Consider the following 236,262-nt stretch of genomic DNA (forward strand, 5'->3'; position numbering starts at 1 on the left):
ACGGAAGCTATACCTAATAGATACTTAGTATGTATTTGGTTTCGTTTACATTTATTGAGTAAACGCTGCCACATAAGTTGGTGCACAAAAGCAAACATCAACAAAGGCCTCATTAATTGTATCCATACATATCGATGTTTCAAACAAAAGCAAACATCGATTTCTACGCATCGATGTTTCAAACAAAAGCAAACATCGATTTCTATGTGCCTCTCCTGTTTCACGAAGCTTCATGAAACGGATAGGCACTTAATGACACTTTGCTGATGTGATACCTAATGACGCCTATCTATTATAAACACCTTCATTAATTGTTTTTCTCGATTTTACACTCACACAATTACAAAACTTTTACTCAATAATATAAACGAAACCAAACACCCTCTCAAAACCGAATTGATGCCTTTCGTTTTTCAAAACACCGAACTGATCGATTTTTGGGTTTTTGATGAGCAGCCCCATGCACCACCCAAGTCGGTTTGAATTGAAGGCTCGACTGGTTTTAGCTGGACCAAGATTCTGTACCAGCAATTGTTACACGTCCTGTTTCCAGCGGATGCGGATTGGTCGATTGGATATTATAATAAACTCTTTAATGTAAAAAGGGTGATTGCGCCACAAGCTTACGTTAGCAGTTGGGAATATCTAGCCCGGAGCCAGAGGCAGTCGGAGTCAGCCAAGCTAAGCGAGAACGTAATGCTTGGTCCACGTGTCCAGCTCCACCAGTCCAACCCTAAGCCGAGAATCATCTAGTGGGCCATGCTTTGTCATAATTCGTTTTTTGTCTCCACGTGTCCAATTCCTCTCATCAGAACTACATCGGGAAGCTCGAGAATCTCTGTATCAGCAGACAGCAGTAGCCAATAGGGCGGGGTAACTGAATCTCTACGGCGAGGTTGTTGCAAAATCTATACTCCCGCCAATGAAAGAGAGGCCTTCAACAGTATAAAATTACCAAAACACCCTCTATCGTTCATGCCATGCATCAGCCAAAGCACCGCCTTGATTGCTGTTTGGACGTAGCGATTTCGCTAGGATCTTCTCTTCACCAGTGCGCACTACGCACCTAACGGTACCACGTGACAAAGCAATGTTTTGAAACTCCGCTTTTTACGTCTCAGAGACTTTTGTCTTCTAGTCTAGTAGCAGTGACTAGTGAGCAGGCTTCGCTTCACCTATTTAACACGTAAGATTAAATTATATGTTGCTTTCAAAAAAAATATTAAATTATATGGTATAAGATTAATTAAAATTAAAAATAAAATAATAATAACAAGTAGAAGGAGAAGAAGACGATTTTTTTTTTTGGGTAGAAGAACTGAAGAAGTCGATTAATAAGACAGAAAATAGCAGAAACAAACAAACAAATCCTTCGTTTCCGGCCTCCGCTCGCTCAGTTGAAGCTTTTTGGTTTCGATACAGTTCATCGTCTCTGCAGAATCAGTTCAAGAATCCCCTTGGAAGTGAGATTTCAATTTTTGAATCTCGGCGGGATTCTGAAATTCGTCTTAAAATCTAGTCGTCGGATCAAAACTCTCCGGCCGGCAGGTCTAGCAGCTCCGGACCGGAATGTCACGCATCTGCAATGAACTTTTTACGGAGAAGATGGCGTTTTTCATCTTTCTTGTTCTCTCATTGGTGTTTTGCTTTGCGAAATCAGTGAGCTCCGTGTCTACTGATGCAATGTCGCTACTTAGCTTCAAGAGTTGTGTTTCTTTCGATCCGTCGAACCTCCTTTCCAACTGGAATCTATTGAGAAACCATTGTTATTGGTATGGTGTCACGTGCAATCCATTTTCTGGCAGAGTCATTGCTCTGAACATTACAGGGAGTATGACCACCCTGTCGTGGGATTCGGGCTACAACTCAATCGGAAGGGACAATCTTCTCGCGGGAACCCTGGCGCCTTCAATCGGAAACCTAACAGAACTTCGGGTTTTCTCAATCCCTTATAATGCATTCCATGGTGAGATTCCGGCGGAGGTGGGAGGGCTTAAGGTTCTTGAAGTCCTCGAACTTCAGGGAAATAACTTCTCCGGGCGGATTCCTGACCAGATAAGAGAACTTCTGTCACTTCGCCTGCTTAATCTATCTTATAATTTGTTTTCCGGCCCGATTCCGGACAATATGATCGGTTTTACTGGAATCGGAGCTATTGATTTATCGTATAATCAGCTTTCTGGAGGAATTAAAATCGAGCCTTTCAGTAGATGTCAGTCTCTTACTCATTTGAAGTTGTCTGGTAATTTTTTGGTCGACAAGATTCCTCCCGAAATTGGAAACTGCTCCAATCTCAAGTCTCTTTTGCTTGATGGGAACATCCTTGAAGGTCGGATTCCGTCCGAGATTGGTAGGATTTCTGAACTTAAGATTCTAGATGTTTCTAGAAACAGTCTCACTGGTACGATCCCGAAAGAGCTTGCAACCTGCCGGAAACTGTCCGTTCTTGTCCTTACCAATTTGGTTGATGTTATATCTGTTGGCGATAGCTTGGTTGAAATTACCAGGGGAGAATTCAATGCTTTTGTGGGAGGAATTCCTTCTGGTATATTCTTGCTTCCAAACCTTGAGATTGTTTGGGCACCTCGAGCGAACCTCCATGGCCGATTGCCGAATGCTTGGAGCCATTCGTGCAAACTGCGGATACTCAATCTGGCCCAGAATTATATGACTGGTGTCATACCGAAGACGCTGAGAATGTGTAGGTTTCTCTCTTACTTAGACTTGAGTTCAAATCGTTTGCAGGGATACCTCTACCCACAGCTGCATGTTCCATGCATGATATATTTTAACGTGAGCCGGAATTCTTTATCTGGCTTTCTACCGAACTTTGTGAATAGTAACTGTGGCAGTTTCCCAGAGGTGGAACAGAAAAATACCGAGAACACTTACTTTGCTGTCCCTCATTGGTGGTCTGCGGTGAATAATCATTTTGGCTGGATGCGGGATGAAAAATCTGTAGTTTTGCATGATTTTAGTTCGAACAGATTCTTTGGTTCATTACCATTGTTTTCACTCGGAGACAAATTATTAGCAAGCAGCCAGAAAACGTCATACGGATTATTCCTAAACAATAACCAGTTCAATGGGTCTCTTCCTGATGAACTCTTTTCAACCTGTAAAGACATACAGAGTTTTGCTGTGAATTTGAGTATCAACCAGATAGCAGGTGTAATTTCTCAGGGCTTGCTTCTTGGTTGCTTGGAGTTAACACGATTTGATGCATCCCATAATCAGATCAATGGGTCAATTCCTCCTAGTATTGGGGAATCACAGATGCTTCAATACCTTGACTTGAGAGGAAACAAGTTGACTGGATCTGTCCCTGATGAGTTTGGAAAATTGAGGGATCTGAAATGGATTCTTCTAGGTAGGAACAATTTAACAGGGGAAATTCCTGCTCTGCTTGGTCAATTGGTTTCTCTCATGTTTTTGGATCTATCTGAAAATGCTCTTACTGGACCTATCCCCGCAAGTTTGGCAAATGCCACGAAACTTGAAGTCGTGTTGCTTAATCAAAACAAGCTTTCAGGGGAGATACCATCATCTTTTTCAACTCTTGCTAGTCTTACTAAACTAGATGTTTCTTTCAACAATCTTTCTGGTCATATCCCCCATCTTCAGCACTCCCTTGACTGTGATTGCTTCAAAGGGAATTACTTCTTACAACCATGCCCATACCCAACACACCCATCTGGGCTTCCACTCCCAGACCCAGTGAATGAACAGGGTGGTCAAAAGAACAAACTGAAGTTATTGGTGATTGTGATAGTGGCTTCTGCTTCCATCATGGTCTTTATTCTCTTAGTGATGGTTGTATTCCTGGTTTTAGGAAGGAAAAGGCTTGGTGGGTTCTCCAATCTAAGAAGGAAAATGATTGTAACATTTACAGATACTCCAATTGAGTTGACTTATGATAATGTGGTTGAAGCAACAGGGAATTTTAGCATCAGGTACCTGATTGGAACAGGAGGTTTTGGTGCAACTTACAAGGCAGAGCTAGTCCCAGGTTTCCTGGTAGCTGTGAAGAGGCTTTCTGTTGGCAGGTTCCAAGGACTCCAACAGTTTGATGCAGAGATAAGAACATTAGGAAGGATTCGGCATAAAAATCTTGTAACTCTTATTGGATACTACATGGGAGAAGCTGAGATGTTCCTAATTTACAATTATCTCTCTGGTGGAAATCTTGAAGCCTTCATACATGACAGATCAGGAAAAAATGTGTGGTGGCCAGTGATCCACAAGATAGCTCTTGATATAGCAGAGGCGCTGTCATACCTTCATTATTCTTGTTCTCCTCGGATAGTTCATCGGGATATCAAGCCTAGCAATATCTTGCTTGATGAGGCTTTTAATGCCTACCTGTCTGATTTTGGACTGGCAAAGCTTCTAGCAGTCTCAGAGACCCATGCCACTACAGATGTTGCCGGTACATTCGGTTATGTGGCCCCAGAGTATGCAACCACATGCAGGGTGTCTGATAAGTCAGATGTTTACAGCTTTGGTGTAGTTCTTTTAGAATTAATGTCAGGGAAGAAATCTCTGGATCCATCATTCTGTGAATATGGGAATGGCTTTAATATTGTTGCCTGGAGCAAGTTGCTGATCAAAGAGTGCCGTGCTTCTGAGCTTTTCTCCCCAGAGCTGTGGGACGCAGGGCCCAAGGAGAACCTGTTGGGCATGTTAAAGCTGGCATCAGACTGCACAGTGGAGTCACTTTCTGTGCGACCATCAATGAAGTATGTTGTTGAGAAACTGAAGCAGTTACAGACTATCTGACAGCTGATCCTACTGTCTCAGTTCTAGATTGTTGAGATAGAAATCAGGTTATGGTGCTCATGCCCTTGAGGTCATAAATAAGGTCAGGTCAGTTGCTCAGTCATAATAACTGACGATGCATTACCTTGTTTTCTCGCCTGATCAATCAGGAACAGTTTTACTAATATAAAAGATACAAGTCTGGAATCATTATTTACCTGCCCTACACAAGGGGCAGGGGAAAAATATAAAACAACTTGATTTATGAATGTAGTTTTAGTGAGATCAATGTTGACTTACAATATCAAGTAATGTCATAGCTATTCTATTTTACACAAACAACCAAATATGTGCTTGCAGTTGCGTGACTGCTCCATGTAGTTCTGATAGATCAGAGTAATTAGAATGCATACAATTTGGAATATTTGTTTTCTTTTAGAGAGACTCTTGATGGTTGGGACTTTGAGAGCAAGGAAAGAAAGTAGCTGAAGTTCTTTTTGTATACAGTTTCATGACTACTATTGTTCTATATAGGCGAATGTGTACAAGTTTTTTATACAATTCCTTGACTAATATTTCCGTGTGCAGGAATTAACCGGACGGAGCTCAACTAACTTGACAATAACAATATTCTCTCTGCATTACTGAGGTTTCCTACTAATTTAGTTTCTATTGGTTTCTTCTCTTCCTTGTGGTATTAGTAGTAGCAACTTTTATTGTGCTGCTGGTATGATCTGGTTAACATAATGACAAATTTCTTTCATCTGTTTTCTGCAGAGCCAATCAGCAAGTCATTGGGGTATTGCAGGACATGAAATCTGATCTGAAGTACTGGTAATTGATCCAACAATGTCTTGGGTACTATTCAGGTGCTCTTATGCTTGACCTCGTAAACTTATGAGAATTTGATTCTCAGAGAAGTTGTTCCTCCTGAAAACATATATTAATTACCTTGTAAATCTATTATCTTATTGCAAATTTTATTAGGTGGCATTTCGCAACTTCAAAGTAAATACATTTCCTTCCAAAATGCTATTGCTTCCTAATTTTTTCTCTATTTCTTAATCCTTACATTGGTTTACATGTGAAAAATATCATTGCTTGATTGTCTGATCAATTATTGAATCCATACTTGTACAAGTTGCATCTAAATTGAAACACATGCTTACGGTGTCCGTTCATGTGTGCACTTTTTTTTTTTGGGGGGGGGGACGGGGGGTTAGCTTTCATTTTTCATGAGCGATTGATCTCAGTGCTTGCATGCATGTATTAATTCATGTCATTTCCCTTGCATGTGTGTATCTCTGTGCAGTTGCCCAACTGTATGTTTAAGTGACATGATTTTATTTATGATTGATGTATATGTAATATGTTTGTTTTCATACTGATGTTGCTTCATTTATATGTACTTCAGTGCATGAACTTTGGACCTGAATGCTTCCATGATCTTGCATACTCACGACTCACGAGGCCCAGGGGAGAGACCTGGTTGTCACAATCCATATATCATTAGTTAGGAAAAACAATGGCATTTCAATTGGAACAAAAGTTTGAAAAAAAGTGAGAAGTGGGATTCCTAATTCCAAAAGAATGGAAGCCCCTGGTAAATGCTTCTCAATTTTTGCAGTGGATGTTTCCTCCTGAAAGCTCTTTTGGTAATAAAAATAAAATACAAAAAAAAAAAATCCTTACATTGTGCTCCTTCCACAAACACCAAAACACCACTAAAGGTATTTGTCAAAAAACAGGCATCATTAAAGGTTATAAGTTCCAAAGGAATCTTTCAACTGAAAACCACTCACCCCATGCTTGAATGAGGGATTTCATATCCGGCAGGACTCTGCTTTATTTTATTTTATTTTATTTTTTTGGTAGAAGTCAGGACTCATTGATGGCCAAATGGCTTTATAAGGTAGTACCACACTTTGTAAAAGCAAGGAGAAAGTAGGAGATGAACAACTGATTCCTCATTATAGTGACAGAGAGCACAATAGTTTTGGATGTCCTCCTAGAAATAAGGTGGTATGGCAAGGATCTTATCCAAAAACAGTCCACGTATGAAAGCATACCTCCATTGTTATGTTCAGAACTCAAATCCCTCTCCAATGGAACAGAACATCCTCTCCACCAATGAGAGTATGACTGCACAACCTTACAGTGAATTGCCATTTGTGTCTGGGTCCCATATCTTTTTATCACTATCATCCAGTTTGATCTTTGTTTTATGCAACCTTTGGTGCAATTTCAATAACCGACTCAACTCTTACTCATCCAAGTTTTTTATTTTAGACAATTGCCTAGATGTCAACCAGCTCTGCTACCAGCGGTAAGTGCTGGTCTTTATTTTAGCATTCTCATACTGGCAAGCTTACTTGCTGGGTATTGCAAGAACGAAAAGGCTGTAAATGAAATGTTTGAACAGAATAATCACCCGCATTTGACCCAGTTATGTCTCTAGCCTCTAAATTGTAAACATGATGGATCTGCTTCACTATTCCCCCTTAAAAAGATCCAATTCCACCTATACAGAACCTGGACCCGTTAATCTACATGGGACTATGGGAGGGTCTCACCCACATAGACCTGATTAGAGTTCTGACAAAACGTAGATCAAATGTGTACATGTTACTAGCAATCATTTTTATTCTCCATAAATTCCTCAATAATTTAGCCTCAGCAAACTCAAATTAGTGAGAATGCGTTTGCAAATCATGTGTTATGAAATTTTTTTGAAAAAAGTTAACTAATTTTATTAATATCAGCCAATAGGTCTTACCTCTCTTGCTCAGGCCTCTTCCTTGCCACTGAGAAATCAGATCCTGAAGATGCTTAGGAGCCGCCCAACTGAAGCCAACTAAATGTAGAAAGAAGTTCCAGATGCTGCTGGCTACCTGGCAATGTATGAAGAGATGGTCTGTTGTCTCTCCTTCACGTAAGCAAAGGGTGTGGGCGTGAGGGGAGATATAAAGCCTTCCAAGATTTTTCTTCTTCAGTAACTCACAAGTGTTCACTCGCTGCAGGCAAGCCTCCCAAACAAAGAATCTGATCGCATAACTTCATACTGTAAAGTAGAGCCATTATAGGAATGCCAAAAGAAAAAGAATGAACTTGTCAGTTATTGAATTATGACAATGACAATGATATTATACAGGAGGTAGTCCTTTTTATTCCATGAATACCTGAGGTGTACATCTTTCCCTTCAATTTTTTCAATAATTTTTTTTTTATCTTGTTTCTGATTAAGAAATAAATGAACCAAAAATAGCACCATCATTATTCTTGTCTTTAATTCATTACCATCAGTTATTATAATGATAACTTTTGGCTATGGTAGTTTGTTGACATTTTTTAATTGATTCATAATTTTGAATAGAGGTTCTAGGTGGTGGATAAAAGTCACCAGAACCATCAAATGGCACAAGTTTGGATCTTTAGTCCAACCCATTTAGTAAATGGTTCAACTGTGTTGCTTGGACCTGATTATGAATTTGGCTTTGGGGTACTGTATATTGTCAACAACCAGCTGGACAACCTTTTTATATCTGTTTCGACTTTTTGAGGGATTGCAAATAGGGGGATTTGAAAACTCAAAATTTGAGGATTTTCTATTAGGGCTTGCAAATCAACTTCAGTATGATGATATTACTTCCCATGCAAGACTACAAATCAATCATCTTCTATAGGAAGTAGTCGATCCCAAAATTATTTTCATTAGTAGTATATGCAAATGAAATTTGATTTGAGATTGATGTAAATTTTTAACCACACAAACAGGTCATTCGGTTCTGGACAGGTAACCAAGGACCCCATTCCATGATTTATTGCAGTGCAGATCAAAGTTGTAGGCAGTTTCAATTGAAAGTTTACTGAAATAACATAAAAAAAAAAAAACAAATAAATAGAACTCTAATTTGTTGCTTTCCTGAAAATCTTTCGATCATTCGCAACTATTTGCAATTTGAAAATGACCGCATGGCTCCCCAAAGCTTTTCTACAGGTATACACTACATTTATACATTTCTTTTATCGGTGCATTATACATCAAATATTAGTGCTCAACTTTTTTAAAGTTTTCCAAATTGCAAGCTTGTAATTTTGTGCTTGCATGTGCATTTGGAGTTCAAAATTTCATTATTTATTAATGATCAATCTCTGTGCTTGTTGTCTATGATTCTACAAGCGAATCTTTAGTGATCTTGTTTGTATACATGTATCCTTATGTCTTTACACGTAAGCATGTGTATAGTCAGTAAGTCACCTGACTCTCAATAGTTTGGTATATAATTAGATTGCATGTACCTGTATGTACATACTAAGCATATGCAGGTCGGTGATGTATATGAGCTACAGTTATTTGTAGATGAACTTTACGCCTCGGAGATAAGAGAATCAATTCACCTGAAGGCTATGTTTGGTTTGAAGGAAAAGGTAGGGATTGTAAAGGCTTCCCTATCTTTCCCTACTTTTTCCTTCAAACCAAACACAGCGGAAAAGATCCATTGACACATATGTGTTGATATTGTTTCATATATAAATTGGCTGATTTTTATTTTCCTGGTTGCATCCAAAAAAAAAAAGATACAAACTAGATTAGTTACAGTTCTGTCTAAACCTCCAGAAATCTATTAGATGTATTCTTAATATTCGTTCTTTGTATTCATTTATTTTTTGGAGTTAAAACTGCAAGTTTATTTGGTAAAGAAACCATGATGCTCTAATGCACCATAATAGATGTCGCAAACCACCTTGGCCAGTGATACGTTGATGCCTTGACGGGTTCCTCTGCAATGTATTGATTTTAGTTAACTAACAAGTTGTCGGTTTTGGTTCTGCTTTCGTCTCTGCGCAGTACTGGAGGATGCGAAATAGCAAGCCCATGTTTACTGTTTTGGAAGAGGTTGGTGGAAGGCAACCAAAAACTTGAGACATTTGCTTCTAATCCTCGGGAGGGTTTGGTGAATGGAAATATGGAATTATGATAGTTTCAGTCTGAGTGCCATTGACTCCAATGCTGGCGTTAAAATTTTTTCATCAGTCATTTGTAATTTCTCCCTATTTATCTGAGAAATAGTAGAATGGATGGATGTTGTTCTTGCCGTCTGCCATTGCCCATTGATTCAGCTTTATTATTTCAGTCATTTGTCATCCCTGTGATTGGTTCCACATTAACAAGTTCCGTTGTAAACAAACCAAACTGGTCAAAGGGTTTTCAATAAATGCAATACCTTTTTGTTGGACAAAACATGTAATGTTTCTCGAAAAACAAACGGAGATGAGGGAGGTAAAGAATTAAAGGACTTCATCAACAATCAGCCCACCCATCCCCATCCTCCACCCCAAAACAACGTAGGATTTTTTGGGATAAATCATTTGCCCATATAGATAAGCACATGCAAACAAAAGAAACTGGATACATGTTCATCAAAGGTTTACATAGACTGACCATACTGTTGTATTTTAAAGTTGGAAGGAAAATTTACTGAAAGAAAATGAGGTGCCAAAATCTTGAAGACCCAAAAAGCATCGCAATTGCCTGTCAATTCCTTAAGTCATTAGTTATATGCTCAGTTACTCAAAATACATAATGAGGAGGGAAGCATACCTTTAGGTACAAAATTAAGAAACACTTGGTCCCTGCTTTGCCTTCAGCACTAGCTCCTCTGTTGTGGTGCCAATGATCTCATTAGCACGCTTTAAACCTACACAATAATACCTTCCAATGCCATCCTGAATTCACAGGTTAACCCTTGTCAAGCGTGAAGCCCAAGATGACCATCCTAATACCCTCTCATTTGTTAAAAGAAGGGCAAAATAAAGGGCATGCATGCCAATGTTTATGTAGTTATAAATTATAATTATGTCAGGCAGGAAGATCAGTTACATAGATGAAGTCCTTTAATACAATATCTGATTTGCTATGCATAAGTTACTGTGCTCCATGCATGCTTATTGCAAACACATTATTTATCCTGTTCATTTGTGTATGCAAGTGTTGACAATTTCAGCAACAAATTTTTGTTTTCTCAAAATAGATCAATGAGAATCCATTTGAATTGGGATGAAAATGATATAAAAAGAAACTCACCCGAGCAACAATGCCTAGCTTCTCTAACTTTTGGACTGCATCATCCACATCAAAGTTACATTTCTCACCAAATTCTTCTTGAATTAGTTCTTCACACCGATGGTCAAGATCCTACATGATATTACAATAAGAAATCAAATGTTATCTAAGTTCCACATGCTACATATTTTGATTGTCTACATTTACTTATGAAAGTAAGAAACCACATGAGCGATTCATACTTGTCTCGTAGATTTGCCCTGTTCCATCAAAATAAAGAATGAAATGATCACCTCTTTAACCTGCACATTCAAATAATGCACGAACACTAAGATTTAATAAATTCAAAAATCAATTGCTGCTTATATACGAATATACTCAATGTTGATTATGACCTAAAATCCTCATGTCTTGACAGAATCACCATTACAACTTACAAGGATTATCAACTGATACTTACCTTGGGAGACTTCAACAGTAGGATAACCATAAATATTCTGACCGTTGACCAAGGAAAGTTTAGAGTTGATTGAGTCAGAGGCTTACTTTGTATGTCCATCCAATTTGGTGTATGTAACTTCTATGGTATTCTGTCTTCTATCCATGTAAGTTTGCATGTCCATCCAGTTAAGGCATTTCTTTTTGCTTCATGGGGCTACACAACTGCCCAGTGGGGGGATGCCCCCCACCCCCCCAACACACACAACCAACCCCAACCCAGGCCCACTAGTGACAGCGGGATTTGATCCCAAGTCTTTGCTACAACCAGCTAGATATCATACCCCAATTGAGCCAGTTGGCACTGTCCAGTTAATACATTCCTTTTCCAAATTTAAAAGCATTCAAAAAATTGAACAAACAGTCAGGACTCGGAAATCCATCTGAGTGCTCAGCAATTTGAGAAACCAGATCATACCATAAGCTCTTGTTCTTCAAAATTTTCTTATGTGCTTTTTACAAAATTTATAGGACTGAACCAAATTTGAAGTCAAGCAAAACTAAAAGTTAGAATTTCCATAACTAATTGCATGGAATTCTTTCTTCCTTTCTTTATTCTATTCTGTTGTGCTTGGGGGAGGGGGGCTTGCTTTCGAGCTTACTGGACTCATTCACCAGTCTGAGGACTCATATCTGGATTCAGGAAGTTCTGTGTCATGTATAAAAGATATCCCATCTGAAATTATTTATGAAACAACAACACAAACTAATATATTCGTGCCAATCACTTCACAAGAAATCTGTTCAACAGGGTCCATTCTTTGTTGTTTCTCAACCCTCTGTATATGATACATTGTCATGGTCATTTGAATGCATCCACCTAGATTGTGTTCTTATACCATCTTGTCTTCTTTATCAACTCTTAATTCTGTAAAATGGTGGCAGACTGGAGATTTATTATGTGATGGACAACATTTTACACAACAAAGTCTACTTATGGCTTGGAACCCACTTCCTGTTGAATCACATCATCACATAAGTGAAGAAGAGTCCCTCTCCCGCTATCCAGTTGTTTGTCATACATCGATTGCGTAATTAAGTTCTGATATGTCGCCATGTTTTGCTGAAACCTACATGAAGTGCACAGAAATGTTAACTGTATTTGTGATGAGAAACTCAAAGCATAGAAAATCCAGACCTATAAAATAGCTTAACCATGACAAAACTAAATCAGCTGATGGCTGGTGTTTCTCTTTTTTTTAATGATAAAGGCAAGACTAAATGGTCTTCAGGCAACCCTCCTCTCCTCCATGAATGGATTATACTCAAATCTTTGGAAGGTAGAAGCTCCCTTACCCTATCTTCTTAATCTGGGGAAAACAAGAGAAGGAAGGTTTCACAGGATACTGAACCTGAGTGCCAGAAGAAACCTAATGGCATATATGCTATTAGGACACTCCACTAATAGCTTGCATATAGTGGAGTGACCTACTTAGTGGGAATAGTAATGGAAATATTCCACATTCTAAGTTGATCTGAATGCTGATCAAATATATCTTGAGAAGAGTTGATCAAATGATTATAGCCCTCTATCTTGTAACACTGAAGGCCAGAAGTTGGCAGCTTGGCAAGGCTTAAAAATACTGCACCATTCAATAAGCTTAAATTGTAGTATGGGAAATCTGTGGCAGAAGCCATCATTTAATGGGGTCACTCCAATGCCAACATGGAACCCAAGATGATGTTCTACTCCAAGTGGTATAACTGATAAGATCTTGAATGTACTCTAATGGTGGATTTCCACAAATGAAAAGAAAATAAAGAACAAATAAGAGAATAATAGATAGGGGAAGTAGTCATTCTACCCAACCCACCCCAGGATTGGAGTCTGACCAACTCAAAAGATTGGACAATGGAATTTCACCATCAAGAAGAGTCTCATTTTTCAAACCACGATGAACTTTAAAAGAAAATAAAAACGCCATTATTCAATGTTGGTCCTAGCTATCTGGGGTCTTGGGAGGGGTAGACTGGATATGGTCCTAACCTTTGGCATAGTTTTGCACAAAGTGGCTGCTCACAGACACAAATTCCATAACACTCATTCACTAAAGTGGAAATGGGGAGTACAGTGCCTTGTAAAAAAGAATACTAGCAAAGCAAAAAAGAAAGAAGCAAAGGTTACTTAAAATACCAAGTACATAAAATATTCTCTTACTGATCTTATCTCTTGAAAATCTTCTTTCAAATATTGCTCTTCTAGGTTTTTGCATATTGTGATTGCTAGAGTAGGATTCACTTTAGTCCATGGTTCAAGACTGGGTTGTGGCCTGTGGATTATGGGCCTTAGGTACCATGGTCTGAGCCATGGAATGACAAGAATAGGCACTTCTTTCTTGGGCTTTAACATAGGGCCTTCACGTGTGTATGGGCCTAGCATTACATGGATCATGCCTATCTATGCTACATCATATTACCATTGTGTCATCTACCCAAAAGAAACAAAGCAAACTATACTTAACGTGAAATAGATCTTAGCACAGTAGCCAATAAGTCCAGAGAGGATGGCAATAATGACCCAGATATCAGCTTTAGGCTTTTCAAGTGAACCAACAAGAGTAACCTGTAGAGAACCATGGGAGATGCACCAGAGTTAGATGGTGAAAACAAAGAGTGTAGCCATAATCTTTAAGGATGTTAAAGAACTAACCAGCCCAATAATAGCTGAAGAAATAAACTGAACCCAGTCCATTGGTGTTAAAGTAGGATTTTTCTTCTCTGGCTATTGAAAATGAAAAAACAAATTGTAAGGAACAAAAACTGTCAAAAAACTCATACATCCAAGACAAAAGATTACCCAAACAAAAGTAGAAAGACTCACCAGAACTATTTCCATATCGGCCATAGGGATGTTTTTAAAATGCTTTACATATATTCCTCTTTCATTCTTAGTTTTAGTATTTGCTTGTCTGTGAAACTACCAGTTCTGTTAGATACCATTCGTAGATTATGTTCATATTCTGTTATTTACATGGCACAAAAAAATTGAGAAAAAAGATTACTATTTAATGTGTACAAGCATAGAAATACAAGGAAAATAATCCTCAATGTATAGCATTTCCCTGAACTGCTATATAATTCTTTCAACCTCTAAAAGAACATTTGGATCAGATATAATCAATTAATTAGATTTTTTTACCTTAAAAATCTCTTGTGTGCTTATCAAACAGGAATCCCCATCTTAAATACTACAGGAATGAATTCAAAGAGGAACCCTTTTATTTGTTGGAAATCTCAATTTTCAATCAACCAATCATAGTAAATAATAATATGAAAGAGCTTATACCTGTATACAACAATGATCCTATCGAATGTTGGTTCTTGAATTGTGATCTTGCTAAGCAGATTATGTATGCTGGATTGAAATGAAAAACAAGTGTCACAAAAATACCCATTTCCTTCATTAATATACCAAAAGTTACCAATGGATAAAATATTTCATGGTTAGCCATAGTGTTGAATTATATGAATCAGGCTTTTAAAAGTACATACACAAAAAAAAAAAAATTCAAATCTTACGTGTTTGTGTTTTTCTTTAACTACTTAAGAAATGGCATACAAATACCATTACATTATTATACATAAGAGGGCTGGTATAATAGTTTTGGCAGCATGTAGTTAGATCGGGTATAAAAAATAGAAAGGCATAAAATAAAAGACAAAGAAAGGTGGGGGAAATCTTTAGGTTTTCTTCCAATATGGACTATGCTGTTAAGATGTTGCCAAAACATGAAGTGCTCTGTCTCCAAATTCCAAAACGTGTCTATCTCCCACTATTTTTAATGGAAAATTGGCATTCGTTGTGTAAATTATCAATTCATTTATGTTAGATATAAGGAGAAAAAGAAAATGCCACGATACAAGTGTTCTTTAAGAATCCATAAAATTATCAGTCTGATGCATGTCTGACATGGACATTTAATCCATTTGTGAGAGAGTCCATGCGGCACTGGTGAGAACTTAGATTTGAGCCTGAGTGGGCACTTTGTGTAAAATAAAATGTCAAAGATCTTTACCAAAAAAATGTCAAAGATTAAGCCCATATCCAGGCTGCCCCTCCTAAGACCCCAGATAGATGGGGCAAACATTGGGCAATGGCCTTCTTAATCTTTTCTTGTGGTTATCTAGTCGGAGTCTACAAACCAACTAGTGCATTTCTTAAGGAGATAAATATAACCAGTTTTTTTTGTGAATATAAAAATGACCAGTCATCACCTTATTGTATTGACAACAATGGTTAAGCTCATACACCAACCACAAGGATACTATTCAAGCCTGAGTTCCATATTTTCAATTCGGATTCGTTCAAAATGTAGGTCCTTTTGCTGCAATTCAGTGCTTATTTCATCTAGCCAGTGTCTACACACCAACTAGTCAATGCACTGCCTAAGGAGATAAATATGGCAAGTCTTTTTTATGAATATATAAATGACCAGTCATCACCCCATTGTATTGACAACACTGGTTAACTTCATACACCAACCACAAGGATACTATTCAAACCTGAGTTCCATATTTTCAATTCGGATTCGTTCAAAATTTAGTTCTTCTTGCTCCAATTCAGTGATTATTTCATCATTTTTCTTTGGATCCTTTGACTGTCTTGAACTTAGTTTTCTGGAAAGGATACATTCTAATCTGCAAACAGAACAACCCACAAAAGCAAAACAATACAAATTACAACCACAAAGAACATAGAGCCACCAACATGGAAAAACTGGAAACAGTTACACCACATGCTCATTTCATAAAATGTATTGTTTTGTAGCAGAAAGTCCATAGAAAATGAATGAAGCACTTAACTAAATTTTTGGCATTATGCGCACAGTCATGAATCATAGGTAAATTTCCATTCCTTGATTTTGCCATGACATTTTAAAAATTCAAAAGCATTCAATTGTCGAAATCGATTATTCCCAAGAACGATCCTCAAATATGTTATGTAAATGAATCATCATTATATGTTAAGAATAATAACACTTGCCTAGTTACTTTGAGAATCCATGCCCATAAACGTGCAATGATCATATCCACTTTCTCCATGAAAAAGTAATCAGTTGTGGAATCAATTCCAGTGCCTCGACGAAATATTATGTACTTTCCATGCACAACAGATATCCATATAAGTCTTATGCCTCAAAGGAAATAATACAATAATAAATATAGAGAGCAGGGAATTAATGGTACATCAGCTACCTTTTAATTCTAAAAGAGTTAAAATAAAATAACCACCAATTCTATCAGAGAAAAGTTTATAATGGCACAGTGGTCGTAAAGATTCATAAGGTTGCAATTCGAAATACAAAAGGTTAATACATATGCTAGAAACATATCAACGATAAAGATGAACAGAAAATATCTCATGGTACTCATCTTTTGCTTTTAAAACCCATTAGACAAATCACTAGCCTTTAGTCAAAAGGGTAATCAACATCAACACTCTGAAACCACAAAACATAAATGAACCAACTTTTAACAGCCAAAGAATACAGAAATGCATGAAGTTGGTAACTAAAGATTGAAGCCTAGGGATAAATCCTGATAATCTGAGTCCAACTGGAGTCCAAGGTCGTCCAGTAGGATGTGGGAGTATCATAATCAACTTCATTCTTTAGTACAGTGAGAGACATTTAAAATGGTCAAGGATATAATATTCTCAGTCATATGACAACCATACATACACTGGGCATGCAGGGTAATTCCATTGGTTCATAGTTCCCAGTAGGCAATGTTAATTAGAGAGCCTTTTAGACATTCAGGAAAAAAAGCTACAAAAAATCTAGGAAATGTTCTTCTTTAGGTAACTATGGGCATGGAGATATCCAACAAACAAAGCATGCCAAACATATTCTTATAGTATTTAAAAGATATCCAGGGCACTGAAGCTTACATCTATGTTAAAGACAACTAAAACAGTTAACACCAATCCATACAGTCAGATTTCAAAAGGAAAATACCTTATCTGCAAACTCTGGGAGGTTTTCATGAGGATGCTCATAAAAAAACCGTTTCAAGAGCTTCTTATCAAGCTAAATCCAATAAAACAAACAATCTGGATCACAAAATTTTAGAAACAGATGAAAAATATTGAAACCAATAAGAATATTGTATATGGAGTCTAACCTTTGATTCATCAACTGTTATAGGAAGATTTAGGAGATACTGCCCAGATTGAGCAATTTCAATCTCCTCATTTGTTGTTATCTTGAAATTGCTTTTATCCATCACCTGATCGATCAAAAGGAAAGAAAAGAAAATCAAAGGATTACAGTTCTTCTGCCAAGTGAATTTACAGAACAAAACAAAATCAATTAACAGAACAAAAAATGTGTTAACTCTAAAGGTACAACTGCAACCCAAAGATGATGAAAGAATATATGATATGTCAACTGTAAATGAAAAATGTCAACTTCATACTATATTTTTAGAAGGCAATAAATAGAATATATATCCCCAAATATATTAAACAAAAATGCATGAATAAGAATAACAATTCATGTTTAGACAGAAGAACTAATGCACTCTGACCAAATTTTCTTTTGTAAAAATGACAGTATTCAGTGGAATGTAGAGGCAGACGTCTTAAAATCAATGGCTGTGTTAACTGATACTAGAACCTTATTAATCTCAAGAAGCAAATGTTTCTAGATAGAGAACCCTACGTGAGAAATATTAACCCTATCATACTTGTTCATTATCCTGGAAGTGGATCTACTACCATAGATTTTTCCCAATATAACCGCCTTATTTTTCATTTTACATCAACTTCCTTGATCTGCACATGTTCCATAACATTTTCCATCAAGTGAACATTCTTGGCACATAAAGCAGTCAATCCTCAAAGCACCGTCTGTGTTTTACTTTTGAGTCCATTTTACCTTGTTTAATATAAAGCAGTACATGGATAAAAGAAAACAGACGACCCATTCCCTATACATAAAAGGAAGAATAAAAAGTTAGGCTATCCCAACTGGAGAAGTCATCAGGCTTGCAACCAGAAAAGGCCTTTTTTATTTCATTTGAAGGGCTACACAACGGGAACCAGAAGATGCCTTTTTAACTTCCCAATTACTGACTTTTCATTCAGTCTTCCCAACAATGTCTATACAGCTATGCTTCTCCTTTCAAATATTCTTCACTTTCTCTCCTTCCACAGACAAAAATAGAGCAAACAGCAATAGGTTCCATAAAATTCTACCACTAGCACTGAAATCTTCCACCAGCCATGAAGATATCAACATAGGGAGATTTTCAGGTGTCACCTATCCCTTCTAAATAACTTTAATAAATAGGACCAGATTCCAAAGATGAACTAACATTGAATCAGCTGAAGCCTAATAGATATAGAAATGATAAAGAGTTCTGTAATGCTTAAGAAATATATTACTCATTAGTAAAGCTTGTAATAAGAGAACCAGCTATAATGTTGCTTACATAAATGTGGTTGCTAAGATGCAAATCATGGAAGGAACTAAGACTTCCTCTTGGGTACGCTTATAGATAGGAAAAGTGTGTTTAGGGAAAATGGTGAACAGAACTAACTAATAACAGCACAGAAACATGAGTCGAAAATATGAAACTTGAGAAGTTGAGATCCATATAGTGGTACCAGTTTTGGTAAGAAGAGATACCATTAGTGAGCATTTTGAGAAAATAGAAATATGTTGTTTGGTTTTGTTCTTAAAAACATTATAGTGCATACTAATAGAAGTTACAGGATATGCAAAGGACAGCTGACCTGGAACAAGTATGTCAGGAAGTTCTGCTCAAGATCATCAATTTCTTTCGAAGATAGGTTCTGCTGCTCCAAGTTCTTAGATCCATGAACAGGGTCAAAGAGGGAATACAATTGCTATAACAAGAAAAACATATATTTAGCTGAAATAGAAAGGTCAAGCAAGAAAGGGTTCAATATAATAACATTAGTCATCACTAATCAGAACTATGAGAATAGAAGAGTGTAGTTAAACAAAGACCAGAAGGACTCATTTGTACCATCAGATCTTCAAATTGAAGAAGATACCAAGCACGAATTATGTATTCAACTTTTTTACAGAGCTTTAGAAATTCTGAACGGTCTGAATCAAGTTCTGCAAGAAAATACAAGAAACTATAAAATGTGCAAGTGGAAGAGGAGCCCAGTCTTGCCAAGACAAAAAATGTTTTGAACTAAAGAAAGGAAAACACCATGCTTGACGACCATAACAACGAATGAAAAATCATAACAGCAAAAGTCTAAATACCATGAAATGGAAAATATTAGAACAATCATTACCCAAGTCTCAAGCTATTTCATAAGAGCAAACATGTCATATAGAAGATCGAAGGATGAAAAATCAAAATCATCATCATCCAAACCTTATCCCAACTATATGGGATCAGCTACACAAATCTTGTTTCACCATTCCATTCTATGTAATGCCATATCCATAGTTAAATTATTGGCTCTTAAATTGTTTCTTACTACTATGTCCTTTTTTGTCTACCCCTAGCCCCTCTAGCACTTTCAACTTGCAACAAATCACTTCTTTTTGCGGGCGTTATTGATGGTGTTCTATGCATGTTACTATACCATCTTAGTCTACTATCATTTTATCACCTAGTGAAGCTTCTCCTGGGTTCCTTTGAATGACTTCATTTTTGTTTCCATCATTTCTAATTTTTCCATTCATCTATCTTGGCATGCACATTTCTGCCACACCCATTTTTTGAACAAGTTACTTGATGCCCAAGTCTCTGCCCCTTACAACATAGCTAGCCTTACAACTGTTTTATAGAATTTTTCTTTTAATCTAAGTGGTATCCACTTATTACATAAAACTCTACATGCACCAATCCATTTTGCCCATCCTACTCTAATTCTATAGGTGGCATCCTCCTCAATCTCTCTCTTGTTATGAATTATCAAACCAAAGTACCAAAAAAGGTCCCATTGAGTAATCTCTTGGTCTCCAATATTACTTGTGCCCATATTTGCACTCCTGTTATTATTAAATTTACATATCATATATTCATTTTTAGTCCTACTTATTTTAAAACATTTTGCTTCTAAGGCATTTGTCCATAAACTTAACTTTGCATTTAATCTATCATTAGTTTCGTCAATTAAAACAATGTCATTAGCAGACAACATGCACCACAGGACCTCTTCTGAATATATTTAATCAATTCATCTATCTATAATTAGTGCAAATAAATAAAGGCTAGGTGTTGACTGAACATTGGTGGTGTAGACCCATTGTAACCGTAAAACCTGAATGCATGATAAAAATAAATTGATAAGTAGATCGACACTCACCATGCAAAAATTCAACAATGACAAAGCAAATTTAAAGCATATGCACATAGATAGGCACGAAGCGGATCAAATAGAAGTGCAGAATAGAATAGTAAAGCAAACAAAATCCAAAAGTCATGAAAAGAAAAAAGTCAAAGGTGAAGAACTGAAAGAAAATTCAATTCTGTCAGTATCTCCTCCTCTTTCCAGTGTTTTTACAACGTGAATTATTTCATAACAAGCGAGTAAAGATAATGGTATTGCTGAATATTATTCAGTATAGGAATTATGAAAAATCAAACAGAACTACTAGATGGAAATACCTCATCGAATTTAAGAAAAATCAAAACACAAGCAATCGATGGAAAACGACAAGGAGATGCTTCCTATCATACCAATGAGGTTAGCCAATGTCATAATAAGCTTGGGCTTCAAAATTGGGATAACGGATTCCCTCTCCAAGCGTATGACGTCTTTGTTTCTTTTATTCATCTTTGAATGTGCAAATATACGAATCAAGCAAATCTTTCTCTCTCTCTGAGTCCGGAATCCAGGTAAGGAAGAACAATGAAACAGGAAGAGACAGAAAGAAGGAAAAAGATGGAAGGAGACTTGAAAATCTCATATTAGAGAGGTAAGTGAAGGGTTTTCTTTCGAATCCGTTGATTTCGAGCTTAGCAGGAAAGGAAAACCAACGACAATGTCTACTCCCATTCTCAATCAGCTGAGTCATGAGTACCCGTTTCTCCCTCTCTTTCTCTCTCTCTCTCTCTCTCTCTCTCTCTCTCTCTCTCCGACTTATTGTTTTCTTTTTTTGCCTTCTGTAACGACCGGTGTTTTCGGGCCTCGGAGGAGGGAATTCCTTCAAGATCGAAATGAATAACAACGATTATAACGTGGTGGTTTGCCATGTTCCACGTGGCAAGTTGGTTTGAGACTCGAAATGGCGCCTGCATGTTCCTCCGACTCAGAATCCAATATCGGACGATATGGGTCAATCATGATACACCAATCAGTCTGACGGATATGAGCTACACTGCTACAGTGTACGAATCTGACATGATGAATGGTCAAGTCCAATTTAGATATATTCCCCACAGAACACGTCTCATACCAATCGACCTTACAACCACATAATATTCCCGATGTACGGCTAGAATAGGTTGTAAGATTGGTATGAGACGCGTTCTGTGAAGAGCAAATTCGAATTCCGTGAAATCGAATTCACATCGGTGCCCCACAAGTGTACTTGTGCATGTAGGGCGATGATGTAATCTCCGTGAAGTCGTGATTCGCCCGTACGAGGAATATGTAAAACCATCTGAAACACATTCTTATCCGTCACGTATCGTTTCTTTTGGTATTAACTATTACAGAAGAATTGCCAATAAGCTCAAATAACTAATCTGCCAATTATGAATGTTTGTACGGACAGCCTATTATTTTCCAAATGTGCCAACCCGATCGGCCGCAGAGTTGGCTTCTAAAACTTCGTACATTGGCTACGATTAAAGCCTCGGAACATAGGAAATATTCATCAATCATAAATTTAAAATTTGGGATAAAAATAATTTTTAATATAATTTTTAAAATAAATTATTTTTTTTAAATATACTAAATAAAAACAAAAATATTATTCATCTTCTTCCTCTTCAAACTACTAAATAAATTTTTCTCAACTAGTATACATGTTCGAGGACACCTAAATTAGGACAAGTCCACTTTAATCCTCTCATTTCCCTTTAACTTCCACTTCAATCGCTTAATCTGCAATACCCTTTTCCAATCAACACTGAAACAAAGCTTGGGTTCATCACTACCCACGCTACAATTGTCGACAACACCTGGTTGGGCTTCCCTGTTTTGGTTCTGTTGTATGTTTCCCTCTAAGAATAATCGAAAATAAGGGTCATCACACCGTCAACGACGATGGCAACGTAGAACGCAAATTGGGGTTCAGGGCCGGAGGCGACGAACTTGGCTCTGGTGAGATCCTAGTAGATTTCAACATTCTTCTTCTTCGACAATGACATTGGTGGATGGTGATCATTTAGGCTTGCGAGGCTAGGGCGAAAGCAAGATGAGAAAGAGTCAGAGAAAGAAGATGAATAGTGTTTTGCCCTTATTTGATATATTTTTCAAATAGTTAACCTATTCTAGAAATTATATTAAAAGGATTGGCCCAAAAATTGCCCTTATCACCTATAATCCCATAATTAAACTACGACTACTATGTTTAGCAATAAAAGATAAGAATGTATCTTATAATTTGTATAATCACTTAAAGTATCCCTATAGTTAATGCACATAGTCACCTTTAAAATCAGTTCACCATTAATATTTGCTAGCATATGATGTCATGTGACATTTTAATTTTTAAAAATTTTTAAAATACCCTTTGGTCTTTTCAAATAATGGACAAAGACTCTTGTTTCTCTTCCAAAAACACTAGAACTACAAGGCAAAGACACCAGTTTCTCTTCAACGGTATCAGAGCTACGAGCCTACGATCACAATTTACAACAAACACAATAACATGATTGATCTTCAAAACAGTTGAGAATGGGTGTGGCTGTGTGGGAGAGAGGTGTTTAAAACTTTAAACTTGAGGCCATGGAAATGTTGCGAGCAAAGCAAGATTTTTAAAATGAAATCTTGATATCCAAATTTCCAGGTAAAGGAAAACAATTCCAAATTTCCATCCATGGGAACGTTGGATTTGTGTGGTTCGAATGAGCAATTTTTCGGGCTGATTTCTCTCTCAAACAAGCAAATAATGAGATTAAGATCTAGAGATCCCCATTCCTTTCTTTCTCTCTCAAACTGGGATGTGCTTCATTCCTAAAACTAGTCGATTTTAACTCCAAAACCTGTAGGATTTTCAGTATCAAAATGGATTTTGATTTTCGGTCTCCATAACATCCATTCCGTTCATGTCACTTGCTCTCTCTCCCTTATCCCCTTGTTGTACACGCCTTTATCAAAACTTTAGTAACATTCCACATGACATAACAAGTGTGTGAGTATTCTCATCCATTTGACTGCAAAAAAAAAAAAAAAAAAATCCCATATGGGCATATAAGCAAAAATGTGTGTATGTAAGAGAAAGAGAGAGTACATCTGAGCGAGAAAGTTAAGCAGAAATAGCAGCAAATCTGAGCAGAGATCTAGTTTTGGGACTTCATATCTTATTTTTCTGATAGACATCCAAAGTAGAGTTGTCATGGCATATATGGGCGGAGATTTGGTTTTGGGACTTCATATCTGATTTTGTTGATAGACATTCAACATAGAGTTGTTAGGGAAGATATGGGCAGAGATCTGGTTTTGGGTAGGGGTGCAAATGAATCAAATCATGATCCGATCTAACCTGAAGTCCAGTCCTATTTTGGGTCTCGTATCAGATTCGGATCACCTCTATCCGATCCGAGATATATATTGTTATTTATATATAATACATGTTATTTATATTGCATGTTTGTAAACTTTTTATATTATTTTTTATTAAAAAGTGTGTATATATATGATAACGATAGTTAAAAAAATACTTGTGTTTTTTCTTTATTTAAACTATTATATTTTCTTTCCATTTTAATAATTTATTAGTTTTTTAAAAAAATGAAGTTAAATCGATCATATTTGGATATCCAACATATATTCTGATCGGATTCAAATTCAATTTAATTGGTACTTATGAGATCCAATCATATCTTCGGATCATATGCGAATCCAATCCGATCCGTTTGCACCCTTAGTTTTAGGACTTCAGATCTGATTTTTTTGATAGACATCCAACATCTAAACTTGTTAGGGCAGATCTGGGTGGAGATCTAGTTAGATTGTCTAGTTTTCTTCTAAAAACCTTGCTTTTTCTTCCCTCTAAAAGGATGTTACATTTTGAAAATTTGAAGAAAAATCAAGGATAAATTAGTCTTTTTGATCTTTCTGTTACCAGTTCCTAACGGTTGGCCATTGTTAGAAAACTTAAGGGTCTTAGCTAAATCATAGGGTTACTTTAAGTATTTAACCCTAAAATTTAATATTCAAAGGTGGGTCATTAAGACCTCAACTATGGAACCTCCTTCACACCAATGATCCAAAAATATAAACTTGATTATCTTATGAGTTATGAAAGGCGCTTATGCTTTTGCTTTTTTTTTCTTCTTTCATGGGGCTACACAACGAGGGTAACCCATCCCTCTCCTTAATCTCCCATCCAAGCCTTGGTGGCAACAAGATTTGATCCAGGTCTCTATTTTGGAGAGTCAAATATCCTACCAATTGAGCCACCATTAGTTGGTTTATGCTACCGTTGTATTAATTGCCTACAAAATAGTATCTGATGTAACCGTTTCCGATCACGTACCAATTCTTGTGATGTATCAATTTTTTTGGCTAAGTACCTCGTCATTTGACCTGCTCCCAGGAGATGATGGTGGAGCTCCCTGGTGGTGAACTGCCTGGGGGAGAGCTATGCTGAGCTGCCCGAACTATGCCGAGCTAGGGAGAACTATGCCGAGCTCCCTGATGGCGAATTGTCTGAGGGAGAGCTATGTCGAGCTGGGGAGAACTATGCCGAGCTCCTTGATGGCGAACTGCCTGGGGGAGAGCTGTGCCGAGCTCCCTGATGGTGAGCTACCTTGGTGGACTCGTCATTTGACCTGCTCCTAGGCGGCCTGTAACTCAGAGGGTGGTGGAGCTCCTTGGTGCAGCGCAACCCGACTGCCCTCTGCATGAGGTGATCTCCTCTCCTTTGTAGGCGGCGGGAGCTGAGGGACCTGCGAGAACTCCATCTTTTCCTCCTCTTTATACGCGGCGGGAGCTGAGGAACCTGCGAGAACTGAATCAGAGGACCCGAGGGTATTTACCCGGCGGGGACTCTCTGATGCCTAAGTTAGCATTCTGATTGTAGAGAGCTTGGAGAGAAATGAGAGAGCTAGAGAGCAGGGATTACCTCCATTTTTCCATTCCCTCTCCCCCTTGGCTTTGGGGGTCGGAGTCCTTATATAGCGGTGCCCAGTCACATCAAGCGTAGCCGCCACTGCCCTAGCCATTACTGCCAGGACTGAGGTGGCAGGTGCAGGCTGTTGCTGCAAGGTACGGACTCGTTAGGTGTGTCATGCTTTTCAGAGATGGCAGACACGACGCCGCCTGGCAAGAGATATGGGCACTGCCACCAGATCTGTCAGGTACGGTTGTCAGGCAGGAGATCTTCCTGTGATATGCCGAACTGCTCTTCTGTACCGAGCTACCCTGCAAGTGGCGAGCTGCTTATGGCGATGAGCTCCCTGGTGGCTACTTGGTGACGAGTTCCTTGGAGAGTCGCCGAGCTCCTTGGCGAGCTGCCGAGCTCCTTGGAGAGCTGCCTAGCTCCTTGGTGAGCTACCGAGCTCCTTGGCGAGCTCCTTGGAGAGCTGCCTAGCTCTTTGGCAAGCTCCTTGGTGAGCTGCCGAGCTCCTTGGAGAGCTGCCTAGCTCCTTGGCGAGCTCTTTGGTGAGCTACCGAGCTCCTTGGAGGTAACCGCCATGCACGTTGACCAACTTCCGGAATGTGGGCCGGCCTCCACGAACCGTGGGGTATGCATGCCGAGTTTATCGGTGGGCACGTCTTATGGGTTGCCAAGTCGACTAGGTCGGGTCGTGTGCCAGGCTGATCCAGGTCGGCTAGGTCGGCCAGGTCGGATCATGTGTCGAGCTGATCCAGGTCGGCTATGTCGGCCAGGTCAGCCAGGTCGCGCAGGCCGCGCGCCAGGCAGCGCGTAGGCCGCGTGCAGGCCGCGCCAGGCAGTGCGTAGGCTGCGTGCAGGCCGCACGCCAGGTAGCGTGCAAGCCACGCCAGGCCGGCCAGGCCAGTGCCCGGGTGGGACACCAACTTGGTAAGTTGTTGCTTGGGTGTCGCCTAATTGTCACGAGGTGGCACGTGTCACAATTTCACTGGAGGGCCAAATCTGCCATCATCAGTATCCTTACAACAAATAAGGATTTGACTATGATACCGAAAAGACATGATATTGGAAAAACTCACATCCAATCAATTAACATTGTAATTAAAAGAGATGACCAATCAGGTGGTATTAATCAAAATTCATGGGAGTGCTTTTATTGGCCAAAGCTCTTCCTCATACCATGTATTTCCATTGTCATAGATTTTCCCAACAAATAAAACTTTGATTTTTTTTTTGGGGGGGGGGGGTTATTTTATTTTACTATTTATTTTGCCCTTTGTGCATTGTCAATAAAAAAAACAAAATAAAACGTATAAATCAAAATTTGGACTCATTTCATTTATAGTCCATACTTTTTGCACTAATGCAAGTAAAATTACACTCCAAATAAACAACGCATCTTAGCCAAAAAAAAACAGAGCCAAAGTACAACACTATTATAAAAAAAAAAAAAAAAAAAAAAAGACATCTTAAGCAACACTGTGCCTATAGCTTGGGCCCAGGCAGGCCAGTTCCATATACAAAATTTAGGCCTAAATTTAGAATTTGCAATTAACCCAGATTAGAAGTGATCACCCCTAATAATGTGTTGTTGCAACTATGTTTGTAGTGTTCCCTTGCAATCTCCGGTGAAAGATGAGCAAGTCAATGATAAAAGTAAATTCAAAATATAACGTCCCATACTCTCATGGCTTTGCCATGGGTGAATTAAGATTTTTATAACGGGGCGAAAAGCTAATAATCATGGATTAGCGGCCCAGAAGTTAATAAACACGGATTGAGGGCCAAAATATAATTGGAAGTTAAATGGGAATTTTTATTCTCAAGGTATAGGGGGGATATGGCTCCCATCTGCCACCCCTAGCTTAATTTGCCCTTAAGGTTGTGTTTGGTTGTAGTACAATTTTTTTTGCACTAGGGCAAATGCATGAGAGTGCAAATGTAAAAAATGCAAATTCTTGTTTAATTTTGTTTTAAATTTTACTTTAATCTGTTTCATGTCTTAATTTACTTCATATATATTTCAATCAAACAAAATAAGTTAAAATTTAAAACAAAAATAGATCAAAATTTACACACAAATCATTTGCACTACCATGATTTTGCATCAGTGCAAATTTATTTGCATTGCAAGCAAACACAACCTAAGGCTTAGTTTGGAAGGAATACAAATATAAATATATAGAGTGCAAAACCTTGTATTCTTTATGTATTTGTACTGTACATATGTGTATTTGTAATCTTTCCAAACTGAACTTTTCAGTTGCCAAATTCTCTCGCATATAAAGAACTAATACACTAGGGGTGATCATGGACAGCCTGGGCTTTCGGCCTATGCCAATAAATACATTATATTTAATAATTATAATAATTTATATAAATATAAATAGTATATACAATACATTATGTGTCATTTTGTGATATATTATATATCATAAACCGTATATTTATACACATGTAATTTACAAATAGAGTAAATTAAAAGACCCCCTTGTACTATGGAGTCAATGACAAAGATCCCCCCTATACTTCAATTTGCAACAAAGACCCCCCCCCCCTAAACTTTTGCATTGCAACAACTGCCCCCTCGTCATTAAGTCAAATGATGAAAGGCGTTAAATTACCAAAACATCCCACTAAACATTCCTTATCTTTTTTTTCTTGCCCATTTCTCTTAAAACCTAAGAAACCTAAATATACTTCCATTGCGTCTCAACAGGAAATACTTTTGTCATCTCACCAATGATCATCACCAGAAAAAATGAAAAAATTTCCAATAAGTTAATTAAAAAGGGGACACTCACCATTGGAAAGGAAAAAATCTCTGGTAAGTAAATTAAAAAGGGATATTCACTTGTTGGGCATGGATTTTGAAAACTCTAAACTCCAAACATTTACCATTGTCTTTATCATAGCCATTTCAGTTAATTTCAATGGAGAAGACAATGAATAGTACAATGTGTAAAAGAAAAGTAAGATGGTTTCATAAATTAAATAAAATGGTAAAATAAATTAAAAAATGGTAATTTGGATATTTAGAAAACTTTAAACAGTCGGATGAAAATCTTTTTCGAAGTTAACTAATAGAAGCTAATGGAGGGGGTCTTTGTCACTAACCCCATAGTACAAGGGGGTTCTTTCTAATTTACCCCTACAAATATGATATGGATTGGGCATTAGGCCCATGGTCAACCGTGAATCTTGCCTAGTCCCCTTGACTTGCACCTCCTATTTAAAAGGAAACTAAAGAATGACCCCCTTTTATTTATCTATTCTAATAAATTTTATTTTACACCCATTTTCTATGTTCTAAATCTAGGTTATTATTTTATTTGATTTTTATGTATAGATTTATTATTTAATTTAAAAGACCAAATCAAATTCTATTTCTAAACATTACCTCACTTTATAGATCCTACATCATTTGAAATGAGTTTTGGTTTTCTTTTTAGTAAATTTAATTATTACTAACCTTTTTTAGAGTGCAAGTAATTACCATTTAAGTGGATAGACATGTCTAATGAAATAATAACCACTTTTAAGATATTATTTCTTAAAAAATAAAAATACCACTTGTTTTAAAAAGAAACTTTCTGATATGAGAGCTTTATATATATATATATATATATATATATAAACTGCAATGTCATCTTTTTCTTTAAAAAAACTGTGAAACGTGAAAAACGTGTCAGCATGAGTGTCTCTAGAATTTGCTTCTTGGCAATTCTTCATAGCCAAAATGGTTTTGGTAGGCAAGTGGACTACATAACGAATGTAGCCTCCCCCTCCCCCCCGTTTTGATCCCCAAGGCCAGATTCGATTCTAAGGCCTGTTTGTGTTGCAGGAATAGGGGTCTGGAATCGGAATGGAAATAGCACTCCGATTCCCATTCTTGGTGGAATCCCTTCACATCTTTTGGGAATGAAATTTCATTTCAGCTTATTTCAATTCTCATTCAGTTCCTATCTGAACCAAACAGACTATGGGAATAAGAGTTCACATCTCCGCCCCACAATACATTCCCGCCATGTATTAGGAATATCTCCTGAGGCGGAGATGTGATCTTTGGGAATAGACCATTCCAATTCAAATTCCAATTGGTTGTTACCTTTAAGCTGAATTGGTAGTTAGGCATTTGGGTTTTTCATTTGCATCTTAGGATTTGTTTGGTTCACAACCGAATTTTGAATCGGAATTGAAATCCTTTGGAATCATAATGGTCTATTCCCATAATCCATTTGATTTAGACAGGAATGGGAATGGAAATTAGAATCAGCAAGAATGGAATTTTATTCACAAGGGAAGGACAGAGAATAACCATTCCCTCAAATAAGGGAATGCCATTCCAGCAATAATGGAAACGAGATTCCAATTCCAAACCCCATTCCCACAAACCAAACGGGGCTTTAGGTTTTTTTCCCTAAAATAGTCAAGAAAAAAAGTGGGGTGCAGAATTGACCTAACATGCACATCATCACTTAAGCCGTATTGTGACGGTTCAGCCACCATCAGCACGCCATCCAAGTGTCTTGGGTTGGGTCCTTGTACTCTTTTTGTAAGGGGGGTATGCCAATGGCAATTATGTAAATAGTAGTATGCATGTACAGTATTTTGATGTATCATTCTGTCACTCTCCCAAAAGCTTAACGTACTCTTTGAGGAGAGATAGGTAGTCGAGTGAGCTCATAAGCGTGTAAAGGTTAAGCACGAGATCCCCTCGACACTGTACTGTGTGCTTGTGCTTACCACTGATTAATGCAATACAAGTTGCCTTTTGTCTAATTTGTGTGCACTCTTGTTTCCTTTTGTGTGTTGTTACTTGCATTTGTAGACTTTCTCGACCCCAATCGAGCGCCGCACGGGGCCCCGTTGATTAGCCCTGTGAGAGTATAACACTGATTGGTGCAAGTTTAGACACCATGTGAACCTGGTTTCGGAGGTATCAAATCATCTGGTTTTGTTGGTGAGTTCAAATCAGCCCCCCACGAGAGAGATAGGATCTGCTCCTCACAAATGGGCAACTCACGTATACATCCACCATGCATTGAGAACATCTCCCATAAATAATAATTAATTAGTACGAGAGATATTCCCAATGTACGGTAGGATGTGCATGTGAAGCGCCTGTGAGGCGCCCTGTATGAGGAGCAGATCCGGTCTCCACACAAGATTACCCCCTACAATGTCTTACAATACATTCCTACTATATAGGCGTGTATTGAGAATATCTCAATGACATCATTTCTGATATTATCACTGGAAAATGTTCCTAATACATAACAACGATGTACAATGGGACGTTGTAGGGGGCAACCTTGTGGGGTGGGGGTGGGGGTGGGCTGATTTCGTCTTTTTGTTTTGGTCAGGAAGCGGTTCAAATCAAAATAATTCGTTAGGCTTTGCGGGTGGGCCATTGTAATGTCTATCTTTAATTCTTTAATTCTTTAATTCTTTAATTCTTTAATTCTTTATCTTTATCATGTAATGTTCATGCCGGCTTTTGCTTCATGAAGTGACCGGCGAAACTCATGATTCATTTATTATCTTTTTGGAGAACCATTATCTCTCGATATTTGAGCTATCATTTTCTCGACATGCAATGGGATGATGTGAGCTGGTCCTGGACCATCCCATTCATTACACACAAGCAAAGCTATCCTATATTCCTACTATCATTGGTTGGACCTTGGACAGTGAGAACTGTTTATTTGCAGTGATGCATTGAAATTTGGTTTTTCATGATCAAGTGTAATGGCACTGGTATGTGCATGTATAACTGTATAAGTATAAGTTAAAGATATAAGTTAATATTATATAATTAAATTAAATTTTAATGATCTGTACGGATGCCAATACAAATGTTCACTTTATATATAAACACTTGTATAATCAAATAAAGGTTAAAATATAAGTTGGCATTATATACTCAATTTAACTTCTATGATCTGCAACAGAATCAAGACAAATATCTATTTTATAATAGTATAGATTATATTAATAATTACATTACTATTCACATGGGAGAGATATTATATGCACTGCGTTAAACCTATGGTTACCAAATTTGAGGATCTAGGAAGATGCATGCAGGGCCTACTGGCTTATACAACACAGGTAGTTTGCCTTTTTTTTTTCCTGCCTATTCATGGAGGCCCACTGAGAATTTATGGAAAAGTTCATGATATTCGTGGAGATGTTAAGTGACCATCTCAACTACTGAATAATATTAGCAAATGTTCAAGTAACCATCCACGCTATAAGCTAGCTGGTTCTATTCATTGATATAGAGTTCCCCCTCTCCCTCCAATCCAACACGCACAAGGAAAGAAGATAAAAAAAAGCATGTGATGAATATATTCATCACGTCAGAGATCCAATAACCAGTTAAAGATTCCAACAAGATGGACACCTGTTTAATGTTTATAATCACAGAGCCTCTACTTTGGGAGATTAAATCAGCCCTCCACAAGACTGTCCCCCACAATATCTCATACCACAATAATGACATCATCATTCCTGATATTATCATTGAGAAATATTCTCAATACATGACGAGGATGTGCTGTGGGATATTGTGAAGGGTTGATTTTAACTCCCATTTTAAATGTTTGGATGGTTATGAAAAGTCCAAGTTTGCTCCTCAGATAGTGCTACTTGCAATTGCACATTGTAAACATCTTCATACTCGAGGTCATATCAACACCCCACAAGCACCTTACACGCACATCTCAACGTGCATTAAAAACATCTCCTACTTATCAATTGTCATTGGGAGATGTTATCAATACATTATTGGAATGTGCTGTGGGGGTACAGAATATATGTCTGCATACTCGTCGCTGGCTACATCGTTTTGTGAGTGGCAAATCCAAAATCACAAAGCAATGCACATCAAATCACTGAATCAATCAATAGAGAATATGCCAGTGTTATATGCACATGGGACCTGCATGTTATGGGTGTGTTCAATCTTATTCACAGCTTTGTTTGTGGTCCATCCGGACTCGTTTTATGACACTGATTACCAATACAGCACATCATGTAAACGTTGTCATATGGTGATTAGTTCGGTGGCTTCGGCCTGGTTTTTACAACGAGGTCAGGATGCTATAATGTAGTGTAGGCTATGTAGCCAAGCTTAGCCGATATAATTAGGAGTAATCATTCATACCAGCCCCACAAACGGTTCGGTCCTCTAATCGGCAAATTTCAGTCCCAGCAAAGGCTGTCAGTGGAATCCTAAAATCTAACTCTAACATCCATGCCATTATTTGGATTTGGATGTTAAAACCTGCACCGGTTTAGTAATCGGACCCGGTGCGAGTTTAGCCAAAGTACTGATCTGATAAAAAAATTTGGGTCGGAACATAATAGTGTGTATGGGTTGAAATAGTATCTTTTTTAATTTTTCTTAATTTTAATTAAGTCTCAATTTTATTCAAAATCTGAATATCAACTTGGATCGGATTCTGAATGGGATAAACGGTTATTGGATCTGATTCGGATGTATATAAAATCGATCTAAGTTTTACCCGATTACAGTTGTAGGCTCAGCTATCTTAAGCATGGTTTTTAAAACTGATCCGAAGATCGAACCAGTCAAAGTCCAGGCCCGTTTTGACAAAAAAATAAAAACACTTAAAAAAAATTTAAAAAATAAAAATCAGTTCAAACCATTAGAACAGTTTGAACGGCTAACTGCCTGAGTCAGCGGTTTGCTGACAATCAATGGTTTTTATGTAAAATTCGGTTAAACCAGATTGACTGATTCCCGGTTTTTCCAGTCCAACAGTCCGGTATGGTCAGATTTTGAAAACCATGATCTTAAGGCTCCATCTAACCTATTATCACCATTGGGTATGATCTATGTGTTAGTCTTAAAAAAAGAAATAAAACGAGACAAAACAAAAACATCATTGCTCCATCTCCCGTTAGTGTTTTTTTTTTTTTTTGAGTGATACGGATCACCCATTAGTCTCTTCCCCCTATTTAATCCACGAGTAATATTTGCTTTCCATGTTTTCTATGAAGGTCCGGACTATACACCTGCAAATTTTTTTTTTTTCTCGTCCAAGTTAAGTGTCAGTGGGGCGGGTTAAGCGGTAGATCCGCACTGACCCAATCCCTATTAAGTTAGGGTAGATTGTCAATGGGTCGGGTCTATCCAATGGATCTGAGCTGAATAGACTGAACGGATTATAACGGTTCTGGTTTGACGATTTTGTCCTTGGTTCTTGCCTGTTTCAAATATATATATATATATATATATATATATATATATATATATATATATATATATATATATATATCTTATTTTTCTTAAAAATTTTATCATGTTTTATGTTCGAAGTGATAAATTTAATAGATAATATTAATTAACAAGATTTAATAATTTAGTCACATATAAATAATTTAGTACTTTCCTATCATTTTATTAAGGCTGTAATATCGAAATTTAAATGTTAAGTTATTATTTAAATGAATAAACGTGGCTTTTAGTATAATCGGGTCTGGACCCGATAAGCCCAATTATTAATTAGTATAATCGGGTATGTGATTTTGTCATGACTCACGATTAATGATCGTTTGGAATTAGTTCTACTTAAACCTGACCCGTTGGCAATCCTAAGTTATGATTAAATTGGATTTTTTTGAGATTTTGGGTTGAGGTGAAGTTGTGCTCAACTCAGTATGTATTTATGTATGTATTGTGGTTTTTAAAACTGGATTGGATTGGACGGTCGAATTGGAAAAACTGGTAACCAGTCAGCCCCTGGGTCCGATTATAATAAAAATTGGAAATTTGTAAAAAACATTGAAAAAGTCAAAAAACCACTTACCTGAGTGATCGGACCGCTAAACCGTTCGACCCGGGCAGCATTTCACAAGTTATCCTTTTTTATTTTCACAGTTTTAATTAAAAAAAAAAACAAAAAATAAAATGACTTGAATCCCCAAATCAAAATCGAATGCTCAAGGCCCTTTAGGGTTAGAACCTCATTTTTGTTCTAACCCTTCCCTCCTCTCAACTCTCACACCCAACCGACCACCTGTGGCGGCCAATACCTCTAGCGTCCGACAACGACACCAATGGCGATTGACAACTACCGGCGACGGCGAGTTTGCAGTACATCTAGAGTTTCAGGCTCCAATAGTAAGAGTTGCGGCAAGCGAGTTTGTAGCGGCAGACGACAAGTTTGTAGCGACAAATGGCGAGTTTGCAACAAACAACATCTCTCACAAGTCACAACCCAAACTCGTGAATTTGTCTCTTTTTTTTTCTTTTGGAAAGCACAGACCAAGCTGGGTGAGTTTCGGTTTAAGCGCCTTGCTAAGAAAAAAGACAAAATTGGTTAGTGAGTTTGTCTTCTTTCACTTGTCTTCTTTAGCTTGCTCCGGTTTGTCTCTTCAGGCTACTTGTCTTGTTGCACAATCTTTGTTCTTAATAAATCAATTTCCTCCTCAAAGGGGTCTTTCATTTCACGAATGAAGAATCTTCAGCCAAACATCTCTCACAACCCCAAATCATGGTTTTTTTGCACTAATTTTTACATATAGATTTAAGGGTTTATTTCAAGCTATTTTTTTTTGTATTTTTTGTGTTTTTTCTATATTTTTAGAATTTTTCTGTATTTTATGTTTATATTTCTATATATTATATATTGTATTATTTTTTTTATTTAGATAGTTTATTTTTCTGTATTTTTTCTGTTTTCTATTTAATTTTATGTTATTTTTATTATTTATAAATATATATTTTTATTTTTAATTTATTTATGACATCATGGGCTGAACCATTCAATCTAGATGGTTGAACTGCTTAATCAGAAACCAAGGGTGTAAACGGTATTCGAAAATCCGATTCCGAATTCATGATTCGGCATAATCGAATCGGATTCAGATAATTCGAATATCTAATCGGTCGAACTCAGATATCCTATTCATACCGAATAACTAATCAGATTCGAATTCGAATATGACCTGATTCGATTCGAAAAATATCTGAATTCAATCGATTATTTAATTCTTATATATAATATATAAAATTTTTAAATGTTTTATATAATTTATATATATATATATATAATAGTTAAATTATATAAATAATTTATATATTTATATACTTTATATAAATAAAATATTTATTTTATATATTTATTAATTACCTAAAATAATTAATTAATCGAATCTGAATATTTAATCGGATTCGAAATCGGATATTAATTTTCAATAGCTGTCAAATATCAAATCGAATTCGAATATTGCCTGATCCAATTCGAATTTGATCTATTTACACCCCTACCGAAAACTGATCCCCTGACCGATTCTGTTTCTGGTTCGTTTTTAAAAACCATAGTATGTATGTATACAAGTTTGGTCGAATACAAGTATGCATGCGAAATAGAATGAGTTGGGTCGGATTCAATGTTCCTTCTCTTTCGGATTGGTGGTTTGGATTGAGGTTGCAACTTGGGTTTGGCTTGGGTTATACCCATACTGACCCCAACCCATTGACATCCCTATTATGGGCGACCGATCAGTTATCCATTTGACTGTATATTCTTATAACACTTATCTTGCCAACTCTACTGTTCGTTTATCAACCACTACCATCACAAGGGATAGAAGGGGAAAATTTTCCCTCTTTATGGGGCTACACAATGGAGGCATTCCAACCTCCATCCCCTTAACCTCCTGATCCTGATAGCAGCGAGATTTGATCCCAGGTCTTGAAAGGGGCGGGGGGTGGTCAATGGGATTAATTGTGGTTCCTATTGACTAACTTATAAATGTTATTATTTCAAAAACATTGAGACTCATAGCAAAATTGATTTTTGTGGATATCAGTTGCTTGAATAAGTGATACCCTTCTTAGGCTTGGATAAATGTGTTTCCCAATTATAGGCTAAAAGAAAAAAAAAAGTAAAAATGCCCCCCACAAGATATATTTACTTGGATAAATTAAACAAAAAAATAATATAGATAAATGACTTACTCGGGAAAGTAGGTTCTTGTAAAACAAACAAAGCATTAGAGGGTGTTATACAACATCAATGCTTTTAATTGCTTCGTTTTATTTGTTTGTTTTTTATAAACTCAGTTTGAAAATATATACAATACAAATATACACAAATTAGTACAAAATACAAGGTTTTGCACTCTGCATAATTTTATTTGTATTCCTTTGAAACTGAGCCAAAGGAACAAAGATGATAGAAGTAATACGGTAATCTAAAGAGGGGTTGTTGATATAGCAAGCCTGTACCCCCTCATGCACACATTTGTTTTCATTTGTGTTTGAAATTGCAACATAAAAAACACTATTGAAATGTGTTTTTTATTTTGAAAAAAAAGTTGGTTTTACTTTTATTTCCATTAAAATAATTATATGAAAACATGTTATTTAAACCATAAATTCAATAACATGTTTTAAATATATATATATATATATATATATATATATATAACATATTTTTTTTTTGTTTTTAAACCAAATGGTATTGTTTTGTTTGTAGAAGTTAGCAACAAGAAAAATAACTCATACCCCAAAACACCCCCTATTGATTAATAATTTATGGGGTGTTTGTCAATATGTATGATTTTATTATTCAAAATAAAAATAAGAAATTAATATAAGGGTATCTATATACTTTCGGGGGTACGTAGTAACACTGGCTTCAATTTTAACTTGCGACAAATGAAGTACCCTTTATTTTCAGAAATCAACACTCAAGTTCAATTGTCATGGATTCTCAGGCATATCACCAAAAATACAAAAAAAAGTTCAATTGTCAGCATTCTGTCACTTATGTGGAATAAGGTATGTCATGTGCACCTTGAAACACTTGAAAAATCCCAAAACTATCCTTTTATATGTTTCAAGAGAATGTTTTGTCATCACGCATTTATTTGTGCATTAAACATGTACATTTTTGTCATTTTGTAATATCATTTTTCTCATCTATTGAAATCAGGAATGGACATTTTTATAAATTTACCACTCATCTTAAGTTCTTAACGCCAATTAAGGGACTTAGACTTGGTGTAGATGCACAGAATACGCCATTGTTACATTGTTACAAGTGAAAGTTGGGGAGTGTCACTTCCCAAAAGTACAAGGTAATTTTCCCTATAAAAACCAATAAGATCTCCATTAAACATTTGTTGTAAAATTTCTGACCAGTCAACTAAAATTATAAACGTTGTAGCCAATCAAATCAGATGTTATTTATCAAAATGGATGGGTGGGGTACCATACATTTTACTTAAAATAATTGTTTAGTTTAAGAACTTTCTTGAACTTTTCTGTTTCTCTTATTTCATATCAAACGAAACATAGCCTCGGTGGCTCGGTGTTCAAGATCCAAATCAGACTTATCAGATTGAGTATTCCGTCCGTGACTCGGCGCAAAATACAGTTAGATTCTCTCTCTATAATATATACAAGGAAGACGTGTGGAGGTAGCCTGCCTTGCGCCCTTGCCCTGCTAAGTCGTCACAGATAATGGTCTTAGCGTTGACTGTTGACCTGCTACACTCGACGGGTTGACCTTGGTTCGGGTTTCTTAACAGAGAAACCCACTACTTTACTCTTCTAAAAGTGATTAGAGCGAGAGGAAGAATCAGAATCAAGAAGCTAGATCACGAGATCGGGTGACTGGATGATGCCCAATTTTGCTAGATAGGGACTTCCAAGTGGGGTCCATTCTTCCGTTAATCACAAACTCCCAACCCTCGATCTTGACGTTTAGGCCGGTTAAAAAGTGTAACATACATCGCCCCAAATAATTGTCCTATACACCCTACTATTCTTATTGTTATGACCATAAGGCCCCGGGAGTCGGACCAGGACCAAACGATTCAATAATCCATATACATGTAGGAGACGGTAGGTCGATTGTGTGACGGTCGAGAAAATACTTGGTTTACGCCGTCAGTGCTGATTATTCTGGCGCTCCTTGTCGCACCTCACTGAACAATGGCCAAAGCGAACCACTAGGGCGAGGGTGAGCCATTTATTAGTCGAGCCAAGCCGCGCCCGAGCGCGGGAACGGAGACTAGTGGGGCCGCAGAAAAGCATTAACGGTTCCGAGAAACCACGCTCTGATTTTTCTCTCTACTCCTTCGCTCTCTCTACCCTTTGCCGAGCGAAGCGGATAAAACGAAACCAGCTTTTTCTCTCCTTCTGACCTTAAAAAAACCAGTTTTCTTCCTCAATACTGTCTCTTCGCCCACCATTATTTATTTATCCATGGACTCTCTGTAGTTTTTCTTTACCGTGGCTCCTCCCTTTCCTCCGGTTCTTCTATTGCCTTTTTTTTCTTCCTTTTGCGAGAAGCATTGGTGATGTTGCAGGTACTACTTTTCATCGATTTATTTCGTTTCGATTTCTAGGGTTTCTTTTTGAATCCGAGTAAGTAATCAGAAAGCTTCCTTAATTTTATTTGTTTTCCCTACGCCTCATCAGTACTTTATTCTTTTAGTGGTCTTTGTTTAATCTCTTAATCTATGCATGGATAAGACTTGCACTTTTCTGTACAAAATTTGGGGTTAAGATCTTATTTGAACAAGTTTTGCTTTGTTCCCCTGTTATTTTATTTTTTTTTCGTTCAAACGTGGAGTTCTGAATATTGGACTATTTCTAACTTCCAAGTAACTCGGAAGCAGGAAATTTTGTTAATGATTACTTTGCTCTTTCTTTCTATTGATTTTAGAACTTGTCTTTTTTCCCCCGAGCCGCGTATAAGTTAATAATAAGTGCGAAACCGGTTGTTAGATTTGAACTCCTGTTTAATTTTATGGCATAAATTTAGCAATTGATGGGACTTGAACATTGATTACTTCTTACCCGAAAAAGAAAAAGAATATTGATTACCATATTGGTGAAAGGCGAGAAGATTGCGCCTTTCTTTATCACTTAAATTGATGTTTATACGTAATTGGTTTTGTACTTTTGTTAGTGGACTTGTCCTTAAAACATGATACTTATGTTGGCCAATGGGGTTACTACTTTATTAGAGAGAAAAGAAATTCATGTGAACGTGCAGTATGCTTGGATGTCAAACTTGCATGGAAGCATTCAAAATAATAAATATACTGAATTCCAAAGACATACGCATTCCCATTGTTGGACTGGGAGTGCTTATTATGTGAATATCACTTCCTTTAATTTCTAACTCCACACAGGAGTTCCATATTTACTAACCTTAAGCTGCTAACTCTAAAAGTTATTTTATTAATATAATGGATTTGACTAATCCAACAATGGTTGGAACTGAGTTCAACATATTTAACAGGAAACTGGTTTGATAAACGTTCTGCTTTTTAGAGCATTCGCTTTTTTCCCTTTTATTCTTTTAGCACAGTAATTTTTTAAACTTATCCATGAAAATTCAGAAATTTATTTTCTGTAAGATTTGTTTTATGGGTCAATGTCGCTGCTAATTTTGAGATATGTGTAAGAGAGATTTACACATGTAATGAGAGTTATTAACTTGAACAATTGAACCAACGCTTTTTTTTTTTTATATATATTTCACAATATCATAATAAGATAGTGCTATGACTTTTAAGCCTTATACAAATGTAATATGGATCTTCATATTTGGATGTCACATTTTTCCCTTTTAAGCTGATAATACTTTTCTCTGAAGTAGATACATATATCTCTATTAGAGCCTAAAAACTCATGGAAAATCAATTTACAATCAAGTTAGTGGGTAATAGCAAGTTAATCACATTTTTAGCATTGGTGTGAATATAAAGAGCTGGCATGGTTGAAATGGACATGGATATGGGTGTCAGTATTCGGTGCATGTCGAGCAATTAGGACTCATCAAATAGAAAAATTGTAGACTTGTGATTTACACACATATATTAGAGAATAATGTGAAAGAAGTAAGAAATCAAAAGTAATGTTATTGCCTAACTTCAATCTCATGCAAAAATTAGCATAGTTTAAGGATATGCTTGCATATTTTAATATTAGTGTTTTATGTAACTTGGTAGCTGGTCTAGCCTGATGTCTTGAGGTGCTTGGCATATTCACTTTGTACTATATTCATAGTAATCATGGTTGCAGAAAATAACATGCCAAATTGCATCTGCCATATAATTTATGCTCCCTGTTACGGCCTCTAGTTGTACAGGGTATTCTATTTTCTCTTTAATGAAAACCAGACTTTACCTCTTTCAAATAAATAAATAACTAACATGCCAACATCTAGATTATACAATGGAGTTTTGATATAGTACAGTTCTTATGCAGGCATAGTGGAATATCTAAAATTATATAACAGATAATTTATGCTCTGTAGTCAAAAGGTCAATGTGTGGCATAAGATATTTTCATTTACTTTCACTTGAACGGACAGGTATGGAGTCAGACATCCTCAGGCAAGAGTCTGTTTTACTACTACAGTTTCTTAGGGTACTGGTGTGTGGTCACTTTTTTTCCCCTTTTCAAAGTAACTTTCTTTTTTTTTGGATAAGTGTTTTCTAAGTAACTTTCTCAGACCACAGGTATTAGAAAGGTTGTGTTTGTTGGAGTTAAAAGTTTGTGAAGTCTTAAAGGTACAACACCACAACGTGGAAAAAATATTTATTTGCTATACTCATTTATTGGGTTAGTGGTTGGGGATATGCTCAACGTGCATTTCCATGTTACTGAGGTCAGACTTTAAATATTAAACGGTAAATCTGCATATTGCTTTGTATAATTAAAGATCAACCTTGAGTTATTATCCAGTGGGTCTGGAACATGGTTAAAATTGTCAAGTGTTGACCAAGATAAAGAATGAATGTTCATACACACACACACAAACACATACAATATACAGATGCATTCGTCTACATGTTCTTGCATACAAATTTTTATGCTACTTTTGTTGAATCAGTGTAGTGCATCACATTTCTATACTATAGTGCTATGAATTAGTTACATCCATTGTCTCCATTGCATTTTTGTTGCAAATATTTGGATTACATCTCAATATCTGAAGCATCTATTAAAAACAGTATTTATTTTGCCTAGATTATTCATTTTATTGAGATTCTGAAATTAAAGTACATTGTGACTGTTTGATTCTATAAATCATACATAATATGTAAATATACTTACTGAGTTAAGATCCAAGCAGATAATGACGATATGCTTTGTCAATGAAGGTCTCCGGTTTGCACATTATTTGATGAAAAATTTCCTCAACATTGACCAGGAAGATATCCCGTGCCATTATATGAAACTCTGTCAGTAATATCTCTTAAATATTGCCCACAGCATGGCAGCTGGACAGCAGAAAAAGCGATTGAATGCTTCCAGTGTCATAAGTTGCAACTTGCAGGATCAGTATAGAGAGAAAAAGAAGAAGAATTTGGAATCACCACCTAATGTATTGAATATGAGATCTCATATTTCACTTGAGTGGGATAACATCCAAAAGAGAGCTGTTGCCAAAAAGGAACAGATTGGGATATCTTGGAGGGACTTGTCTCCATTTCCTGATTTTGTTCCTCATCGTCACACGGGTTTAGCAGATGTTTTTGCTATTCCCTGGGAGATTTTTGGGTTGGAAAACATGACTGGGGTACTTTCTTATGAGGTAACAATAAGTTGATGTTTATGCTTCTGTAATATATTTGCATCTATGCATATTTTTGTGGAATATTTTGAGGGATGTCCCATGTTATCTATATCTTTAGGTTTGGGAGACACTTCTATCAGAAAAGGAGAGAGATTTTCTTATTCAGTTTCTTCCCAGTGGGACAGATGCTGAACAAGTTGTGCAAGCATTACTCTTGGGGGAAAACTTTCATTTTGGAAATCCATTCCTTAAGTGGTAAGTTTTGATATATCTATTTCCAAAACTTAATGACAGAGCTCTTTTCATGTTTTTTTATTGTCATTTATTTATAGAATTATGATGGAAAAGTAGAGGTTTAAATCGTGTTGTGTGCATTAAAGAGGAAGATCAAAAAGTCTTGATGGTGATGCTTATAGGATGATGACGATGTCCTATTACAGTGGAGGACTTCCTAATTATGAAAAAGCTGCAATTAATTTGGTGGTGTTTGTTTATCATAAAGACTGATATACTATTTCATGGCACAGAAGTTTCATGCAAGTATTTTTTTGACTTGTATATTTTTTTCTTCTTAAATGTTAGGCATTTTTAGCTGTAATCTACAACTAGTGACAGTCCTGAAATTTTGGACATGACTTCCAGTGTAATACCTTTTGGGGAAATTTCATAAATTTTGTTCAAGAATATGAAAAATCTGAAAAGATTTGGAAAAATTAAAATATTAGAAGAAACACAAAATTTATATATGAAATTTCAGGAAATGTTGAAAGAGGTGTATAATTACACACTCAAAATGTTTAGAAAAACACTATCTACAAAAAACAATAGAATTGGCATTGATTAGAAAATCTAATTTATTATATGGCAGGTATACTTATAAATACTTGATTATTTAACTATTTTTTTAAAAAGTTCTGCAGTCTAGAAAGCCCAGTAAGCATTGCTGATCCAAAGGTCCATAATCAACAATTCCAAGTAAATTTTTCTTTAATTTATGCAAAAAACGTGCTTTGGGTGTTTTCTATGCCTCATAATTGTTGCCTATTGATTTTGGCAAAATTGATGAAATTTCCTTGGCTGTGTTTGATTTGAAAGAAAAGGTAGAGAAAGGAAGGGGAAGGTAGGGAATCCTGTCAGCCTTAACGTTTCATCTGAACTTGGAATATTGTATTTAATAGAAAATTTGACTGGTATGCCCAAAGTTTTTGAAATATTGGGGAAATATCGAGAGACATTTGGATTTTTTTTTTGGTTCCAAGGGTTTATATTTTGCCTCTTAGGGGAAGATCATGCTCTGTTTCAGGGAAATTGTGAACCAGGGTACAGATTGGGATATCTTCATGTTAAGCCTAGTCCCTATTACCTAACTTGCTTATACTTTTACAAACACCATTAATTGGTTATGACATTGTAGTCTTGCTGTCTACTTCCACTATTAGATTCCTTATATTCATCATTTTACTCATTCTAAATCCCTGCACCACAGCTAGCAATTTGGTCATATTAGAATAACCAATCACTATAGGCCCTGAAAAAAGTGCTGGAATTGTTTCACAGCTATCTTTGAGCACACATCCTATGCCTGAATTGCCCAATTTCCCTAGATACATCTGTCAAAGTCAAGTTTAGCTTGATTCATAGCTGGTGGGATCCATTTGACAATGATATTGGGCCTTGAGCTTGTAGAGTGGGCTACAATCCACCATCTACAAAGAGTAGCTCCCTTGGGAAAGGGTTCAAAGATCTTTAGTGTCTTGATCCAATACACCACTTTTATTGATATGTTCTCAATAACTTTCTTTTTCTAGGTAGCTTCTTCATATTGAATATTCTTGCTTTCCATTCTTCCCAAAGAGACCAGAGACCAAAGGATGATGATGGCTTTAGTGCCCTTCCATGCAATCTTTCCTCCTTTCTTGGTTGGTTATAGAAGTCTTGAATAAGCTTTGGGGACCACCTGCCACCAAAAAGAGTAGAAAACAATTCCAAAATTGTACTATTTTTGGATTTGACTTGGAAGTGGAGAAGATTGAAACGTGGGGCTGTGGGCAACCCTTGAATGGGGGAAAAGAGAGGGTATTGGGAATGAGAAGGGTAAACGACAGACTATTCTTGTTTATGTTCCACAACAAGGAAATGGCGGAGAAGATCCTGGACTTAGAATCAAGGATGGAAAGGGAGTTTGACCTTCGACTTGGCTAGTGGTACCTGATGGCAAGCACATTAACAGAACAGAGAAGAAAAAGGGCAGTGTGGGTTGATGTTTTTGGAATTATTGTTGTCAAAATCTTTCAATTTACTATATGATTCACGATTTGAATCACGAATCCCAAGGGTTTCGATTCAAATCTTATGTCTGAATCCTATTCTGCAAAAACCTTACGTTTTTTGTTTGAATACTAGAATTTGATTCATAAATCTTATGATTCACTACAATTCAAATAAATTTAATTAAGAATTAGTTCTCTACTTTGTTATGTTTTTGTTTATATTTAGTTTTGCTAAGGGGGACTTTTTTTTTTTAAATTCTATTATCTTAGGTACATATATGGTATACATAGATTAAAATAGGGTTCCTATATATATATATATTTAGCTTTTTAATATATCTATAATTCGTTTTTTGACAAGTTAATAAAAAATAGAAATAATCTTATGATTTATGATATGATTCACGATTTGGTTCAATTCAACTCTCTACAATTTACGATAGATTACAATTTTCAAAACATTGGTTGGAATCCCACTGCATGGATAGAGTATTCTTACCTTTGAGGCATCAGAGATCATCATGGCAAGTTGCTGAAGTTCGACGGCAGGAATAGATCCTGGGATAAATCGGACTTGGCGAGACTATTGGTAGAGGTGGAGGATATTTCAAGTATACCAAGCAAATTGAACTTGCTATTTTTAGGGGAGAAATATGAACTGAGGCTAGTTGTGGAGGGAGAAGATGCTACATTCCTGCGAAATGCACAAGCAAATACGAGGAAAGAGGTGGGGAAACACAGATGGGAGATGATTGAGAGAGGCAGAGGACTGTTACAGAAGCAGGGATGATGAAAAGTCAAGAACAGGTGGAGGTTGAGATTTGAAAGGGCAAAAGCAGAAATTGGGGGTGGGGTGGGAGGAAAGGGTGATGGATGGGGGGAAGGGGTATACGAGGAGACAAGAGAGTTGGAGCATAGGAGATGGTGGTCAGTTGAATAAATGGAATGGGGCCCACAATGAGAAAGGAAGATGAAGGTATATTAGAAAAGAAAATAGTTCGATGGGGTTAAGGGTTACAAAAAGTAGGGGTAAATTTGGAAATAGGAAAATAGAGGGAGATTGAGGATTACAAAGGAGTTGAAGAAAGACTGGGTCTGGGTGGTGACAAGGTTTGAAGCATAAAAGGTCTCATTGGTGCTGAGTGTGGGAAGATGAACTGAGAGGATCATGAGGAATTGCACCCCGATCTAGGAAATAGCAAAGGGAAGAGTATGGTGGGGCGGGACTAACAAGGATAGGAGCAGGAAAGCTTAAAGGAGGATGGCCTGGTGTTGGAAGTGTGTACAACGACGATGCAGGCATGCCAAACTCAGGAAGAAGGTCGGTCTCCAAGACTTTTTGAGATCAAAACAGAGGGGAAGGAGGAAGGAACAGTCGAGAACGAAAAAGAAGTCATTTTAAGAAAAAAGTGACAGTCAGTGGGTCCTGTATTGATGAGGTAACTCCAATTATTTCTCATTTCTGACACATTAGCTGAGTTAAGAAGAGAAGAGGAGGAGGGGAGGTAAGGGAAGGAGAAGAAGAGGAGAGGGGAGGAGGGGGGAAGAGAAAGAGGCAGATGGGAAGGAAGGGGGTAGGGTTTATAACAGGAGAAGAAAGTTGTTAATGGCTTTCTTGGGAAAAGAAGGGGGAGGAGGGAGGTGCAAGAGAAGTAGAGGAGATAGGGGAAGAGGAGGAGTGTGGGAAAGAATTAGAGGAAAGGGGGAAGGAGGTTCAAGACAGTGTAGAAGTGATGCATAATGGGGAAGTGGAATAAACTGGTGGAAATTGAGGTTATGGTTGGAAAATCTTTTGGATTGTTCTTCTGGGGTGGGGAAGGATTTGTGAGGATTGCTTTTGAACAATTTGTAAAGAAGAAAAGAGAAGAGAAAAAAAGAAGAAAAGAATTGGAGAAGGATAAGGGCTGGGGTGAAGAAGGTTGAGAAGAGGTTTGAGGGTGTGAAGTTGTGAGACAGGGCAGGAGTAAGGGGGTAGGGAGGATGAGGATGAGGCCATTAAGTTGGATTATAAGAGGACTGAGGAAAGGAAGAAGAAGGGCATTGGTTAAAATCTGATTAGAATTCACAAACTAGAGGTGCTTCTGTTACAGGATGCGAAATTGGAGAACTGTGATATGAGGTTGAAGATCGAGATATGGGGAGAAAATTTGGACTGGGTTTCAGTTCTTCTAGAATTTGAGCAAGTTGTTGGAAAGCTTTTGGAGTGTCCTTGTATTGCAAGCTTGTATTGTTGATCTTTTCCATTTTGTCTAGTTATATGGGTGTGTCATCTTGACAACCATTAGTATTGTAACGTTTCCCTTTTTTATTTTAATAAAATTTTCTCTTTATTCTTCAAGAAAAAAAAGAACCTGTACCATTCTTTCTGAGATAGCCTATAATTGTAACGTTTCCCTTTTTTATTTTAATAAAATTTTCTCTTTATTCTTCAAGAAAAAAAAGAACCTGTACCATTCTTTCTGAGATAGCCTATAATTGTAACGTTTCCCTTTTTTATTTTAATAAAATTTTCTCTTTATTCTTCAAGAAAAAAAAGAACCTGTACCATTCTTTCTGAGATAGCCTATAAGTGTAAGATTCCCCTTCCACCACTAAATGTTTATAATTTAGAGATATAGCTTGTCTCAATGCTTGTGGATCTGCGAATGATTCTTCCTGTTAAATTACCAAAGCTAATGGGTCTGGAGAACAAACCAAGTTCAAGTATGTTTCCACCACAACTCCTAAACACTCTGCCTATGCCTGAAGAACCTGGATTCCTAAGCTGCACCCATTAAAGTTCAACTTGATGAATCCAGGGACAATAGGATTGTTGCTGATGATGATCTTGCTACAAATTGTCAATTTCTAGTGATGTCTTCTATGAAAGGAGTAAATGCTTCCATATATTTCATCCAACAAAATTTTATCTCCTTTCTTTGGTAGAAAGAAGGAAGATGAGCTAAAGATGCGGCATTGCTATTGATTGTGGCATGAAGAAGTATGTAGAAGTGCCGAAAAAGTGAATTTGGCTGTAGTTGGATCAGGTTTAGATTGGATCAAATACATCACATCCGATCTGATTATTAAACCTTTGGATCCAAATCCAACCCCAAATCTGATATGCCGGACTCTAATAGGATTCATAGTTAATCTGCATCCAACTTATTATGCTTAAAGTGACAAGAAAAATAATAAACTAATAACTTTTAACTATACATGAATAATAAATGTATATAATGCAAAATATCAAAATTATCAATTATAAACTTTATAATATCTATATACAGAGTATATCTATATATGGCATGTAAATTTAGTAATAACAGGAGTGTAAATCGGGATACACTTGTGATTGGAAACCAAGAGATAACTCAATGTGACCATTTCTGGTACCTTGGTTCAATAATTTGTAACAAGGGAGAGGATGAGGAGGATGCCACCTAGAGAATTAGAGTGGGTTGGGCAAAATGGACGGTGTGTCTGGACTTTTGTGTGATAGGAGAATACCATTTAGATTAAAAAGAAAATTCTATAAAACAGTTGTAAGGCCAGCTATGTTGTATGGAGCTGAGTGTTGGGCAGTCAAGAAACAACATATTCAGAAAATGGTTGTGGCAGAAATGCGAATGCTAAGATGGATGAGTGGAAAAACTAGAAAGGATAGGATCAGGAATGAAGCCATCTGTAGAAACCTAGGAGTAGCTCCAATAAGTGATAAAATGAGAGAGTAGGCTAAGATGGTTTGGTCATGTGCATAGAAGAGCACCAACAGCTCCAGTTAGAACTTAGAAGAAGTGATTTGTTACAAGTGGAAGGGGTTAGAAGAACTAGGGGTAGACCAAAAAGGACATGGGTAGAAGTAGTAAGAAGTGATTTAACACTAATAATTTAACTGTGGATATGGACCATATGGTTTTAAATAGATCGGATTGGTGAAACAGGATTCATGTAGCCAACCAACTCCATATAGTTGGGATAAGGCATGGATGATGATGATGATATACACACATTATTATCCTACATATAAACATAAAATAATAATTTTTTAATTGGACCGAATGGGGTTAAATCCGCATTGAGTTGATTATTAATCAGATGCAAGTTTTAACATCCAAATCCAAGATAATCGAATTCGGTGTTGAATTGGGTATCAGACTTTCAGAGTCCATTGACAGCCCTAAAAGTAACAGTGGAAAGGCATATCAAGTAATACAATAGAATGACGAAGAACTTCAAGGAGGGGCTGCAGCTCGCGCCTCTCGCTGGGATGTTGTATGAACTCACTCTAAATTTGCTTCTGAATTACTAAATTTATTATCATTCGTCAAAAAATAGAATGACCAAGAACATGAGTTGGATGAATTGATGATGGAACAATTGTATCTCTTTGTTCTATTACTATTGCTTCTTGTTTATTTTGCTTCTGCTTCTCCTAAAAAGGACAATACTCCATGCACTGTATGAATCTTCTCTAAGGTCTCCTGACAGTGACAGGTCTATGGGTGGTTGGTTGGGGTGTTAATATCAGTGTATTTTTTGTGCCCAAATGTAAAAACAAAATTTTTCATGCCAACTTGCAATTTACTTGTTTAGAACTTAAGAGATAATTATGAAGTGTGCAACTTGGGCAGGCTCAGATTGCAGTGTAAAATCAAGTCGGGTAACCATCTTGCACCTCTAATAACTAAAATGGATATAAACCTTTCACTGATATCTGAATTATGTGGAGTACCATATTTTGATGTGCTTTGTTTTTTTGAACATGTTATTGCAGGGGGTCCTCACTGTGTTCTGGTGATCTTCACCCAGATGCTATTCTTTGCCAGGAACAAAATTTCAAGACTAACAAGAAAGCTTACTACTCAGAGTTGCAAAAGTATCACAATGAGTATGTAATATTAAGTTAAGATACTGCTATTACTTAAAGATTTTATTTAGTGTTTACAAGGGATCATCTTGTGTGTGGTAATCTGGGACTGGGAGGAGAATTATAATGAGCAACTTGTGAGAAAATAGGGGTGATCAGCTATATGCTGTTTTCTTTGTATGCTACTACCTATGATTGTGGATAGTAGGGATTTTCCTATTCAAATCAATAACAGTTTTTTACTGTTCATTATTGAAAAAGGTTCATTTTAGTGTGCATGGTCGTAATCTCTTAAACCTCTTGTTGCAGTATTGTTCAGAATCTGCAGAAGTGGAAGGAGAGATGGGCAAGCAGCAAGGACCCTGAGAAGGATATTGTCCAGAAGATTTGGAGGTTGTTCTTCTTTATTGTTGTGTTTTTCAGAGAATGTGCCTACTTAAGTAGAAAGTATTCTTTACAATATATGGTCACTTTATGGGTCGTTCTGTGTTGAGTTTTGCACTGTGTACTACCACCTTCATTTTTTCTTGATACTAAATAAAAAATTTTATTAGAAGTACAAAAAAGAACAAAATACAGCTGAGATAATCACCAAGGTAAACAGAATCAAGAGATCCCAGTAAACACCCAATTTAGGCACCTATTAACAGTCACTACTCTCCCCACTGAACAGGAAAAATGTGAAAAACAACCAATGTTCCAACAAGAGCTGCATCTCAATCCCCAAAAGCCTTCTGGTTCAAGTTAATCAATCAAACAACCATTACACCTTCAACCACCCCATTAATATTCTCTAATTTCCTCATTGGAGTTTAGTAGTAGCTTTACCTTTCTCTAACTCTCATCTGACTCCAAGAAAATTTTCCTTGCCATTTTTTTATCAGTATTTTCCTTGCAAAACCTCTTCACCTCCTAAGAAGCCCAGCCTCCTACCAACCTCTACTTTTTTTTTTTTTTTTGAAAAGGTAAGGTAATTTATTAAATTAAGAACCAGTACAAAGGAGCCTAGGTCATTAGAGGCTGCCTAGAGCCACTACAAATTACAGATACAACCAGTTCTGAGATCTAAACAACATACTCAAATTCTGATTTTTAAACAACTCCGATGCCGACACCCAGGACAGAAGTTTACCCACAGCTATCTGCACCATTTCCTCTGAAGATTTAGCTTTGCCCTGAAAAATTCTGTTATTTCTTTCAATCCAAATAGTCCAAAGCACAATAGCCGGGATAGTCTTCCAAACCAAGATAACTTTCTTGCTGAGACCCTCAATCTGCCAACACAACAGCAGATCCTTCACAGAAATTGGCATTACCCAGCTGATTTCCAAAGCTTGGAGAAAATGCTTCCAAATATAATTCGAGACTGGGCAATGTAAGGCCAGATGTTCAGTAGTTTCTACTACCCTACCACATAAGCCACATGACATATCCGAAATCTGAATGCCACACTTCACTAGATTAACTTTGGATAGACATTTATTTAAAGCCATTGTCCAGAGCAAAAACTTCACTTTAGAAGGACTGAATGAGCTCCAAATCTGCCTTGCCAGAGTTTTCCTGACCTGAACTTATCAACTTACTGAACATAGAATTAACAGAAAACATGCCATCAGCTTCCCATTTCCATCTCCAAGCATCCTCCATGTTTGGGTCAATCCTCTAGTTCTGGAGCAGGCCCAACAGAATTGCATACTCCTCAATTTCCCAGTCAAAGAGGCGCCTCCTACAAGTTAGGTTCCAACTGAAAGAGTTACCATCCACATTGAAATTCTCAGCCACCGAGGAATCCTGATTTACAGAAATTTGATACAAGAGAGGAAAGGCATCTTTCAGACACACTTCAGAACACCAAGAGTCTTTCCAAAATTTGATTCTTTCCCCATTTCCCAAGTTGTAACCGAATTCTTCCTCAAATAAACTAGTGTTGTTCATTATACCTGTCCAAATGGAACTTATTCCTTTTGAAATAGGAGAATTGGATCTCCAATCACCCCAGTCCACTCCATATTAGTCCATAATCAGCTTTCTCCACCAAGCGTTTCTTTCATTTGCAGATCTCCAAAGCCATTTACATAGGAGGGCAGAATTGAATTTCTTCAATTTTCTTATTCCTAACCCTCCAACTTCTTTAGGAAGACACACTTGATCCTAGTTTACAACATGAACCTCCTTCTCCTCCTCCCAACCTCTCCAAAGAAAGTTTTTTTGTAATTGCTCCACTCTGTTAGCCACTTTGGAAGAAATAGGAAATAGAGAGAGGTAATAAGTAGGTAAATTAGAAAGAATACTCTTAATCAAAATCACTCTCCCCCCAAAAGAAAGGTATTTAGCTTTCCAGAAAGCCAATTTCTTCTACATTCTTTCAACCACTGGATTCCAAATCTGAAAGGAAGTATATTTAGCTCCCAGAGGGAGCCCCAAGTACTTGATCGGAAGATGGGTAGTCTGACAAGCCATAACTTCTGCACAAACTTCTAGATTTGTAACAAGACCTACAGGGATAATCTGAGATTTACTCAAATTAACCTTAAGGCTAGACATCACCTCAAACCAACTCAAAATTCCAAGCACCACCTCCAATTGATTAGGAGAAGCATCAACAAAGCATAAGGTGTCATCAGCAAATTGAAGAATATTGACTTTTTCTTTCCCCGGAGCAATTGCGAAGCCCTCCCAAAGCCCATTCTCAGCAGCCTTCTTGCTAAAGAGAGATAAAATTTCCATGACACAAATGAAGAGTAGGGGAGAGAGAGGGTCACCTTGCATCAAACCTCTTGAACATCAAAAAAACCCTGTCGTTTGCTCGTTAATTAAGATGGAGAACTTAGGAATCTTAACACAAACTCTGATCCAGTTTCTCCAAAAGCTGCCCAAAATTCATTTTCTCTAAAACCAGATCCAAGCAGTGCCAGTTAACATGATCATAAGCTTTTTCAATATCCAGTTTACACAGAACACTTGGGGTCCCCTCTCTTATTTTGGACTCCAACAGTTCATTAGCAATGAGAATAGAGTCAACCATTTGTCTACCCGGGACAAAAGCACTTTGGTTACAAGAGATAACACTGCCTAACACACACTTCATTCTTTCAACCAAAACCTTAGCCAAGATTTTGTAGAAACTGTGCAAGAGACTAATGGGCCCGAAGTCCTCTATATTGACAGCCCCCTCAATTTTTGGAATAAGAGCGATGAAAGTTGCATTCAAACTTCTCTAAAAGGAGGCATTAGTGTGAAATGCTTGAAACACCTGCATCAGATCACTCCTCACAATATCCCAACATTTTAAATAGAATAGATTAGAGAACCCATCAGGACCCGGTGATTTATCATTTTCTAGCTTCTTTACTGCACCCTTAATTTCCTCTTCTGAGAATGGTCTCTCTAACCAGATTTTCTGCTCTTCATTTAACTTATTAAATTGGAGCTCGGAGGGAAAAGGTCTATGAACCCACTTCTCTTTATAAAGGTTCTTATAGAAAGAAGTAGCTACAGATTTGACTTCAGAACTAGACTCACCACACCTGTCCTCCCACACCAGCTTGCTGATTGAAGAGAACCTAGCACGAGCATTTGCCATTTTGTGAAAGAACTTTGTATTTTTATCCCCCTCTTTAAGCCAAATGGATTTAGCTCTGTCTCCACTTCCTCTCTTCCTCAACTGCCATCTTATCATATCTGATTTTTGCAATTGACCTCTTAAGTCTCAGATCTTCAGACAAGGGACCCACCTCTTCAGCTCTATCAATCTCTACAATGGTGCTCAACAAAGCCTTCTTATCAGTAACCCACTTCATATTCTTCTCCTTACTCCAAATTTTTAGTTTACCCTTGATAACCTTTAATTTTGATGCCATAACGAAAGGAACTAGAGCCCTCCACTTGCAACTCATTCCACACAGAGCTGATTAAGGGGATAAGATTTTCCTCCTCAAACCAAGCATTTTCAAACTTAAACGGGGATTTGACTATCTCACGGAGACCACAAACAAGCTGAATAGGGCTATGGTCGGACATCGGTCTAGGAAGGGTAAGCTGTCTGAAATCAGGAAAGAATTCATCCCAGTTTGAAGAAACCAAGAATCTGTCCAGCCTAACCAGGGTTGGGACAGATTGGTTATTGGTCCAAGTGAATCTATTACCCTGAATTGGGGACATCCATTAATTCCATACTGTTTATGAAGTCAGCAAACATGTTCATCGAACCAGTTCTTCTACCCCCTGTATTCTTCTCATCCACCGAAATAGTTGCATTAAAATCACCCCCAATTACCCAAGGACAGTTTTGAGGGTCTCTCAAATCTGATAATTCCACCCAAAAAGCCACCCGAAAGTTAGCATCAATAGGACCATAAACGTTTGTGACTTGAATAAGTTTTCCATCTTGTAGTTTCAGTCTCAGAGTGATTGAGAAATTACTAATTCTACAAGAAACCAAAGAACAAAAAGTAGGGTCCCAAAGGCTCACAATTCCACCAGCACTCCCCAAGGCAGCCAAGGCCTTCCATCTGACCTGACCCTCCCCCCAAACACTTCGAATTGTAGCAGCATCAACCCACTCCAGCTTAGTTTCTTGGAGCAAGACAATCTTAGACTTCGATTGCTTCAAAGAATCACATACCATCATCCTCCTCCTTCTCGACCCCAGTCCTCTAACATTCCAGGAAAGAATTTTCACTTCCATAAGAAAAAACTAAAGAAAAGGACCCACACTTCACATCTTCTTAGACCCCCTTGCAGCCCCTTCACTGCATACCCGCCTTATCATTCAGACCCCAAGTTAATCTCATCATTTCTCTGCTTCTCTTTGTTTTTAATCCCCCCTTTTTTGTTGCCAATTTTCCCCTCTCCATAAGCACTCTTTGTTCAATTCCTTCCAAGAACTTAATAGTATCAACTTCCATCGAAATTCCCAGGAAAGTCCCCAGCCCCAGAAGTTTCGATGTCACCCAAGAAGATTGATTAGTTTCAGACTTACTGTCCTTGCCTACCTCCGCGGCTGATGAACTCGCTTTCCCCTTGTTTCCTAGCAAGACTTCTCCGTTGCTTCTCCTCATTTGCTTGGGGCTTACACCACTATTTCCCAACTCTTTGGATTGATCAAGACAATTTCCCACATTCCCACTATGAACCTCATTACCCACCACCGCAATAGGGGTCGCCACCAATGGAGTCTCTTCCATTGGCACCAGAGGAAGCTCTTGACTTTGTTGCCGCTTGTTGTCCATCTCCCACACACTTTTTGAAGAAGACCAAACTTTTTGAGATGAAGTAGCAGCCTGACTCAGATCACCCATCACCATATTATCAGGGCTAGGAATGTGGGCTAGAGGAGAACCAACACTTGGATTCAATTGCTGTTTGGATGGTAGACTAACCCAGGTCGGTTCCAACCGAACCGGACTATAACCTATTTGTCTACTAGTGCGCCACCGAGGCTCACTAAAAAACTTTTTACCTTCAAGTTTCTTCGCCAATTGAGTAGAGAGGGTAGACAAGGACTTAAATCTAGCTTGATCCGAATCCGGAACCTGAGTCCAAATCTGAATCTCCTCATCCTCCTTGGAACCCAATCCGGCCCCTTGTTGAGTCTCCCTCCCCTTAAACCTCGAGACCTCCACATCTGATTCCGCGTGTAGTTCTTTAATGCATTGCTTTATGAGAGTTTTTAAATCCTCCACCCTCGGAAAATCCCCACTTCTTCCCTTCATTAATTTTGGGGTGCAAGATTCAAAGCACTCAGCTTGAGGACGATCCTGGCCGTCCAGCGGAACTGCTTATGGACGGATCAGATTGATCCCACGATCATCTTCTTCCCCTTCGTCGACCTCCGGCGAGCTACTCAGTGGCGGTTAACTCAATGACCTTTATGGAACTCTTGCGGCAGTGAGCTTTCTCTCTCGTCTTCTAGGACCACCATGTTAGAGATTTCCAAGCTCCTTCCCTGCAATCGGAAATGACTGTTCTCATGAATCTCCTGCGTCCAACTTCAGACCGTCGACAGCAACTCAGGCCAAATACAAATTTCAAAAACCGACTCCCCCACAACAACCTCCACTTTTTCAGGAATCTTCCCAGACCTTTTCACCTTCATTCGAGCCCACTCACAGGTTGAAAGCTCCTCAGGGGAGTCATCGGTTTCCATGAAACCACCGCAAGCATCCCCTATGTTCTTGATCACAATCGGGCACCACAATATTAGAGGAAGACCATACACCCTCACCCAGATGGTTTTTGAACGATCTGAATCTTCGCTTGATTCCGGATAGAAGCAGCCAGCGCTTGCCCCCCACCAATCCAGAAAGAGATGATTTTTCCCCATTTGCCATGGACCTTGCTTAAGGATCCAAGTCGTCGTTGATCTCGACGAGAATATGAACAGGAAGAGGTCATCGGCTAATTTCTTTACTTTCACTCCTCCCACCTCCTCCCAACATCTACTTACCCATTTTTCCACTTCTTGAAAACCCGCCCTCCACTGAAATCTTCCCACCAAGCAATCTCTCAGGAATCTCCTTCTAGCCTCTACGCCTTGGGACTCTGTAAATATCATTTGTCTGTCCTCCACCTTCTTGATTTCAGACTGCCCAAAATTCGGCCAAACTCCAGTCGAAACCGCCTTACTGTAAGAGAAGTTCGGTCTCCTCCTCGCTCCCTTCTCTACACCCCTGTACCAATTCCTAGCTTCCCATCTCCTTCCACCTCTCTGATCTTTCCGAAGAGATCTACCTCGAAACGTCTTCACCCCGAGCACTCAACCTCGAAACATCATCATTTCAGACCCCACTCAACCCGTATTCATGTCCCGTATTCATCTCCTTCCACCTCTTCTGATCTTTCCGAAGAGATCTACCTCGAAACATCTTCACCCCGAGCACTCAACCTCGAAACATCATCATTTTCCTTCTTTTGTTGGAGGGGACTTCAAAATTATTAAGTTCAGATAGTGGATTAGGACTTTTTGATTAATATCATGAAGAGGTGTAGTTTTGGGAATGTATGGTGTAAATGAATTAGAGGTTGTTTGCAAACAAGTTACCTTTCTGTTTTAGTGAATGGCTCGGCAGTTGATTTCATTGAAGGCTTATGAGGCCTTAGACAAGGTGATCCACTCTCTCCCCTCTACTTTTTCAATCACCCTACTGAGGTCCACTTTCTTATCCACATTGATTGAACACCTTATCAATAATTATCTATCAAGAAAAAAAAAATTAGTATCGCCTTCAGTCAAGATCCTTTTGAATGCTTGCACTATTTGCTTCTTTTTATCATTAATGAATGCTTTTATCATTGTTGCTGATAATAAAGAGTATATCATAGTGGTCCATGATTTCTTTAGGACTTCTTTGTAAATGTGGCTTGAAAAGTTCTTGGGGATGACATCCTTGTCATCACATTGTAATGCTACAGCTTTATTTAATTCTAATAAAATAATTACCTTCTGCTGATAAAAAAAGACTATATGTCGTAGTGGTCATGATTTGTCACAGCACCTATGAGGTATTTTAGACTCGAAAATTACCAACATCTTTGAGGTGACAGCAATGTCATGACGAGAAAGGGTACATTACACTGTACTACAAGGAGTTAAAATTGCAAGGATTTGTAAAACTAAACTTTTATGGAAGCAATCAAGGTAACCCAGTCCCCTCTGGAATAGGAGTTTTGAGAAACCCAGAAGGACATGTCATTGCTTTGTTCTTAGGCCCAGTGGGAATGGGGGGCTCAGCTAGAGCTGAATTACTTGCTATGCTACAAGGAATTAAAATTGCAAGTTGAATATGCTAAATGTGGTGATTGAAGGGGATTCAAAACTGGTGGTGGGATGGTTGAAGGAACCAGAATCCATAATTTGGTGCTCTAGGGATGAAATGAAAAGGTTTAAATGGCTCACTAGAAGTATGAACTTGAGGATACAATGGGTGAGGAGATCAACTAATGGGATGGCCAATACTTTAGCTAAGTAATAGATGACTAGAATTTTTTTTGGTATAGGTTTCAAATGTAATGATTTAGCTTTCTTGTAAGGAGAGGTAGCACCTTGTGCCTCTCTATGGTACCTACAGTGTGTGCTGTGTGACCAAATGGAGGAGGAAAACAACCATTTGTTCTTACGTTGCTTTGTTTCTGCTGTAATCTGGGGGCATTTCTTGTCATCCTCGGGCTTATCTTGGGCCATGCCAAATGCTGTGTAAGACCTGTTATGGTGCTGGGAGATCCAAGGCCTATCTAAGCTGGCAAAAAGTGCGTGGATGTCTGTTCCTGCAGCAGTGATCAGCACCATCTGGGCAGAAAGAAATAATAGAATTTTCAAAAACAAATCAAAAGATGTAGACTGTCTAATCTCTATTTCATTTGGCAAGTTGGTGTCTTGGAATGCAGCTGTGAAAGGTCTCCAAACCAGGGTACTTGGAGCCAAACTTAGATCTAGAAGCCTTCTAGAGTTGTAATGTTTTATGGGCTTCAGGCCTTGTGTATGGCTCTTATTTGTGGGGCCTCTCTGGGTTCTTCTTTTCTGATAATAATAAATTTACCTTATCTTTTCCAAAAAAAAGGATGCTTGTAATGCTTATTTTTTATTGATTAATAAATGTAATTTTTACTTATCAAAAAAAAAGAGAAAGGGAACATTACGTTTTTGAAATTTTAGTTCTGTTTTTTGATGATTTACTTTTCTCTTTGGTTTTATTCATATCTCTTTAGATTGTTTATTGTGTAGCTTTATTTTTTAATTTTTAAAAATAAACTTTGGGCAGAAAGAGATACTATTCAAGGTGATCAGAAATAGAATTTGAAAGAGAGTTTGCTGCATGCATATTAAACTCTGTTTTACATGCCTGTGGCTTTTTAGCACTGCAGAGAATTCAATATTTACTTACAGTCCTAAATGGAGAGGATCATCTAAACCATTTTCTGTAAAATTCCTTTGAAAGTTGTAAGATGTCTTGGAATTTTTATAACCTAAATTTTTGAACTTGATCAACTGTGAATAGAATTAGAATGTACTCCCCTACTTCTCTATGTTGGCTGATAATATCAGAGGTATGCTTTTTGTAACTTTGATGTGTGTTCTTACCAACTATTGGAGGTCAATACTTGACATGATGATGGTTATCTATTAAAAAGTTTCTTGATGTGATCCATCTAGTGACTATTTTGGAGTTCATTTTAACATTCTAGTTCCCTTTTTACCAGGTCTTCACGAAAGCGTGTGGAAAATGGTCTTGAATCTTATGTTAATGAATCTAAACCATGTGATCCAGAAGAGATTATGGCAGCAACTGCGGAATCTTGTTCTTGGGTTGCAGATGAAAAAGTATGCGGTAGGAAAAGGCAGAGTTTATTGATAATGAAGCATGGAGAACCACAAGAAAGGTACTCCAAAAAAAATCATTTGATCAGTCTTATTACCAGATCAATGGGGGCAGTGTATATTTGATTCTGCAGAGCTTTAATTTCTTTATGATCTCTCAGATAAAAATATTCTCTTAAGTAGTGTTGGAAGTGAGCTCAGCTTAGCTTTTTCCAAGCTTAACTTGGCCTCATAAAGTAGTAGTTGTATTCTGGTTTTGGGTCAGGTCCTGGCAAGCTTAAAGTGGTGGGGCTTTTAGGTTTGGCCTATTAAATATCTGGCAAGCTTGAACTCAGCTTGATAGGCTTGTTAAGTTGATCTTTGATAATTGGTTCATTTGAGCCCAATTTTGTGAACTGAGCTGCAGTATAAGGTCCACAATTATCATGAAACTAAAAGAAAAGAATTGGTAATTATTTATAGAATTTGCATTTATTATATCTCTTTTTTGGAGCAAGAGTAAAGTCTATTGTATTAATATTGGGCAAAGTGTTTCACATTACCTGTTTCAAAAAAAAAAAAGAAAAAAACTGGGAAAAGTATTCACAACAAGAATGAGGAACTGTATGGTGCACAGGGAGAGTGTACAACAATGAGAGTACACAGGTCATTTAACGGCAGAATTACAAAAAAAAAAAAAAGATAATCTTTTATAAGGCTGGAAGCTTGGGACCAAGAAAAAAATCTTTGCCACTGTGTTTTGTATCAGTTCATCTGTTTGAGAAGCTTTGCCTTCAAAAGCTCTGCTATTCCTATCCATCCAAATGGTCCAGAGAGCAGCCACAGGAATCAAACTTCAAACATGCTTGTCATTGCTTCAGAGACCTTCAAGATACCAACTCTCTAAGAAGCCAAGAGTTGTGCAAGGGAAGACCCAACTCAAATGAAGGTTTCCAAGCAAATAGGCCCATATAAGCCTTGAGATTGAACAGTGAAGAAAAAAATGGTCTGCTGTTTCCTGTTCTACGTTGCAAAGAGGATAGTAGGTAGATGTGATAGAGATGCCTCTTCTTACCAGCTTATCCTTAGTGAGACACTTACCCAAGGCTGGCGTCCATACTAGGAAGACCCAACTTGCATTTGCTATATCTAAATTGTACATAACATTATATTTGAATATATAAACTGCCCACACCTTAACTATTACAGGTAACCCACCTACCTGTCTTAGATCATTAGCTAAATGTGCTTCATTTATGTTCTGGCTTGACTAACATGCCCAGTAATTAAGTTCAGGTTAAGCTTAAGGGAATACAGTTCATGAACAATCTGATCTAGCTTGGTCATCGACAGCCTTACTCATAAGTAGTGCATTGTGTAGATGCCCCGCTTTCAAAAGATCAAGTTTGAGTGTATGACAAATAATAGAGACTAGAGGCTTCTAAATTTGTTTGACACTTTTTTGGATTATCTGCTTTGAGCCATTGGGGTGCAGGAGTTTGATCGAGGCAAAAGTGTTTTTTTCCCCTTTTTTTTTAATTTATGCTGTACTGCATTATTCTGGTGTGAATCTTAGTTAGTATCCTCTATGTGCAGGAAGGGAACCATGGACAAGCGTAGAAATTTATTGGTGGCTTTAGAAAGGCCTAAGGTGATGGCAAATTCAATAAAAGAAGAAAAGCCACAAAAGCTTTATATCCGCTCTTGTGATGGTGCTAAATATATGTCTTATTTCAAGGTTAGAATGTTCTGTATGATTCAAATTTTTATGCAGTTCCTGTGGGAAATATGCTTCACATTCTATTTAAATTTGTCTATTTTTCCTGTTATTTATATGGAAAGACTATTATGTTCTGTGTAGAAGATACTGTACTATCATTGGAGGAGCCTTTTAATATTCAGAACTTTGATATTTCTATTATTGTCAAAAATATTCTGTATGTCATGCCAAGATGCTCATTGATCTTCACATCTGCAAGTGAGGCTAGAGATATTTTGGGGAGGGTGAGGGATAAGGAGAGTGGGAATTTTCAATAGGGCTTTATTGGGGAAGTGGCTGTGGCGGTTCAGCTTAGGAGAGGAGGATAGTTCTTTGTGGAGGAGGGCTGTGGTGGGGAAGTATGGAGTTGTGAGATTTGGTTGGGAATCAAAGAAGGTGAGGGCTTCCTATGGGGTTAGTGTGTGGAAGGGGATCATGACCTTCAACAAGGAATTCAGGGATCTAACAAGCTTTGTAGTAGGGGATGGATCTAAAATCAGGTTTTGGGTGGATGAGTGGTGTGGGGTGGGAAGTCTCTGTGGCCTATGTCCAAAACTGTATATATTAACAGAGGCAGAAGTCACTATTAGTGGTTGCTATGAAAGGAGGGAGAGCAGCTGATCTGGAGTCCGAAATTCAGGAGGCCTTTATTGAACAGAGAAGTTGAAGAATGCATTTCTCTCTTGGAGAAATTGGAGGGTATAAAACCTACAATTCAGCTCAGAGATAAGCTTTGGTGGAAAGAGTGCAAGAATGGCAAGTTCACAGTAAAGTCTTGTTATCTGGCTCTCAGCAGATCTATCTCAGATGTGAATCACATTAAGGGCATTCAGGGAAACCCAGTTTCTCCAAGAGTGGAAGCTTTGGCTTGGCTGATAGCAATGGACAGCATTTTGACAGCCGATCACTTGAAATCCAGAGGCTTTAACATGGCTTCCAGATGCTGCCTTTGTGAGGAACAGGAGGAGAACATGATTCACCTATTCATCTCATGCGACTTCTCAAGATTCCTGTGGGATGTGTTTACTTCCATGTTTAGGGTCTCTGGATTTCACCCAATCACAACAGCTGAGATTTTTTCAACATGGCCTAGGATGTCTAGGTGCAAGAAGGTGAGGTTACTATGGAGTTGTATCCCATTTGCAATATGCTGGAACATATGGAAGGAAAGGAACAGGAGGACTTTTGAAGACAAGGCCTGTAGCATGGAGAAGATGGTTGCGGCTGTGGGCAGATCTGTGGTAGAATGGGTGTTGATTCTTCCTGAATTCAGTCATCAAAAAAAGGAGGCTTTTGGGAGTGGGTTAGGAGAGGTTTTGGGATATCAAATCTGTAATGTAATGTAGAGCCTGTTATCTAATTTGGTAGTAGGCTCTCTTGTTTTTCTTTGTATTCGGGTGCTGTCTCATCACCCTGATATGTAATTTCTTTTCATTTAATAAATTTTTTTCCATTTACTTATCAAAAAAAAAATATTTTGGACACTCTGAATGTGAAGCTGGTGTGGATTCCTAGGGAAGTGAACTCTGTAGCTGGCCACCTAGCCAAATCTGGAGCTCATAGAGAATTTATGTTTAGTGATACATCTTTGCCTGTGTAACCCTGTTTCTGCCTCTTTAAGGCTTCTGTACATCTTCTTATGTACCTGTTTTTTTTTAATAAAATTCACAGTTAACTTCTCTCAAAAAAAAAACAAAAAAAAAACTTCACATCTGCAAGTGAGGCTGTGTAGACTTAATCCAAACAACCACACCTTGGACAGGCCCAGACTTTACAAGGTAATATAGCAAATTAAAAAACAGCAGAAAATATGGTTCAGTCTGGTAGCCTGCATAGTGAGCATTGCTGCTCTACTACAGAAAAATAAAGGAATAAAAGAATCCCGCAATATTACCTCTCTCTCTCTCCAAAAAAAAGATACAAAACAATCTTAAATAGAAACCAGAGCCATATGCAACCCCATATAGTTGGGATAAGGCATCGATGATGAGAACGCTAGAGCCATAGAGTGATACAACTCAAAAACAGAAGCAAGAGAGATAACCCAAATAAACACATAAACCTATGACCTAAATACCGGAAAATATGTGTCACAATTCAATGAGAAAGAATATCGGCAAATGGGTTGGCAGATTTTCTAGCAAAACAAGGGGTACTTAGGAATCAGCTTTTTTTGGCTCATTTGTAAGCTTTATGATATAGTTTAGAGGCTGCACCTCGCACCTCCTTGCAGGGATTTATATGTATCCTTTTTTTTATTTTAAATAATAAAATTGCTATTATCTATCAAAAAAAAAGTTTTGATCCAATCCATGTACTAACCTACCATAAGATACTATGATTGTGGCAATAGCTTAGGGGACTATAAAAAAAGACCACCTAAAGCCAGATCTTGAGCATATTAAAAGCTAGCATTACCAAAACATTTAATTGAAACTGATGGCAATAGAATTGCCTAACAGATTGGAACTGATGATGTCCAAGTCAAGCAAGATGGAGTTGGCTAATGAAATGTCAATATGGTCAAATTGGACTGATGAATAAATCGAATGAAGTAGAGGTCCTAATGCAGACATGAAAACAAGGTAAGGATCAATGGAGAAAAAATTGGTTTTCCCTACAATAATGGAAACTTTTAATTTTTGGTAGGTCTGAGTTTTATAATAGTTGCTTTAGTTTATTAATACCCTAGGGATAGGGTTATTGTCTTAGATGGTGGAACTATTTCAAGAGTCTTGCCAGAGAGGTATTCAAATTTTGAAAAGTCGAAGATGTATTTTTAGGGATAAAAACTTGCCTGTTTTGTGATTTGATTTCATTGGATAGGTTATTGAATTACCTATCCAACAAATCAAAGATCTTGTAAATCTGACATGTTTTGAGAGAATTATGAATTTTTTTTCTGATAGGTGCCCATCTTTGATGATATTTGAGTCTTTATGTTTTCTTGGTCTATCTTGGAGTTGTTTTTAGTTTGTTTAGCTGTACTTGTAGTAGGATTATTAGAGTGTTTTCAGATTTCTTTTAGGAGGTGGAATCAATATTTGAGTATCCCTGTTTTGCCTTAGTTATCTGTTATTTTAAAAACCAATTGTTATATTTGGAATAAAAAAGAACAGATAGAGCTCAAAGATGTTAGGAAAGGTACATGACCTTCTCTACAGTGAGAAACAGATTACATCCCAATCAATGTTTCTCATACAAAAAAGAGAATCCCTACTGCAAACAGTGGATTTGGCACCTTAAGTTGACTCTGAAAGTCTGGGGGGAAATGGATTGAACTGAGAATTGGCTGGACCCCCAGAGGGGCTGCACTGCATACTCTGTAAGTCGGTGATCTGACAGAAAGGGGGAGAGAAAGAAAGAGGGAAACTGTGTGAGTCTTAGAGAACCCCTCTGACACACACACACAATGTCAGTGCTGAGAGCTATTTATACTTTCTTATTCATTAAGTGGGAAGGTGTCTAGAACCTTCCACACCACATCAGCCAAGGTGGTCGACTGTCTGCCACTGGTGTATTCTTATAATACGCTTTGAATTACTGCTTGGTGACCCAGGTTGGTCAATAGGCTGTGTTGACTCAACTTTGGCTCAAGATGGATTAAACCAGGTATGTGGTGATTCAAATATCTATGCTCTTGCACCCTGAAATCCTTATCCACTGACACAAGAGCAGAAGCGCCCTGCATTTTTCCTCAAACCATCCTCTCTAGTAGCTTTGCTTTAAAATATTCTTTTCTTTCTTTCTACCCATCACCACTGTTGGACTGGTGAGCCATAGGCATTTGCCTCTTCTATTTTAGTCTTTCACCCAGCAGGCTTCCAATAGCTCTTTAAGGGTACATGGACATGACCAACATAGATTTAAGGAACTGAGGAAACGGCCAACATAGGTTTAAGTCAGTGAGTAATCCCATTGTTTTTGGAATGTTAGAATTGAGTCAGTGGAATAAAAAAAAAAATTGTTTATAATTACCTTTAGGCAAAAGTGCAATATTCTTATTATTTACCCACCATGTACACCCTAGTAGGACCTTTCTCCTTGTTCGGTTATCCTATACCAATTCCTCATTTGTTGGATGCACAACATGAAATCCAACCCATCCCAAACCACAAATATACCAGAAAATAGTAAACAGCAAACAAAGACCATTAGATTAACAAGAATAAAAAAACTACTTTGACTAGGGTTGAGGATGTCGATTAGTGACTGCAATTTTTCAAAATAAAGAGGTTAAAAAGGCACCAATCGAGTGTCCAAAATATCATGGAGAAACACTCTATTTGTGGTCTGATATGAGATTGATCAGGTCTTTCCTGGGTTGAAGTTAATTTGGGTGATTCACAAAGTCACAATCTAGTTGTCCCGACCAGGAAAACAAGTGACAAAGTAGATTAGTGTCAATCATTGGTTGACACTGAAAACAGCCCCACGTTTTGGTGAACTGAAATGTCTAGCACTGGTTGGAACAGTCCATAATCATTATCTAAATATTCCAAATAAATTACTTGAAGCTTGAAATAAGTCCAGTCAGTAATGATGGAAAAAAGCCCACACCTGATAAAACTAAGAGTTAGGGTAACTATCAAAAAAAAGGAAGAGTTAGGGTGTTCTTTATTTGCTCTTTTTTTTTTATTTACATGAAATGTCTTCATCCAGTCAGTATTGTAATACTCAACTGTCCAGATCGGAACAAATTTAATTAATCACTATTATGAAAATTAATATTAAGACTTGAATCTCCGTAAAAATCCAGTGTTGGAGGTCTTAAACTTGATTACAATAGAAAACAAAACCCACTAAAAGAGAGCTACAGAGAAAAAACCTTCAAAACCGAGATGGAAGCATATATGGGCTATGGCTCAAAAATGGTAAAAAAGGGGGAAATTTGGCGTTTTTAAAACCAGCCTGGAAACAGAACTGTTATTCCGTCCAGGTCAAAGGGTGATCATGACATCATAATTAAATTACGAAATGTGTGTGTATAGAGAGAGTACAAAAATACAGAAAATATAGAAATTTGTAGCAAAAATTAGGGCTTATCTCTAATGTTATATATTCATGATTTTAACAAAAACGTGGCAAACAAGAATTATTTTTATTAATGATGAAAATGTCTAAAAATATAAAAACAGAAAAAAAAAGAGAAGTATTTGACCTGTGACCCACTAATTCGGTCAAATGGTTCAGTGGGTCTTTTTTGTTTTTATTTATTTTTGCAACAAACTGTTGGTAGTGGAACAGAGATAGAATCCTGGCCAGATGATGTGTTGACTGGTCTGACTAGCCAGTTCAACCACTCGTTGAAAACACTGAGAAAAACAACCTAAATAGACATATTGTCTCTACAACCTGAACTGACGCACTGAGATAAAATTACCCAATTGCAAAAACACGTACTGCAAACAAACCGTTGGCCTATTTGCATGGCTCAACTCAGGTATAATACCAAACCCAATACATCTAACATATAGTCCAAGCATATATGAATTAATTTAGAAACCAAATAAAAAAAAAAAAATCGCAACTTCTATGTAATGGTTAGAACTTTTGGTCTATAATTTCAGCTTTTGCTACTCCATGGACTCGGTTGTTGTTTGCCCGAGGACATGAACCTAGTCCAAACTTGACTCTGCATAGTGCATGCTCACCACTGAGAATATCCCTTCCCACCTTATGTTGCTTTCATTCCTCTTTATCCTTTTTTAGTTTTTTTTTATGTGAACAATAAGGAAAATCACTAAAAAAGGAACATAATTATTTAAATTGTATCATTGTGGCTCTCCAATTGAATTTTTGATGTTCAAAATTCTGTAACTCATCCTCTACTTTTGATAAATTGTAGGTAAGCAGAAAGCAACATCAACTTGTTAAGCGGATAAAGCAGTCTGCTGATGGCATTCAGTCCAAGTCTCTTAACCGTGTTTTGGGTGATATCAAAAGTTTTCACGTAGAACCATATGAAACATTTGAGGAGGAAGAACGGAAGAAGTTGCATGAACACTGGTAGGTATTTTATGTCCAAGTTAACTTATTCAGAGTAGTCCATGATTTTATTCCATATTTAAAGTTTTATCCTTTTATATAAATATGGTTTATACATTTGCTAAGACCAAAATCCCATGTACATAGGTCAAATTTGGCTAAGAGAGATCTTCCAGCAGCTTTTTCATACTGGAAAAATAGACAATTGCAGAGACACCAATGGAGAAGGTCTGTGCAGCAAGAATTGGCAGAAAAGGAGAAATCTTTGGTAGGGGATGTATGTTACCTATCTTCTTTTACTTTTTTAATTTGTTGTGTAAATGTGTCACTGTTCAATGTTGACCTAGATTCTTTTGGGAAGCTCCTTTATTTTTGCTGCGGTTAAGAGTTTTTCTTGGCAGTAGCATATTGAACTCTTAGCTGGGTGATTGGTTGGCTAGGATGAGGAGCAAGAGAATGTGGATAACATGGTTCAAGAACAAGAAGAGAGTGGAAAATCGGATAATGAAGGCTCTGTAGATGTACAGAGTTGTGGAGGTGATGAAGAGTCTGTTCCTAACACCACCCACAGTCGGCCTCTGGAGCGAATTCTTTCACTTAATGGTCAATATGAACTTGATACTATGGACATTGATTCTGATGCTGCTAACCAAAAAGTGTTGAAACCAGAAAGTGCAGCTCCAAGTTTTTCAGAATGTGTAGAGAACACGAACCCTACAGAGGAATCTGTTGACCAAGAAGTTCCAATCAAAGATGTCTGGCCTGAGGGTAGCATGCCAAATTCCTACTATCATACTACTTCTGCAAGCCATGGCTATACATCTTCCAGTGAGTTGTCACTTGGTCAACCGAAGCCTGTTGAAGAGCAATCTACTCGCTTCATAGATTTGGAATCTGACATTCTTGAGCAAGATACTGGGGAAGTTTTGTTGCACAGACCATCCAATGATGCTGGTTCAAGTTTGCATGTTGAAAATGGTGGGTCATTCTTCAATTCCTACACAAACCAGGAACGCAGTGAACTACTTCATCCCTTTCTCAAGGGCCAAGAGATGATACAGTCTTACCCTCATGAGCACAAGCAAACAACATTCCAGTTCCTGTCAACAAATGATGATTTGCTAGGAAATGATCGCCTTCATGGGAATTTCTGTGAGCAGGAGAATCAGTTGGAGCAGAGGGAAATGAGAGAGAAAGAGCTTTACATGCATCAAATGATCCAGAAGAACATGTATTCTAATGGAGGTGGATACCCTATTCCAAGCCAAGATCTCTTTTCATCTGTCAATGTGCAGGATTGGGCTGTCAATCCTGTTCGTGTTCCAGTCCCTGTCAAAACACCCTTAAATAGTGAGGGATTGTTGGGTCAGAACTGGTTTCCAGGTGAGCATCGGGCTCGGGGTGGCTGGTCTGGTGTGGACATTTCTAGTGGTGCAGCTAGCTTGGAAAATGGAAGCAATACAGATGAGAGCTTGTTCAGTGTTCTGTCACAATGTAACAAGTTAAAGTCTCTTTCCCATTATGATACAGTGAATGCAACTGAACACTATATTCCATCAAGGAATTTTGTGGGTGGAGGAATTCCTGGAAACATGGACTTCCCAGGCACAGATCATCAGCTTAACTACTTGAGTGGGCGTGAAGCCCCTTCTGCTACCTCCGTCAAAGGAAATAGTATGTCATGGATGAATATGCAGCATCAGAGTTCAGGCCTAAATGATGCACTTGAAAAGCCATTTTTGAGGTCTTGGAACCAATAGGGATAATCTTGTTAGACATTTAAATGGGGTTGGCAGTGTATGCTGATGAGCTTGTTGAATATGGAGATAGCTCAGACGCTGGATGCCAAGGCATGGCATACTGGAACTTACGAACTTTTACCAGCCAAGAGAAACAAGGCAGAGGTAGTGATAGAGACAGTTATGGAAGCTGAAAAGGCAAAGTTTTGTACATATCCATACAAAAGCCACCTCAATCCCATGTACATATTTAGATGGCAAAAGTGGAGGAAGTTACGGTCTTACGGACGGGAAAAAATAACGGAATCTCTTCTTTTATTGGTAAGCAATATATAGTTTCTTTTCCATATCTTTTGGTTGGATATTTCATTTTTTTTAGGGTAGGGGGGTTGAATACATAAGATATCTTTGGGAGACTGGGTGATTTGAACATATGAAACTTCACTGCGGCACCACCTTCTTCGTATCTCCCCTTGTTTTCTCCTTTCTTCTTTTTCTCTTGAGTTGCATTTCAAATTTACTCTTTGCAATTGCAAGCTAGGAATTGGGTATATTGGCTATTTGCCAAATTGTTGTTTGATTTAAAGGTATGATAAACAACAGTCCAGATATTGATCCTTTTTGAGTCTGGAGGCAAACTTGCATGCAGGGATTGTATCGAGGCTCAACACAGAACAGGTTTCGCCACAAGAATGGGTCATGTCAATTTGTTGCCCCAGATATTGTCAACCATTTTAGAGTTGGCCCTAATTTTGTTTGTATGCACACATTTGTTCCATTTCTCCCATTGTGTCATGGCACATTCGTACGTATTAAGAATTCCTAGAAAAGGGGCTTCCAAATCCAAAGCTGATCAATAAGGTGTTTTCTTCAATTGGTCCCGTTGGCTTTCAAAAATCCCAACCCTCAAGGAAGGCCATAATCTGTTAGTGACCATTGGTGGTTAGGGCTGCAAATGTATCAGATTTAGTCTGATCCGAATTCTAATCAATTTAGTTTAAGTTGGATTGAGATATCCATTTAGCCGTATTTTGGATAATTGGATGTTCAAATATGATTTATTTATTAATTAGATCGTTTTCACATATTCATTTATTTCATCGCCAGGATTTAATGCAATCCTGTTTTATACATATATAAAATATAAAGTTGGATTTCGGATATAATAATTTAATATAGTAGTTTATTATATTCGATTGTATTATATCATCGATTGGCAGTGGAGTCATAATAAGCATATATCTTGATTCAGTTTTAAGAATGAAATATGCAAAAAAAAAAAAAGAAAAAAAAAATTGATGTTACATATGTGGTATGATAAAAGAGACGGGTTAAAAACGAGATACTGATTATTACTTATATAATATATAGACATGTGTTTTCATCTAGGTGGTGATAAGAAATTAAATATTTTGGGTTAAACAGGATAATCAATATTATCACAATTAAATAATAAAATTCAAAAATAGATAAAATGCAAAGAAAATATAGAAATTAAAAAATAAAAACATTTTTAACATCATAGATTCTGCATATTAAACAAGAATAAATATGATAAATACAAAATGATGTCATTAATAATGGAAATGGATTGTAAAATTTAAAACTAATTGGAAATAAAACTATTTTCCTATTTTCATTCATTAAATATCACATCTAAGGTATATTCTCTCATTAAATCCTATATTTAAGATATATTTTTTTCATCATTATATTGTACTAATTAAATCCTTAACATTAATTTTAATAGTATAAAAATAAATATTAAAAAAAAAGAATTTAAAAACAAAACCATTTTCTTCCCTCCCGATGGTAGGTAAGCAATTCTATCATATGGGGTCAAATAGGTTAATAAATAATGTCATAATTAAATAATAAAATAAATTAAATATATAATACAAATAAAAATAAAAAGAAATGGGCATGCATCTAATAATGTATATTCATTATGCTAAACAAAAAAAAAACTATGAAATGTAAGAAGTATTCTTATTAATGTTGAAAATAGAATACCAAATTTAAAATCAACCTAGAAATGAAATGATGCCATAGTCAAATAATAATTTTTTTAAAATAAAAAATACAAAGAATCACAAAAATAAAAAAAAAATAGACAAACATTTGGGCACATATCTAATGTTATATATTTATAAAAAATAAAATATTGGGTACATATCTAATATTATACATTCACTATATTGAACAAAAATAAGTATTATACATAAGAAATAATTTTATTAATGATGGAGATGTAATACAAAATTTAATGTCAACATAGAAATCAAACTATTTTTCTTTTTGGGTGGTGGGTTAGTGGTTTGGGTCAAATGGATTAATCGATGACATGATTAGCTAAATAGTAAATCTTAAAAAATAAAAAAAGTACAAGTAATCAAATGAATATATAAAAAATTATATATTAATTATGTCAAATAAAAACTAAGTATGATAAGTAGAAATTATTTATATAATGTAGATGAAATATATAACTTAACACTAATACTAAAGCAAAGCTATTTTCTTATTTAGATGGTGGGTCAATGATGCAACTTTTCAAAGAAACTCATGATGTCATAATTGAATAATAAATATTTAAAAAAAAAGATAAAACATAAAAAATGAAGAAATGCAGAATTTTGTCGAAAACATTTGGAAACACTCCTAATGTTCTATATTCATCATATTAAATAAACATAATTGTTAAAATAAAAAATATTTTTATTATGATAGAAATGGAATACAAAAAGTTAATAATAATAATAATAATAATGTGTTATTATAATTTAAATTTTTCATGTGCAATGCATATGCACATTTGCAACAAGCATTTACATTTAGTTTTAATTATATTGTTACTTTTATTAATTTTCAATTTCTATCTTAATTATAATATATCTAAAATTCAAGTAATTAATATGAAAAAAATTATCACATGCAATGCAGTGCTTAATTACTAGTAATATAAGAAAATGAAATGTTCCCCATGTGTCATGGATAGGCGTAGGTAGAGTTATCATGGATAAGAAATCCAAACTCCAAAAAATCAGGTGGTATTTATCAATATTCACCGCACCAGGTTTGATTGGTCAAGGCTCTTCACGTATCATCCAATAGCATAGATTTTTCCTTTTTGTTTAATTATGTCATACTACTCTCGTTTTGAAGAATATACCCCCGAACATCTAAGATTGTGACGTGGTGCTATCATCATGCTCACATTGGCAATTTGGCTTTACAAAAGAAGTAAAATGTAAAAACTGTCGAATTTTTACGGTTCCGTAACTTCCGTTAAATGAACTGTCGTTTTTTTTTTTTTTTGACAAACTGTGGGTTTTTAACTGAACCGAATAATTTAATTTCAGTTTTTTATATTTACAATATATAAATAGAATATATTAATTCTGGATTTTTCAATTAAACTTTTTTGGCTTTTTATGAGCACTCCTACACACCAGATTACTTTGCTACCTTGTATTTTCTATACATTTTTTTAATCATTGGATGTTAAGTTGTTCTTTTAGAGAAACAGAGCCCTTGCTTTGCTTGAGGATCTGAAGAGTTTATACCATTTTCATGTAGATAAACAATACCATTAAGCTGCATTTGTTGGCAGTACAAATACTGGTTAAATACACAAATGTACTCAAAATGACAGCTACCACAACTTCCAAGACATTTGTACTCAAAATGAGAAAAAGTCTGTACTGAAAAAATCTATATAAACTTTGCACTCATAGTGGGTTAATGTAAAAAATAAATCCATACTCATTACAACCAGAAACCTTTGATTCGAATACAAAGTATGTGTTTGGTTCCATTTATATTTTTTTCATTCAACGTTTATAACTTACTTGCTTGCAAAACCGAAAAAGGTAATAATTATAACCGTTTACGACTAGGCGCCACTAAGCTCCACATCAACATAACAGCGAAAAAAAACCTAACCATTTGTGAAAGCTTTAAAAATTAACTTCCCCAAACGATAAGTGTGCACAAAAAACTAAGGTCCATTTTTGCCATTCTGGATGCATATAGAAGAACAAGAGAAAGGAATTGCTGAAGTGGCACCTATGTGGCAGCGTTTATTGAATAAACGCCCACTTAACCAAACACCCCGAAAATTTATTAGTGTAAAATTAAACCAGCTTGTATTCATAAATGGGTCAGAGGGGATTTTTGAATGGTACAGATTTGTTTTTGCACGGGAAACAAACGCAATCTTAAACAAGAAATCAAATAAAACATGACATTTGATCTGCCACATAATCAAATAAAGCGTGATATCATTCAACAACAAATCATAATGACTATCCAATCAACTATAACCATCTTACTAATACAGCTCAAAGTTACTACCTTTGCCAATGATGGTTCAAGATAAATAATTGGATTCCATGTGGATCTTAAGAGTGCACATAGGTTTCACATCCAATGCCAATTTTCCTGATTAATTATGCTATACTGGTTTACCAATTACTTTGTTAACATTTTGTTCCCCAATCCCTGGGTCCGGCTTTGCCCTGTATTTATACTTCTGTGCTGAATATAGAAAAGCACAGAAATTGATTATACTTAATACTGTAAGAAGCCAGTACAAATAATCAAACCTACCAGTATTTATATTCTGGGATAGCCATGAAGGTCGGCCCCGCTTTGCATCTCCTGTGACAGATTTGATGACGCTGTTCAATATAGTGGCTGCAAAGCAGCCTAAACCCCCAGCTACGGCAGCATACGCAGATCCTATGCTCCTCATGGCATCTGGAGCCTCTTCATACAGGAATTCTAGAAGGCCCACAATGCAAAATACTTCGGCTATGCCAATTAGACAGTATTGTATCAATAACCAGTATGCACTTAGATTGGGCATTGGAGTCAGGAAACCAGCTTCATACCCGTGTTTGATAGCATAGTTTCTTCTGTATCTCTCAAAAATCCCAGCCCATGCCACAGATAGAATTGAGACGACCAAACCAATGCCAACCCTTTGAAGCTGAGAAGCACCATGAGGGTGACCTGTAATGTGGCGGGACAATGGGACAAATACAGAGTAGTAGAGAGAGAGGATGAGGAAAATGCTGAGACCAGGAAAAACAGGCATACATGTCACTGGGAGTTTCAGATGTCCCATACGAGTATTCAAGGTATATGCCTGCTGCACTGATAGAGTCAGGAATTCTGTCAAAATTACATTGAGCATTATAGTGCAGGCAGGTATTGGGAGGAGTTTCAATAGAATTTTAACCTCTTCTACTTGAGTGACAGTGCAAAGTCTCCAGGGACTGGGGTCAGCACCATCTTCTTTCAGTTGCAGAGCAGCCCTATCTAGAAACCTATAGGCCAAAAAAAGCGACATGTTATCTATGGAACGTGAGGTATATAGATGAATATACAAAATAAGTTTCCCGTGGTCAGAGGACAAGTTAGGAAAAGCAGATAAAATAATTTGAGGTCCAAGATCTTCCAACATCTATGTCAGGTATTTTAGTTGGCCATCGAACTGATAGACCAGCTCTTGGATCTGGCACTACAAAAAAAAATGCATAGACATGGCAATCCCAGCCATTCCTAAATGGGATCTGATCAAATGGTTATATCATCCAAAGGATGCAGGATTTAGGCAGGCACGCCAAGCTGTTTCACCACAACATATTGCCATGGAATAGAGCACACACACACACACACAAAGAAAAAGAAAAAGAAAAGAAAAGAGCTCACATACCTAAAATCATCAGTATGAGCTATCTTTCCACTTCCCTTTATAGCAGATCGTCTGCCTGGAACCTCATATAAGCCTACTAACTCACTGCTGGAAAAAGAAGCATTTCTCTTCTGAAAAGCAGCAACCAGGACTTGAGCCACTCTTGTGAGAGGGCTACCTCCAGGCAACCTGTGCCTGTATAAAGGAGTGCCTATGAAGAACACCATATTTGATATGCCCATAGCTATGGCTAATGAACCAAAAGCAGATCCCCATCCATGTTTCTTTTGAATATAGACTACCATAGTGAAGGCCACAATTGCTCCAACGGTGACGGAAAGATAGAAGAAATTAAAAAACCTGTCTAAGTGAGACTTGTAATCTCTACTCCTTTCATCAAACTGATCAGCCCCAAAAGAAGACACACAAGGCCTTATACCTGCGGCTCCAAACCCAGTGAGATAAAGAACACCATAAAGGTAGATCATCTGCCATTGCTTTGCCGCCTCACAATTGCCCAAGAGAAGGGACAGTTGATTACATTGATCTTGATTTGGCACAAATGTACTCATTGTTGCACACAAGGTTATCCCTGTTAGACCCTGCAGAAAAGAAGAGAGTAGTATGCAATCTTCATGAGAACTCTGATGAATCTAAACTATAGGAAATAGACATGTAACAACAGTTGGAAGAAGGTACATTGTGGAGAATAAACATAATTGACATAATTTATAAGGTGAAAATTGGTGTGTGAAACAAAGTTTAGAAGCACATGGTGACTTCACAAGGAGATGAAAGCAAATTAAGGGGATGTTTGATGACAACTTAAGTGGCTAAACTGAATGAATTATCACTTTGTATTTTAGTGGATAAGATAGTATTATAATAAAATATTTAAGGGTATAATAACCAACCCAACATGCCACTTAGTTACTAACAAGAAAAAGTCATTCAATCATTTCTTTCGGAAAAAGAGACCTTTTTCACTAAAAGATAAAGAAAGTCTTTGAACTCAGCCACTTGAGCCATTATCAAATGGCTCATAATTGTTCCATGAACCTCGAACCACTGTGCAGAGTTAACGTATAATACTTATGATTTTATCAGTACATGTGAAAATTTTCAATATATTAAGAGAGATGCCAATAACATAATCCATCTCACACGGGTATAAGCAACTAAAAGTACATTCTTCTTTGTGGGAAAGTGGAGAATAAGTCAGAAACATGTCTGGTATCCAAATTTTATTTTTGAGAAAATACAATGAGCAAGTTATTTTCTCTACTTCAGGTTCATAGTTTCTTGTTCCAATGGACCCTTTGTCTCTTCCCTCAATTAGTTAATTTTCCCATGAGAATCAATGTGAAATATCAAGACAACTACTACTATACTAATATATTCTATCATTAAGCACTCACTGCAAGATAGATTGTCGTGAAGATTGCTATTGTCCAATATCGACCAAGATATGCATCAGCAAGAAATCCACCAAGCACAGATGAAGCCTGTGATATCCCCAAGAAAATATTAACAGCATTTGCTGAACTGGAGAAGGGTCTATGCATTACATAAAACATAAATGCCACCATATTAACTGAAAGTCCAAAGTACGCCATTCTCTCTGCCATTTCATTACCTATACAAACGACAAACCAAATTCATTCAGGTCCACGTATTTGGAACTAGAATACATACAACAAAACAGATAGAAAAATTCCATCCTCCAATTGTCTCATCTTCCGAGATAGACAAGATGTGTTGCTACAAAAGGAAAGAAATTAACTTATAAAGCGTCTGCATACCAAAAATAAAAAAGGCAGCAATCCAACCCCCCGTTTTTGATAGATCGGTAATTGGCTTGCCACGGATATTCACAGGAGTAGTTCCTCCAATATAGCCACCGCCAATGGCAGTCCTCCTATCATCACTCTCTTTGAAATAAATTCCAAGCTTCTTCCTATGAAATGAATCAGAGATCCCACCCACCCTTGCTGGCATCTCCGACAAAACTTCAGGGGACTTGATTTCCTTGGTTTCCATCCCTAGTAAGTAAAGTTAAAAAAGAAATAAAAAATGGAATCAAAATCATATCAAGCATTCCACTTAAGCACAACGCTACATGAAGAAATGCAAAACTTGAAATGAAGCTTACTTAAACCCCACAAAGTGAAAACTGATTCGCTAATTCACTAAATAAAAACAGCTGTTGAGCTTTCACCACAGTGTTAAAACTTGCAACGACTACTTAGTTCACTATATACCCAAGAAACAGAATAAGAAGGGGGGAATCGAAGTTTGGAGCTCTCTGTCAGTTTGGTTTAAGTTGGTTTCTATGAACTGGGCTATGTACCTATTCACTCTGTTCAATGAATTTCATCTTCGTTACCCAAAAACAACAAAACACACGCATGCAAACGAGCTCTCACATCTCACACAAAACCACCAAGTGGATAACACAAATTTCAGTACGAATGATAAACAAGCCCCTCACGACCATAGGAATCAAACGCTGTCAAACACTTGGGGAACCTAGAAGAAAAATGAGACACAAACAGAAGTAATAAATAATCACAACAGTCTCCTAACTCCTTTCACAAAACCCTAACTTTGGTCGAAAGCGCACAAAACCTTCTTAAACCTTGTAGATACCGCAGAAGCGCATTTCCAAATCAACAGAAGGTACAACTGGAGAGCGGAGAGTGGTGCATGGTTGCTCAGGACTTTAAAATATCTCATAGTAATTTTTGAAAGAGCAGCGTCAAGAAAGGGGTCCAATAAACACCCAGCACGTGAAACTGAGAGCAACATGAACTAACACAATAAATGGAAGAAACACTGTTAAAGAGGCGCCATTAATACGTACCTGCAGTGGAGGTTGCACATAAAGCATCATTGATGGAAGCCGTCCCATCTCTCGAGCTCAAGATGATTGTATCTCTCCCTGGTGTCCTTGTAGAAGGACTAACTCACCGAATGAAGAAGGTTCGTCGACGTTGATCAAGAGTGGTCCATGCCCACGTGAGGACTGGAGGACAGAGGAGAACGGCCTGAGTTCCCAGGTGGAGGCTTCAACCTTCCATCTACTTACTAATGGACAATCACCGAATGACGAAGTCGTTCAATAACAACTGAAATAGCTGAACTGAATTACTTAATGCTTAATCTTTTTAATAAATAAATAATTAAATAACAAAAGAAATATGCGAAGGTATATTTAGATCTGGCTAGCTCTTAACTGCTTTATTTAGTTCTTTTCTGTTTTATCTGAGTTAGCTTTCTAATAAAAAAAAAAAGCTTAGGATGTTTTGGAAAATGCTGTGAAATGACTCATAATGAGTGTGGGTAGAAAAGATAAACGAGGACCTGAATTAGCTAACATGTTATGTGAGGCTGTTTTGGGAATCTCAACATATGATACCTTTTAGTGTGCTTGTTTGGCATTGATGTGTTTTAGGATCGATTCGTTTTTTAAAGAATTGCCTAACGGTCAAAAACCATTTTGGGCTGTTTCAACCCACAATCTGTTGGGTGTTTCATGCCACATCAGTACTGAAAAAAAGTTTCAACCGGAATTGGCCGTGAGTGCAAATTGTTTCTCTTTAAGCTATGTTTGGTTTGAATGGAAAAAAGTAGGGAAAAGAAGGGAAATGAAGAGAAACCTTTACAAATCTTATATAAATTTTCTTGCATTTCCCTACTTTTTCCTTCAAACCAAACATAACCTTAGTGTTTTTTTTTTTTTTTTTTGTGGTTGACACTATCTCATGCTACACATGAGCACGGGATGCACAAACATGTTCCATTCTAATAGTTACAGATTTTAGTACGACATAAATATATTGAAATTCATTTAATATTCAGCTAAATAAATTACATATATTATTAAAAAGTTATTACACATATAAATGATTATTAAACAGCTATTAGTCATTGAAATAATTATTAAAATGCTATTATACAATTAAGCATAATATTAAAAACTTGTATTTTTAGAGAAAACTAAGATTTAAACATATGTAGAGAAAATCTATTGAGAAATTAATACGCATCTTAAAAAGTAATATTTATTAAATCATAATATATTATTACACCATCAAAATAGATTAAATAATGAATTTTATTTTAATAATTTAGCTTAAGATTACTCAAATAAACTCTCTATCTAGTGGGCCAGTTAGATATCAGGCTTTGCAGCCCAAGAAAACCAATGCAATAACACATGAATTCATATGCCAAATAACAATAATATTTGGGCAAACCCCAAAATGATCTTCATCAGTTCTACCTCCCTCCACCCAACTATAGGACGTCCTACCCCTAGCAAATTTTCAAAACTATTAGTCCACTCATTTAAAATTTCAGAAGTGATAGTCCATTCCCTTACTTAAAAGCTCCACAAATATTTTTCTATCAATTTCCACAAACTTCTTCATGAGCCACCCTCTTTAATATCTGATTTTTTTTTTCTTTGCGTGATGCACCTCCTCAACCTAGATTGAGAACATGCAACCACCAATCATAAGAAATTTAAGAATTTCTTTTAACACCCACCAAGCATAAGAAATCTAAGCTTAAAATTGGATTCTTGGTGTTTATAATAGAGCCTCGAGCCTACGTTTCAGAGATGATTTGTATCCTCTGTAAATGTAAAAATAAAATAAAATATAACAAACAATAAAGGGTTGGTGGTTACCTTGTTCGGAGGAGACCTTCTCTTGGTGGTAGAAACAATAGGAAACAAGTCTGACAACAGTGGTGTTAAAGTTTATTCAAACTGGAAACCAAGTCCAGTGACTGTGAATCGGCAAAATAATCTCCATGGATTACCTTCTTGGAGATGGTTGGTGAGCTTCACAACGGCAATAAGAGTAATGAGGAGGAAGAGGGAGAAAAACCCTCTTGATGGGTTTTATGAGGGTTAATGTATTTATAGTGAGATGTGATACACTGTAACACCTTTATTCTGATGTGGCTAATTGCCAACTCATATGCCAACAAGATCCATGTAGGAAAACGTTCTTGAATCGCCATGAATACCGAGGCAAAATTGTTTTTTAGACTGTTTCCTAAAAAAACGTATTTTTTGGCTAATTCCATTTAGTTGCTAATGTGTCATGCTTGCCACCTCAGCAGAAATGAATCAGCCCTAAAACACATCGATACCAAATGTCATCTTAGGCGTGTTTGGCATCGATGTCGTTGCTCCAGAAAACGGTGACACATCAATGTCACATTGAAAAAATCAGTTCTCCAAAAAACTGTAATATGTTTGGAACCATTTTTCCATAAAAACAGTGCTCCAAACCATGCCTTAGAAATCGAGAAGGCATGGTTTGGAGAAACGCTGAATTCGACGTTTTCTCAATTTGGAGCTCGTTGCTGCAAACGAGGACATGATGTGGCAGTGATGTGGACATCCCATAATGGGTACCAGTGCTAAAAATAGATATAAAGCATTAGTACCAAACAGAAGGTGGTGTTGTTGCCCCATGAAACGTCCTACCTAGGAAAATGGTGTCTTTTTTTTTTTTGTTTGGAAACATTGATGCTAGGTAGGACGTTTCCTAGAGCAACAATAACATTTTATGTTTGGTACCAATGCTCCAAGAAACATTTTCAGCACTAGTACCTATTATCTAGTGCCACGTCATGTCCTTATCATTGTCACCTCATGTCCTTGTTGGCAACAACGAGCTATAGCTCTAGGGAAATGCCCAATTCGGTGTTGCTCCAAGCCATGCCTTCCCAATTTCCAAGGCATGGCTTAGAGAACTGTTTTTTATGGAAAAATGGTTCCAAATAAACAGGCATTTCTTGGAGCACTGTTTTTCCAACGTGGTGTTGATGTGTCATCGTTTTATGAAGCAACGACATTGATGCCAAACAAACAAAATTGTTTTTAGGCCGTTTCCTAAAAAAAATGCATTTTATGGCCAAGTCCATTTAGTTGCTAATGTGTCATGTCTGCCACCTCAATAGAAACGAATCAGCCCTAAAACGCATAGATACCAAACGGCATCTTAGGCAATGTTTGGAATCGATGTCGTTGCTCTAGAAAACGGTGACACATCAGCGCCACATTGAAAAAATTGGTGCTCCAGAAAGTGATACCATGTTCAGAACCATCTATCCATAAAAAATGGTGCTTCAAACCACATCTTGGAAATCGATAAGGCATGGTCTGGGGAAATGATAAATTTGATATTTTCTCAATTTGTAGCTCGTTGCTGCCTACAAGGGTATGATGTGGCAATAACATGAACTTCCTATAATAGGTACTAGTGTTGAAAATAGATGTGGAGCATTGGTACCAAACAAAATGTGTTGTTGTTGCCCCATGAAACGTCCTACTTGAGAAAACAATGTTTTTTTTTTTTTTTTTTGAAAACATTGCTGCCAGGTAGGATGTTTCCTAGAGCAACAACAACATTTTTCTGTTTGGTACCAATGCTCTAGGAAACGTTTACAACACTGGTACCTATTATCCAATGCCATATCATATCCCTGTCATTGCCACCTCATGCCCCTGTTGGTAACAATGAGCCGTAGCTACATAAAACACCAAATTTGACATTAATCCAAACCATACCTTCCCAATTTCTAAGACATGATTTAAAGCACGGTTTTTTATAGAAAAACGGTTCCAAACAACCATTTTTTCCGACGTAACGCTGAGATATATCGCCATTCTCTAAAACAACAACGAGAATCTAAAACAACGCTGAGATATACGCGCTAACTCAGCAGCTCGTTTGCCTTTTCAGCCAAGTATAAATACTATTTTACCTACAGTAATTATGAGGTATTTACTAACAGCCAAAGTTTTTCACTCAATTCCAACTCTCTTCAGCTATTATCAAACGGTTTAATACCATTTGGTTGGTCTGTTGGATACAATAAATTAAGGCGCAGTGTAATCATTACAGAATCAGGGGCAAACTACACAAGATCAGACGGCCCACCTTAGCTGTCTCTTATTTATGAACTTACATTTTAAATTCCATGGCTCTTCAGACCGCCTTTTACACGAACCCTCCAAACTCAAAACTCCTCATCTTCTACCGCCAACCGAAAAACCTTTTATAATTATTAAGGCGCAGTGTATCATTACAGAATCAGGGACAAAACTACAGAAGATCCCAACATAGCCGGCACACCTTAGCTGTCTTATCTTATGTATGAACTTACATTCTAAATTCCATGACTCTTCAGTCCACCTTTTACACTAACCCTCTAAAGTCCAAACTCTAAACTTCTCATCTTCTTAACTATGTGATCATTATATTTTTTAAAAATCTTAATTTACCCTTTTTTTTATTTGAGCAAGATGATTCTCCTCTTTCTCTCTTTTCATTTTTTATTTTTTCTTTCACTATTTTTATCTTCCCCCTACAAAACCGCCGCTACAACTCCAAGAACGTAGTGTTTTTCTTTCTCACGTTCTCCCTCGTCTCTCCTACTCCCTACCATCGTTGGTTATCTCCACATGGACGCGTCACGGATGACGAAATGAAGAAGAGGTTGGACAAGTTTTATCTTTTGATTGTTTGCTTGGAAATAGGAAGAAGCTCTTGGTGGGTTTTTTCGCAGAGTTTCAGAGAAGGATAGGGGTTCTCGGTCATGAATCATCATATTGATCCCGCAAAGTGCAAATGGAAATGGTGACGGAAAATAGAGACGAAAATGGAAAACAAAATGGAGCAATGATATGCTCCCTATCTTCTTTTGAATTTTTTTATCAGTTGGATTTTATTTCAAAATTTTGAAGAAAAGTGGAAGATAAATTTGACATTTTGCTTTCTCTGTTTTTAAATGACAATTGTTACAAACACTAGGAATAGTGCAAGACAATAGTTAAAAAGTAAAGATAGAATTAGTCAATTAGCTAAACCATAAGGATAATTTAATAAATTTGTTCATAATTAAACATTTTCCTGAGCTGGGCTTAAGTTCAGGTTTACATTGTTTTGGGTTTTAACTTCAGGCCGAGTTCATTTTAATTTTGACAAAAAAAGTCAAATTAAGCCCAGCTCATGAATAGGATTATTTATTATATAAATTGACATAAATCGACATGAAAGATACATGCCACGTCCGTCATAAAAACACCAAAGGAAAAAACATCTAATCGTTACAGATACATATCTATGTATATCTACGTCACCATGCCTCTCATTGATCCATTACCCTTTTCCGCATTCTTGTTAACTCTCTCTCACCCATCTCCCCTTCCCACCACTCATAACAATGTTTAGATACTTGTCAGATTCGATTTAACAGAAAAAACCAAAAAATGCATGCAGCACACTGTAGAATTATGAATTCTATTATAATCTTATACAATTCAAAATGACAAATACCCCACCTTAATATCATGGTTTTTAAAACCGACTCGGAGACTGAACCGGTCAGGGGCCCGGTTATCGGGTTGAACGGTTGGCCCATTCTGACAAAAAATTAAATAATTAATTTAAAAAAATAAAAAAAACGGTCAAACCAAAACCGAGTCAACAGTTTGCTTACCAAAATCAACGCTTTTTTAAGAAATTTTGATTTTGGAAAAAACCAAAACCGATCACTTGACCAATTCCCAGTTTTTCCGGTCCGGTCCGGTTTTAAAAACCATGCTTAATATACATCAAGTCCAACTGGCACGATGGCACCTACTCCAAGTGCTGAAAAGGTACTTGTTAGATTCTCTAGGTAGGGAACTTTGGCTTTTGGCGCTGTTGGGGGCCAACAGCTTATCCTTAAGGTGTGTTATTTTCTTGTGTTGTTTAATGCCTCTGTATTGAGTCTATTTACAAGTAAAAAAAAGTATGGAGAAGTATGATTTCAAATACAGAGCTATAAACATTCTAAAGTCAACAATCCACACTCTCTATGCATTAACTCCCACCTTCAATTGGTATCAATTCTGGATTGACACCTATTCGGACTTTATTTTAAACTGACCCGGGCTGATCCATCATTCTCCCAAAAAAGTATTGAAATGAAAACAAGGGATCAAACTGACGCTGTTTCTCTACGAGAGGCATTAATTTTCCTATGACAGTGACTAATTACATATTAGGCATATATACTTGTAGTGCAAATACCAGATTACTGCTATATTATGTTTCAGTCTAATTTTGTAGCCAAATTAGATGGAGTGTAATTAAACACATAAAATCAAATTAAACCTGTAAATCTGGGTTCGAAAGGAGGAGATATTTAATTACTTCTACAAATTCCTCCATTAATGGCCCCTTAATGTCAATATCAATAAGGTATTTTTTATTTAAATTTCGATTATGGATTTTATGGAATTTCAAATTTCTTTATTGGTTTATCTTTGTTTCAAGTAGTCAATTAATTAACTGAAACAGAAAGAAGAAGTCAATAATCAGATTCATCCCACGTTTGAGTATCTTAATGTTGATTACTTGTTCCCTGTAAATGCATATTGGAAATATTACAACTACATAATATTGGATTTTGAACTCATGTGACGAAGATCTTCTTTTTTATTAAATGGGTGTCTCTATTGTTTCCTACAATTTATTACATACCAATCAGAGATGGGTATGGGTGGGTTGGTACTGCGTTATTCCTCTCCTTACTGCAATTATTTCATCCATTCCGTAGCTTCGCTATCCAATGGAAACTAGAAATAAAATTTTGGATGGAAGACTGAAGATATAAATGTAAAATAGTGATCTGTTTTCAAATTTTAAAAAATAATTAAGGGTAAAAAAGTCATTTTATTTAATTTGAGGTAAGATTTAACAGTTCAAAACTTTAAGTTACTTTAAGTAGTTTTTAAAGGGTAAATTTCTTAAACTATCCTTATTATTTATATTGTCTTAAAGTTTTCTTAAATTTTCTGACGATTTACATTACGGTTAAGTACTAATGCAAAAAATATAACATCCAATTTACTCTTGATTATTTCTCAAATTTCAAAATAAAACCCACATGATGAAAATTTTCAAGTACTTGAATAAACCTATCAAAGGGTTGTCTGTTGCAACATTAACCTATTTTCCTTCTTTGTTTATGTGATTTCAAAGAGAATAAGGCAAGAGAGGAGGAGGTTCGAAATTCTTAGGTTTTGCAATGGCTTCCAAGTGAATCTTGAAGGTACTGAAGGATCTCCAGAAAGATCCTATGTTTTGGGCTATAAAGATTTTATTCTGGGTTTTTGTCACACTATGAAACCGTAGAACCTGAAAGGCTGAAACCTTAACTGGTAGGAACTCACCACGAGGAGGGGATTGCTACACTCTGATTATGAGCTTTTCAATGGGGGATCTACGGATGACATTATTTTGACCTACAACAGGGATTAGGGATTCACTGGTCTTCTAACTGACTTTGCAAACACCATGGTCAAGATGGGTAACTTGAGCCCCCTCATAAAGATAAAGGAGAGATCAAGAAAAATTGTAGAAAGGTTAACTACTAATGAAAAGTCTCCCTGTGTCTAATATATTGTGCAATTCATGAGGATTGTTGTGTTGTTCGTGTGGTCTTCAAGGAGTGGGATATTTCTATGGACTCGGCGTACATAATGGAGCTGCAGAGAGTGTTGGGAGAGAAGATCATGAACTTGCCCCATGTATTTATCAAAGGGAAATATATAGGGGCTGATGAGATTAAGCTGCTCTGATTGAAGGGTTCCCTAGGTTTCATCCGCCGCATTGAAACTTAGGGCATGTTCGTTTCCTCTTAACTCTTATCTCTTAAGAGGAATCTTTTAACTTTAAGAGAAAAATGGTTGTTCGTTTCCTCTTATCTCTTATCTCTTAAAGTGCAATCATACAACTTTTTGTTTTTCAATGATACCCTCAAAAGGACAAACAAAAGCTCTAATATATGGGGTCAAAATGGATATTTGATAATTTTCAGAATTTAGAATTCAGAGTTCAGAATAATATTCTCTACATTCAGAGTTCAGAGGAAAAAAAAAGTTCACCAATACCAATATACCTCTTAATGTAATTATTACACTTTCAAATGTCAGACTTCAGGGCAAACGAACAGGCCCTTAGCCGCCTCCTTGCAATCTACAATCGATCTATCCAGGGGCGACGTCACCTCCATCCTCTCCCCGTCAAGTCTCTAAATCCCAATCATCTACTTCTATCTTCTCTCACTCGAGGTCGTTGATTTATTTCACTAACAACTGAATTTCCAGCCCAGTTCCATCTACCCTGTTTGACCACCCAGCACTACAACAACCAACTCTGTCTCACAACAAATTATTGTCTTTACAAGTGCAATTCAACATGGTAGAGCTCTACCTTCAAACCAAACGTGCCAAACCCATTTGAAGCGGGATTGAAATAAACCAAGGTTTGATGAAAATCATGTTGGGGCTTGTACAAGTTCTCTGAAATCTCCCCTCTAAATGAATTAATCCCTAAATCGAGCTTTCGAAGCTTATCAGAGAAATTCCCAATCCAACCTGGAATGGGGCCTCCTGGAAAGTTTGTCGAGACGCATCCAAAGATCTTGTTGTTGGAATCCAAGAAATAAAGGTTCTCTAGGGAACCAAATCAGGAGTGCTGAAATTGGTTTTCAATGGTCCGAATACGATGATGCAGAAGACAGAGGCGGTGGCAGACCCGAATTCATATTTGACACCTTGCTACGGTAGAGAAGAGGAAGGGAAGAAAGAGAGAAAAGAGAATACGAGCGTGTGATTCTGGATGGAGGGAAGAAGGGTATTATTGGGTTTTAAAAAAGTTTTTTTTATATATCACGTGGTGTCAGGTATGTACAGATTTTGATGGAACATTAACATATAATTATGGTAGGGATAGATTTAATCAATTGTCAAAAACAGTAAGAATAGTTTAAGATAATATTTAGGGTAAATTTCTTAAACTACCCTTATGGTTTAGCTAATTGACTAACTCTACCCTTACTGTTTGAAAATTGACTAAGTGTACCCTTACTGTTTTTGACAATTGACTAAGTATACCTCCAACCGTTAACCATGGACGGAAAAGCTAAAAATATCCATTATACCCCTATACAAAATTGACTAAGTGTACCCTTATGGTTTAGCTAAAAATACCCATTATACCCCATTAACTCAATCCCTCTTAGACACTCGCCCTATCTATTGAAGGGAAGAGAATACAGGAGCGCTATCCTGACGGCTTGCCATCGCCATCTCCACTGACGGTGATCGCTACAAATAACAAATGGTGGAGGTCCGGCGGAAATCTGACGGAGGTTAGCGCTGGGTTTTTTATCCTTGTTCTTAACACCCCCTTTTGTTTAAACCCTAAACAAAACGGAGATGAGCTTTTTTGTTTTTTACTGAAGGTTTTTTTTAGTTTTTCACTGAAGGAATCTTTAGTGTCTGATTAGAATACAGTGTTATTTTTTCGCTTTTGCAATGAGTTCTATAGACGAATATTGAAACTTGTAGTTTATGAGGTGTTTACAAATGCCTTGTCTATGGTAGGGGACCATCTCTTTGTGATTTGTGTGTGTACAACCATACTTTGAGATTCGTGGCCTATGGCCACGTTCATGTCGGTTCTTAGACCGAATCAAATGGCGGTTTTGGGACCCATGTGTTTGCTACAGTGCAAACATTGGATCCACACGTGTCTACTTCAGAAAGAAAATGTTGTGTTGCCAATACAACCCCGTGTGTTTGACTAAATGCCTGAACAACCTAGAAAGGGTTGTGTTGCCAATGAAATGAGGTCAATAATATGATCATCTTCCTGGAAGCACCAAAGGGAAACAAAATAATCATGGATGCATAATATATGCACATAGAGTTGATAATAAACAAATAAAAAGAGTGTGAGCATATTCAGACCTCCTTTGTCCATAGTCCTTTAATGAGTTTAGGATTGAGAACCTTTTGCCATCGATGCAGACACTGCACATCTGGTCGACTAGGGAACCATTTATCTACAAGAGATCAGAAAGTTCATAAAATCACAAAAATAGTAGTAGATTCTATACCGCAAAGATGGAACAAATTAAGAAAAAGCAAAGAACATAAAAAATAAGAAAGAAATCAGAAGGGAGAAACTCCATAAGTGCTTATTTCTTTTGGATCTAACTTCCTCATATAGCTTGCATTTAACAATGAAACAGGACTACCAAAAACATAATTCATAAATTCCCATTAATATAGCTTGCATCTAACTGCTCATATTAATATCCAATAGGAAATCAAGAAGCTACTGAATTCCCATTAAAAAGGTCATAGAGTAAATGTAGAAGATTAATAAATATGACTGGGTATTTTGGGCCTTCATATGCTAAAGGCAAAAGAGTAAGGTAAGATAAGAAAACAAGCTAAATTGCAGTCCAACTAAAAGGTACTTGGAAGGCTAAATAAATCCAACTTTAACATTCAAATATTAGCAGTACAATATATAAAACAATTAAACAGATTGATCTTTAGAGTCAAGTGTTATGAAACTTTTTGCAAATTAGTGAATAATTGACAAACCAGTTAATACATAGAAGCACACTCACCTATTTTCTTCCAATTTTTCCCATTGAATTTTTTGACTGCTTTTGTTAATAGGTCATCCTGCTTCATATTAAAAGATAAGAGACAAAATGAAGTAATAGATGGTTAAAAATATTAAACTCATCCACTCACAAAATGGCTTTGAGTTGAGTGGTGTTCTAAATGTCCTATTTCATTCACTTTTTTAATGTTTCTATTGTGTAGAATTAGCATTAGGCTAACCAACTTTAGTTACAGCTTGTTTCATTGGCTAAAGGCTTGTTTCTATCATGTTTAGGAATGGAGGAAGGGAGATATACGTTCGTTGTCAACCATGGTGGCCAATGGAAGACAATTAATGGAAAGTTGTCATATGTCGATGGTAACATGGGATATGTGGATAACATTGACAGTGACAGGATTTTCTACCTAGACATCATGGAGGACTTTTGCAGTTTGTGTCGGATACCTCCTGGCAATATGGTAACCATTAACTACAAGATCATGAACTAGAAGAGCAATTGGGTTTGTTGGGCAGTGAGAGTGACATGTTGCAGATGTTTGCCATGCATAGTTATATGCGTTAGATTATCTTATATGTCACTACTACAGATGCTAAATGTGTATCAATCGATAACACGTGTGTTGAAAGAAGTGGACAGAGTAGTGACCATGGAAAAAGAAAGTATATAGTTGAAAGTGAGGGTGATTGTTGCATTATTGATTCTGTGTTCGATGATGATGCATCTGAGCATGAGTGTGGTCATGGAATGGAGGGTGCTGATGGTGAATTTGATGAAGATCATAATTGTGGAGATGGGCTAGGTGGTGGTGATGATGATTGGCTGGAGGGTAGTATTGATGACTCTAATTCAGAACAACCGGGTGGTTCTCGTGTACCATCAACCGGGCATGATGGTGTTGGTGTATCATTAGCTAGGGAAGCAGTTGATTAGTTAAATTATGAGCCATTGAGTGATAATGACAATCTGGAGAGAAGGGGGAGTTGGTCCACCTGATTTTGATTTTTCTAATCCAAGATTTCTTGTTGGAATGGAATTTGCAATTGTAAAGGAGTTCAAATAAGCCTTAAGGAATTATTGTGTGGTAGAGAGTGTGGAGATCAAGAGAAAAAAGAATGAAAAGTCCATATTAACTGGAGTTTGTACTGTTAATGAATGTATGTGGAGGATACATGCATCCCTCAGCCATGACATGGGTAGTTTTATTGTTAAGACACTCTGTGACAGACATACTTGTATGAGGGTGACAACAAACAAGGAAGCTACCAACATATAGCTATCCACAAAGATTAAGGGGCTATTAAGGGTTGACCCCAACATGTCAGTACATGTACTCGTTGTTGAAATCAGGCGGTTGTATGGAATAGAAGTTTCGTGGAGGAAGACACATAGAGCCCGTCTAAAGGCCATTGATATGATTAGAGGGTCTCTAGCAGAATCATACTCTTTGTTACCTAAGTACTGCATAGCTTTATTAGCAAGTAACCCTTGGTCTGTTGTCAAACTGCATGCTCCGCTAGCCATAGTAGATGACACATATGGCACATTCAAGAGAGTGTTCATCTGCCTTGCAGCTTGCAATAATGGCTTCTTGGAGGGATGTAGAATAATTGTTGGGTTGGATGGTTGTCACACTAGGACTGGTGCAACTGGATAGGTAATTCTATCGGTTGTAGGCCTAGATGGGAATAATGGCATATACCCCATTGCATATTCTTTGTGGAAGCCGATAACAAAGAAAGTTGGTTGTGGTTGTTGGTTGAGCTTTGGGATGCATTGTGTATTGATGACCCACACAGGTGGAATTTTATGTCAGATAGGCATAAGGTATGTGTGTTATATTTGAGTTTTTTTTTCTTTGATTTATTATGTATACAACTATTATCTTTGAATTCATTCTTTCTTTATGTTTTGCTATTACTAACAATCCTACTAATTGGTGATGCAGGGTATAGTTGATGGGGTTGTGATTTGCATGCCCGGTGCAAATCATCATTTTTGCATGCGGCATTTGTATAGCAATTTCAAGCAATTGTTCAAGGGAAAAGCATTAAGGGATGCTCTATGAGTTGCTGGAAAGTCATACACTCAAACTGACTTTGCTCACTGTATGGAAATTGTGAAGAGCTATTCTAAAGAAGCATATGATTGGCTATGTAAGATCCCCCCTACAACATGGTCCAAGCATGGGTTTGACCCAATTGTTAAATCGGATGACATCACAAACAACTGGACTGAGTCATTAAATTCTTGGATTGGGGAGTCCAGGTCTTTGCCAATCGTAGAAATGCTAGAAGATGTAAGAAAGATGCTGATGCAAAAACTATTTGAGAGGCATGAGGTTGTTAATGCATAGGCATCGGTGCTAATGCCAAGGGTGGAATCAATTGTCAGTAGAAGGAGGAGAGAGGCCAAGTGATTACTGGTTAAAAAGCATATTCATTTATATAGATTTTATCTTTTTCACTACTTGAGTCAATTGTACGTTCCCCACTCATGTTAATTGCACTTGCAGGTCAGTTAGGGTTTTCTATTCTAGACATTATGAGTACCAAACAAGAGGGAGTGGTTTGGTAGATAATGTGACTATGATGGATGCTAAGACCTGCACCTGTAGAGTATGGGGCATCAGTGGCATCTCGTGCTGTCATGCACTTGAGGTTTTAACATACACTCAAGGTACAGTGGAGGAGTTGTGTGATGTGGCCTTTCACAAGTCCACATAATCAAGAGTGTATAGCCACCTTATACATGCACTACCTGGGCAGAAGTATTGGGCACCAGTTGACCACCATCCAGTCAGACCTCCAACAATGAGGAGAAAACCAGGTTGACCTCCAGTTAGTAGGAGAAGGGAAGAAGACGAGGCAAGCCCATCCCACCATGGCCCACTGGAACGTAAGACAATAAGATGCTCTATCTGTGGTGGAATTGGGCACAATAGAAGGAATTGTCGTGCTCCTCCTCTCAATGGCAACAATACTAATGCACATGTATCATTGTTTAAATATTTGAACACACTAATAGTTAGCATTCTCACTTTAATAATAATATTTAACTATTCCTTGTAAGTTGATGTGCCTACTCCGGAACAAGCTCAAACAGGCCGGATGGTTAGAAGGAAACTCTCGTATATCATGAGGGGGGGTTTAATTACCCACCCAGTGCATGGCACCATGGGGATGGCTTCTTCATCTATAGCAACACCTATTCCACCAACATCTAAGGCTGGATCCCCAGCAGGAAGAGCATCTAGTGCTACAAGAGGGAGATCATCTGATGTTCCGAGGAGGGGTGGCATCAGGAGTGGTGGCAGTGGAATGTTTCAACATTCACATATTGGCCAATCAAACAGTCAGGTAACATTGCTAATGTTGTAGATTGTTATAGTATATTCTAATTATATCCAATTTCATTTCGATACTATAACATATGGACTTAGCAATATCACTTGAATTTTTATAAGTTGAAGGTCAGAGCAGCCAAGAATTGAGATACTCACAACCATATTGAGTGACATTCAATATTATTGAATTTTTTGTATAGACCAACTAAATTTGATGGAACCGATATATATGATGGAACTGACTTTCAGAAAGGTTTATAGACAGTGATATATATGATGGAAATATGTACAAATTCAACAAGAACATCACACCTCCTGGTTTCTGCCCTCACCATAACTCATTTGTTTCCAGTATCAAAGGGCATCAATTCAAGATTATGGTCTACGTCAGTTCTAATTTTCATTTTGAAAATATAAGCTCACCCCTATGTTGTCTTTTAAATTCTCTTCAGATGTGGCATTTGATGTATTATATGCTAAAGGAATGTGATATAATATTGGAATTGTTTAATAGTTGAAAACTTAAGAGGAGATTTCAACAATTTACCCCCTTTTTTGTTATTTAGCATGATGAATATAATTACCTAGATAAACATATTTACATGTGTTCTTTTATTTTCCAGGTGAGTGAGATCATGAACATTATATCTTTAAAAAGAGAAAATAGAAAGGATAATATTGTTCCACCATGTGCTGATAATTTTCTCATACACACCTGGAAAGTAATTTTTCAAACTGAGAAGGAAATTGTTTTTGGAGTTCGAGAAACATTGAATCTTTTTGAATGGTGGCTACAAATGAATCATTCTCCTTTTATGTTATTTTGAAATTAATTTAATTATTTATCGACGGCTCATTGAGTCAACTAAAATAGTAGGATGCATGTTTATCTACACAATCCCTCATATTTCGTGTTCAGTTCATTCCTGCAAGGTTCCTAGCTAGCTGGATTCTCTCACCATCACCATCTATGTGTCATCTAAAAAAAAATAAAATTATCTAGTTAGGGGACTAGTGGTTACATAGATGCACCCAAGAATTCAATTAATGCGATTCATTACTACCACACGGAGAGGAAAGGGAGGCTGCCCTTCATTCCACAGGTTAAAAGTTGAAACCCCTGCTGCATCCTCAAACACAGGGGTGATGGTGACTGAACTAGTTGGGTCATCGTCATTCTTTGTACAGAGAGTGTAGAGGCATGCTTAATGCCACTTCTGTAATTGGTTATATAGGATCAATTATAGCTAGATATTTTATTAAGAATATATGTGCTCTATCTATATATAATTTAGTAATGCTTTTAGTATTTTTATTTTATATAATTCTATTATCGGTTTTGAACATTGAATATTTCTTCCCCTTGATTTGAAAATCTTAAGACGAAAGGTATGCAAATTAAGTCACAATCAGGCCAAAATCAGATTATACATCTTTGATTCTCATATTTGTTATACGATCCAACAACTTATCACAAAATTCAGACATTGTATTGAATTTATCCTTCTCTGACTAGACAACTGCTTCAACCACATCTAGTGGGTCTTTAGAAGGTCCTGCCACATCTCCTTTGATGGTTATACTTTGTTGGACTTGTGGTTTCCTTGGTATCCATGCAAATAACTTACACCCACCTGCATCCTACAAAAAATAGTGTGCTTTAAGCGATTGAATATTTAACAAACTTTGCACAGACAAATAACTAAGATTGAATAATTTTACTTGGGGCTTTGCGCAAACCCAAAATCGTCTCCCTTGTGTAGCGGGCCGTTTAGATATGAAGACCATGCAAGCCCCATTTCCACATGGACAACACCTTATCTCATCCTTACAACAAAAGAAATTACATCTTCTATCACTGTCAAACTACAACAATAACCAAAAAATTGTGTTACATGAAACGTTAACAAATTACAACAACAACTAATGTTTTGTATAACCTACGTAGTAGTGACAACCATAGAACTCCCGCCCAACATTCTTAGCCTTCCCATTCCGCGCCACGACAAGTACACACTCCCCACCACCACATGGGCAAAAAACCTTTGTGGTATTAGAAGGGTGCTCGGGTGAGCGGGGGTGTGCAGGCTGCATCAGGCTGGGTGTGCACGGGCGTGCGCGAGCGTGTGCGAGTGCACTGGCATAGCTACACTAGGCTGGCATTTCATTGAACATCTACAAGTCCACTTCCTCCTTTCTTCCCACTTCCCAAAATAGCTATATCGTTGACCTCTGTTCACCTCTTTGCACAAGAGGTTTGATGTCGCTCCAGATTGCCCTCCTTCCTCCTATTCTTCCTCCTTCCCTCCCTCCTCAACCTTCCGCCTCCCTTTATTCACCTCTTTCCATAAGAGATGAGATGTGACCAAACGACTGTCCCTCCTCTAAAAGCGAAAAAACCTTGCAAAAGCGAAAAAATAACACTGTATTTCAATCAGACACTAAAGATTCCTTCAGTGAAAAACAAAAAAAAACCTTCAATAAAAAACAAAAAAACTCATCTCCATTTTGTTTAGGGTTTAAACAAAAAGGGGTGTTAAGAACAGGGATAAAAAACCCACCGTCGACCTCCATTGGATTTCCTTCGGACCTCCGCCGTTCGTTATTTGTAGTGATTGTCGTTGGTGGAGATGGCGATGGCAAGCCGTCGGGATGGCGCTCCTGTCTTCTCTTTCCTTTGATAGATAGGGCGAGTATTTGAGAGGGATTGAGTTAATTTAAAAACAAGGATAAAAATGTAATTTTGTATAGGAGTATAACGGGCATTTTTAATTTTTTCGTACACTTAGTCAATTGTTAGAAATAGTAATGATCAATTTTCAAACAGTAAGTAAGGGTAGTCAATTAACTAAACCATATGGGTAGTTTAAGAAATTTACCTAATATTTAAATTAAATAGTAAGAATACAATTTGCCCTTTTTAAGTTTCAGGGATATTTAAGTATTTGTCAAATATTTCAGTGTACCCGTACTTAAATTAGCCCAAACTCAAAAGCAGTAACCAGAACTCTTTCGCGGGCTAACGTTCGGACATGGACTCCTCAAGAGACGACGACGGAGCATGGAAGCAAGGTGATTCAGGAGTTTCATTTCCTGAGCTTCTCAACTTTGCCAGTAGAGCTCAGTCCTTAATTTCGGAAGTTTTACTCTTATCTGGCCGAATCCCTAATGAATTTCGCGATCGCCGCTATGATCCCGTGCTCTTCGATCTTAGGTTAGTTATTGAATATATAAATTTTGTCATCTAGTCGTTCACCGGATCCTGAGTTGGGGTTTTATCAGTTTAGCTTAATTTCTAGTGAAAAACATATATAATGTATGTGATCGAATAGGTCGCTCGAGCAGTTTAGTCAATTTGCAACATTTCATGCCCTTTTCTTCTTTCTAGTCGATGTTTCAAATATTTGGATTTTGGAGTTAATTATGGAATTCTCCTGGGCTCCGTCGAATGCGACCTTGAAATTAGTTTCTTTACCTTTAATCGTCAAGATATCCAAGCCACCTATGGATTGAATTATAATGTACTAACATTGTGCGATTTGTTGTTAGAACTCAATAGTTCTTGCTAGCTCTGAAGTGTGTAGGTTATTCCTTTTTCTAGGTATTTTGATTCTCCGGATGAGTTTGAGTCGAGAATTGTTGGAAATGCAGAACTGGAGGAGCTCGAAGATCAGCTTCGCGAGTCTTGTTCTGAGTTTATGCACAGGTTTTTTCTTCTGGCGAATGGCATTGTGATTTACCACCAGGGGTTACTCAAATACCTAGACGAAATACAGGTTCGGTTACTGTTGATGTGGAGCTCTCCCCTCTCTCTCTCCCCCTCCTATTGCTCTATACCATAGTGCTTTTGTTTCCACAGGAAGGAGCATATCCACAAAGTGCCCTGGAGAGAGTAATAGAGAATGAGAAGGGACGCCAGTTGCTCACAGAATCGTTAGCTCTGTTTGGGTGTATACTTCTGCTTCTGGAACATCACATGGGTGGCTTCTTACGGGAAAAGCTGCTTGTTGCACATGTCCGTTACGATTGTTGTTTCAATGCTCCTAATATTCAACAAATTTGTTTGCTATCTCGTATGCACCCGTTGAAACCAGTTAGACATCGTCAAATTCATTATTCTCCTTCAAGCTCTACCATGGTCTTAGTGCAGAATCCTGAAGAACTTCTTATGAAATTTCCTTTCCCTAAACAGGTTGTGGATTCCATTATTAGTCTTCTGAGAGATTGTGATTTGTATAATAGGGTCCGCCACTATCCTGATCCTGAACACCGGACTGTGGCATTGTCTTCACAGGCAGGATGGCTTTATGTTCTGTTATTCTATTCTCCAGAGTTTCTTCATAATGGAATTGTGATGCGGGAAATTGTAGATCGGTTCTTTAAAGATTCCTGGGTGGTTCCACTGTTTATGTATTTTATAGTGGATTTGTCATTGTCATGGGATGCATATAAAGCTGCAAAAACATCACTGTCTTTATGTCTTTCCTCATCATTTATTCGTGATCTCTGTCATCTTCATTGTGCAAAGGTTGGTGTTACTGTTTCCATAACTGTGAGGCATTTTAGAAATGTGTACTCTATAGAGCTGTTTTACTGTTCTCCAAATATTCTATTGGTTCGTATAAAATACTTCTCTAAATATTATCAAGTCAATTTATTTGCCATCCGAGGTAATCATTCTACTGAAATTTTGACATGCCTCTTGCATCCTGCTTGCTTCAATGATGAGATGAATATTCAACCCCTTCATTCATAATTTAAGTGTATTAATCAGTATTTGTCCATGATTGGCAGCGTTTTTCCTTGTCTCTTATTTCTTTCCAAGGTTCCACATCTTAAATCTATTATTAACACTGGCTGATTTTCAGGTTAAGGATCTCATGTCTGAGTTAAGTTCACTTCTCTCAGATGGTGTACTAAGCAGGGGCTATGTGTTGAATAACTTCCAGTCTCTTCTTTCCTTTGTTAGAAATTGCAATGTTTCATTCCGCTGGCTGTTGCTCCATTTATCTGTAAGCTCCTTGTCAAGAACAAAGTATAGAACACCAATGACAACATGTTTGTTAGTATCTTATATTTTTATAAAGTAGGTTTGTTAAGTAATCTAATTTATTATAGAGAAGGAATCTAGATAAGTTGTTGCACATTGAAATTAATATTATTAAAACAACATACAAGATTTGGAACTAAGAGATGTGTAATAGAATTGTTTCAAAGACAATATTGTCTTACATGTGAATGTGAAGTCATGCATGACATGGCTAAGTTTGAGAAAATAAATGTAACTTGTTATTATATGATATTTAGTAGGTTAGGTTGAGAAAACTGACCAGCAAGATTTAATTCTCTTGCAATTTTTACTCCTTGCAGGACAGCTTGGAAGTCTGCAAAAACCGAGTCCCCTTCTCCAACTGGACCTAAGAACACAGCAATAACATGACCTTCATAGTTTCTAAAAATTCCCCTTATTACCAGCCGGGCCTGGGTTCCCTAGACTGCTGCCATCAAAGTTCAGTTTGAAGAATCCTTCATCTGGTGGTTTCCAGCCCACAGCAGGTTTAATCCTTGTAGCAGAACTTCTAACTACAACTTCCAAATTTCTCCACATATCATCAAAGGAGAAATTGGAAAATAACTTTAGAGACTTGGCCCACATTGAAGCTCTATGCAAGATGCAATCCAGAACTGCTTCCTTATTTCTTTCTTTATCATTGAATACTCTGCCATTCCTTTCCTCCCACACCGTCCAAATCAATGCAGCCATGATACATCTCCACAGAATTTTACCCCTTCTCTTTGGCCAACTGAAGGTCGTTGGTTCAAAGAGACTTCTAATCTGAGTAGGCAAGCTCTACCTGTGACCAAGAAGTTCAAAAATCCTTTCCTAGAGACTAGCAACAAAAGGGTAGGATATCGGAAGATGGTAGCGGTTTTCTCCACTTGCTTTACACAAGGTACACCAGTTAGGGGGCAGGCACATAAAAGGTCTTCTTTTTTGCAAAACATCCAAAGTGTTTATTTTCCCATGGAAAACTTCCCAGTACAAAGCCCCAACCTTGGGAGGAATAGGTTTAGACCAGATTTCATCAGCAGGGCAAGGAAGAGAGTTTGGGTTTGAACACAAGAAAGAGAAAAAGGAGGCACAAGAAAAAAAGACCTTTGGGGTGTGGAATCCAGGGCAGCAGAATCAAGAATTTGTAACAACAAGGTTGCCCTTTCTGATTCAAGATCCCTTTAATTCCTTCTTAAACCTAAGTTCCAGCTTAACCCAGTCAACTCAGAAAGGGAAGCAAAGTGAGACAGGTTCTTTTTTAAACAAAGAAAGAGAAAACAAAGATGGGAACAAATCTTTTAGGATTGAATTACCAATCCAAAGGTCCTCCCAAAAAAAACCTTATCTCCAGAGCAAACATCATATCTGATTTGGCTTAGGAACTGAGGAGTCACTCCACAAATAGATTTCCAAGGAGAAGCCAAAGTAGCCCTTGACGATACCCCAACATCCCAACCATTGCCTGCAGAACCATGGATACTACCAATCACCTCTTGCCACAATCTTCCCCTTTCATTAGTCCACCTCCAGAGCCATTTACCTAGTAGAGAATTTTTCTTGTTAATTGAAGGTGACTTTAAACTGGAAATAGGGTGGTTGAAGGAACTTGAAACTGTAATTTGGAAATACAAAGATTATATGAAAAGATTTAAGTGGCTGGTTAGAGATATGACAATTTCAGTCCAATGGGATAGGAGGTCAGCTAACGGGATGAATGATTTTTTTACAAAATAGGGGGTGCATAAGAGTACACCTCAACACCATTTCAGCAATACTTAGAGCACTATCGGATAATTCATCAAACTTCTTGTTTCTACACCCCACAACAGAACGGTGTGGCTGAATGGAAAAACCGACACCTACTTGAAATTGCTCAGTCCATTATGCTTAATATGAATGTCCCAAAGCGTTGTAAGAGTGATGTTGTCCTAACATCATGTTTCCTCATCAATCGGATGCCCATGTCCATCATTGGAAGTCAATCCCCTTTCTTAGTTTTGTTTCCCACTTTGTCTCCGTTTCCTCTTACCCCGAGAGTTTTTGGGTGTGTTTGTTTTGTTCAAAATCTAGGGCTTGGTTTAGACAAGTTAAATGCACGTGCTACTAAATGCATCTTCCTTGGATACTTCAGGACTCACAAAGGGTATAAGTGCTCTAACCCTAACTCTCATAAGTCATTTGTGTGTTTGGATGTTATTTTCTTTGAATCAGTCCCATTTTTCTCGAGTACTAAGGTCCCTTCTCCTTCTCCCGTGGTTCCACTTCTTGTTCCAGTTGAGGACCCCCTTTCCGTGGTTCCTGTTCCAGTTGCGGATCCCCCTCACGTGGTTCCCATTCCTTCCCCTCCCTCTCCTGTACAGGTTACTACTGAGAGGCCACCAATCCGACAAATGTATACTCACAGAAGAGCACCGGCCCCTCCTCCAGTTCAGTCCTCATTGACAGATCCTGTGGTTGCACCTCCTCCTTCGGACCTTGATCTTCTTATTGCATTGCGGAAAGGTAAACGTAGTTGTACATCTCATCCTATTTCTCATTATGTTTCAGTTGCTCACCTTTCTGCTTCCCATCGCCATTTTTTATCCTTGCTATTCTCTGTTTCCACTCCCAAAACTGTCCAGGGAGCTCTTACCTCTCCAGGGTGGCGATAAGCAATGGAAGAGGAATTGTCTATTTTACAACACAATCACACATGGGAACTTACTACTCTCCCTCCTGGTAAGCATGTTGTTGGATGTAAGTGGGTCTACACAGTGAAGTATCTTCCAGATGGCAGTGTAGAACGATTAAATGCTAGGTTAGTGGCCAAGGGCTATTCTCAGTTGTATGGTGTGGACTATATGGAGACATTTTCTCCTATGGCTAAAATTGGCTCAGTTCGGGTATTGATTTCATTAGCAACAATGTATGACTGGCCTCTCTTGCAACTTGACATCAAGAATGCCTTCCTGCATGGGGATTTAATTGATGAGGTATATATAGAGCAACCACTAGGGTTTGTTGATCAGGGGGAGGATGGTAAGGTTTGTAGACTTAAAAAGGCAATTTATGGGTTGAAACAATCTCCATGTACGTGGTTTGGTAGATTCAGTAAAGTAGTGAAGAACTTTGGAATGATACAGTGTCAGGTAGATCATTCCGTGTTCAACCATGATTCAAAAGATGGGAAAATCTTGCTAGTGGTGTATGTGGACGATATTGTCATAATTGGTAGTGACAATAATGGGATTGACAGGTTGAAGAACTTCCTATAGGATCACTTTAACACGAAAGATCTGGGTAAGCTGAAGTACTTCCTGGGAATAAAAGTTGCAAGGTCAAGGCATGGAATTAACTTATGTTAAAGGAAATATGTCCTTGACCTACTTGAAGAAACAAGGCTGTTAGGTGCCAAACCAGCCGAGACACCTATGGAACCAAATGCTAAGTTAAATGTTGATGCAGGTGAAGAGTTTGATGATCCTGGAAGGTACAAGAGGTTGGTGGGAAAATTGAACTATCTGACTATCACACGGCTAGATATATCATTTGCTGTAAGTATGGTGAGTCAGTTTATGCAACATTCTCGGATTCCTCATTGGGAAGCAGTTCTAAGAATTGTTAGGTATCTGAAGGGTGCTCCAGGTCGTGGTCTACTATACAAAAGTGGAGGAACTCTTGAGATAAAAGGGTATACAAATGCTGATTGGGCTGGTTCTGTGTCAGACAGGGAATCAACTACAGGATATTGTACCTTCCTTGGTGGCAATCTGGTAACTTGGAAGAGCAAGAAACAAACAGTAGTGGCAAGGAGCAGTGCAGAAGCTGAGTGCAGGGCTATGGCTCATACTACATGTGAACTAGTATGGTTAAAGAATTTGTTACAAGAGATGGGGTTTTCAGTTGATAGACCCATGAGGTTATACTGTGATAATCAAGCTGCTGTACACATCTCTTCTAGTCCAGTCTTCCATGAAAGAACAAAGCATATTGAAGTTGATTGCCACTTTGTAAGAGAAAAAGTGATTAGTGGAGTGATAACTACATCTCATGTGAGCTTAGGAAACCAATTGGCAGTCTCTTTACAAAGGGGCTGTCTCGAGGCTGAGTAGATTACATATGTGACAAGCTGGGACTATATGACATATACTCCCTAGCTTGAGGGGGAGTGTTAGAGTCGATAGTATAGGGGTATTTTGGTTTATCTAGTTAGAAGTGAAAGGTCTGTTTTATTCAAGTTTAAGTTGTGTCCCATCACTTGTAAGGGACAATACTGTCTTTTGTAACTCAACTTATTCATTATAAATACAAAGCGGGTCGGCTAGAGGGAGTGACTTTTTCTCTTTTGGCCTAACCCTTCTTCTTCTTCTTCTTCTTCTTCTTCTTCTTCTTCTTCTTCTCCTCTTTCCCTTCTTCTCTTCATACTTCAAACCTAGAACCGAATAGGATCAAGCTACCTATTTACAACCTAGTAGTGAATTTTTCTTGTTAATTGAAGGTGACTCTAAACTGGTAATAGGGTGGTTGAAGGAACCTGAAACTGTAATTTGGAAATACAAAGAATATATGAAAAGATTTAAGTGGTTGGTCAGAGATATGACAATTTCAGTCCAATGGGATAGGAGGTCAGCTAACGGGATGGATGATTTTTTTACAAAACAGGGGGTGCATAAGTCTGAATTATTCTGGACTAATCTTGTGATACTTAATTATGCTCTAATAAAGTTCATACCATTTATCAAAAAAAAAAAAAACCAGCAAGATGGCTGTGCAAGTTTCATTACTTCAGAATTTAGTATTAGAATGCTTTTACCCTGAATGTTGATTTCGCTATATGCTGTATAGGTGCATAGCCTCTAGAACAACTTATTTTCTTGTTGGATGTCTGTTTCTAAAGTGGTTTCTTTCTTAAATTGCTAATTGTATGTTTTCTTGATTTGCAGAGCAATGATAAAAAGGTAAGGGAAATAGTTATTTCCCTGGGAACTGCTCATCAGTTAGAAGAAGATACCCCATTACTGTTTCTGTTAAACATCTCCAGGGTGATTATTCCTTTCCATGTTAATTATATGCTTATCTATAATGGAATGCCATATCTTCGGAAGATATTTGCATTTGTCTTCTTTTGATTAAAAAAATATTCCTTTTCTTTTTTTTCCTCCAGTTTGAGTTTGAGGTGAAAGAACTCTATACAGAGCTTTTGGAAGACAAGGGAGCTCTCTGGAAAGAGAGTGCAAATCATGCTTCTACAGTTATGCAAGAATTATCCGAGTACTTTTCTGGGGCTTGGGTATGAGATGAGCTTATAACCTGATCATTCTCAAATATCATACATATGTAACACCTAATCCTCCAAATCTTTTCTGTGCACCTGTGTACATTTTTTCCGTTGAGTTTTGGCATTTCTGAGACAAAATTTGGCATGCAACCATTTTCCCCCCAGGATGAATATGCTCTATCTTGACCCAACTCTACAAAGCCAGGATGAATTCATATTATGGTTTTGTTTTTGTAACTTTTTTTGTTGATTTTTATAAAGTACGAACAATGGTCTTTACATTATATACAAGAGATAGGGCTTGGGAGAATAGGTTCTGGAAAGAGCTTTATGGTGAAAAGAACATTTTTAGTGCAACACTTTCTTAGCACTGTAGTTTTTGTGTTAGGCTGTTGGCTTACATAATATGATCCCCTTGATCCACCTCAATGACAATTAACATACCATTCATAGAGACCTAGCTCCCTAGTACAGTAAACCATCTATTTTATGAATTGACTCAATTAATGACTATGCCTTACAATGGTTATCTATGATACCTGGATACCTGTACAAGGGTTCCATATCCAGTTGTGTCCTGCTGTATCTGGGTAACATAGATGTCTATCTCTGATTGATTAGGAACATTCCTGCCAATTACAAGATTCCCTGGGCTCATGACAATGCTCCCCAAGAAATATAATGGGACTTGTGGGTCTATACTTGATGATTTCTATTCACATAGGAAATCAAAACTTTACTATTCATATTTTTAGAAGAGCTGTTTAGCTGTCACATGGTGTTTCAGGGCTCTCAATGGTGGAACAGTCTTTGAAGTTGTCTAAGTTGGTCAAGGTAACTTAGTAAAGGCAGAATTAACTGCACTATTGCAAAGCTTGAATCTTGGTAAAACATTAAACTACAGCAATTTGGTAGTGGAAGGTGACTCCCACATGATTGCGTGGTTGAAGAGCAACAGAAAAGCAATTGGTTAGCAAGGGAACCGGGTACCGCATTCCATTGGATAAGCAGAACAGCTAATGGGATGTCTGATGCATTGCAAAGACAAGGGGTCAGGTCAGCAGGGATCATTTATTTTGGGGGACCACATTTGGGAAACAGGAAAATACTGTATCCTAACTAAAAAGAAGGGTTATGGGGAGGGAAATGCATCAATGCCTTTGTAAATGTGAGGTGCTTTATGTTCCCCCTCAAGATGTGAAAAGCCTATTCAATCCCAGCTTCCTAGGTTAGCCAAAAAAGTGATGGAGAACTTTGTGGAGGGCAATAAGTGTTGTAATGGTTTGGACTATTTGGGAAGAAAGAAACCAAAGAATTTTCAATGACAACTACAGGTCTTTGGAGGAGCTGATAGAAAGCATAAAGGTTAGAGCCACACATTGGGTAAAAACATTGGAACTCTTTTGAATATTCTCACTCTCAGTAAATAAGATAGTAAGGAAATGGTCAAAAGTGGCTCAAACAGGTAGAAGGAAAGATAGTGTGGAATTGGAGTGGAAGAGGGTAGTCGGGCAAATTACCCTCAGAGTAGTTTATTGCTCTATTTCCAAGTAATGTTATGATTAGGAGCAGCAGGGTGGATTATGGAAGAGGGCAATCAGGCAAAATATGGGGTAGGAGCCTGGAGCAATTGCTCAATTTTATGGTTGTTCTGTTTAGAAGGATATTGAGTAAGTACAGAGTATTTTCAGTAAAGGTAGGAAACAGGAAGAAAATCAAATTTTGGAAGGATTGCTGGTGTGGTGACAGGCTGCTAATGGAAAGGTTTCTGGAAATTTTCGATATAGCCTCTGATAAAAATGCTAATGTGGCAAGCTGCATGCCAGTTCAGAATGGTGGTATAGTATCGGTGCCCCAGTTTAGAAGGAATGTGAATGATTGGGAAATTGGGCCCACAACAGAATTGTTGCAGCTTCTTTATGGCATTCAAGTTGATTATCATAGAGATGATAAAAGAACATGGGTTTGTGAAGAGAATGGTATATACTCTGTCTGGTCTGTTTGAAGTCATCTATCTAGAGCTCACCAAGCTTTCTCTAGTCAAATTTCTGTTCAGGTATGCAGTCCATGCACTTGCCACAAAATGTTGTTTCTGGGGATCATCTGCTCACTAGGAATGATCTTGGACAATGCTAATTGTGTCTTTTGTGATGGCTGTGTTGAGTCTGTGGACCATCTTCTCCTTCATTGCAGATTTGCCTTTTACATTTGGAGCAAGATGTTAGCTGTGTTTGTGACTTTGCTGTGAGAACTTTCTGACCAGCTTCAGTTGTGGACTTTTTGATGGGGTGGAGGGTGGATGGTTTAAGCAAGAAGGGCAGTGGATGACATTGCCAGCTGCTGTGTTTTGGGGTATATGACAGGAATGGAATTGGAGGATTTTCTAAAACAAGGATTGCTTGGCAGATTCAGTGGTGCAGAAAATTATAGGAAAAATGCATTCGTGGTTAGCTGTTCATAAGCATTTCAAGGAAGAGCTCATATCTCATTTATTGTATATGATTCTCTTTTTGCAAACAAACAGGGGTCAATGCTATCTGTTATAGAAATTGGGAGAGTTTTTTTTGGTAACTTCCTTTGTACAGCCACTTGTTGTACAGGGGTTTTATTAATGAAATTCTATATTTTGCCTTCTCTCAAAAATATTATGACGCATTTAGAAGGTGAGAAATAGAAGATTCTTTGAATGGAAGCATCACGATAATAAGAGGATTTTGGCTGTATATGCTTATTAATGTTGGAGTGGCTTATGGTGCACCCCAAGTTTGAAGATGTGAATCTGATTTTTGGTCTACCTTAGATTTTGTTAATGATTATCTTTTTGATTGGTGATTTTGTTTCTTTATCCCATAGTTGTGCTCTTGTAAGAGGTTGTTCTTTCTAGAAGGCGAAATCTCTTCGCCTTTTCTTGTATTTCCTTTTTAAAATGTGTTCAAATAGGATTGTTAGCGGTTTAGTTGATGAAGTGCAGAGGACCATTACTCAATTTGGTCCAATTATAGATTACACGTCTTAATGCATTGGCAGAATGGTTAATTTGTTGGAATTAACCTCAATTGTCGAGGGTTCAAATCTTGCCTTTTTATATATATGTATGTTAAAACCAGTTGAATCGTCAAAACCCGGCCGGTCTTCAATGGTTTCCGGTTTTTCAGAAATTTGAAACCTGGGGATCTAAAAAACCCGAATGGTCTCCCGTTCCCTGGTCTAACGGTCCAACCATCCAGTCTGGTCCGGGTCTTAAAACATTGATTACATGTATGGATCATCTACAGCCAGGAAATATACATCTTCCAGGAGAGCCACTAAAATCCAGGCACTCCATACCAATCAAAAAAAAAAAAAAACAGGTGATGAGGGAATGCATTCTTCTTGTCTGACAAACAACTAACCTGGAGCAGTTTGCAGAAGTGACTGAATAAGAGTCCAGCAACCTTATAGTGCACAAACAAATAATCTACTGACTCTCATACAGGTTACACATCAAACACTCTGATGAATCAAGCACTATTCCCCTCCTTATTAGTTGGTTCCTAGTAAGATATTTACCAACCGCAACAGACCACCTAAGAATCCAACTTTGGCTGGATATGTGGCAGCCAAATTTCCTTCCAAGGAAAACCATGGACCATAGGATTTGCTAGATATTTTGTAAAAAAGACTTGACTAAAATTTGTCATTCTTGGTCCAATTTCCATATACCCATGTGCCTTTGAGAAGGATAACATATTCACATGTATGTCTTGTTGCCTGGAAACTTGCTATAGAGAAAATTGGAACTCTCATTCTCGTTGTTAATTTATATCAAATAAGCAAGCAAAGAAAAAGGCAGAAAAAAAGGAAAAAAATAAGAAAAAGAATCTGGAGTGCCAGTACCAGAAACTGATCTACGTACAAGCATCTTAACCATTTAGAATGGTCCATACAACACTGCCAATTGATTCCTTCAGAGTTTCCAAAAATCTCTTCTGATTTTCTTGTCCGGCTTTCACTATGGCACATTTACAGGGCCGACAATTGCTATACCTTATCTGTTTGGCACTATTTTTTTCCATACTCCACTATGACTGCATGACTGTACATTTCCTTTTTTCCTTTTTCTTTCCTGGGTAGGCATCATTATGGAAGATGGAAGGTGAAAGTCTGAAGGACTGGTTTAAGAATTTATCTTTAGAGGTAAGTGATTCTGCTTTCAGTTTTCCATGTTTTTAACATAATTTCTTTTTCTCGAATAATTTTCTTACCCTCATTATATTGAATGGTTATTAAGTTTCCCCTGAAAGCTTCTCTTTCACTATCTCCTTAATCACAAATTGTATAGACATTTTTATTTTGGTCTGCATGACAATTCTTTCTGACCGAAAGGTCTCCTCAGTATATTTCTGTTTGCCTAACTCTTTTGACTCACTATTGTACTTTCTGGAGTGGAAAAAGATTGAGATGAGAATGTATTCAAGATAAAGAGGAAAATGACATGGGAAACAAGGTTGGTTGTACTACAGGGTAGAGGGATAGTCAGAGTCTTTTCTTTGTTTATGTGTGTGGGGGGAGGGGGGAAGGGAGGAGATCAGCAACAAAAGGTATCTGTATTAATTGATTGAAGTGTACAGATGTATAAAGGAGAGGGTAGGAGACAACTAAAATCCACAATATATTGTCTCATCATACTATCATAGTAGTGGCGTGTGAGTAGATATTTTCTACATAGTTATAGAACTACATGAATGGACTTGAAATTTGGCCGAGTATAGTCTGACTCAACCATGTATGCAAGTCGAATTGGAAAAATTTGACTGAATTCACTTGACTTGATGGCATATTGAATTGTCCGTGTTAGTTTTAAAACACTGGTTTTTAAATGAAATATGGCAGACAAATATAGTGAGTTCTATAAGTGATATTAGTGCACAAACCCCAAGACTATGACCCATCAGAATCTGCACTGGGATTAACACCAAAGGGAAAGGTTGTATTGACTAAGGTTTTGATGGTTATGATATGGGGCTAGTTCCAAGTGAATAATTGTTTTTTTATTTTTTGATCAGCAATGACTTCATTGATTATGAATAAAGGAATTCTTTACATGCATTAGTGTGCATAAGCACCCCTTTGTTCGGGCAAGCATTTAACACCCATTCATTGTTTTCATTTTTCCTGAATTTTTGCTTTTTACAAATGTCCCCCATAGGAAATCAGTCCCCAATACATTTGATTCCTCCCTAATCCCTGTCTAGCTAACATATCGAACATACCATTGGCTGAATGTGGAGTCCACCTGCATGTCACTCCCAACAACCTTGCCATCTCTTTAATATCATGGATTTCATGTCTGTAATGTGAAGGCCCCATCTTATTGTTTAGATGGTGGGCAATTCTTTTGATTGATAACAATAATAAGAAATTTTATTAAGAAAGAAAAAGAAGGGGAAATACAAAGGAACCAGAAGGGAGCATAAACCCCTAGGACCATCATACTATACTCCCCATACACCCCAAAAAGAAAATGGCATCTTAATCTGGTATTAGAAAACCCAAAAGACGACTTTCTTGTAGCAACCCTTCCTGTAGCCAAGAAATTGGCTTAAGTTATTAGCAGTAGCAGGTCTCCTGATCTAGTATTTTCTATGGCTGCTAATGGTCTAGCCTCTGTAATATAATGTCTATGAATCCAAAGACCATCTCCTCGCTCTCATCCATCACACCACCACTTGAGAATCACTTCTACCTGATGCAGTGTGGTTAGAAATCCCGATTTTCAACCTGAGAAAAAGTTGGAAATATAGTAGAATTTGGGGGCGGAGAGAGTGGAATGAGTCATACAGCCTTGAATCAGAATCTCTGGTTTCTTACCTTATCCCCATAATATATAATATAATGCCTATTATATATGTACTGTTGAGGTTTTAGGTTCTTGAATTAGTGTTATTGGGCCCAAGGCCCATCAGTCTAGTGTTTCTTAAGTGCAGTTCATGTTATTGACAGCAGCCACCATATTAAGGGCATATTAGACATTATACCTTTTTATAATTAGTGAATATATAAACTAATGAGTGGGGCGGCCAGACTGATTATTGGCTTCTCCCATCTCTTTTCTTTCATTCTTTTCTCTTTTCTCTAAGAAACCTTTCTTCTTCTTTTCCTTTTATTTCTGTTATAAATCAGTTTACTTTTTCTGAATTTTCTACTTATTAGAGCAATTTCTAAGGACTCTTGGGATTCTCTCGTGCAGTCCTAGATCATTCGATTGCATAATGAGATAGAGAGCTGATGAAGACTTTAAAGGGCCCAGTTCTTGGATTTTTGGTGGATCTAGAACCCTATGTTTCTGATATTGGGTTGATCATTGAAATTAGTAAGAATTGGAGAAGGAAGAATCCTGATTGAACTAAAGATTCTTTATTTTTGATCTAGGAAGAGGCACTCAAGTTATTTTTGGATTCCTTGAAGTTTTTTGAAGGGGCAATTCAATTTTTGGAGTTTTCTAAGGTCTCCGGAGAGAGCGGCTGCCTCTTCTCTTGGTTCTACCAACTTTTAGGAAGACAAAAATATCTTCGGGTAAAGGTTTTTTGTTTTAGAAGTTTTTTTTTTGAGGTTTCCAAAAGGGACCGATCTGTTTCTAGAGATGTTTTCTTGTTTACAGTTGAAGTTTTAAGTTGTTTTGGGAACTATGGAGGGTAGTGGAGTAGAACACAAATCTACTAGTTACCTGGGACTAGGTGCAGGTAGTGCTAGTGATCCTTTTTGGGCAAGTACCGTCACTACAGTTAAGTTGGATGGTACAAATTATTTGGAGTGGTCACAATCATCCAAGATAGCAATTGGTGCTCATGGAAATTTGGGGAATATAACTGGTGAAGAGAATAAACTTGAGACCAACTCTTCCCAGTGGGTGGAGGAGAACTACATAGTGATGACCTGGCTTAGATAAACCTTGTGGCGGAAGATTGACCATTGGGAGAGTACCAAGGATGTTGCTACTTACCAAAAGCTAGTAGAAAAGAATAAGGTGTTTGATTTCCTAGCGGGGCTTAATCTTGAATATTGTTTTCTTCTAGGAAGAAGAAAAGGAAGGAAGAAGAAGAGAAGAGAAGAGAAGAGGAAGAAAGAACGTCTTTTTGGGAGCCAAAAACTTTTGGCTGGCGGCGCCCAGCCTTCTATTTATATTAATGAGATGAAAAATAAAAGATGGTGAATTAGATGCTTGCCCCTGGTGGCACACCCTAATAAAACAATAATAGAAAGGTAGTAAACAAGCTGACAACACTCTAAGAATGACAACATAAACTGTAACAGCAGAAACAATTTACAAATTATTCTAACAACACTCGCCCGCAAGTTGGGCTGAATATATCTATCATGCCCAGCTTGTCACATAGTTCATTATGTTACAAGTATGGAAGTCCCTTTGTGAGAACATCAGCTAGCTGCTCCTTGGAGTTAACATAAGGAGTGCAGATTTCACCCTTTTCTAATTTCTCTCTTATGAAGTGCTTGTCCACTTCAATGTGTTTTGTCCTACCGTGTAGGACAGGATTAGTAGCAATGTTTATGGCTGCCTTATTATCATAGTAGAGAGACATGGGGCTATTAACTAGGAACCCAAGCTCTCCTAGTAAATTCTTCAACCAAAGTGCTTCAGCCACCCCATGTGCCATAGCCTTATACTCAGCTTCAACACTAGATCTTGCAACCACATTTTGTTTTTTACTCTTCCATGTCACTAGGTTTCCTCTTATAAAAGTGTAGTACCCACTTGTAGGTTTCCTGTCATCCACAACACATGCCCAATCAACATCTGTATAGACTTCCACTTTCAGATGGTTGTGCTTATGAAATAGCAAGCTGGTACCTAGATACTTCTTCAAGTACCTAAGAATTCTTTTTGCAGCCTCCATATGTGGTATCTTAGGGGAATGCATAAACTGACTTAGAACACCAACCGGATGAGCTATGTTCGAGCATGCCATGGACAAGTAAAGCAATCTTCCTACTAGTCTTTGAAATTACTTCACATCCTTTAGAGGTTCACCATCACTAGACCTGTTCATGGGCCGGGTAGCCCGATGGCCCGGCCCGGCCCGCACCCCGTTCGGGCTTGGTCATGTAATTAGGCCCACGGGTCTGACCTCGGGCCTAACACAGTAAGCCCGACTGTGTTTTGGGCCGGGCTCGGAATTTGTCAAAAAAGCCCGGCCCGACCCGACTCAATATTATATATTTTATAAAATACATAATATGTATTTTATATATTATATAAAATATATAAATAATATAATATTTATTAATATATATATATTTATAATTTAATATATACATTTTTTATTTTTTCTTTATAATTTCTCTCTCTCTATCTCTATTCAGCCGCTTCAGCAATAGTAACAACATGGGCTAAATTTAGGGCTCGGGCCCGGGCCCGGGCTTCGGGCTTTTTATGAGGGCCGGGCTCGGGTCCAAGTTGTAGGCCCGATGGTCAGGCCAGGCTCGGGCTCGGGCCTTAGAAAAATTTGTTAATATAGAGTGAAAAGCCCGGCCCGGCCCATGAACAGGTCTAACCACCACAATCACCCAAATTATGATCAACATCCATAGGGGTGTCTACTGGTTTTGCACCTAGCTTGCCTGTGTCTTGCAACAGATCTAGGATGTACTTTCTTTGACTTTGAGAGATGAAGACACCCCTTTTTGAGCGGGCAACCTCAATCCCAAGAAAGTACTTTAGGGGACCTAGATCTTTAACCTCAAATTGGGAGGCCAAGAACTCCTTCAACCTTTGTATTTAAGAGCTCCAATTCCTTGTAATGATGATATCATCCACATACACTATCAACACTGCAACTTGTTCCTGACACCTTTTAACAAAGAGAGTGTGATCAGATTGAAATTGTTTGAATCCTACCTGGTGAACTGGCATATGAAATCTGTTGAACCATGCTCTGGGAGATTGTTTTGGGCCATAGAGAGACTTTCTCAATTTGCACACCTTATTCTCACTTCCTTTTGCACAAAAGCCTGGTGGCTGAACCATATAAACCCCATCCTCCAGATCACCATTTAAGAAAGCATTTTTTACATCAAGTTGATGCAATTCCCAGTCAAGGTTTGCGGCTAATGATAACAAAACCCAAATTGAATTCATCTTTGCTACAGGGGCAAATGTCTCATCATAATCAATACCATAAACTAGTGTGTACCCTTTTGCTACCAGCCTTGCTTTTATCTTTCTACTGTTCCATCATCCTTGTGTTTTACTGTAAAAACCTACTTACACCCCACAGGGTCTTTCCCTTTTGGAAGATCCACTAAATCCCAATTGTGATTCTTATAAAGGGCATTAATCTCCTCCTTCATAGCATCTGTCCATTCAAGATAAGTTAGAGCCTCTGCCACATTTTTGGGTATGGGAATACTATAAACAATAGATAAGACTACACGGTGAGAGGGGGAAATATGGTCATAAGATACATAGTGGGTAATGGGGTGTTTGGTAGTACATGATCTGACTCCCTTTCTATGAGCAATCGGGATGACAAGATCATCCACCACCGAGATGGGAACATGGGAGGAATCAATAGGGATAAGTGACTAGTTCATTTGGACTTACCTCTTGGGAGTCTGATGGCGTCGGTTGCATAGTATCTGGTAGCTCTACATCTTTAGAACACTGTTGGTCTCTACGGCGTGTACGCAGAAAGACACGAAATGGAGCTAGATCCGGAATAGAGGGAAGAGAGACTTGGCGAACCTACTTTTCCTCTGTACTATTCTCCCCCTGAGGAGTAGGGTAGAACGGTCCAAACTCGAAGAAGGAAACATCCATAGAGGCAAAGTACTTTTGACCAACAAGATCAAAACACCGGTACCCTTTACAAGAGGAGGGGTACTCAAGGAAGTTACATGGAATAGACCGAGGTCCAACTTTCCACAAGAAGGAGACCAATCATGGACAAAATCACTACAACCAAACACTCTCATAGGGACGGAAAATAGAGGGGACTGAGGAAACAACAATTGATGAGGGGACTTGTAGTTCAATACTCTAGAGGGCATGCGATTGATGACATATGCAGCAGCAAGTACACCATCTTCCCAGAAACGTTTCGACACATATGCAACATCATGCCTCATGCTACTTCAAGAAGGTGTCTATTCTTTCTTTCAGCAACACCATTTTGTTGTAGTGTTCTTGCACATGAACTCCTGTGAAGGGTTCCATGGAAAGCAAAAAATTCATTAAGCTCACCATGGTAGTATGCTTTCTCATTATCAGATTGAAAAATCTGAATCTCAACATGAAATTGTGTGAACACCATCCTTTGGAAGTCTTTTATAATCCTTGGCACTTCGTCTCTGGTACGCATAGGAAATATCCATGTATAACGAGAAAAGTCATCAATCAGTGTGATAAAGTATCTATATCCACCCTCCGAAGTTATAGTAGTAGGCCCTCAGACATCAGAATGCACAATATGGAAAGGAAAATTTGCTCTTTTATTGCTTGAATGAAAAGTTGTTCTACTTTGTTTGCTCAATTGGCACGTTTGACATTGAAAATCTGACACCAAACATGACTTAAACCAGAAACAAACACTTTAGTATTTCAAAGGACACATGACCTAGACGATTATGCCACAAAAGAACTTGACTTTTATTGGATTGACCAAATTGACCACATGACTTTGAAGATCACACCGAGAAACCAGCCTTGTTGTCGAGAGTATAGAGACCATCTATTAAGCTTCCTCTACCAATCGTCCTCCCAGAAGTTAGATCCTGAAAAATACATGAACCAGGAAAGAAGGTTATACTACAGTCTAAGGAATTTGTGATACTACTAATGGAAAGCAAATTGATAGGAAGTTTAGGTACATGCAACACATTATTAAGGTTGAGGCCATGGGGGAGAGATATTGATCCCTGACCTGCAATGGATGAGAATGATCCATCTGCAAGCCTCACCTTATCTCTCCCAGGCAACAGGCTATAAGACTGGAAAAGATTTGGCTTATCGGTCATGTGTTTCGAGGCCCCTGAATTAATAATCTAAGGGGAATCAGTGGTATTCGAAATATGGAAGGCAGAGGCCACATTACCTGATGTAGATGCAAATGAAGTAGAAGGGGTACCGGTAACTGAGTTGTTCATCTGACATAAAGCCTTACCATACAATTCCAGGTGATTACGGAAGGGGTTCATGATATCCTCCTTGGGGTCAGAACTCGTGGAGTGTTCCTGTGTGGTACCAGGTTTACCAGTAGACTGAGAATCTTGAGCTGCCATATTTTCTACATTGTACTTCTTCTGACCCTGCACTTTACCTTGCTCTTCCTTTTTTACGGCCCACTTCGGTTTCCCAAAGAGCTCCCAGCATGTGTCACAAGTATGTCTTGAGCGCCGGCAGTGAGTACCACAACTTGTACTTGTCATCAGCTTTCTTGGGATCACTTTTACATTAGTACCACCTGTTGCAGCTAATGCAATCTGTTGCTCCCCCTCATTTGCAACCATTACACTGTCTATTTTCCTCAGATTGGACCAAGGCATACACCTCTTGAACTGAAGGCAATTCACGACTTCCCAAAATTTGAACTCTTAGAGGCTCATACATAGGATTCAATCCCAACAGGAAAGCAAAGACCCGGTGCTGAGATACCAACTTCTTATAAGCTTTGGCATCATCATCATTCTTCCATTCTATAGTCTGATAGTGATCAAACTCCTTCCAAACAGAGGTAAGGGCTGAACAATATGCTGACAAACTGCAGTCACCCTGTTTACAGGTTGAGGATTCAGCTTGTAACTGATAAATCTTAGCATAGTGTCTTTGCTCAGAGTAGGTAGTTTTAGCTTGTTCCCATGATCTCATTTGCAGTCTTTGCCCATATAAAATTCTTCTTTACACCTGGTTCCATGGCTGCAAGTAGCGAAGACATCACCATACTGTTGTCTTGATCCCACCTCTCATGTTCAGCTGTCCCACCTTTAGGTTCTTTTACTCTCCCATTTATGTATCCAGCTTTTCCCCTAGCTGTAATATATAGTTTTACACCTTTAGCCCACTCTAGATAGTTCAAACCATTCAAAGGGGTGATTGGCATCAGGAAAAACATATTCTCAGCATTCATACCAACTGTACCATGGGTTGATGTAACCCCAGACGAAGCTGAATCATCAGTTTCCATATTAGGGAGGTTCTACAATTCAAGAAGAGCCACTGATGTACCCAGAAATAAGTTTCCACCCTATTTCTACTATCCAGCATACACGTAGGGCACAAAACATGTACCAATCTGCCTCCTAGAATGGAACACCACTGCTGAAACACTACTACCAGTAACTAACAGACCAAAAAACACTCGGTCTTCAATCACCATTAGGCTACACAAGCCACACATTAAAAAGGACAGCACATTCCTGTCACGAGGGAGTACACAACCCCCTATACAGCACCTGTACAAAGGTGAACATAACCAGAACACAGCCTTCACAGCATTGGCTGTCACCAACTAGGATTTCCTTGGTGTTACGACCAAGGGAGAACCCAGAAAAATCAGTCTGAGAATTCTGGCCAGTCCGATTGGGTTCTTGCACCTCACAGTTCAAAAAAAAAAAAAAATCTGATGAGAAGAGATGAATTTTCAGAGAGACGAGTCCTCCTATTGCCCAAAAGTTTGCTCTGATACCATGTTTTCTTCTAGGAAGAAGAGAAGGAAGGAAGAAGAAGAGAGAAGAAAGGAAGAGAAGAAGAAGAGAAGAGAAGAGGAAGAGAGAACTGCTGTTTGGGAGCCAAAAACTTTAGGCTGGTGGCACCCAGCCTTCTATTCATATTAATGAGATGAAAAATAAAAGTTGGGGAATTATATGCTTGCCCCTGGCGGCACACCCTAATAACACAATAATAAAAAGACAATAAACAAGCTGACAACACTCTAAGACTGACAGCATAAAATATAACTGCAGAAACAACTAACAAATTATTCTAACAACAAATATGACATTGCACGACAACATGTTCTTTCTCAAGCATACGCTTTTGAGTAGTTGGCTATGGTTAGCACAATAAAACCTAAGCCTGGTGGGTATAAGGTGGTCGTGAATGAAGGGATGACAAGATGGACTTGATCTATGATTATTGTAAGAAGCGTAAACATACCAGAGACACTTATTGGAAGCTTCGTCCACGTCTTATACCATTTCGACTTAGAAATTGTAGAGATGATGGACCGAATGTTCCATAGTTTCCTTCTTTTTATTCAATTCTGTTTATGTTTTATGTTCGTGATTAGTGGGCCTGTTTTCTTCCTTTTCTTATTGCTTTTAGTGCTGGCCACCCTACTAAGGGTATTCATGTAATTGTATTCACATTACAACCAAAGAATAAAAGATAAATTTTGGGGGAGACTGGAGGGAGGTTCGATTGACACTCTTCCTTCTTCCCTTTCTTCCTTTCTCTTTTGTCTTCTTCTTCTACACTTTCTCTCTTCCATCTTTCTCTTTCTTTTTTGCGTTATTTTAGATATGTGAATTACACTAAATCTCTTCTCAAATCGTTGTCTCAAGGCATTTATAAGCTCAATGAGTGCCAAAAGAATGGTTGGAATATTCAATTTGGGGTTGTAGAATTATATATATATAGTGTTTTAAAAGGTGTGGGAGGCGTATGCCAGGGGCGCCGACTAGGGGTGAGCAAAAAAAACCGAAAAACCGAACCGACCGAAACTGAACTGAAAAATCGGTTAACTGAACCGGTAGGTTCGGTTTCGGTTTAATATTCTTAAAAAACCGATAGTTTCGGTCCGGTTTCGATTAACCATTTAAAAAACCAACGGTTAACTGAACCGACCGATATATATACAATACTATATATTTATATAGTATTATATATTATATTTTTTATTTTTTTTGAAAATCGAATGAAGTTTTAATTGAAAGTTTATTCGGTAGTTTGCCTTTGCTGGAGACTTCCAGTCTCTCAGTCTCGAAAATCGAAAAATTTCAAGCCTTTCTTCTCTTTATCTCTTCGAATTAGAAACCTAAATGACTAAACCTTCTCTCACTCTCAGTCTTTTCTCTTTCGTCTCTCTCAGTTCTATTCGAAGTTCTTAGTCTCTCTTACAATCTTACTCTTCTAGTCTTCTTCGACTCTTAGAATTCCCTAGACGGCCGCGTGGCCCGCGCCAACCACCAGCACCAAGCGACAACGCTGGTCTCCGCCTTGCCGGCAAGCAAGCACCAACGCCATCTCTGATTTCTGTATCTCTCTTCTCTCTCTCTCTCACCTCTCCTCTTTGCGGCTCTGCCAGGCACCACCTCTCAAGCTCTCACTTCAGGCGACAGCCGACAGCAACCACTGGCACCAACCAGTCCGACACTGACAGTTTTATTTTTTATTTTTAATTTTAAGTGCATAAAAAAACCGAAAAACCGAACCGCAGTTAACCGGTTAACCGGTTGCATCAGTTCGGTTTCGGTTTGGATATTTAAAAAATCGATCAAGTCGGTTTAGTTTGAAAAAATACCCCACGGTTCGGTTAACCGAACCGTGAGCACCCCTAGCGTCGATACCTCTGAGGTGTATGCCTTAGGTGCAAGAGACGTACACCTCATACGTTTTTTCATGAGGCGTGCTAGATGCGTATGCCTCATGCACACCTCATGTAAAATGACAAAAAAAAAAAAAGAAAAAAGAAAGAAAAAGAAAAGGAAAGGAAGGGAAAGGAAAAGAAAAATGAGAATTTTCTTCCTCTTCTTCCTCCCTCCTTCCTCCTCATCCTCCCTCCTCTTAAGGAGGCTTACGTCCCTTACGTTCTGAACTATGCCTCACGCCTCTAGGTAGTGGAACGCCTTGCGTCACACCTCTGCGTGATGATGAAGTATAGAGGGGAGAACCCTGCAAAACAGATATGAGAAAGACCTCCAAGAACTTGTCGTGATGATGAAGTATAATGGTGCCCCCATGCATTTATAGCTTTTAATGTAAAACAAGGCTTAAGATGAAAAATTTTTGAGGCGTACACTTACTGTATAAAGTGTAACATAGGTGTATGTCTACTTTATTGTGAGGTGTACACCTTTGTATGCCTTTTATATAAGAGCATATGCCTCATGTATATGTACGCCTCCGCCATATGGCTTGGCACTTTTCTCCAATGCCTTGCCTAGAAGCATGCACCTTTTAAGTCACTGATACAAACAACATAGAGCTAAAAAAAACACAAAGAAAAATCAGATATTTTGATTAGCCACTGGCTAGGGAATTGTGTTCAACATTATTCAAAAGCTTAATATGTATTAGTGGGTTACCTTTTGTATCTACTAAAAATCAGATTTTCTTAGTTTTTGGTTGGGATTGATTGGTGAGGGTGTGTTGATGTACCAGGGCCTGTACTTTTCATCATTATAGTTATTAGTGGGTTTCTAAGTTTTCCAACAGTCTTTCTTAACCTTGGCTCAAAGGTTTCTGATGAATAGTCATGTTCAACATGATGTATAAATATTTTTATCCTAGGATTTTTGTTAATTTATTAGAACACCTTTTTTTGATGACTTTTTATCTACTAAGTTTGCTGCTTTTATGGTAGTATCCTATTGCTTTGGCAATTTTTTCCTTTATTAAATGTACATGGATTTTACCAATAGACAACCTTTTAAAAAAATGATCCCTTGTCTGTGTTCTTTTGTAGAACTATATGCTCAAACATGCCATATCTTTTCCTTACATTATGACTTTCCTAAATGCCTGGTACTGATAATATTATTTGTTTGCAGATTTGCTCAATGGAATATACAAAATTTGGAACTGTTGGAAGGAAACTGTATCATATGATTTCTAAATTTAAAGAAATTGAACAATTTTATGAGGTATTACTCAAAGGAGAATGCCAGCAATCAATGAATTTATACAACTCTTGGATACTTCACCATGCAGACATGGTAGGACCCATGAAAAGGCACACTATAAGACAAAATTAGGCATGGGTACCTTGTCTGAAGGGTGGGGTATCCAAGAGAGATAACTATAAAAAAAAAGATCTCAACCTGCAGACATTGATAAGTCTACCATGTTCATAAGTTCCATCTAGATGCAAACTACCATAGTTAGAATTATAGAATGTTTTTCTGGTTACGTTGTGAAAAATCTTTTCTATTGTGGTTTACTTTATCTGAATCTTTCAGGTTAAGGAAAACTTGCAAATTAAGCAACATATTTTGGGAATTCAGAAATACCTGCAGGATATGCTTCAAGCCCTCAATTTACACCACGATGCTCTTTCAACCTTTTCTGTGGTATCTTTTTATGTCCTGAAAGCTCATTTATTTCTTAGTAACTTATATCTTGTAGTTTTGGTTTTGTATATATTTATGTTTATGTAAATCAGAGCTAATAACTTGAAAGGTAGTGTATGAAACCTGCTGTGAAACTTGTGGAATATTAGCTCTCTTTTCAGGACCAGTTGGTGTTGGGAATTCTACAAGGGTGAACACTTGCCCTATTGAATGGACTCAATTTGGGAAAAAGGTTGAACTTGAGCAACATGATAATTGAAGGGGACTCTAAGGTAGTGGTTGATTGGCTAAAAAATGACAGGCAAGGAGCATGCAAGGTTTAAAATGTTGATGTCAGTGGAAATGTCAGTCATCCAAATATAGGAAACATGTCGGAAATGTTGTAAAAAATTTAGACATGGTGGAAACATTATTTCCAATAAAAATGGTGGAAACATTGTAAAATATGCAAAAATATAGATTGATATTTTATGACATGATAAAAGAAGCATAGGCACACCTTTTTAAATTATTATATTTTCCAAATCATTTAACAAAGCTAAGAAACTAAGGTTATAGACAAAAGAATACGTTGTGTTTGTCCTTGGTGATTTCTCATCACCTTTTGATGTACTCTTTTCTTTTATTAATAAAACTTTATTTTTTCATATTTATTACCAAAAAAGTCAATATCATATACGTTTAGTTCGACCGATTGCAATTATACTAATCAAAAGCAAGATTTTCTCTAGGAGCTTGTTGCTGTTATTGTTGTCATGTTTATACCTTATATGTAACAACATTGTTTACACATTGTTCAATACACATCCTGCAGCAATGATGGTTATTAATTCGTACAGATAACTGATGCTGTCTTTGCATGGGGATTTATTGAAGATTTTACTAAACAGTTGCACAAGAAAATTCAGCAAGATCCATTCATTGTGCTCAATCTGCATTCTTTTTTTCTCAAATTTCAATCACTGCTACATGCACCACTAGTCCGAATATCAGAAAACTGCAGGTTTGCTATTTTGGATTTTCTATGCTTTGTTATGTATTAGTTAATTTTGTATTGCCTGGATTTATGCTTGCTGTTCGGTTATGAAGTTGATAATTGTCTGTGATAAGAAGTTTAAACTGCCTCAAGTTTTTATATACATTGGTAACTCTTGGTGTCCTCTTATCTTATTGATTAACAATAACTTTCCCCATAACAAATGTTGGAAGGCTAAACCATACATGGATTATATAGCATGATTTCTTTTGTCTAATCTATAGTGTCCATTATTTTTTTTGAGAACTCTATTGGTGAATTTCTTTTTTCTTTCCTTTTTGGTAATCTAGAGTGACCATTGTCTTTCAGTGGACTTGTTTTCTTGGGTGTAATCAGTAGAGTGTGCATTGCTTCTGTTTCTTTTCTTATCTGAAGAGTGCCCATTACTTCTATGAGAATTACTTATCCTCTTTGAAGCAGATGAGAAGAGGTTATAGGAATATTAGGCTATGACTAATTTCTAAAGTCACTTGAGTCTATTGCTCTTCCAAGGGCTGCTTCCCCTCTTCTTTTATTGTAGATTAAGAAGCATGATGGAGATACTGGCTCTGCCCGTGTTTGAGAATTCCTTGAATGGGGAATCAATGATTGTTCTAATGGGGAAGCTAGTGACAAGAGAGGAAAGAAGTATAATGAGAAAGATAGTAGTTCTTACTTTAATCGGTATTGCTTGATAAGGGTTGGACTGGGGTTTTGGGCTCTTTTCATTTTGTTGGGATATTGATGACACTTGTCTATCATTTTTAAGATTTGATCCTTGATTGTGGTATTTTCCCTACTCCATGTTGAAGGATGTTTTAGACTTGTTTTGGTTTCTCTCTCTCTCTCTCTCTCTCTCTCTCTGTTGTGATTGCTCTCAATGGTTGGCCTCTGGACTCCATGTGAGGATAGTGCATCTTGTTATGTGTGCTTTAGGCTCAGTTTGGAAGGAGTGCAAATCCAAATATGTTGAGTGCAAATACATATAAAATAATACAAAATACAAGGTTTTGTACTCTACATATTTGCATATGTACTCCTTCCAAACTGAGCCTTAGTGTGTCTTTCCTTAATCAATCAGCTCATGCTTGTTTTGTTTTGTGGAATAGCTTCTGTTGTTTCTATGTAGGGTATTGTGGAGGTTGTGTTGGCATCTCTTTTTTTAATATATAGGCTTGGTCCTCCCCTGGTGCATACCTCTTGTGTACTATCATTTATTTCTTTCCCTTCTTGTGTGCGTGTATATCTCTGTATTTTCTGTTATAGATCAACAACAAAACGTCTTTATTTTTCTCTATTGTTGTCAGTGGTGAGGGTGGGCCTTGGCGCAACAGTTGGGTTGTTCCATTGTGACCTGGGTGACCAGGTTTTGAATCTTAACAGCCTCTCTGTGTATTTGCAGGGGTAAGGCTGCGTACATCTATCCCTCCCCAGACCACGAATTGGTGGAGCCTCTTGCACTGGGCTGCCCTTTTTATTTGCCAATGGTGGGAGGATGACATTTAGTTCTGAGAACAGGATTTATAGAGTTACTATGGACATACCTTTGCATTTTAGTGGAAATTCTCAAAGAACCATTCAACCTAAAAGCTTAAGCTGTTAAGTGAGGCCCTTGAATAGGTTTTATTCTCTAACATGCTCCCTCACACGAAAGCCCATTGGGCTTGAAGCGTGGATAGCACAGGCCCACCTATACCTTGTGCTGAAAATTAATTATAATGGGGGTGATGAGAAAACACTAGGTCACTTGGTCAAAGTGGCTCTGATACCATCTCAAAGAACCATTCAACCTAAAATCTTAAGCTGTTAAGTGAGGTCCTTGAATAGGTTTTATTCTTTAACAGAAATAATGGTCATTTTTTTTCCAATCCCTATAAATCCTGCAAATTTAGGACCAGGCTGAGGATAAATGGGTTAGAGTTCTTTTGTTAATGGAAAATTGGACTCTTAAACTTTGGAGATTGCCCGCAAATAATTTGATATGGTTAAAGGCATAAATGCAACTTTTGTGTACTATTTCAGAAAAGGAGGGTGTGCTTTTAATTTACTGCTCTAGCCTACAGTCCTCTGCTGCCATCTGTACCAATAGCCACAATGCTACCTATTCCAGTAACCATAAGCTATACTTAGGTTTTAACCTCTGAATCTGCTCCATATAAGAATTTTGAAATTCATAATTCATAATTTGATTATTCTATCTCACTTGACTGGTCATACTCTCAGCAAGTAACTATGGTCCCACTATTATACATATACTTCTGTTTAATAATATCCAAATTTCTAGCAAATGCTGGTTTATGTTTTTAGTAGCATGTTCTCATGCTATCTGCCTGTTTAATGAGACTTAATCCAAAGTTGAATTCCTTAATGCTTACAGTCCAGATGAAACAGTTGTCTCTGCTTATTACTCCTTGGAGTATGTGGAACATATATGTGCAATATTGGAGATCATACCTGTAAGTTCCCTTCTGATTTTTAGTGTTGAAAAACATTCTTGTATGTGTCATTCATCGTTGTATTTCTTATGTACATGCATTTTTATCCAGTATATTTTACATGCTGTTTTCATGTAATTTATGAGATGAGAAAAGAAGTTCTTTTGATGTTTCTGCATGCTTTCCCTGAAAATGTTGCACGTGCAAATAATATGTATTCTTGTTATTAAGTAGAGCATAAAGTTTGTCATTGAGCCTTTTTTTTATCAATTTTCTTGTTTATTATGTGCAGGTGATGCTGTTTAGAATACTTGATGATAGTGTAACATTCACTGTACAACCATTTCACCAACTGAACCGAATAGAAAGGGATAATCTTCAAGATTTTATGCAGGTAAGCATTTGGTAATTTTTTTTGAAAAGTAAATGTAAAGGATTGTATTGTGGATGAAATGTGTACTCAAAATACGTGTAACTCCATCTAAGGGAATGAGATGTATAGTGGAAAACATACACTGCTCAAAAACTTGCAAGTATACCCCTATTATTTACACATTGACAGATCTCAAGGAGAAACAAACCATCTTGCTGAAATCATGAAAGTTGAACCAAACAAAATTCTGCCAAATGCACTCCAACCTAATGATATTTCTTTCCTCTTCTCCTATCACAGGTTGAACAGAAGAATCTGTTCCTTTCAGTCCAGACATTCCAGCATAAGACAAAAGGCACAAATGTCCAAAGACATCCCTTTTAATTGAAAGCTTTAGATGGTCAATCAACCATAAGGAGATGAAGTTCTCTAGAAAACACCCAGTTCAATCCAAATAACTATAGAAAATATGATCTATTTGGGGATTCCTTTGGGTGACAATCCGAGAAATAGTAGGTTTTGGAACCCAGTTGTTGAGAGATTCACTAAAAGATTGGCCACTTGGAAGAAAAGCTACCTATCTTTGGGAGGTAGGATTACTTCGATCTGGTCTACCTTAGTTAATTTTCCGGTGTATTATCTGTTGGTGTTTAGAATTCCAGAGGGAGTGAGCAGTAGATTGGAAAAACTGATGAGGGACATCTTATGGGAGTCAGGAGAGGAGAAGAAGGATCAGAGTTAGTTGGGAGGTGGTGAGTAGAAGTAAGAAATTTAGTGGCTTAGGTGTTGGGAATATTTTGAAAAGGAATGTGGCTCTGTTGGGTAAGTGGTTGTGGAGATTGCCGGTAGAAAGGGACAAACTTTGGGCTAAGGTGATTGATGTAATCTTAGTTATGTGCCATAAGGGCACTTTTATCTTTTTATGTTTTTATTTTTTATTGACGCCCTAACATATAAATACAAAGACTGGCGCCGCCAGACATACTTTTTGGTCTCAATCCTCTCTTCTCTTCCTTCTCTTCTCTCTTCTTCTTCTTCTTCTTCTCTACTTCACTCTTGATCGTAATCATGGTATCAGAGCAGGACAGCGCTCTATAAAAGGCATCTTATCTGATCGAAGGTCTTACCAATCACATACCTGGACTGAGAATGGGGAGAACAAGTTCGACCTTGCACTGAGAATTGTTGGTGGACTCTATTCTATCCTTTTTTAAACAGAAACTGAAAAGAAAATCTCTCTCAGAGATGGACAGATGATTGACTGAACTTTTATAGAGGTCGGTGGTTGTTTTTCTTCTTCTCTCCCAATCTACTCTGGACTGTAACTTTCAAAAGTCAGTCGAACTGATCAGGAACCTAGATTGAAGTGCTTTTTTTCATTGGTTCTTGGTATTGTTACCAAGAACATCCTAAAATCTGCCCTAGTCGAATGGTGTAGGCTTGTTTAATAACTTCCTGTGGGTTGGTGAGTCGGTGATCCAAAACTGTGTGGGTGAAGAACCTGTGTAGGTCACGTGTGACCTGGTTCAGATGGAGAAATACATAAGCAGAATTGTAGATGTTATGTGTTGCTTAAACTGGCCCTTGTGAGGTCAGTTAGACCTGTAAATCTGTGACAGCAGGTACTGTGTTACTATGACAGCAATTTGTTTTTAAACCTTACAGTGGGGGCTGTGTGTTTGTGAGTGTGTGGACTGCAGGGGAAGGGTTGTAGGTCTGAAACTTATGATAGCAGCCTTTGTTATGGCCTCTGAAGACTGTGCAACCTCTGGAACTTCTTTCAACCAAGGAGGAATGAACAACAGTCTTGACTCTATGAGCTTTCCAACAACCATTACTCCCTTAGATGGCAGAAACTATTTGACATGGTCTAAGGAGATGTTGCTGTACATCACAGCCCGGGGTAAGGCCGGGTATATCAATGGAAAAGTGAAGGAACCTAGGACTGGTACTGCTGAATATGATAAGTGGGACCAGGAAAACTGCATGATTATGTTATGTCATGGCTTTTGACTACTATGCTACCATCAGTTAAGCGTAACTTTATGTGGGCTGAGACAGCCAAGGAAATATGTGAACAAGCAAGGTCAACTTACTCCTAGCAGAGATACTAGGCTAGAATCTATCAATTGCAAGCCGTCTACAACATTAAACAAGGGGAAAGAAACTTATCCACCTACTATTCTGACCTCACATCTATCTGGAAAGAGTTAGATTACTATCAGAACATTGAGTGGGAGAGTGAAAAGGATGCTGAAGAAATAGTTGGTTAGCCACGAGTGTGGGGTTCCATACTCACACTCAGGCTCTAGTGTGTGTGGTTTCATACCCACACCTAGTTGTTTCTAATTTCTTTTATTGGTAGTTTCTATTTTCTTTGTAGTAGTTTCTAATTTCTGTTATTAGAAGTTTGTAATTTCTGTTAAGTTGGGCTGGCTGGCCTTATTGTTTCTATTTTTTGTTTATTTCCTATTCTTGTAAGGATCCTAAAAGCTATAAATAAAGTAGTGTATGGGGCAGCAGATCATTCACCACTGAACCCCTTCTTTCTTTTCTCCTCTCCTCTCTCTCTCTCTCTCTCTCTCTCTCTTTCTCTTTCTCTCTTTTCTTCTCTTCAAACCTGTAATACAGTAAACAGTTCTTCTTCTTCTTCTTCTTCTTCTTCTTCTTCTTTCAAGTGATGCCAAAGCCTACAAACAGTTAGTGTCACAGTAGTGGGTGTTTACTTTTTTGTTGGGGCTTAATCCCATATATGAACCCATTCGAGTTCAAATTTTGGGCAGCAAGGATCTTCCTTCTGTCCAAGAGGTGTATGCTTTGGTTCAATCTGAGGAAAGTAGAAAATCTGCCATGAATCCCCCCGAGGGGAGACCATTGCTTTAGCCCAAGAGATGATACCAATTCAGCAAGAAAGGGAGATGGCCAGAAAAGGGTTGATGATAAGGATTAACTGTGGTGCACTCATTGTCAGAAATCCCGACACACACGGGAGACATGTTGGGAATTGCATGGTAAGCTGAAGTGGGCACAAGACCTAAATAAGAAATCAGCACAAGAACAAAACAAGAAACCAAATCAGGAGAGGTTCACCTAGGCTAACTTGGCCTCTCATGAGTCGCAAAGTAGAGGAACTACTGTGAACTCCCAGGATTGCCCCCCTAGGTCTGATTTTAAGGAAATAATTATCACTGCCTTTCGTGACCATTTGGAGCAATATGGTAGGGCTCTCACACAAGCAGATTCTGGACCTACTCCTTCAACCTCTTTTGCTTCTTCCTTAGATAAATTAGCTTCTGCATTCCATGTGTCTACTGATACCTCCGAATCTCCATGGAGTATTGATTCTGGTGCTTCCAATCACATGACTGGTAAGTCAACATTTTTCCAATCATACACCCTTCTTTCTGGCAAGGATAAAGCGAGGTTAGCTGATAGATCCTATAGAGACCACTGATGTGGTCCCCATTGTGTTCGTATGACTGTAGTTAAGCTGTAGTTAGCAGTTAGTTATTTTAGTTTGTTAGTTGGTAGTTTATTTCAGTTTATAGTTATTAGTTTTCTTTTATTATTTTGCCATGTAAGCAGTAAGGGTAATTCAGCCCTCTTACTTGCATTCAAATATTAATATAAATTGTAAGAGTGGGGCGGCTGTTGATTGTCTCTCTCTCTTTTCTGAATTCCCTTCTTCGAGTTCTTCTTCTCCTCTTCTCTTCTCTTCTCTTATCCTTTTCTCTCCTTTCAATCTTTGTTTGTTAATTTCTCATTAAACCTAGGACAGATTGTAGTCCTATTTGACTACTTGGTATCAGAGCCAACCTAGAAGTTCTTATGCTAGTCTAATGAGGCCGACTACATGAGAACCTCATAGGTTTGGAAGTTTCAGCAGAAAGAAGGTCATCGGCTGATTCTTGGAGGTTGTTGGTAGTGTGAGGCTGCTACTAAAGAGATTGTAGAGTCTTGGAGAGATCCAGTGACTAGGAAGAATCAGAAGTAGGTTCGAATCCTCAAGATTAGGGTTCAAATATCAGTTTGAAGGTGGCGGCCAGAGTTTTTTCACGAAGTAAGTTGTTTTTCTTGAGGTCGAGCTAAAAAAGATTATTTTTTCTTATTCTGAGAGGTGCGGATGGGAAATCTCCTCTCTTCTCCTGAGTTTTTTAGGGTTTTAAGAGAAAACCCTAAAATTCAAGACTGCTGTTAATTTTGGGCAGTAGTTAGACCTTTTTTTTATTCTAGACTGAGTGTTCTTGTTCTTTGGAGATCTAGTAGAGTTGTTTATTTTTTTCTGGGTAGTTGTCGAACCTAATTCATCCTTCTAGGTTGGCTGTTATCAATTTTTGGGTGCAGTTTCTCTTATCACAGTGATAAAAAAGTGTTTTTTGATTAACATCTTAACCAAGAACCAAGGGGAAGGTGTTTTTGGGGTTGGTGGTTCTGGTAACATATCTGAGAACACCTGTCAGATTACAACTATTAAGTTTGATGGATCAAATTACTTAGAATGGGCCCAATCAGCCATGATGGCCATTGGGGGTAGAGGAAAACTAAATTATTTGTTGGGGGATGTGAAGGAACCAACTAAGGAGGATCAAACTTATGCCAAATGGGTTTAGGAGAACTATTTGGTTATGACATGGTTGTGCAACTCCATGCAACCACATATCAGCCGAAACTACTTGTGGGCAAAAACAACTAAGGAAATTTGGGACATCATGAAAGAGACCTACTCCCAACCCCTTAATGTTTCTAGGGCTTATGAGCTGAAATGTGAGGTTAATAATCTTAAGCAAGGAGAGAAACTAGTCTAGGTTTACTTCTCAACCTTGAAATCCTTGTGGCATGAAATTGACCACCTAGAAACAATTGAGTGGGAAAGTCAGAAGGATGCACAGACTTACAGAAAGCTGGTTGAAACTAATAGGGTTTTTGAGTTCCTAGTTGGTTTGAATTCTGAATATGATGTTGCGAGACAACAACTACTAATGAGAGATAGTGTGACCCTATCTCAAGCCTACTCCTTAGTGCACAGTGAAGAGAGTAGGAGAAAGGTTATGTTGTAGCATCAACCTTTTGAATCAGCCTTGGCAGCAGTTAAACCTAAGTCTAGGAGGTCTTTTGTTTCTCAGTCTATTAGGTTATGCTTTGGCATAACCGGTTGGGTCATTTATCTTTTAGGTCTTTGAAAAGTTTGTTTCCTAGTTTGTTTGAGTTTGTCTAGATGTCCAATTTGAGATGTGAAAGTTGTGAGCTTGCAAAGCATTGTAGAACAACGTATTCATTGAGTAATAAAAAAAGTAGAATTCCTTTTGACATTGTGCATACCGATGTTTGGGGACCTTATCACATCACTGCTATGGGGGGGGGGTACAGATATTTCTTACTGTTTGTTGATGATTATACATGCTTTTCTTGGGTTTGACTTATGCGTTATCGAGATGAGGTTCCTACCTTGACTCGGATATTTCATCAGATGATTTTAACCCAGTTTGGGGTCAAAATCAAAATTTTTACCGATAATGCAAAAGAGTACCTTGCAAAACCATTAGCCTCTTATTTGCTTGACCATGAGATTATCCATCAGAGCACTTGTCCTCATACACCTTAGCAGAATGGGGTTGCTGAGAGAAAGAATAGGCACATATTGGAGGTGGCTAGAAGCATCATGTTTAACTCCAATGTGCCTATACGTTTATAGGGAGATGCCATTCTTACAGCGATATATCTCATCAACCGAATTCCTTCATGGGTTTTTGACATGAAACCTCCATTCACTCTTTTATATCCTGATAAAGAGCTGTTTACCATTCCCCTTAAAACCTTTGGTTGTACTTGCTTTGTTTAGACTCTTGGCTCTCATCGTTCCAAATTTGATCCTAAAGCCTTAAAATGTATTTTCATTGGTTATGCAGAAACTCAAAAAGGGATATTGCTGCTATGAACCCACTTCTAGGAGGAGATTTGTTTCTATGGATGTCACTTTCTTTGAGGATGTACCCTATTATCCTAGGGTTTCTCCTCAAGAGGAGAGTAGTGAGGTTGGGGTTAACTCATCAGAAGTTCCTTTACCTGTCCCATTGAGTGAAGAAGGATGTAATGGGGAGGGTTGTCAGAGGTGCCAAGATTTGAGAGTCTATCACAGATGGTGGAGGCAGGTTGATTTCGGTCATCAGCAGTCCAGGTCATCCCAATTCCTTATGCGGATCCAGATCCAGGTACCACAGTTCCTTTATCTAATATTACAGATGAGATGCCTTTCACTGTTGAGCCTTCACCACCTTTTGTTGAGCCCTCACCTCCATTGGATGACCTTGACCTCCCCATTGCAGTCCGTAAAGGCAAACGCTGTTGCACCACATCCACAGCCCATTGCATTTCCCAGTTCTTGTCATATGATCATCTGTCTCCCTCTTACAAGTCCTTTCTTGCGTCCATTGCTGATATTCCCATTTCTAGAACAGTGCAGGAAGCCTTGTCAGGTCCTGAGTGGAAGGATGCAAGAAGAAGTTTACATGTAGTTGCCTCCTTGATTTTATAGTGCAGAAACAGGAAAGAAGGTTTGCCGGATGAACAAAGCCTTGTATGGACTAAAACAGTCACCTAGAGCTTGGTTTGATAGATTCAGACAAGCTCTTGAAAAGTTTGTCTATGTGCAGGTTTAGTCAGATCACACTTTGTTTATTAAGAAAGTGGATTCTTCCCTAACCATGCTTGCTGTATATGTGGATGATATTGTAGTGACAGGGAGTGATAACAGTGAGATTGAGTCTCTTAAGCAACTCCTTCATCAAGAGTTTGAGGTAAAAGATCTGGGAGAGCTATGATACTTCTTGGGTATTGAGGTAGCTAGGTCCAAGCATGGGATTTTTGTTTCTCAAAGAAAGCATGTTCTTGATTTGTTGGAAGAAACTGGAAAGTTGGGTGTTAAGCCTGCTGACACACCTATTGAACAGAATCACAAGATTAGTGTGGAGGGTGGAGAGCCCCTTGAAGATAAAGCTGTGTTCCAACGGTTAGTTGGAAAACTCCTCTATCTTTGTCTCACACGACCGGACATCAGTTATGAAGTCAATGTTGTTAGTTAGTATATGCACTCTCCTAGAACTAGTCACCTACTTGCAGTTGAGAAGATATTGGCATATTTGAAGAGGTGTCCAGGTAGAGGTGTACTATTCAAGGATAATGATCACATGAAGATAGAAGTTTACATAGATGTTGATTGGGCTGGGTGTGTTGATGATAGAAGGTCTACCTCTGGATATTGAGCTTTTGTAGGAGGTAATCTTATCTCTTGGAGGAGTAAGAAACAAAATGTTGTTTCTCGTTCTAGTGCTGAAGCTGAATATAGGTCTATGGCAAATGGTGTGGCTGAAATACGATGGTTGAAATCACTATTTGAGGAGTTGGTTATTGCTTATGAGAAGCCCTTAATGCTATACTATGATAATCAGGTTGCTATTAATATAGCCCATAATCCGGTACAATATGACAAAGCTAAGCATATTGAAGTGGACCGACATTTTATTAGAGAAAGGGTTGCATCTCAAGAAGTGTGTCTTGCATATATCACCTCCGACATGCAGCTTGCAGATCTTCTCACCAAGGCTGTTTCATGGAAGAAGTTAAGAGGCTGATCTATGCAAGTTGGGAATGACAAACATCTATTCCCAACTTGAGGGGGAGTATAGAGACCACTGATGTGGTCCCCACTGTGTTCGTATGACTGTAGTTAGATTGTAGTTAGCAGTTAGTTATTCAGTTTGTTAGTTGGTAGTTTATTTCAATTTATAGTTATTAGTTTTCTTTTATTATTTTGCCATGTAAGTAGTAAGGGTAATTCAACCCTTTTACTTTCATTCGAATATTAATATAAATTGTAAGAGTGGGGCGGTTGTTGATTGTCTCTCTCTCTTTTCTGAATTCCCTTCTTCGAGTTCTCCTCTTCTCTCTTTTCATTCTTTGTTTGTTAATTTCTCATTAAACCTAGGACAAATTCGACTACTGATCCTTCTCCTCCATTGCTGGTTGAGGATCTATATCTTTGCCGTTTGGTTTACCTCTATCAAATGTTTTACATGTTCCAAAACTGCCTATTAATTTGCTATCTATTAGCAGCATTACACACTCTTTGAACTGCTCAGTAACCTTTTTTCCTCAATCTTGTGTCTTTCAGGATTTGGCCTTTGGGAGGACGATTGGTAAAGGGAGCATGGTGAATGGTCTATATGTATTTGAGAATAAAGTTGGTCTTGTGGCCTCAGAGTCTTTGAGTCAGTCAAATAAGAGTCAGGTTACTTTGTGGCACAATTGTTTGGGTCATCTGTCCTTTGAATCTTTGAAGTACTTGTTTCCAGAATTGTTTAAGTTTGTGCCAGTTAATGATTTTCAGTGTCAAGTGTGTCAGCTAAGCAGACATTGTAGAACGTCATTTTCTTTATGTAATAAAATATCAGATGTTTCTTTTTTCATTGTGTATTCTGATGTTTAGGGACTTGTAAATATTCCAATGGAGAATGGCTATAGATACTTCATATCTTTCATTGACGACTTCTCTCGATATACATGGGTGTACCCTATGCATTCTCGCGACGAAGTTCCTAAATTTGTGAAAGTCTTTCAACGCATGGTATACACACAATTTCAAATAGAGATTCAAAATTTCCAATCAGATAATGCCAAAGAGTATTTTCATGGTGACTTCACAGAATTTTTTGAAACTTGTGGCTTTATTCATCGTAGCTCTTGTGCTAGAACCCCTCAACAAAATGGGGTTGCAGAGAGAAAGAATTGCCATCTTCTAGAGGTTGCTTGGGGGTTGCTGATACACATGAATGTTCTCAAAAGGTTCTGGGTGGATGTTGTTAGGACCATAGTTGTCAAGGCAACGCCTAGGCGACAAGGCATCCTTGGAGGCTTGCCTCGCCCAGTCGCCTAGCAGTTTGTGTTTTCCTTGGGTAAGTTAGATCCCAGTTGCCTAGTTTGGGTGTTAGTGTTTTGTCCATGATTTGTCTCCTACCCGTGGTAAGTTAGATCCCAAAGCCATTGTTTGTGTTTTCCTTGGGTACCCCCTTTGCCAAAAGGGTTATCGTTGCTTTGACTTTATTTCCAAAAAGTACGTTGTCTCCATGGATGCTTCTTTCTTTGAAGATGTGCCTTTCTTTACTACTTCTCCTTGGGGGGAAAGTCCAAGTGAGGAGAAACAGAGACAAGTTTTGTTGCCTTCTCCTACTGACCCTCCTCCATTTCGGGTCTTTCATAGATAATGGTACAAAAGCCAAGGTTGAGACCAACAAAGTTAAATAGACACAAAGCATCCTGAAGCTGTGCAACCTATGCCATCGGACTCTCAGGGGTTGAATCAATCACTACATCCAGGTACTATTATTCCAGTTAATGTCCCTGAACCCATTGATATTGATACTTCTAATTGTGATCTGGATCTTCCTATTGCTAAGAGGAAGGGTGCCAGATCATGCACCACACACCAGCCAATGGCTCTTTCCTTATCCTATGAGAATGTTTCACCCTCTTTCCGTGCTTTCCTCTTTGCTATTGACAATGTTTCCCTTCCTAAGAGTGTTGCAGAAGCTTTACTTGTTCCTGAGTGGACAAATGCAATGAAGGAGGAGATCAATGCCCTTCACAAAAATGGCACATGGGAGTTGGCAGATCTTCTAGAGGGAAAGGAACCTGTGGGGTGCAAATGGGTATTCTCTGTGAAACATAAGGCAGATGGCATAGTGGAGAGGTACAAGGCCCGGCTAGTTGCAAAAGGTTTTTCATAGGTGTATGGAGTTGATTATGCGGAAACCTTTGCACCTGTAGCAAAAATGAATTCTATTCGAGTTCTCCTTTCTTTAGTAGCAAATCTAGATTGGGAGCTTCATCAATTGGAGTCGGGTAATTCCTTTTTGCCTTAAATCTGAATTTGAGTGATATTATATTCAGAATTCAGACCTGCTAAGAATACAATTACCTGTTTTGTTTAGGGGCCGTTTGACAAGTCTTTTTGGGAAAATCTTTTGGTAGCTCTGACAGTCAAAAGACGCATTGAGCTTTTGCATTAAGATCTGAGCAGCCTGAAGCCCATTTGGTTAAAGCGTGTCTTTTCGCGCGAAGATGAATAGAAAAAAGCGCAAAAGTTCCATTTGGAGCTTCCCGAAAATTGCTCATTTTGGGCTTCTCGTGTCTTTTTGGCACATCAGCTTTTGGCGGCTAGATCTACCGCGAACCAAACGGGAAAAAGACCGAATCGCTGTCTGCTGGGCTTGTAAATAGCCGACAGACCGTGCAGAAAGACGCGCCAAACGGGGCCTTAGTTAAATTGTAATACAATTCTTCATTACTATGGTCCTAAAATTTGGCAAATTTTATGGTAGTAAAATAAAAATTTCATTAATAGAAAACAAAAAAGATTAGTACAACTGAGAGAAAGTGTAAGATAACACCTTGATACAACTTAGTTGTATATACTCAAAGATACAACATTCAACAATTCAATGGTCTCCCAAAATCTATCTCCAAATTCTAATCTGGATGTCTGAGCAAATTCTGGAAGAGCCAGCACCAGATCTTTGTTCTCAAACAGTGTCCTATTTTTCTACTTCCATATTTCCGAACAAACTGTTAAAGGAAAACAAGTCCAACAGCCTCCCAATAATTTTCTGGGAGGAAAAATAAGAGAATTAATCCTTCTTCCCTGATGAAAACTAGTGATCTTTTGATTAAGTTGATAATTTTTAGCAACATTTAGTGTCCTTTTCTCAAACTTTGGCAGTTGGATAAAGGAATAGGAATCCGTGATTTAATCTGAGGTGGCATAGAGATGAGCAATCAAGACATAACAATGTAATTCCCCTCTTCCCCTCTTTTATATGCAGGATCCTTTGGATATGGTACCTCCATTTTTCCTATTAAATATGCTAATTTCGGTTTCTTCTAACATACATCTTTACAGTTTGCAAGCGTTTGAGATAATTGGTACCATCCAATTTAATGGAGATGTTCTGTAAGCTTGGAATTTGTCCCAGAGTATCCATGGTATATCCAATCATTTACATGTCTGCATTTCTACTTGACACCCCTATACTTCCAACTTGAGACTTTTATCATTTATGTTGTTCTCAGCGAACATCTTCAGCACTAGAGACACAGGTAATCAATTAAACCAACAGATGCACTATAAATAAATTCCTGCAGATGAGACACCAAACTATTGTATCTCTTTTGAAAACAGCATATCAATCTAAGCATCCTTGTGACCATAGAAAAACATGAAAATACACCCCTGTGAAACCTAGTTTAACCTTAACTGATTCAGGAGACCCAGGCACCTTCCGTGGTTATATGTATGACCTCTTGGTATCAGTTGCAAGTTTGCAGAGTTGAACTCAATTGAAGAGGTAGGCCCAAGTGTCCTCCTTTCTCTGTTACCAACTTGTTATTTTTGGATTAATTAAAGTAAAGGGTGAGTCAAGAGTTTTGGAAGCATAGCATATGCATTTGCTGACCATAACCACTATCATTTATTCTTAACGATAACATTAAAGTAAGGTGACAAGATTACACCTCTGTATTGGTACAATATTTCTACAGCTACCATTATAATTGGGTGATGATCTTTCTCTGGAAATTTGCCCTATTATTGAAAAGTTTTTTTCTTCTTGTTGTTTTTTCCACTCTCTCTCTCTCTCTCTCTCTCTTTCATGCTATGTTTCCTTTCTCAAACCACTAGAAGGTTCACTTTGGTTCCTGGTTTTGTAGGTAGATCAACAATTTCATTTAACAGAGACATTCAATCAGATATCCATTTACTCACAGGTCTGTTAGAGCATTTCATTTACTATTGGGAGGTTATTAAATGCATGTGATGTACATACATTCATATTTTGATAAGTATTTTAATGAGTAATATTGAATTCATATAGTAGTATAGAATTATACAGAAAATTATATAAAATCCTCCCCTTTAACTAAAGGAGGAAAATTATATAGAGGTGTGCTAGAGCAGTTATTTTATGTTCAGTAGGAGAGATGCTTGAATTTGTTATTATTAAAATAACTTAGATGAATATAACATTGCCATTCATATGAGGATGGCACATAGGATGTGTATGAGAGAAGTGTTTGCTGATTTCTTAGTGGATGACATTTTGAGGGGATGTTTGGAGATTTCTTGGTCTTCCACTAGCAGATAGATCCCTGTGCCTTTCTGTTCCTTCTCTGAAGGAGCCATTAAGTTTTAACCTTGATGGCTGCACCTTTGGAAACCCAAGACCTTCAGGGGTGGGTGCAGCATTCAGATATAATACTGGTGGGATCCTCTATGTTTGTTTGGGTTTGTCAGGTCATGGAATTGCATACAAGACTTAAGTTTTTCGCTTATTGTGCGGATTGTGATTTATGTATTCTTTGGATCAACAGAGACTGGAAGTGGATGGTAATTCTTAGGTAGTTATCAATTGGATGATTGGGGAATCATGGTTTGTTTGTTTTTTGTTTTTTTTTTTTTGATAAATAATCATGGTTTGTTATGTCGACATATTTCCTATCATTTTTTGATAAGTAACATATTTCTAATATTTTCATGACGTATTTTCATTACCATGAATACCAACATGAAATATTACTGGAAATGACATATTCCCCCAGTGAAAACTACTGGCACTATGTTGAGTACACAAGATAGCATTATAATATGATGAGTTGGAAAAAATATTGTAGATATGTGGACTAGCAATATTATTGCCCACATAATGGAAATGATGACCACTTTATTTGGTTGATCTATTAGAACCATTTGCACTTTCTTTAAGTTTTTCTTGAACTTACTCTATTATGTAGTTTTAACTCTTGAAGTCTACAAGACAATTTTGTAGCATATTATTTGGTCTATCAACCTTAGTTTCATGGCTTTTTTAGATGGTTTGGAACAAGGAAACAATCTAAAAGGGTGTAATTATGCTTCTTTTTTCATTTCATAAAATATTGTTGTATATTTCCACATATTTCACAATGTTGTCACCATGTGTAGAATTTCTAAAATATTTCCATTTGACATGTCCAACGTGTTTCCTACATTTGGATGACTGATATTTCCACCAATACCTTAATCTAGGATGTATCTATTTAGAGTTTTAGACAAATTGGTACTCTATAATTTGAGCTTCGAATTTGTTATATTTTTGCTTCTTATGTATGAATGGCAATGCAGGGGATACTGGCCATGTCTAGAAATCTTCATAATCTCATTCATCTGGTATTTCTTCTATCCTCACAAGAATCATTTCTTCTGAAATATGCTGTTATAATTTTATCTTATTTTTTGTCCTATACATAATTGCTTTTGATATGTTTCTTTGTCATATCTTTATCGAGAAATTTATATTACTTAGGTTGAAAATAGTATACTAAAATTGGATGCCTGAGAACATTAGTCAGCATGTTGTACAGGCCATCTGAATGAAACAAAATGATGCTTATGTTTTACTTTGTGGGTTTGTTGCTCAGCAGAAATCTTCTGCCAAAGAAGAGATCTTAAATTAATTTTTTAAGGATATATATAGAGTGTTAAGTCACATTTGTGTAACCATAAGATTTAAGAAAACAAAGGATCACTGTTTGATCCTTGGTCCAGGGAGCTTATTTTTGGATTGCGATGTTGAATTTGCTAATTGATTACTCATGAATGTACTGAGTTCTAGAGTATAGCTTCTTCGGTTGATTGTAAGTTTGTTTGGACCCACTTTTGTCACTCAGTCTTGCTCTACACTTATGTACTACATACAAGGATAAATTCTACAGCTAAGACCTGTATGGATGTTGAAACATTAGTTCATATATGTATTATTCCATTTTTTGTCTTAATTATATCTAGTTGTTTTTGTTCCTTTTGATTCTTCTCAGTTCTTTGCATATTTCAGGATGTGAAGAGTTGGATTGAGGGGAAAATGCAGGAGGGGCTTTTCAAACAATTTGGAAGCCGGCTGAATTCTTTTTTCATGTCTCCTAGTGGTAGGAACTTTCTTCTGTGGCAAAGAGAATTTTTATATATTTATCTGGAACTCATCTATATATTGATATTCAATTGCACTAGTGCAGGTCACAGACGGGTTGAAAATTTGATTATAACAACAACCACAAACCACTTGATATTGATGATATAGAAGTTTGTCTATATGCCTTCTTGAAGGTTATAACTTCTCTAAGTTAAACTGTAGCATACTGGATGATGTCCTGCTATTGGAAGATGGCATTTCAATATCTTCCCAAGGTCAAAAGTGGAAGAACGGTTCACTGGTTATCCCAAATAGAAACTTAAGAACATCAGAATAGAGAAATCTAGAATCTGAGAAGTTGATGCGACTTTCAGTTTATTAATTAAGATGAAAGAATGGGATATATGTCTATAGGTTTAATGGTGGCATAAGCCACCATGCCCATACTATTTGCCCTGATTTATGTAGGACTCTCAATAGTTCTCCCTAGTACATTTGATCCCCAATTCCCCATTTGCTCCTTGCTTGTCTGGCCAGAGCGTGAGCCATACAATTTGCTTCCCCATGTATCCATGTGACTGACATTTGTTAAGCCAAGCCTTTTGGTGAACCTTAGAGCATGCAAAACTGCCATCAATTTAGCCCTCGTGGAATGTCTTAGTCCAATTGACCCTTAGATAATGCAATTACAGCCCAATTATTATCTCTATAAACTCCAATGCTTGACAGCCCTGGATTTTCCTAAACTGTATCCATCAAAGCTCAGCTTCACTTGATTTAAAGGCTTTGCAATCCAATCTCTAGATATCCAAGTTCAGCTTCACTTGGTTTGATAAAGAAGAAGCAACCACCTTCCATCCTTTCATAATGCCATTTTTGAGAATGGAGCAACTAGCAAAGATAACCCAAGGTTTTAACCCAATTCACCATTCTAATAACTGCCTCCTTGGATAACTTATTATCATTAAAGATTCTGTTATTCTTTTCTTCCTTTATGGTCCGTAGAGTAGCTGCTCTAGTACATCTCTAGAGTATCTTGCCTCTTCATTTAGGTAGATTGAGAAAGTAGGGCAGGAAAATACTACTCAAGTACCTGAAACCAATGAGAGATAGGAACCAATCCCAAATACTAGAAGTGAAACTGCAGGAGATTATTAGATGGACAGTAGTTTCCCCGCTTGCATCACACAAGAAACACTTGTTTGGAGAGAGACACCAATTAGACCTCCTTTTTTGCAAGATATTTTTTTTTTTGTTGTTAATAAAGAAGAATAAGTAAGCACAAGAAGAGCAGGACAAGAAAAAGAGAAAATAGGAAAAGAAACAATACAAGGGCTGTCGGTGTCACATTAAAACATCTCCTTGCATCCACAATGAGAAGAATAGAACTCACCCGTAATCCCTATCAACCCTACCTTTGGCCAAAGAGTCTGCTAGAGAAGGTTCTCTCTGGTTGCTAAGATTATAGCCTTTCAAATATAAAAGCTGATAAACACCTAGGACCTTCACCCTTATCTCTTCTACTGTACCACCATTATCTAGGAGTCAATCCCCAATCATGAGTGTCCATGAGTCTTAACTTGACAAGATGAGAAAACATGGACTTGCAAACACTTCTACTGGAAAATATATACTATTAAAAAAGATGTTAATTTCTTTGCCGATGCACTGGCTAAACAAGGGGTGGGAAGGAATAAACTATTTTGGCATTAGGCTATGTTGTAAACATGTGATACTGTTTTGGGAGAGTTTATCTCTCCCTTTTTCTTTGTACTTTAATTTTATTTAACGAATTCATTTCAGTTATTGATCAATATATATATATAAAATTGGATCAAGCATATCCAAGTTTAATATGAATAATAAACAGATCATGTTTTCATATCTGATTAATGATTAACCAGATATCCGAGTCTGACTTAAATGAAGTGGATTCAAATTTGAATTGGAATAAATTCAATCCATTTGCTGCCCTAAAGGAAAAACCCTAACTTTCCTCTCTTCCTATATTGACCACTAAACTGCTGCAAAACTCCACATGATTTCTTTCTTAAAGTTGGAGGGAAGAACCAAAAATAGTCAGATCAAGTTGAAATGTCTATCATCTCATTCAGGATACTGCAAAAAATTTTCCCAACTTCTTGAAGCATAGCAGTTGGAGAATAGTAGGTTGTAAGTTGTTTGACCATAGGTGTTGTGAGGAGAAACATACAAGGTTATAGGGGCCAAGTAGGTTTTTCCTGCTAAATCATGCCATAAAGTGTTGATTTTCAAATGCCTCACCTTCCAATTGAATTGGCTAATCTTTGGTGGGGTGAGAGGGGGTGAGTGGTGTGACTCTTGCGCAATGGGCATAAAGCAAAGAAAAAGGGGCACTTGGGAACAATCCATGAGATTCAAAGCTCATGGGTTCGAGAATAAGATAGGAAAACATCCCCAATAGATAGAAAAGGTCAAATATCTCTCCACTCTCATGATAAAAAAAGTTCCTGTTAAGTCTTCGGTTCTAATCAAGCTCCAAAAAAGAAGCTGATACAAAGCAAGATATAGTAAATTTCTCAGACAATTATATGGTATAGGGTCTTGTGAATTTCTGTTTAGTGGGAGGTTCATCACCACAAATCTTCTTAAAAAAGATACTCTATCCCCTCTTACTGGTTTATACCTGCTGAGTTGAAGGAAAAAGGTAGAAACTTGTGAATGGATCCACCAAATTGGGGTTACACCAAATTGCGATTGAGGGAGACTCTAAATTGTTGATTGAGTGGCTGCAATCTGGTAAGTTGGGAGCCTGGATTTGTAGACAGCCCATAAGGGAAATCCACAATATAACAAGGGAGATCGGTGCATGCTTCAAATGGACAAGGAGATCAGCTAATGGTTTAGCTGACACGTTGGCTAAACAAGGGACTGTGAGGGAGAGTATGTTCTGGGCAGTTTTATAAGAAAGATTACTGGGGGCTCAACACCTACTTGGGGGTTGACAGCTGTACTTAAATCTGGAAAGTTATTTTGATGAAGCTACCGTTTCCAATAAAAAAAAAAAAAACTTGTGAATGGATCCTCAGAGAGGTAAATGTAGAATGTCTGTTTAACCCTGCATCCCAGCTGTCAGTCTCCATATGATAAATGCTTTTACCACAGAATACCAGAACTTTCCTACATCTCCATATGATCAATAAGAATTACAGCTGAAGAAACATTCCAGGATTTATAATCAAAACTCTAAAATACATAAATCACTATCCTGGCATGTAGAAGCCTCAATATCATTGGGTCTTTCCACTCTTCTCCTTGTTGATCCATTTCAATGAATTAACTGAAGTTGGAATCTACCTGAATGTGCTGTTCATTCCAGAACCAAAGGCATGGACTTCTTGAGTATAATGCCTTGGAGACCACAGACCTTAGGATCTACTGCTCATACTTAATATGTTCCTTACCCATACTTGAGACTGCTTCTGATCATCTGACATTGTTGTCTTCAATGGATTTGATATGCTAATGGTTACTGGGTTTTAGTTGTTGGTGACTTATGTCTTGAACACTTATGTAAGTCATATTGAATATACAAAAAAGTTGTTGTTTCTTCGAAATTATAATGAAATAAAAGAGATTTGCTACTGATAAAAATAAATAGATAATAAAATAAAAGATGATTGGATTTGCTAATTGGCCAAATTGAAGTTTTGAGCAGTACAACATTTTGTTCGTTATTAGTTGCTGCCTGGACATGGATATGAGTTAGTATCTACTGCATATCAGGGGATTGATTGGACAAGTCTATGGATAATTGGATATATGACTTAAGCTTTACAATGTGAGAGGGATCTAACTTGGCATATTTGAAAAGGAAGATATGGGTTAGGAGATTGTTGTGCAACTACATACATAGGTATTTGCATACACAAATTTGTGCATGCTTGGGGATGGGTATTAAAGTTTTCTCTTAACTTATCTTGTATGTGTGTTTGTTATATGAATCCTGTTCTGGTACCACTTTAATGCAGTATATCCTTTGTGGATGATCAAAATCTTTTACAAATTAATAATGAAAAAACAGAAAAGAGAAGAAAATGGTAGAAGAAGATAATGGAGTTGCACCTCTCTTTTTGATCAACTATAAAGTCACTCCAAAATCAATTTGAGGCCTTCAATTGAATCACACTAAAGTAGAAAAAACAATTGAGCATAACACCGAAAAAGAAAAAAAGAACAAAAGGGAAATTTTATTCTCAATCTTGTCATTCTCCTTAACCACATTGTTATGGGCTTCATGTAGACTTCTTTCCCTTTGCAACAATCTCATGGACTTCATTTAGATTTTTCCCCTATTCTGGAGATTCCATATTACTCTCCAATTCACAAGTATTGTTGGAATAACTTCAACACCTCTCACCTTCTAAAAGCCGTATCTGGTTCCACCCATATTTCCCTCTTTCACATTCCTCATTTGACCTTTGGTAACCATGCTATACAGTGATAGGCTCAAAGATTAAACAAGACCTAGATAGAAGTTCTCATTTTGAAGATAAGCCACACTCTGCCCTACATGTTTTTTAGCTCCAACTCCTCCCCTTCCCTCTTGTCCCTCATCACCTCTTCTCTTGCCAACCCCTTTCCTTAACCCTTTCAATGCATTAAAGATCCCTCTCCACCCAAATTCTAATCACTTGACCTCCATTTTCTCCAAATCCACCCTCTCCTTGCTTCTTTGAAAGTGTTTTGAAATGACTTGAGGAAACATGGAAGTCTAAGTTAAATTGGAGCATCTAGGCAATGCTTCATGATATATATATATATATATATATATATTCTACTTCCATTTTTTACTAACATTAGAAGTTATTTATTATGCATGGGTAGTTTGATGGTTTGGAATTCTAATTCTTTTAATTTGGCCCTTTATTTCTATCCACAGTTGGATTGGAAGAACTAGAAATGAAAATGAAGAAGTTGACAACAAATATCCTTTCACAGTTGCATCTAATGGAGTGTTTTCAGGTGATTATTCCTTTCTGGAATTGAAAGATCTGTAACATTGATTTGTGAATACTCTGTAAAGGAAGTTTTGCACCTTATGGATAAATATGAATTATTTGTGTAAAAATGTGGATAAAACTGGATGGGAAAACTCTGTTTGATTTCTCCCTGCACATGACACGTATTCACCACCAAACGTCCAAGTAACGCTGGCACTAAAAGCACCTTTTCAGTTGTCAAAAAAAATACAATTTATTTTTTTCAAAAAACCCATCCCATCATAATAATGATTTTGACTCCGCAAAAACCTTTCCTGTCCATCCCTCCTATTCTAGGTTTCTTTCTCTCCTCTCTCTCAAGTCTCATCCCACCCATTCCATCGCTGCAAACTGTTGGTGGAGTTTGTTTCCATGCCGAATATGTTGGTTGATGGTTCTTCACTTCAATGGGTAATCATTCAATCACTTTGGGCAATCGTTTAATCCCAAATATGACGGTTCTTGCAGGTGAGAACAACAGAGTTTCCAGACAGCAAGAGAAGGCCTTGATATCAATTTTGAACTATTGGTCAATGTATCTCACTGGTAAGAAAGGTTTCTAAAATGACTTGGTAAAGTAAACAGCAAAGTATCCCACTGGTGAGAGCAATGTTGAAAGAAAATCTCCCAAACTGTCGATCAAAGAGAGGACTAACAGATGCCTTCAACAGTGTTGAACAATTGGTCTAGATTTGCACTTTCAAGAACGTTAAACAATATCTTGAGTGATTGAACAATTAACCCGTTCAAATGATTAACCAGCGTATTTTGGTGTTGGAAATAAGTTCCACTGGCGTGTTGCAGCAGTGGGACGGGTGGAAGGGATTTTGGGGAGAGAGGGAGAGAAAGAAACCAGATTGGGGAGGGAAGGGTTTTTGGGGAGTCAGAATCATTATTACAATGGGTTGGGTTTTTTGAAAAAAAATTGTATTTATTTTCTTTTTGACAAATGAAAAGGCAAATTGAGTTTTTAACACCAGTGTTAATTGAATGTTTGATGATGAATACTTGTCATGCTTGGGGAGCAATCAAACAGCCTGGGCTGTTTTATTCAATTGCAAACAGCCAAAGTTTACCCAAACTGGATTGTTTAAAGGCCAGGGGATACCCAAGCAATTTTCAAATTGTAAGAGGGTAGGTCTTGTGCATTATAACAATTTCGAGGGGCTAATGGTTGGTAAAAAGTGTTATATGGGGGGCAATATGGTTGGTAAAAAGTTTCAACTTATGGATATGCATTTTTACTACTCCAGTCTGCAAAAAGGAGAAAATAAACAGTATATGGGTCCAGATCAACAGATACTTTGGCTGATTCATTGACCAAACAAGGGGTAATCAGGGAACATATGTACTGGCAGGTAACCACTTGCAGTGTATGTAAACTGAGTACTATGGGGATAGGTAGCCGTATGATACATGGATACCTGTACATGCCTAGCATACTGGTGTCGGATAGGATACTTATTAGATATGATACCAGATACTGCATGGAAACTTCTAAATGAATTCTATGGCTTTAACACTTAAAATATGTAAAATGGTATGTTTTAACAAATTATACTAAAAAAAATCTACAGATGTTAGAAATCTAATTATATATGGTAAAACACAAGTCTTAAGAAATGACATGACTTCAAAAACTATATATAAACATGATGTAAGCATGTTTGATGGGAATACCCATGCTTTGTTGTATCCATGTCGAGGTTTTTAGTAAATGGATGGTTGTGTCCTCATTTCCATGTCCAATTCATATCTAGGCATCATAGAGATAGCATTAGCTAGCCTAACAAAGAGGGTCAGCCTACTTTGTACATAAAATTATTTTGTTATTACTAATTGAGTGGCTTGTGCACGTGCAAGAGGGGAGATGAGCAAGGGAAAAAAATGGAGAGGGGAAAATAAATGGATTAAATTTTTCACTTGGTGGTCTGGATGTGAAGCCAAGGCGAGTATTGACATTATATAGTAAAAATTAACGAAGTCTCCAATTTTATCAATCAAGAAAAGGAGATAACCACAGACAAGGAAAAAAAAACCCTCATCTCCTTTTAATTTATCTTTTCAAATAGCTACTTTTGATCTATATGAATAAGAGTTTTAGTTAAACTAAACACCCAAAATTTTTGTGTTTTATCATGAACAAGGATCTATTATCTGCAATTCCAAACATAGCCTTCATCTGTTGACCTTAGCACAAAAATACACCCCAAGACATTCAGTAAATTTGTTGTTATTAATACAGGAATAATTTCCACCAAAATTTGACATCTTTTTTTAATTTTCTGAATTATTACATATACTAAATACATCAATTAATCAATTTTGATACATTCAATTTTTCATATGGCTTAGATGATGATAATGCCATAGGATGTGCTCTATGTATCAAAATGGGATGTACCCCAAAGTCGGAATCTGAAGCAGTTTTTCTAGCATTAACATTTCTTGTTTCAATGGCCTTAAGAATTGAATTTTCAAGTATTTTTGTTTAGGGATTGGGGACTTGTTAATGTTTCAATAGAACTGTGGTCATGTTTCAAATATTTGGTGACTTTATGCTAAAAGTTGTTAATGTCTTTATGCTCACTAGATAATCTATTATGTTCACAACCTGCAGGATCTAATTCATTCACGTGTGACTCATATTTGGGAGGAAGCATATGCCCAGTTTTTGAGATATTGTGTACAGATTGTATGGATAGTAATTTTTTTACTGGATGGTGCATTTGTTTTCTTGATTTGCATGTATTAATTGAAGATATAATTTGAAAACTCAAATTTCTTTTTTTTTTCTACTTTTATTTTATATTTTGTAGGAATGTGATAATTATTCTAGTCAAAGAAATCCAGAGTCAATGGTTGCATGCGTGCAAGTGGACTCAAATGCACAAACATTTTTGGGTAAAATTTTGTTATCACAATTTCATTAAGGCCATTCTTTTACTTTTCTTTTATGGTGGTCTCCATCTATTTCTAGGTTGCTTAAATAATTAAATTGCTTCAAATTAATCTGACAGAGGAAGATTGCCACTACCTTTCCGTCCCCATCTCTTATCACTCCACCTATACCTGAGGGACCCAGATTGCCATAAGAACTTACATCAAATTCATCTTAAAGTTATGAATTATTGGTGGGGCCCAACTCTCATGAACCAATGCCTTTGGGGAAGAAGAATCTGCAACTACCTTCCAATTCTCGTAATATCATCTAAGGAATAGTTCTTGAACATGCCCAAAGTTTTTAACCAATGTGCAACCTTAGAAGTGATACTTTCTATTAGCTCTTCCTCTGATTTTTCCTTGAAAGATTTGGGTATTTCTTTCTTCTCAAATTGCTCAAACTACTTCTGCCCTTATATAGCTCTCAACATTGTTTTTCCTCTTTTCTTTTGTTGCCTCATGAAATTCGTATTAGAGAGACCTGCAACACAAGGGGCTGCCCACCTGCAACCAAAGAGAGAAGAAAGCCACCTCCAAATGTAGGATGTAAAGAACAGGAGATTAATAAATGGGAAGCAATCTCACCATAGTCAAAATGGAGAAACCATATATTAGGGGAAGCAATCCCAGCAGTAGGCCCTAACACTGGGCTACACGCCTACACCAAACCTCTTTAGCTGGAAAAGGTACTGCCTGAGTTGAAGAAAGAAGAAGGGCATCAGAGGAGGAACATGAGAGCAACCCGGTTGGAGAGACAGACCACCCTTGACTATTAGTCAAAGAGGGATCCTAAACAACCTTACTCAAAAACTGAGATTTTGTGAGATAATAATAAATAAAATGTCCTGGTCAAGTGGGAGAGATTGCTTTTTTCTCTTCTCCACTTTGGCAGTCTCTTTTTGCCTAGCTGAATACTCCAACTTTTCTCCTTTATTTTTATATGCTTGTGACTGGAGCTTGTAGAGTTATCTTTAATTGTCACAGATATCAATTTCAATAGGGACCAGGCACTGTTAATATTTATATGTAAATGTGGTATAAAATATGAGTAATGAAGGGCCATTTGTCTCGATAAGCAATGCCTTAAGCTGCAACATGAAGCACAAGTTCATTATACATATGTACTTTCTTTCTGTATTTTTCCTTCTTTTCATTTTATAATGAATGTAAATAGTCCATGTTCTTAGCTTATAGCTCTTTCTGTCTTTTAGTTGTTTGGCTAGGAGAAGGGAAAGGGTGTATGGAGCTTTAGTATTTGTAGTCTTTTTCTTGATAAGCGGTAAAATGATTATATTAATAAAGAAAGGAGGGCGAGGAACCCTCAAACATGTACAAAAAGAAGTGCCTGTCACACTGCACAGAACATATACCTCCAGTCCCTATACAAAAGGACAAAAAAATAAGAGCGTAGAGAACACTGATGTGGGCCCCACTGCAGTGGTCCCCACTGTGTTCGTAGGACAGCATGTGTAGTTATTTGTTTCAGTTATAGTAGTGTCAGTTTGTTAATTCAGTTGTTATTTATTTCAGCTTTATTTACTTTATTTATTATGTAAGTACTAAGGGCAGATGTGTCCTTTCCATTGTGTACTAAACATAACCTATAAATAATAAGAAAGTGGCGGCGGCAGATCTGTTAGAATCTGTTCCTCCTTTCAACCACTTGTGTTCTCCTGTTCCTCTTCTATTCTCTCTTCTTTCTCTCACTTTTCTTCTATTTTGTAAACCTAAAATCTATTAGGATTCAAGACTGATTACAGTCTTGATCTTCTACTTGGTATCAGAGCCTATCTAGGGCTTCTCATGTGTGTCTAGTCCAGCCGACCACATGAGAACTAGCTAGGGCTGGAAGCTTTGAAGAAGTATTCGGTGGCTGAATCTTGGAGATTACCAGAAGAGGTTCGCAGCAGTTGAAAACTTGCCGCGGCTTGCAGAGAGTTGGTAATCAGGAAGAAGCACCGAAGGTTAGGGTTCAGGTAACCCTAGAAGACAGTAAACCGAAAGTACATAAGTAAGCTTTTTTTTATTGAGTTTCAGAGACTGCAATCAGTCGAGATAGGTTAAACTTGTCTAGAAGGAGGGGCCGAACTGTGTTCCAGTTTGTTTCTAGGGTTTGACTTGCCGAACTGTGTTTAAGTTCGTTTCTAGGGTTTGACTGTTGGGCCGAACCCCCCCCCCCCCCTCAGAGGTGATTAGTTTTTAGGGTTTCATATTGCCCTACGATAAGTCCCACTTGTGCGGACTGTTTGGAGAGTGCAGCTGCGCACTTATTTCAGACCTACAGTTGAAACCCTAATTTTGCTCTCGCAGCAGTGGACCCCACAGTAGTGATTTCAGAAAATAGCATCTCAGATTGACAGGCTGCTTAGTACTGTGCATGCCGATTGATTTCAGATCAGATTTGAGTTGATTTCTTGCATATACTGTGATAGGCGATTGTTTTCAGATCAGATTTCGGATCAGATCAGATCAGATCAGATCAGATTTCATATCAGATCAGATTTTAGATCAGTTTTGTGTTGGTTTCAGATCAGATTTCAGACCTGCTTGTTTTACTCTGTTTCCTGGTACAGCAGTAGCGGCTCTAACAGTTTGTAGCCACTGATTCTTGATCAAAGATGGAGTTTAAGGGTCAGGGAGAAAGTAGTTTTGGAAACAACAGTTTTGGTGGTGTATCTGAAACCGGGTTTCAGATTACAACTATGAGATTTGATGGGTCAAATTACTTGGAGTGGGCTCAATCAGCCATGATGGCTATTGGAGGAAGGGGAAAACTGGGTTACCTCTTGGGAGATGTGAAAGAACCTTCCAACGAGGACCCAACATACACCAAGTGGGTTCAAGAGAACTATTTGGTTATGGCATGGCTGTGTAATTCTATGCAGCCACATATCAGTCGAAATTTCTTGTGGGCAAAGACAACCAAAGAGATATGGATGTTGTGAAAGAAACCTATTCTCAACCCCTTAATGTTGCCAGAGCCTATGAACTGAAGTGTGAGGTGAACAGCCTTAAACAGGGAGAGAAGCCAGTTTCTGTCTACTTCTCTACCTTGAAATCCTTGTGGCATGAGATTGACCATCTAGAGACCCTTGAGTGGGAGAGTCCCAAAGATGCACAGACTCACAGAAAGCAAGTCGAGACGAATAGGATATTTGAGTTTCTGGCTGGTTTGAATTTAGAATATGACATTGTGCGACAACAGATATTGACAAGAGATAGTGTGACCCTTTCTCAAGCATACTCCCTGGTGCATAGTGAAGAGACCAGGAGGAAAGTCATGATGCAGCCTCAGCCCTCTTTCCCAGCCTTGACAGCTATTAAACCTAAGCCATGGGGTGACTCAGAAAGGGACCGGAAGAAGGAAGATAAATGGGATCTGGTATGTGAACATTGCAAGAAACCCAAACACACAAAAGATACTTGTTGGAAGCTACATCCTCACTTGGCCCCCGCAAAACTAAGAAATAAGAAGGGTAATGCTCATATGGTAGTGAACACTGATTCAACATCCTCATCAGGCACATCCCTAGAGACTTTAGCTGTTGTTCGGGCTGTCCTCATACAGTTGGAAAAGGAAGTTGGGAGTTCAGCTCAGCCATCTCAGTCACCATCAGCTCCTGCCACATCTGCATTTGCACATTCAGGTACTCGAGCCTCAGCTTACCATGCTTCAGCTCCAGGTAATACTGATCACTGTTGGGTAATAGATTCAGGTGCATCTGACCATATGACTAGCTTGCCATCTTTGTTCACTTCCTATCACTTGTCCTCTAGCTGAGATAGAGTATCCATTGCTGATGGCTCTCTTGTTCCCATTTCGGGCAAGGGGGACATCAAGCTATCGGATAATATCTCTTTATCTTCTGTCTTGCATGTTCCTAAGCTTGATACTAATCTGCTTTCAGTTAGTAGTATTACCAAACACATGAACTGTTCAGTAACCTTTTTCCCTAACCGATGTGTTTTCAGGATTTGGAGACGAGGAAGGTGATTGGGACTGGCCGTGAGACGGACGGGATCTATCTGCTTGGAGAGAGTTCTCGTCGGGAGGAGTCAGTGGATAAGAAGTCTTTTGTTTCCCAGTCTGTGAGTTCGGTTATGCTTTGGCATAACCGATTAGGTCATTTGTCTTTTAAGTCTTTGAAGAGTCTGTTTCCTGCTTTATTTGAGTCTGTTGAGTTATCAAAGTTGAGGTGTGAGAGTTGTGAGTTTGCCAAACATTGTAGAACCTCTTATTCTTTAAGTAATAAAAGGAGTAATTCCTCTTTTGATATTGTGCATACTGATGTTTGGGGGCCATATCATATCTCTTCTATGGGTGGGTACAGATATTTTCTACTGTTTGTTGATGACCATACCCGTTTTTCTTGGGTCTATCTTATGCGTTCTCGGGATGAGGTTCCTGCTCTGACCCAAAACTTCCATCAGATGGTTCTCACTCAGTTTGGGACCAAAATCAAAGTCCTTAAATCCGATAATGCAAAGGAATACTTTGCTCAGCCATTGACCTCTTACCATCTTAGCCATGGAGTTATTCACCAGAGCACTTGCCCTTATACACCACAGCAGAACGGCGTTGCCGAAAGGAAGAATAGGCATATCTTGGAGGTGGCTAGAAGCATTATGTTTACCTCCAATGTACCTATTCGCTTCTGGGGTGATGCTATCCTCACGGCAGTTTATCTCATTAATCGAGTTCCTTCTCGGGTCCTTGATATGAGAACCCCCTTTTCCCTTCTATACCCAGACGAGGAGTTGTTCATTGTTCCCCTTAAAACCTTTGGTTGTACCTGTTTCGTTCAGCTTCTCGGGCCTCATCATTCCAAGTTTGAACCTAAGGCCTCCAAATGCATTTTCCTTGGTTATGCACAAACTCAAAAGGGTTATTGCTGCTATGATCCGGTTTCAGGGAAACGGTTTGTCTCCATGGATGTCACCTTCTTTGAGGAGACACCCTATTATCCTAGGGTTTCTCATCAGGGGGAGAGCAGTGAGAGTGGAAGTGGGGCTGTTTTGAGTTTCTTTCCTCGGGGGGAGAGCAGTGAGAGTGGAAGTGGGGCTGTTCCTTTTCCTATTCCACTGGATGATGAAGGTTGTAGTGGTGAGGGTGGTCAGAGGGAGCCGGAGTTGAGAGTCTATCACAGGCGATGCAGGCAGGTTGATCCCAGTCATCGACAGTCCCGGCCAGCTCCAGATCCAGAGCCTACTGAGATACCCCTCACTGCTGCCACTTCCTCTCCTGTGGATGACCTTGATCTCCCTATTGCCGTTCGCAAAGGGAAACGACATTGCACCACTTCTACAGCTCACAACATCTCATAGTTCTTATCCTATGATCGTCTGTCTCCATCTTACCGGTCCTATCTTACTTCCATTGCCGATGTCCCCATTCCAAGAACAGTGCAAGAAGCCTTATCAGTTTCAGAATGGAAAGATGCAATGCAAGTTGAAATGGATGCCCTGTTGAAGAATAACACTTGGGCACTGGTTAACCCACCAAAAGGAAAGAAACCGGTGGGATGCAGATGGGTGTTCACTGTGAAGCATAATGCTGATGGCTCTATTGAAAGGTACAAAGCCTAGTTGGTTGCAAAGGGGTTCACTCAGACTTATGGTATAGACTACTTGGAGACCTTTGCCCCAGTAGCCAAGATGACCACCACCCGAGTTCTGCTATCCCTTGCAGCAAATCATTCTTGGCCCTTGTTTCAGATGGATGTTAAAAATGCCTTTCTGAATGGAGATTTACAGGAAGAGGTTTACATGCAGTTGCCTCCTGGATTCTATGATACTGAGACATGTAAGAAGGTTTGCCGACTAAACAAGGCATTGTATGGTTTGAAGCAGTCACCTAGAGCCTGGTTTGATAGGTTCAGATTAGCCCTTGGAAAGTTTGGTTATGTACAGGCTCAGTCAGATCATACACTATTCATCAAGAGGGTGGAGTCCTCTCTGACACTACTTGCAGTATATGTTGATGATATTGTGGTGACAGGAAATGACAATCATGAGATTGAGTCCCTCAAACAGCTCCTTCATCAAGAGTTTGAGGTGAAAGATCTTGGTGCACTACGGTACTTTTTGGGTATTGAGGTTGCTAGATCCAAGCAAGGGATTTTTATCTCTCAGAGAAAATATGTTGTAGATCTGTTGGCGGAAACTGGAAAGTTGGGGGTTAAGCCAGCTGATACACCCATCGAACAAAATCACAAGATTAGTGCAGAGGGCGGGGAGCCTCTTGAAGACAAAGTTATGTTCCAACGGTTGGTTGGAAGGCTCCTATATCTCTGCCTCACTCGGCCGGATATCAGCTATGCAGTTAGTGTTGTTAGCCAGTACATGCACTCCCCTAGAACTTCTCATCTTCTTGCGGCAGAGAGAATATTAGCATATTTGAAGAGATGCCCGGGTAGAGGTATACTGCTCAAGAACATTAATCACATGAGGGTGGAAGTCTATACAGATGACAATTGGGCTGGGAGTGTTGATGACAGAAGCTCTACCTCTAGATATTGTGCCCTTGTGGGAGGTAACCTTGTCTCTTGGAGGAGTAAGAAGCAAAGTGTTGTTTCCTGCTCCAGTGCTGAAGCGGAATACATGTCAATGGCTAATGGAGTGGCTGAAATCTTATGGCTGAGGTCACTACTTGAAGAGTTGGGTATTGACTATGAAAAGCCCTTAATGCTGTATTGTGATAATCAGGCAGCTATTAATATAGCCCATAACCCAGTGCAGCATGACAGAACTAAACACATCGAAGTTGATCGACATTTTGTGCGAGAAAGGGTCACATCACAAGAAGTGTGTCTTCCGTACATCACATCTAATATGCAGCTCGCGGATATCCTCACCAAGGCTGTACCAAGGAAGAAGTTAGAAACAGACCTATCCAAGTTGGGAATGATAGATATCTACTCCCAACTTGAGGGGGAGTGTAGAGAACACTGATGTGGGCCCCACTGCAGTGGTCCCCACTGTGTTCGTAGGACAGCATGTGTAGTTATTTGTTTCAGTTATAGTAGTGTCAGTTTGAGTCAGTTTGTTAATTCAGTTGTTATTTATTTCAGCTTTATTACTTTATTTATTATGTAAGTACTAAGGGCAGATGTGTCCTTTCCCTTGTGTACTAAACATAACCTATAAATAATAAGAAAGTGGCGGTGGCAGATCTGTTAGAATCTGTTCCTTCTTTCAACCACTTGTGTTCTCCTGTTCCTCTTCTATTCTCTCTTCTTTCTCTCACTTTTCTTCTATTTTGTAAACCTAAAACCTATTAGGATTCAAGACTGATTACAGTCTTGATCTTCTACTAAGAGAAAGCCAATTGCCAGAAAAATGAGAAGACAGAGTTCCTTAAAAAATACTAGAAGCACCAGCCCAACTCTTCAAATACCATTCCACCTTACTGATGACTGCTTCCAAGGGAGCAGATTTGACTTAAAAAATTCTGCTATTTTGCTCCTTCCATACCACCCAGCAAATAACTAAAGGCAAACAATTCCAAAGAAACTTCCTTTTAAGAGAAAAAATCCCCAGCCTCCAGGAAGAAATCCACTCAGCCACTGAAAAAGGGAAAGAGCACTGGAGCCGAAAAAGCCTTAGGATATGGCATCAGATCTGGTGAGTGAAGGAACATTGAATCAATAGATGATCAGAAGGTTCTGGATCCTCACCACACAAACAACGGATGTTATTCAACTCCATTGCCCTTCTTGTGAAGGCATCCAAAGTTTGAATATTTCCTTTACTAGCCAGACAGATAAAGAAAATGACTTTAGTGGGCACCTCAGATTTTCAAATCCAGGACCCAGAAACCTTATCAAAAGGACCCAGCAAAGATGATAAAAAGACTTGGTTGAAAACAAGCCAGAATTCACCCCTTTCCACAGCCACATGTCACTAGAACCTGGATTTATTTCCACCCTATGCATGTAATCCAACAAGTTCACAAGAGAGTTAATTTCCCAATCAATGAGATTTCTTCGAAGCTTGGGACCCAAGCCACTTGACCATTGTTCAGAGCCAAGAAGTCATTGACTGGTCCTTGTTATCAGCAAGCACAAAAAGGGCAGGGAAGAGCTCACACAAAGGTTGGTCCCCACACCCGGAATCCTTCCAGAAATAAATGCTACTACCCCCATCCGGCTTAAAAGTAATGTTCCTCCAGAAAAAGGAAGCCTTGCCATGACCCCCTTCCAAAGTACAAAAGGACTGTTGAGGCTCAAGTAGGATCCAGCCATAATGGCTGCAAATACAAATGAGTATGGTACAATAATAGTGTCTTTTTTTTGGGGTTTTAAACATGATATTGAACTTTACTTCTTCTTAGATTGTGCTCAGTTTAGTTTTTTCTTCTCTTTGAATAATTTCTTCTGTTTCTTGATTTTATTTCTATGGTATTACATGGATGGGTAATATGGTTTCATGGGTTTTCTTTTTCTTAATGCTAACAGGGCAGATATTGCATCAAATAATTAAACAGACAAACCCTTCTTCGTCAATGTATTTGGAACCTATGAGTGGCTGGTAAGAATCCTTTTAGCATTATGAACATTAGTTGATAGGCTATAGTTATTATTTTTATTTTTATTTTTTAATTTCAAAAGAAGACAACTGTTTTTCATTGAAAAGAGGCAAAAAAGAGACATACCTGAGGGAGCTTACATGAATGCACACAATGTATACACAAAAGGGTAAATTAATTAAACATCTCTGGTTTCTGACAACTGCTTAAAACTCCCCTATGGTATTATGACCTCCACTTATTTCTCCCTCCATGTTCTGGAAACAAAAACAATCGTGCCCCTCCCATTAGTTTTACAGCAGGATTATAACAGAAAGTGGGGATGTGATGCCTTAAACATTTTGAGTTTCCAGTTTTATGTCCCCAAAAGGCGATTGAATTATTTAATTGGTATTCATTGTTCACTTGTCAGGATGACATTGCCCTTTGCCAAAGTTTGTATCTGAGCAACAAAAAATGTGCAAATTTAGAAGGTTTCAGATAGCCAATAATGTTGACTAACCATTGTCTCATGAGCGTACATGAATGTTGCGTCTTAGCTATTCTATGCTGAATGTCTAAAATCAGGCAGTCCATTTTTAAGTGGACTACCTAGGCTTCTGAATTCACAGAGCAATACCCAGATAAGAACTGACAAAAATAGTTGATAGAAGAAGTTGAACTCTTATAAACTGAATGTGCGACTTTACATCGGACACCCTCAAAGTAAATGAATAGCTGAAAAGGAGATATAAATTTTCACCTTGTTTCAATCATGGGATTCCCAATTAATCAGATTTTATTGTAAGGTACAAGATAAAATAAGAAACATAAAATGCTTATATGAAAAATGAAACAAATTCCTTTGAAAATATGCAGCAGAAAACACTTACATAGACCCATAATACGAATCAAAGGAGAAACATATAAAAAGAACACTTTTATGTGTAGAAAGAACCACCTTTAATTTCCTCAAAACCAGATTGCAGGTGAACTCAATTGGCCTCTAGTATCCTGGAGACATTATTTTCATAGTTGTACACCTAATGAAATGGTCTTTTCACATATTTCAATCATTATCATCTAAGCTTTGTCCCAACTATACAGGGTCAGCTACATGAATCCTATTTTGCCATTCCATTGTGTTTAGTGCCATATCCATTGTTAAATTATGGGTGCTTAAATCATTTCTTATTACTTCCATCCGAGTCCTTTTTGGTCTGCCACTAGCTCTTCTAGCCTCTTCAACTTGTAACAGATCACTTTTTCCAAGTTCTAACAGGTCCTGCAGATGGTCCATTTATACACATCCTTCAACACTTCCAATAATTCCCTATCCCTTAGAGGGGTATTGATCACAGTAAGCTCCTTCTGCTCTCCTACCATTCAAACTATCACTACTCACTATATCTACAACCTCCACTCCACTTTCTTCATGTTTCTCATCTTCCTCAATCATCTCTACATTATGCTCTCCTTTTTATCTTTCTTCATCTTCTTCCAACTCTAGTTTTCTCCTCCTTTCTCACCACCTTCAAGTCTTTGGGCTCTAACTAAATCCACCAATCACCTCTGTTCTTACTCTGTTGAATGGGTTGAAGAAGTCCCACGTAGCACTCCTATGGAGATAGTCATGGGGGCATTTTTTGCATAAAATACTGGCAAACATCGTGTTATTCTTTTTTTTTTGTGGTATTTATGTTCATGGGACTACATAACGTATCTCATCTCCCATACCCTTAATCCCCCAACCCTGGCAACAGCAGGATTTGATCCCAAGTCTCCACTACATCCAACAGGAGATCCCACCAACCGAGCCATCATCAGATGATTTCAAGTGATTCTTCTTGTTCTTCCTTTCCCACTTCCTCCTCCCTCCTTGACTTCAAAGAGTCTAACAACTAGAAGAATATGATGACTGATAGGCAACAGCTTTCTTTGTAGTTTTTGTATTTGATGTTTGGAGAGGCGGCACCTCGCGCCTCTAAGGGGATGTAACCAATCTTTGAATTAATGGAAGATGATTTTATTTATCAAAAAAAAAAAAAGGCAACAGCTTTCTTCTGTTAATTTTGTTGGTGCCTTCTGGGAATATCGGTTTTGAAATTACATTATGGGTAGTGGTAGAGGGTGAAGTAGGACAAGGAGGGAAGGTGATGAAGAACAGTGAAGGTGGAGAGGAATGGTGAGTAATGAACAGCCTTGCAACCACTGCAATAGCATAGAGAGAGTGAAAGTATTTGCAGTGCACATCAACAAGGGTGTAGCCAGGGTAATTTGGAAAATCTTTACTGCACTATTCATATTCATGGGCAAGTTGAGATTTAAAAATATTTGAGGCATCACATCATTACTTTCTGTAATTTTAAAATATTTAGGGCATCACATCATTAGTTTCTGTTATGATCCTGATGTCAAGCTAAATGAAGTGGTATAATTGCATCTTTTTTCAGAATATAGAGGGAGAAAATAAGCAGAGCAGAGGTCATAGTACAGGGGAAGTTTAAGCAGTTGTGAGAAACCAGAGGGGAGGTTCAAGTAATCCCCCCCACCCCCAATAAATAAATAAATAAAAATAAAAGCATTTTGATGGTTAAAAACTTTTGCTATATAAATAAGGTCTTCCAGCCCCAGATTTTGCAAGCTTTTGCTATAGAATTTAGAATCTTGGAAGTTGGAACCACTAGTCATGAATTCTCTAATTTTATTTAAGAGATGATCCAACTTCCACTTTCTTGTTCCACCTGATTGCAATTGATGAATCCCTCTGAATGGTCAAAGAAAAGATAAATAGTTGCTTAGAAATTTTGATCCTCTTGAGAAAGTCCTTCAGTTCCTATGACATTGGTGTGACCTCTGGGACCACTGTAAGCACAAAGGATAGTGCCATCCTGCTTCCAAAAGTCCCTGCCAGTTTCAGATGGTTTGTTGATAGGATGTAAATATGTAATTTAATGCTTTAAATTGTTTACTTAAATTACTTCTGTGTTAAAGTTGCAATACTCTATTTTTTTACTTGTTCAATTGTCTTTTTCCGTGAAAACTTGCTTCCAGGTTTGATGCAGCAGGAAATGAATTGCTAGGTTTGCGTTTCTTTGATATACTGGAGTCATGGTATAACTGCAACTTGCTTTTCTATTTGATTAATAAAAGCAGCATTGTTGTTGAAATTAGAGATAATATAACTTTGACTTGAACTGAGATTATATCCATAGTTTGATTTTACAGGGCTAAATTTTGGTTAAATTGCAGCCATTGGAAAGTTTTAGGCCTTCTAACACCATAGAGGGTTTATTGTCACCACATTTTTAGCAAGAGTTGTATAGAGGTTATGGTAACCCAACTCATTAAGGGTTCAAGTGATTGTGCTATTTCAAATCTAAACCCATCATAGAATTTTAAATAAAATTGATGGAAAATATAAAAACAAAATCTAAGAAAATTTGTGTGCTTGTGCAAAGACTTGTTGCCTTCTTTTCAGGAAAGTTAACCAAAAATAAAGTATTAGTTTCATATCCAGCAGTGAGGGATTGGTTTTGAAGGTCTTAACTTTTCCATTCTTTTTTTTTTTTCTTTTTAAAGCTATAGTGTTGAGAAGAAGAAAAAAGAGAAGAAAATAGAAGGAAACTAAACATTTTTATGTGCCTCTCTAGCTCTCCAGGATATGTTAGACAACTAAACCCTTCTTTCTGCTTACATGGGATCTAATAACCCAGTGGCTGACGGATTAAGCAGTGAGGGTTTGAGGTTTTACATTTGGTTCTTTACTATACAGGCCATGCTTGTATGTATTTGATTCATTATTGTTACTTATCTTGGTATTTCCTTTCTAGGTACTTCTCTTGGTGACCCCCTTCTGTAGTTTCTGTACCATTTCCCCGTTTTTCTTTTATGCATTCTCTTAATCAGTTGCTGATAAAAAAAATGTAACGGTAAGATACTTTCATCAGGGTGTACGATTGGGTATTAACCACACACATACACACATACACATATACCAAGATTACATTGGAAATTGGAAGTTTCTTCTGATACTGCTTGTTTCTTCTTTATAATGCAAATTAGAACATCCTTTCCATCTTTATTGAGTGCTTAAGGAGATAGGCAGCATGAATTCAGAATTTTAAGTCTTTCTAGGACTCTTCAAATGCCATTTATTAAGTATAATCATGTTTTTCAGTATAGGACCTCTTGGAATGGCCAGCTTGGATTCTGTATTAGCTTTCGTTATTCTGAAGAAGTTAGAACATGCATTAAAAATTTTAAGAAGCCTGGTAAGCTTCATAAAAAGAGAATCTTCATACGTATGTTCTCTATGAATATGCATTTCTTCAAATGGGAACAATATATATCATCAATTGATTTCGATGATATCTTCTCTATGTTCTCAAGTAAGTTTGGTTTTATTGCAGTTAGATGCAAGATGCTTGGGAGAGTTACGGATGCTGGATAGTGCTTTGGGTCCTCCTAGTTCTCTACCTTTATTGAGGTGGTCTTCTTACAAGAAGATGGTATGAAGGTTCTCATCTTGAAATATTATAGGTATATAGTCCTATGTATCTTATTATACTTGGCCTGTTACCAAATTGCTAGAAATTTTATTGGCTGGAATTCTTTTTTTTTATTGGGATGGTTTCATTATAAGCATATGGTATGAAGGTTCCCAGATTGAAATGCTATATGTAGGTACATAGTCCTATATATTTGATTTTACATGGGCTGTTACCAAATTTCTAGAAATCTTGATAGGCCAGAACTCTGTTTTTATTGGAAAGAAGAATGCTACCATAGTATTCTCTTGTCTAGGATTTTGTCACTTTGAATGAACTTTTTCACTATTTTTGTTTGCCCATTTCAGCAGCCCAGGACCAACTCAAGGCCTTCCCTTGCTATGCAAAGGTGTACCTGTGCAAACCATGTCATCAGGAGTCTGAATGCTGCACACAACACTCTAATATCAATCGTAACTAATTGTACCAAGACTTTCATGATGTAAAGGCTATAAAAGGGCCTAGTTGAATGGATTCGAAGCCCCTCTATTGTCTGGAGGTTGGGACCCTCGAAGCCCCTCTATGTTAGGCAAAAACCTAACAAATTGGTATCAGAGCAAGGTCGAACCAGATGACCATAACCAGAGCTTCAACTATTGGAAGATTGAAGGAGATCTACACCAGGTGGCATCAGATCTAAGAGAAATCAAGGAGACTTTGCCTGCTGTAATGACCAGATGTGATCAGTTGACACGGACCGGAAACAAAGACAATGATGATGAAGGATCAAGCTAGGGGAGTAACAGGAGGCTTAGGGCGGCAAACTGGAGGCAAGTGAAGCTTGAGTTTCCATCATTTGCAAGAGATAATCTAGTTCCTTGGATGAACATGTGTGGACATGGGAGTTACCACCTAATTTTTATGCCCCAAAATTAGGAAAAAGATGGAAAGTGGGGATAGGGATGACTTTAGAAAAGCTTTTTTAGTCTAGAAAAGGGGGATTTAGTCTGAAACCATCTAAGTGACTCTAAAATAGTCTGTAACTAGGCTAAGGGGGTTAGGTTATGAGTGCAGAAGGTTTTAAACACCACACTTTCTTGGAATCAAAGTTTTGGTCTCTACTTCATTCCTTTATTTCTTAGGATTTATGTTTCACCATGTAGAGAGATTGGGCCAAGTGGACCTTAGTTTTATTCATTTATTTATTTAGTCACTTTATTTCTGCTGTAGTGGGCCTTCTTTATTGGCCTTAAAACTTTTAATTTCTTATGTGCCTTGGGTTAGCCACCTAACTAGGGGCACCTATGTATTTTTTTTTCTCTTTTTATTCAACATATATAAATTGATTAAAGGATAGAGAGAGAAGTTCGATTAAGCTCTTCTTCTTCTTCTTCTTCTTCTTCTTCTTTATTTTCTACTTTACAATCAGGATTCTTGTTGGATTATATTTCTTCTTGATATCAGAGCAAGCTCTCACTACCTACTTTTTTCCTTTCAATCCCATACACTATGTGTATGGAGAACTAAGTTGCTAATCAATTGAAAAATGATGTTGCTCAGTTAGGGGAGATTTCTAGAGAAGATTAAACATTCAAATTGAGGCCCAAGACAGGTTCTTGGAGATTTTTCTTGGAAACTAATTGGAGAAATCAAATTAAGTGGTCTAGAGACAATTTAAAGCTGGTGTTTGGAGCTTATAAGGGAGTTTATTGATCTATTTGGAGATTGACTCTGGTTGGACTGTTGGAGAAGCTTTTGGAGTCCCTGGTAGGAGTGGCCATAAGTTCTCTCTTTCTCCTATTCCGCCGTGTACTGTGAAACCCTAGTTTTTGGCTACAAAGAAGCAGCAAGTTTGGCTTTAGGTTAGTGTTTTTTGGTTAGTAGTATCTTGTTTTTATTTTCATGGTCTCTGTTTAATCAATGGAGTAAACTGGACTTCAGAAATATCCTATAGACTCTAGATGTAGCCAGGGGGTCTATGGAGACTATTTGGGCATTGACTATTCTGAAGCTAAGATGGGTCTAACTATTTGGCATGGTCTCAGTTAATAAAAATCCATGTCTGTAGAAGAGGAAAATTGGGGTACATCACCGGGAGTAAGGCAAAACCTAAGAAAGATGATCCTATCTATGAGAAGTGGATGCAGGAAAACTATATTGTTGTAGGCTGGTTAGTGAATTCTATGCAACCCAGTGATTTAAAAGGCATGCCTCAGGTGTGCCTAGGCGCATAGACGAGGTGCATTTTAGGGTATGTGCCTCGCCTAGGTCTTAGGCGCAGCCCTTTCAAAAGGTGTACACCTGGTGTGCCTAGGCGTGCGCCTGATGTGCCTTGCACCTCAGCCTAGGCGTGCGCAAAGGCGACTTATTTGTGTGAGAACTAAGAATTTAAGACCCTAACATAGACTCATTTGGGCTTGCCTCGAGGGGTTTGACACAAAGGCTACTTGTAGAATTCGGAATGCAATATGCTTTACATCACATTAGCTACTTGAAATAATGCAATTGAGGAAAAAGAAAAGAGATTGTGGGTTTTACATGCTTGAAAATGTTTTATACGTTTGTTTTTATTTTTAAAATTTCATTTGAATACACTTTACATGTTATGTTTATGTATTTTAATTTTAGATAATAGGTTTTTAAAACATTTATTTTAAAATTTTAGTTTATATTTTTTATTAATATTATGTTTAATATTTTTATTTTTTTATTTTTTGAATTTTTTGGCATTTGATTTTTTAATTTTTTGACTTTTTATTTTATTTTTTAGCTTTTGTTTTTGTATTTTTGCGCCTTGCTTCAAAAATGCGTGCGCCTCGAGGGCAAATTTCCCCTTGCGCCTTGCACTTTTAAAACATTGGTGCAACCTCATATCAGTCAACACCACTTATAGGTAGATACTGCTAAGGAGGTATGTGATAGTGTTAAAGAGACCTACTCACAAAAGTTGAATGTTGCTAGGGCTTATAAATTAAAGAATGATGTGAATAATTTAAGACAAGGGGAGAAGCCCTTAGTTGTGTATTTCTCAATATTGAAGTCTCTCTAGCAGGAAATTGATTTGATGGAGGCAGTTCAATGGGAGTTCACAAAAGATGCTAAAACTCATAGGAAATTTGTGGAGAGGAATCAAGTTTTTGAGTTCCTCATTGGACTCAATCCTGAATATGATATAGTTCGACAAAATGTTTTAGGTAAAGATGATGTGACCCTTTCTAAGGCTTATGCTATGGTTAGTAGTGAGGAAATTAGAAGACAAGTTCAGATAGTGGAAGTACTAGTAGATCATTTTGCTAATGTTGGGATGAAGCAAAAGGTTATTATTAAGAGGAAGGAGGTTGTGTGTAAATACTACAAGAAGTCGAAGCACAGAAAAGACACCTATTGAAAATTGCTTCTAAAGCTCTTAACTCCTAGATTTAAGAATAATAATGATAGAAATAGTAGGAATGGGAAAGGGGGCAAGGCTAATGTAGCCATCTCCTTTGATGGTGAAAGGGGGTAGTGTGATGGAAAGTCCATAGGGGAACAACTTGTAGCCGTTGGGGCTGAATATGGGAAGTATGGTCGTATTATCATTATTCCTGCTATTGCGAATCACACCTCTACTTCGGGTAATCGTACGATCCCTTGGATAATAGATTCTGGTGCTTCTAACCATATGACTAATGTTTCCACTTTATTCACTACTTACTAGCTTATATCTGGCTATCGAAAAATATCCCTTGTTGATGGTTCTCTTGCCCCCATCTTGGTTAAGGGAGACATCAGAACCTTAGATTCCCTTACTTGGACCTTTGTACTTCATGTACCAAAATTTAATACTAATCTACTTTCAGATAGTAATTTGACTAAATCTCTAAATTGTAGTGTAACCTTTTTGCCTTCCTATTGTGTTTTTCAAGATGTGAAATCTTAAAAGGTGATTAGGAGTGGCCATGAGGTGAATGGGATATATCTGTTAGACATGTTGAGCAGAGCCAAGTATAGCCTCAAAAATAAACTTTTGGATTTATAGTGCCAAAGTCAGTTAGTCGTGTCATTTTATGTCACTATCATCTGGGTCATCTTTCATTTTCTTCATTAAAGCTTTTGTTTCCTATGTTTCCTATGTATGTCTACACTATGATCCCTAAGTTTTCAAAGCATTGTAGAAACTCTTATCTTGTAAGTAATTAAAGATCCGCTTTTCCATTTAACATTGTTCACTTTGATGTGTGGGGGCCTTACCATTTACCTTTCATGGGATGCTATAAATATTTTATTCTGTTCATTGATGATTTTTCCCACTACACTTGGCTTTATCTTATGCATTCTTGTGCTAAAGTACCTAAGCTTGTTAAACAACTTCATGAATTTGTGCTTACCTTGTTTGACACTTGAATCAAAATAATTTGGTTAGGCAATGCTAGAGAATATTTTAAGAAGGATCTTATCTCTTAATTTGAGAAGTTTGGAGTAGTTTAGTAAAGCTCTTGTGCTCGCACTCCCAAGAAAAATAGGGTGGTGGAGAGAAGGAACTGATACATTGTGGAAGTTGCTAGAAATATTCTTTTTGCTTCCCTTATCCCTGTAAGATTTTGTGGTGATGTAGTGGTTATGGCTACTTATCTTATTAATCGTATGCCTTCCAGGGTTTTGAAGTTCAAGTCTCCCTTCAATGTCCTTTTTCTTGACCTTGATGTTTTTTTATTCCCTTATGCATTTTTGGGTGCACTTGCTATGTTCACGTTCCTAGTTCCTAAAGACATTTTCCCACGTTTCTAGGAACAGCATTTTCTGGGGTATACCCCCACATAGAAGGGTTATTGTTGCTTTGATTTGATCCCACTTGTCACCCGGTTTGTTTTTATGGATGTCACTTTTGCAAGGTTAGTTCCTTTTTATAGCCATTCTTCAGAGGGTGACCCTTTATTTAGTCATTCTTCAACTCCTTTGGTTCCTTTAGTTGAGTCTTCTAGCTCCCCATCCTTGCACCTCCTGCACCTCTTCCTAGTTCTCTATTCACTACACCTCCTGTTCTTTAGAGGTGGTACCAACAACAAAGTCTAAGGCATGCACAACTTGTTCCCCCATCTTTAGGTGAGCCTCCAACACTTCCAATCATTGAAAAGAGGATAGGTCTAGTAGAAATCTGCTGAATTAAAAAATATGAAAGAAAAGTAGTTTCTTGAAGAGAGAAGGAAGAGAGAAGGAGAAGAAGAGAAGTTGAAAAGAAAAGAGAGCAATAATCTGGTCGCCCCCTTCACTTATTATTTATACTAAAAATAATAGAACAGTATTGTAGAGAAGATGGGCCGAATGGCCCATAGGCTGTTTATCCTTTTTTATCTTTTATGTTCTTTACTGTAATGGGCCTTAATCTGGGCTTTATTCTTTCTTATGTTATGTCTTTTTAATTGTCTGCCCAACTAGGGGCTTCTCTGTAAATTACTAAAGTTTAACTTAATGAAATAGAATTAAGGGTGTAAGAGAAGAGATTATGTTCGAAAATCTCTCTGAACCCAAGTTGCCGCCACCTTCTTCTTCTTCTTCTCTCCTCTTGAACTCTGATTTCTGCTACTTTCTTTTGAAATTTTGCAACTTTCTAAACAGTCATTTCTTCTCAAAAGGCTGTTTTTCTTCTTGGTATCAGAGCAGGCTCGTTTTTCCCTTTTTTCACCTTTTTTTTCCCATACACAGTGTGTATGGAGAACTGAATCGTATGAATGGTTAAAGAAACCTATTTCAGCCCAGTTGTTAGTGGTTTTTGGGGAGAAGGGGACTGGTTTTGTTGTCCTCTTGACAGATTCAAGTGTGTTGCCTAAAACCCTAATTTTCTGGAGAAATCTGATTGCGGGCCCCATAGGGAGTTTGACTTGGGCGCTCAGTGACTGAAGGCCTTCTCATTCTTCTTCTTGAAGATCGAATCATGTGGATTGGTGTTCTGTGAAGTTTACAAGGAGCAGTTGAGTTTTCTCTGTTTCTCCCAGCTTTCGGGTGTGACGTAGGTTATTGGTGCGGCTGCGTATAGGTTGGCTCACAACACAGTTTTTGTTCTGTCTTCATTTGTTGTTATTCGAAGTTGTTTGAAGTCATTTTTGAAGTATTCAAGAAGATGAACTTCTCAGACTTTGAAAGCAAGCATGTTGCTGAATCCGGACAAGTTCCGGGAGCCTCTGTAGACTCTCTACTGGCTGTGACCACAGTCAAACTGGATGGAACTAATTATCTAGCTTGGTTACAATCAGTAAAAAATCATATTTGTAGTAAAGGCAAATGGGGTTTTATCTCTGGGAGCAAAAAGGCTCCTCCGGAAGATGATCCATCATATGAAAAGTGGATGCAAGAAAATTATACTGTTATTGGATGGCTTGTGAATTCAATGCAACCATAGATTAGTCAACACTATTTGTGGATGAATTCAGAAAAGGAAATTTGGGATAGCGTTGCTGAAACATATTCCCAAAAATTAAATGTGGCCAGGGTTTACAAGTTGAGAAGTGATGTGAAGAATTTGAGACAAGGGGGAGAAACCATTAGCTGTATACTTCTCAACACTGAAGTCTTTATGGCAAGAAATAGATTTGATAGAAGCTGTAGCCTGGGACACCACTAAGGATGCTGAGACCTACAGAAAACTGGTTGAGAGAAACAGGGTGTTTGAGTTCTTGACAGGGCTAAATCCAGAGTACGACATTACAAAGCAAAATATTTTATCCAAGGATAGTGTCTCACTATCTTAAGCATATGCCTTGGTAAGTAGTGAAGAAAGTAGAAGACTTGTCCAAGTCCAAGGGGCTGGTCTAAATGATCACTTTGCTAATATGGGAGTGAAACCCAAGGGGGCTGATCTAAATGACCACAAGTGTGTCTTCCTTGGTTATTCCCCCACACAGAAGGGTTACTATTGTTTTGATCCGAAGACTGGCACTCGGTATGTCTCAATGGATGTCACCTTTGATGAGCTTTCTTCCTTTTATGGTTCTTCTCTGGAGAGACATTGTCCAAAGGAGGAGGATTGTCACAGGTGTTTGCTCTTCCTCTTCCTGTCCCAGTTGAGTCTTTTGCTGAGTCCCTTCCTCCTTCAAATGAGTCAAGGGAGGACCAGTCACTTCACTCTCATTCCAGTGTTCCTATTCCTCCTCCTTTACCTCCTCGCCCTCTTTTTAATCCCTGGTTGTACCAACGGCAGAGAACCAGAAATGAGCAGATTGTTTCCCCTCCAACACATGAGCCTCATGCACTTCCAGTTACAGATGAGACAATAGGTACTATTACAGCCCCTTTGGAGCCATCCTTCGCAGACCTTGATATCCCCATTGCTATTAGGAAAGGAAAAAGGAAGTGTAATGCATATTGCATTTCTAAACACCTTTCTTATAGTTTGCTCTCTCCTTCATATTTTGCCGATCTTTCTTCTGTTGCTTCTAACCCAATTCCTAGGTCTGTGTCAGAAGCTCTTACTATTCCATAATGGAGGGATGCTATGAGAACAGAAATTGATGCCCTGCACAAGAATGACACTTGGGAAGTGGTTGATTTGCCTGAAGGGAAGGGTCTAGTAGGCTGTAAGTGGGTTTTTACTATCAAATATCATGCTGATGGCACCATTGAAAGATACAAGGCTAGGCTGGTTGCAAAAGGCTATACACAGACATATGGGATTGATTATTTGGAGACCTTTGCCCCTGTTGCCAAGATGACTTTTGTGAGAGTTCTGCTATCTTTGGCTGTACACTCAGATTGGCCACTTTATCAACTAGATGTAAATAATGCGTTTCTGAATGGAGAGTTACATGAGGAGGTCTATATGTCTCTTCCTCCAGGGATGTATGAAACAGATATGAAAGGGAAGGTCTGCAGGCTGAAGAAATCTCTTTATGGACTCAAACAGTCCCCAAGAGCATGGTTTGAAAGGTTTAGGGCTGCCCTTGTTAGCTTTGGCTATGTACAGACACAGTCTGATCATACCCTCTTTGTGAAGAGGAGAGGATCTTTGGCCGTTTACCTGATTGTGTATGTTGATGGTATTGTTGTGACTGGTAAAAATGTCTCAGGGATTAATGATCTCAAATCTTTCCTTCATACAGAGTTTGAGATCAAAGATCTGGGAAGGATGAGATCCTTATCTCTCAGAGAAAGTATGTTCTTGATTTGCTCTCTGAAACAGGGAAGATGGGTGCTAGACCAGTTGCTACTCCTATTGATATGAGCCATAAACTCTCTGCTTCAGATGGAATATTGTTAGAAGATAAGGGAGTTTTCCAGAGACTATTTGGAAAACTTCTTTATCTATGCATGACTCGGCCAGACATTGCATATGCTGTCAGTTGCATCAGTCAGCTCATGCATGCTCCCAGGGATACTCACATGGCAGCAGCAGAGCGGATTCTGTGTTATTTGAAGGGCTCCCCTGGAAAGGGAATTCTATTTGCTAAGCATGGCCATATGAAACTTGAAGCCTACACAGATGCTGACTGGGCCGGAAACATTGATGCCAGAAGATCTACCTCTTGGTACTGTAGCTTGGTGGCAGGTAATATTGTCTCTTGGAGAAGCAAGAAACAATCAGTTGTTGCTCGATCTTTAGCCGAAGCAAAATACAGAGCCATGGCTCATGGAGTTTCTGAACTATTGTGGCTTAGATCCTTGATGGAAGAACTGGGTATTGAGCATGATAAGCCAATGATGTTATACTGTGATAATCAGGCCGCCATCAACATTGCTCACAACCCAGTGCAACATGACAGAACTAAGCATATTGAAGTTGACAGACACTTCATTCGAGAAAGAGTGGCTTCTGGAGAAGTGTGTCTACCTTTCATCACCTCTGAAGGACAATTAGCTGATTTCCTCACTAAGGGCATTCCCAAGGCTAAACTTCAGTATGATACTGGCAAGTTTGGCATGATTGACATCTATGCTCAGCTTGAGGGGGAGTGTAGAGAAGATGGGCCGAATGGCCCATCGGCTGTTTATCCTTTCTTATCTTTTATGTTCTTTACTGTAATGGGCCTTAATCTGGGCTTTTTTCTTTCTTATGTTATGTCTTTTTAATTTTCTGCCCAACTAGGGGCTTCTCTGTAAATTACTAAAGTTTAACATTATGAAATAGAATTAAGGGTGTAAGAGAAGAGATTATGTTCGAAAATCTCTCTCTTTGAACCCAAGTTGCCGCCACCTTCTTCTTCTTCTTCTTCTCTCCTCTTGAACTCTGATTTCTGCTACTTTCTTTTGAATTTTTGCAACTTTCTAAAAAGTCCTTTCTTCTCAAAAGGCTGTTCTATTATTATTTATACTAAAAATAATAGAACAGTACAAAGACAACTGTGCCCTTATAGGGCGACAAAACATAAAACAACATATATAACACTCAAAAACATAATAAAATTTGGACTCACATAACTACTGTGGTCTCCACCTCCTATCTAACAACTAACATAAAACATCTACTCAGAAAAACATCATAAAACTGATTAATCTTCAACACTCCCCTCAAGTTGGGAGTAAATGTCTCACATTCCCAACTTGCGTAGATCATGTTCAACCTTGTTCTTTGCCACCCCTTTAGTGAGAACATCAGCCAACTACAACTCTAAAGAGACATAAGGCAAACAAACTTCTTCAGTTGTTACCCTTTCTCTTATAAAGTGTTTATCAACTTCAATGTGTTTTGTTCTATCATGCTGAATTGGATTGTGGGCAATATTGATTGCAGCCTGATTGTTATTGTATAACATCATAGGTTCCTCTACTTTCACCCCAATCTCACTCAAAAGAGATCTAACCCAAAGAAGTTCTGAGACACCATGAGCCATTGATCTATACTCAGCCTCTGCACTTGACTTTGCCACAACTGCTTGCTTCTTACTCTTCTAGGAGATCAAGTTTCCACCTACAAAGGTACACACTCCTGATGTAGACCTCCTGTCATCTAAGCATCCTACCCAGTCTGCATTTGTATAGGATTCTAGCTTCAGGTTCTCATGATTTGAGAAAAGAATGCCTCTGCCAGGGTGCTTTTGCAGATATGCAAGTATTCTCTCAATAGCTTCTCAGTGCTAAACCCGAGGTGCATGCATGTACTTACTGACAACACTGACAGCATAAGAAATATTTTGTCATGTTGTACACAAATACAGCAGTCGGCTCACCATTCTTTGATATCTCCCCACATCCTTTACCAACTCACCATCCACACCATTTATTCTGTGATTTAGATCAATAGGAGTGTCTATTGGTTTGGTCCCCAGCTTCCCAGTCTCCCATAGTATGTCAAGTACATACTTTCACTATGAAATGAAGATCCCATGCTTGAATCTTGCAACTTCAATCCCCAAGAAGTATTTGAGCTCACCAAGATCTTTGATCTCAAATTCTTGCTGCAATGACTTTTGAGATCATCAATCTCCTCCAGATCATTTCTTGTCACCACTATATCATCCACATAAACAATGAGAATTAACACCAGAGCATCTCTCCTCTTCACAAAGAGGGTGTGATCAGACTGTGTCTGTGTGTATCCAAAACGAATAAGTGCCCCTCTGAACCTGTCAAACCAAGCCCTAGGTGACTGTTTCAGTCCATACAGAGATTTTCTGAGTCTGCTCACCTTTCCTTTACCAACATTTTCATAAAAGCCTGCTGGAATGTCCATATATACCTAGCCATGTAACACTTTTTTGCTAGACTGGATCAATCTCTCATGCCCTTGGAAGTGAGGAATTTTTTATCTTTTTGAAGATAAATAAAAATTATTGAAAAAAAATAACAAGGTACAACTTCTAGGTGACAAGAAGTCAACATTCATCAAACAAAACTGAAAACCCAAAAAGATACAATCAAATCACTGTTCAGATCGGTGTGCAGTAAATCTGAAGTCTGAAGTCTGAAAAGCAAAAATACCTCTGGAAAATCTCTGAAAGCATTCAGTGGAAAACTGAAGGAAGATGGAGGTCGAGAGAAGGTTCAGAGTAGTAGGGAAGATGGAGGTCTGAGGTGTCTGTCGAAGCCAAGACTTTCAAGTTCGAAGAGGAAAGGATCAAAGGTGAGGATGCAATGAAATCCAGAGAGAATAACAGGGCGACTGTGTTGGTATCAAAGGAGGTTATTGTCTGGATGAAAGGTTTCATAGATGGGGCTATCAACTCTAGTTAGGTGAATGGCTGGAAAAACTCAATGTCAGTTCTAGGTAAGAAATATGTAACAGAATTGAAAAGAAACAGAAGGGGATGGTTTATCTCTGTGCCGGAAGGGAGATTACGGAAAGGGTGGATGGATTTTGTGAAGGTGCTACAGTCTTTCCTTGTAGCCTTGGAAGTTAAGAGAGTGGATGGGGTGAAGAGAACTGGTCAAAAATCCAAAGACCAGGATCAAAAAGTTCAGGAGGGGGCAGTTTCGATTAGTTCCTCTGGGAGTGTAGAAGTGCAAGGCCTTCTGACTGAAATGGTGGTTGCTTGCGCTTCTATTCATCGAAGATTATTGGTAAGAGCAGGGAAGGATGAGTGGAAGAAAAGAATGGTGCTAGTGGCTGATAAAGGAGTGACAGATTGGAGGAGGGTTCTGAGTACAGTTGCAGGGGAGATAGGTATTGGGAGTGAAGCTATGCTGTTCCCTTTTGCAGAGACGAAAGTCGTGCTTGATGTAGGCGACCAAGAACTAAGTTTTAAAGCAGTTGTGGTGGATGGAGGTCTGATACAGGTTCAGAACTGGAGCCCAATCTGCAATGAAGTCGAAGTCCAAGATGGGTGTGTCCGGCTGAAGCTTGTAGGCCTTCCATTTCATCTCTGGCGAGACTCTGTTCTTGAGCACATCGTGCAGAGTCTGGGAGGCATCTTGGTGAAAGCTGATAAACGAAATCTGGGTGCCGTGGAGTTATAGGTAGCTAGTGTAAGGCATGAGAACCTGCCGAGGTTCTTTGAAATCTGCTCGGATGAAGCCTGGTACAAGGTGTGGGTGGCTTCCGAAGTTGAACGGTCGTGGTGGGAAGGTGCTCCTAAGGTAGAAGATGATGAGCTGGCTGGGTGGTGGACACGTGGAGGGCAGAGGTTGGGAGATGAAAAGGTGGAGCAGATGAAAGTTATTTTTGGGGTTACTGAGCCGGTTTGGGAAAACCAAACGACAAGCAACCTAACTAAGGAGACTAATTCAAATGGGTTTGAATTAAACAAATTAATGGCGGGCTCTTCTTCTTATGCTGATGTGGTGAAGAGGCAGGATGGGTTGGGGAGCCGAAAGGTTTGGTCCGAGCCGTTGAAGGTGGCGGGTGGGACGAGCTGGGTGAAGTTTGAGCCGGGACAGCGTTGGAAGGGCCCACGCGACAACTTAAAAGGTCACCTGGGCGAGTCGGGTGGGTGTAACACCGAAAGGAGGCTCCACTTGAAGGACCCACGTGATAACTTAAAATGTCATGTTGGTCAGGGTATGGGAACTCTTCTTGGGCCGCTGATAGACGATGTTAATGGTCTATCATCATCCCAAGTTGCGAGAAAGGGGGGGGGGGAATGCGTGCAGCGGCGGAAAATGGAGAAGAAGTTGGATTTGCAGTGGGTTTCCCGATGAAGTCTGGAGGAGCTTAGCCCCCTGCGATGCTCCTCAAAGAGGCCGAATCCAAGGTACGCTAGGGAAAGAACTGAAGAGAAGGAAGAGAAGGATGAAGGCTGGGTGCAGTGCAGTGAAGGAGATGAAGAATCAGAGGACTTTTTTGTTGATGGTACTAGAGTGGGCAGTGTAAACGACGAAGTTAGTTGTGTTGGAGGTGACATGGATGGGTGGAATATTACAAGCTTATTTCAGGGTGAAGATTGTAATTGGTTTAACTCATTCCCAAGACTACAGAGTGTGCAAGGAATATCAGAAGGGGAAAACCGGGAGAACCGGAAGCAGAGCAGGAACACACCATCTAGGGGTGAACCAGGGGTAGAGTGGAAAGATCACCAGGATGACCAAAGGACATAAGTACTTTCCAACCAACTTAGGAAGATAGATGTTTACCAACCTCTGGAACAAGAGAGGGAGGCCGGGAGCAGTCCTTTTCTAGCCTGTCCATCAGTCCCAGGTAACCAAGTGAATTTGGTTTGTGCTACTAATGTGTCTCTTGTGTCTTTGGTTCCAGATTCCATTTCTGTTCCATGTCCTGTAGCCCATGAATATACAGCCGAGCTAGTAGGCGGGCTCTTCGAGGAGGGGGAGAGGGGAAGGAAGAAAAGTGGGAAGGTGCAGAAAGGAAGGTATAAGAGTGAAAAAGTGTGGGAAATCATTTAAGGAAGTAGAAGGAAAGTTGATATGGAGGAGGGAAGAGGAGGAAGGAAGAGGGGAGGGGTTAGTGGAGAGAGGGAAGGGAATGAGGTTAGAGATGGAGAGGATTACGGGGAGAGAACAGGGAAGGAGGGAGGTAACAGGAGAGGGAGGATGGATGGAGAGGAAAGAACAGACGTGGGACCAGAGGAGAGGAAAAAAGGGTAGGTGGACAGAGATGGAGGGGATTCTGTAGGAAGGGTAGGGGTGGAGGACTCGGTGAGAGAAGACATGATAGCAGAATTTGTAGGGAAGTTGGGTTGTAGGTTGGAAGATTTGAATGTGTTGAAAGAAAGCTTACAGAAGAGGAAGAAGGAGATCAGAACAAAGAAGAGGAGATTGATTGAAGTAGAGAGACTGAAGAGAGATGTAGAAGGAGACAAGAAGCTCGAGTTAAAAGGAGATAGAAGGAAAGGAGGAAAGTAGTGGGTTGGTGGCAAGTGGCTTAAAAAAGAAGCGGAATGAAGATTCTTAGTTGGAATGTGAGGGGAATTGGGAATGCAAGGAAGAGAGCGACAATAAAAGAGATAATAAGGCGGTATGACCTAGACATTGTGCTGTTGCAAGAGTCTAAGAGAATGGATTTTAATAACAAATGAGCAAGGAGTGTATGGAAAGATAGGGGGATTAGTTGGGTGGCTGCTCCCTCGTGGGGTGCTTCCGGGGGGATTGTAACAATGTGGAAGAGGGATGTGGTTGAAGGTTTGGAGGAGTTGATCGGAAATGTATATGGACCAAATGACTACAGAGAGAGAAAGGAGTTGTGGGAGGAATTGGCTGATGTTAGAGTGTTGTGGGATGGGCCCTGGTGCATGGGTGGGGATTTCAATGTGATCAGATTCTCGGAGGAATCCAATAAGGTTAATTAGAGGGTGACAAAAAGCATGAGGAAGTTTAACAGTTTTGTGGATGCCTTTGAGCTTAAAGAGATTCCCCTAGCCCGTAAGACATTTACATGGTCAAATCTCCAATCTCGACCCATTTGCTCTAAGCTGGATAGATTCCTGTTCTCTTTGGATTGGGAAGAACATTGGGGAACCTTGGCTTCTAGAGCTCTTCCAAGGGTGACCTCGGATCATTGGCCCATAGTGTTATGTAAGGAGGAAAGAAGGTGTGGAGGTCCTACCCCCTTTAGATTTGAAAATATGTGGTTACTTCATCTAGGGTTTACTAACAAATTGTGGGAGTGGTGGTATGAGTGTTACCCATTGGTGGAATGGGAGGGGATGAGATTCCATAAGAAACTACAATTCTTGAAAGCAAAAATCAAGGAGTGGAATTTGGTGGAGTATGGGAGGATAGAAGAAAGAAAGGGAGATCTGATGGATAAAATTGAAAGCCTTGACTCTAAAGAAGAAAGGGGAGAATTTGGAGAGGAAGAAAATGAACTCAGGAGAGATTTGAGAAGACAGTTAGAGGATTGCCTGCACAAGGAGGAAGTTAGCTGGAGGCAAAAATCTTGGTGTAAATGGTTGCAAGAGGGAGATAGAAACACTGGGTATTTCCACTCTCTAGCAGATGGCAGGAGAAGGAAGAACTTTATCTCCAAATTGGTAGTAGATGAAGTTGAGTTAACACAACAAGAGGAGATAGCCGGGGCCTGTGTGGAGCGCTTCAAATCTATTATAAGAAGGCCTGTGAGTAAAAGGGTGTGGGTAGAAGGATTGGATTGGCCGGATGTAGGGGTGGAGAACAGGAGAAGGTTGGAAAGAAGCTTTAATTTGGAAGAGATCAAGGAGGCTGTGTTTTCTACGGATAGAACAAAAGCTCCAGGGCCGGATGGGTTCACAATGGATTTTTATCAGGACTGTTTGGATGTTTTGAAAGATGATCTTTTGCGGGTGTTTGAGGAGTTTTTCAGGAGAGGAATTGTCAATCCGGGTGTATACTCTACATTTATAGCCTTAATTCCAAAAAAGAAAGATGCATCCCACCCGAAGGATTTTAGGCCAATTAGCTTGGTTAATACCTTGTATAAGATCATTGCAAAAGTGTTGCCAGATATCATTGCACATTATCAAGGAGCTTTTGTGAATGGAAGACAAATTATTGATCAGATTTTAATTGCTAATGAGAGTGTGGAGAACTTTAAGAGGGATAAGAAGAAGGGAGTGGTCTGTAAGTTGGACTTGGAAAAGGCTTATGACTTGGTGCATTGGGATTTCTTGAGGAAAGTTTTGACTAAATTTGGGTTTGGGGCTAGATGGTGTAAGTGGATCTTGGGTTGTGTTCGGAATTGTCATTATTCAGTGCTAGTGAATGGGACAGTGGTAGATTTCTTTCCAGCCAGTAGGGGTATAAGACAAGGAGACCCCCTTTCTCCTTTCTTGTTCATTCTAATTGCAGAGGTATTGAGGAAACTGATTCACAGAGCAGATTCTAGGGGGCTCATTAGAGGCTGGAGAGTTGGGAGGGTGGAAACCCCCCTCACTCACTTACAGTTTGCTGATGACACGATTTTGTTTTGTGAAGGCGGTAATGTGAGCTTTATCAGGAACTTGAAGTCGGTGATACAACTGTTTGAGCAAATGTCCAACTTGAAGGTTAACCTTGGGAAAAGCTGTGTAGTGGGGGTGAATTTGGAGGAGGGAGAGATCAGGGAGAGTGCTGAAGTGCTGGGGTGTGAAGTCTCGAGGTGGCCTTTGAACTACTTAGGGTTGCCATTAAGTGATAATCCTATGAGAGAGAGCTTTTGGAATCCGGTGGTGGAAAGGTTTGAAAAAAGACTGGTATCCTGGAAAAAGAACTACCTCTTTATTGGTGGGAGAATTACACTAATTAAGGCCACGCTTGCTAACTTACCCATCTTTTTCCTGTCTGTGTTTAAAATCCAACTGAAGGTTGCTAACAGATTGGAGAAGCTGATGAGAGATTTCCTGTGGGAGCTGGGAGAAGAGAAGAGGGATCATAGAGTTAGCTGGGAGATAATGTGTAGGAGTAAGACTTGTGGTGGTTTGGGGCTTGGGAGTATTAGTAGAAGGAATATGACTCTTTTGGGAAAGTGGTTGTGGAGGTTCCCTATGGAGAAGGAGAAGCTATGGGCTAGAATAGTGGCAAGTATACATGGGCTGGAGCACAATGGATGGGACGCTGGAATCAGAGCTAGGATTGTTGGAAAGTAGAAGATTGACTCTCTGATTGATTCTCCATAATTTTAGGTCCATCAGTTTAGGAAACTTAATTTCCTAAACTGATGGTCTCAAGCAATCACCTAGGGCGTGATTTGGAAGATTTACTAAAGTTATGCTTGCCATCGGATAGAAACAAAGTCAGGGAGATCATACACTCTTTATAAAGCATTCGGATGCAGGGGGAGTCACGGCTCTTCTGGTATATGTCGAAGACATAATTGTGACAGGAAATGATGAAAAGGAGAAGGAAGCCTTGAGAAGATGCCTAGTCAGAGAATTCGAAATAAAAGAACTTGGGAGATTGAAGTATTTTTTAGGGATTGAAGTAGCTCATTCCAGAGAAGGCATCTTTATCTCACAATAGAAATATGTAACAGATCTTTTAAGAGAGACAGGAAAGTTAGCATGCAAACCATCCTCCACACCGATTGAGCCAAATCACAAATTGGGAGAAGCAAATGAAGATCCAGCTATGAATAGGGAAATGTACCAAAGATTAGTAGGAAAACTTATATATCTTGCCCACACAAGGCCAAACATAGCTTATGCCGTGAGCGTGGATAGCCAGTTTATGCACAACCCAAAAGAGGTTCACCTACAGGCAGTCTATAGGATACTACATTACCTAAAGGCTAATCCTGGTAGAGGAATCTTGTTTAAAAGAAACACTGGATTAACCCTAGAGGCATACACCGATGCAGATTATGCAGGCTCTCCCATGGATAGGCGGTCCACTACAGGTTACTGTACGTTCCTTGGAGGAAATCTTGTGACATGGAGGAGTAAGAAGCAGAATGTGGTAGCTAGATCAAGTGCGGAGGCAGAATTCAGGGCAATGGCTCAGGGAGTATGTGAATTACTATGGCTCAAGATAATTTTGGAAGACCTAAAGATCAGATGGGAAGGTCCAATGAGATTATTCTGTGACAACAAGTCAGCTATTAACATTGCTCACAATCCCGTCCAACATGATAGGACAAAGCACATTGAGATGGATAGACATTTCATAAAGGAAAAGCTGGATAGCAGATTAATTTGCACTCCATACGTCTCAACGAATGGTCAACTGGCAGATGTGCTGACAAAAGGGCTTTGCAGTGTGGCATTCCAAGGACTTATCTCCAAGCTGGGAATGAAAGATGCATATTCACTAGCTTGAGGGGGAATGTTGGAAAGTAGAAGATTGACTCTCTGATTGATTCTCCATAATTTTAGGTCCATCAGTTTAGGAAACTTAATTTCCTAGAATCATGGGATATTAATTGGAGAATCCCACTGATATAGAAATTAGTTTTTTTGGAAAAGTTAGTTTCCTATATAAAGTTGTGTATATGCTCCTTCCAATACAATACAATCAATTCATTTTTTCTCTCAAATTTTCACAAGGATCACAAGCAATTCTCCTTGGAAGGCCATTCATGTCATGCTACCAGTTTTCTCCCCTAATATCAGGTATGATTTGAATTCCGGTAACTCCATAAAATTTTGGGAACAAACCTGGGTGGGGAGTGCCCCTCTAAAGGATCAGTTTCCTTCCTTGTATGCTCTTTCTGATTTGAAAAATGAGCCAATCTCGTCTTTCACCACCCCGTCCTCTTCCACTTCTGGGATTGGGTGGAACTTGGGTCTAAGAAGGGATTTGAGGGACTCAGACTTCGACAGTATTTCGAGCCTTATTGCACTTCTTGATAACGTTGTCTTAGACCCCACTAGGGCGGATTCTAGAATTTGGACACCTACCCCCAGTGGCATCTTTTCTTGTGTTTCTTTCTTCAAAGTCTTAAGTCAGTCCACCCGTCCCACTTTCCCCCCTTTCCCTGTTGATGAGGTTTGGTGCAGAGCAATACCTCCAAGGGTTGGTAGTTTTTGTTGGGAAGCCTATCTAGAAAGAATCAACACTGGTGATCTACTCCAAAAGAAGAGACCCAATACTTGCTTGTCACCTCATTGGTGTGTTCTTTGTAAAGCGGATGGGGAGACTGGTTTTCACCTACTGGTGTCTTGCCATTTTGCGAGGTCAATTTGGGATTGGGCTTTCTGCCTATTTGGATGTAGCTGGAATCCTCCATCAGACTTGCAGGGCCTTTTTTCCCCGTCTTTTTTCAGGTGGCGGATGAAAAGGGGAAGGACCATGTGGAGAGGACTAAGGGCTGTAGTATGTTGGACACTTTGGGAAGAAAGAAACTCCAGGATATTCTCAGAAGCTGAGAGAAGAGCAGCAGATCTGAGGGCTATCATACATATTAAGGTTGTACAGTGGCTGAAATCTTTGGAGCTATTCATAGATTATACTGTGGATGACATGTTGAGGAAGTGGGGTGAAATTGCAAATTGCACACAGACCAAGTCAGTAATGAGTGTGGCTTGGACCCCTCCACTTGGTGGATATTTGAAATTAAACTTTGATGGGTGTAGTAGGGGAAATCCAGGACAATCGGGGATTGGGGGTGTTTTTAGTGATGAGAATGGGGTCATTTCTACCATGTTCTCATGCCCAATTGGAGTGGGTGACTCCCTTAGAGCTGAGATGGAAGTACAACAATGAGAGGAGGAAATTCAAGTGGTTGGTGCGGGAGATGGAAGTTATGATATGTTAGGTTAAAAGGTCGGCTAATTCCATAGCTGACGGTTTAGCTAAACAAGGGGTAGAAAGGGATTCACTGTTTTGGGCTAAGTTGTAACTTTAGTGTTTTTTCCTTTTTTTCCTTTTCTTGAGGTTCTTTGTTGCTCTTGGAAGATAAGTGTGTTTGTCTTCCTTTTCTTGAGGTTCACCATTGAGGAAGGCATTTTTGACATCAAGCTGGAACAAGGGCCATGAATAGGTGGCTGCTAGAGATAAAAGGATACGAACTGAACTCATCTTAGCTACTGGTGCAAAGGTTTTCAGATAATCAATACCATAGGTCTGAGTATACCCTTTTGCTACCAACCTTGCCTTGTACCTCTCTATCTTGCCATCGGCCTTATACTTCACTATGAATACCCATCTACATCCGACTGTCTCCTTGTCTGGGGGGAGATCAACTATTTCCCAAGTTTGGTTTTTGACCAAAGCATCCATCTCATCTTGCATGGCTATTTTCCACTCAGGTTTGGAGAGAGCCTCGGTAACATTCTTGGGTATAGACACAGAATCCAGAGAAGAAAGAAAAGCACGGTACGAGGGTGATAAGGCACTGTAGGAAAGATGGTGTGAAATGCATTGGGCTGTACACTTTATTTTCCCCTTACGAAGTGCAATGGAAGATCAAGGTCAGTGGGATCAGCTGCAACAATGGTGTTAAGGACAGGAACATTATCATCAGAAAACATAACAGGCTCAGGCTCAAGAGGAATACCTGGAACTGTATCTGCCGAATCTGGAGTTTCATAAGGACTGACAGAGAGTGGTGTGGGTTGAGGATGTGTGGTGTCAACCATTATCTGCCGACGGTGATATTTCTGTGAGGTTGCTCGTAGTGGCTTAGGTAATGAAACTAGAGGTGCAGGTGCTGGCTGAACTGATGGAGGCACCAAAGAAATAGGAAGAGGAATAGATTGAGAGTTCTCCTCCCCAAAACTCTCCCCCTGAGGAGAACCACTCGAGAAGGTGGATTCAAAGAAGGTAACATCCATAGTGACAAATTTGCTCTTTGACACTGGGTCATAACAGCAATACTCCTTTTGGTTCTGAGCATACCCAAGAAAAACACATTTCTCGGCCTTAGGATCCAATTTCTTGCAATGATGGCCAAGAATGTGAACAAAGGAAACATAGCCAAAAATCCTCAGAGGTATATGAAATGTCTCCCCATCTGGAAAAAGAAGACTAAATGGCACCTTAAACCCCAAAGTCCGTGAAGGAACACGGTTAATCAAATGCACGGCTGTAAGAATTGCATCTCCCCAGAACTGCACAGGAATTGAAGCACACACCATAAGACTCCTTGCCACCTCCACAATGTGTCTGTTTTTCCTCTTAGCAACTCCATTCTGTTGCGGTGTATATGCACAACTGCTTTGATGAACTACACCATGTTCTAAGAGATATGTGGTCAGGTCCTTCTCAAAGTACTCTCTGGCATTATTTGATCTAAAAGCCTTAGTTCTCACTCGAAATTGTGTGAGAACCATCTGGTGGAACTGTCGTACCAAATTAGGAACCCCATCACGTGATCTCATCAAATATATCCAAGAATATCATGTACAATCATCCACAAACAGGAGAAAGTAACGGAATCCTCCCATGGAAGGGATATGATATGGCCCCCATACATCAGTGTGAACAATATTAAAAGCAGAAGTACTTCTTTTATTACTTGGTTAAAAAGACTGTCTACAATGCTTTCCTAACTGACAACTCTCACACTCCAAAGTAGATAATTGAACTGACTCAAACAACTTTGGAAAAAGACATTTCAAAGAACTAAAAGAAAGATGTCCCAAGCGATTGTGCCAAAGCATATTCTGGTTCACTGACTCTAACCCACTACTACTGCTGTTGCTAACATGATGGCCCTGATGTCTCGGAATCTCATCCAGAAGGTAGACTCCATTCACCTCACGACCACTCCCAATCATCTTCTGACTCCAGATCCTGCAAAACACAATTACCAGGAAGAAAGGTCACGAAACAATTCAATTTTTTTGTCAGAGAACTAACAGACAATAGGTTGGTATGAAGTCTGGGGACATATAAAACAGAAGACAGAGTTATAACATTGGTCACTCTAACTGTCCCCTTCCCAGCAATGGGCATATGTGAACCATCTACTGTAGACACTCTGTCTCTACCAGAGCACAACTAATAGGAACTGAAAAGGGTTGGGGCATTAGTCATGTGCTCAGATGCTCTTGAGCCTATAATCCATAGAGGTCCCTCCTTACCTGAAGTGGATGCAAGATTTGCAGTTGCATATCAACTACTTGTATGCGCAAAGGAAGTGGTGTAGTTGGCTCCTGCATTTTGCTGTCCATCTGGAAGGCTAGAGCTAGGTGAATCTTTCTTACTCATAAGCTGTCCAAACCTCTCCAATTCTGTTCTCATTGTTGCTACTGCAATGGATTTCCAATCAATTTGGGAAAGAGGGGCTGAAGAGTCTCCTGTAGTAACTACATTTAAATTTCCCTTCTTGTTTTATATCCGAGCAGGCATAAGATTTGGGTGAAGCTTCCAACAAGTGTCCCTAGTATGCTTAGGCTTCTTGCAATAATCACACACCAAGTCCTTCTTATCTTCCCTTCTAGTTTCTCTACTCCCCCTGTCTCCATTCGTCTTAGGTTTTGTTGTACCAACCATAGCCGACTGGTCAATCCCAGGCTGTCTCAGCATTGCATTCCTCCTACTCTCCTCTCCAGAGACAAGGCATAGGCCTAAGAGAGTGTCACATCCTCCCTAGAAAGAATATGCTGCCTAGAAATGTCAAATTCAGGGTTCAGCCCTGCCAAGAACTCAAAAACCCCATTCCTCTCTACCAGTCTGTGATAAGTTGTTGCATCATTTACACTTTCCCATACCATAGTTTTTAAGTGATCTATTTCAGCATGGAGAAATACACAACAAGAGGTTTTTCTCCCTGTTTCATACTTATTACCTGATTTCTTAACTGATAGGCTTTGGCTTCATTTTGCTTTTGAGAGTAGGTTTCAGTCACTCCATCCCAAATCTCCTTAGTAGTATTAGCCCATAGGAAATTTTTTGCAATATGAGGTAACATAGAATTACACAGCCAAGACATTAGCATGTAATTCTCCTGCACCCATCGGGAAGAGTTTGTATCAGGTTTCTTCTCCTCCCCAATGAGATACCCTAATTTTCCACGGGCACCAATAGCCATCTTAGCTGATTGTGCCCACTCCAAATAATTTGTACCATCAAGTTTTATTGTAGTAATGATCCCAGACCCAAAAATATCACTATTACCTCCAACACCCAGTCCCATAGTACCGGTAGATTTCATCTCGGTATTCCAACTCTCCATCTTACTTCAAACAGTTCAACAGTAAGAAAAAGTAGATTGGAGACCTTCAAAAAATAATTTAATATCACACACAGAAAACAACCCTTCCGGAAGAAGAAAACCCTAGCTGGAGAGAAATCTCTCTCCTCCCCACGCCTCCCAATAGAGAGAAGAGTGAATCGATCACTCCGGGAGGCTTAGAAAATTCTAGAAACCAACCGCCCTCTTTAGAAAATCAAAAGAAAACTAAGAATACCTGGGCGCCCAAGATCAAATAAAAACAAAGAGTCCAACTTTTTTGGGACTCTTCCCCGTACTCTAGTTCTTCCTGATTTTGATGCTGCACAGTAGATCACCTTCCTGATGACTAGATTCCACCAAAAAATCCAAGAATTGGGAAATCTATAGCAGATCGATCAGCCCTTTACTACTTCATGCAGTCAGCTGATCTAGGGCTGCATGAGAATGTTTGAAGAAACCCTAGTCGATGCTCTGATACCAAGTAGAAATCTGTTGAATTAAAAAATATGAAAGAAAAGTAGTTTTTTGAAGAGAGAAGGAAGAGAGAAGGAGAAGAAGAGAAGAGAAGTTGAAAAGAAAAGAGAGCAATAATCTGGCCACCCCCTTCACTTGTTATTTATACTAAAAATAATAGAACAGTACAAAGACAACTATGCCCGTATAGGGCGGCAAAACATAAAACAGCATATATAACACTAAAAAACATAATATAATTTTGGACTCACATAACTACTATGGTCGCCACCTCCTATCTAACAACTAACATAAAACATCTACTCAAAAAAACATCATAAAACTGATTAATCTTCAACAGGTCTTATACAACCATCAGCAGTACCTTTGTTCCCAGACCTTGACCTACCCAGTGTAGTAAGAAAAGGTAAAAGGAAATGTATTGCTATTATTCCTTCCTAGCTTACAGTTTGTTGCCCCCTTTCTACTTTGCCATCATAGCTTCCATTTCAGCCCAACTTGTTCCTAATAATGTATGAGAAGCCTTGTCTAAGCCATAATGGAGGACTTAGATAGAAGCACTTTGTAAGAACAATAATTGGGATATTGTATCTACCTACTAGGAAGGAGCCTATTGACTGTAATGGGTTTACTCTATAAAGTATCATGCTGATGGTCAAATTGAGAGGTATAAAGCCTGCCTTGTTGCCATGGGTTTTACTCAATTTTATGGGATTGATTATATGGAGATCTTCTCTCCAGTGGCTAAGATGACTTCTGTGAGAACTTTGGTGTCTTTAGTACTAATCTATGATTGGCCTATTTACTAGTTTGACGTCAAGAATCCCTTCTTGAATGGGAATTTGACTGAAGAGGTGCATATGTCCCTTCCCCTTGGAATGTATGGTAGATGCATGGTAAGGTATTTAAATATAAGAAATCTCTTTATGGACTTAAACAATCTCCTTGTACTTGGTTTGATAGATTCTGGACTGCTCTTGTTCAATTTGGTTATAGTTAGACTCGGTCAGACCATACTTTATTCGTGAAGAGGAAAGGTTCTTAGGTCAACTTTATCATTGTATATGTGGATAACATTGTTGTTTACATGCAGTGATACACATGAAATTCATGCAACGAAAATATGTGATGAAGGATTTGAGATTAAAGATTTGGGAGAGTTGCGTTATTTCTTTGGCATTGAGGTTGTTAGATCTGAAGAAGGATTTTTCATCTCCCAACGAAAATATGTGATGGATCTTCTCACTAAGACTAGGAAGCTTGGTGCGAAACCTGCTTCCACTCCTATTGATGTGAATCATAAGCTCTTGACTGATGATGGAGAGCTCTTGACCGACAAGGGAGTATTTTAGAGATTGCCGAGGAAGCTTCTATACCTTTGCATGACACGGCCAGACATTTCTTATGTTGTGAGTGTGATTATCCAGTTTATGTATGACCCTAGAGACACATATGAATGCTAAAAAAAGGGTGCTATGTTATCTCAAGGGAACTCATGGGAAGGGTATATTCTTTGCTAAGCATGGTAATATGAAGTTAGAGGCCTATACAAATGCTGATTGGGCAGGTAGTATAGATGATAGAAGATACACATCAGATTACTATGCCATCGTTGATGGAAATATTGTCTCTTGGAGGAGTAAGAAGTAGTCTGTGGTTGATTGATCTTTAGATGAAGTAGAGTATAGGTTGCATAGTCTTAACCTCTAACCTTATTTCCTCTCTCATTCCCCCAATGAAACAGTCGACTAAGGTGGCATTTGATAACACTTTTCAGACCTCTGAAATCTGAAAATGTTGCTTTTCAGACGCCAGGGGTGTTTTGGAGTGTATCTGAATTTGGGTTTGAAATAAATTTTCAGATCTGAAGTAATAAGACCCAGGCCAGGCGCTGAACTTGCTCAAACGCGTTTCAGACCTGGCTGAAAGTCCAAAATACCCTTAATTAAAGACGCGCGTTCTTTTCTCCCTCCCACCGTTCATGTTCTCCACTTGATGCAACGGTGAACCAGCAGCAGCAAGTGACTCCTCCGGCCTTCTCAAAGAACATCAACAGCCTCGAAGTCCACCTTTTCGTTTTGCCTCAAAGTCGTAGTCTTTTGAAATCCATACATTCTCCTAGTCCTGCCCACCAAAATCTTCAACCTTGCACCGATGTTTTTGCATGAATTGGCTCTACCAAACAAGATCTGTTCCCAATTCTGCCTAAATGCTAATGTAGCCACTCCTAAAACAGAATGCTCATGAAATGCAATGGTGCGAAACACCTCTTGTTCTCACCTACTAATTAATAATTGTTGTTAGTTTTTCTTATATATTATATTTTCATTTCCTTGGTCTTATACTTGGAAAAGGTCTTATAACTCTTAGAGACCAAACCAAGTCGCCTTGGAAAGGATAAAAAGAACTAAAGCAGCATAATCAATCTAAGAGAAGTCACTCAAGAATGGAAAATTTTTGCTTCCGTAAATTCCAAACTACACCATCCATTGCAATTTTTATATTAAAAAACATTTTTTTTTAAGATGAGAGATAACCTGGAAACAGAAGAAATTCCCTCAAAACAGATGTTACAAACCCAATCCCCAACAGAACACCCCAAGATAAAAGAATCCCAGCCAAAAGAAAAAGAAACAGATACAAATTAAAAATATCTCAACCCCTAGCAACACATGTTTTCTCCAAACAGTGGTCATTTCCTCAACACTTTCTACTGAAACAAAGAAACACCCGCAACTAAGAGAATGGACCTACTCCTCCAAATCCCCTGTTGTAAAAGCTTTTAACTTTCCTTATTACCTTTCCTAATTTTCTTCACTTTCTTATTCGGTTCAATCCCAAATAAGCCCCTCTTCAATCTGTTAAAACTTTTCTATTAAAAACTACCATTCTTTCATGATCACCTGTGCTGTCCACATCGGAACTCTTCTTAAAACTAAAATTTACATCCGTGACATTTACTTCAACCAAGTCATCTCCACCTCATACTCTTGAAAGCCATTTTTTGCACATTCAATAACTGTCTGATTATGATGATCATATGCTGCCTGTTTCTATATCTCTTACCTCTTCTATTCCAGTTGTCTCGAGACTCTACAAATATCTTAATCACGATTAGGGATGGCAATTTTCCCCATTCCCGATGGGGACCCGACTTCCCCGACCTAATGGGGTCAGGGATGGGGACGGGGACGGGGACGAGGATTAATAGGAACCCCTGATAGGGGTCGGGGTCGGGGGTGGGGATTAAGGCCCCCACCCCGCCCCAACCCCGATTATGTATATACATACATATTTATACATATATACATACATACATACATACATACATGCATACATATATATATATGTTAAATATATATTATTATATTATTTATATTATATATATATCAAAATATATTTAAAACATTATTTATAATTTAAAATTTTTATTTCTTTTAAAATACTGATATCTAAAATAATTTTGGGGATTCGGGTCCCTACGAGGAACCCATCCCCGTTGGGGATCGGGGATGGAGGACAAATTTTTACCTTGGCGGGGATTGGGGACGGGGATGGGGTAGAGTTGTAAAGTGGGTCGTGCCAGGCCGTCACGACATAGCTCGTGCAAAAGGCGGGCCATGCCGTGCTGGCCCATGGGTCGTCATGGGCCGTGTCGCCCTCCCCGGTGGAAAGTTTGGGGGTCGGCCTGGTATGGCCCACAGTCCAGGCCCATGTGGGCCCATGCCGTGTCGTGCTGTGGGCCTGGGCCGGGCCAGACTACAGGTCGTGCCGTGCTGGGCCACAGGGCAGCCTTGGGACTTAGGCTGAATCGGGCTACACTGCTTTTTTTTATTTTTTTATTCTTTTGTTTTTTTGTAAATTTTGATTTCTTTTCTAAGTAAAATTGTAAAACTAAAATATTTAACTTTTCTTTGAACTTTGGGAATTTGGAACTATTTAAAAAATTAAGAAATGAGAAATCTAAGTTATCTAACACATAAATGGAAATAAAATACTTAACCAAATTGAAATAAGAATGATGCAATAACAAATTGGAAGAAAAATAGGAGTTTTATTTCATTTAAATTTGAATGGTACAAATTACAAATACAATGATTGGATCATTGGATACTTAGATGAATAAAATATGAAAATGGAATAAATTAATAAAATATAAAAAAAATACAATATAGTTGCAAATTGGAAATACAAAATTACATTGTTAAAAAAGTAAAAAAAATCAAATAAATAAAAAAAAATTAAAAAAAAAATTACCATAATTTGAAAAAATAAAAAATTCAATACAAGTAGTCAACTTCACGAATCATGACTTTCATCATCTGCTTCAGGTGAAATATCTGGTATAGTATCATGTCCTCCTTTGCCTTATAATCTATCTTCTGCATAGCCAATCCTTGAAATAGATGCACATCTCTATGCTTTCATTGTTCATGCAGCTTCTCTTGTCATCCAACACCCTGGTACCTTCACTAAAACAAGACTCCGGTGGAACTGTAGACACCGGAGGGGTTAGTAGATCACGTGCAATGGCGGCGAGAATTGATAATTTTTCAAATGTTCACTCCCCCAGGCTAAAATATCAAAATTATTTGATCCTTCACCTAAATTAGAAAAAATTGCTTGTAAATAAAAATTAAGTTCAGTAAATGAACTTGTAGAAGTAGCAGATTTCTGCCTTCTACTTATTAAATAAAAAAAGTTTCTATTCTACTACTGGGCTCAAGGTCAGAAGTAGAAGATGCTGTACAAGTTGTAGGAATATTTCCTACAACTTCAGATTCATATAAACTATACATTTCAAATAACAAATTATTAATTTCTTCTTTTTTATTTCCTATATCAATATTCATATTTTCACAATATGATTCAAGTAAAATATCTAAACCATCTTTTTTTTTTTTGATAAATAATATCTAAACCATCTTTCCTAATCCTAGGGTCTAATATTGTAGCTAAACAATAAAAGGGAGAAATGTTCTCCCAATATTTTTAAATTTTATTTTCCATTATTTTAACAATACATTGAAATTGTGGATTATTTCTATATTTTGCAAAACAAGCACTAATTACCATTAATTGATAAGGTAAATTACAACTAGTTGGATAATAAATTCCTGATAATTCATTTGTTGCATCATAAAAATGTTTTAAGAAATCTCTTATACAGACTGCCATTTCCCAGTCTTCCTCAACTATCATATCATTAGGCATTTTTGAATTATAAAAATTAGTAAGAATTTGTTTATGAGAAATACAACTTTCTAACATAGCATAGGTAGAATTCCACCTATGTTTTACATATAATATAAAATGTTTATATTTTAAACCATAATTTTGACATAAATATTTAAATTATTGTTTTCTTGCCCCTGAAATTTTAATATATATAATAAAATTTCTAATTTTAGAAATATGAGTAGAAATAATATTCAAGGCATCTTGAATACATAAATTTAAGATGTGACATGCACATTTAATATGAGATAATTTACCATTTAAGCATGGTCTTAATTGAGATTTTAAAATATTTATTGCAGAATTATTATTGCTGGCATTATCAAAACTAATAGAAAATAATCCATAAGCATGCAAAGTATTTAAATTACTTGCAGCAATAGTTGGGCCAGTATGTGGCCTTTCAAGCCTAGTAAAACTTAAAATTCTTTTATTCAAAAGTCAATTTTCATCAATGAAAGGGCCCGGTAACACAAATATAACTTATATTAAATTTGGATCTCCAAACATCCGAAGTAATTGCAACTTTAGAATTAAGATTTGATAACAAAGAAATTAAATTTTATTTATATGAATAAAAAGTTTTTAAAGCATCCGACCTAATAGTATTCCTAGAAACATTTTTATATTGTGGGTTTACAGAATTGTGCAACCATTTTTCAAGCTTTGGATCTTTAGCTAATATAAATGGTTGTTCTGCATGTACAATATACTCAGCTAATTCTTGTCTCATTTTTTCTTGTGAATATTTAAAAGTACCAAAACTACTCCCCCTCCCAATTTGTGTTTGAGTTGCTTCTCTCCCTTCATCTTCTTTCTTCTCATGTGTGAGCAGATGTTTGCTCAAATGACCCATACCACCCTTGCTACAATAACTAAAGTCCTTCCTACATTTTTGGCAAACTGCCATTTTCCCCTTCCCCCCAATATCCTCTACTTTGAAAATTTTCCAAACCGAGCTACTCAACTTAGAGGCCTTCCTTTTTCCCCTAGTATCAGTACTAGGGGTGAAAGTTCCACTTCCATTGATATCAATCGGATCAGTGCTAACACTATCATGATGCAATTGAATATCATCAATGGTGAACATGTTGGGGAATTGGTTTTCGGAAGAACCGGCCTTTTTTTTTAATTCTAAAAAGATAAAAATTAATCTATTTCAACTTACCCGGATTGCCAGTTCAAAATCCCAACTTGATTTCAACGGTTGAAGCCTTTCAACATCTAAGCCTCCCAAATTGAGATACTTGAGCTGGTTGAGCAAGCCTTCTTCTTGTTGAAAGTTGAAACTTTAATAAAGTTGAGACTTGAGAATTGGAGAATGCAGAATCTGACAATGAGCTAATTAGAATTACTCAGATTGCAGAGAATTGAGAATGTATGAGTATGATAGAGAGAGATAAGAGATTAAGACAATTGTTGAATTGGTGTGATGAGATTGGTGGAGGATAGGGCTATTTATAGGAATTGAACATAATTCAATTGCCCAACATACCCAAAAAACTAGTTGTTATTTAGTTGTTGGGAGGGATATTTTGGTCATTGTAAAGTTATTTATAACTTTACCCAAAAAGCCCCCCTAAACTAGTTGTTATATACCTGTTAGGGGAGCATTTATGTCATTTTTTCAACCCCCCATAAGCAAAATACATAAATACCCCCCTAATATGGCTGTTTATAGTTGTTGAGGGGGCATTTCTGTAAACCCACCCCCCCAAAAAGCTGAAACTAGCCGTTGCGGGGGGGGGGCAACGGCTATATTCCGGGCGGGTCGCGCTCGGCTCGTGGATCTCAAACCCCTAGCCCAGCACGACACGGGGGTTAATTTCAGAATCGGGGTCAGGGACAGGGAATATGATCCCCGCCCTATTGTCATTCCTAATCACAATGGGACACTACCTTCGATGAAGTGCCAATAAGGTCCTATGGTTTGATATGAGATCTAGCGTATTGTTTATCTTCTAGGGAAATCTTGCGTGGCCGCACCTAGGCATTTATTTGGGGAGGGTTCTCTAAAACCTTTCTTATTAGTATCCTCCATCTAATAAAAAAGTTTCTTTATTCTATTATAGAAAAATAATGTAGACTAGTATTTCCTTATCACATCAAGATGTTAGTTTGAAACTCTCAGTCTGTGATTAAATTACCAATTTCACCTTACCACTCTCAATTTCACATATAGAAATTTACTTAGCTGTGTTACAAGTATGGTCCAATTTGCACTACACTAATTTGTTTTGTTTGTTGGTCAGGCCAAATTTGTTGAAACATTATGGGAACCATGGGTTGAGTCTCTTGCCTGTATTGGACAACTGCAGATATTGAGATGTCTAATTACATTGAAGTTGAAATCAGCATGTAAGGTAATTATGTTGAAATTTGTTGAAACCTTTCTTATTCAGCATGTAAGAGATTTGAAAAAAAATTTAATTGTTCAGTCTAAGTTACTTGTTTGTGAAGAATTCCAAATTTTATTATCATCTCAATTTTGTTAAGCTGGAGCAAACACAGATATTGTATCTTTAGAAATTTGATTTTACCTGGAGTCTTTGGAAGTTTTAAATCTAATTAATTAGTATAAATATTATCTTCCATTGATATATTTGCTTTGATATATCAACTTGGGTCTACCTAGATTGTATTAATACTTACATATTTATTTGTATTTGAGGTATATTTTTCTCTGTACAACAATAGCTTTATTAAATTTTGGAGGACTGCGAATGGCATTGCTCTTTACCATTATAGGAGATTATCATGTTTGGTTATCAGTGTCTATATTTGAACGTGATGCTTTGCCGTTAGAAATTGCAAATGTGATTTTTTTTTTCTGATGTTCCTTATTTCCCCCCTTTTCTTGAAATTTACTCTTTTTTCCTATTTATTTTATTTTATTTGTAAGTTTTATTAATTAAAAAACCAATGCTTGAGGGGCTTAACCCTTTTGCATTCTAGTTTACACCTCACCCTTAGGATAGGGGAACACTTCACATCATTCCTTTATGTTTAAAAACATTCTTTGACTTTATTATCAATCAGAAAACAAAACAATAATTAACAAGTTTTCCTTAAGGCCTTATATGAAAATTTCATTTAATTTCTTGTGTATCCACATTGTGTTTCTCAAAATTGAGTTAAAGTGAGTTAATACGTTAAAATTTCCGATAGTATAGATATTTTGGTAGATACATTCATTACTTGTGGTTATATAAATCTATTCATCACGTATGCATGCTTGGAGAAACTTGGCAAATAGAACCTTGTCTAGAGCTAAAATTATGAACATAGAAGTAATTTGGCATATGGGATTTTGGGCTAATAGTTGAGGGGTCCTTGCAGAAGAGAAGGTACCATGTTCCTCAATTAGCTTAGTTCAATTAGTTGGAATGATCAAATTTCCATTTGTTAGCTAATAATCCCACTTTGTTTTCAGTTATATTTTTTACTTAATAGTTTAATTCAAAGACTTGGATATAAAATAAAGGATATGATATGCCAGGTGAAAGCAAGTTTAATTTCTTCAGCAGTAGGCAGTATGATTGCTTCAGTTTCCTCTCAAAGAGAAAAACTCAAGGTAAACTAATGAAAGAATACAATGATGACTTGAAATTGTATGCTTACATTCTTTTCAATCAATAACCACTACATACAAGTAATAATACAGGGCATCAAAAAGGAGAATGATGGAATGGGAGAACTCTTCCTCCATGAACTGAGCAAGCAAGGAATGCTCTGTGGCTTTTGCTTACCTCTTCAAAGCCTTTATATTTCAGAAGACCCTCCTGATTTTCTAAGCAGATGTGCATTTGTTGTGACAATCTCACAGGTAAATTTAATTCTTCAGAGTTCAGACCTGGATGGCTCTAGATTTAGTGGTCTATAAGTAGATTTACTGATGGGTTAAATCTTCCTTGTAGTCTATATGATTTCTGTTATTTGTGACTGCGTTTAAGGGTATTGGTAATTTGGTATAACTGATGATTGTCTTCTAAACTGACATAAAGAGCTAGATGTTTGTCTTACTTGGGGTGGCAATATGTTTTTTGTCATTTTGGACTGCATAAGCATATTTTAGTAAAGGCATGATTGCACTTTATACAGATTTTATCTAGTGCATGCGTTACATAAAGTTGTAAATCACACCTACAATAATCTGAATTAAAAGAAAAGAAACAGGAGAAAAGAAGCAGATTGAAGAGAGAAGTGATGGAGGATGAAGATGGAAGAAAATGAAGAAAAAGAGAGAATAGTTCTTAACCTCTCTTCAGCCCCCAATGATCTCTTTTATTCTTTTGTTGTTAAAATAAGGGCAATTAAATGAGTGCCCTTAGTGGGGCGTCCAACACTAAAGACAACAATAAAAAAAGAGAAAACAAGCCCATAACTAAGGCCCACTACCTACTAACACAAGTCATAAACATAAAGAAAAACAAAGAAACTAAGGCCCATTCAGCCCATTATCTCTACACATAACGCCAGTTGTTTCAAGCTCAGGTTGTGTATCCCTCCTGAAGTGCTATCATAGTTCTAATAATGGGGATGCATTGATACACAAATCAACAAAATGTCAGGAGATCTATCACATGGTCCAATAAAGTTCTGTTGTCAATCTATCTGTCATACATAGCCTCTAGGTTTCACTCAAGTAACCAGCTTCTTTTCATTGTTTCTAGCTAAAATGAGTACATGAGTTGAACAAATACGAGAAGAAACTTGTGAAATTTGCACTTTGCAAAATGCCCCAACCATATAGCTTTGAACCAAGGGTATATAAATTTAAAAGAAAATCAGGACTGATCTGAAGAACAACAGAATTCAGGAGTGCCCTCAGGAAAGAAAGGCCCGGCTTAGTTATGTTTCAAGAGACTAAGCTGTCAGAAATAGATAGAAGATGGATTAGAAGTATCTAAGGGTGTAGGGGTCTCAATTGGACTTTTGCCCCCTCTTGGGGATCCTCTGGGAGAATTCTCACAATGTGGAAAAATAAGGAAAGAGAATATTTGGAGGAACTCATAGGCCAATTTTCAGTATCTATCAAAATCAAAAGATCCATTGATGGGAGAGAATGGGAGAATGTCTATGGTCCCAATTCTTATAGAGATAGAAAATCCTTCTGGGAGGAATTATTAACCATTAGAGGTTTATGGGAAGGTCCATGGTGTTTGGGAGGTGACTTTAATGTGGTACTCAGGGAATCAAATAATCCAAATCAGGGCCAATGTTTTAAAATGTGGAGGCATGATGCGAGACATATAAGGCTGCAACTTGGGCCGGGTTGGCCCGAACCCAACCCTAACCCAACCCAATTGGGTTGGGTCGGGTTGATGTTTGGGTTAGGGTTAGGGTTGAAATTCATTAACCCGACTTTACTTCGGGTTTGGTTAGGGTTGACCCCTTAGCCAACCCGATCCAACCCGAACCTGACTCTATAGTACATGTCATATATAAATATATGTTATATGTAATATATAACATACATTGATTTGTTTAGATGCATGATATTTGTATAGCCCCCACCATATAGTATCATGTATTTCTTTTAAGATAATCACTTCACTTAATTCTAATAAGAAAGACTAAAACCTTAATAACATTATTTTATGTTTTTTGAAAATTTTATTCTTCATCTCCTCTATGTTGTTTGCCGCCTAAGAAAGATCTACCATAAGTCATAACTCATAATAAACTATAGTCATTTCTGCCACTTGTTTTTCTGAATTTTGTACCGAAAGAACAAAAAAAAATGTCAACAAACAAGTATCAATGAAACATAGGACTAATATATGTAGTGAGAGTTGAGTTAAGATCTAAAATTGAGAAATTATATGAGATTTTAAGGGATGGGAAGAAGGTTGGGTTGGGCCCAACCCGAAATTAACTTCGGGTTGGGTTAGGGTTGAAAGAATTTAGTTAGGGTTAGGGTTAGGGTTGGGCTAGGGTTGGCCTCAACCCGAGCTAACCCGGCCCGACTTGCAGCCCTACGAGACATTCCACTACCTAGAGGCATGAGGCATAGTTCAGAATGTAAGAGGCGTAAGCCTCCCGAACACAAGGAGGAGTAAGCCTCCCCCAACTTGCTCCAAGTTAGACAGATTCCTCTTTTCAGTTGATTGGGATGCTTTGTGGGGGACCTTGGCCTCTTGAGCCTTTCCCAGAGTCACTTCAGATCATTGTCCCATTTGTATTGAGAAAAGAATCTAATTTTGGAGGCCCCTTGCACTTCAGATTTGAGAACATATGGTTGGAAGATCCCTCTTTTAAGAAGAAGGTTAGAGAGTGGTGGGGGAGTGTGGGCCTTTGGAAAGGAGGAAAGTTGTAAGTTTCTCTAGAAAACTAAAAAGGCTGAAAGAGAAAATAAAAGTGTTGAACAAAGAATAATTTGGAAGATTAGAAGAAACTCTGGAATCTATATGTTCAAGGATTGAAGTCTTGGATGCAAGAGAATCTCAAGGGTTGTTGATAGAGGAGGATAGAGTGGAAAGATGGGGTCTGAAATTAAATCTAGAAGAGACCGTGAGGAAAGGAGAAACCAGTTGGAGACAAAAGTCCAAATGTAAGTGGCTATTAGAAGGGGATGGAAACTCAAAAATTTTTCACTCACTTGCAAATGGAAGAAGGAAAAACACCATCTCTACTGTAAAAGTGGAGGGTCAAGAAATAAAGGAAGAATGAGAGATCATTAGGATTTTTGTGAATCATTTCAAGGAGATATTCTTAGCCTCAAGGGGAACAAACTTAACTCTCCCAGACTTGGATTGGGATAGAATCTCAGAAAAGCAATCTCAAATTTAAAAACAAAAATTCGATTAAGGAGATTAAGAAAGCAATCTTTTCAATGGAAAGGTCTAAAGCCTCTGGACCGGATGGTTTTTCCATGGTTTTTTTTTTTTCCCCGAGTGTTGGGAGATTTTGAAAGATGACCTCTGTAGTGTTTGAGGAATTCCATCTTGAAGGAGAGATCTCTCCATGGACTAATGCCACTTTTATTTCCTTGGTGCCAAAGGAGTCAAGGACCCCAAAGGATTATACCCCAATAAGTTTGATTGGGAGCCTCTATAAGATTATCTCAAAGGTTATGTAAGTAAAATTGGTCTTACCCTCAGTGATCTCTCCATTTTAAGGAGCTTTTGTGGAAGGAAGACAAATTATTGATCAAATCTTGGTGGCCAATGAGAGTGTTATAGTGAAAAGGATGGGTGGTGAGAAGGATCTGATATGTAATTTGGACCTAGAAAAGGCTTATAATTTAGTTGATTGCAATTTCCTACTAGAGGCTCTATCTAGAACTGGATTTGGTGCAAGGTGAAGATTATGGATTGAAGGTTGTGTGATCTCAATGCGATATTCAGTTCTTATTAATGGAGTTGCAAGAGATTTCTTTCCTGCCAAGAGAGGGATTAGGCAGGGAGATCCATTGTGCCCTTTCCTTTTTACTTCGGTTGCAGAGGTCTTAAGTAGAATGATTGTTAAGGCAGATCTGCAAGGATTGTTTAGAGGCTAGATGGTTGGAAGGAATCAGGTCGTTGTCTCCCATCTTTAATTTGCTGATGACACAATCTTGTTTTGTGAAGGGTGTGATCCAATAGATTTACTAAGGAACTTGGAGGGTTTGATTGATAATTTTGAATGGGTCTCTAGCCTAAGGGTCAACTAGAGGAAAAGTTGTATAGCTGGAATCAGTGTTTTAAAAGGCGTGGGAGGCATACGCCTGGAGGCGCCCCCAAAACGCCTTGATAGAAAAATAAAAGAAAGAAAAAAAGAAAGGAAAGGAAAGGAAAGAATAGGGAAGGGAAGGGGAAGAAAAAGAAAGAAAGAGAAGAAAAAAAAAAGAAAGAAAAGGAAAGGGAAGGAAAGATAAGAGCAAAGAAAGTAGGCCAGGGGCTAAGCCCCCGGACCCCTTGGCCCCCAGCCCCCCTTTTCAACCATTGTTATGCATCTTCATTTTTCTTAATATAAAATATTTTTATTAAAAATAAAGAAAAGCAAGATTTTTCTTCCTCTTCTTCCTCCTCCTTCCTCCTCGTCCCCCCTCCTCTTAAGGAGGCTTACTCCTTGTTTGGGAGGCTTACGCCTTTTACGTTCTTAACTACGCCACGCCTCTAGGTAGTGGAACACCTCGTGTAACACCTCCGTGTTTTAAAGCAATGGTTGGACTTAATATGGAAGAAGGGGAAATCCTTAGGTTAGTAGATTTGTTGGGGTGTGTGTAGAGATATTGGGCCGAATGGGCCTTGTCCCATTATTGTCTTATTATTGTTCTTCCTAGCTGCTTTGTTTGTTAATGGGCTTTTCCTTTATGAGCCTATTAATCCTTTTTTATGTTTTTTAAGTAGATTGGTGAGCTGGCCGCCCACATAAGGGCAAACTTGTAATTTGATCAGTTTTAGTAAGATTAGTAAAAGTTAAGAGAGGTAGAAGATGAGACAATTGAACTCTTTTTCTTTCTCCCTTCTTCATCTTCTTCTTCTTTTCCTTGTTGTCTTCCTCTTCCTTTTCTTTCTTTGCTTAATTCTGAAATTATTTTGCAGAATTTTATTGGACTAAATCACATCTTGGTATCAGAGTAAGTCTTCCTCCCTTTTTTTGTTTTTTCTTTCTTTTCCCATACACCCTTCAATTAGAAGAGTGTATGCAGAGATATGTTGATTGTTTAGAGAATTATGCCTAGTTGGTAGAGGGTTTGGAGAGTTTGAATCTGGCTGTAGATTGCCAAGAAAGTGAGGTTGCTGATTTTTGCCGAAAACCCTAGCCTGCTAGAGAGTTTCTAGTTACATGTTAAAGAGACATTGTGGGTGTGGCACTCAAGGCTTTTGGGGTTCCTTTTGATCTCCAAAAGAGGGCAGTTTGGAAAGCTCTAGTACTGGACTGACCTCAGTTAGGTCTATAAAGACCAAAAGCTTTGTTTTTGGATACTCGTTTGGTCAATGGAGCAATCTAGAAGTGAGATGAAGCAGATTCCGATGTTTGGGGTTGGTCTCATAGATTCTGTTTTGATTGGAGTGATTACAATCAAACTAGATGGAACAAATTATTTGGCCTAGGCACAATCTATAAGGATGTATGTCTGTAGTAGAGGTAAACTGGGGTATCTCATGGGCAGTAAGGAGAAAACGGCAAAGATTGATCCTACATATGAAAAATGGATGTAGAAGAACTATACAGTGATTGGGTGGTTAGTCAACTCTATGTAGACTCACACAAGTCAGCATTACCTCTGGATGACTTCAGCCAAGGAGATTTGGGATAGTGTCACAAAAACAGATTCTCAAATTGAATGTTGGAAGAGCCTATAAGTTGAAAAATGATGTGAACAATCTGAGACAAGGGGAGAAGGGTGTAGTTGTCTACCACTCTATGTTGAAGTTATTGTGGCAGGCGATTGATGTTATGGAAACAGTTGGTGTTTGAGTCTACATAGAGTTTGAGTTTCTTACAGGACTTAACCCTAAGTTTGACATTACGAGACAAAATATTCTGGCTAGAGATGAAGTAACCCTTCTTCAAGCATATTCTATGGTGAGTAGTGAAGAGAGTAGGCAACAAGTACAGGTACAGGGACCACCTTCAGAGCATTTTGCACATGTTGGAATAAAGCCAAAGGGACTGAATGGAAAGAAAGAAGTGATATGTGAATATTGTAAGAAACCAAAACATACTAAGGACACTTATTGAAAGGTACGGGAGGATAATTAATCATTTGGAGACTACTATTGTAGCTTCCAACTCCTCAGGCTATACCTCTTCATTTGCCTTTGCTCACTCAAGTACTTGTGCTACTACAAATCATGCTATTACTTCAGGTAATTGTAAAATCCCTTGGATTATTGATTCTAGTGTATCATACCATATGACCAACATATCTAGTCTCTTTTGTTCATATCAGCTCTTCTCTAGTAGAGAGAAGATATCCCTTGTTGATGGGTCTCTTGCTCTCATCTCTAGAAAAGGGAATATCAAAGCCTCTGACTCCCTTGTTTTATTCTCTGTTCTTCATGTTCCCAAACTTAACACAAACCTTTTATCTATTAGTAGCTTTTCAACATTCTTGTTAACTGGAGAACAGCGGTAGATGAGGAAGAAGAGAGGAGAACAGGTCTAAGAATGGGCGGCAATAGTAGTCTCTGCCAGCCCTAGAAGCTAACTTATATATTCACAATAATAGATTACACAAAAGGACTAGAATGCCCCTGATTAGTGATGGGACACCTAGGCATAATAAAGAAAGATAAAACAGGATTCGGCCCAATAACTAAAGGCCCATAATAAACTAAGAAACTTAAACATAAAAGATAAACTAAGCCCACAAACACTTAACCACTCGAACCAATACTCCCCCTCAAGCTAAGCATGTATGTAAGTCATGTTTAGCTTGCCAAGTAAGCCTAAGAACTTCACTGAAGATAGTCCTTTTGTCAAAACATCTGCAACCTGCATCTTAGGAGTATAAGGAATGCAAAGTTCACCCGAGACAATCCTCTCTCTAACAAAGTGTTAGTTAATCTCAATATGCTTAGTCCTATCATGTTGCACTAGATTATTTGCAATGTTGATGGCTGCCTTGTTGTCACAATACAGTTTGAGAGGATACTCAACCTTTGTCCCAAGTTTACCAAGGAGGGTCCTAAGCCATAACAGTTCAGCAACACCATGATCCATAGCCCGATATTCAGCTTCTGCACTTGATCTAGCAACCACATTCTGCTTTTTACTTCGCCATGTAACCAAATTCCTTCCAACAAATGTGCAATATCCAGAAGTAGACTTCCTATCTCCAACAGAACCAACCCAATCTACATCAGTATACGCTTCAATTTCAATTTTATTGTGCCTTTTGAACAAAATTCCTTTTCTCGGGCATGTCTTCAAATACCTGAGGATTCTTTCCACTGCTTTCATATGAGGAATCTTTGGAGAGTGCGTGAACTGACTGACAACATGCACCGCATAAGCAATATCAGGTCGAGTAATAGATAGATATATCAATTTTCCTACCAACTTTTGGAATCTTTCTTTATCAGGGTAGTCCTCTCCAACCGATTCCTGTAGACAATGATTCTGCTCTATTGGAGTATCTGTAGGTCTACACCCCATCATACCTATCTCCTCTAGGAGATCAAGGACATACTTCCTTTGACATATATAAATGCCCTCTTGTGACCTTGCAACCTCAATTCCAAGAAAGTATCTTAGATGGCCTAAATCTTTGATCTCTGTTTCGAATGCAGCTACAGTAGCCCGAACTAGGAGAGAAGGAAGAAGAAGATAAAGAAGAAGAAAAGAGAAAAGAGAGAACAAGAGGGTTTAGTCGAAACTGATTAATTCACCATTCATTCGACCCCCTAATGTTTATTAGGTTCTAATAACATTTACAAAGACTAAACTGCCCTACTTAAGTGTGGGGCAGAGTATCTCTAATAAAACTGCCACATAATTAAAGTACTTAACAAACATGAGATGACTAAACTACCCCTATTCGGCTCACTTTAACACTCCCCCTCAAGCTGGAGAATATATGTCATATAATCCCAGCTTGTTACATAGATAGTTCACTTTTCCTGAGCTTAGAGCTTTTGTAAACAAATCTGCCCATTGATCATTCGAGCCCACATGTTCTGTGTTTATCTCTCCAGCAAGGACCTTCTCCCTCACAAAGTGGCAATCAACCTCTATGTGCTTTGTTCTCTCATGAAATACAGGATTGGATGAGATATGGAGTGCAGCTTGGTTGTCACAATACAGTCTCATAGGTTTATCCATGTGAAACCCAATTTCTTGTAGAAGATTCCTCAACCACACTAACTCACAGGTAGTATGTGCCATGGCCCTATACTCAGCTTCAGCACTACTTCTGGCCACAACTGTCTGCTTTTTAATCTTCCACGTCACAAGATTTTCTCCAAGGAATGTGCAATAGCCTGTAGTAGATCTTCTATCATTCACTGAGCCTGCCCAGTCTGCATCTGTATACCCCACTACTTCAAGTTTTCCTCCTGGTTTGTACAATAGTCCATGGCCTGGAGCTCCTTTCAGATACCTTACAATTCTAAGAACTGCATCCTAGTTAGGTATACGAGGGTTTTGCATGAATTGGCTCACCACACTGACTGCAAAGGATATGTCAGGTATCGTGATAGTCAAATAGTTCAGCTTCCCCACTAGTCGTCTATGCCTTCTAGGATCTTCAGATACTTCTCCTATATCACTGCTCAACTTAACATTTGGTTCCATAGGGGTCTCAGTCGGTTTTGCACCTAACAATCTTGTTTCTTTCAATAGATCAAGAACATATTTTCTTTGGCATAGATTTACACCTTGTTTTGATCGGGCAACTTCTATTCCCAAGAAATATTTTAATGTTCCAAGATCTTTTGTTTGGAAATGATTTTGCAGAAATACCTTTAGTTTGCCAATCCCCAATTTATCACTGCCAGCAATGACAATATCATCCACATAGACCACCAATAGGATCTTCCCAGCTTCTGAGTCATAGCTGAACACTGAGTGATCAACCTGGCATTGCTTCATTCCAAAACTCTTCACCACTTCACTGAACTTCCCGAACCAAGCACGCGGCGATTGTTTCAACCCATAAATTGCCTTCTTCAATCTGCATACCTTACCATCCTCCCCTTGAGCGACAAACCCAAGTGGTTGCTCCATATATACCTCCTCCACAAGATCACCATGGAGGAAGGCATTCTTTATATCAAGCTGAAACAGAGGCCAATCATACATAACTGCCAGGGAAATTAGTACACGAACAGAACCAATCTTAGCCATCGGAGAGAATGTCTCCATGTAGTCCACTCCATACAACTGTGAGTAACCTTTAGCAACAAGTCTGGCCTTCAGACGCTCCACACTACCATCTGGCAAGTATTTCACAGTATACACCCATTTACAGCCCACAACATGCTTACCAGGTGGGAGAGTAGTAAGTTCCCATGTTTGAGTATGTTGAAGAGCAGAAAGTTCCTCCATTGCCCGCCGCCACCCAGGTGAACTAAGAGCTTCTTGAACATTGTTAGGTATGGAAATAGAGTACAAAAGTGAAACAAACTGGCGATGTGAGGTAGAAAGATGAGATAATGAAACAAAATTGGAAATGGGATTGAGGGTAGAACTGCGTTTACCTTTCCGTAAGGCAATGGGTAGGTCAAGGTCTGAAGGTTCAACAATAGGAGCCATGAGAGGATCCGCAGATGAGGTAGAAGCTGGAGGAGGGGCTGGTGTCGTCCAACGTGTATACACTTGCCAGTTTGGTGGTCGTTCGGTGGTGATCTGCACTGGATGAGGTGATGAGTCTATTCCAACAACAGCATCTGGAACTGGATCACTGACAGGAAGAGGAAGAGGAAGTATGGGTGGAGACGAAGGTGCTTCAAGACTTGAGAAGAAGGGGACAGACTCAGAAAAGGTGACATCAGGGCAGACATAGCACTTTCGGGTAATGGGATTATAACACTTGTACCCTTTTTTAGTCCGTGAGTAGCCAAGGAAGACACATTTAATTGAGCGTGCATCTAGCTTGTCTATTCCAAGACTCAGATTGTGGACAAAACACACACAACCAAAGACACGAGGAGTTAATGGGAATGGATATAAAGTGGGAAATGTAGAGAGCACTGATGTGGGCCCCACTGCAGTGGTCCCCACTGTGTTCGTAGGACAGCAGCGTAGTTATTTATTTCAGTTATAGCAGTGTCAGTTTGAGTCAGTTTGTTAATTCAGTTGTTATTTATTTCAGCTTTTATTTACTTTATTTATTATGTAAGTACTAAGGGCAAATGTGTCCTTTCCATTATGTACTAAACATAACCTATAAATATTAAGAGAGTGGCGGCGGCAGATTTGTTTTAGAATCTGTCCCTCCTTTCAACAACTTGTGTTCTCTTGTTTCTCTTCTATTCTCTCTCCTTTCTCTCACTTTTCTTCTGTTTTGCAAACCTAAAACCTATTAGGATTCAAGACTGATTACAGTCTTGATCTTCTACTTGGTATCAGAGCCTATCTAGGGCTTCTCATGTGTGTCTAGTCCAGCCGACCACATGAGGACTAGCTAGGGCTGGAAGCTTTGAAGAAGTTTTCGGTGGCTGAATCTTGGAGATTACCAGAAGAGGTTCGCAACAGTTGAAGACTTGCCGCGGCTTGCAGAGAGTTGGTAATCAGGAAGAGGCAGCGAAGGTTAGGGTTCAGGTAACCCTAGAAGACAGTAAACCGAAGTACATAAGTAAGTTTTTTTTTTATTGAGTTTCAGAGACTGCAATCAGTCAAGATAGGTTGGACTTATCTAGAAAGAGGGGCCGAACTGTGTTCAAGTTTGTTTCTAGGGTTTGGCTTGTCGAACTGTGTTTAAGTTTGTTTCTAGGGTTTGACTGTTGGGCCGAACCCCCCTCTTTAAAGGTGATTAATTTTTAGGGTTTCATATTGCCCTACGACAAGTCCCACTTGTGCGGATTGCTTGGAGAGTGTAGATGAGCACTTACTTCAGACCTACAGTTGAAACCCTAATTTTGCTCTCGCAGCAGTGGGCCCCATAGTAGTGATTTCAGAAAATAGCAACTCAGATTGATAGGCTGCCTGGTACTGTGCATGCCGATTGATTTCAGATCAGATTTGAGTTGATTTCTTGCATATACTGTGATGGGCGATTGATTTCAGATCAGATTTGGGTTGGTTTTAGATCGGATCAGATCAGATTTCAGATCAGTTTTGTGTTGGTTTCAGATCAGATTTCAGACCTGCTTGTTTTACTCTGTTTCCTGGTACAGTAGTAGTGGCTCTAACAGTTTGTAGCCACTGATTCTTGATCAAAGATGGAGTTTAAGGGTTAGGGAGAAAGTAGTTTTGGAAACAACAGTTTTGGTGGTGTATCTGAAACCGGGTTTCAGATTACAACTATGAGATTTGATGGGTCAAATTACTTGGAGTGGGCTCAATCAGCCATGATGGCTATTGGAGGAAGGGGAAAACTGGGTTACCTCTTGGGAGATGTGAAAGAACCTTCCAAGGGGAAAACTGGGTTACCTCTTAGGTCATTTGTCTTTTAAGTCTTTGAAGAGTCTGTTTTCTGCTTTATTTGAGTCTGTTGAGTTATCAAAGTTGAGGTGTGAGAGTTGTGAGTTTGCCAAACATTGTAGAACCTCTTATTCTTTAAGTAATAAAAGGAGTAATTCCTCTTTTGTATTGTGCATACTGATGTTTGGGGGCCATATCATATCTCTTCTATGGGTGGGTACAGATATTTTCTACTGTTTGTTGATGACCATACCCGTTTTTCTTGGGTCTATCTTATGCGTTCTCGGGATGAGGTTCCTGCTCTGACCCAAAACTTCCATCAGATGGTTCTCACTCAGTTTGGGACCAAAATTAAAGTCCTTAGATCTGATAATGCAAAGGAATACTTTGCTCAGCCATTGACCTCCTACCATTTTAGCCATGGAGTTATTCACCAGAGCACTTGCCCTTATACACCACAGCAAAACGGCGTTGCCGAAAGGAAGAATAGGCATATCTTGGAGGTGGCTAGAAGCATTATGTTTACCTCCAATGTACCTATTCGCTTCTGGGGTGATGCTATCCTCACGGCAGTTTATCTCATTAATTGAGTTCCTTCCCGGGTCCTTGATATGAGAACCCCTTTTCCCTTCTATACCCAGATGAGGAGTTGTTCATTGTTCCCCTTAAAACCTTTGGTTGTACCTGTTTCGTTCAGCTTCTCGGGCCTCATCATCCCAAGTTTGAACCTAAGGCCTTCAAATGCATTTTCCTTGGTTATGCACAAACTCAAAAGGGTTATTGCTGCTATGATTTGGTTTAAGGGAAACGTTTTGTCTCCATGGATGTCACCTTCTTTGAGGAGACACCCTATTATCCTAGGGTTTCTCCTCAGGGGGAGAGCAGTGAGAGTGGGGTTGCTTTGAGTTTCTTTCCTCAGGGGGAGAGCAGTGAGAGTGGAAGTGGGGTTTGTAGAAGTGTGGCTGTTCCTTTACCTATTCCACTGGGTAATGAAGGTTGTAGTGGTGAGGGTGGTCAGAGGGAGCCGGAGTTTAGAGTCTATCACAGGCGATGCAGGCAGGTTCATCCTAGTCTTCGGCAGTCCCGGCCAGCTCCAGTTCCTTCTGCGGCTCCAGATCCAGAGCCTACTGAGATACCTCTCACTGTTGCCACTTACCCTCCTGCAGCATCTCACAGTTCTTATCCTATGATCGTCTGTCACCATCTTACCGGTCCTATCTCACTTCCATTGCCGATGTCCCTATTCCAAGAATAGTGCAAGAAGCCTTATCAGTTCCAGAATGGAAAGATGCAATGCAAGTCGAAATGGATGCCCTGTTGAAGAATAATACTTGGGCACTGGTTGACCCACCAAAAGGAAAGAAACCGGTGGGTTGCAGATGGGTGTTCACTGTGAAGCATAATGCTGATGGCTCTATTGAAAGGTACAAAGCCCGGCTGGTTGCAAAGGGGTTCACTCAGACTTATGGTATAGACTACTTGGAGACCTTTGCCCCAGTAGCAAAGATGGCCACCATCCGAGTTCTGTTATCCCTTGCAGCAAATCATTCTTGGCCCCTGTTTCAGATGGATGTTAAAAATGCCTTTCTGAATGGAGATTTACAAGAAGAGGTTTACATGCAGTTGCCTCCTGGATTCTATGATATAGAGACAGGTAAGAAGGTTTGCCGACTGAACAAGGCATTGTATGGTTTGAAGCAGTCACCTAGAGCCTGGTTTGATAGGTTCAGATTAGCCCTTGGAAAGTTTGGTTATGTACAGGCTCAGTCAGATCATACACTATTCATCAAGAGGGTGGAGTCCTCTCTGACAATACTAGCAGTATATGTTGATGATATTGTGGTGGCAGGAAATGACAGTCATGAGATTGAGTCCCTCAAACAGCTCCTTCATCAAGAGTTTGAGGTGAAAGACCTTGGTGCACTACGGTACTTTTTGGGTATTGAGGTTGCTAGATTCAAGCAGGGGATTTTTATCTCTCAGAGAAAATATGTTCTAGGTCTGTTGGCGGAAACTGGAAAGTTGGGTGTTAAGCCGCTTGATACACCCATCGAACAAAATCACAAGATTATTGCAGAGGGTGGGGAGCCTCTTGAAGACAAAGTTATGTTCCAACGGTTGGTTGGAAAGCTTCTATATCTCTGCCTCACTCGGTCGGATATCAGCTATGCAGTTTGTGTTGTTAGCCAGTACATGCACTCCCCTAGAACTTCTCATCTTCTTGCGGCAGAGAGAATATTAGCATACTTGAAGAGATGCCCGGGTAGAGGTATATTGCTCAAGAACAATAATCACATGAGGGTGGAAGTCTATACAGATGCTGATTGGGCTGGAAGTGTTGATGACAGAAGGTCTACCTCTGGATATTGTGCCCTGGTGGGAGGTAACCTTGTCTCTTGGAGGAGTAAGAAGCAGAGTGTTGTTTCCCGCTCCAGTGCTGAAGCGGAATACAGGTCAATGGCTAATGGAGTGGCTGAAATCTTATGGCTGAGGTCACTACTTGAAGAGTTGGGTATTGACTATGAAAAGCCCTTAATGCTGTATTGTGATAATCAGGCAGCTATTAATATAGCCCACAACCCAGTGCAGCATGACAGAACTAAACATATCGAAGTTGATTGACATTTTGTGCGAGAAAGGGTCGCATCACAAGAAGTGTGTCTTCCGTACATCACATCTAATATGCAGCTCGCGGATATCCTCACCAAGGCTGTACCAAGGAAGAAGTTAGAGACAGACCTATCCAAGTTGGGAATGATAGATATCTACTCCCAACTTGAGGGGGAGTGTAGAGAACACTGATGTTGGCCCCACTGCAGTGGTCCCCACTGTGTTCGTAGGATAGCAGTGTAGTTATTTGTTTCAGTTATAGCAGTGTCAGTTTGAGTCATAACCTATAAATATTATGTACTAAACATAACCTATAAATATTAAGAGAGTGGCGGCGGCAGATCTGTTTTAGAATCTGTCCCTCCTTTCAACAACTTGTGTTCTCTTGTTTCTCTTCTATTCTGTCTCCTTTCTCTCAATTTTCTTCTGTTTTGCAAACCTAAAACCTATTAGGATTCAAGACTGATTACAGTCTTGATCTTCTACTAGAAACAAGGTAGAGAAGGGGGACCGACCATGAAGGATGAAAGAGGGCATCCGATTAATGTGAAAACATGCATGAGTACAACATCACTCCAACACCGTTTAGGAACATTCATGTGATGAAGAATAGACCGAGCAGTTTCAAGAAACTGACGGTTCTTCCGTTCAGCTACCCCATTTTGTTGAGGGATGAATGCACATGAGGTCTGATGAATATTGCCATGTTCTAAATACTGTTGAAATGAAGTAAGAAATTATTCACGACCATTATCTGAATGGAGAATTTTGATCGAAACACCAAACTGTGTGCGTATTTCACCATGGAATTTTTGAAAAATGGAAAACATTTCACTTCTTTCTTTCATTAAGTAATTCCATGTCATTCTTGAACAATCATCAATAAAGGAGACAAAATACTTGTACCCATTATAAGACTCTATTTTGATTGGACCCCAAACATCTGAATGAACCAAAGAAAAAGGACTCAACATACGACTCTCAGCTCTTGGACTGAAGGACACACGACGATGTTTCCCAAACTGACATGACTCACATTGCAAAGCTGACAAATGGCTCAATGACGGGACGAAAATCTTGAGAGCCTTGAGAGATGGATGTCCCAGTCGGCAATGCCATTGTAGAGGAGTAAGTGAAGTCTGAAGAGCAATTGAAGATCCACCACTGTCAAGATAATACAATCCACCAGCTTCATGCCCCCCACCAATCTTCTTCCCGTCTTGAGATCCTGAAAAACACAAGTGGAAGGAAAGAAGGTAACAGAACAGTTAAGAGCTTTGGTTATTTTACTAACAGACATAAGATTGAATGGAAACTTAGGTACATATAAAACAGATGATAAGGGCATAGAAGCCATGTCAACATTACCAACACCATAGATGGGAGATGAGGACCCATTGGCAAGTGTAACAGTTTGTGATGTGAAGGTTTCAGAAAGAGAAGAAAACACACCTGGAGTCCCGGTCATATGATCTGAGGCTCCAGAGTCAATAATCCAGGGAGGGGTTTTAGATGACATGCAAGCAATACCTGATTGGGCAAGTGTGGCAGTGGTATGCTGTGAAGTAGTTTGAAGGAACCGTTCATACTCATCACGCAGTACACTCACCATCTCCCTCCCAGAAGTAGATGTAGATGTGGGAGGAGTTCAGTCTGCCTGTTTACTGTCACTGATATCAACCTCACCTGCTACAGCATGATTAGCCCATTTAGGGAGAGGGCCATGTAGGTCATAACAGAAATTCACTGTGTGTCCTTCCCTACCACAATGAGTACACTTCCTTGTAGTGTTATTCTTCCCTCTGCCACGGCCTCCCCCTGAGTCACGACCACCCCGACCAATCATGGAACTGCCACGGCCTCCTCGGGGAGCATGACCTCCCCCTCTTGTACTATGTCCACCTCCTCTAGCTGTCACAAGTGCTGATCTATCATACTGTGTGGAGTTCTCTGTCTGTCCCAAAGAAATTCTACGAAGCCTTGAGAATACTTCCTCAAGTGTAGGAAGAGAAGAGCCCCCTAATATTTGGGCTCCAACTGGTTCATACTCCGACTTCAGCCCCACTAAAAATCTTGTAACATCTAGTTGTTCCCTTTGCTGTTGCTGAACTTTAATATCTAGAGTGAGGGGATGATTCATTCCTTATATTCTTCATGTAGGCATAGTACTCTTCTAGTGTTTTGGTTCATTGTTGTAAATCAAAGTACTCCTAATAAAGTTGATATACTCTTGTTGTGTTATCTTGTCCAGAATATAGCTTCTTAGCATGCTCCCATATATCCTTAGCCGTATCAAGGAACATGAAGTTGGCACTAATTTTGGGCTCCATACTATTCCACAGCCAAGTCATGATTTGAGCATTTTCTTGTTCCCAATCATCAAACCCTGGAGAGTCAGCCAGTGGCTTCTCATCTTTTACATGCTTCATTTTCCTCTTTGCCTTGAGAAAAACTTCCACAGATTTAGCCCATGGAACGTAGTTTTCCCCATTCAGTTTAATTGAGGTCATCTGTACCCCTAGGTAGTCGGGGGAAACCACCACACTAGGTTTCTGATCGTTGTACCCATCTCCTATTGCTGCCATTGTACTCTTTCACAGTTGCCTCTAACCTGACTTCTCAGCTACAAGCTGACTGATGTTATTCACAGTTTGATATTTCAGCACCTATTGCAGCCCCTAAACACAACAGTGAGAGCCCACGCCTTGTTCTTATCCACACTACTGCTGACTTCACAAACCCACGAACCACATAAGCGTCAATTTAGCACTCACTAATCACATGTAGGCCCTCTTACAACCACTCAATAAAAGTTGTGCACCACAAGCACCATAACACAGTCAAATCTGCTACACCCAGTTCAGACTTGTTTAACACATTTAAGAGGGTATTACACAACCACAAAGAACTTGGCTAGGTCACTGCATTACACCTTACACCACTTGGCCACCTGCAGCAGCCCTAACCCACTCAACCACTTACAGCAGCCCCTACACCATTTGGCTACTGTACACAGCCCGTTCAAGGGCAACAATGAACCTAGTTCTCTAGGTTCTAATCAGTACTAACTGATTCTTGAAGGGTTTCTACCCAGAAATACCAGCAATACAAAAGGACTAGATAACCAACCTTCCTTTGAGAGTATCAACCAACCATTCACTGCTGAAATCACTTTCCTTAATGAAGAAGACTGTGCGTAGCAGAGAGAAACGAGCTGTGATGTCTCAGACCTAGGGCGAACCAGTTCTCCCCATTAACTAACCAGAAACGAAGAAGAAGGTGTCACGAACACAGCTGAGATGCTTTACAAACTAAAGCAGGTCAGGAACCTCGCTCTGATACCATGTTTCGAATGCAGCTACAGTAACCCGAACTAGGAGAGAAGGAAGAAGAAGATGAAGAAGAAGAAAAGAGAAAAGAGAAAACATGAGGGTTTAGTCGAAACTGATTAATTCACCATTCATTCGACCCCCTAATGTTTATTAGGTTCTAATAACATTTACAAAGACTAAACTGCCCTACTTAAGTGTGGGGCAGAGTATCTCTAATAAAACTGCCACATAAGCAAAGTATTTAACAAACATGAGATGACTAAACTACCCCTGTTCGGCTCACTTTAACAATCTCAAATTTAGATGCCAAGAATTTCTTCAATCTTTTTATCTCTCTTGGATCATTTCCGTTAATCACCATATCATCCACATAAACAATAAGTGTTGTAAGTCTGCTATCATGTTTCCTTATGAACAAGGTATGATCTGCACCACTCTGAGTGTATCCCACTTTCTTCATGGCCCCACATAGCCTTTCAAACCAAGCTCGAGGGGATTGCTTGAGGCCATATAATCCTTTCCTTAGTCTACATACTTTCCCATCAAAATCATAACCGGGTGGAGGTTTCATGAATACCTCCTCATGTAGATCACCATTCAGGAACTCGTTCTTCATGTCCAGCTGATGTAGCTCCCATGAGAAGTTTGTAGATAATGACAATAGAACCCGGATTGTGTTGAGCTTTGCAACTGGGGCAAAGGTATCCTTGTAGTCAATCCCTTCCTTCTGAGTAAACCCCTTCGCCACTAACCTGACCTTATATCTTTCAATGGACCCATCCTCCTTATGCTTCATAGTGAACACCCACTTACATCCCACAATGCTCTTCCCTTCTAGTAGATCCACTAATTCCCAAGTCTTGGCCTTCATTAAGGCTTTCATTTCTTCATTCGTAGCCTCTCTCCATCTTGGGTCAGACACTACCCTTGAGTACCTAGCAGGGACATGAGCATAAGAAAGAGTAGACACAAAGGAATAATAACGAGGAGATAGACATGAATAAGAAACATATTCTGCAATGGGGTGTCGGGTAGTACAAGAACGGGTAGGCTTACGAAGAGCAACGGGAAGATCCAAATCAGAAGTATGAGTGATAGGATTACTTGGATTCATTGAGACAGATTGATCCGAGTCCGATTGGTTGTTGCCATAAGTTGGAGGATCTTTTTTTCTTCTTCTGTAGGGAATTCTCATATCTCTTTGCTGCCTATTAGTGTTATTAGTCACACCCTCAACATCAGGAGCAGTAGTCGGTTCAGTGGGAGTCCACTAGAATCACTTGGGTAGTCAGGAGCAGTAACAGGGTCAATGGGAGTCTCACTAGATTCACCTGGGCTGCTAAAAACAGCTGGATCAGGAGGAGAAGATGGAAGACCTAAGGTTAAAAGAGGCACAAAAAAAGATGAAGAAGAATCCTCTTCCATCCCACTAGTCTCCCCTTGAAGAGGATTCCTAGAAGACTGAAAATAGGACTGAGACTTGAAAAACACCACATCCTTGGTGACATATTTTTTCTTAGTAACTGAATCATAGCACTTATATTCTTTCTGTATAGGAGAGTACCCTAGAAAGACCCCTTTAGTAGCCCTTGGGTCCAACTTAGTCTTCTTAGGATCCTTGACATGGATGAAACACACACAGCCAAAGACCCTAGGAGGAAGGGGAAAATCTGGAAGGTTAGGACAAAGAACAAAGAAAGGAGTTCTCATACCCAACACTGTAGATGGCATCCGATTTATCAGATACAATGCTATAAGGACTGCTTGAGACCAATAGTGCTTGGGAACCTTGTGCTGAAATAGTAAGGCTCGAGCTATCTCCAATAAATGTCTGTTCTTGCGCTCAGCAACCCCATTCTGTTGGGGGGTACTAGCACAAGATGGCTGATGTAGCATGCCTGCATCCTCCATGAACAGATTCAAGGAGCTTTCAAATTATTTAGTAGCATTATTTGAACGGAATTGCTTAATTTTCTTGCCAAACTGAGTTTCAATCATTTTACAAAATGCCATGCTTATCCGTGGCACTTCATCACGTCCTTTTAACAAGTAAATCCAGGTGCATTGTGAATAGTGATCAACAAAACTAATAAAGTAACAAAAGCCATCTATAGAAATAATAAGTGAAGGGCCCCAAACATCAGAATGAACCAAATCAAGAGAAGCTTGAATTTCATTACTAGAAATTGGATAAAGAGTTCTACATTGTTTTGACAACTGACACACTTCGCAAACCAAACTCTGACTCGAAACTCACTTGAACAACTCAGGAAACAATCCTTGCATTGACAAAAAAGGTAAATGACCTAGTCTAGCATGCCACAAATGTAACCTAGCTATTGACTCCTCATTATCCCGACCACTGACAGCAGATGATTGTAAAGCTGAACTGATGTCTGCACCAAAATAGTAGAGACCTCCAGACTCGTGACCGCTCCCAATCGTTCTCTTCGTCAATCTGTCCTGAAAGACACAATGAGTAGAAAAGAAAGTTATGCTACAATTTAAATTCTTGGTAAGTTTAGAAACAGATAAGATATTGGAAGCAAGATTGGGAACATGTAAAACAGATTTAAGAGAGAGATCCTTGCTTAGGTCAACCTCCCCTTTCCCAAAGATGGTGGAGAGGGAACCATCAGCAACTCTCATCTTATCTTGACCAGACATCAAGTGATAAGAAGAAAATAAAGAAGACATGTGTATCATGTGGTCAGTAGCACCGGAATCAATAATCCACGAATTAGACTCTATAGGACAAGTTACACTATGAACAGAGACAATACCTGATCTGGCAAGAGAATTGTTCCTTAGATGAGCCATGGCCTAGCTAAGGATTTCTACCTCATCAGCAATGAAATCAAATGACCTGGATGTGCGAGAATTAGTAGTTTGTCCCATAGGAGGAGGTGCAACTGTAGATGTGTGTTCTTTGGGATCTCACTATTGTTGCTTATGACAATGTTCCTGCTTGTTGTTTGACTCCTCTGAGGCTTCTTGTCTTTTCTTAATGAAGCTAGTTTCAAATGAGGATAAAGAATCCAACAAGTCTCTTTCAAATGTATGTCGCCTCCACAATGAGAGCACTTAAGATGTCTCTTGTCTGAATGTTTGCCCCCTTTTTGGGTTGAAAAATTCAAGGCTGAATGCTCAACAGGCTGTACTTGGGTGTCAACTTGCATTTCTTTCCTTCTAACCTCTTCATTCCTTACAAGGTAGTAAACATGATGTAAATCAGGAATTTCATCCCTTCCCAAAATTTGGGATCTTATGCTTTCATACATCGGATCTAGGCCAGCCAAAACTTAAAAGCTCTACCTTCTTCAATTTGGTTATCATGCCTCTCCTAATCTCTTGTATTTTCCCAATCAAGTATAAGATGATGGTCAAGTTCTTACCATAGTCCTTCTAGAGTGGCAAAGTAGGTTGCAACAGACATTTGGCGTATAAATTCTTGCATTGTTCTTTCTCTGTCCATAGGTTTTAGATACCTTCTCCCAATTCTTAGAGGCAATAGGGAAGTGCTAAACAGTCCTAGCCACTCTTGGAGTCATTGAGGCAAGCAGCCAGGACATAACAGTAGCATTTAACATTTTCCTTACGCCAAATTGAGTATTCAGCATTGTCCTCTTTAGGTTCCTTTTTCTATCCATCTAAATAACTCACAAGTTCTCGGGAAGTAATGAAAAGCTTGGCCGAAACAAACCATTCTCTAAAGTTGTCATCATCTAACAACACACCGGTGATCTGCAAGCTATGCAGATTTGGGTTTTCTAGGTTTGAAGACCTCCCACCAGTCCTATTGTCTTTAGAAGACACTTCGCCTGATATGGAGGACATATTCCTTCTCTTACAGAAACCACAGCTGAAATCTCAACACAAGGAACTAGATTTCAGACTTACCAGAACTGTTACAAGGCTGAAGAAACACCCTCTATGACTGCACTGAAGCACTTCTGGGATGAAAGACAACACCACTTGTGGCTGAGAAAATTCTGGACTGTGAACAACACCACCTCTGTACTGAAACCAGCACCCCTTCTGGACTGAAACCAGCACCCTTTCTGGACTGAAACCAGTTCTGGACTCTGAACAACACCACTACTGAAACCAGCACCCCTTCTGGACTGAAACCAGAAACCCTTCTGGAGGCCGAACCTGGACTGTGACCACCCCTACGGTCTGTGCAATCACCCAGACACGAACTAGGACTGTCTACTCAGTCCTTCCACCTAGATCTGTTCTACACAGATCTCTCTAGCAGCCGAATGGATACTCATAAACTTCTGAGAAAAAACTCCCCTTGGGCCCTACAGACAAGAGAAACCCTAGATACAGACCTTTCTGTTGTCTACTGTCAGTCCTAGGGTTTCTTCACTGTAGCAGAAATAAGAGATAATGAAGAAAGATTAGAGGAGAAGAAAAAAAGAGAAAGAAAGCAAGCTGTAACCAGTCAGGCCGAATGGTTCTCTAATACCAGGTTAACTGGAGAACAGCAGTAGATGAGGAAGAAGAAGAGAGGAGAACAGGTCTGAGAATGGGCGGCAATAGTAGTCTCTGCCAGCCCTAGAAGCTAACTTATATATTCACAATAATAGATTACACAAAAGGACTAGAATGCCCCTGATTAGTGATGGGACACCTAGGCATAATAAAGAAAGATAAACAGGATTAGACCCATAATAAACTAAGAAACTTAAACATAAAAGATAAACTAGGCCTACAAACACTTAACCACTCGAACCAACAATTCTTCCCTACTCATTGTGTTTTTTAAGACCTAAAATCTCAAAGGGCGATAGGGAGTGGCCATGAGGCAAATGGAATGTAATTGCTAGATTCACCTGATTGAAGTCTTGGACCACTTAGTGGAGTTACTTTGAAGTCTGTTTCATCAGAGTCAGTTGATGGAGTCATGTTATGTCATTTAAGATTTGGTCATTTTCCTTTTTCTGCTTTGAGTCATTTGTTTAAGGGAATATCCTTGTCGAGTCTTCATTGTGAGTCATGTGAACTTGCAAAACATTGTGGACAGTCTTATTCAATGAGTAATAAAATATTAGTTTTTCCTTCCCATGTTGTGCACTCTAATGTGTGGGGGCCATATCATTTATCTACTATGGGGGGTTACAAGTATTTTATCCTTTTCATTGATGATTTTTCTCGCTATACTTGGATTTACCTTATGAGGCCCCAGGATGAAGTGCCAACTATTGTGCAAAAATTCCATGAACTTATTCTTACCCAGCTTAATACTCGGATCAAAACTTTCCGATCTGATATAGCTAAGGAATATTTTAAGAAGAACCTTACATCCTACTTTGATACCTTTGGGGTTATACATTAGAGTTCTTGTTCTTACACTCCACAATAGAATGGAGTGGCGGAAAGGAAGAACCGTTATGTGGTTGAAGACTTGAAGTTGTTAGAAGCTTCCTTTTTGCTCCTCATGTTCTTGTTAAGTTTTGGGGGGATGTTGTTCTTACAACTACATACCTGATAAACCGTATGCGATATGCCTTCTCGGGTTCTGGGATTTAAAACCCCCTTTAGCCTCCTCTTTCCAGATCAAGATTTCTTTTCTCTTCCTCTCCAAGTTTTTGGCTGAACTTGCTATGTTCATATTCACAGTCATCAGAGACATAAATTTGAGCCTAAAGCACACAAGTGTCTTCCTAGGATATGCCTCCACACAGAAGGGATATTGCTGTTTTGATCCAGTTCGTGGCACTCGCTTTGTGTCCAAGGATGTCACATTTGCAGAGTCCATCCCATTCTCTGGTACTTCTCCTAAGGGGGGGAGGCATTCAAAGTGAGTTATTTGCTATGAACAGAGGAGACTGGTTTAGGGTTGATCAAAACAGTCCCAAAAAAATAACCATTGAGAAAAAGGAACATTAAGATCTGATAGTCGAGAAATCTAGGAAGAAAATCACAGAGAAACCTGCTCTCAATGAGTTGACCCAACCCAGAAAACGATATATATATTAAAAGGACAAAAGGACAAAACTGTCCTTACAAAGATAAAATACAATAAAGTACAATGCCGACCAGTGTACACACCACACTAATATACAATAGAATACAAAAAGACAACTACCCTCCTCTCTACACACTTCATGAGCAGATCTCCCAGGTATGATAAAGAGGAGTTGTGGTCTAAAGAATCAAAGAACATAACAAAAACAGGTTCAAACAGACTCACCTATTCCATGCAAGGGCTTCTAATCACAGCAACATGAAACCTAAGTCTTACAAAGCCCAAAAAAATACCTTTGTAGGGCTGGGCTGCAAATATCATAAGGAAGAACATTATTGAGACTTCAATACTGCATAGAAACTGAGGAAATCATTTCTTATGGTTTTAGTAAAGTCATTTGAATCCAAGCCAGCCAATTTCACAGAAAAATCACATCTTGGACCCAACACTCCAAAACATCAAAACAATATTTTCCTCAATTTTTCAAAAAAGAGTACATGAATATTACGACTGATTCAAACACAGTTGAAACTTACATGAAAATTCTTCAAAATCATGCTTGACTAGGATCTAGGGTTTTCTCCACCAATGGGTATAGCCAATTGTATGCCTATCAACATCAACAGCCAACTATTTCCCTCCTGATTAACAATTGACTAAAATACTGTTACCATAAAGATGATAATGTAAGATCTCAACACTCTCCTCACCCTAATTCATGTAAATAAATTCATCCCAGGACATCTTGCAACGTGCCAAGAGGAAAATGTCAGTGTCTCTGTGCGATGGTTGTACAGAGGATCTGATGTTTACTCTTTCTTACTAATATAATTCAGTAGTGATTTTTCATAGAATTGGTTTTGTAAGTTTTTTTTATTTTTATTTTCCAGCTCATCCATATTACTGTTTTTGGTAGAAAGATTCATTCACATTACCATAACATAATTTCAGCAATGCCTCCATTTCCTTTAGAACATTTAGCAAGCCTAAGCACCTTATTGTTAACAACCAAGCCCCAACTATGTAGTTCCAACTGTTGTAATCTTCATTATACAACTTAAGCTTTCCAATCATCAGATAAAATCTCACTGCTGTTCCCGGATTTTTTTTTATGATGTGGATTATTAGGATCAATAAGGCCTGCACTATGCCATTTGACATGTGGATTTTGCTTGCAGTTGCCTCGTTATATACTAGATACTCATTTGAATACATTAACAAGCCGAATGAAGAAAGTCTCGTTAGACTTTTCTCCTCTGGTAAGTTCAATCCTATTTTCAAAAATTTATTACTTCAGGTAGTCACAAACTTTTGAGTACTATTTTGAACTTGTTACCAAATAAATCCTTTTTTTCACCAATTGTGTTATAAATTTTATATATGCACCAATTGTGACTGGACATTGTAGATTACCCCTGTATGTTTGATGTAGAAACCACTGATGTGGTCCCCACCTCTTCCTATTGTACTCGTATACAACTACTATGTGGTCCCCACCTCTTTCTATTGTACTCGTATACAACTACTAGTTATTTAAGTGTCAGTCCACAATTAGTTGTTAGTCTTTTATTAGGACTTTAATTGTTGTCTTTTATTAGGATTTTAATTTTGCCATGTAAGCAGTCTTATCCTTACTTCAGAATTAATATAAATAGAAAGAGGGGGGCGGCAGATTAAGCATCCTCTTCTTTTCTGAAATCCTTTCTTCGAAATCTTCTTCTCTTCTTTTCTCTTTCTCCTCTCATTCTCTCCTCTCATCCTCTTAATTTCCTGTTGATTATACACCACAGCTTGGGTTGTTAGTAGTCTCATAAGACTACATAGTATCAAAGCCAACCTAGGAAATCTTATGATAGTCTGACATGGCCAGCTGCATAAGAATTTCCTAGGGTTGGAAAATTTTCAGCAAAAAGGATCATCGGCTGAGTCTTGGAGATTGTTGGTGAAGCATCAGAGGATGACCAGCAATCAGGAAGAGTCAGAAGGAAGAACCCTCAAGATTAGGGTTCAAACTTATCTTTGAAGTTTGCTGCCAGAGTTTTGCTGAAGTAAGTCAATCTTTTCTATTAAAAGGATTACCTTTTCTGGTTATTTCAAAGGTTCGATTGAAAGTTTTTTCCTCTTGAACTGTTCTTGATACATTAAAAGAATAGTTTTTTCCTCTTGAACTGTTCTTGATACATTAAAAGAATAGTTTTTTCGTTACTTTAAGAGGTGCGGCTGAAATGGTTGTGTTCTTGGCTTGTTTCTTGACCTTTGACTGGTTCTAGGTTCAAGATTCTAGTTTCTTGACTGTCGCCAATTCTAGGGCTGCAATTAGTTTCAGCCTTGCACTCTTAGCCCTGCACTCTAAGTTGTACTTGAAAGGTTATCTTTTTGGGTGGATTGCCGACCTAGAAGGATAAAGTAGGTTCGGCTGATAGCAAATTCTGGGTATAATTACCCAGTCTCAGTGATACAAAAGGCATTTGTTAATCTTTTCTTGACAAAGAATGTAGTTTAAGTGCCAAGGGGAAAACTATTTAGGGGTTGGTGGTGTTGGTAGCATACCTGAGAACAGTTTTCAGATTACCACTGTAAAATTTGATGGGTCAAACTACCTAGAGTGGACATGGCTGTGTAACTCCATGCAACCACATATCAGCCGAAATTATTTATGGGCAAAAACAGCTAAAGAAATTTGGGATATCATGACAGAAACCTACACCCAACCCCTCAATGTTGCTAGGGCCTATGAGCTAAAATGTAAGGTGAATAACCTTAAGCAAGGAGAGAAGCCAGTCTCGGTTTATTTTTCCACCTTGAAATCCTTGTGGCATGAGATTGATCACTTAGAAACAATTGAGTGGGAAAGCCAGAAGGATGCACAGACCTACAGAAAATAGGTTGAAACCAATAGGGTATTTGAGTTTCTAGCTAGTCTGAATTCTGAGTATGACATTCTGAGACAACAGCTTCTAACAAGAGACAGTGTGACTCTATCACAAGCTTACTCTCTAGTGCACAGTGAAGAAAGTAGAAGGAAAGTTATATTACAGCATTCGCCACTTGAATCAGCCTTGGCAGCAACTAAACCCAAGTTTGGGGGGATAAGGAGAGAGATATGAAGAAGGAAGACAAGAATGACATAATATGTGAAAATTGCAAGAAACCTAAGCATACCAAAGAAACCTGTTGGAAGATACATCCTCATCTAGTTCCCGCAAAACTCAGGAACAAAAAGGGGAATGCTAATACAGTTGTTACTATTGATTGTGCAACCTCATCAGGCACAAGAGCAGCACCACTAGACACTCTAGCTGTTGTCCGAGCTGCCTTGACTCAATTGGAAAAGGAGGTTGGTAATTCAGCATCATCATCTCAGCCAGTCACAACATCAGCTCCTCCCACCTCAGCATTTGCTCATTCAGGTACACGGGCCTCAGCTTATCATGCTTCAGGTCCAGGTAACACTAAACATTGTTGGGTAATAGACTCAGGTGCATCTGATCATATGACTGGTTTGCCTTCACTATTTACTACCTATCACTTATCCTCTAGTAAAGACAAGGTGTCTATTGCTGATGGATCACTTGTTCCCATTTCTGGCAAGGGAGACATCAAGTTGTCTAGTGACATTTCCCTGTCTTCTGTTCTGCATGTTCCTAAACTTAGCACCAATTTACTTTCAGTTAGCAGCATTACTAAAGACCACAATTGCTCAGTAACCTTTTTTCCTGATCAATGTGTTTTTCAGGACTTGGAGACAAGGAAGGTGATTGGGACTGGCCGTGAGACAAATGGAATCTATCTGCTTGGAGGAAGTTCACAGTGGGACGGTAGTGAAGTTAGAGGGTCTTTTGTTTCTCAGTCATGCTTTGGCATAACCGATTGGGTCATTTATCCTTTAGGTCTTTAAAAAGTTTGTTTCCTAGTTTATTTGAATCTATCCAGATGCCCAGTTTAAAGTGTGAAAGTTGTGAGCTTGCAAAGCATTGTAGAACAACCTACTCATTAAGTAATAAGAGAAGTAGTGTTCATTTTGACATTGTGCATACCGATGTTTGGGGACCATATCACATCACTGCTATGGGGGGTACAGATACTTCTTGTTGTTTGTTGATGACTACACCCGGTTTTCTTGAGTCTACTTGATGCGTTCTCGAGATGAGGTCCCTACCCTAACCCAGACCTTTCATTAGATGATTTTAACCCAGTTTGGGATAAAAATCAAAATTTTTAGATCCGATAATGCGAGAGAATACTTTAAAACATCACTAGCCTCTTATTTTCTTGACTATGGGATTATCCATCAGAGTACCTGCCCTCATACCCCTCAACAGAATGGGGTGGCTGAGAGAAAGAATAGGCACATATTGGAAGTAGCTAGAAGTATCATATTCAACTCCAATATGCATATACATTTCTGGGGAGATGCCATCTCATAGTTGTGTATCTCATCAACCGTATTCCTTCACGGGTTCTTGACATGAAACCCCCATTCACTCTTTTATATCCTGATAAAGAATTGTTTTCTGTCCCTCTTAAAACCTTTGGTTGTACCTGCTTCGTGCAAACTCTTGGCCCTCACTGTTCCAAATTTGACCCTAAAGCCTCAAAATGTATTTTCCTTGGTTACGCACCAACTCAAAAGGGATACTGTTGCTACGAACCTGCTTCAAGAAAGAGATTTGTATCCATGGATGTTACTTTCTTTGAGATGTACCTTATTACTCTAGGGTTTCTTCTCAGGGGGAGAGTAGTACGGTTGGGGTTAACACATCAGAAGTCCCTTTACCTGTTCCATTGAGTGAAGAGGGGTGTAATGGGGAGGGTTGTCAAAAATGTTGGGATTTGAGAGTTTATCACAGACGATGGAGGCAAGTTGATTTCGGTCATCAGCAGTCCAGGCCAGGCCCAATTCCTTCTGAAGATCCAGATCCAGGTACTACATCTCTTCCAGCTCCCATTACAGATGAGCCTTCTACTGTTGAGCCTTCTCCATCTTTTGAGCCCTCACTTCCATTGAATGACCTTGACCTACCCATTGCAGTCCGTAAAGGCAAACACCATTGCACCTCATCCACAACCCACTATATCTCACAATTCTTGTCCTATGATCACCTGTCTCCCTCTTACAAGTCCTTTCTTACATCCATTGTTGATATTCCCATTCCCAAAACATTACAGGAAGCCCTGACCATTCCTGAGTGGAAAGATGCAATGAAGGTAGAAATTGATGCCCTTCTGAGAAACAATACCTGGGAGCTAGTTGATCAACCCAAAGGGAAGAAACCAGTTGGATGTAGATGGGTGTTTACTGTGAAACATAATGTTGATGGTTCCATTGAAAGGTATAAGGCCTGGTTAGTTGCAAAGGGATTTACTCAGACTTATGGTATCGATTACTTGGAAACTTTTGCACCAGTAGAAAAAATGACCACTACCAGAGTGTTATTATCTCTTGCAGCCAGCTACTCTTGGCCCTTGTTCCAAATGGATGTTAAAAATGTCTTCCTCAATGGAGACTTGCAAGAAGAAGTGTACATGCAGTTACCTCTTGGTTTTTATAGTACAGGGACAGGTAAGAAGGTTTGTCAGCTGAATAAAGCTTTGTATGGACTAAAACAGTCCCCCAGAGCTTGGTTTGATAGATTCAGACAAGCCCTTGAAAAGTTTGGCTATGTGCAGGCTCAATCAGATCACACTTTGTTTATTAAGAAAGTGGATACTTCCTTGACTATACTTGTTGTATATGTGGATGACATTGTAGTAACAGGGAGTTATAACAGCAAAATTGAGTCTCTTAAGAAACTTCTCCATCAAGAATTTGAGGTAAAGGACCTGGGAGAGCTACGATATTTCTTGGGTATTGAGGTAGCTCGGTCCAAGCATGGAATCTTTGTTTCTCAAAGGAAGCTGGGTGTTAAGCCAATTGATACACCTATTGAATAGAATCACAAGATTAGTGCAGAAGGTGGAGAGCCTCTTGAAGATAAAGTTATGTTCCAAAGATTAGTTGGTAAACTACTATATCTTTGTCTTACACGACCAGATATCAGCTATGCAGTCAGTGTTGTTAGTCAGTATATGCACTCTCCCAGAACTACCCACCTACTTGTTGTTGAGAGGATATTGGCATATTTAAAGAGGTGTCCAGGCAGAGGTGTACTATTTAAGGATAATAATCACATGAAGATAGGAGTTTACACAGATGCAAATTGGGCCAGTTGTGTTGATGATAGAAGGTCTACCTCTGGATATTGTGCCTTTGTAGGAGGTAACCTTGTTTCTTGGAGGAGTAAGAAACAAAATGTTGTTTCTCGTTCCAGTGCTGAAGCTGAATATCGGTCCATGGCTGAAGCTGAATATCGGTCCATGGCAAATGGTGTGGCTGAAATACTACAGTTGAAATCACTGTTTGATGAAGTGGGTATTACCTATGAGAAACCTCTAATGTTGTACTGTGATAATCAGGCTGCTATTAATATGGCTCATAACCCGGTACAACATGACAGAACCAAGCACATTGAAGTCGATCGACATTTTATTAGGGAAAGGGTTGCATCTCAAGAAGTCTGTCTTCCATATATCAGCTCCAACATGCAGCTTACTAATCTTCTAACCAAGGCAGTTTCAAAGAAGAAGTTAGAAGCAGATCTATGCAAGTTGGGAATGACAAACATCTATTCCCAACTTGAGGGGGAGTGTAGAAACCACTGATGTGGTCCCCACCTCTTTCTATTGTACTCGTACACAACTAGTTATTTAAGTGTCAGTCCACAATTAGTTGTTAGTCTTTTATTAGGACTTTAATTGTTGTCTTTTATTAGGATTTTAATTTTGCCATGTAAGCAGTCTTATCCTTCAGAATTAATATAAATAGAAAGAGGGGGGCGGCAGATTAAGCATCCTCTTCTTTTCTGAAATCCTTCCTTTGAAATCTTCTTCTCTTCTTTTCTCTTTCTCCTCTCATTCTCTCATCTCATCCTCTTAATTTCCTGTTGATTATACACCACAGCTTGGGCTGTTAGTAGTCTCATACGACTACATTTGATAAGAATGCTAGGTTTAACAATATGCCGACTTGGTTTGACTAATTTTATCTTGTTAAGAAATTTGCAATTTCAAATCCTTTTAGGACATTTTTGTATGAGTATCAACAAGGCACTGTTCAGTTTTGTATCAATTTTGTTATCCTAGTTCTTTCCTTTGTTCTTTAAAAAATAGGTATTTTCTTACAATAAATCATAGTTAGATGCAGAAACAGTTCTTACTCATTTTTTCTTTTTAATCAGTAAACATGTATTTTATTTAAATTTCAGATTGTAAACAGTTTATACAACTTGGTGTGGGACTGATGATACCTTTGATCGCTCTTTTCTATCCCTCATTACAGTGTGGCCCAAAATAATTGCTGTCTCAATGCCCTTCGTTTTGCTAGACAATCAGCTAGCCCATTTGCACTCCTTCAGACCCATTTAAATTCAGCCTCAACCTCCTTTGCAATCTTCTCCACTTCCCTAATCACATGTTTAAACGTCCACAGGGTATGGCTGCCGTTTGCTGCCCAGGCATATTGAGTCCCCTTCCACTTCAATATGCCTGTATCCTAGCTGTTTGGCTAGCTCAACAGTTCTTACTCAAATTTCACATGCACGAAAACACATAACATAATTTTCAAGGCACCAAAGCAAGTCTAGGTGACAGGAAGGAACCTTCTCACCTAGTCGTCTAGTTTTTCATCAATTTTCTATCATAGTTTTTTCTTTCATTTAAAAAATAGGTATTTCTTACAATAAATCATAGTTAGGCAATAGGGAGCACCTTGCCACTTAGTCACCTAGGTGTTGCCTAAGTAATGGATTTTTTTTTCTTAAAATAAAAACCATGAATCCTAGGGGTAATTATCTATAATCGTCATAAAAAAAAAAAAGATTAAAGTTCACACTAGAACATAGAAAATCAGCATATTCATGAGAAAAAAAAAGAAAGAAAAATATTAAAAAAAACTATATAGGGGATGAGCCCCTGATTTTGGATAAAATTTAAAATTTTTCCATGCTTATCAATCCAGGTCTTGAAGTACTCAAGGGTTCATGATAGCATATACCAACATGTGTGTTGATTGAACCTTATAAAGAAGAAAATAATGTCGATTTTATTACCATAATCTCAAAAAATAAAGAATATAAAAATATTTCATAGCGCCATTTACAATATAACTAGGCACTTAAGTGAGGTGACCCTCCATGGGTGTCTTGTGGCCTAAGTATCACCTCGACAACTATGACACATAAGTTGTATTATTTGATCATCAAGAACTATTAAATTTAATTAAGATGTTCAAGCTAGGGGAAAATTAAGACAGCCAACCTTAATATATTTATATACTTTTGTTAAACTCCAAAATTTACTCCCGGTGGAGGGGTGCCCACCATAAATTTATGAATATCAATAAAAGCCTATGAGGGGGATGTAAATACCTTACCCTTCTATGAAAGTTATACAAAGGGACTATCATCACAATAAAATCTATGATAGTCCTTAAATCAACACCAGTGCAACAATGGAAAACATTATTTTCATCTAATATAAGGTATACTGGTCCATTCTGCATTGAGAGTATCCCTAACCCAAACTGGTAGATTATGGACATCATGGAACACCCTGTCTGTTGATCACATGCCACATTTTCCAAGTTTTGTCAATGAAGTTGACAATCATCACTGCATCCAAACAACCAACCACATTGTTAAATCCCATTGAAATAGCAAATTCTAGCCCATTCAAGACAGCTCTAATATGAAGAGAAAAGCAACCTCCTCCACCACTATTGTCCCAGGTCTCCATAGTGGCACCATCCACATTCAACATAATTTCATTGCAGTTGGGAGGTATCCAGTACACCAACTTCATCCATGTGTTTTTGCACTTGAGGCCAAATGCATTGAGTTGGGCTCTATCTTTGTTGGAAAATTCACCACATGTATCAAGAGACAAAGCAATATCTATAGCCTATCTGTGTATGATATAAATAACCTTTAGTAGATGTGGAAAACTCGCCCCCCCCCCCCCCCATTTTCCTTCTATTTCGTTCCTTCCATATTTCCCAAATTATAAAGTTGGGAAGAAATCCAATGGTAAACTCCAATATATTTTTCTTAATTGAGTAGCTTCTTGCCATCTCCTAACAGCTTGGACAGTGGATTCATTCTGCACATGGGAATCCAAAATATTTACCAAAAGTGGCCTCAAATTCTACTGGCCAACACACCATTTATAAACAGATGATCCATACTTTCAATCAAAGGACGTTTACCGCATATGCATTTTGAGGCCATATGAACCCCAAGTTTTTGAACATTTGTGTCCACCTGTGTTTTGTATTTAACAATCCTCCACATCCCAAAGATCTTAGTTGGGACCCATATATTCTATATCCACTTCCAACCCTCCATACCTGCCCTTCTGTTTCAAGTACAATTTCGAGCATTCTTTATGTCCAACCAACCCTTATAAGATGGGTACTGGTGTGACTCAACCTAAGCTCTTCAAATTGTATAATGTCCAACCAACCCTTGTTGCTGGACCAGTATCTAGTTTTTTTTTCAAATGTCTACATGCTTCTCCCTGAATTGCACTAAAGTGACCTGTGAATTTTTTCCAATCATGTATATGAAATTAGCTGCTGTTTTTCAGGCTATAGGACTTGGTACATTCCTTAGGCAGTTTCATCCTAGTTATTTGATTCAGTATGCTCAGGTATATATTCTGCCTTTACGCAAACACTGTTGTTGGCCTTTCTTTCTATAATAGAAAATAATGAATAAAGTAGATTTGTATTATATGCAGTACATGGGCCAGTATGTACGAATAACAGCAGAAGATGCTTTTGGGGTGACAAATGAATCTCAGAAACGATCCACTGAGTCAACACAGGAGGTATGTGTCTTTATCTTTATTACTGCATAAAATAATCTATGATGGCATCATATGTAGGAAATTTCCATTTGCTGTTGTGCTAATGATTTTTTTTTTTTTTGAAGGCCAACTTAAGTTGAAGTGGGTCTTTAAAATGTTCCAAATTTGGCAGGCAAAAATACTCAAAAAAAAATACCAGAATTTTATGAGCTCTGTCAACAAGCAAACTTTCATTTATTAGAGAACATTCTATTTATGTAGATGGGAAGTGACAAACTTCCTGATACCCTTTTCTGGAGCATTGTCAAAATACATTGATAAAGCATGTATTTATCAAAAAAAAATACATTGATAAAGCATGCTGTTAGTCCTTTGTGTGGTTTGCAATTTTGATCTCAATGGACATTTCACCATGCAGAGATGGGGAAATTTGGGGATATTTTGCTAATTTCGCTAAGATATTTGGAAAGTTTAAAAAAAATCTGGGAAGTTTTCTAAAATCATGGAATTAGTTAATAAACCTGTAGAGATAATGGGCCGAATGGGCCTTAGTTTCTTTATTTTTCTTTAAGTTATGTTTATGACTTGTCTTAGTATGTGGACCTTAGTTATGGGCCTGTTTTTTATTTTTTTATTGTTTTTATTGCTGTCTTTAGTTATGGACGCCCTACTAAGGGCACTCATGTAATTGTCCTTATTTTTTACAACAAAAGAATAAAAGAGATCATTGGGGGCTGAAGAGAGGTTGGAACTCTGTCTCTTCTTCCTTCCATTTCTCCTTTACTTTTCTCTCTCCCATCTTCTCTTCTGTTTTTTTCTTTTCTTTATTTCAGATTATTGCAGGTGGGATCTACAACTAAACCTTCAAGGAATCATTAGAAGTATAATTGCACATCTAAGTCTCAAAATACCATTGCAAACGGATGTATAAATCAAATAAGAGAAGATTAAGAGACTTAAATAGTTGTCTTTCTCTCTATCTCCCTTTAACTCTTTTAGTGATCTTCCCTTCATTATATATGCCATTTTGGATTTTCTCTTTTTTGTTACCATATGTTTTAATTAGATTGGAATCCCCTTTGGTAGTTGTGTGTCTTTTATCTTCTTCTTTTGAATTATAGTGGCTTATTAATTGAATCATATCAAAATAGCAAATCAATCATTCAATCACCAAATCCCTATTTGTTCTTTTAGGAAAAAGCTAAAGAAAACATGATGGTTTTAATGAAAAATTGGAAATTTTCTAATTATGTTCTAAAATTTTATACCTCAAATATATAGTCTATCAATAAAATCTGAAATATTGTTAAAACATCATATTGGAGATATTAGGACCAAAAAGATTCTTGGATGATTTTGTATCACCACCTAGCAAAATGAGGAAATTTCACCAAATCTTGCTGCTATTGTGAACCATGACTTGGTCTGTTATTTGCTGTGGCTGAGCTGTTAGAGAAATTTATGTGGCAAGAAAAGGGACTTAGCCATACTTTAGGTAGGAGTTTCTATTTGAAGGTATTGATGTCAAAAAATATGCTACTTGAACTTTTAATACCCTTAATACATGTGCTGTTAGTGGGATTTAGAAAACAATATTTTAAAATGCGGAGGCGTGGAGTGAGGTGTTCCACTACTTAGAGAGGCATAAGGCATAGTTCAGAATGTAAGAGGTGTAAGCCTCCCGAACCATGGTTGTCAAGGCGATGCCTAGGCGACAAGGCGCCCTTGGAGGCTCGCCTCGCCCAGTCACCAAGCAGTTTTGCATACTGTGCAATAAAATACTTTTATATTGTTATTTTTTAGATTATAATTATCAATAGACATTATTAAAGAAAAATATTCATTTGTGTTTATAAACTAATTTCTTTTTATTATTTTCTTATTTGTTAGGGTTTAATCAACACAAACATTGCTAACTTCTTCTTCTTCTTCTTCTTATAACAAAAATAGGGGTTCAGCCCCTATATTTTTTGAATTTTCTTTCCTTCTTTTTCTTCTTAAGAAATATGTTGATTTTTCTAGACTTAAACACGAAGTTCATAATTTTCTTAGTTATTAAAGAAAGTTGGTTATGGAACCTAGGGAACTACCCTAGGATATGTAAATTTTACTTAAAAAAGTCCACCTAGGCAACAAGGCACCCCCTTGTCACCTAGCCTCACCTTGGCACCTTGAAAACTATGTCCCAAACACAAGGAGGCGTAAGCCTTCTTAAGAGGAGGGGGGTTGATGAGGAAGAAATTTCTCATTTTTCTTTATTTTAATAAAAATCTTTTATATTAAGAAAAATGAAGATGCATAGCACTAGTTTAAAAGGGGGGCTGGGGGGCCAAGGGGTCCAAGTGCTTAGCCCCTGGCCCACTTTTTTCCCTTTATCTTCCCTTTCCTTTTTTCTCTTTTTTTCTTTCTTTTTTCCTTTTTTTTTGGTCTTTTTACATGAAGTGTGCATGAGGCGCATGAAGCATACGCCTCTAGCACGTCTAAAAAAAAAAAAAAAAAAAACGTATGAGGCATACACCTCAGAGATGTCGGCGCCTCTGACATATGCCTCAGGGCATTTTGGGGGCACCTCCAAGCGTATGCCTCCCACGCCTTTTAAAACACTGGTAGAAAATATTTTGAAGATACATCTCCATTGTCTAGATTTTGTTTTTGTTCCATATGCATTTCATATCCCAAATATTAAGCATATCTTGAATCACGATATAAGGTTGACCTGGAATGTTCCAAAACTGAACCTCCAATGCATCTCTTGTCAACTTTCAGATATTGAAATCAGCATTTTGGCTTATGTATTTTTGCAACCATATGGAGCTTCCAAAAGATATATTAGATGAATGCATTCCGCCTGGTTTGTTGGCTGCTCTTCAAGTTTGATTAAGCAGAATTTGGTGTAGAGAATCATGGTATCTATCATTTGAATGGAATTCTTTACCTTGTGGCTCTACCGTGGAAATAAAAAGATAGAAAACCTGCGATTTCATTGGAAGGTATGTACTATATCTGTTTATCTCTTTACAAGTGCTTTAGTAGTCAAAATATATAGCAGCAAAGCAAATCTAATGGCCAAATGGAAATGAGTGTCACGCAAGACAGATATCTCTTTGGCCAAAATCCAAACTAAAAAAATGCCAAGAAAATGATTTTAAGGTTTTATATAATTTTTTCAACCAGTCAATGCAGCACTTTTCAAGCTATGCCTCCTGGTTATTTTTTATTGAGGCAATTATTTTTTAATGGAGGAGAGACGTTTTTTGTTTTCTTTTTCTTTGCCTTATTCTTTATTTCAAGGTGGAAAATATACCTGGAGTTCAACTATATAACTGATTTTACATTTGCCAAAAAGTCTATGTAACTGAATTTTTGCTATTTAGTTCAAGAAAGAAAACATGGAATAACATGATAATTTGAAATAAATGTGTGTTTCCTTCCCAAGTATCTAAGATCATCTTAGCCAAAATTCAAACTGTCTATTCAATGGCTTGGAAGTAGGGGTGCAGCTCTGGAGGGTTGGGTTGGATTAAAGGTCAACCCAGTCCCAACCGTATAGGTGCAACCTTGAAATAAATGCGTTTTTCCTTCCTAAGTATCTAATATCATCTTAGCCAAAATTCAAACTGTCTATTCAATGGCTTGGAAGTAGGGGTGCAACTCTGGAGGGTTGGGTTGGATTAAAGGTCAACCCAGTCCCAACTGTGTAGGTGCAAACCTTGGGCTTAGCCCTGACCCAACCCAAGGTTATGCCTAAGTTTATCAACCCACATCCAACACAACCTGGGTTGGGCTCAGGCTCAGGCCGGGTTAGTTGGGCATGGGTGGTTTGGTCAGGTTTGGAAGAATTTATGTATATATTTTACGTAGTCATCTTTAATTTGGCTTTATGGCCCAATTTACGAGTAGAATTGATTGAAAATATGTTCAATGCACATAAGTCATACTCTATACATATATAGATGTATACATAATTAGAAATAAAAAAGATATTTTATGCAAATACAATACACTTATGTATGTACTGTTTTTGAGCAGGATTGGATTGGGCTCGGGCTACTTGAGGCCTCAACCCAAGTTTAGGTGAAGCCCGAGTTTTCTGTCCCAAGCCCAGCCCACAGCCCGAAAATTTAGGGACCAACCTGTGCAAAAACTCAGGTTGGGTTGGGCTCGGGTTGGACCCACCCAAGTTTCACCCCGAATTGGAAGAGTTCTCACATGGGAATCTACTTAAGGCTCTTGATAGAGATGAATGGTAAAACAAGATTCAGATGGAAGGGCCAAATATAGTAGTATAGAATAGACGTACAAGTACACACCGGGGAAAAATTGAAAGTCAAAAGTCCTTTTTTTTCATATATTTGTTTTGGGGAAAAATCTATGGTAAGTGCACCTTGTGTAACATGAACGAATGAAAAATAAATTGTTCATGTAATGTCTTTATGATCAGTTGAAATTTTGATTTAGTGTAAAAATATTTGAAATGCACCATGGTTGGATCCTTGTTTTGGCCTCAAGGTTACAAGTTTATCATATTTTTTTAATAGGTTACCATGTAATTGGTTCCTTGCCTCATAGATATATCGCCTAACACAAGGTTTTAAAAACCGACCCGGAAGCGGAACTGTTCTAGCTATCGATTTCTGGGTCAGCAGTTCGATTGTCTGGGTCGAACGGTTTGGATGGTTTGCATATTAGGGCAACTATTTTATACAATTTTTTTAATCGTTGTTCACTCAGACGGTCGGACCGTTTGGCCCGGAAACCGTCCAAGCAACTGGTTTTGTTTCACCCCTAACTCATTCATGGGTCAAAAACCGTTGACTTGGTCAGAAAATTGCTGACCCGGATAGTCGAACCGTCAACTCGTTTGACCCAGACAGCGGTTCTAACCCAGGAACTCTCTTCTTTGTCAGAAAACATACAAACTCAGATTTGAGTCCGTGTCTCAGTTGTCTCAGATCTGAGTTCGTGTCTCAGATTTGAGGAAGAAGAAGAGAGAGAGAAGAAGCAAAAGGAGAAGAAGAAGATGAAGATCTGAGAACTCAGATCTGTGTATGTTGTCGCCGCCTCTCCATCATTGTCGTTGTTGCTATTATCGTCGTCGGTGAGCGTCGAATCACCCTCCTCTTCCTTCTTCTTCCCTTGTCCTTCCCTCCTTCCTTTTTTCTCTTCTTTTCTTTTTTCCTTTCTCCTTTCTTTCTTTTCTTTCTCAATCGACAGCATCTCCTCTCGTTTCTCAAATCTCATAACTCATAAAATAGTTGCCCTTGTAGAGACAATGAAATCTAGCCGTAGGGCTATTTTTGTATATATCTCTCTTTGTATTATATCTCTCCTGTACATTAAGGGCAGATTCATCCTTTTACAACTTAATATAAATATTTCTTTTAGGGTGTCAATTGATACAAGGTGTCACACCCACCATTCGGCTGTGTTGTCTCTCTCTCTTTCTCTTCCTCAATTTTTCGATCTGACTCTGACATGGTACCAGAGCAGGTCACGATCTGATCTGCAAGTGACTACTTCCTCACCTCTTTCTTATCTGTTATCTACAGTACTCCCTAATAGTATTTGGGAGGCTCTTGAGAGTTCTTGAATCCGATTTCTGAAGCTGCATTCAATTAGAACTCGATAGACTATTCCTGGACTGCTGCGCCACCATATTCTTCTTTTGGATTGGATCTCCCTCTAGAAGCATCGGATCAGGCTGAAACTTTAGATCTAGTGTCGCCCAAGGCAGATCTACTGTTTCCAATTGGCTTGGTTTGAATCGGATTTGGTCTAGAAGGGTTTTGAGCCACTTCAGAGTTCGGTAGACCCTTACAGTTTCCTTTTCTAGACATTGACTGAAAGGTACTTCATTATTCTATTGTTTTGAATACTTCTGTCTGTGGTTTTTTTTGCTCTTGTGATTCAATGGCATCAGAAAGAATGGAAATTCTCCCCATCAAGTTTAATGGTACGAACTATGCACTTTGGGAATTCAATTTCCAATTTCATGTGGAGGCGAAAGGTCTCTAGGGATATTTGTATGGATCAGTAGTTAAACCTGATGATTCAAACATCAAGGGTCTTAATAAGTGGAGAATTGATAATGCAAAAATTGCATCATAGATCTTAGGATCCGTTGAAACTGACATTGCAATTCCTATGAGAGGATACAGGACTGCCCGTGAGATGTATGAGTACCTCGAGAGAGTATATCAGCAATCAAACACCTCAAGACAGTACCAGATAGAAGTTGACATCTTCTCCTATTATCAAGGAGAAAGAAAGGTCCAAGAGTATTATGTTGGGTTTATTAACCTTTGGACCAAATATGAGCTTGTTCACATGGGGAATGATCCTTTAGAATGTTGTGTGAAGTATATGAAGGAACATTTTGATAGAAGAAATATTATGCACTTCCTAATGCATTTCAGACTTGAATCCGAAGTTGTTAAATCTAATATCCTGAGTCGAGGAACACTTCCTGACTTGGATGCTATTCTTGGGGAAATTTTGAGGGCCAAAACCAGATTTGCCACACAGACTACTCTGGATGAAAGGAAGGAATCTAACATTGATATTGTCTTTCTAGAAACAAAACCGAAAGGGAAGGACTTTTCTAAAATACAGTGCTATGAATGTAAGGAGTTTGGGCATGTTGTTTCTCACTGCAAGAAAAAGTATACATGCACCTACTATAAGCAGGTTGGCCATATTATCACTGAATGCCCCACTCGGCCTCAGAAAAGCAGTGGATCAAATCAGAAGAAAAGAAGCTACAAGGCTTATCAGACAGGTGTAGATGGATTAGATGCAGCATCCTCCATTACTTCTGTGACTGGACAAAATGACACCTCAGGTAGCATGTCTGAATAATGAATTCAACAACTCATGTCCTTTGTTATCTTTTCAGCCTTCTCTTCTATGGACCTATCTGGTAAGTCTCTTACCTACTGTCCCTCACTGAACCATCTATGGTACATTGACTCAGGAGCCTCTAACCATATGATAGGGGCCACTCTTGGTCAATGTCCTAAACCCCATCTCCCCAATAAACACATTGTTACTGCTAATGGTGAGAAATTAGATATACTTGGATGTAATGATTTATATTTATCTACTTTTAAGTCATCTCCATTTCATTTGTCCAAAACCTTATTTGTACCTAAGTTTACCACCAATTTAATTTCTGTTGGCCAACTTGTAGAGGAAGGTAACAATGTCTCATTTACTTCTGATGGTTGTTTGATAAAAGACCGGCAAACTGGGAGGTGAAGGGGAAGGGGCGTAGACTAGGAAGACTCTTTGCTCTAGAATTTGAGAAGAATAAAACTGTCTGCTTCTACTTCATGTTTAATTTCTACTACTTCTAGTTTTGAATCTGTTAATTGTAATAAAGATTGGTAGTTGTGGCATAAACGATTGGGCCATCCTTTTTCTAAGAAACTTGATTAGTTGTTTTTCTTTGGTAGTTTACCTGTTTCTAATATTTCTCTTAAAAATGTGAATAAAGATTGCACCACTTGTGGCTTATGTAAGAGTCATATTTTGCCTTTTTCTTCTCATTTTGAACATGCAACAGTCCCTTTTTATTGAATACATATTGATGTTTGGTCATCTCCGGTTGTCTCACGGATGGGTTTTAAATATTTTGTAACATTTATTGATGACTGCACTCGTTTCACTTGGGCCTATTTTCTTCGAAAGGAATCTGAAGTGTACTCCGTATTTCAGCACTTTTACACCTATGTTGCCACTCAGTTTGATGCCTGAATTTGTGTGCTACAATCGGATTCAAGGGGAGAGTATATTGATGGGAATTTCTAAACTACTTAAAACAAAACGGGATTGCAGAAAGAAAAGATGGGCATATCTTGAGTGTAGTCAGAACTCTTCCACAAGTCCCACGTACCCTCTTGGTTTTGGGTGGAGACAGTCAGCACTGCTGTGTATCTCATAAATCGTCTTCCGTCATCAGTTTTGAACAACTCCTCTCATTTTCAATCCCTCTCCACAAATCCCCAAACCTATCCATGCTCAGAGTATTCGGATGTGTTTGTTTTGTCCACATTCCACTCCATGAACGCACAAAGTTAACTACACAAGTAGCTTTGTGCACCTTTATGGGGTATAGCTCTGAACATAAAGGGTATCTTTGCTATGACCCTTTGGTTTGTCGTCTTCGAATTTCTCGTAATGTAGTTTTTCTTAAAAGTGTCATTTTTTGAACATATTGTGAAGTTCCCAACTCTTTTCGTTTCCTTGCTGCATAGTTTTGATTCTACAGGTACATCGAATACTCCATTGTCACTTCCGCAACAACTTCATACCTACTTCAGGAAGCAACGACCTTCTTTAGTCTCCATCCCCCCTGCTCTGCCTCCAGTTGTTGATCCGGACACTCTAGTTGCCTCAGTAAGTGTTCAATACCTTCCCTCTGAACCTATTGCTCTTACTTTACGTTGTTCCTCTAGAATTTCTCATCCACCTAACCGTTATGGTTATTCACCAGACCATAGTTCCTTTTCTGCCATTTTATCTACCATAGACATTCCTAGATCTTATCAGTAGGCTGTAACAAAACCATACTGGAAAGATGCAATGGATTCTGAGATTCGAGCTCTTCTGGAGAATAACACCTGGGACTTGGTCAAAGTTCCACCTGAGACATCTCTCATAGGAAGTCGATGGGTATATTCTATGAAACTAAAATCTAATGGATGCCTAAACATATACAAAGCTAGGCTTATTGCACAGGGTTACAAACAGGAATATGGGATAAATTATGAGGGGACATTTGCTCTTGTAGCTAAGATGACCATTGTACGAATTTTTATGGTTGTGTCTATAGTCAAATAGTAGACAATTCATCAGATGGATATCAATAATGCTTTTCTCCATGGGGAATTGAAAGAAACAGTTTACATGAAGCCTCCTCCGGGATATTATACAGATCCGCAACTTGTTTGTCGTCTAGAGAAGTCACTTTATGGCCTGAAGCAAGCTCCTAGGGCCTAGTTTGAGAAGTTCGGATTTGTCATCACTGATGTTGGCTTTATTCAGAGTTCTTCTTATTACTCCTTGTTCACCCTAAGGCGAAAGCAAGGAGTAACGATATTACTCCTTTATGTTAATGATATACTCATTATAGGGGATGACATATAAGGAATTTCTAGGCTACAACAATTACTCAGTGAATCCTTCAAGATGAAGGACTTGGGGCCATTGACATATTTCTTGGGCCTTGAAGTGAGTAGAAATTCTCGAGGCTTGTTAATCAACAGAAGTTAGCGGCTGATCTGGTTAAACTGGAAAATCTTAGTGATTTTAAGATTGTGGACACTCCACTAGAACTAAACCTAAAACTCAGCAAAGAAGATGGGTCTCCCCTTGAAGATCCTACCCTTTATCGTCAGCTAGTGGGTAGTTTAATCTATCTCACCATAACTCGGCCAGACATCTCTTATGCAGTTCAGATAGTAAGTCAGTTTGTGTCTTCTCCGAGACAACCACATTTATCTGCAGTTCATCAGATTATAAGATATGTACGAGGCACACTGTCACATGGGATATTCTTCTCCTCATCATCTCTCATTCATCTTATGGCCTATGCGGATGCTGATTGGGCTAGATGCCCTGACACCCGATGGTCCACAACTAGCTGGTGTGTCTTCCTAGGCAACTCCCTTATCTCATGGAAGTGTAAGAAACAAACTACTGTGTTCAAATCTTCCACTAAAGCTAAATACAGGGCTATGTCTTCCGTGTGTAGTGAGATCATATGGCTCCGTGCTCTTCTATTTGAAATATTAAATGAGCTACCATTGCTTGTTCCTCTTTATGTAGACAACATTAGTGCAATCAAAATTGCATCCAGCCCCGTCTTCCATGAGTACACCAAACACATAGAAGTTGATTGCCACTTCATTCGCAATCTCCTTCTTGAGGGTATCATGTCTCTTCCTCATGTCTCTTCTGGGCTCCAACTGACAGACTTGTTTACTAAAGCAATGACATGGGCTCAGCATCTATTTCTCATGGACAAACTAATGCTTATTCCTAGGCATCAGTTTGAGGGGGAGTGTAGAGACAGTGAAATCTAGTCGTATGGCTATTTTTGTACTTTTCTTTTCTATATATATCTCTCTGTATTATATCTCTCCTGTACATTAAGGGCAGATATGTTCTTTTACAACTTCATATAAATATTTCTTTTAGGGTGTCGATTGATACAAGGTGTCACACCCACCATTCAGCTGTGTTGTCTCTCTCTCTTTTTCTTTCTCAGTTTTTCGATCTGACTCTGACAGCTCTAATATGCAAACCGTCTGAACCGTTCGACTCGGACAGTCGAACTGTTGACTCGGAAACCAGTAGCCAGAACAGTTCCGTTTTCGGGTCAGTTTTTAAAACCTTGATTTTATGAGTTATGAGATTTGAGAAAGGAGAGGAGATGCTGTCGACTGAGAATGAAAAAAAGAAACAAAAGAAACAAAGAAAGGAGAAAGGAAAAAAGAAAAGAAGAGAAAAAAAAAAGTGAGGGAAGAAGAAGGAAGAGGAGGGTGGTTCGACGCTCACCGGCGACGATAATAGCGACGGCGACGGCAACATACACATATCTAAGTTCTCAAATCTGAGATCTGAGTTCTCAGATCTTCTTCTTCTTTTCTCTCTCTTCTTCTTCTTCCTCAAATCCGAGACACGAACTCAGATCTGAGTTCGTATGTTTTCTGACGAAGAGAGTTCCTGGGTCAAAACCGTTGTTTGGGTCAAACGAGTCGATGGTTTGACTATCTAGGTCAACGGTTTTCTGACCAAGTCAACGGTTTTTTACCCAGGAACGGGTTAAGGGTGAAACAGAACTGGTTGTTTGGACGATTTCTAAGTGGAACGGTCCAACCGTTTGAGTCAACGACGGTTCAAAAACATTGGCCTAACATGAAGTGGCAAGTCTATAAAGTTAAGGCTGTGTTTAGATCTTTCACGAAAAGAAAATTGTATTTGGACAGGACTTGACCATTCTGTTTTGGGTTTTTTTTCCTACTAAAGTGAGCTGGTTCCCGAGAGTTCTTTCCTGCCTCACTAATGACTAATCAAATTAAAAACAACTATTGAAACCCCAGGGGTGCTGAAAACCGACCTATCTCCCTGAATTGTATTTTTATTGGGAAAATCTATGATGGCTGAAAGACATGGCACTGAAAGACATGGATAAATACCATCTGATTGATTGGTTAAAATAGTTATGATACGGTCACGCGTTTTTTAAATATTATCTTTTTGGTATCATAATTAAATCCATTTTTATTTTGAAAAAATAATCCCCAATGGTACCGAAAAGGTATGGTTACGTAAAAAGATCGATAACCAATTAATTGATCAGTGCTAATCATTCAACTGGTATTCGATTATATATAAATTCACGTGGGTTTTCTGATTGACTAAAGGTTTTCAGGTACATAACTTTCTAGCACAGTAGAAATTGCTTTTGTTATTTGGAGCAAGGATTAGTTAAACGCAATGACTGTTCAGCTGGATGTGGAACCAATAATAATAGTAATAAAATACATAGGATCTATACCTTTCATAGTGGGGCCATGATAAGGTTCCTTATGTCCTTATCATTGGTTCCACAGTCTGCTGAGCAGTCATCACATCCAGTTAATTCGAGTATATATAATTTATTTATAGCTATCATCTTCATCATCCAAGCCTTATCCCTTCTATATGAGATCAGTTAATATCCTTCATTTATATATGTATTAATATGGAAGTGTGATTAGCTCCTCGAGGCTTTTGGACTTTATTATGAATAATACCCCTCTTTGAATTTGGTCTCTCTCTATTGTAAGGGTGAAAATTATGATTTGAATACTACTATTAAGTTCATTCTATTCTTTCTCATTAAATCCTATTTTTAAGGTATCTCATATTTAAGTTCTACCGTTTGAGTCAAAATAGGCCAATCCATGAAGTTATATTTAAATACTAAAAATTTTAAGATGAAAACTTTGTTACATTTTTAACATTATATATTTATCATACTAAATAAAAATAAATATGATAATTAAGAAGTATTTTTATTAATAAAGGAAATGAAACACAAAAATTAAAACCAACCCAAAAAATAAACAATTTTCTTATCTTAGTAGTGTGTCAATAGTTTAACCATTCAAGTTAAATGGGTAAATCTATATTGTCATAATTAAATAATAGACATTTTGAAAAATAGAACAAAAAATACAAAAAAAAAGTAAATAAATTTTGTAGAAAATGTTTGAACACTTTTCTAATATTATATATTAATCATATTAAACAAAAAATAAGTGTAAAAAATAAGATATGGGTATACTAATAATGGAAATAGAATACAAAATCTAAAGTTGATCCTAAGTCAAGATGGTTTTTTCTATCCCAAGTGGTGGGTCAATTGTTCGATAGGTCAAATGGGAGAACTCATGATGTCATAACTAAATAATAAAAATTAAAAAAAATAGATAGAAATACAATAAGTTGCAAAAAGAAGCATAGAAATTTTGTAGAAAAATATGGGAGCATTTCTAAAACTATAAATTCATTTTATTAAAAAATGATAAGCAAAATTATATTTTAGTGAAGAGATGGAATACAAAAATTAAGGAAAAAAAATAATCTTACGACCCTACTAATTGGATTGAATTGATCTATGGTCCAATTATCTCCACGATAATGGTTTTCTACATGCAAGCAATTTAATGGTAAATGGACCAAAAATCCTAATTAGGTGATGGGTCAACCAGTTTATTCAACTATAGGATAAAAAAAACGCTGTTAAAAATCAAGTGTTTTAAAAACCAATTTGAACCACATTTCGCTCTCAACCAAACAAATTAAGTAATTAACTTGTGGTGTCATAAATTAAATAATAAAAATAAAAGTATAGAAAACATCATAAAATTTAAAAAAAAATTGAACATGTCTTCAATATTATATATTCCTTATATTAAACAAAAAAAATATCCTAACAAATGAAAACTATTGTTATTAATCATGGAAATGTTTCATCCATAGCTTGTTGATCTGGTAAAATAAGTCAATGATTCAATAAATAAGGTCATCTAATTCTTGACCAAATTAATGATTTTATTAAAAAATAATTTGAGGTGAAACATACCCACGTCTACCCACAACACCCTACCTCCGTGCATTGGGAACCACTTCCCGTGCATAATACTATGTGGAAGGATGAGATGTTCCCCATGTGTGGTTGTGATGTTGTGTGGGTAGACGTGAGTAGAGTTCTTATGGGCAAAAGATCTGGACTTGGTGTGGGGTTGGATCTGCTACCCACAAGCTATTCCCACATCCCTAGTTCCCTATCAATAAAGCATTGTATCTATACATCGGGAATATCTCTTGTCATTTATATGGAAATAAAAAATACACAATAGCGTTGGTTGGTCTGTGGGTAGGGAGGTGGAAACAATTTGTGGGTAGCAGATATGTATAGCTCCGGGTATCCTTTTTATGAGATCTTATGGAGATTTGTGGACCTAAATGGATCACGTGACCACAATTATATGAATGTGGCATGGACAGCCAATCTCTCTCTCTCTCTCTATTGTACTTGTATATTTCTTCCATGTTTATATATATAAGGAGGGGGTGGCAATAAGAGTTGATGAAATTACCCTTTCCCCATTCCCTTAACCCTTTATTGTATCAAGTTTACTTTTGCTACGATATTGTCGTAGGCAAGGTTAAAGCAGAAAATCATAATGTAGTGCCCCCACCAAGAAATCACTACATCTAATTCAAGGTGTGGCCATGATAATAAATCAAGGGGTTTGATTTAGTAGGTGTTTGGGATTGATGTCATTTCTTCAAAAAACAATACCACATCAGCATTACATCATAAATCCGTTTTCTAAGAAAATGCTTGCTATTTGGTTGGTTGTTTTTTTTAAAAGACATTTTCTTAGACCATGCCTTGGAAACTAGGAAAGGTGGTTTGAAAAAATACCCTTTTTGGTGTTTTTCTATTTTTCTACTATTGCTAGCAGTGGTGGGTTGATGTAGCATTGAAAAATGCCAATGTGGCAGCAATAACAATGGTACTAAATAGAAAACCTGATAAAACATTTTCTAAGAAAACAGCATGCTTATGCAACACTGATTTTTGAGAAAATGCCTCCTATGAAGTGGCATCGATCCTAAACACCACCTTAGTTGTTTTAGCGCATGGCTAAGACATTGTTGAAACAAATGCGGATATTGTTGTACCACACATTGGCAGAAGCCCACGAAGCAGCCAATATCTAAGGTGGAGTGGCAATGTAACCAAGCAACACTAGAGAAAGGAGTGCTTACTGCACAAAAATGAGAGATTGGTTCATATCCTTTTGTCAATTGCGAGGCTATAAGAGCTTTCAAGGCCAAGTTCAACTGTTTCCTTCCTTGTTGATCCTCGTGTACATCGATTAACAAAAGGGAAAAGGCAAGGACTTCCCCAGCTTACAAGTTCTTGCGGGACCATTTTTGCACAATGGTTGCTAGCCTTATAGGAGGGTGAGGAAGAGAAGAGAAAAGAAAGAATGTAAAGATGGTCCATGTGATCAACATTGAAGAGAAAAGGAGAAGCGAGGGAGGTAGCTAGCGAGGAAGAAGAGGGGAGAGTGAGCATTTGCATTCCCCCAAAAATGCTTTGTTGTTGATGTGTAGATCTAATCCTATGAAGATGGCTTCTCTGGCTAATTGCTACTTGGAGCCCTCTGTCACAAAGGCTGGCAACCAGGTAATCTACTAACACTTGTTAGTCTGTTTAACTTAGAGGGTGTTTGGAACCATGGGTGTTTATTCAATAAATGCTGCCACATATTTGCCACTTCAATAGTTCCCCTCTCATGCTCTTTTGTATGCATCAAGAATAGCAAAAAGTGACTTTGGTTTGTATATGCTTATTGTTTAGGGAAATTATTTTTAAAGCTTCCTCAAATGGTTAGGTGTTTTTTCATTGTTATGTTGATGTGGTGTCTAGTGGTGTTTAGTTGTCATAAATGGTTTCAATTATTACCTTTCTTGATTTTGCAAACAAATAAAGTACAAATGTTAAATGAAAAAAAAAAAAGCAAACCAAACCAAACACATTTAGGGCCTGTTTGTTTCCTCTTAACTCTTATCTCTTAAGAGGAATCTTTTAACTTTAAAAGAAAAATTATTGTTCATTTCCTCTTATCTCTTAAAGTGCAATCATACAACTTTTTGTTTTCTAATGATACCCCCTAAAAAGCAAACAAAAACTTTAATATATGGGGTCAAAATAGATATTTGATAATTTTTAGAATTTAGAGTTCAGAGTTCAAAACAACATTCTCTGCATTAAAAATTCAGAGGAAAGAAAAATTAACCAATACTAATATACCTCTTAATATAATTATTGCACT

At 38.3% G+C, this 236,262-nt stretch overlaps 5 protein-coding genes across 37 annotated transcripts; 3 read left to right on the top strand and 2 right to left on the bottom strand.

Annotated features, from left to right (window-relative positions):
• The first annotated feature begins 1,297 nt into the window (after positions 1-1,297).
• LOC104591882 (LRR receptor-like serine/threonine-protein kinase RPK2) lies at positions 1,298-9,858 on the top strand. Of its 11 annotated transcripts, none has more exons than XM_088904117.1 (4): positions 1,298-4,866; positions 5,347-5,407; positions 5,536-5,592; positions 9,608-9,858. In XM_088904117.1, exon 1 carries the CDS (start codon positions 1,570-1,572, stop codon positions 4,777-4,779), a length of 3,210 nt encoding a protein of 1,069 aa, XP_088760243.1. In that variant the 5' UTR covers positions 1,298-1,569; the 3' UTR covers positions 4,780-4,866; positions 5,347-5,407; positions 5,536-5,592; positions 9,608-9,858. The 11 variants fall into 11 exon arrangements, with proteins under 11 accessions (XP_088760243.1, XP_088760238.1, XP_088760242.1 ...); XM_088904112.1 differs by having other exon boundaries at positions 1,298-4,861; positions 5,536-7,778; XM_088904116.1 differs by having other exon boundaries at positions 1,298-4,861.
• A 291-nt stretch (positions 9,859-10,149) lies between these two features.
• LOC104591881 (uncharacterized) lies at positions 10,150-21,478 on the bottom strand. 2 transcript variants are annotated; one of them, XM_010250971.3, is made up of 16 exons: positions 20,993-21,472; positions 19,316-19,410; positions 19,059-19,172; positions 17,444-17,548; positions 17,278-17,349; positions 16,305-16,417; positions 15,824-15,958; positions 14,607-14,675; positions 14,142-14,229; positions 13,971-14,042; positions 13,783-13,883; positions 12,273-12,390; positions 11,065-11,124; positions 10,844-10,954; positions 10,361-10,485; positions 10,150-10,291 (listed from the first exon to the last, which is right to left on the bottom strand). In XM_010250971.3, exons 1-15 carry the CDS (start codon positions 21,087-21,089, stop codon positions 10,375-10,377), a joined length of 1,461 nt encoding a protein of 486 aa, XP_010249273.2. In that variant the 5' UTR covers positions 21,090-21,472; the 3' UTR covers positions 10,150-10,291; positions 10,361-10,374. The 2 variants fall into 2 exon arrangements, with proteins under 2 accessions (XP_010249273.2, XP_088760245.1); XM_088904119.1 differs by lacking the exon at positions 15,824-15,958 and having other exon boundaries at positions 20,993-21,478.
• A 17,163-nt stretch (positions 21,479-38,641) lies between these two features.
• On the top strand, positions 38,642-69,108 carry LOC104591880 (nuclear factor kappa-B-binding protein). 5 transcript variants are annotated; one of them, XR_016085752.1, is made up of 11 exons: positions 38,642-38,898; positions 41,710-42,143; positions 42,244-42,380; positions 49,152-49,265; positions 49,554-49,637; positions 58,443-58,622; positions 60,136-60,277; positions 66,147-66,307; positions 66,434-66,563; positions 66,727-68,346; positions 68,675-69,108. XR_016085752.1 is itself a non-coding variant. In XM_010250966.3 (10 exons), the coding sequence occupies exons 2-10, from the start codon at positions 41,823-41,825 to the stop codon at positions 68,044-68,046; spliced, it is 2,589 nt and encodes an 862-aa protein (XP_010249268.1). In that variant the 5' UTR covers positions 38,642-38,898; positions 41,710-41,822; the 3' UTR covers positions 68,047-69,108. The 5 variants fall into 5 exon arrangements, 4 of the variants coding, with proteins under 4 accessions (XP_010249268.1, XP_010249271.1, XP_010249270.1 ...); XM_010250966.3 differs by having other exon boundaries at positions 66,727-69,108; XM_010250969.3 differs by having other exon boundaries at positions 38,670-38,898; positions 66,434-66,554; positions 66,727-68,867.
• Positions 69,109-72,288: 3,180 nt separating this feature from the next.
• LOC104591879 (protein NRT1/ PTR FAMILY 6.1-like) lies at positions 72,289-76,795 on the bottom strand. 5 transcript variants are annotated; one of them, XM_010250962.3, is made up of 5 exons: positions 76,590-76,795; positions 75,529-75,768; positions 75,145-75,362; positions 73,748-74,328; positions 72,289-73,358 (listed from the first exon to the last, which is right to left on the bottom strand). In XM_010250962.3, the coding sequence occupies exons 2-5, from the start codon at positions 75,764-75,766 to the stop codon at positions 72,482-72,484; spliced, it is 1,914 nt and encodes a 637-aa protein (XP_010249264.1). In that variant the 5' UTR covers positions 75,767-75,768; positions 76,590-76,795; the 3' UTR covers positions 72,289-72,481. The 5 variants fall into 5 exon arrangements, with proteins under 5 accessions (XP_010249264.1, XP_010249266.1, XP_088742786.1 ...); XM_010250964.3 differs by lacking the exon at positions 76,590-76,795 and adding an exon at positions 76,365-76,520; XM_088886660.1 differs by lacking the exon at positions 76,590-76,795 and adding an exon at positions 76,077-76,513.
• A 16,751-nt stretch (positions 76,796-93,546) lies between these two features.
• Positions 93,547-228,832, top strand: LOC104591878 (uncharacterized). Of its 14 annotated transcripts, none has more exons than XR_016085525.1 (30): positions 93,547-93,783; positions 94,171-94,345; positions 94,429-95,097; positions 95,438-95,581; positions 100,545-100,643; positions 100,766-100,891; positions 104,993-105,055; positions 116,645-116,737; positions 117,053-117,163; positions 118,003-118,166; positions 120,556-120,634; positions 120,906-121,007; positions 132,744-132,800; positions 134,194-134,238; positions 134,903-134,993; positions 139,899-139,981; positions 142,619-142,693; positions 142,818-142,902; positions 151,398-151,470; positions 154,502-154,561; positions 155,628-155,721; positions 155,860-155,958; positions 186,271-186,381; positions 187,518-187,592; positions 187,683-187,844; positions 212,134-212,214; positions 220,637-220,699; positions 220,790-220,879; positions 223,625-223,848; positions 228,048-228,832. XR_016085525.1 is itself a non-coding variant. In XM_010250959.3 (29 exons), the coding sequence occupies exons 1-29, from the start codon at positions 93,602-93,604 to the stop codon at positions 223,733-223,735; spliced, it is 3,462 nt and encodes a 1,153-aa protein (XP_010249261.1). In that variant the 5' UTR covers positions 93,547-93,601; the 3' UTR covers positions 223,736-224,840. The 14 variants fall into 14 exon arrangements, 5 of the variants coding, with proteins under 5 accessions (XP_010249261.1, XP_019052325.1, XP_088759339.1 ...); XR_016085524.1 differs by lacking the exon at positions 228,048-228,832 and adding an exon at positions 224,888-228,006; XR_016085528.1 differs by lacking the exon at positions 228,048-228,832 and adding an exon at positions 224,888-228,009 and having other exon boundaries at positions 93,594-93,783; positions 94,221-94,345.
• Positions 228,833-236,262: the final 7,430 nt, after the last annotated feature.

The sequence above is a fragment of the Nelumbo nucifera genome, chromosome 4, assembly GCF_055504915.1.
Source record: "Nelumbo nucifera cultivar China Antique chromosome 4, China Antique-T2T, whole genome shotgun sequence".
Lineage (NCBI taxonomy): Eukaryota > Viridiplantae > Streptophyta > Magnoliopsida > Proteales > Nelumbonaceae > Nelumbo > Nelumbo nucifera.

Excerpts from the sequence above, each read along its gene's own strand:
- LOC104591882 (XM_088904117.1), top strand. The coding sequence starts at position 1,570 with ATGTCACGCATCTGCAATGAACTTTTTACGGAGAAGATGGCGTTTTTC.
- LOC104591881 (XM_010250971.3), bottom strand. The coding sequence starts at position 21,089 with ATGAATAAAAGAAACAAAGACGTCATACGCTTGGAGAGGGAATCCGTT. Across the intron at positions 14,230-14,606 it reads AGGATCATTGTTGTATACAG|ACAAGCAAATACTAAAACTA; the intron begins GTATAAGCTCTT and ends GTAGTTTCACAG. Across the intron at positions 11,125-12,272 it reads ATGATGTGATTCAACAGGAA|GTTAAAGAGGTGATCATTTC; the intron begins GTGGGTTCCAAG and ends TTGAATGTGCAG.
- LOC104591880 (XM_010250966.3), top strand. The coding sequence starts at position 41,823 with ATGGCAGCTGGACAGCAGAAAAAGCGATTGAATGCTTCCAGTGTCATA. Across the intron at positions 58,623-60,135 it reads CATGGAGAACCACAAGAAAG|GAAGGGAACCATGGACAAGC; the intron begins GTACTCCAAAAA and ends CTCTATGTGCAG. Across the intron at positions 66,308-66,433 it reads AAGAAGTTGCATGAACACTG|GTCAAATTTGGCTAAGAGAG; the intron begins GTAGGTATTTTA and ends CCATGTACATAG.
- LOC104591879 (XM_010250962.3), bottom strand. The coding sequence starts at position 75,766 with ATGGAAACCAAGGAAATCAAGTCCCCTGAAGTTTTGTCGGAGATGCCA. Across the intron at positions 74,329-75,144 it reads TCACGACAATCTATCTTGCA|GGTCTAACAGGGATAACCTT; the intron begins GTGAGTGCTTAA and ends TCTTTTCTGCAG. Across the intron at positions 73,359-73,747 it reads GCTCATACTGATGATTTTAG|GTTTCTAGATAGGGCTGCTC; the intron begins GTATGTGAGCTC and ends TTTGGCCTATAG.
- LOC104591878 (XM_010250959.3), top strand. The coding sequence starts at position 93,602 with ATGGACTCCTCAAGAGACGACGACGGAGCATGGAAGCAAGGTGATTCA. Across the intron at positions 155,722-155,859 it reads TAAAAATTTTAAGAAGCCTG|TTAGATGCAAGATGCTTGGG; the intron begins GTAAGCTTCATA and ends GTTTTATTGCAG. Across the intron at positions 186,382-187,517 it reads AGTTGAAATCAGCATGTAAG|GTGAAAGCAAGTTTAATTTC; the intron begins GTAATTATGTTG and ends ATGATATGCCAG.